We start from the raw sequence: 288,358 nt of genomic DNA, 5'->3' as shown, positions 1-288,358 counted from the left end.
AAACGGCTTTATTGTTAAATCAATGAATCTTATTAAAATGTCAGGACAAGAAATAAATTCTTTCAACAGGGGACCTTATAAAAACTAGAATATCCTAGTTGCTGTGGGTATGGTAAACACGTGCGATGGCCAAAAGCCGAAGGTGTTATTCAATATCACTGCTCTCAATTTCTTCCTTTTTAATGCTTCCCCTTCCTTTTCCTCCTGACTCTGCCTTACATTAACTTAATTCTCAGATCCTTATTGATGACTTTTTATGTATCTCTCTTCCCCTTCATCGATTTGCCTACTCCCCCCCCCCTCTCTCTCTCTTTCTATTTTCCTACTTTCTACTTTACAATATTCCTAAAATATCTAATGCTATTTTCCCCTTATCAAACATTTTCAAAGAAACATTTTTTTTTTTCGAAATGTAAGATTAAAAATATCTTATCTTCCTCTTCCTACATGTACTTTCTGAACATTTATAAGTAAATTAATTTAGGGAACAATATCAAAAACGAGGGTGGTAAAGAAAATCCTTCTGCTCCTTTAATTTAAAGCTGTTTAAATGAGCATTTGGTTCCGTTAACTTTTGAAAAAGAAGAAAAGAATCAGAATATTAATTTATTAGGTCTGCGACGGAAAAACTGAAAGGATGAAAACGGCGCAATCAATAAATAGAGAATGTTAAAGATGAGATAAAATATTTTTTTAATGCCTGTATATATATATATATATATATATATATATATATATATATATATATATATATATATATATATATATATATATATATATATATATATATATATATATATATATATATATATATATTTGGAATAAACTCTTTATAACGTGGTAGATAAAATTTCCTTAAATTGCAGGAAACACGGTTGACCTTGTTTAAAAAAAAAGAACAAAACAGAAAAACAGGAACAACGACAATCATTAAGGAAAAATTTAAGAAATGTTAAGGATATTCATTGGCACAAGATTGCAAGGTTCAATTGTTGTTATTGTTTTCGGGATCATTATCTTTTCTGTATCTAAAGTGAACAATAACTGCGAGGGGTAAATATTTTGTTTTTAATAAATTGCTAGTATTTATGTGTTCAGGTAAAGTGATTGTGATTTTATATTTACTTCATGATTTCAACTTTTTATAGAAAACCACATAATTGCTGTGATGGTTTCATTTGGAATGCCGCTATGAAGGAATGCATAAGTAAGTGTTTTTTTTTTTTTTTATTTATGCAGAATTAAGATTCTGTCTAGGCATCTTGTTATGTCACAAAGTAAAATGAATGAAAAGTAATTTTGACGTAAATTTAATGTTCACTTTATTTATTTGATTTAATGTCACTTTTTAAATGCCATGTGCATTTGCATGAATGATATAACTAAATGAAGTGCGATTACTTAAAGAATGTAGAAAAGACAACATCTCAATGTTATTCTTTTCTTCTTTCTTTGTTTATGCATTTCTTTATTTATCTATTTTAAGATTTTTTTTTTCATTTTCTGAAAGATCAATTCACCCCAAAAATACGCTTCATCCTTTAGAAACAATTGCCGTGCAAACGTATTTGGTCGTTGGAAATGTGGCAAGCTCTATAAAATGATTAAAAAAAAAACAACAACAATTCATTCATGATCAAGGATAGTCTGACTGCAAACAAAAATAATCATGTAGGAAGTATTTTGCAGCATTATCTATTCATTTAATAATTATTTAATTTCAAATTGTACAAAAAATAATTGTAAAAAAAGTATTTTGAAAAAAAAAAAAAAATCTAAGGTTGCTCATTCGTTGGTTACAAATGTAGTTAAGTATTTCTATACACATGAATTAAAAAAAGCTTCACACAATATCAAGATAACGAACAGTGATCATGCTCAAAAGTTCTTTGGAAACATTTACAAATTGTAAGCAGAACCAACGCGGACCTCTGAAGACAGAGATGCGATCAGGTGCCCTAGAGGAATAAGTATCCTCTGTTGACCAGTCACACCTGCCGTGTACTTTTTGTCATGCTGGGGTTAGCTTTAAAAAAATCGTAGACTATTCAGTGTGAAAATAATGGCGTACAATTGATAAGAAAGACGTCAGTGAACGCTCGACTTAACGACAGATTGTATAACTGAAACGCAAAGAAACACAACAAGCAGCTCAGTAATCTATAAATATTTGAATTTTTTATCTAATGATTTCAAAAATGAAAACAGTAGGGTAAAACTCGATTTAAAAACATTAGAGATTTGATAAAAATGGTGAATGATTATCTTTTAACCTTGTAAAACATAAGTAACACATGACTGTTAAAACACCCCCAACCCGGCAATTCAATTACACCGTGCAAGACTGCCATGCACAACAATTGCAGCTTGATTTCTACACTGCAAATAGGTTCATCAATCTCGAGATCTGAGCGAAAGAAATATTTTTGCCATTTTTAAATGTCCGTTTTTTCAGATAATAAGGGAATTTTCTCTAGCCTAGCGCAGTGTAGTAACTGTGTAGTAGTGTGAATTTCCGGTCCAAGGACTGTCATTCATGCTAATAATACATAAGAGCCTCTAGATCTTGAGGCTTGATGTAGTGCATGTTTGCCTCTGCAACTCTCCATCACCTTTATTTTGAGATTTTCCAGTTTGAGCAATGGAAATGCGTACTTAAGTCATTTCAGGAAGCCTTGGCATCGCTTACGGAAAAGAAAGGAGGATTTATTTTTCGGAATATTGCTGCATTACGTATGATGAACAGATACAAACGCTTAAAACCCTATACTATTGCCAAATGTTTTGTTAAACATGCAATTTTTGAAACTTAACTTCCGGTAATGGTATGAAAATCATTCAACCGTTAAATTACCGATATTTACAAAGATGAAGATGTTTTTACTTTTTAGAAATAAAATTATATTCTATATTTAATATTTCCCCCTAAAATAGGATATTGCGTTTCTTTTGCTTTTCTGTATATTAGCAAACAAGATCATTGCACCGACCAAAGAATTTGTATTGACCATTATTAGATTTTTGATATCTTTTATCATCAGTTTATTTGTCAATAGCCCGTCTACTTTTAAAAGTTGTTTATAGGTAGAACATGATTTTGCGTATCGAGAATGGTAAGTATCACGGTGACGTCACTAAAAAAATGACGAGTGACAAAAAATCAATTTTACCATACAATGATCCGTAAGAAACTTGCATACATTCATTTTATCAATTGTTTAATAAAGCATGCAAAATCTCAACATTTGATAACTATACTGCTGAGTAATAAGAAATCTTGTGTCAGAAATGACGTCACTAGCCTTGACCTGATGCAGTACAAGTGACAGAGGTTTAACAAGTACTAAAATCTTTTAAAAAATATGAAACCATAGCCAATTTTTAAATAACATCAATAAAACTAAAAGGAAAGAATTAATTTAAAACAATTATATAGATAACGAATTTATCTAGGTGCTGTGGAGCTGTACACCGGTACCGACGGAGAATGTAACAAGAGGCCCATGGGCCACAACGCTCACCTGAGTCAATATGGACCTGCTGTTCTTTGTCAGCAGATTTCTTCTTCTATATATTCATACGTAAAGCTTTGATCAACTGTTCTAGGCATAACCTATCCCCAGTTGCCATGTTTTGAATGAAATTGAATCTAAACTTTCTGAGGATGCTTCTATATTCATATAACTAATCATGGTTTTGCTGTTCTTGAAACGGAATTTTAAAGATGTTTGCCATCCTACTCTGGGGGGTAGGAAGGGAGGGGGGTTCAAGATTTGAACAAACTTGAATATACACTACCTAAGGATGCTTCCATATCAATATGACTAATTGTGGCTTTGTTGTTCTTGAGAAGAAAATTTTGAAAGAATTTTCCTATATATTCCTATGTAAAACTTTGATCACCTATTGTGGCCCCACCCTACCCCCAGGGGTCATGATTTGAACAAACTTAAATCTACACTACCTGAGGATGATTTCATATCAATATGACTAATTGTGGCTTTGTTGTTCTTGAGAAGAAGATTTTTAAAGAATTTTCCTATGTATTCCTATGTAAAACTTAGATCCCCCATTGTGGCTCCATCCTACCCCCGGGGGTCATGATTTGAACAAACTTGAATCTACATTACCTGAGGATGATTCCATATCAAAATGACCAATTGTGGCTTTGTTGTTCTTGAGAAGAAGATTTTTAAAGAATTTTCCTATATATTCCTATGTAAAACTTTGATCCCCCATTGTGGCCCCACTCTACCCCCGGGGGTCATGATTTGAACAAACTTAAATCTACACTACCTAATGGTGATTTCATATCAATATGACTAATTGTAGCTTTGTTGTTCTTGAGAAGAAAATTTTTAAAGAATTTTCCTATATATTACTATGTAAAACTTTGATCCCCCATTGTGGCCCCACCCTACCCCCGGGGGTCATGATTTGAACAAACTTAAATCTACACTACCTGAGGATGATTTCATATCAATATGACTACTTGTGGCTTTGTTGTTCTTGAGAAGAAAATTTTTAAAGAATTTTCCTATATATTCCTATGTAAAACTTTGATCCCCCATTGTGGCCCCACCCTACCCCCGGGCATCATGATTTGGACAAACTTGAATCTACACTACCTGAGGATGATTTCATATCAATATGACTAATTGTGGCTTTGTTGTTCTTGAGAAGAAGATTTTTAAAGAATTTTCCTATATATTTCTATGTAAAACTTTGATCCCCTATTGTGGCCCCACCCTACCCCCGGGGGTCTTGATTTGAACAAACTTAAATCTACACTACCTGAGGATGATTTCATATCAATATGACTAATTGTGGCTTTGTTGTTCTTGAGAAGAAGATTTTTAAAGAATTTTCCTATATATTCCTATGTAAAACTTTGATCCCCCATTGTGGCCCCACCCGACCCCTGGGGGTCATGATTTGAACAAACTTGAATTTACACTATGTAATGAAGGTTTCCCATAAATTTCAACTTCTCTGGCCCAATGGTTCTTGAGAAGAAGATTTTTAAAAAAAGACACCAAATTTTCACTTATTCTTAATTATCTCCCCTTGGAAGAGGGCATCGCCCTTCATTTGAAAAAACTTGAACCCCCTTCACCCAAGAATGCTTTGTGGCAAGTTTGGTTGAAAATGGCCCACTGGTTCTGGAGAAGAAGTCGAAAATGTGAAAAGTTTACAGACGGACGGACGGACGGACAGACGGACAGACGGACTACGGACAAAATGTGATCAGAAAAGCTCACTTGAGCTTTCAGCTCAGGTGAGCTAAAAAAAATATTGCTAATACGATAAGCATATTCCTAATTAACCTAAAAAGTGCTAGGGCATAGATTAGACTGTTTGAGCTGAAATATGGAATATCAAGTGCTCATATCATGTATGTTTTAAAAAGTGTTATGAGGTGATTCTGGTCTGCATTATTTTTATTCACAATAAAATCTAAGGGGAGTGGGAATATTTAGCTATTGTATGCATTTTCGGCAAAATTACGAGTACTTCTGACACAGCACAAACTAGCTCCCATCACTTTTCAGGTAGACGATGTAAACTCTATTAATGTGCATCAATTATTTTGTCCAAAAAACATGAGTATGCTCTTGCACAAGCGTCATTTTCAAAATTCAGGTTAACAATCACATCATATACATGGGATGTAACTGGTACTGAGCACAAACCTTTTCATTGTGGATATCTCCATTACCTTTCCTACAAATATACATTTACTTTATTACAGAGATTTTTAAAAATTATACATATTAAGAAGGCATTAAAATTACATTTTCCATTTCCTTCCTTAACATAGCTGAGAGATAATGTAGTAAAGCTAAAGACATTACATTTATCATAAAGTTTAGTTGTTCGTTTGTCATGTCTCTCCCTAGTAAAATATATAAATATGAAACCGATGTGTTTGACTTTGATGTCTTTTATTTTAAGTTCAGGCACAGGACGAAAGACCATCTTTAAGCAATAGCTTAATGGTTGCTTATAGAAGTTAATTCCTTTAAGCCACCATGAAACCACCATTAAGCTGCAGCTTCTAAGCTACCATTAAGACACCTTTAAGCTGCAGCTAAATGGTGGCTTAATGTCCAAACTTAATTAAACCACCTAAACACATCCTTTATCAAGTCTTTAAACTAACTTGCTAAGTTTAAAATTGTTTCAATAAATGATTTACGCAAAATCTTCAATTCAATTAATAATTTTGTCTCGCTATTTCTAACATCATTGTCAATGCGTATAACTTCGGCACTGAAAACAGCTTCAGCAAATGCCTTAAAATTTTCGCTACCAAAAATCAGTTTGTTAAAAACTTGTTTTAAAATTATTTTTATCCATAAACACACTATAAATATTAATTTTTAAAAAATCATGCTGTATTTTTCTTTCGTGTCTGGAGAGCCACGTTCCGCTGCCGAAATCATAAGAAATATTGTAATATAGAGTCATTTTCTTAATTCTGGAAAAAAACAAATATTATCTTCACGTCTCTTAATTTTTCTTTTGGTAGAGAAATATTTAAGATATAAAAAAAATTATAAATAGGTATAGTTTACATTGCCAATCATTGAATTCTATCATGAATAATTTGAATTAATCCATGGTTAAATGCCATTATTTTTCCCCTTTTAAAATAATGCAGAAGTAAGAATTTATTAAAATATAGTCGATCTTCAATGATTTTTATTTCAAAATCGATTTTCAGAAGAACAGTCGATCAGATTAAACATGACATCTGACCAGATGTATACACATTTGTAAGCGGGGTAAAATAAACAGTGTACAGTATATTGACTGGTTAGACAATAGACCCTAATGAGGTGTCCCCATCAGTCCCCGATCAGCTGACAGGAAACTATACACAACGTACAGTGATAGATTTTGATGATCAATTATTTTTACAAAGCTTAAAATTAAATGCAAGCATATACAAATTAAACATAATGATTCTAGGCAAAAAGGCAATTATCCTGATACCCATTGTGAAATAAAAAGAATTAAAACTGAAGTTGATATGTTAAAAAAAAATTTTATAAGCGTAAGTGTTATGCAAAGATTGTCAATTATTTAGATACAAAAAACCGTAATTATCCACAGCATACATGTATTTAAAAGAACTATAATCTTCGTTCTCTTTCGAGGATATATTTCTTTTTTAATAACAAAATTCTGTTATATCTGTTGAATTTCAATCATTTCATGCTAAAAAAAAAAAAAAAAAACTGCGAAAAACAGAGGGAAGAAATCATAACATAAATCAAAAAGTTGTTTCGCACCAAACTCCACGGTAGGACATATGAACGTAATATATATTTTTAAACATATATAAATATAATTATTTATATTATAGATTATAAAGATATAAGTTAAAATATTAAAATATACACATTCCAGTCCATACAAATTTTGTTAAAAATAAAGGTGTTATATTTCCGTTAAATTTCAACAGCTCCGATAGCCCACTGGTTAACGCGTTCGCCCCATACACCAAAGGTCGCGGGATGGAATCCTGACTGGACAGGTTTTTTTAATTTTTTTTTTTAAAAACTTTTCTTTCTTTTACATTATTTTTGCCAAATTAATAAATGCGTAAGTTAGACATTTATAATTTGTGAGAGTAAATCATTATAAACATAATCTTTTACCTATAAAACAGTTTTATCGATTGCGTAATAGTGACTAAATGGTGGCTTAAAGGTAGTTTAATGGTAGCTTAATGGAGTTTGGACATTAAGCACCTATACGTTTGGCTTAATGGCGACTTAAAGATTGTCTAGAAGCTACCATTAAGCACCTATAAGCCACCATTAAGCTACCTTTAAGCACACATTAAGGACTTTGAAATGGCTTAATAGTAACTTAATGGTGGTGTATTTATTACTTAAAGATAGCTTAATGATGCTTAATGGTGACTTAAAGACAACCATTAAGCCATCATTAAGGACCTATAAGCCACCACTAAGCCAAGTTTAAAGGAAGTGTTTCATCTTGTTAGTGGAATTTATCGAATCAACGTACGAATGAAAATGGTTGATTGATTGTTGTTTTACGTCCCATTCGAGAATTTTTTTCACTCATATAGAGACGTCATCATATACACGCAAAGGGCATCAAATTTAGACCTTTACTCAGCACTCAGGGTCATTGAGGGATATTTATCGTGCCAAAGCCTGTGGTTCTTAAGGTTTCATCCGAAGGACCCGCAACTTTCACTTCAAAGTGCCGAGCTCTTGGCGAAGGAACAGTTGCTACCTATTTTTTATCGACTTAGGTCAGTCGCGGCCGAGATGCAAACACACAACCTTCACGGAGCGAACGCTCTACCGACTGATCTTCCGTGACGGTTTGAATGAAAATGAATATTGTTAATTGATTAAACGTCATCGATATAAATGCATCTATATCTCGAGTTGAAGGCCACAACAAAAGACTTCTTTTCATTTTGAAGTTTTTTTTTTATTAAAATCTGCTTCACATAGGTCTGCAGATAACAGGGCAAAATTAAGACCCATGTAAATTTGAACAGATTGTTGGAAGACCTAGTCTCTAAACTTTGCATAGATATTATCAAGCATCTTTTTTTTTTTTTTTTATAATTCTCAAGTTTATAATCATCATAAAATGGAATAATATAATACCTTTTATATGGGTACGTAGACAAATGGTTTTATGTGAGAAATTAAATTTTGAACGTTGAATCAAAACACTTGATTTTAATTAAAATATTTTACAAATGCGTTACATACTAGTATCACCTAATTCGTGCGTTTTAAATCTTTTAGAATTGCTTAGTTAATGGTTAACACATACAGTGTAACGTCGGTAAGAACAAAATAATCCAATCAGAATATTACTATCAACTTTACACTGTAATAAGTTAAAGGTCGTAAATATTCATTCATTTCTCATTTTTGTTACCAGAGTGTAATAAAGGTTACTATGGGTTTAACTGTTCCATTCCCTGTCCAACTTTAACCTTTGGGTGGAACTGCCGAAGAAAATGTAGCTGCAACGAAGATTTTTGCAACCATGTGTATGGTTGTATGTTAGAAAGAGGTAAAGTTCGAAAGATGTTGAACTATGTTTTTTCTTTCGTATATGTATCATTGAATTCGAATACTACTGTGTATTACTTTCCAGGGAGTACTGAGTACTCGACACAGTCAACGGGAGGCTTTTTTAAAAACCCATTCAAGTTTGTACCGGTCAAATCTGACCGGTAAGCCATTTTTGTTCTAATATGTTGTATTAAAAAATAATAGTTTCGCTTAGAATTAACTGATACCAATACATCAGGCTCCGTGGCCATAAAACTTAGAAAAGCTAACTTTTGACCTCAGTCTAACTTTTCTACTATTAATTCCTTTGGTAAAAGTGAGAGTGAGATCAAAAGTGCGCTCGTCTAAGTTTTATGGCCCCGGCGTAAGTTACCATTTTAATTTAATTATATACAAAACAATTTAAAAATTTAAAAATAAAAATGCCTTAATTAACGGTTAACTCTGACTAAACTGGGGAAAAAACTCCAGATTATGATTTTTACTTATGTGCGTTTTCTACAACTTTCCTCGTTGTTGTAAAAAATAAAAGTAATGTTTCGAAATAAAGCTTATTACCTAAAAATCATGACACTTTCAAGAAACCATTCATGTAGTTCATGTAATGAAAGAATTGAAAACTTTCCTGGGTTAAATGCAGTAGTCAAATTAAGAATTAGCTAAAAACTTAAACAATCGACTATAAAAACATATCGAAAAAAGTTAAAAGCGTAAAAGGGATATGTAAATAAAGTTTTGAAACATTGAAGAGTGTAGCCTTTATTTGGTATATTTTTGAAAGGTGTCAGTTGAATAAATCCTATACACATCCACATTGAAAAGCCAATTACATTTGAATTTTCGCGCGTTTTGTGCGAAAGGAAAAAAAAAAAAAAAAGAGCGCTTCCATCATTGTTGTTGAGAGATAAACAATGGAAAAATGTATCTTGGCGATTTTCTGTCAGAAGATGAAGATTATCTTGAATTATTGTTTATTGGAGAATTTCTCGAAGAATCAAAATGAAACGACGAACAGTTTGAACGATCAAATCCCTATCATTTGGGGTAAGTAATATTCAAAGTGAAAGTACAAATCTTTATACATTTATACATCTTATACGTATACACAGTGGAGAAAAAAACTCCAACAAGGAAATTCTTTTTACTGTGGCCACCTTGAAGGTGATTATATCGGAGAATATTTTGTGATCTAATAGATCGTTTTACTTGTAAATTACTTTTGTTTCCACGTGTTAATAGGTATACTCTGAAGGATACTGTTTACTGTACATGTATGGCCTGATAGAGTGTGAAAAACAGGTGTCCGTTTCACTACTCAGCTAAACGTTACGTATAAATACAATATGTTGTTCTTGAACAGAAATCGCTGTAAGTAGCAACCATACTTTTTACCCCATGCACAAGGTTTATTACTTTTCAGATTAAATATGTTTTGCCAGTCAGTCACTTGACATAATTAAAAGTAGTTGGCTTTACATGTGTACATGTAAATCATCAAACCAATTTACCTGTCAGTACAATAATTTTCAGTTTTAATGAATTAAGTTCATTACACTCTCAAAAACATACTATCAGTTTCTTGGAATAACAATGCTTTGAATTATATTGTAGCCATTCCCTGTTTCAGGACATATACCAGACTGAGTGTCCTAGAGTACTGATAGCTCTGCTAGTCAGCATCCAGTTGCAGCTGTGTTGGAAAGACCAGAAAGACAGTGATCAAAGAATGACAGAACCTCGATTGTCTTCGTTTAAATCACATCTTCCTCCTCAGACCTGGCATACAGCTTGGTTTCTTAATCAGATAGTAAAATATGCACTTATTTTCATTTCCATTTACTTCATTCTTGTATAAAGAACCAAACTAAGGCAAAATAGTTCAATTTGACAGTTAGCATACATTAATATAAAGTAGAGATATAATGCTTTCATTTTCAATTAAAATAAATTCTCAGAAAGTCAAAGTATTGGAAAACAGGCTTTGTGAAATTGCAATGTTCTTGGATTTTGAAGAAAACAGGTTTATTTGAGCACATTCAAAGAACAAACAAGATATGAGCGCACTCTTCAATAAAAAGATGTGTTTTGTAATCTTAAGAAACAGTTTTATTATCTAGTTGCACATTTTAGATCAGAGGCTGCACTCTATATAAATTATTGAAAAATAGTTTAAAAGTTCGGCTGTTTTGGGAAAATGACGCAATTTATGACGTCATAATGCATTGACTAGCCAGAAAATTACTTTATTTTTTATAGATACGAAGTCACAACGTGTCTAAATGATATTTTATGTATTGTCAACTAAAACGAAGCAGTTTTGATTTTTTTTTTTTTTTTTTTTTTTTTTTTTTTGTTTTTTTTAAGAAATTTAGTGAACCTTGTCCTTTGCCAAAAAGAAATAAACAAATAAAAGTCAATTAGTTATTTTGTCACAACTTTCTGTTCTTCAAGACTAAGTAGCTTGTAAGAGATTTTTTGAATGAATCTGCATTTTAATTTTTACGTCCAATACAAATATTTTTTGTGATTTTTAGACAGGCAGTTGAAGATTCCAGAAGCAAATTGCTTTTTATTCTTTTCTGACCCGTTAAAAAATGCCAAGTATGTGTATTATGCAGAGGCTCTGATTTTTATTATATGCCAACAGCAGGGGTATATGAACAAGGGTCGCTATTGAAGAAGTGTACAGGTAACTTATGAAGTAATGTTTAGAACAAAAGAAAAAGTAAATTATGAACTTACAGTGTTTATTGGACAAACTGGTTTATAACTGGACAGTATAACTTTTAGATACAAAAGACAATGGACAATATTTACAGAAAACTAAAAGTGACAGGAAATAATTAATTGTTGCAATGGCTTTTTGACAAGGAATATTGTTGACAAAGAATAACTGTTAACAACATGAAAATGCTTCAACTGACAAAAAAATTATAGATAAAAGCTGAAACTGATTCAAAGTTTCCTGACATTGCGTAGGTTCAAAGGACAAGGTTCATTTGATATAATATTTGGCCCTGAGAATTTCTAAAAATTAAAGTTTATGCTAAATCAAAACTTTACATTGAAAATAAAGGTTGGATATATGCTTGTTAAAAAAATAAATCCAAACTTTGAGAATGTGTCCCCTGTATACTGTTTATTCGTGGTCAAATCATGCACGGAATGCGTATTTCCGGAAAAATCGTTAAAATTCAGGGACTTAAAAGCATTTTTCAATAGGTCCGCATTATATCACCACTTTGAAATTTTCACAAATGAAACATCGATATGAAAGCAATTTATATGCAAAAAATTACGATGGTGATATTGTGCGGACCATGTTTATTTTCAAAATATGTGTTCATTTTACAGCATGCAATACACATACATGTACATGTACATTAGACAGTCTTTTGCTAGATATAAATAATATTGAGAATATACCTCGCCACCATCGCTAAAAAATCCCGTAATATAAAGCATAAAATCATCACATCAATATTATGAAGATCTGGTCTGTATTAATTCTTTACACGTTGTTCGAATTCAGATACATTGGGCCTAGATATTAGTATGTCTATAGCATCTTACTTCTGCGCCCCCTAAGTAAGCGACAGTGGTCCGAGTTAGACTATAATCTGAACGTTAGGTGGTTAAAAAAAGTAGCAGTTCAGAAAAAATGCAGTATTTACACTTGTCGTATAAATGTTGTTTTACATTCAGTTTATAACCCAGTGCCTGTGTCCATAATCATGTCAAGCTGAACATTAGAACATTATTCATACGTCATTTTTGAAAATTGACGTCACAGTGGTTTCGCCGATCTATTTGGCCTGTTGGGAAAATGGACTATTTACATGTACATGGAAATGAATATTTTGAGCTATTATAGTGAAAATTAGAGGCTAACTTTCTAAGATAGAAGACAACTTAGCAAAATATCACAATAGATTTAACAATGCTCCTCTCAGTGTAAAATATGTGAAATGTAGATCAGTTCCGAACATAATCTATATTGTCATATATGTTTTATCAATGACTTCAGTTACCTTTTTTGAAGAGTTCCATTTGTTATCCTCTGCTATTCGTTACTTCTACATTATGTAGGAATTGTATATAACATGGAAACATAATGTAGAAGTAACGAATAGCAGAGGATAACAAATGTTTTCTTTTGATTGTCAAGAATCACGTAGTTTACTTGTGCTCCTTCTGTATTAATATCCAAAAAAGTATTGCCTATTTGCGCGCACATGCAAAACTAAAATTCAGACTTGTTTACTAAAACAAATATTAATCTTTGCTAAGAAATGATAAGTATATATCCACAGATCTCTGTGGATAAGTGAAATATTCTCGAACTATAATGCAGTGATCGTAGAAAATATAGCTGATTTTATTCTTGTTAATTGTTTCAACTGGATGGTAAAATTGAAATAAAATATAAATAGGGTGTCATAGAACATAGACAATGATTAATGAATGCACATACAATGTATAAGCATTGGATTTATTGTGAAATGGATTCCTCGGAGCTGGATTTTTTAAGAAAATGTCGCTCTCACAGGTTATTGAAATAATGACTTCCTGGATATAAATATCAACAATCTAGTACGTATTAAAAGGCGGGTCCAGTACCGGCGTCCCCCCCCCCCCCCCCATTTGAGATTTTTTTTTTTTTTTTTTTTTTTTTTTTTTTTGGCTTGTGTGCATTTTCTTTGTTTAACCTGTTTATACTCTCAATTTATCCATACCTAACGTTCAGGCACGTAGTTTCAGTCCTGATTCCAATTCGAAAAATGCTTCATGTCGAAAAAAAATGTGAACCTGCCCCCTACATGGGTAAATGGTAAACTTGAGATTTCATTACAACGATGAACATAATGATACTTTTTCCACGTCAACCCCTTTTTTCTCTTTTTTATTTATTGTCATCTTGAAAATATACAATAAATTATCAATAATTATTTACTAAGTAATTACTAATTACTTATGCTTTAATTTCTACGCCTACTATATGTGATAAAGGAACTATAGATATTTCATGTAATCAAAGTTCTCGTTGAATAGATCCCCCCATAGAACATGTAAAAAGTATCAACTGTACTGCCTGCTTCCTTTCCCCCGAATTACAAAATAAAATTAATATTGCTTTCTGTTTGTTATGAACAAAAGACCATCTACTTTCAAGAGTTCAGGTTCACAATATTAAATTGACGTATTCTTAATATTCTATTAGTATACAGTTAAAGTATATCATTTCAAAGGGAGTTAGCGAGTTCCAGTTACCCAAGGCCAGAACTATTTCCCGAGGCGAAGCCGAGGGAAATAGTCCTGGTCGAGATGATATACTTTTAGTCCTGGTCGAGATGATATACTTTTAACTGTTTTTTATACCGATACAAACGTAAAATGTAGAGGATTCAGATAGCCTGATTTCAAAGCAGGAAATAGCTCACTGAACTAACATACGGACATTAGTCCATTCACATTTCATACCAATGTAAAAGTAAAATCTAGAGGATTACGGATAACCGGGAAATAGCTTTCGAAGCAGGGATTAACTCACTTGACTAACACACGGGAATTAGTCCATTCTTAACGATTTCTAGGTAATTAGTCACATCTAACGATCTAATGTTATATAGGGAAAAAATCAGTAGGGGTATAATAAACCAAGATAAAGTAATTGAATACAGTATTTACATATTGATTACCAATTTAAGTAAACAACAGTGATTTCTGTTCACTAACACTCGATTGTCTTTGAACAATTGTCCTGGGGAAATAAGGCAGGCACTTTATCCTGGAAATGAACTAGATTGGCTCATAATGCACACCTTTATATGATAAAATGTTCTCAAAGTCTAAAAAATGTTTTCCCTTGGTGTTTAGAGCTTCCTTAAAACACACGCTTGCATAGGTTGTCGTTACAAAGGTATATCGATTACTTAGAGGAAGCAGTAAGGGATCCGCAGGGGGGGGGTATTCGGACCCCACCCCAATCAATACCCATCACTTGTATAAAATTCATATAGCAAAATGCCAAAAATATGAAGGGGGAAGGGTCAAGTAAACTTTGTAATGTTGGTAAGACATGTGGGAAGGTAAAGTGACATCCCCCCTTTTAAAATAGGTTTTTCAGGTTTGGGTAAGTTTTCTTTTTTTAAAAAATAAGGTTTTGTCCATTGGGTCGATCTAGGTTTTTTTTTTTTTTGAGTTGGTGTGGAACACCTTTTTCTGGGAAAAATTACAGGAAAATTCCTCAATTGCGCTATAAAATTTTTCCGCGAGTCCACATTGCTTTTCCGCAAAAAAATCCTTCTTTACCGTGAAGTACTAGTGTTTTTTTCTTTTCCGCGAAAATCTTCTATTAACCAGGTAGTACATTTTGCTCCTTGTCTACCACGGGGATGAATTATTGTAAAAGTCTCTAAAACATCGTTAATAGACCAATTAGATTGTAGGCCATCTACGCAATAACCTATACACCTTCACAATGTCAAGGTTTTGTGAAATCGTGCCTATTTAAAAAGGTAGTGAAGAGAAACCTTGACAATGTGAAGATGTACATGTATAAGTTAATACGTATAAATTGTCGTTGAAACATGCTGTCTGTTCAATAACCCGTAGTTCCTAATCGGAACAAGCTGCAATTTTGAAGGAAAAAAAAGATAAATTAATTGCTGATAACTTCGATGTTGGAATATTTCCGAACTGCTGAAAGAAAAGAATAAACGAAGGTTCACATGCTTTCCTTTTTTTAAGGATGGGCTCTACCTCTGGACAGCGCAAATAAAATATTATAATAGGTAGACACAGGTAAACTTATGTAAATCAAACCACAGAAAAGCAGTGTCAAGGAGCGTAAACTGTTTTTTTTTTTTTTTTTTTTTTTTTTTTTTTTTTTTTTTTTTTTTTTTTGAAAATATTATGCAGATAAGCAGAAAGACCAAAATCTTGCGAGCTTTACTGACATAGTATTACACACAAAATCATTTCCTTGAACACCTTTTGCAATCAAAATCCAAGAAAAAGTTTAACGGTCCTTTAAGTCTTTTTTTTTTTTTACAAAGCTTGGCAATTACAGATAGTCAAGTTAAAAAAATAAAGCCAATACTTTGCTTGTGCCAATGCGTGGCTCGGAAAGTCAGAAACCCGCTTAGAATGTACTGTACATGTACAACCCTTTTCCCCTTATGATTCAAAGCCAACCATACCAATTGATTTAAAGATTTGTCTTTAATTATGAAAAATAATTTAGTAAGCATGGAACTAGTATGCTATCACACGTATACCAATACATCGAAATGTACGTTTATATGAAAATGAGATTTAATATACGTACATAGTAAAATATATATGTAAGCTGGATTTATTTTAAAACATGACGTCCCATTCTTGTTCATGACGTCGCATAAAGCAACGTCAAAATATCTCAAAGTTATCGTAAACCATGCTACTTTTACGTTTATATAAAACATAAATAAAGCTTTGTACATGCATATATTGATAATTTCATGAAAATATACACTCTCTCAAAGAGTTTTAAGGAATATTTTTTTTAATTTTGACACGGGGCCAAATTTTGTACCAAACGCACCTTGTCCTTTGCTCAAATCATGACCCCGTGTGAGGGGTTTCCTATCAAAAATTTTCTTTAATTAACTATAGTAAACTAAAGTTAACTTTAGTAAAAACTTTGATACTTTGATTTACTATAAAACTTTACTCTGGAACTTTTTTTGAGATTTCAAAGGTTAAATTTTCTTAATTTCTCTAACGGTGATGTAAAATTTGGAAATAATATGTGAATATACAAATAATACTGCCATTTAATATATAAAATGTGCTTGTATGAATTAAAGAACAAAAAATATAACAATCTGAAATCCAAAGTAAAAAATATTTGTATTTACTATGGTAAAAATAATGATACTATAGTAAACTATAGTTAATTATAGTAAACTAAAGATAACTCTAGTTTTTTTTTGTTTTTTTTGTTTTTTTTTTTTTTTGGTTAAGGTTCGGCACAATAGAAAATCAGTAGGAAAAAGTATTTAAATTAAAAAATCCTCTCGAGAAATAATAATAATGATTAATAATATTAATATGCATGCATCCTAAGGCAGTGCTGAATGCAGTTTGTTCAAATGATTGTCCCTGGGCCACAAAAGGGGGTCACAGTTTGACATGAGAATATAAAGGGGAAAAATCAGAGTAGCAGGGCCACACTGAATCAAAATTTTGTTAAAATTATGTACTTGGAGCCTTCGAATATTTTTCAAAGTCCACTTTTTGTGCTGATTTGTATATCTAGTAAGATGGTTTGCTTCATTTTCAACTTCAGATTTGTGAGTATTTCATCTACATGTCTGTAGTGAATTTCCAAACATTGGAGAGATATTGGTCAGCCTGTCCCTTGTATAAAAGCAGCGTTGTTTTCTCTCTCATGAGCATCACTATTTCTCCCAAACCTCGACATTAAAGCTTGCCCGGTACCATTGAAATAAAAATTACGGACAAGTGAACATTGCAGGGCACTTGTCCGATTGGACAAGTGCATTTTTATGTACAGAAGTCCACAAATGATAACAAAAAACGACTGTTTAAACTTTATCGTTAGTTTAAAGATGGAACCTAACTTTGATTCCCGATATGGATCGCTATGTAATTGAGTTCACAATCGATCGGGATCGAAGTTCACTAATTGCATACTACTGCAAAGGAGTTTGGATTATGTTTGATGTTGACAGTTTCACTTGTGAACATTTATGTTGCTGTCGGGACAGAAAGTCTAGATAAATTTTTTTGTTTTATGTGTTTTTTGTATTTATCAATAACATCACGAATCAATCAATCAAGCAAATGTAATGAACTTTATTTTAGTTTTCAGGTTGACAGTATTAGATCCTTATTGAAAAATTTTCGGACAAGTGAAATTAATGTCTTGGTCACTTGTCCGACAATTAGGAAAAAAGTTAATATAAAGCCCGTCTCCTTTCTGCAAACCATGCTTATGCCGATGGAGATAAGCAAATCAGGTTTCTTATAAGGAATTTTCCAGATCTGTACAAACATTCTTAATCACCAGTTAGATTTTTTGTAAGCTAAATATGGACAAATGTAATATCCAGATTATTTTGCATATCTGAAGCTTACATTGATTAACAGTGAAGGGCAGCAATGTTAACCTTGCTCTTGACATGAACATTGATACTGAGTCACATGGAAAGGGGGAGTTTCGATAAGGTCGCTCAGCGGCCCACTTTTTTTTCATAAAAATAAATTTCAATTTATTTTTTCAAAACTAGTTTAGAATTCAAGAAGAATATATTAACTTTTGTTTTTTTACATTTCAAAGGTTAATATGAGATGAATTCACAACGTAGCTGATACATACTTAGGTGTACCCTCAGATGCGTTAACATTAGGCTTATGGGAAAATATAAGAGGGTGGCATTTAAAAATCGATGTTTAGAATATGAAGTGCAAGAGGGACACTCACCTAATATTTTCCAGTAATTAGATATACTCTGCACACTAATTTCTTGAAATATGATGAGTGTCGCGTGTGCACTTCATATCCAAAAAATGAAAATTGCATAAAATTTGCATATCTAAAATTAGAACTCCTGGTTTCTTGATCTGACTCTGTGTTAAAATACTATGCCAAAAGTAGCATTTTTTTTAAATCAAAGAAGATTCTCGATTATATTAACAGTAGAAAACATTATCGTATCCTATCTTCATTTCGACAGTTTTTTTTTTTGTCGCCAACGTATAACGTTAGCGTCACATTTTTAGCTCACCTCCTTGAAGTTGGGGGAGCTTTCGTAATACCGTCGGCATCGGTGTTCCAGGTAAAAGTTTTTGAAGCAGATATTTTTTTCAAGTATATCTATGCCCTATATTAATCAGAGTCACCTGATCCAGCGTGTTTCCTTGTCACCAGTCAGGTTTCAGATGCTGGATTTTTAGCCAAAGAATGACAAAGTAAATGTTTTAAAAGCAGGTTTAAGTTTTTGGAGCAGAGCAGCTGAAAGCACTTGTTGACCAGACTTGCTTTATGATACACACTACTATATTGCTTCAGATGCTGGATATGACCTGCATTTCATTAATAAGTGAGCAGGTTAAAGATTTTAAAGCAGGTCTCATTCTTATATAACTATAAGCCCCATCGTGACCAAACTTGCATTGATGATGCATCTAGGATTGCACATTACCAGAATGGTTCAGATGCTGCATCTTTCTTACATTTTCCGACTGACTGAACAAAAAATAAGATTTAGAGCAAGTCCATTCCTTAACGTTATTTATCATGCATAGTTATATTTTTGACTTTCTTGTAAATAGAAATCCACGCTCCGACATGCTAGAGAGGCGCCTAAATATTTATGTGTGGTTGATATAGGAAACGTGGCTTGTTTTAAGTCTGGATGTCTAGGGGCATATGTCTGCTTGATTACGGATTAAACACATATCTTTGGCGTTTTCACATGTATTTCGAACTACGTTCTGTTCTAGCAAATCATATATAAGAATTCTAGAACTCTCTAAATGAGAAGTGACTAGAAATGGTGTAGAAACTTAAGTATCTATGGAGATTTGAGAAGCGAGAGGAAATAAGTCCTGGCTGGGATTCTCTCAGTTATGCTGAAAACATAATGCAGATCTATGTGGGCAAATACTTATAAGTTTCATAATGAGAAGGAAAATTTAATGCATTATAGATTTTTCCATCATATTACGTATCATGATAAAATATTTTTGACTGTAATCAATATCATTCATATTATCAAATACATTGCAATATACAGAAGTCAGTAGGTGCAAGGTAAAAAAAAATATGTTATCTCGGCTGCCAGATAAGTTTCTGCCATTGAAATATCTGGCAGCCGCCAGATAAAATTGTATTGTTTTTGCCAATCAAGTTGTAGCACCCAGTGATATACCTCAATGCACTTGATTGACAGAGGTACACAGACCAGGTATTTATGAAGGCGATGCTTAAAATCCCTGCCTTTAAGGAGGCTGGGGGGGGGGGTTCAACAAATTAACCATCAGATATAACTTAATTTTTTAGATATGATATCTTAAGCTGTCAACTATTATTTGGCAAAGAAAAATTTCATACATTTTTGTTTTAAAATTTGATCATTTTTGTATATCTTTATATGGAGCTCTTCTTCTGAAGGAGATCAATATAGTCTGAAAATGGCCACAACCCCCCAGCCATCTTAACGACATCTACAACTTCTCTTTGAAGTCAAATCTTGGAGTTTCATGCCTTATCAGCAAAGATAAAATCTACACCTCATACAAAAATTCACTTCATAAGGTCTTCACCTCATAACTTTAGATTTATGTTTTATTAGATTACATGTCTACACCGCAAGGAACTTATTTGTCGGATTCTAGTTATTTATGTTGCGGCCAACAGATAAGTTTCTGGTCGCCGCATGTCATTTATGTGGTGGCCGCAGGAAAACTATTTGGCCGCCGCCAAATATATTTTTCTAGCGGCCGCCGAATAGTTATGTTGCGGCCGCCAGATAAAATATTTTTCTTATCTTGCACCTACAATGTACTGGCTTACCTAGCAATATGATGCTTTTAAGTAAACTTTTTATTCATGTATGTATATAAAATTTCATTTATTTTTTAATCTTTTTATTTCAAAACATGTTATTTAATTTCAATTTTATTATATTAAGGTAAATTTTTTATGAAACATGTAGTTGTATAACCTTATTGATGAAAATGTAGTGCATATACCTGTATATGACGTTTTTACATTCACCTATCTCATATCTACATATCTTTTCATTTGCATTTTTCGTATGGGAAAATGTTAAATATTGATTATAAAGTTTATGTATAAATTGTCGATTAATTATGATGTTAAATCTTTCTATATATTTTACGTTTCATAAGTTAAATCCATCCTCTTTTAAAGAAAAGTAACATTTGACACACCAGAAAAATATCGCACCTTAAAATAACATTCGCATAAGATAAACACCATTTTCCGTTTAAAAAAAAATGTTGAGATTGGTTAATTTATGTCTTTATTCATATTTATCCTATTTCATTTACGATTTTGACGGTTAAAAAATCCACTTTCCCCCTATGAAAATGTCTACTCCCAAAATATACGAAATGGGGCTATACTTAAATTTCAATTATCACGTGACCGGAAAATGCGTAACATAAATTATTTTCATATTTTTAGGAAGTTTAGAAGTTTTTCTACAAAATATCAAAATTTCATAAAATTTCGTGAGGGGCCGAAAAACGGCCTAATCGAAACTCCCCCTTTACTATTGCAAGTCTCCTTCGTGCAAATTGAAAAATGACAGGGATGGAACTGAATTATGTATTTCATTCATACATGTATCAATTTTAGATAAAAAAAACAAACACTTTATTTCTGTTCAGATGATAAGCATGCAACAGAGCACTGTCTTTTGAAGCAAGTGAAATCCAGGTCCTTGTTTCAGCTATAAGCATTTGGAGACAAAATGATGGTAGCATCAAAGCATCAGTTCTCAGGAATGAGATAATTCATAAGTGACAAACCATTACACCTTGGTTTCAAATTGTGGATATTAGCAGATTCCATCATTGGTTATGCTTATGTATTTTTTTTTTTACCTTGGCAAGGAGAAAACAGAAATTTACAACAGAACCAAATGACTTGACTACAATGTGGTGATCAAATAAAGTAGAAAAACCCTCAACCAGGGATACAGAATTCATACCATGTATACAGGTTCATGTTATACCACCCAACATTTGGCTACAGATCTCTAACAGAAGAAAACTTATCCCATAAATGCTTTCAACAAACAAGCAGAGCTATGCCTTGTTTCTTGAAAGACATTGAATTGCCTGCAATTGAAAAGGTGTCCTCACAAGAAGACTTCCTGTATGTTAGTACAGTGGAGATACTGCAAAACTGTAACCATTATTTCTTCTATCTCGAGGGTATGTTAAGGCTGTACTCAGATACCCTACTTGCCTATACAGTATGACGTCATAGTAAACTGTATGACGTGAACTTTAGAGATAATGATTTCTTAATATCTATATCTTAAGTTTAATTTCAGGTCCAAAAAGTAAATGGAATAATTCAAAAACATAATATAAACTAAATCTTGTCGTTTTTGGGTGGTATAAAAAGCTTAGTATTTATCACGGGGGTAAAATACCAAACCCAAGACGTCATAACTATTGATCAAATATTTGCCGAGTGAAAATTAAACGTGACGAGAATTCATGTCAACAAATAAATGAAATGGGAATTTTAAAGCATATACCGTGAATGTTATGTGTGATTCATAAGGAATTAAAGATTTTGAATCAAGTACGCTGATTTATACTTATCATGTTTTCTTATAATGAACACAGGCAGTGTTTTAAAATCCCGATCAGCCTTTCCTCTGTCGTTCTATAACAACAAAGATGCAAAAGTTCAACACTACGCCGTATACTTTGAAACATAAATTTTGTTCGTATCGAAAGTTTGTATTCTATAGTACTTGGAAAGTGCTGCTAGAATCGTGTGGTTAACATGAATTGATGACAATTCCTTGATCGTATGTTCAAATTGTGAAAATTTTGGTAAGGTTTCATGCGAAACTTTGGAATATTTTTTTCTGTGCCGGGAGAGTAGGATTCTAACAGCACTTTTCATGACCTGGTGATGCTTTTACATAATTATTTTCACAAAAAGAAGTAAATTATCCCCGGGGTAGTGTTGAACTTATTACTTTTTCGTTAAGGCAATTTTTCTATTTATAGACGTCACGTGATGACGTCGTAGTGGAGTGTTTCTTTCAGCCTAAGACTCAATGACGTCTATACAATGGATAATAATAGTAAATGTTTTATCTATGGCTTTTCCAATTTATCGATATTACATTTTATGAAAAAAGTCTAAATTTGCTGAAAAATTTGCTGAAAAATGATCTGGGCACTGACTTAATATACCTGCGCTATGATGGGTGTGCGATTGAGCATTGTCAAATAACTGTAAATGAACGGTCAAATGACAATGGTTGTTCAGGATTACAACAGTAACATGGGAGGTGTTGACAAATCCAACCAAATGCTGAACAAGTATCCGTGCTACATCAAGTCGATCATTCATAGGAGGAAAGTTTTGTTTTTTCACAGTATAGTTATTATGGTTAAGAATTCTTTCATCATTCTTGAAGACTTCATGAAGTATAACGCTGAATGTTCAGTTCATGGGGTCTCAGCAACCTTTGGCCAGCTTGAATATAGTTAGTAAATAGCCATTTCATTGATGGATGAGAATCACCAACTGCATTCCCATGTCAACATTTGTGTTGATCATTGCTTAACAATAATATCAGAAAACCATAGAAAGTGTATGCTGCATAAGTAATGTTGACTAAGATTGCCCTGGTCCCAAGGTCAAGGTCATGGCTACTCTGAACCCCAAACTGACAAATGTGCGTTCAACTAGGGTATACGGAAAATTAGATCCGTAAAACCGATTAACATTTTTTAAATGTAAAACAAGGAAAGGCATAGTTCCCTTTATAAGTTGCCTTATTACGACAAATAGTCCACAAGAAAAAAGTCAAAAAAAATCCCTAAATGGTTGACAATTTGACACTTAACCTGTACTGTCAGCACAAAGGTCGACAGGTCGACAGTTGACACCTAATTGGTAAACTCTTATCACTCAAAAAAAAAGGTCGACAGATCAACATCAAATTGCTTAATCTTATCCATCAAAACAAAGATCGACAGGTACGACAGTTGACACCTAATGGGGATAAAACACAGGTCGACAAATCAACAGTTGATAACCGTATGGTTTCGTTTATAACTCAAAACAAAAAAATGATAGGTCGAAAGTTGACTACCGCTCGGTATTCCGTTTATCCTCATAACATCATCTCGAATTAATAGGGTTAATTCTCGAACCCTCCCGAGAGTTTAGTCCTCGAACCTATCGGTAAGGTAAGGGTTAGTCCTAGAACCCACCTAAGAGATTAGAGGTAGTTCTCGAATCCATCGGAAAGATTAGAATTAGTCCTCAAACCCACGCGAGAGATTAGGGTTAGTGCTCAAATAATCCGTCGACCGGTCAACCTATCTACATGTCAACCCGTCGACTCATCTACCTGTCGACTCGTCAACTCGTCGACCTGTCAACCCTTCGAATCGTCTACCTGTCGACCTGTCAACCCGTCGATTTTTCTTCTTGAATACATTTTGACCTGTCAAGCAAACAATCTGTCAACCTGTCGACCTGTAAACCCGTCGACCTGTCTTCCTGAATACATGTAGACCTGTCAAGCGTACAATCTGTCAACCTGTCGACCTGTAAACCCGTCGACCTGTCTTCCTGAATACATGTAGACCTGTCAAGCAAACAATCTGTCAACATGTCAACCTGTCGATTTGTCTACCCGTCGACTAGTCAACATGTCCACCTGTCTACGTGTCCACAATTTCACCAAAAAATTTCTTACGCTACATAGAATTTCTCCAAACTTCCTCATATTCTTTAGCATTGCACATTAATTCTTCAGCCGTTTTGCGTAAGACAAATATTTACCGGTACTACTTATCCATATATCCTAGTTGAGCCCAAATGTTTACATCGGATTTATCTGCATAAGAAATGGAGGACCAGATATTATATTTATATATTGTTTAGTAAATGACATTGAACTTAACAATTGCAAATATTTGTCAGTTCTTGCCCCTTACGATGATATAGGTTAAGGTCATTATACATTTTGGGTCACTTATATCCTCTTTGTCAAGTATGAAATTCTGGTACCTCTTCAAAACTAAATTACACTTCATTACAAAAAATAATACAGACAGACATGGTAAATTCTATATACCTCTTCCCTCAAAGATTTTGGATTGTGGGGCTGTAATGTTTCTATTATATACTAACTGATATGGTTGCTAAGCAACAGAAATAAGAAAAAAAAATTGTTTCAAGAATACTTCTTCGAATTATGAATGTGCATTTCAATGACTAAAAATAACAGTTGAGAACAATAATATATTGAATTTCTTTTCAAAACAACGTCTGAAGCCATATATTTCTGTTTCCATGGTAACGGCAATAAATATTTCATGTACTACTTGTATGCTTCTTGAATATAGTAATGCAGTATTTTGATAATAATAATTGCTCAATGATTTATTAAAACAAAGCTATTGTGAAAAAGAAATGGAAAATTTCAAATTTTGGTCATATGGACTAGTTGCTAAGCAAGATTAATTTAAAATATTTCTCCATGGTTTCCGTGAACAAACACGACTTGAAAAGCTTAGAATAAATTTTAAGTGCGGTAAATGTCTGTCACTATGTAATAGCGATCCCAAATAATTAACTTGCGTTAAGAAATTTGATATAAATACCTCAGATTTTCCGTTTTTAGAGCCCGGCATTGAGATACATGTAATTTGGTACTTGGAATATAATGGTCTTCATTGTTTTGTATCACAAAATCTTCCGGTTTTTGGTTTGCGCGAAAACATATAATGATAAAAAAGCATACATCTTCATTCCCTTTTCCCCATATTTTACACCTTTCCCTGTGCAACAGTATAAAAAAGTATATTTATAACATGGTATTCGGCCCACACTAATGAAACCCGTGATATTTTAAAAATAGTCTATACGATGAACACGTACTTGCATGCTGTGTATCAAAACGAATGGAAAGTTCACATTAACGACGAAAATCGGACGGCTAAGCAAAATTATATTTACCAACATGGAACATTTTCTGGTAAACTTTAAATTGTAATTGATAATAATTTGACGATGTGATCTATTCCTGAAAAAATCGCATTATGTTAAACTGTAACATACAGTGATTAAAATGTCAAGTTGTTCAAGGTAAATATATGGGGAATACCTTATTTTTCCAGACTTGTCATCTTACTTCTAAAGGCATTTTGTAAAAAAAAATCTTTTTGAGGAAAAAACATAAGCACGTGTTCTCTTTTGTTCCTTTGAAATCTGTTTTGGGGTGTGTTAAAATGATGTTTTATGAGTAGGCAAAAAAATATTTACGTTAATAAGAAGTATATTTATAGTAACTTTCAGTTATATCGTTCTTGACTTCCATATTTTAAAATCGTCCAGACCTGTTTACACAACTACTCGTCTCTTATATAGCCTTGCTTTAGAGACCGGTTCTACTGAACCAAGTGATATTAACCAGGTATTCGAATGAAACCTTGTAATTCTGAACAAGTACTAGTAATTCATTATAACACCAAGAAGAAAATGATTTCTGCCTAATTCGTTCCTCAAACGAAAGAAATCATATAAGTTCAAAACGGTTTTTGGTATTTGTTTTATCTTAAAATTTAGTCCGTAGTATAAAGTCTAATAATGTTGAAGACTTATATGCATCTCGTCCTAAAATATAATTTTCTTAATGCTTGTCTTTACATATCCGAATGCACTATATGCAGACGTATTTTAGCACATCAAAAACAGAGAACACAAATGCGTGTTCGAACAATGCAGTTTTCAACTGTATTCAAACCATGTTCGCATGAGTTACAGGCGCGGATTCATGATTTATTTCCAGGGAGAGGGGGGAAGGGGGCCCCACTTTAATCAAAACATTCCCAACCCAGAAATTTCTTGACAAGAAAAAAACCTAATCTCCTTTCCAAAACATATCAAACCCAGAAATTTTCTTGAGAAGCAAAAATACCAAAACCAAAAAAAAAAAAAAAAAAAAAAAAAAACAAACAAACAAACAAACAAACAAAAAACACCTTTAAATCCATTTCCCGAACGTGAAAAAAAAAAAAAAATCGTGGAGGTGGTGGTCGGATCTACGTTTTCCAGGGGGGGGGATCCAAAGTCTCTTTTTATTTCCTTCAGTATATACTTTTAATAAATCTGCAGATTCTAGGGGGGGGGGGGGGCGGACCCCCCTCCCTCCTTCATTCTAGATCCTGATAGAAAAGAATTTTATAGATTTAGTTCAACAATGCCATGTTGGAAACTCTCCGATGCTGAACGTTGGCAGGCCATTGGAATGGTAGAACTGGAATAAAAGGGTTATCGAACCCTTTCATGTCAGTCGCACTGTAATTTTGTCGATTCTTGCGACATCCAGTAGACTGCAGGATTCGGGTATGAAGACATCCAAATTCTGCATACAAACAGCAACATGTATTGGGATCAAAAGCCTTATGGGGATTTTCTATTTGCAGTGAATTTGCAGTGTAAACTGGATCTTCACATTCTTGATGGCACCTCAACTGCACAAATGAACAAGGATAACATACTAAGCCATTTATTCATTAACATGTAACTTGCCTGTGCTAATGGATGACAATTCTAAACCTCATCGGACCGAAATAGTGAAGAACTATCTTTGCCATCAAGTTAATGAAATTTGCCCTTACCCGCATTATCCCCAGATTTGAACTATATATATCTATAATTAAAGAGAGGGCCCCAGGATGTGAAAATATACAGGAATTAAAAGATGATTTAATTGAGGAATGGGGGAGTTCCACCGAAACCTCCTAAGATGACTTGTCCTCAGCATGAGAAACCTTTTAGAAGAACTGTTCAAATATTTCAGTGGGTATATACATTATTAAAAGTCTATGCCTTGAAAATGGTTAAAATCTTTTAAAGTCAAAAAAGTTTAACATGCTTATTGCTAAAACCTTTTGTTAATAGAAGATAAAAGTGAAACTTTGAAAATACATTTTTCTTCTGCATTCTTTTCATTGGAAAATTATCAACTGCATAAAATAGACTAGTTAACAGGTGTTATCGAAACTTGCATTTGGTATGGAGAGTTATGATCTACTAACATTTTAAATTTTAATATTTAATAATTAATTGGATTGGTCTGAGAGAATGAGATTCTTAAAGAAATACCATAGAATGAGTGATGGTCATCAACTTTTGAGCAATATATATATATATATATATATATATATATATATATATATATATATATATATATATATATATATATATATATATATATATATATATATATATATCATTGTATCTTCATTCATAGTAAGAAGAGAAAAATAATGCTACACTGCATAGCAAGGCAAAAATGATTATATGCTAAATAAAGAGAGAGGCAATTTGTAACTTAACCCATTAACCAGTTACTCGGTCGGAACGATGGTAATCGGTTAGAAAATCTGTAATCGGTTAGTCGAATAAAACAAAAAAAAATTTTAAAAAAGATGTGTAAATTTCCTTAAAATTCAATTTACAATGCCAAAAAGCCTCTCAAGTTGATAATTAAAGGTATAATGTTTCTTATACTTATTTCGGCTGATTTGGAGGTAATTAATTAAGTTTCTCCGGATTTAGATCTTTTGTTTAATTGGGCAGTTAGTGATTACAAAGCACATTGAGGCATGCATTAGCATCAATATGTGGAATGACAGACAAAATGGCTTGACCCTAACAAAAAAGTGCTATAGTTAACTATAGTTAACTATTATATAAATAGTGCACGTTTTGAGGGTAACAGTTGAAATTGACACCCCAAGGAAAACCATTGTCAACCGACGCGTCAGGGGAGGTTGACAATGATTTTCAGAGGGGTGTGAATTTCAACTATTACCCTCAAAAAGCTGCACTAATTATTTAATTATACTGAATGTCTTATTGATTTCGGATGTCGTAAAAAAATTCGGAGATCGTCGTTAAGATCAGGTTAGAAAGCTTCAAACTCCCCGCTTCTATTTTTCTCAATAAGAAAGCTTCGGAAAAGAGCTCAGGTGCCTAGGAGGATTCCCTGTTGACCAGTCACACATACTGTGAGCCTTATATAAACGCTTATTAATTCCTGTTTAACACCATGTTGTAACCCAGACTATCCTCTATTCCTCTATTTCTTTAATGATATTAATCAAATCAACTTTGCGTACTGTGAACTGATTACAATGTGAACCTTACCCCGTCTTTCCTTTGCAGATTGAGCGCTCGCTCCGTGATAGGATCGTGTGTTCAAATCACGGCCGCGACTGACGTAAGTCGATAAAAAATAGGTAGCAACTGTTCTTTCGCTGAGCGCTCGGTACTTTGAAGTGAAAGTTGCGAGTCCTTCGGATGAGATCTTACAAACCGAGCCCCCGTTTCACGGCAGGCGTTGGCACGATAAAGATCCCTCACTACTCAATGGCTCTGAGTACCGCGTAAAGTTCTAAATTTGAAGTCATTTACCGGTATATAGTGACGTCTCTATATGAGTGAAAAATTCTTGAACGGGACGTAAAACAATATACAATGTGCAATCAATCAATCCTTTGCAGTTATCTGTCAAATTATATTTTTAAACAAAATTGTAAAGTAAGATCAAACTCAATATTTGTTTATGGTGACAATGTTTTTGTTTTGTTTGTACGTCCCTCTCGAGAATTTTTCACTCATATGGAGACGCCACCACTTGCGGTGGAGAGTTGCAAATTTTGTCCTATACTCGGCACTTACGGCCATTGAGCAGTGAGGGATCTTTTTCGTGCCAGCACCTACTGCGACACGGGACCTCGGTTTATACGGTCTCATCTGATGGACCGGTCTCCACGTCCCACAGTGGGATTCGTACCCGCGACATAAGGATCAACTCCTTACTTCGCGACTCTAGAGCAGACGCTCTAACCACTGCGCCACGCGGGCGACTGGTGACAATGTAGAATGACCGTGTGTGTCGTCTGGTCTGAAAATCACCAGTCTTCGATATCAGAAGCGTCGTTTCAAGGTTTCCTTTTTTTTCTTGCCTTTTGAAATTGAAATAAAATATAATAAAAAGTGTATACTGATCATGCATAAACGAAATATTTCTAACGTCTATTTTTCAGGGTTCTTGGGAATATGAATAGAATTTATCTGAAGAAAAAAATGTTAGGAAAATGTGTATTTTGAAACGTACTACCAGTTAATCATTCGGAACATCATGCGGTTAACTGATTAGCAATTCTGTACATTATATAATGTCAATCTGTATGTTTGTCTGCTGGGGATTTAACATTTTCAAAAGGGCCATGCATATCAGGCTGTTATTTTACCCTATCCTTCCAGTCAGTCAGTACATTGTCCTTAAAGGACTGTTTCCTCCATTTTCATTTAAATATTTTGACCCCGTATTATGGCCCACCCTTGACCCAATGGGTCCAGTTGGTCATGACTTAATAGAAATTGAAATAAAATTTCAAACTTGTAGGGATTATGTATATCAATACGACTAATGTGGTTTTGTTGGTTTGGAGATGATTTTTTTTATCCCCCCCCCCAGCTATAGTCCCTGAAACGTTCTACTTTCCCACTTGAACGGTGAGCGAACGCTGAACGAACGCAGAGCGAACGGTGAGTGAACGATGTGTGAACGCTGAACGCAACTTGGTGAACGGTAGGTGAACGCTGAACGGTGAGCGAACGCAGAACGCGAACGGCGCGCGAACGCGAGCGCAAAGTGAACGGTGAACGCAAGATGAACGATTTATTCGGAATGCCTCTGATCTTTTCCATGCATTGTATCTATTCTATTGTATTCTAGTGTCAGGCGGAAAATAAATAAATGAATATTCAAAAATTGTCCTAAGAAAGATGAAATATGCACATTTAGTAAAACTATTAATTAAATTTCTTACAATTTTTTCTGAACATATGTATGATGTTTAAATTCAGCTGTTTATAATCACACGATTTTTATCGCTGTAAAACATTGTCATTGTTACCGAACGCTGTAGTTTAAAAGATAAAATTATTCTTGTTGTAAAATAAATATGTTTATTCTTATTTGATATATTAAACCATTACAAATAATGATTTTCTAAGAGTACATTACAGACTGAATTACATGAATTACAACGGTTGTAACAACCATACATGAACATGTATTTCCGTGTCAAGGCAATTCCGTTTAAAATAATGAGAAAAAAAATTTAAAAATATTTTGCTAGTCTGTGGACATATTGCATGTATACACTCGTATTTAGAAAAAAAATAATGCAATAATATATTATGTGTCTTTTCATTTCTTTAATGATGATTTATTCAGCAAACTTCTACAATTCCTCGTGTTTATACTCGGACAAGGTGATGCAAAGAAGCATTCATATTATTTGTTATAGATTAAAATTTCAGAACTTGGAATTTAAATAATACGTGGCATAGTTTTGAATAAACGGACAAATGAGAGAGAGAGAGAGAGAGAGAGAGAGAGAGAGAGAGAGATTCCGTTTTAGCCCCCCTTTCCCCAAATACATGTACATGTACCTGTATAAACAAAAATTCTTAATTCTTATCTAAATATATCAGGCAGTGAAAGTAACCTTTTTTTATTCATCAACAAATTTACTTTGTTTGACAGACATAATCGGTTTTTATTTTCCTGCTTCAAGTTCACACGAAGTCCACGTGCTTGTCCTGTCAATCAAAATCATTCGACACTGTGCAGGTGTGAAAGTGTCGTCACACCAAAGGCGAAGTGCTACACTGTAGTATTTCCAAGAAGTTTTAACATGTTTTATCATTTCTAGATCTGATTCCAATTTTTCCAATAAATAAATAAAATCCATTGGGCATAAACACTTCGAATGAATTTGAAACATACTCCCTGGCCAATTTAAAATACCACCGTCGGCGCGTGTATATTTTGAACTACTATTGTTTAATGACTTTTTTAGATGCAGGTTTGTTTTGAGACTGAAATTTTTGTGCTACAAAACGCGTTAACTTCTTATTAAATATTAATTTAAAATATACTGGAAATACTGACTTAGTAACCGATCTACGTGGAAAAAGGGGGTCTTAATCATATTGAATGGCAAACATATAAAGTTATTGTGAAGCAAAGAATTTTTTCTCTCTAACAATAGAATTTATATATGAATTGTAGTATATTACATTTAAATAAATATTTTTTAACCACACTATCAATTAAGTTTGCTCCAAAGATATATGATCAACTGGAAATCCGCAGTACTATTTAAAATTCTCAAAACTAGTTCTCATAATGTATTTCTATAATAATTGGAAAAAAAGCGTGTTAGTAATAAATACTTTCGTAATTTTGCTGCAATTGGAAAATTTATTGACATGGATTATTACCTCTCCAATAACGACTTGTCGTCTTTAACATAACAACAAAATGTTGCAGTGCTTGAAGTACCCGTATATTGCCCGTGTTTATATTTAATTTTTCAGCATCCTTCTATAGAGGTACATACTTATAACAACATTTATTTTCCAGAGTAATTTAATTAATAACCTAACATCTAAGTTAGAATAATAATAAAACATATTGTAGATAATTTGTTCCCATAAAATAATGATCTTTTAAACACGATATGTTAATTATTAAATTTCAAATCCCGTAAATCGTTACTTACAAAAAAGATATGTCCTTTCACTTCGGAATTCCGAATGACAGTGAAGACTGAACGGTAAGTGAACGCTGAACGCAAAGTGCACGAACGAAGAGCGAACGGTGAACTAAGAACGCAAAACTGTGAACGGTGAGCGAACGGTGACCGCACGCTGAACGAACGGTGAGCGAACGGAAAAATGAGAAAGTAGAACGTTTCAGGGACTGTATATATCTAATTGATTGTTAAATTTTAGCCCAACCCTTACGTATACTCTAGTGACCATGATTTTAACAAAGTGTATGTAGTCGTGAGAATAGTTTCAAATTGATTGGATTTAGTGCCGCCCTGCTACTCTTTTTCCTTCTATGTATTCCAAGAAAAAAAAGAATAACTTTTTAAACTCCATCCTAACCAAATTGGCCATGAATTAAACTCCCGGGCAGCATGATTTGATTGAACTGCAATTTGCAGAACATGAGGATGCTTGCATTTTAATACGAATAATCATAGTATTGCTATCCTTGAAACTAAGTTTCTTTGAAGTTTTCTATGTGCAAAATCGATCCCCTAATGTTACCCCCACCCATGATTTGAACAAATTTGAATATGCAATATTAGTAACACTACTCATGGCATTAATGTTCTTTAAAAAGATATTCTTCAGCATTTTTTTCTGAATGTTTCTTTGTAAAATTTTGATACCTAAATCTAGCCCTATCCTTTTCCCGAGGGCCATGATTTGAACAAAATTAAATCTGTTACTACTTTAGGATTCTTGCATTTATATCATTAATTATGGTACTGCTGTTCTTAAGAAAGAAATATTTTTAAACATTTTAATAGCGATTCTCTGTAATCACTTAAACTTCTTTGCCACGCATGGTCACCGATTTTGATGAAACTTTGCCCATTATTACAAATTGACACCAGAAACGTATATCAAATAAAATTTCGTTGCTATGTGTCTTGGTTGCCATGGTAACAGCCAGAAAAGTTGAAAAAATTGAGATTTTCAGCTACTTTAAATTTTTATTAAGCCTTAATAAAGACTAATAAAAACAAACAAACCATTCTCCCAAAAACATGACACCTTGTTGCCACTTATGCTATAAAGAAACTATTTAGAATTTATCTCTAAGTAAGTGGTAACCATGGGTACATTTGGAATACATTTTAGATGCCGAAAAATGCTGAAAAACGCTCTATAGTCACAAATGATAGATGTTACATGATCAAACTCAATCAACAACTTAAGAAAAACAATGAAAAATATTCGACCTCATGTAATTAGGTATTGGCAATATTATTCTAAAAATAACTTTCATGGTTGCCATGGTAACACAGTGTCACCATGCAAAATCTGTTACTATGATTGGGTTAATGCTACTATCGTGAGGAAAAACAATAAAATTCATGACTGGCACATATGCATCCTTAGGACCTTACAACACCGACAACATAAGAAAAATTTAGATTAATTGTTACTTTGTAGTGTAACCATGGAAACAACGTACTAGTTGTTTAAAGTGACATTTTTTTTTTTTGCTGCTTTAGGAATTTACTAACCTTTTAATCAAGAAAAATATTATTTGAATCACCTTGAATAGTACTTATCTCGTAGAACTAAAGTTGAATATCATATATTGATAAAGGTTGTTGAAAAATACAACACTGTTGCTATGGTTACCAAGAAGAGAAAATGTTCGATTTTGTTAAGTTTTTGTCAATATTAGACTCTATGTGCCAGCTTTTTGCATCCAGTTAGAGATTGGGTGATAGTCAAAATTGAAAGTCAGGTTAGTTGTTCACATATATCAATCATTAAAGTTTTGGGAATCTACATACAACTGTACGTATCCAAGGAAACAGAGTGTTTTTCAGATTTTTATGCATGTTTTTTCGCCTTATTTCCATAGCAACGCACTATTTAAAGAATTGAAATTGAATTTTTTGAAATGCGAAAATTAGGGTCACACCAAGGCCTTTAGAAATTGATCATAGGTTATATAGAAATATGCTTTTTAAAAAGATAGGATAAGATTAAAACACTAAGAGAGTAAATTTAAAATCCCTTCATGGTATTAAAACCATGGCAACCATTGCCAACCTATAAGAAATATCATAATTTGTCCTTGGTATATGTTACAAGGATCTCTTCTCTATTATTTGCTTGCATTTCAACCTATAATTGTTTTTATTCTTAAGTGTATGACTTTATAAAATTAAATGAACAAAATTATTACTTTTGAATACGTGGTTTCCATAGTAACGTATGGTATAGATGATTTACCAAACATGTTTATCATGCATTTAAGACACCAGGCCTTCAGCTTTCAGAAACAGTCATTGCCACTTGTTTGCTTTGCTGCAAACGTTAACTGGGGGACTCTGAAGATGTTGAAAAATGCCATTTTTCAAACTTTAGGACATGTTGTTATGGTAACCATGACACGTAGCAACCAATTTTTGCCTGATTTGAGTTTACGGTATCAAAGACTTTTATCATAGAGAGTTTGGAGAAATTCTGAGACTATGCGTGCCACAGCTCCTATATAAAAGTTCATGTCATTACAGAGAATGGCTCTTAAATGTTTTATCATATACGAGGTGTTATCAAAAAGTTCGTGGACTGATGCGTTAAAATTAATACTATGTAGTCTGTGCTTACAAAATTTATAAGAAACAAAGAACACCAAAAGTTTAAGAAATGTTGAAAATTTTAGCTTGATACGTTGATAATTTTCTAAATTATTCTAAAATAAAAAAGACATTATATGATCACCCGGCGCTGTCGCCGTTTAGTTTCATGACGTCAGACAACGTCATTGTCTCTCAATGTCCGCTCTCTCTACTTCATACTCTTATCTTGATGAGATTACCTAGAGTTTAGTAAGAACTTACGATCATCTTGTTTATATGACTTTAAAATGTCATGAACAGCTGCTTTCAATGCATTTATTATTGTAAATGGATCTATATAAAGGGAAAGATCCTCACTTGATTATTCCTAAATACTTATCTTGATGGAGTTCAATTTCTGCCACACGATCAACGTCACTTTTCGACGTGACTGACTTTTGACAACCTGACTACAAATCGACATTAACTGTGCATCTTTCATCTCTCTGAATCTTTTTGGGCATTTAAAAACAAGTACTCTGGATCCTTTTTATTTCTCTGTAGCCCGTTGTAACATTCTTTAGGTCTATACCAGTTTTTCCAGGTGCGAAACTTTATAGAATGCTGGAAAAAGAAACACCTCCCCCCTTTTGACGTCATTTTCAAGCCTTTATTTTTTGGACACTTCATATAAAATTTACATTAAAATTTCATAGAACGTACAGAATGGGATAAAAATTGCAAATTTTACAGAACAATTTTGTCGTATCACATGTCTGAAATAACGGGATTTTTTGATGACAAATGGTCATATCAAAAGAGTTTTTCTCAGTTACACTTAGGTAGAAAAAACGTCATATTTGAGGTTGCGCCGCCTGAACATACCATTGCTTACAAAATCATTAAAAAATTATTTAAAAATTAAACTTATGATTTATGGTTTATTCTATAGATAGAAAAGATAATGCTAACATAATGTTTTAAAATTCATTGATGTACCTAAAGCGGTTTTAATTTTATGGCGCTAGTCCACGAACTTTTTGATAACCCCTCGTATATTCCCATTAAGAACGTTGAACCCCTTTCGTCGCCCCAACTTACCAAAGGAGGCGGAATGATTTAAACAATCTTGAATCTACAATTTGTCATAAAGCTTTCACATAAGTTTCATCTTTTCTGAATTTGGTTCTTGAGAAGAGTTTTTTTAAAGGCCCAACCAAATTTTCACGTTTTCTTAATTTTGTCATATTGAAAAGAGTGTTGTCCTTTATTTCAACAAACTTGGATTCCCATTACCCTCTGTACTTTCTGGGGTTTTTATGGTCCTAACTGTGAATATAATGAATGCTAGGTAGCTTTCATCAAAATAAATCAATGTACAATTCTTTTAGTATAGAATTCAAGTGAAGTTATATATGCATTGGAAACATGCTTGTTCTTTATTAACATTACAGAAGAGATGTTCATTTTTTTCTTTTTGTTTTAGAATGATGTTTCAAATATACGACTAGAAAATTCCGTGATAAAAAGATATCATAAGTGTACAATTAAATGACTTTCCATTGATCATGTTACTCTGTTACAGATTGAAAAGGAATATACGTGTACAAACATATGACATGCATGCATGTTTGGCGTTGATCCCTCCCTCTGGGAATCGTTTACTCCTGATCAATATAATGTAATGATATGAACTTATGTAAATGATCTTCCCACTGGTTATGTTTCGTTGGGTTTAACTGAGACATTTTTATGTGTTATAAACATAGGAAGAATTATTTTTGTATAACCTGTTTGAGAACATGTTCGTAAATTCTTCTTTGGCTTGGTGTAATTGAAAAAAAGGAGAGGTGGTTGTCACTTGTTACCATATAAATGCCCCTTTTCATATATAATTTGCCTTTTTGTATTTCACAAAATGTTCTGCATCTTTTAACAGAAGTTGTATGTTTGAGGCGTGTTTAGAGTCAGGCTATTTCAAACTTGAGACCAATGCTATAAGTTAAAGAGGAATGTATTCTGGATTGTACGGTGCAATATGTTTTCCTTTCCGTTAAAATCTTTGACATTTCTTCAAAGACATATACTTCTTTAAATGGTATGTTTTCGTTTGTATGTGTGAGGGGATTATAAGTTACATTGTGATTGTTGTATATTTCCTAGTAGAGGAATAAATTTCATATTTCAGGAAGCTTACGGGAGATTGGAACTTAAAGCAAAAAGTATTATAGATGACTCAAGAGTTTACCTCAAATTTTCATTGGTTCTTTTTACAAATAAATACACAGTCTCTAGGTTTTATTCAGAGCTTTTGCTTAACACAATTGATGAAGTAAAATTGAGATGAGATGACATTTTGTGAAAGTCTTGGACTTTAATATGTTTATACTCTCTCTGTTGCATTTTCTCCCCAAATTTTAACAAAACCACGGATACACTTTCATAGCCGATGAGGGCGTGATCCGCCATCGCCTGAAAAATAACAAGGTTTTTATGTTTGGCATTAATATTTAAACATCGTCTCTATACTTTCAAATTTTTGTGAAAATAATTATATCATAAATAATGCAGGGTAATTTTTATTACAAGATATGCATCCCTAAATACGCAAACAATGCTATTTAAAAAGTTAGATGTACCTCCTAAAACACGCTAGACAAACATATTTACACATTTACATAAAGACACTTTAGATAGTTTACTAGCATCATCAGTGATGCAGAAAGACCATTTTCAAATTCATGTAAAAAGATAAGACACTTACGCTGTGTGTCCTGAGCACCAAACTAAAGCAAAAATGCGAAAAAGTACAAAAACACATGTACACAGGAAAGACAACCTATTGAAAAAAAAAAAAAAAACTGGACCTGGCTGAAATCCAAATTGCACTAAATTCTTAACAATTTTCAATCTGCAGCCCTATACGACTTTAGTATATTTATATATAACTAATCTTGAGCTTTCTATTCTTGGAAAATAGATTTCTTAAGATTTTTCTCCTATATGTTTTCATGTGAAACTTTGATCCTCTATTATGGTGATACCACACGCTTTGAATAATTTAGAATCCATGTCATGTCAGAAAGCTTTTGCATGAGTTCCTGAGAAGATCTCTAAATAACTCTACCCAATTGTTTAGCCTTTTCAAACATACTGAGTGAATGCTTATAATGAGAAAGTTTGCCTCTTCTAAACTGTAACAGGACCCAGGTGTTGGGATTTTGCAGTTAGAGGGATACCCTATTAATAATATAGTGAAAATTCCATTACTAGTTTTAATCTTTAAGGCAAAGTGAGTGCAAAGTTGTAATACGCAAGGGTCATTAAACCAGATTTGTGAAATTCTGGTTTGATGTGTCAAGTTTTCTATTACTTGGCAGGGATCTTGTAGAGAATTTGTACTCTACTGAGAGAAGTTATCCCCCTTTGCTATTTACTTTGGATAATTAATCATATTAATTATGCAACTGATAGATCAATTTGATAAAAGAATTACAAAGGATTTAATGTATAATAAAATATGTACTTTCAAGTTTTTAATCGTCATGTAGACTTGTAAATAATAGATAAATAAATTCGAGGCAAAAAAAAAACTTTTCTGTGTATATCATATTTTTCAAAGACCGAGAGAGGCCAATCTGAGTGGGTGTAAGTTGAGTTAATGTGCTCAGGCACCATTAGTCTTCAGGGTGATAGTGACAATTCTAACTGTTTTAGCACTGGAAAGTACAGGCAAATATATTAACTTTATGGTTTGTTACTGAGTACTGGACTACATAGCCCTGTATTTTGTTGATTTTTGATCTTCCTATTTCTCTTGCTTTCTGCACTATCTATCAATCGGTTTATTTATTCCTTCCATGGATCCCTTTCATTTGTTTTATTACACCAAGGGAGCCGTTCTGTCGCTTATAAATATACCATATCTATATGTTTATATGTATACCATATCTATAAAATAGTTATTTCAACTCTAAGACTTATCATATATACATGTTTCGTAAATCCTTAAACATATACGCAATTAAACTTCGACATGAACATAATGTAACAGTTTTCAAACCTATTCCACCTCTAATCTTAATGTCGCTTGACTAACTTAAAATTTTCAAGACAGAATTTTCTGTTGTATAATCGCTCCGAGATATTTAAACGGTATTAGAGAGAAGTATTTTTCTTATAGAAAAAGAAAACAAACAACATTCTGCAAAGAAATGCACAGATCTAGTTTCATACAAAATCATAGCGTGTCGCAAAAATCAATTAGCTTTCTTAACGTGTTGTATTAAATTGCATACAAACAATGCTGATCTAACAATTTACCGGAGCTTACCTGAAAGTGATCAAGGGACCTAATATGATCGATTATAGTTTCCAATCAGATGAATAAGACCATTATATTTTCGATATAGCAAAATGAATGACAAAAATAGTTGTCTCACTTAATAATTAAACTTCCGTACGGTTATTCAGGAATGCTTTTGAATTAAAGGTATGAAATGTTTTATTTTATTGGGAGCAAAACACCTAATACTTTTAATTACCGTCTTTAAACAAACGTTAATTATACCTATTTCAACTCTTATTGCTGAAAATTAACTTTTGTAACGATTAACTCCGTAACGACTCCCTCCCCCCCCCCTTTTTGTTTACTAACACTAGGTTCCTGCCGGACTTCAAAAATCATGTTTTACCATTCTATTCACAACATCAGAAACCGCATAATAGCTCCATTCCATTCAGGTAAATTAAAAAAAATAATGAGTCATGTTGAAGCACTTACTTCGGTAACATTTCCTTAAAACCGTGGTTATTTAATCGAAATTGTAGCAAAAAGTCATAGAAACCAGATTTGTGTATCTTTTTTAATTACTCTGATACGTCCTTTAGAGAATTGTATTGTTCAATAAGCTATGGGAGCAATTATTGATTTTATTTTGTGTTTTACACCCTAATTTTGCCCTTTTTATCGTAGGACTACAGTTTGCCGTATCAAATGGCCCTTAAATACAACATTCTATCTGTGGGAATAGTCAGAATAGGCGTTATTAGAAAACTTCCCTCCTCTTATATGGTTATGCCATTCAAACGATGTTCTATTTGAACACATACATGTATTATAGAACAGAAATAATAAATCACGTATATTCCAATATTTTATGAATATTAATAATCATTATTGATACTTGGAATTCTGTGAGAGGTGTAGCTAACTGCAGATTCTTCATTCCTCACGAAAAGAACAATTTTCAACATCTTCTTCAACTGCTTCCTCAACTTCCTCCTCAATTTCTTCCTCAGCTGCTTCCTAACTTCCTCCTCAACAACTGCTTCCTAACTTCCTCCTCAACTGCTTCCTCAACTGTTTCCTAACTTTCTCCTCAACTGCTTCCTAACTTCCTCCTCAACTGCTTCCTCAACTGTTTCCTAGCTTTCTCCTCAACTGCTTCCTCAACTTCCTCCTCAACTGCTTCCTCAATAAAAATGGAACTCGTAATCTTCCATATCTTGTGAGTGGTCATCTACAAAAATATTTGGTTAATATCATTCTGCTTCTACATAAAAGTCCTATGAAATTGTTATTTAAAAGATGCTGGAGTTTCTCATTGACATCTATGTAGTCTTTGGATATCAGATCTTCCAATAATCAGCTGAAATACCAAAGGGCACTAATTGTGCTACTTTATTATGCGACCTGTTTTTATATTCCTATGAAACAGAATTTATTCAAAAACTTCTAATCGAGAAGAAGAGAACTTTTACTGTGGCCTTTAACTCAGCATTTAGATATCTTGACGACGTTCTACCAATTAACATTAGTTACTTTCATTCATATGCCGACTTGTTATAAGAGTGAACTTGAACTACAGAGTCTGCTACATGTATATCACAAGTTAAATGGATGCAAAGCATCAAATCGGCCGCTAAAATATATTTCATTTTGAAAAATATCCACAAGAAAGAGTGAAATATATAGAGATAACGAACAGTATTCAAGCTCAAAAGTCCATCAAACAAAACAAAATAGGAGGAGAGCAAACACGGACCTCCAAAACATCAGAGGTGGGATCAGGAGCCATGGAGGAGTGAGCATCCTCTGCCGACCGGTCACACCCGCCGTATGCTCCTTGTCATGATCGGAAAATAACGGAAAAATTCGTCGACAATTCAGTGTGTAAATAATGACCTAACAGTTGTCAGTCAGCATTTGACTTAATGATAAATTGTATTTGCTGACAAGGTCATTGTATCGACCATAAAACCTACGAAATGAATAGAAAAAGAATATATTACATTTTCTATACTTGCTTTACTTTTCTGTGCATTTTTTACACTAATCTTCAGTGATCAATTGTTAAATATTTATGCAAATAAAAATAAATTCATTGATAAATCGGACTGTAATAAAAGATAGGAATATATTATCATCAAATTATTTGATTCAATGACAAATGCAACAAATATCTAAAATAATTGATTATGAATGTCTGAATGCTGAGAAAATGGACACAAGCTTCACGTGCTGATATTATGGATTTTTGTCACGTGATAATGCCGATCAGTGTTGTGATAGATAAGTATGTGAAGTGCAGAAAAAAAAAATCATTGTGTCACTTGCAACTGTAGTGTAAATTCAAAACCAAATTCAGTTCTTATTCCAATTTATTAATTATTTTAGGTACTGTAATTCATATCCGGAAACTCAATACGTTTTCTTTTTATATCTTATGCAAGCCCATGTTAAAGAGCAGTTCATGAAACAACATTTCGTAAGATCATTAAATTAATAAATATCTAAGGAGAAATGAAAAACAAATTGAAACATAATAACAACTATTTTGACTTAGTTTTAAGCAATTTTTAAGGCCTTTATTCGTTACTTTTATGTTTGTTATCAATAAGGAATTATTACAACGAAGCAATATATGAAGACTAGCGTCTCATTTCCTCATGTGCACATTCTAACACAACCACAAATAGATTGGCCGCTGCTGCGGCTGATAATAAACAATGATGGACCTTTAACAGCAGAAATACCCTGACAATCTTATAGAAGACGGAATAATGAAATCCAAGTTATATCAGCAATAATAATTTATCAATACGAGAGGCTAGGAAAATAAAGCAGAATTGTTTCATTCGCGCATACTCACAACCCACAAAACCCCCATAATTCATCAACTTTACAAAGTTCTCTAAGACAACCTATCAACAAAAAGGAATATATGGAAATATAAATTTATCAACAGCAGACGACAACCTGAATATCTGAGAATAATCCTGTGTACTTCTCATTAAAAAATTATTCGCAGAGTTGCTAAGTGCAAGGACGCCCGCACGGTGCGGGGCTTGTTAACATATTGTGCAAAGATCAACGTATAACTTTAATGGAAGAAAGAAACTGGGGGGATAAGCCGAGCCATATGCCTACATAACGATCGATAAAAAATCAGTAAATTCATTTTTTTTAAAAATCACTTTTTGTTGAATTAGTGTAATGCTTATTACCATTTGGATACAAATTTGACAAAACCTGAATACTGTAACAGCGAAATTTATTCTGATTAACACAAAAAAATGGCATCACGCTCAATTTTCACAAAAACTGACATAAATTGGATGATATAACTACATTTTTTAAATAGAGTGGGTCGTCGTACCATTTTTTTGAGAACGATTAATGAAAGGCAATGGAAAGATGTTGCTTTTTACACTTGCAAAAATTTGGTACGACGACCCACTCTACATAAAAAATTAAGCTAACTTACTTAAATTTTCACCGTGGTCTTAAAAAATTCTAAGTCCAAATACGCTTGCTAAATATAGAGAACTGTATGCTATTTAAATGGGTATGTATGTGTGACTCCGTGGTATAGTGGTTAGCGAGGAGCTCTTTAAAGGGACGTTTATTGAGGAAAGTGTTCGAGTCATGATTTTTTTTTTTTTATTTTTTGGGGAGGGGTTAATTTTGTTTTACTTTATAAAAAATGTCTATAGGAATAACATATTTTTCACTGGAAATAAAATATATATATATATGTAGTAATGAACTCATTTACAGTAAATTATTTAGAATGCCGGTTAAAAATTAGAATAGATATTTGAATACTTTTTTCCCGTTTTTATTTATTTTTACTACAAGCGCTTCTAGATCACCACTATCATTATATACAATGTTAACATTTTTATAATATCTCCACAATAAGTGTTAACACTCAATATGCAGATTAATTAATAGAAGTCCCTACCCATGTTAGACACTTGTGACAGTAAATGAAAGTCAACTGTTTAGCTTGTTTAGAATATAAATATCATTTTGAGAACTACTGCAAACATTAAATGTTCTTGCATAGCCGAAAAATGGGCATGGGCGCATGGCTCGTCTTATTCCCCCAGATTCTTTATAGTCAATGTAAACATATCCTGTGGCCTTAAAATGTTTTAACGAATTACACGTCCTGGATGCAATAAATATTATATCGGGGAAACAAGTAATCTGCTTCGTGCACGTGTGAGTGTCCAAAAACAACATTATGATAATAAGTCCCCGGAATATCTGCAAATTCCCCCACCTTGATATTTAAAGTGTCAACCATTAATTTTAAATATTTGTAATGACCAAATAATTACATTGCAATTGGCCTCAAATAATTTTCTGTTAACAAGTATTTATTTTCATAACCAAAACAATGATTATTATAAACACTATAAATTGAGTGGTGAAAACATTTTTTTTTTTTATGATTTGATAAGATTGTAGCCCTAATTACTGAAAAATAGCATGTACAGAACATAATATGCATATAATAAGTTCTTATTTCAAATGATAAAAAGAAATTTGAAATCAAATATTTCAATAAAATATTAATACATTAATAATTAATAAAGAAATAAATGCATAAAAATGAAAGATAAATAAGTTATTAAATTCAATTGTTTATTTCGGTATAATTAAATTATTTATGAATTTGTCTGATTTAGAAATTGATTATCCCTTTAAATATAAACTTCCTTCAAATAACTTCTTTCATATGACAACAAAACTTTTAATGTATGACTAAAATAATATATCAGAGCTAAGGAAAAAATAATTGGTATGCTTTGATAAGTCAATTATTTAAGATCTATCAAGAAGAGGTGTTCTTTCTTAATTTTGTCCAAGAAAAACGTATACTGAGAGCAAAATTTGTTATCCTGAACAATTTATTAAAACGTTTACTTTGAAAGATAAAATTGAGACTTATAAGATTATGGCTGTTGCATTAGATCCATTTCTTGTGCACAACGAAAGATTCTCTAGACTACAATACAGAAGTCAAATGCTGATAATCAATAATACTTTTCAAATAGAAAACAAGTGCAAGATGACAATCGATAAAGTTATGTAATTTTGGGACATTTTAATTGATTTTTTTTTAGTAGACGGATTTTCTGTCTTTACTGTCCGGAAAAAATCCTGTGTACCTGATAGGCATACAGGACTCTCTCTCTCTAGTCGAGCATTTGTTTGCTTTTGGGATATGTTTCTCTTTCAGAACTTCAGGTGACATTGAATGAGTCATGACTTTCACTTTCGGACACGTTATCCGTGTAACTCAGATTCATGTTCAGTAGATTCTTTGGAAAATATGTGCATGCATTATTCTTTATTTTAAATCCTACGAAAAAAAAAACCCAGAGAAAAAGAGTATGCATATCATGCTCTTAATATTTTGTTTATTCAGTCATTAGGACGCATATATTATCAAATCATTAAAAGATGTTTCCACTACTTATAATTAATAGTGCTGATGATAAGCATCGATTTTGGTTCTGAAAATTAATAGTTGAACATGAAGCGTATTAACAGAAAAATATTTGAGACCAATGGATTTTTTTGACATTCCTAAATTTTGAATTGATGGTTGACACTTCATAACTCTCTTTTTGAGTGTTTGAATTTATAGTTTTATATTTATAGTGTTTGAATTGTTTTGTATTTATTTTAAATATCATTTTTGCATTTAAATGTGTAAGACTAGACAATAACAGAGGAAAATTAATCACATCTATAAAAATAATCAAGCACAATTTTTTAAAGTAGTTATTTAGCATTATGCAAGAAAGATTAAGTAAGGGAATTTTAAAAAGGAAGTAATCAAGTCTATTTTTAAAGTGTGTTTAATTATCGTCTAGAGTATTGTGGCTTTCTAGGAAAAAAGTATGAAAATAACATTTGTTTACCTTTTTCTAAGACCGTTCACGGTAGCTCAGTCGGTAGAGCGCTTGTTCGTGATCGGGCGGTCGTAAGTTCGAATTTCGGCTGCAACTGATCTAAGTCGATACAAAATGGGTAGCAACTGTTCCTTCGCCATGCGCTCGGCACTTTGAAGTGAAAGTTGCGGGTTCTTCGGATGAGACCTTAAAAACCGAGGCCCCTTGTCACGGCAGACGTTGGCACGATAAAGATCCCTCACTGCTCAATGGCCCTGAGTGCCGAGTAAAGGTCCAAATTTGAAGCCCTTTACCGGTATTTAGTGAAGTCTCTATATGAGTGAAAAACTCTCGAATGGGACGTAAAACAACATACAATCAATCAACCATTTTTTAAGTTAATAGTTAAGTTCATTAAGAGAGCTTCTGAAATTTAAATGCTGTATAATTAAAATTTCTTCCGACAGATGCGTTTTGCCGTAACCCTTACGGCTTGGCAAAGATGTTTAGAAGTGTTATTTATTTTGCTCCAACACCCTTTTCAAAGCTTGAAATAGAATAAAACCAAAACAGTAATACTGTTATTACTTATGTACGTGTATGTACGTGTATACATATGTCAACATTTCTTTTTGTATGTATAATTAAATGTGCTTTATTGCTATTTATTACAAATAACTTCCATCAGCTTTAATTTTTTGCATCATCTTTTTAAGTCTATTGAATCGGTCACGTTAACCTAGTGGTAGGGCGTCTGTTACTTTATACTTTGTCATCTAGTGTCCAGAAATGGATTCAATAAATCTTATCTTGTTTAGACTATATATTCCTAAGTCAAACAGTATAATTCAAATGTATTTGAACATAGAAACAGGATCTGTCCTTTCCCTTACAGTTCCATTATGCTGGTTCTCAATATAATGAAATAAAGATTTTATCTGAAACATTCAAGGAAAGATAGGTAGCAAACCTCACATGCTCTTGGACCAAAAATTGGAATGCTTTGGATTATTTTGAGAATTATGAACAGTTTTTCACTTTTACACCAATACGATATCAAACCGTCGAAACACTTTGCTGTCATAATAATACAGTCAAAAATTAATAACGCACATTCTAAAAGATAACAATATTAGAAGAAATAAGAAAAATCACAGCACTGTGTCGGGTTCTCTAAATTTAGAATTGCGTGGGTGATGGGTGTTGCCTAAATGCACTCGAACGAGCATTCGTACCATGGAACGCGTGACTGCACGAGCGCCGCACGTCCAATCGCATTGGCGCACATTCAATCGTCCGATCACCTGATCACCTGCGCGATCCTATCGGATTATCTTACAAAACTCGCTTTCATTGTATATCAGTCGCATATAGACGCAAGATATATCACAAGATTTAATGCGTTTGCATCGAACAACGGTCGCTCTAGATCTTGCGAATTTCGTACGAACACTTTTTCATATGGGATTATTTCGGCAACAGTTTACGATCCAAATCAATTTTTTGCGGTCACACGAATATTTTGAAGCGTCTGCTCGTGCGCCAATTGTGAAAGGGCCTTAACAGATTTGAGATAAACTATGTCCAAAGATTCTTTTAAAAATTATTTTGAAGAACTGTGAAAATAACGCACAACTCGAACTACAAAAAATATATTAGGCATCATATCTAATATGAAAACGTATAATTAGAAATAAATCTGGATTAAATTTAAATTTGATTATTTGATTGCTCGTTGTTCTAGGTCCCGTTTGAGATTGTTTCACTCATATACAGGTAAGAGACTTCAAACTTTGGCCCGGCACTCAGTGCCAATGAGCAGTAAGGAATCTTTATATTGCCAAAACCTACCTTGACACGGGGCACCAGTTTTTAAGTTCTCATCCAATGGACCCGCAACTTTCACTTCAAAGGACAAGTTGCTACCTATTTTTAATTGACTTTAGTCAGTCGCGGCCGGGTTTTGAGCCCACGACCTTCCGATCAAGAAGCGAGGCTCTACCGAAGCTACCTGACAGTTTAAAAGTTAAAAGTAGACATATACCTATATTTAACGCTTTCGAATGTTCGCCGACACTTTAAACTACAAAACTTCGTATGATGAACACCTCAATGTAAACTCTTTTACATCTTTATTCACAAGTAGACCATTTTACTTAAAAGTTTTCATTTAAAAAAAAATAAAATCAATAATAATAAAGATTTACAAAATCAGTCGTATCCAGCTGGGATCGAACCCCAACGATGCAAGAATGTTTGGATCGACCATATCTTTTGGATTATTGCATTATCAAGACATATTACGAATTCCTAGAAGACACTCTATAAAGTTTGTAAATATCAAAGAAAAATACTTCAAGGCAAACAATTTGAAAATTTTGACATTATAGATACTATTCTGTTTTAGATGAAATATTTGGAGATAACGAACAGTATTAGAGCTAAAAATTCAATGACCCCATTACAAAATGGGAACAAGGCAAACATGGACCTCTAAGACATCAGAGGTGGGATCAGGTGCCATGGAGGAGTGAGCATCCCCTGCCGACCGTGTGCTCCTTGTCATGATCGGGAAATAACGGAAAAATCCGTCGACAATTCAGTATGTAAATAATGGCCTAACAATTAGTATGAAAAAAGTCAATCAACATTTGACTTAATGAAAGATTGTATTTGCCGACAAGGTCATTGTATCGACCATAGCACAAAGTACAGATGAAGAAAGGAAAAGTGTCTATGACATTTACTTGTAATACTCTCTTATCATTGACATGTTTCATCTTGATATCTTCAGCGATTTTGGATGACTTGCGCCGACAAAATTTCATTGTAAGATCAGGAAATTGTCCATAAATTGGAACCGAAGTGAATTTTCCAATTTCCTAAAAAAAAAAAAAAAAAAAAAAAAAAAAACAAAAAAAAAAAAAAAACAAAAAACAAAAAACAAATCAAGTCATTGCACATTTATCCTGAAAATTTATGAAAAACATCTAAGACTTTTTTAGAAATCGCGTGAACAAAATTTTGGTCTAAAGAAAGGACAGTGAAAAAAAAAATCACTATAAGGTCTTCCTTGAAGAAAATAGACTTTAAAAGAGGAGTTGTGTATTTGCCTGTGCTTCATGTATGTCTAAATAATGATCAGGTTTTGAAGCATAGTACACGAGCCAGAGGCTCGTGGACCATGTGTCAAACTGTGGCCAATATTTAGTGTTGTATATGCAAAACACAACACTATTACATAAATCTTGAAATATTTTTTCGAACAATTTTTTTTTCAAATTTATAAATATATATAAAATTGCCAGTTAAAACATCAAACCAAATTTTTGACCTTAATAGACTTTTTTTTTTTTTTTTTTTTTTTTTTTTTTTTTGTTAAATTGGGGTTTTGTTGGAGAAACATAATTTGTTATGAATATTTTTCAACTCTATTCAAGGGGATTGTCCAAATTGATGGGAACTCTTTTTGAGTGCATGCATATGTATGTAATTAACTGTTTGCTGATTGCAGTCGGTTTCGAATTTACATAATATTTCTTTCTGCTTAACTTCAAATGCACTCTGAGATGCACTCTGATCGAAATTAAACTTTGAAGAGAAAATCGCCTTAGTCCAAATTTCGAGAAAATGCAGAACATTAAACCGGTTTTCATATAAACAAAAGCGCAGGTCATTTGAGAAAAGTGTTTTCTATTTCACACAAAGGATCAAAATTATATCAATTTATTGATACTACTGACATAATGAAATTGTGTTTTTGTCGATTTTATGGAGCCGATTACATGGCTGAAGTTTTCCATTCCCATAAATTAAATTTATCATAGCTTGAACAAATTCATGGTATCCAGGTGACTGTCTAGGCCCATTGGAGTTTAAGGATTATTATTATATTAAGGAGCTGATGACGTAGGCTTTTTGATATTGACTAATGGAATTGCAAGGTTTTAAAAAAGTAAAATCACTAAAAGTCGAGTAAAGGAACTAAATCAAATAATTGAAAAAATCATCTTAAGCTGGGCAAGTACCAAGTTCGAGCATAATATTGTTTTTAAAGAGGTTCGATTCTCAGCTTTTGAATAGATTTTTGCCTGGACCTGTCGTCAATAAATTCTGTGCTTAATTTATGTTTTACAGTATATTTGGATTTTACAATGCTAGTTAAACTATAATATTAATTTAAAAACCTACTTGTGTATTTCATGAACAAAATTTACACGAGAAATTATATTTTGTGGTGGAAGGTTTGAAAGAAGAAAAGGATGAACATTTCTGGTTCAAATGTTTTACAGACTAAATTTGGATTCCGAGAAAGCAATGTAGATAATATTAAAAGTTATTTTGTGCAGCGGGATTTTTTTAATATCAAATTCCATATAAAATTACTTAACATTTTGAATTCTGTCATGAAATTTCGACAAACAAATTTTGAAGAAAAAAACGAATCTTAGATTAGAATAGTCATATTTTTAGCAGTATCTTTCACAATATTGACAACCACCTTTAGTTCTCATTTCTAAAAATGTAAAACATAATTTATAAGTCTGATTCACTAAAATCATAAGAATTTCAAGTAACTTTATAGCTTATTAAAATTTTTATGGCACTTTATGAGATTATGGTTAATAATTAGGAAGCTTTTTGTCAAAAGTTTCATTGTGTCTACTCTATATAAAATTAGCCTCTGTTTGGTGGCTTGAGTCGATCAGATTAAAAAATACAGAAAAAAAAACTCCGTAAAAAGATAAAAGAATTGATAGTACACAAAGGTCATATTCAATTCATCTTAGCACTGAAAGACGCATTTTATCACCCTATTTATTGTTTTAATTTGTAGTTAAGCTATATACATATACATAAGATGTTAAAACAAACAAAAAAAAAAAAAAATCTTATAATCTTTGATTTCAGGATTGAACCTGAAACTCAAAGAGACATATCAAAATTTCTGATATTTTGCTAAAAATGAAGAAAAAACATGTTTGAGATTTTTAAAGGGCATCTATTATTGTCATCTTTAAAAGTCATTGAATAGATACATCTAAACATCTCTTATTTATTGCACACTTGACTTAGTGTATTACGCCATAATTAGACCTAAGATGATTATCTATGCACGAATTACGAGAACTGATCTGATTTCAATGCCTGTCCCATTGTGCCTAACTTCAAAGTTTTGAACAAGCAAATCCGACTAATTATCAAGAACTCTTTTTATGTCATACTTAATATCAAATTTCAATTTGCAATAACTATGTTTTAAATTAATGTTGATAAAAATAAGTTGATAATTATTAAATTGGAAGACATGACGTCAGTTTGACTTAAAATGAAACAATGCATTTTACTTTGTAGCCACAGTTAGATGGTTAGTTCGACATACATGTATAAAGCCATGAAGCTTCATTTTTTTTAAAAGCAGATTTTACTTTTCCGTTTGAAGTGGGGATGTGTAGATATGGTTGTATGATTACCTTTTAACCATATCAAGATCTTAAATCCAATATGTTTACTTTCATTTTTCTCAGTAACTGCTCAGCCATACTTTTTGCAACTTTAACGGTTTTCTTGTTACTGCATTCTATCAATTGAAATTTCATTTCCAAAAAATTGGGATTGGTATAAGTGCACAAAGTTACAATTTTTCAAGCTTTTCTTTGTTAAGTTTGTTACCTTTGATCGCAAAATCTAGGGCATTTTTCAGCTCTGAATAATGCTCTTTCCAAGTCCAGCCTATCGTTGGAAACCCACGGTTGATTACTTTTCAGTCCGCCCTCCATCGTCCATGGGTCCATTTAGACCTATTCACTTTCTCTTTCTCTACTTGCGTCTAGTAAACGTATTTTCTATGCAGAAAAGTATATTTTAAACCACCATACAGATCACTGTCGTCAAATACAAAGCAGAAATAAAACATTGACGTCTTAATACTAATGTGCATTCCAGACTTTTTTACTTCATAAGACTTGATAAGTACAGGCGAACTGTTACTAATTCCCTACACTACTGTAATGATTTTCCCCTTAGATTCCAAAAAATCCCCTGACGTTCCCCTGTCTGTCCCTGACATTTTCCTGTCTCCCCCTGACTTTCTCCTATGATCCCCTGTCGTTGTCCCTGACTACTCTGTCTACTCCCTGACGTCCCCTAACTTTGTCCCTGTTACCACAGTCTAACCCCTGATGTCCCCTGACATTCACTGACGTCCCTGTCAACTCCCTGATGTCCCCTGACCTAGGCCCTGACCACCCTGCCAACCCCCTGTCGTCCCCTGAGATTCATTTTGACCAGGAAAAAGGGTTAAAATATGTTTTTGTTGCTATTTACTTGTGAGAAAATCGATACCTTACTCCTAGCAATTCTTAAGTTTTGTGAAAATGTAGATTTAGTTTTTTTCTGTTTGAAATATCTTCAGCAAATTCTTTCAAAATATTATTCTATTGATTGTTACTAGCTTTTCAGAAAAATCTTAAAAAGAATAAATGCCGTTACTTTAAAAGAAAAAAAAATGAATTACTAATCTATTGCATCTTGTGTAGCACGAATGGCATGTAAATATATTTTTTATTTATTTATCTGTTTATTTATTTGTTTGTTTGTTTATTGATTTTATTTATTCATGTATCTGTTTATTTATTAATTTGTCTGCTTATTTATCTTTTTTTTTTTCCATTTATATATTTATTTTTTTATTCAATCTACCTATTTAATTTGTTTTTACTTATTTGTTTTATTTCATTATCAATAAACAAATGGATTTATTTAAAATTTTTATTTATTTATTTTATTTTATTCAATTCAATTATTTTAATTCATTGATTAATTAGATTTAATTCATTTTGTGTAGTTCTTCAAATACAGTGTCTGGGTAAAACAAATTTGCTTCAAACTATTTTTTAAGCATATTCAAATTACTTTTAATTCTTATAAATTCATGAGGGGTATCAAAATCATCGTCTCATTACGCACAATCTGAATCTGGAATTTGTTTCATTGTTCCCTTTTACTTTGGTAAAATAAAAATTTCCTCAAAAACTTGACACGGTTGTGAAAGAAATAACACCTGCAGAGTGGGTGCTGCCACAGAATAAACAGTGTATAGTGGTCAGTCAGAAAAACAATAGGTGTCTGGTCTGTGTACCCAGAGTCACTGGTCAACTATCAACAGCTCGGAACTACTCTCACAACCGTGACAGTTTTTGAGGACCATTTTCATTTTTTTTTACCAAAGTGGAAGAAGCAATAAAAGAAATTCCGAATTCAGATTGTGTGTAATAAGACGATTATTTTGATACCCATCATGAAATTAAAAGAATTAAAAGAAATGTAAATATGCTTAAACGATACTTTGAAGCATATTTTGTTTTACCTTACAGCTGTTTTTGCGAAACTCACATATAAATTAAATAAAACAGAATTAATTTATTAATTAAAATAAAATGAATTTAAAAACTAAATTAATATATAATATTAATCAATTAATTAATGATTCAATAAGGAAAATATACCTTAAAAGATTTATAGAATAAATTTAATTAATAAATTAGTCAATAAATAAATAAAACAAATAAATAAAGATATAACAAGACGCAATAAATTTGTTATTAATTCTTTTCAAAGTAACTGACATTTTTTTCCTTAAAATTTATCTAAAAGTTACATGTACTAAACTAAAACAATCAAATACAATCATATTAAGAAAACAATTACTCAAGATATTCAAACAAATAACAATTTACTAAATATATATTTTCACAAAACATAAGGATTGCCAAGAGTAACGTATTTCTCACAAGTAAATAGCAACAAAAAACATATTTTATTCCCTTTTCTGGGTCAAAATGAATGTCAGGGGACGACAGGGAATTGACAGGATGGTCAGGGGCTAGGTCAGGGGACATCAGGGAGTTGACAGGGACGTCAGTGAATGTCAGGGGACATCAGGGGTTAGACAGTGGTAACAGGGGCAAAGTCAGGGGACGTCAGGGAGTAGACAGGGTAGTCAGGGACAACGACAGGGGATCATAGGAGAAAGTCAGGGGGAGACAGGAAAATGTCAGGGACAGACAGGGGAACGTCAGGGGAATTTTTGGAATCTAAGGGGAAAATCATTACAGTAGTGCTAGCTTATTCGTCCTTTCCATAAAATAGCGATCATGAGCTTGCTGGCACACGTTTTGAGAAGTCAACAGATTTTCATTTACATGTACTTAGACGATTGGCTGCTGAAAGAATGCAGATCGAATGACATTAATGCACCAACTGTAGAGAAATCTGTTGCTGCTGATGAATTTGGGTCTGATGTTAAATCAATCAAAATCAATACTACAATCAACTCAACAGATTACTTATCTAGGAGCTCTATTTCTCCTCGAACGTGGTTTAGTCTCCGAAGTTTGGACCGTTTCCACAGTCTTTGTGGAGTAGTTTCAACCATGGTTGCAGCTTCTTTTATTCCAGCATATACATTTCTCAGAGTCCTTGGGCTTATGGCAGCCTGCATAGACTTGGAACCTTTTGCCAGACTACAAATGCTTCCAATTCAATTCTGCCTATTGTCCAATTGGCATCCACATTTGGACAATCTGGATCACATGATTCAAGTCAACGACTTCCTCATTCCAATTTCTAAAAACGTGTGCCAGCAAGCTCATGTTCGCTATTTTATGGAAAGGACGAATAAGCTTGGGAATTAGTAACAGTTCGCCTGTACTCGTGTTATGAAGTACTGCGCCAACTTTGTGCCCACTTACCTTACTTGCTTTCAACTCAAATGTAGCGTTTTGACCAGTTCGGATTTACAAAAATATGCCATTGCCGGCAACAGCAAAATTAGAAATTGAAAATTTATTCATATAGTAAAATAAAACCAGTTTTATTTTATTTCTAACCACCATTTTGTGCACCCGAGTTCTAGAAAACGGCTGGCTCGATTTTTCAGGAAACCTCCAGGTCTTATAGTATATTTGAGATCTAGATATTCATTTCTTTTTAAAATTTTGATGACACCTCTTCCAATTCGGATTTTTCCGAGCTTTAATAAAGGGACAATTCTTTCAATTGTTATCTTCATAAAGAGGTTTCCCCTTATAGTAAGGGATCGTCGCCCGCGTGGCGCAGTGGTTAGAGCGTCTGCTCTAGAGTAGCGAAGTAAGGAGTTGATCCTTACGTCGCGGGTTCGAATCCCACTGTGGGACGTGGAGACCGGTCCTTCGGATGAGACCGTATAAACCGAGGTCCCGTGTCGCAGGAGGTGCTGGCACGAAAAAGATCCCTCACTGCTCAATGGCCGTAAGTGCCGAGTATAGGACAAAATTTGCAGCTCCCCACCGGCAAGTGGTGGCATCTCCATATGAGTGAAAAATTCTCGAGGGACGTTAAACAACATACAAAACAAACAAAAGTAAGGGATCTTTCAGAGACCGGAACTTTTTTTCGATTGTTAAAAAAATATTGAGAATTTGTAATACATCACATAAGCAAAGTTGTTCTTAATGACAAGTACATGTAGCAGGCGGGAAGATTATCATCAGAAGTTGTCAAATTACGTAATTTCACTGCAAGTATTATGAAATGACCTATTTTTGCAGATAACAGCAAAGAGCTAAACGATTAACTTCTCTGAGGATGCACGACCTAAGATTCCGTCGATCGACGTCACCTCCGGTCACATTGAAAGTTGTACTAAATTGTTCAATTTCGCATATATCAGCGTAGATGTCAATTACTAATGTAACAGAAGACGTCTGATATCTCTTCGATTATTGTACTTTAAATACGTAATGATGTCTCTCTATCTCAATCTCATCATCTTGGTTATTCGTCCGAAGACATACTGGTTGCTTGCGACGAGTTCTTCCGGTTCTATTTGTCTTTATTTTGCACGAGATTTCTCGGAAAAGGTTTCATAGATTTTTTTAAAAAAACTTTCTGTTAATATCGAACATAAAACGTGCTAAAACAATTTTTGTTTTGTTTTGATGATGTCACTTCCTGTCGGACGATTCCAATTTGTGATGGAGGGTCAGTCTCAGCGTTTTACAAATGCAAAGTAACATAGAAACTTTTTTACATCAATTCATTCTTTATGAATATTTTGTTAAAACATGTAGAATAAAAATTAACCAAAATTAAAGTTCTCTCTATAAGTATGACAATAAAGGACAGACCTTTCAAGTTTGGGAACTAGTGGGGCCATTTTTTTTTTATCAACATCACAAACTCGATAGAGAATTTGTCATACAACATGGAAGCAAGTTGTTCAAAATAACAAGTAGTAACAAGTAGTAACTAGTGGGAGCATCAACAGTCTAATGAATGATAAGTCTTCCTCGGTTGTTGTCACTTTCAGTCGAACTGGAAGTTATCATAAATAACTTATATTCATACATGTCAATGATTGAAAGTTACTAAAGAACCACTAAAAACCACTAAGAACCACTTAAAATTATTTTTGTCGATCATATTCTTCATAATAAATGAGTTACTTTTAAAAACCGTGTATACAGACAGTGATACTGCGATCATATTTCTCTTTCTCTTTGAAAATCACAGGGAATGGAGGGAAAACCTACTCGTTGCTTTGCTGCAGTTTATCCCCCTTCTCCCAAAAACGATGAATATTAATCAAAGATTAACTTCAATCCATAGCATCATTATTGCCGTTAATCTGCAACACGTTTCATGTATTTTATTTTTACAAGACAACTTTATTATCAAAGAAAACGAAGAAAAGTGCATAGTAATCAATTAGTGCATAGTAATCATACCATGCGTTAATCATGTTCATATTTTACTTGCTGTTTGTGCCTCTTTTAACCTTCAGATATTAATTTCAATTAATAATTAACATCAATTAACTAAAACACTAAAACACAGGCATTTAAATCACGTGATCAGAATAAAATCCGGAACAGAGAGGGAAACTAGGAAGTAATATCTGTGTCCACCGAGTTGCCAGGGAGCCATGCTAGATTACTTGATAGACAAGATATTATTACGCAGTTACAACTGAATGCCCACAGTTTTAAAGGAGAATTGATCATTTTCAAAGGGGTATGTTGAAATGTATTCATTATCATGTCTGCAAGTACAGTTTTTTGGAAATCCAGAAATATGTAACTCTGAAAATTTGCAATTCATTTAAAATAATCGTAACACATTCAAAATATTGTTATTACTCTTTTAATATAACACATTCTTTAAATGGTTTCTTTTCAACGAAGTCAATAATTTATTTTATCCTATTACTGTAATAATTTCCTGAGCATTTTTCAGCAGAATTAAAACATATATCAAATATTTTATTATTATTATTATTATCATTATTATTCAAAAAAGGTCTTCCTTGTTCAGACCTTTTCATTTTTCTTTTGTTTTTTCACTATTTTCAAGGGCTTAAGTCTTCAATGGATCATTTTGTTTTGCTTTTTTCACTCTATTATTGTTATTATTATTATTATTATTATTATCATTAAGGTCTTCTGTCTTCAGCAAAAGACCTTCTTATCAGGTCTTTGCACCTACTGGTGTGAGACCTCTTAAAATTATTTCGCAGTAGTTTTCTTATTTAAACTCGCTAATATTTTTCTTTTGGTTCAAAGTTTATCGAATAGAGTTTCCTTTGTTGAAGAAGACACTTCAAAGTTGTTGGAAACCGTAAAAATTGAGATACCAGGGTCACTTAACAAAAAAATTACGACTAAGCCCGAAATGAAATTTTGCAAATAACTAACATTTTCCGTTAAAATGAAAATTTTAAAAAAATTATAAAGATATATTTATGCAGACAATTTTTAAAAGAATCATTAATTATGCAAGGTTTTACAAACACCTCAAGTTTAAGTCTTAGTTGTAAGTTCTTTTTGTAAAAATGGCCCCAGACCTTCAACAAAGTAATCGACTATTTCAGTGGAAGTTTTAATCTGTTCAATGCAAAGGAGTATATCAAGATCTTTTATCGGTTAATGCCCCTGAAAGTTTTAGTTGTTTACAATGAATTTCAAAAAAAAAAAAAAAAAAAAAAAAAAAAAAAAAAGAAAGAAAAAAGATCGAACGATGAATCTTGAGTCATAGGGTATGCGATTGAATCTTTTACTTTTTTTTGTTACATGTCTGTAACAATATATATTATTACTCGTTGCATGTCTGATGAGGTCTTTCAAAGTATTTCATCGCTAGCATTGACTTCTTCCTAAAATGCATGTTTGGAATCTAATTTATGCTAGTCAAATTTTATTCAACCCGCCCAGGAGCTTGTTTTATTCCTACCTATTACAATGTATTTCAGGATATTCAGTCTATCCCAGGCAGACCTTAAATTTCCCATACTTACAAACCGTTTCGCAATTGCTGTTTTTATGTATTACATAGGCTATGAATTGATTATATTAAATACTCAAAAAAAAAAAAAAAAAAAAAAAAAACTTAAACAAGAAGTTTATCAGAAAATCGATCTTTTTTATTATGCACCAGTTATGCATGTCAAAGCTATTTCCAACTGCGCAATACGTTGAATAACAAAGAAGACGATCGATCCTGTCTTTAATTCTTGTAGAAAAGGCGCATTTGATTGTGTTTTATTTATTTTCTTGCACTTTTCCCCCTTTTTCCCATATAATTTGATATGGAAACATCCAATAAGGTAGAAAGGCTCTAATTTTCCTCTGAGCAATTAGTTTCGAAGTTATTCTTAAGTTTCTTTTTAAATTCTTCTGTCATTAGCGAAAGATTTCTTGTTATACTTAGTTTCCTTTCCCCGCCCTTTCCTGCTTCTTCCTATTTATAAGAAAACCTTTCAAATCTTTCAAAAAAACAAAAAAAAAAAAAAAAAAAAAAAAGAAGAAATTAAGCAGGTTGAATCTGTAATTAATACTATTGCGAATTTTTATCAGGTGTATTTTTAGATTCTACACACATAGCTTAATTAAGAATCAAAACAAAAAATGGGATTACATGCGCTTCTGTTGGCGCTACGGAGCAATTTAATATGACCTTTATGCACTGTAAATACGTCTAACACATAAATCAGTTTTCAAAGTTTTTACTCTCATATTTTTATTCATATAAATTATGGGAACAGACCGGGTCTTTTTTTCAACTTGAATAGTCACATCAAATTTTGTGCATGACAACAAAAAAGTTTCAAATTACTTGCATAGTCAACAATTATTTGACCTTTCTGCACTCAAAATATGTCATTTTTTCATGCATAAAAAATGAACAAGCAATAAAATCATCAGAAAGTAATGAAACTTTTCTGAATTGAAGCAGAATGGTTAAAATTATCTTATATTTTCAGAAAAGAAAATTAAAAGTGGGGGTCTATGATGTTAATATTTAGATATTACTACAATATTGCTAATTTTAAGCTTAAATTGGGTTAGTTTTTATTTCCAGGACTTTCACAATATATTTAATACATTTGTCAAATTTGATGATAGAGTTCATGACAGTTAATTTATTACAACATAAAGGACCAGCATAAAACATTTCACTGCACAAAATAACTTTGTGTGCGGGCTGCATGTAAAAATAGGAATACAACTTAACAACACTGTAAATAAATTGATCATTTTCTTTTAAAAAGCCTTATAAAAAGCAAATGATGGTGAATAAAATAGTGTCTTAATGCGTCATAAGTCATTACAAGTCCATAGAAAGTACGCTTAATCCCAAGCAAAAGTTGTCTGAAAAAATGAGAGTTTTTAATAAAATTTCACTGATTATTGCTTTACCTCAAATCAGCAATTTTTTTTGGTTTCTAACATTTCAAACAAGATTATTCGACAGTATGCACAGCGGATTAATTACAATAGTTTAAGATAAATCAGTACATTTTCTGGAGGGGAAATGGGCTTGTCTCGGCACATATTTTTGCCGATCTCAACATTTACCGATGAGGATACCGATGGAGGATAATGTGTTCTTAGAGGGTTGCCAGACATAATATATACTGGGCGTTAAAAAGTGCTGTCCCAACAACTCCCCCCCCCCCCCCGCCTCACATACTTCTTTTATCTTGTCAGAAAAATTTATTCCGAACCTTTTCATTGTATATTAATTCTCCTCTTCCCAACCGAAAATTATCTTGATCTGTACATGATGTCGTCTCATTCTTAAACCTACTAAATGATAAGAATAACAACCTCCTAATCAAGAATTAAATCCCAAGTGGTTACTTGCCTTATCATGCTTTTTTTTCAGATCTCACTAAATTGCAAATAACTCACGCGCAATTTCTTCATGTATTAATTATGGGTCTAAAATATCATAGCTTTCATGTCTTTCTTTCTTTTGTTTTATTTTAGTTTTCGTTTGATTTTATCTATCAGACTTTTGACGACATCAAACATAGTGCAAGTATTAACAACTTCATTATTCAAATAAGTAATATTTTTCTAGCACAAAAGCATTATCCTAATTTTATTTACCGGGAAACTTAATTGAAGTCATATTACTTTTTTTTTTTTTTTTAAATCGCCTAAGTGTTACATTATTTAAAAAAAAACATTTTTAGCGCCATGCAAAAAAAGCGACATTTTTTTTTCAAAAAATCTTTATATTACTCAGTATAATATCATTGTAAGAATTTACAATATAAATGAAACAGGGGATTTATGTAATGTGATCAGAAAACACGTCTGTACAGATATTGAAAGTAGAAAGTAATATCAATGTACAGAGAGTTGTCATGGAACCATGTTATATTTACATGAGCGACAAAATATTATTATGCAATAACTATCTCTGCCTTGAGTGCAGTCCTGAACCATAGTTTTAAAGGGACATTTAAAGATTTTTTGGCGGTATGTTGAGATTCATTCATAATCAAGTCTGCAAGTAGCGCAGTTGCGAAATCCATGATCAAAATTTTAAACCTGTCAAAAGGAATGTAAGATAAAAGAAGTATGCAATTCTAACAATTTACAATTCATCAATTAAAGTTCTAAATAACTTGTCTTAGCTTGCATTATTTTTTTTTAATTCTTCATAAATGCAAATAACTCATGCGTAAGTCCATTATGAATTTATTATGGGCTTAAAATATCATAGCTTTCGTGTTTTTCTTTTCTTTTTTGGTTAAGAATTCATAATCCATTTCATATATCAGACAGATTTTGACGTCAAACGTGGTGCAAGCGTTAACAACTTCATTAATAAAAAATGATATTTTCTTCTAAAAAGACATTATAAGCATTTGTTTTACCGGAAAACTGAACTGGAGATTTATAATTTTTGTTTAGTATTGGCTTTTGTGTCACATTACGAAAAAAAGCATTTTATTTTTTGCGCCATGCAAAGATATCGACATTTTTCAAACCTGCCTTGTCTGAAATCAAATAAAAAAGTATTTCTCTATGTAGTTCAGTATAAAGACATTGAAAGAATTTGTATTAAGACAACGAGGGTGCGTTTTAAATACACTGATACGCGCGAAAAAGAAACAGGGATTATGTAATATGTGATCAAGAAAACAAGTCTGTACGGATATTGAAACTTGAAAGTAATATCAAAGTACATAGATTTTGAATGGAACCATTTTAAATGAATGTAGCACAAAGTACTTGTATGCACCTCTGCCAATATACAATTCATCAATTAAAGTTCACCAACTAAAGGCATTCAAAACTCTTATAAGAACAGTTTCTTTATCTGTAAATGGTTTGTATTCCTGGAAATTAATAATTTTTTCAACTAATCACAATTATAATTTCCTGAATATTTTATTTGTAAAAAAAAATCATTTATAAAATTCCTTTATATTTTAAATAAGAGAATTTACATTTCACCAGAAGACCCTTTTTCTGTTGTTTCGTTTCCACTTCTATTGCACGTTGTTCTCTGACACCTCTCTGCTCGATTTTCATTTTTTTCAAATATCTTTTTTTTTCAACAGACTTTTCTTTTCAGCTGAATACTATCTTATTGTTCCGTTGCTTCTTTTCTTTTACTATTGCGGTATTCCGTCTTCAGCTGAAGGACTAGTTATTCTTACAGTTATTTTCCACATTGCATAAAGGTTTTTTGTCTTCAGAGTAAGACCCTATTGTCTCTCCTGGGTTTCTTTTCACTATTTATAACTCTTTATATATTCATTTTCAATTTTATTTAAAAGATTATTTTTGAAATAGCTCGATAATATTTCATAAAACACTTATTCCTGATAAAACATAAAAAATCTAGATATTTATTCTTTCTTTTGATGACTTCCTTTCCGGTAAGAAAAAAATTGGAATTGTAGTGAGTTTTTGGAAAGTCATTTTGTCATAGCTCTTTTTTTATTTCACAAAGCTACTTGACACAACAATATAAAATTTTCAACGATGATAAAGTAACAAGTTGCTGTCCTTTAAAAAAGGACTGCAATACGTGGACCATGCATGTGTTTCTAAACGAAATTCACAGAAAATTTCTAGATTTAGTGATTTTACACAGATGTATTTAAATTTAATTGTTTTTACATGTATATTGTAATTTTCATCCTTAATTAAGTCTGCTTAATTAGGCTGTAATGATAAAAAATCAAAGTACTCAGAAGTACAGGGAGCCGGGCTCATTTACAGAAAAGTGAACAAAGACCGTTTTACATGATGCATACATTGTAATAACAGATAAGTAACAACAAGACTGGAAGAATATGTAAAACAAAAATATATTTATGGCAAAGAGTATGAATAAAAAATGATTTAAAAATTTAAATGAAATGCAGTTTGAATTTAACAGCGTAAACAATTTATCACATGTATCGTTTCGGTGTCTTAAACCACTTACAGAAGTAAATAGACATTGATGCAGCGGTCAAACGTTTGTGCACAGACGAGTCCTCAGCGGGGAGTTTTGCATCAAGGTGTACATCGGATCACGTGCTCCCCGCATTAGTGTTACCTTTATTTATAGAATGTGACGCAGACAGGGAGACCTGATGAAAACCTTTCGCATATTTTAAACAAATAATTAACTGAAGAAAAGGGGACAAAGTATATTACCATTAATGCTTTTTTTTTTTTTTTTTTTTTGTTTTTTTTTGTTTTTTTTTGTTTAGAGAATTTCTTAGTTAACTTAAATTTGTTTAATTTAGTGTTTGTATTGCCTCAAAGGTGGTTCAGCATACGTACTATATTCTTACTCGTAAATTTGATTTGGTGGTAAGGAAGCAGCATTTCCGGTTGAACACCGTAACATAAGCCGGCCATTGCTCTACGAGCAATGAACCCGGATAAAAATCATGCCCTTGTTATGATATGAATATCATATGAAATGTTTATCTAGGTATCTATCACAATTGTAATGTATCCTTCAAAATTAACAACAGAATTAAAAGAGGCTTAAATGTACAGGTATCGTAATGGTTGAATTTTAACTCAAGTGGCAATTCCAGAGAGGGGGGTCCGGGTGTTGGAACTCCCTTTATTTTTGCAGAAATAGAAATTTTTACGTCTAGTATTTTCATTAAAATAAGTACTTCAATCTCTCCCTTTCTGCTCTCTAGAAAGAGTTTTGCTTATTGCTTTCCTCCGTGTACCTTCACAATCCCGGCCCCGGGCCTAGACCACCCACACGTAACATTACCTGAAAGATCTCACTTTGATATCATCGGAAGATTCCGCCGAACGTACGGCTATGCCATTTTTTTACCATCTTCTATAGTAACTAACTTTAAGAAGTATGCATTGAAGTCATGAAAGGAAGTATGCATAAGAGAATATTTATCTCCTTATATTATGGGGATATTTTAATCGATGGAGGGAAATGTTCAAAATGTCCTAGTGGTATGTTGGGGGGGGGGGGGCTCACTTTTTCTTAAAAAATAATCTTGTGTTATAATTCTAATATGTAAGTTTTGATTTGCATTGGAAGCTCCCCCGCACTGTTGAGAGAAGGTTTTAAAATATGGAAAATCAAACATTTAAAAGATATCAAAATGTACCGAAAAGTTAGACGAAGCCCCCCCCCCCCCCCGAAACAGGATTTTTCACTGTGTTGCACAGGTTGTAATTTTTTTTATTGGTTTATTTACTTAATTGTGCTTGTCAACTCTTTTTGGAGATTGCCCCCTTTGAAAACCGTTGCTACGGGCTTGAATTTAAGTGCCTGAGGTGTAACCAAGAATACCCCCCTTTCGAAAACTCTTTGATCAGACCCTGTATTGGAGCACCAGAGGGTCTCGGCACTAGAGGATCTCGAGTTATCTAAAGAGATGCTAGGTTATCGATTAACTCGATCAATTTAAAAACGCAAAAAAGATTAATTTTGTATGTGTTTTTTTTTTTTTTTTTTGTCTCTTTTTAATAACGGAATAGTTTATATACAGCATCAGCAATCCTAACTTCTAGGCAAAACAACGCATTTTTCCGAGCTCGGCAGAAGATCTGAGAAGATGCGACTGACAATCTCAACGCACGTGTGTAAACCTAGGCTATTTGGTCTTGCAAGCACAGGTGTGTGCACTGTTTGCTAGTCTCGCTCAGACTGGTGACAGTATTTGAAACGGACATGAAGATCTATACACTAGTTTCATAACATGTGCAGTTTTTTTCTAGTGAAAATTGGAGTAAATTAAAAGTCGAATATCTTGGATATGGGGTGACCCATATCTTTTCTTGTTACAACGACTGCCAATGCACCCATAGACAAGTTCATTGATTACTCTGAAATGTGGCACAGGTTAACCTTTCGTTAACATTTTCTACAATGATCTGCCTACTTTGAGTGATTGTACTTTCATAGCAAGATTGTGAAAATGTTATACCCGATTGGCCTATAGCTTTGTCATTAAAAAAGTCGGGCTATTTCGATGCATGTAACCCATAACATCTGTACTTGATTTATACGGAAGATTCTATCATTGGAAAGATAGATGGTAGTACGCAGATTTTATGTTTTTGTCTCTCCCCCACATGAAAAAAACGTTGTTACAGGCCTTTATCAAGCTATATTTCGATTGTTGTATATCAAATTATTTTGCGAACCTTGATGCACAAGACTAATGCCGGTAAACATTATTCAAAATGTTCAAGCTGTTAAGCTATATATATAAGTTCTTCCTACTTATTTATAATGCTTGTACTAAAGAATTTAGTTTGAATATAAGGATATATGTAAGAAAGAGAAATTCGGATCTTGGTTACGCTAAAGTATACATAAATACGATGTGCAGATTTTAGAGCAAGGTTTGCCAACGATTGGCATATTCTAATGGCGAATTGTTTTAAGGGCAAGTTGTCTTAGAAGCGAACTCTCTAGCATTCTCGCGCATGCGTAGTCTGACGTAAGCCCATGGCATCCGGTTTAAACCCGCTAATATATTTTCTGCGTGGACCTCGGGGTCCATGCAATAATGGTAGATGTAAATTACGCTCTTCATTTCCGCTGGAAGTGCAGAGCGTTTTATACGCTTGTTATGGGCAAATAAAAAATATAAAAATATTGATTTATTTATTTTATAATAAATATTTTTTTGATTTATTTATTTATTTATTTTATAATAAATATTTTGTTAGTATATGTAGAGATTCAAAGTTGTTCAAAAGTTTTAAAAATATATCTCAAAAAGGAGCTGACCCATAAAAAAAGGGATCTGCAGGGGAAGAAAGATTTGAAAGTATCTCAACAGTAATGGAAAAATTGTAATATATAATATAGTTGCAATATTGTTCAAAATAACAAGACGTAGGTCTTGACATCATCAAAAGTCGGATGATGTGACGTCCAGTTAAACGATAAGTAATCATTAATTCATCATTTTTACACAGATCAACGTAGAATGAAGACATCCGACATCACGTTCCGTCGTTCGGCAAACTGAGTACTTCGTAATGATGGCTCACTACACCGGTCTAATCTTGAAAGTTTGATGAAAGATCTACTTGTTTCTTGGAACGAGTTTGTCTACTTGTAATTTTTTTTTCTAGTCGAGTTTATGCATGCGAATACTCGGAAACGGTTTTTGCGTTTTTCATCGACCTATTTTCTAAAGTACAGGGATTTAAATGACGTGTTCAAACACAGGTTAATACAAAGAAGGAAGCTACCAAGTACTTTCAGTTTAGAAAGATTTATCATGGAGCCATGTTATATTAACCTGAGAGATAAGATATTTTTGCGCAGTTTCTCTCTGCTTATTGTGAAGGTCAGAATCAATGCTTAAAAGGAGAATTTAATCATTTTAGGCGGTACGTTGAAATTCATTCACTCTCTCAGCTATTCTCTCTGCTTCATGTGAAGGCCTTAATCATTGTTTTAAAGGAAAATTAAATCATTTTTTAAGGGATATGTGGAAATTCATTCATTACCATGTCTGCAAGTACAGCGCTGTGAAATCCATTATCAAATTAAAAACCTAGAATTAGTCTTAGGAATGTTGGACATAGAATTATGTACCTTAAAAATTTACATTTTCTCAATTAGTTTATGCCACTCGTCAGCTTTGGAGAATAAAAAAAAACTTATCAGAACATCTGATATAATTTTTTTTCAATCACAATTTTATCTGTATAATATTTTGAATTAAATAATGCAAACTGTACAATATTCAATTTACGACCTGCTCACAACATCGACAAGAAATAAGATTTTGGGTGACTCTTTCTTGTTGAAAGGTCATGGCGATAGAATTCTCAAAATGCACAGATTTTATTTATTCAGTGTGTTGGTTGGAACTTTGGCGCAATATTTTTTGCGAAAAGGAACATCTTAGTTATTACATGCTAGGAATATTCAATACAGGTTTCCAAAAAAATTACAACTAATTTTATTCATTTCTTAACATACTTTATCAAAAATTGCAGATATATTGAAAATGTAAAAGTAACTTTAACTTTGTTTTTAACCTGGGATTGCATAATTTGATCCATATTTTAAAATTTACATCAATGGCCCTAACTTTTTATTTCACATTTTGAAATAACAGAATACAATTTACTGCTCAGCACTAAATTCGTAAAAAAAAAAAAAAAGCTTTATATAAGAAAATATCATATAGAAATTTTAATATTTTATCAGCAAAAAAACCTACGAGCATTAGTTGGGAATTTTTTTTTCAATGTATTTTATTTTAACGATTTTACATAAAATTAGACTACATCTATTGTCATGGTTACTCATGATAAAATATGATTAAGACTTAAGTTATCGAATATAAAGGAAATTTGTTAAGTGCAAAAAGGTCAAGATTATTGTACAGTTGCTCATCTGCTCAGTGACCTCTAAAGGACCTCTTTCCAATTTTTAGTTATGATGTATGAGTAAATATCTAAAATAAAGTAAAATCTGTGATAAAAACAGAGACAAACCTTAAGGTAATCTTTCAAAAGTCATTTTAAATTGATTTAAGAACCATTCTAAAGTATCAGTTTCTTTTACTGTATATGGTATATTTTCCAATAAAGGCAATGATTTGGTATAACCCATCACAATGATAATATTCTGGGAAATTTATAAGTTGAATTAATACATATATCAAATTCCTTATTTTTTGTAATAAAAGAATTCTCTTTTCAGCGGAATACCCTCTTTTTTCTATGTTTCTTTTCCACTATAATCACACGCTTGTTATCTGAAATGGCCTGCTCGATTTTCCAAAAACTGTAAGATCTTACAGAAGATCAAAAAAGTAAAACAAAAAGTTTTGTTTTGATGACACTGCCGGTCGAAAATTTCGACAATAAAGGATAAATGATACAAACATTTTTCTTTTTCAAAAATGACGAAAATAACACATATATAAACCATGTTTTTAAGTAAAATAAGTTTTATCTCATATATTTAAAATTTTCATACAAAGTTTCACAACAATCTAAAAAAAAGTGTTAAAAATTATATAGGTTTATAAGGGTGGCGAAAAAAAGGTAGAATTTTTAATTTCGTCTAAAGGTATCTTTCTGTATCTTTTGTCCTTAAGTGATTTTCTAGGGTCAATTTCTCCGAGAGATTTTTTCGTTTGCTCAGCGATGATAAAGCAACACTTGAAGATGTAGAATAGGTAGTTACTTTCCACTGTTAGTACCAACTCCTAAGCCATGATAGGCCTTAAGTTGAATAAAATCTATTCAAAACTAAGGTTATCTCAAATTATGTCTTGAATAAAATGACTGGCCCCTAAAATTGGAGATCTGCAGGGGCCGATAGTTTTTCTCAATATCTCTAAAAAGTATATATACTGAGATTTCCAAATACATCATAGAACCAAAAGTGTTTGAAAAATTAATGCACCTCGATTGCACCTTGATCATCAAAAGTCGTCAAATGATGTATGATATCGCTTGCTCGTAGAGTTACATCTCTATATGCTAGTAATAGAGATATACATACAGAAACAATTACCAAGACATTAAAAGAATTAAAATTTGAGAAAATAATGCAAACTTCAAACGAAAAATATACGAAACATCATTTTAAAAAATAAAAACTTAAATTTAAGCTTAAAAAAGTGAGGAGAAAATCGGCAATAATCAAAAGTATTATATAAATAGCCCACCATGAATGAGTATGGCGTCGTTTGAGGAACATCTTTAACAGTTCTCCTTACAATAAGCATTAGTTCGTAGCCAAATTAAAACAAGGCATCTGTTTTTAAGCGGCTACTCGATCGGAAAAATTAAGACAGACCTGTTTGAAAAAAATGCGAAATGTTACAAATGTACCTAAAAGGATATATTATATTTTTATACTCTTTCTAGAATGACATTACTGGTTAATTTTGATTTCATAGTTTTGAGGAATAACTAAGTTTTGAGATTTCTTGCGTGTTGTGTCATATTTAACTTGTATACTCTTGTAGTTTTATAAAGCTCATTTTCTCCAAAGTTCTTACTCTGTTTTCTTGAGATGTCGACAAGTACACTAGTTCTTGACTATCGTTCTGCCAGTTCGACTATCGACTTAATATTTTTTGTACTCGATTACTTTATGAAAAGTTGTTATTTGAACTAAAATCTTAAAATTGAGATAATAAAATTGGACGCATTTGTTTCTGAACGTATCACTGCTTTCGTGAGTAAAGGAAAGGTTTAAAATCTTTGATTCATAGTCTATTGTTCTCAGTAAGGAAATATATGCGCTTTTATTTTTGATTGTCAAATATACCCATCAAATTATCTGGAGGTATTTTAAAAGCTTTTACGACGGTAAAAATGAAAAATAAAAATTTCCTGAAGCCAAACTGGTGATCTGTGTCTTTACAAACATCATATTTATTTTATCATTTTAAAGGATTTAAGGCTGACATCCGTCAAATTACTCGAAATCAAATTTCAAAAGTCTTTGCAGAAAACAAAGGATCAGAGCCTGAAAAAAGCTGATGCTACCACAAACATAATTGTAATAGATTTTCTGTATCTTAATGTTGAAAACGGAAAGGGATTTGAAAATGTGTTGGATTCTAGCTTCAAATTTAAAAAAAAAATCGACTTGCAATGGAGCAAGATGCCGTGTTACGTGCGAAACTTACTTTTTTTTATTCCTGAATGTATTGGTTATTTATGCAGCATTTCATAATAAACCATTGTCGCAAACTTTATATGTTTTGATATGAAAAACATTTAAATTTTTACCAGTTATGGTTAATGACTTGGCTGGAACTGGACACCTGTAAATGGCCTCGGGTGAAGGATCAATAATATATATTAAAGAGGGCGAAAGCATTTTGAAAACTTATTTAGATAAAATATGCAGTAAAACAATGAATTTTTAATTCAAATAAATTAAGTTCAAACAAATAAATTTTAATTCAAAAATACTGAGTATGTGGTGATAGCGTGGAATAAATATTGTGCCAGTATGAAAAATTACGCATTACAAAACTCAAATGAGTACTCGACTATCTTCAACTAAAGCATCCGACTATTCGACTAAGTTCAAGTAAAACTGACATCGCTAATGTTTTCCCTTGTCAGAATCGTCTGCTTAATGACGTCTCCCACCCGATTTGGTTCAAAGGATAATGCCTGTGTATTTTTTTTTTAACTCAGACAAGCTACTAACAAAGAAGTCAATGTTACATGGTATTCAATAATTTCGTTTTAACTCAGCATTTCGTAAATCCTGAGTCCAATAGAATGAGGCAAAAAACAACATATCGCTGGGCCTGGTTAAAGCTGACGTGTTTTAACTGAGTATTCTCTCTGACGTGTTTTATATCTGTTACTGTGAAATCTCTTATTTTCGTGGGGGTTTAATTTTCGTTGTTTTCGAGGTATGAAGATACCTGCAACTTCATGTCCATCACGAAATGTAAAATGCCATATACATAACTACTAAACAGCTCTTCAACGAAATCAAATCTCCAAGAACCAATAATTTTTCCTCAAATCTTGAAAATATGACCCCCTGAAAATATGTTATTTTACAGTATTATCCCACTGTTTTAATCTAAGCCTCTATGTGTAGTCCTCTTGAAAATATTAACCATAGTGAAGGAGAATTTTCAACATTAGTGTTCAACATCTTTGAAAACTGGTGTTGTCCAAATATGGGCACTAAAGTCCTAAAAGAATTTGAATAAGATCGGAAATCACAGAATTTGGCCGAAATCAATGGCATCAAAACTTACGGATCTCAAGATTTTCATAAACATTCCTTACGTAAATTAAAGACCAGACTTTTTGACATCTGCTTCTTCGATCAAAATGGAACCCATTTCACAACTTGTCATTGGTTATATACAATCTTACTTTGTTAAAAGCCGATTTTTCACACGGGTACTCTGAGGTTGATATTAAAAAAGATGCATGAGTTACTCAATGGCAGTATTTAAGTAGTCTTTGGATGACAGGTCTATCAATAATCTGTTTGAGATACCATGCGTATAATGTGCCCCATTTACTAGAAAACATATCTCAAATATTCTTATGAAGCACAATTTATTTAAATAAAAAAAACTTCCAAGTGTAAAGAAAATGGTTTTTGCTTCGGCCTTCAAATCGACATTAAGATATATCGACGATGGTTTTTCAATTAAAAAATATCAATTTTTTTCCATCTCTCTCTCTCTCTCTCTCTCTCTCTCTCTCTCAGCAAAACATTTTTAGAATAATATTTAAACAAAAAAAATGTGTAAATGGTCATCGCATATATCTATATCATTGCTGCAGACAGAATGTTGAGCAAAATTATCAAAATGGTATAAGATACTTTAGTACCTATTATGGAGTGGAAAAGGGGGTTGTCTCCGCACATATTGTCAACAGTGTCAAAAGAAACCGGTGAAGGATAAATATGTGGTAAAGGTAGGTAAAAATCAACAGTTATAGTATACACAGGGCGTCCATCCACCACCTTGCCCCTCTTCGATATATATTTTGTTAAAATAAAACTTGTTAAAATTTGATCGGGATTGTTTAATTGTATATGTATTCCCTGCCTATTGCAAAGAATGCAAAGCTTCTTATTAGTTATGAATCACCAGAACGTCTTTGTATAATCTTATGGAGTTAGTATTTTTTCAGTTCTGGAAAATTCATGCAGTTCATTACATTTTGGAAACCAGGGTCTTCCAACAAGCTGTTTGATACGGAAGCCAATTTATGACTAATCAAAATTTTTTGAATTCGATATAACGATATAACGGGTTTCCGTAGTTTCAATACCGATGTGTACTATTTCTGCCACTTAAATGAAAAAAAGTTGAAGAAATCGAACAGTGATTCAATCCAACATGTTTTTGTAAACCTTTGAAGCAGAATTTATTTTTAAGATAACTGCAAAATGAGAAGAAGCAAACACGTAATGTGTCCTCCAATTCGACATTCAGATATATCTATGAAATAATATGAATTAACAATAGGTACTTTCATTCATATGTTACTCAATTTATCCCAAAAAACTCTAAATACGACATATGCCACATCTGTCTCATATTTGGATATTTTACTGACTATAGATGACAATGGGCAGATAATAACTAAACTTGAATTTCTAGGGTTCCGTGTTTTGTGCCCTGCTCACAGATTTGTATTGTTTGTAGGTTTGTTATTTTTTTTTTTTTTTAGATCGATCAATGTTTGCTATCTTGACCTATTCTATATCGAATTTATCATGGTTTCAAATGAAGGTTTCTTGTCTTTTTTTCATTATCATTATTTTCTTTGCTTGCTTTATTTTAACATGCATTGTATCTATAACACAGATATTCAAATTGTCATGATGCCCCTTACATACATTCTTCTTTAAACTTGTCCGAAAAATTGATCTGGATCATTTTATTGCAATTTGACTTTCCTCTTCCCCAGCCGAAAATTTCTGGATCTGACCCTAAGGCCTTTTCATTTATAAATCTATTTAATAAGAAGAATAAATATCTCTTACTCAGTTATAAATCACCAGGACAAATCAATGAAAAATTATGTCTTATCTTACATTATTTTTTTTTTCAATTATACATAAATTATAAATAACTCATGCATTATTCCATTATGTACAGTGTATTTATCATAAGTTTAAAATATCGCTGCTTTCTTGTCTTTCTTTCAAACAGGGGAATTATGTAATATGTGATCAGAAAAACGCAGTTACTGTCCCTGTCAGGGTGAGATCCTGACACATAATTTTAAAGAATTTGATTATTTTATTGGGCATTTCATTTTTATGACTGCAAGTAAAGCTATTGCAAAATCCGTGATCAAAACTTAAAATTTGCCCAAAAAATGTAGGACGTAGAATTATGTACCTCTGAAAATTTACACATCATCAGTTATGGTACTTTTACTTCAAACCGATAAAAATTGATGTAAGAAGCAATATAAAGTAGCAGTTTCTTTTCCCTTGAATAGCGTTTTCGCCTGAAATCAATAATTTGTTCCATTCCATCACCATGATTGTTTCATGGGTATTTTTTCATAACAATCAAATCATGAATGATGAATAAAATTCTTTTAGTTTCTATTTTTTCCCTCTTTTTCTGAAGACCTTCTTATGCTTCTGCTGTTTATTTTCCACTACTATTAAAGTCTTCCGTCTTCTGCTGAAGACCCTGATATTCTTAGATTTCTTTTCAACTATTTTTAAGGTCTTTTGTCATTATAGTAAGACCCTATTATTATTATTATTATTATTATTATTATTTGGTTTCTTTTTCACGATTTATAATTATTTTTATCATTTACAATTTCATTTTATTCGATTTCTCTGAAACGGCTCGCTAAATTTTCAAGAAACTTTAAGGTCTGATAGAACATCAAAAAAATCTAGACATTTAATTCTTGCTTTTAATTACTTTCTTTCCGGTTACAAATATTTTGTTACAATATGTAGTAAAAGGCTTGTTAAAAATTAAAAGTTCTTTCAAATTATATCTCAAAAAAGGGGCTGTCCTAAAAAAGGGGATATGCATTAGCCGAAATTTTCTGTCAGTATTTCAGAAGGTATTGAGAATTTTTAAAATATCACAGTAGCAATGTTGTTAAAACCTAAAAAAAAAGGAGCTCTTGAGATAACCAAAAGTCGGAAGACCTCACGTCAGGACAAAAAAGGAAGTCATTAATTCCCCATTTTTACACAGGTCAACGCAGACTAAAGACATCTGACTCTACGTTTTCTTGATTGGCGTACTGAGTTCTTCATAATGATGTTTCTCTATGGCGATCTCATCTTGAAAGTTTAACTGAAGACCTACTTGTCTCTTGTGACGAAATTGTCTACTTGTAATTTTGTTCGATCCAATTTTGTGCACAGATTATTTTAAAAAGGTTTTTATTGATTTTCGTGAATCTATTTACTATAGTCCAGGGATTTTAATGAGAGGTTCAGAAAAAAACAGGTCTACGCAAAGAAGGAAACTACAAAGTACTACCAGTGTAGATAGAGATATCACCTAGCCATGTTAAATTTTCCTGAAAGATAAGATATTATTACGCAGTTACTCACTCTGCGTCCTGTGAAGGTTTTCATTTTTAGGGGGTATGTTGAAATTCATTCTCTCTTTCAGTTACACACACACTCTCTCTCTCTCTCTCTCTCTGCTTGATGTGAATGTCCGAATCATTGTTTTAAAAGAGAATTAAATCATTTTTAGGGGTTTTGTTGAAATCCAATCTCTCTCTCTCTCTCTCTCTCTCTCTCTCTCTCTCTCTCAGTTACATTCTCCTCTTCATGTGGAGGCCTGAATCAGTGTTTTTAAAAAAAAATCGATCATTTGAGGGATTATATGTATGTTAGAATTCTCTCTCTCTCTCTCTCTCTCTCTCTCTCTCTCTCTCTCTCTCTCTCTCATTAATTCTCCTGTTTAATCTGGAGGCCTGAATCAGTGTTTTAACGGAAAATTCAATCATTTTAGGGTGTTAATTGAAAAACATTCTCTCTCTCAATTACTTTCTTTTCTTCAGTTGAGCCCTAAATATAGCTCAGATTTTGCTGACTCGGCGTTAAGCAATAATTAGTCAGTCAATAAATCATGTGAAAGCCAGAATCATTATTTTCAAGAAGAACAAGTTCATGTTTAGGGGGTTTGTTGAAATTCATCCTCTCTCTCAGTTACTCTCTCCTCTTCATGTGAAGGCTTGGATCATTGTTTTAAAGAAGAATTAAATCATTTTAAGGGGAGGGGTGTTGAAATTCATTTAGTATTATGATTGCATGTTCAGTGGTTATTAAATAACTATCAAAACTTAAAATCTGTCAAAGGAATGTTGGACATAGAATAGTGAATCTTTAAAAAATGACAGATGATCAATTAAGGTTTGTAACTGATCAGCATTTGAGTAAATAAGATCGGAACCTCTTATATCAAAATTATCAATTACAATTTAGTTTTTATAACATGTTTGAAATAGTCAATGCAAATTAAATAATATTCAATTAAAAGCTGCTCTCACATTCGGCAATAAATATTATTGATGGGGCACTTTTTTGTGGTGAAAGGATATTAAGAAGAAAATTCTCAAAATGAACATTTGGTTTATTTAGAAAACTGGAACTTTGGCCCTACATTGTTCAAGTAAATGAATACCCAAGTTATTTTATGATAGGAATATTCAATGTAGGTTTCAAAAAGATATTTTTCGAAAACATTTTATACATTTTTATCAAATACTGTGACCGTTCACGTTAGCTCAGTCGGTAGAGCTCTCGCTTCGTGATTGGGAGGTCAGGAGTTCGAATCTCGGCCGCGACTGACCTAAGTCGATAAAAAATGAGTAGCAACTGTTCCTTCGCCATGCACTAGGCACTTTGAAGTGAAAGTTGCGGGTCCTTCTGATGAGACCTTAAAAATCGAGGCCCCGTGTCGCGGTAGGCGTTGGGACGATAAAGATACCTCAATGCTGAATGGCCCTGAGTGCCGAGTAAAGGTCAAAATTTGAAACCCTTCACCTGTATATGGTGACGTCTCTAAATGAGTGAAAAAATATCGAATGGGACTTATAACAACATAAAATCAATCAATCAAATACTCTATCAAATTCTGCAGATATATTGAAATAATCAACATAAAATTAACCTTGTTTTTAGCCTGAAATTTGCATAATTTGACCCATATCTTACAATTTACATCAATGGCCCCATATTTTTAGTTTTATTTATTTATTTAATTATTTATTTATTTTTTTTTTTTTTGAAATTACGCAATACTGTAACTGTTAAACACTTAATTCATTAAAAGCTTGATAAAAGAAAATATCATATTGAGTGTTTAGATTTTTAATACCCAAAATATCACATTTTATCAGTGACAAAGGTCAATAATTATTAACGTGCATGAATTCGGATTTCTTTCTATAATATATTTAAATTAAATTAAATTATTTGTATAAAATGAGATAATATTTTTGCCATGGTTACACCTGATAAAATATGATTGAGGTTTATGAATAATATAAAAGATACAATTTAAGTGCAAGATTATTGCACAGTCGCTCAGTCATACGTACACTGACCCCTATTTTTTTTTTTTCAATTTTGAGTTGTAGTGTATGCTTAAATATCTAAAATATACTTCTTAAAACATCTTTGATATAACCAGTGTCAGAAGTGACATACCCTAAGGTTATCTTACTAAAAGACATTCAAAATTGAAATGCACGAACCATTATAAAGTTACAGATTCTTTTGCTGTACATGTTTTGTTTTCCATAAAATCAATAATTTGTTTTTAACCCATCACAATGAAATATTCTGAACATTTTGTCCGTAAATTAAAGCATATATTAAACTCATTTTGTTTTCTTTAAAGGATTTCTCTCTTTAGTGGAAGACATTTTTTTCTATTTTTTTCTTTTCCAATATTAGTGTGCTTTGTTCTTTGAAAGAAAATGTTGTTTCCTAAAAACATTTAGATGCGATAGGACATCGAAACGTTTTTGTTTATTTTAACTATTTATTTATTTTTTTGGTTTTGATTTAATTCTCTACTGTTTGGGAATTTCGGAAATTAAGTGATTTTCGAGAGTATATTTTTCCGACCCCCATCTCTCTCTCTCTCTCTCTCTCTCTCTCTCTCTCTCTCTCTCTCTCTCTCTCTCCCAGACCATTTAACACAAGAACGAATTTATTTTTAGCCATGAAAAAGCAACTATTGTAGATGTAGATTACGAAGTTGATTTCAACTGGAAATATCAATCCTAAGGCATGCAACGGCCTGAAATAAGTCTTAGCCAAAATTGCGGCTTCTTTCCATTTTTTAAGATATCGTAACTTATAAATATTTTGCTAAAACTTGTAGAATAAAACCAAATAAAATGTTATTTCAAATTATATTTTGAATAAAGGGGCTGACCCCGAAAATTTGGGTCTGCAGTGGCCAATCTTTGTTCTCAATATTTCAAATAGGTCTTTAGAGTTTGTAATACATCATAGAAGCAGAATTGTTCGAAATAACTAAACCAACTCGTGAGATTATCTAAAGTCGTCAAATGACGTATGATATCATATGGAAATAGATTACTGTTACATTTCTGTACATGTATTTGGTAGTAATAGAGACCCACATACAGAAAAAAGTACCAAGACCTTAAAAATTAATATGATTTGAAAATAACGCAAAATTTACATGGAAAAATATACAAAACATCAATTTGAAAATCAAAAACTTAAATTTGAGCTGAAAAAAAATGAGAAAACAAAATTGGCAATATTCAAAAGTCTTATGGAAATGGGGCACCACGAAATAGCTGGGAGTCGTTTGAGGAGCATCTGCAACAGTTCCAGTTACAATTAGTATTAGTTCATAATAAAATTAAAAAAAAAAAAAAAAAAAAACAAAACAAAACAAGTTATCTGCTTTATTAACCGGTTACTAGGTCGGAGAAACCGGTCCCAAACAATTCCGATTTCCATACCTATATAATATATCTTTGTTAAGTAAAGAAAAAGTTTCCTAGGATGACGTGCATGGTTCATTCTGATTTCTTAGTTCTGAGAAATACAGTAACTGATCATGAGTTTTGTGCCTGCTTGTAGTGTTATGTAGAGCATGTATACTCTTTTTGGTGTTATAAAGGTCATTTTCTCAAAATTTCTTACTCTGTTTCTAGGGATGTCACCTCGATTATCGTTGGTCCAATCGACTATCGACTCAATTTGTTTTTTACTTTTACTCGTTGAAAATGTGCTTCTTTAATTTATGATGAAATTGTGTTCTGTGTCTTTGTAAACATATCATTTTAAAGGATTTAAGGTTGACATCCGTCAAATTAGTCAAAATCGAAATCAAAGATCAGTGCAGAAAACCACGGAGAAGAGCCTGAAAAATGTTTATGCTACTACAAACATAATTATAACAGATTTTCTGCCTCGATCTTAATGCTGAAAATGGAGAGCACTTGAAAACGTTATGGATTATACGTTCAAATTTTAAAAAATCTGACTCCTATAACCGCGTAATGTAGAAATTATATCTTTTTTTTCAGAGCGACTGGGGTCATTTTAAACGTCATTTTTGTAATTTTGATATCGTTATGTATATACTTTCTTAATCATTGATTGCCTATATCTCAGTAAATAATATGAATATTTGAATCAGACTTCATATATTTCTATAAATAATTTGCTGTAAACTATCATAATCCGTTGAAAAGTATATTTTGATAACTTCTACCTGAAGGACCTCTTTCGCATAGGGCGGCTTAAATGTAGCCACTTATTTATGAAAAACTTGAAAAGACAACAAAATATTTAATCATTTAGAGATTGCTAATGAAAAGAGAAAAGACACATATTAAGTAAATTACATGCTCCATCTTTCCGCTTAGAAAGAATAGAATAGAAGTTGATGTTTATGTATTCTTTGTGGCATCTTACAAGAAATTAAAAAGCCACGCTATCTAAATGACTGAGAAAAAAAATTGATCTCCTGTGCCATTTTCATTGAAAGTTTGAATAAATTGTTCTTGTTTCTAAGAATCTTTCTCTCCTAAAATAACAACACTCATATCTGAGGATGACGCAAGCGTAATAACTCTTACACTGGAGCTGGTAAAGTTTTCAAAATTTCTTTACGTTAAAATTTCTATATGACAACAATATAGATAATTCCTATTAATCTCTATTTGATTGATTTATGTATAAATGGATTACTAGTACACATAAAAGGAAATTGGCTAATAGCTTATATATGCAACTGAGTAAATATTTGCTCCTCAAAAGTACTATTTTCTTTTCTTCTTTTTTTTTTTTTAGAAATCAGAGTAGAAAGCTTGGAGTGATTTAAAGGGTAAAATATCAAACGATGGAACAGGAGATTTTAGACCCTTTTTGTGACCCAGACAACCCCAAAAAAGTAACGTTCAAGGAAGTCGAGGCAGCTTCAGATATAATTAAAGATGACCTCCTGAGCCCTTGTGTTGTAAGACATATATATTCTATTCTATATACAGTCGAGCTTCGTTCACCCAAAAACATTTTGTTCTTTTCAATAAATGGAAGACAAATCGTCCGTTTCCCAAATAAAAGGCGTCTGGATTAACAAGGCTCCACTGTTTCATTGATTCTCTCTCTCTCTCTCTCTCTCTCTATCTCTCTCTCTCTCTCTGAGACAATATTTTGTTTGCATATTTATGGTTCGTATTCTATTTTAAATATGTATATCATTAATCTATTGTGCATTTTTCCGATGTATTATTGCTTTCTGGTCTGAAAATTAAGAAAATGCTTCAAAGGATATTTATCTTATACTTCTGAAGGAAGTATAATATTGTAATCATCTAATATTTTGGCATATAACCAATTTTTTATATATATTTTAGAAATCTAGAATGTCTGAAATACTGAATTTGAAAGAAGTTTACTTCAAGAAGGAATTTCAACAGCGTACAGGGAGGTAAACTCTGTTTTTAGTGCACTTGCACTGTACACTTATATTTTGATACTCACATTGCAATTTCAGAGTTTATTATGAATATGAGAATTTTCTTTAAGGATGTTCTGATAATTTATTTCAATAATCAGATCATTTTTTTTTCTGTTTTAGTTTCAAAGAAAGAGGAGCAAGATATTCTCTTATGAAGCTAACTGAAGTAAAGCAACATTTTCTTGCATATCTATGCAATATTTAGATAAAGATAGTTTCCCTTTGCACGATCTATGAATTGCAGATTTATTTATATTCATTTGTGTTTTATAAATAAAAACTCTTAAAATGGACTGCAGTATAATACATAAATGATAAATTAAATTACTGCAAATATTGTTAAACATTTTTATTTTCAATTCTCTACAAGTAAATGTTTTGTTCTCTTTTTTTAGTTATTCATTTTTTATTTGTTAATTTTTATTTTTTTATTTATTTTTTTTTTTAATTTTTTTTTTTTTTTGACAAACTTATTTGCAGTAAATCATGATGTGCAAAGGATTCGTTACATGTATAAAAGTTTTATCGGTTAAGTTTCCAAAAGGATTTAACACCAAGAGGGAATGTACATCTCTTGTTTGCTGTAATCTCATTATAGGCCTATTTGCTCTAACTGTGTTTTACTATATACCACAGGAGCAGCAGAAGAAAGGAGTTATAGCGGCCAGTGCCGGTAACCATGCCTTGGCTCTGGCCTACCATGGCTATTGTTTGAACATCCCAGTGACCGTGATCATGCCAACCATCGCACCAATGATGAAAGTACAAGCATGCAAACGTTACAAAGCTACGGTCAGAATTGAAGGCCATGATATTTCAGAGGTCAGTTAACACTTAATAGAATCTGAAACTTGTGAGGAAACGGTGGCAATCTATGTCACTATCCGGAAAAAGAGGATCTTATTATGTTGTTGTTGATGTCATTTGCAAATAATAATTCCTTATTGATGTTACAAAGGAAAATTAAAAATGAACAAGTTTAGAAATTGTTATATATCATGATTAATTGATGTTATTACTTCCATACTTTTTTATACTTCATCAGATATTTATTTGTTGAATTGACTTTTAGAGATTACAAGAAGTGCTTCCTAGCATGGGAGTGTTTGAAGTATAATTTAAAGCAACTCTTAAGAGTTTCTGAATGAATGCAGTCCTACGAAATAAAATGAAATTTGGTTGTCAGTTTTGTTTTGAATATATGCTATTATATTTTTTCCTGCACTTCACATTTATCATTTTACATATTTCATAGATGTCATGAGAATGTAGATCTAAAGTATCATAAACTGTATATGGAGAACTTCCTTTGCTTTGCTTTGTTTCTTTACAAGACTTCATTTATACTTGCCAATAAAGTCCTTAAACTATAGTTGATTGTGTTCTTCAAATCCAAAATCTGAGGATGAATAATTCATTGAACTGAATAAGATTGATAAGGAAACAACATTTATAACTGGTTTATTAATCATCTTTTAATGTACATATTATTAGATGTTAGAAAGACCGATGAAAAAAAGTCCAGGTGTTATTTTTCGACGACGAAAAATGATCCACGTTCATTACTGTATCTTAAATATGGAGATAACGAACAGTATTCAAGCTCATAAGCCAATTCAAACTAGGACAGAACAAACACGGACTAAACCTCAGAGGTGGGACCAAGTGCCATGGAGGAGTGAGCAAAATAATGTCGATTATAAAAATGGGCACCAATGTTCGTAAAAAAAAAAAAAAAACGTTCCATCACCATCAATATATGCAAACTCTAGATGTACTTTGGCCGATGTTCTATATTTGGTCTAGAAAGTTATAAGATGAATTTCTGTTTTGTTTTAAATTTCAAACTATCAAACCAACCTGCAGGAAAGAAGTTCTCTACTCATTTTCTTTTTTAACATCTCGATAAATGAAAGTATTATGATTCTTCGTTCAATTTTTGTTTACTCTTAGCTAAAGGCGTTTTGTTTGGATAAATTTTAGGGTCATTAATTATTACTTAAAGTCATAGTGATTTTAATTCTTAACCTGTATGTACTATTTACAATAAAATAACACTGGAAATGTATGCAACAAATACATGTACATACTTACATTTATAAGACTTCTTCATCCAGTTTAACTAACTAGGATGTACCTGTTATTAATCAGGATTTTGAACAACACAAAGCAATATAGATGGTGTTTTATGATTTGGTATTCCCCTATCTTATTACAAATAAAAATGTAATTTAAAGTAGCTTTCAGTGATGTTCTCTGGCTGATTGGTTCAAGAAAAAGATAGGAAAAACATACTAGATAAAAAAAAAAGCGGACACAGGTCCTAAGACCATAAGAGGAGAACAGACTTAAGCCAAAATTTCAAACTAATGTTTCTTTTGAAATAATACTGATAATTTAACAAGATTTGCATCATGTGTCTATATTTAGAAATAATGCAAACCTGGAAATCTAAAAACATATATGTATACAATAAAAACCAGAGATATTAATTTTCAAAGTTTTGAAATAAGTTTGTTCTCAATTTATGATCTTAAGGCCAGGAAAAAATGTCGCTTCAATAGAGTTAGCATGTAATTAGCATTGTATTTACAACAGTGATTTCATTTCATTTAAAAATTTGTATTCTAGGATATAAATTGTTCTTGGATTTGCCGCACTAATTTGGCACTTTATTCAAAAAAATTGGCACTTATTTTATTTTTTGTTTTCTCTCAGTCAAAAAGGTATGCACAGAAACTGGGTGAGGAAAAGGGATTAGTTTACATAAATGGGTATGGTTCATATTATTGAATTTTTCAATTGATAATAATAATAATAATAAGAATAATGCATAAGAAAAAGATCGATAAAAATAATAATTCTAAAATAAATTTTCATTGTTCGCTTGATTGTGTACATTTTACGCATCTTTTGTTTCAACTAGCTATGACCATCCTCATATCATAGCCGGACAGGGAACAATGGCGTTGGAGATCGTGAAACAAGTCCCTGATTTGGAGGCGGTCGTCATACCTGTTGGCGGGGGAGGACTGATTGCGGGGGCTGCAGTGGCTTTGAAGCACCTCAAGCCAAACGTCCAGATCATTGTATGAATGACATTTAATCAACTTTACTATACTTTACTGTACTGTATTATACTATACTGTAATGCACTGTACTGTACTATATTATACTAAGATAGATAATACTACAGATAAGAACAAGATTGGATGCAATTTGTTTTCCTTTAAAATTAACACAAAAATTGTGACTGATGTGAGATGAAAGAGATAATACCTAATTATAGTATTGACAATTATTTAGGGTGTCGAAGCGGAGAGATGTCCCAGTTTCTCAAAAGCAAGAGAGAAAGGAAAACCAACAAAAGTTGAAGTGATCTCCTCTATCGCTGATGGTAAGAAGTCCGTGATTTTTGCTAATTTCATAATAAAAATTATCAATTATAATTTTAATTTAATTAATTTCATACAAATTAACAGAAGCCTTAATCGCTTTGCACTATAAAAACTGACCAGATCATTGTTATAAGGTTTAGCTGTGCCAACAGTTGGTGTGAATGCATTTGCAACAGCCAATGAATTGATTGATAAAATGATTACAGTTAAGTAAGTATACATATAAGATTTTGATCTTAAACTAAAATGACTAAAACTACTAGAAATAATATCAGATAGATTTTAAAAGAGTGAATTAAATTTAATTTCTAGGGAGGAGAATATAGATCTAGCAATTCTGCGTCTGATTGAGATCGAGAAAGCTATTGTTGAAGGAGCAGGAGCTGCAGGATTGGCCGCCATTATAGAGGGGTTACTTCCGGAACTGGCTGATAAAAAGTCTGATCATTAAAATAATTTAAAAAAGTGTTGCTGAAAACCAGTTTTTAATATCGCATGACAAACATCTACGAATTTTGCGATTTTGCGTGTCTCTATCGTTTCTCGCAATTGTCTCTTTCATTGTGTATTTATGTAGAATATTACCTAAGTCACGAAAATTAGTCGTCGTTGATAAATTCCGAGCTGAAGTATTGCAATTAAAAGTTGTCGCGAATGATAGCTGATTTACAGTCACTGTATTATTTGTTTTTAACTGATATTTTGTATGCACTGGTATTCAAATGCAAAATTAATCATTGAAAAGTATATGCCCAAAATTTGGACTAGCTAAATGTATAGATGAACATATCTTACAAAGATTGATTGAATACTTCAATTACATCAAATAGGGTGGTCGTGGTACTGTGTGGTGGAAACATTGACACTCCAGTCCTGGGTCGTGTGATTGAACGTGGGCTGGCTTCTGATGGACGTTTTGTTAGATTCAAGGTGACTGTGACAGACAGACCTGGAGGGATTACTTATCTAATTAATCTATTGTCAGACCTAGGAGTCGGGTAAATATACAAACTGTCATTAATTCATTTATGTGCCGTGGTAAGAGAAAGATACAATAGATAAAGCAAGGGAATGTCATAGAATTTTCACAGTGTTTGAAATCAGTTATATTATCTATATCTGAGATGATATCCAAGTCATCTATTATCATGGAAATTGTAAAAAAAAAAAATAAATCATTTTTTATTCATTTGCAGCATCCATGACATATTTCATGAGAGAGCATGGCTGAAATCAGATGTATTTTCAGTACAGGTAATCAAGAAAAGGTTAAACACAACTAACATGTAATTGCTCTCAACATTACTCTCTGGATATTTTACACGAAGTCAAAAATGTAAAATGTGCGAAGATTTTCTTCTGATATTTCATAAAATCTGCTTCATGTTTTATATTCTAAATGACCTATATATATAATAAATCATTATCAGGCCATCTTTAAAAATGATTGGTTGCCCACTCCCGGCCGCCGGCTAAAAACGACCCGACTCAAAACCTTTTTGACCTCCAGGAAGCAATTACTTTTTATGCATTCCGGAAAATAGATTTTAAAAATTCAACATTGATGTTGAAATATTCTGGGGAAAAAAAAATTGTCGCCTACCTACCGACCCATTTTTCCCCCTGTGTCGAAAAAGGGCAACTAAACATTATTTGAAGTTGGCCTCAGGTTAACTGCCTATTTAAAGACTAAAATTGATAATAAAAATGATTTTGCAGGTGAAGTGTGTTGTAGAGACGAGAGATAAAGCTCACTCAGAGGAACTAAAAGCAGCTCTCGAAGAAAAATATAAAAATGTGGAGTGGCCACAGATGTAGGATTGAAAGCGCATGTGACAGTTTTGATTGTTGTAAATTAGACTCTCGTAATATAATATATATCCATGGCAAATTTGAAGATCTTTTCAAATATATTAAGATAGAGTTCTTACCTGTGATGCTTGTAGTTTTACGTAAAATAATTCAAAATCTGAAAGATTATTGAAATTTTGCAGTGACTGTATATTGTATACATGTTAGAAAGGTGAGGCGCCTATTTTTAATGAATTAAGATTTTTATTTTTTTTTATTTATTTATTTACTTTTTTTTAAACATAACCGGTATTTGTCTCTGTAAGTGCGATTTGAAACCTCATATTAATTTGGATTTCATTTCCTTTTCTTTAAAGTGTTCCAGAACTAGTAAGAATATTTTTATTACTGCCATATATATGCTTTTTATGTCCTGTTTTAAATACATTTTGGCTGAACAGTTTTCACTCTGGAATTAACTTGTCCTATTATTTGTATTTAATAGCCAAATAGGATTTTTATTTTTGTAGTTTGTGAGTGATGTTAAAAAGCTACGCTTTATTAAAGAAAACATATTTATATCTTGTTTTATTTCCTGCTCATTATGTTTGTTACAATGAAATTTCTACACGTTCGAGGGATACAGGTACACTGGTAGTTGACGTAAAATTGCACTTTAGGGCATATGTTACAAACAATTTATTGCAAATGAAAGCATGGATTCGTATATATATTTTTGTACTATTTTGTTTGTATATAATGCTCATATCAAATTGATAAAATATTAAGAAATTGTAAACTTTCCTTCATGTTCGAAATTTTATTTTTCTACCATCACCTCTAAATATAAACATCGTTTAAACACTTTATAGACATTATTTAGAAACATGTAATGAAATAATATAATTTATGCAGCCAAACCTGTAACTACAAAGATGTAGTTATCAAGTTCCTGATAAGAAAGGTTTCTTTGTAGTCTTTGTCCTCAAATCCGCTGGCTCCAAAAGGACGTTATTTATTCATTTTTTATAATAAATTCTTTATGTCATATATATATATATATATATATATATATATATATATCTATATATCTATATATCTATATATATATATATATATATATATGACATAGAATTTTAGATTTCTATAATAATAATGTGTTAGTAGTATAAAGTCCGTAATAAGTGGCTATACAGTGGAACTAATGTTTGAAAGATCAATGAGGAGAACAGTGACCCTGGCCTAATTATACCAGACTACCCCCGAACGAAGAATTGGAAAATCCAGCGACGTCAATTCGTTGGAGAAAATATAGGGGACAGAATACAAAAATCAACTTGTGACCTCACTCTTATGTTTTGAAGACCTCCATTACTTTTCAGGAATGAAGAGTTGCAATTTACATTGAAAATAGTGTTTATTATGTACAAATTTTCCTTCCCGTGCCTCTACCGAGGTAAGAACTTACACAATTTTACAAAGTTATATTTTCATATTAAGAAAAAGTGTAGCACTTCTGAGAGTTCAACTCGGTGCCTTTTCTTTCGCTGTGGGACACTCATCACCCTCTATTATCGAAGCTGTTGAAGTAGAGGGGATTTAAATAACTACATAACACTCATCGCCATATTCTCTCTTTATATGAATTAAATACTACAAATAAGTTAAATATATATTTAAAGTGTATCTTAAAAAAATATGTCTTCAATAAAAATTGACAAACAATAATTGCAAGCATTTAAAACAAAGATTTTAAGCGGGTCAATATATACAATGTACGTGATCCTAAATGGTTCTTTTGATTTCTTTTTATTTCATACTGCAGTGGGAACCCTTTAAAGGCCGAACTGAACAAAGTTAACGAAGTAGTAAAAATATTCAAAAAGTGTGCAATCTTCTCAAAAAAGATTTATAAATGAGTATGTTGTATCGTTGTGAACGTGAAAATTTACATTCCTGACATTTTTTTCTTTAATTTTAAATAAATTTCTTTACACCTATTCAAACACTGTATATTTAAGTTAGAACCAGTTTTTGGCAAATGTGTATTTTCCTCTAAACAACGGTTTAACTACACAAACATGTTTCTTCGGAACAACTTTGTAAGATATTACAACAAAAAAATGTATAATAAATGATTACTAATTGAACACTGTACCATTTCCACTTATATTGCGAAGTACAGAAAACTGAAATATAAAATAACTTTTCTGCTTATCATGCCTTACCAGTCACTAAAGAATATGATCTATTTACAGTCTCGCCAAACTTCCCAAGAACTCCTCGAGTGATATAAGTTGATGAAAGCCAAAAAAAAGGAAAGGTTCCAAATATAGTCGTTGCGATCAAATATTGGAACAAAGTTTGCTATTCACAATTTAAAAGTGAACTGCATTTTAGAACGCTGTTCGTATTTCAGAATTTTCAAATGCATAGGAAATATGTTTTTTGGGTTTGGTGTAGATGCTTGTATATATGATATAAAATTTTTCTTAGGTTACTTGAAGTGCTTTATCGATTGGATTTTAATTTAAAAAAAAAAGAACACAATTAAATATAATCAACAACGCAATGCTTCACACTGATCTGTTATGTTTATGTAATTTTACTTTATCATCTCCGTGTGTTCTAAATCCTTGTCTGTAACTATGCTTAGTTTTCAGATACGCTCTAAATTTTTGGGTTCAAACTCCTGTTAAATATAAGTTCGTCCTTTATAAACAGCAGGAATTTTTGACACTCAGTGGTATATCTGCAGTAATTTGAGACCCGGCAAATGAGTCTCAATAAAAAAGAAAAAAAAGAAAGAGAAAGAGAAACGTATTTTATGAGAGAAAAACCCTTTCTTCTACGGAGCAGTAATGGTTTGAATAGTGTAATGTACAAGAATACATGGGTAACTAAATTCCTGTCACTCGTATCGAGACGGTAGATAATGAAGGGAAAAATTACTCATGCTTATTCCGAAAAATCTAACGTTTCCAGGCTTTTTTCAACGATTTTTTTATCTAACGTGCCAGGTAAAACATCAAACTCATTAAAAAAAACTGGATAACGCCAGATATTTCGGACTAATTTTGGCTTACTGCTTTTCTTGTCTGTAAAACTTACATCTAAACAGTAAATATGTATAAGAACAGCTCTCATTCGTAGTTTTGCCGAAAAGTTGTTAAACCTTAAAAATCTCATAATTTTAAAATTTGCAAACATCACATAGACACATGTTTAATATTTTCGCAGTATCCTTTTGTAAGAAAAAAATTTAGAAATAATTCTTACCACTATTCGAAAAATAAGCAAAACCTTTTAATTAATCAAAAGCGGGAATATGTCGATTCCCTCGATTAACAACCATACATGTTGTATTTCCGTGTAATGTTAGAATTAGAGTAAATAAAAGATGCACACAGATGAGGAAACTTATAGATTTCTGTATGCAAGTATTTATACGCTGAAAAAATGTCTGCTCTAAATTATGAAAAATACACTTTAATGATGAAAAATTATCATCATATTTTTTTACCCAGAAACAGAAAATTTGCCATTTTTGGCGAGGCCATTAGCACTGTATTCGTCTAAAAAAAGTACACACGCATTTTTCTCGATGTTTCTAATGCCTGTATCAAAACAAATTGGTGGATATGAAAGGTATGTTTAGCATCATACAGTCCCTGAAACGTTCTACTTTCCCATTTTTCCGTTCGCTCACCGTTCGTTCACCGTTCGTTCAGCGTGCGTTCACCGTTCGTTCACCGTGCGTTCACCGTTCGCTCTCCGTTCACTGTTTTGCGTTCACCGTTCACCGTGCGCTCGCGTTCACCGTTCACAAAGCGTTCAGCGTTCGCTCTTCGTTCCGTTCACTTTGCGTTCACCTTGCGTTCACCGTTCACCTATCGTTCAGTTTTCATTGTCATTCGGAACTCCGAAGTGAAAGGACTTATCTTTTTGTAGTTAAGGAGTTACAGGTTTTTTTAATTTATTAACTAACATATCGTATTTGAAGAATAATCATTTCATGAGGAAAAATGTCTACGATGTATATTTTTATTATTCTAACTTAGCTGTTAGGTTATTTATTAAATTACTCTGGAAAATAAATGTTGTTACAAACACATTCTGTACCTATGTAGAACGATGCTGAAATATTAAATTTTACTAAGGGCAATGTGCAATTACTTCAAGCACTGCAACATTTTGTTGTTTTGTTAAAGACGACAAATCGTTAATGGAGATATAATTATTCAAGTCAAATAATTACGCAGCAAAATTACGAAAATATTTATTTCTAATACGTTTTTTTTCAATTACTACAGAAAATATAATAGAACTAGTTCTGAGAGTTATACATAGTACTGCGGATATCCTGTCAATTTATTATCTTTAGAACGAATTAAATTGATAGTGTGGTTAAAGGAAATATTTATTTAAAATGTAATGCACTACAGAATTTCTCTACTGTAATATGTAAAGTCTATAGTTATAGAGAAAAAAAATCTTTCTTCACCGTAACTTTATATGTTTGCCATTCGATATGATTAATACCCTCCCCCCCCCCTTTCCCCCTAAATCGGTGACTTAGTCAGTACCGTATTTTCAGAATATTTTAATTAACATTAAAAAAAAAAAGCTACGGTCTTTTTTAGAACAAAAATTTCAGTCTCAAAACAAACATGCATCTTAAAAAAGTCACAAAACAATAGTAGATCAAAATGTACACGTGTCGGCGGTGGTATTTGAAATTGGCAGAGAGTATGTTTCACATTCAAGTGTTAATGCCCAATGTATTTACTAATTTATTATTCAAATGTTGGAATCAAATCTAGAAATGATAATAATAAATGTTATAACTTGTTGGAAATACTCGCACTTCGTCTTCGATGTGACGAAACTTTCACACCTGCACACCTGCACAGTGTCGAATGATTTTGATTGACAGGACAAGCACGTGGAGTTCGTGTGAACTTGAAGCAGGAAAATAAAAACAAGAGGCCCAGGGGCCACATCGCTCACCTGAGCACTATGGCTAGGAAAAAGCAGAAATCACTTCAATCTTGAAAGGTTGAAAAGTTTAAATATAAAAGTGGTTGGGGGGGGGGGGGGTCAGGAATTGAACAAATTTGAATCTACATTATCTGAGGATGCTTCCATTTAAATATGACCAATCATGGCTTTGCTGTTCTTGAGTAGAAGATTTTTAAAGATTTAACCTATGTATTCCTATGTAGAACTTTGATCACCCATTGTGGCCCCACCCGACCCACAGGGGTCATGTTTGAACAAACTTGAATGTACACTATCTAAGAATGCTTCCATATAAATATGACCAATCATGGCTTTGCTATTCTTAACAAATAGTTTTTTTTAAAGATTTTTACTATGTGTTCCAATGTAAAACTTTGATGGCCCATTGTGGCCCCACCCTACCCCCGGGGGTCATGATTCGAACACATTTGTATGTACACTATCTGAGGATGCTACAGTCCCTGAAACGTTCTACTTTCCCATTTTTCCGTTCGCTCACCGTTCGTTCACCGTTCGTTCAGCGTGCGTTCACCGTTCGTTCACCGTGCGTTCACCGTTCGCTCTCCGTTCACAGTTTTGCGTTCACCGTTCACCGTGCGCTCGCGTTCACCGTTCACAAAGCGTTCAGCGTTCGCTCTTCGTTCCGTTCACTTTGCGTTCACCTTGCGTTCAGCGTTCACCTATCGTTCAGTTTTCATTGTCATTCGGAACTCCGATGTGAAAGGACTTATCTTTTTGTAGGTTAGGAGTTACAGGTTTTTTAATTTAATAACTAACATATCGTGTTTGAAGAATCATTATTTCATGGGGAAAAATATCAACGATATATATTTTTATTATTCTAACTTAGCTGTTAGGCTATTTATTAAATTACTCTGGAAAATAAATGTTGTTATAAGCACATTCTGTACCTATGTAGAGCGATGCTGAAATATTAAATTAAACTAAGGGCAATGTGCGAATACTTCAAACACTGCAACATTTTGTTGTTTTGTTAAAGACAACAAATCGTTAATGGAGATATAATTATTCAAGTCAAATAATTACGCAGCAAAATTACGAAAATATTTATTTCTAACACTTTTTTTTTTCAATTACTACAGAAAATATGATAGAACTAGTTCTGAGAGTTATACATAGTACTGCGGATATCGTGTTAATTTTTTATCTTTGGAGCGAATTAAATTGATAGTGTGGTTAAAGGAAATATTTATTTTAAATGTAATGCACTACAGAATTTTCTCTACTATAATATGTAAAGTCTATAGTTATAGAGAAAAAAATCTTTCTTCACCGTAACTTTATATGTTTGCCATTCGATATGATTAATACCCCTCCCCCCCTTTTCCCCCTAAATCGGTTACTTATTCAGTATTGCACAGGGGCTTGCTCCAGGCGTGTAATAATTATTTATTTAAAAAAAAAATCATATACGGTAATACGAAAACGTGATGTTTTAGTATTACCGTATATGATATTTTTTAATAAATAATTATTACACGCCGGGAGCAAGCCCCTGTGGTATTGTATTTTCAGAATATTTTAATTAACATTTTTAAAAAAAAGTTAAGGTCTTTTTTAGAACAAAAATTCAGTTTCAAAACAAACATGCATAAAAAAAGTCACAAAACAATAGTACTTCAAAATGTACACGTGTCGGCGGTGGTATTTGGAATTGGCAGAGAGTATGTTTCAAATTTAAAGTGTTAATGCCCAATGTATTTTATTCAATTATTATTCAAATGTTGGAATCAAATCTAGAAATGATAAAATAAATGTTATAACTTGTAGGAAATACTCGCACTTCGTCTTCGATGTGACGAAACTTTCACACCTGCACAGTGTCGAATGATTTTGATTGACAGGACAAGCACGTGGACTTCGTGTGATCCTGAAGCAGGAAAATAAAAACGAGTATGACTGTCAAACAAATGGATATGATTTGTTGATAAAAAAAAAAGTTACTTTCACTGTCTGATATATTTAGAAAAAAATTTCAGAGTTTTTGTTTGATATAGGTACAAACATTTAGTGAAGCCTGAAATGGGGGGGGGGGTGGGGCTAAAACGGAATCTCTCTCTCTCTCTCTCTCATTTGTCTGTTTAATAAAAACAATAACAGCATATTACTTGAATATCAAGTTCTGAAAATTGAATTTATAACAAATGATATGAATATGTATCTTTGTATTATCTTGTCCGAGTATAATCACGGCCATCTACAGATAAATGTAGAAGTCTGCTCAATAAACATGGCCGTAGGAACCGGGGGGGGGGGGCAAGGGGGGCCGTGCCCCCTCCCCAATAATTTGCCGATATATAGATTATTATAGTAAACATAGACTATATGCTTGTGCCCCCCACAATAAAAAGTCTGATGACCTTTTTTTTTTTTTTTTTGCTTGTCAGGAAATTTTTGGTAGTGCCCCCTCAACTATCAACTGAAAATGTATGGCTGTGCCTCCCCCCCCCCCCAAAAAAAAACGAATTTGCTTCCTACGGGCCTGAATAAATCATTTTGAAAAATAGAAATGACACATAATATATTATTGTATTAAAAATTTAAAATACGAGCGTATAGATGCAAAACGTCCACTGACCTTTGTTATTAATTTTTTTTTCATTACTTTACACGAAATCGCTTTAACACGGAGATATATGAATGGATGTTAGAACCACTTTAATTCATTCTATAAGTCAGAAGTTTTCTCTGATTTGTTATCAAATAAGAATAAACATTTTTATTTTCGAACTAAAAAAAAATATCTCTTATACTTCAGCGTTCGGCAACAATTGCAATGTTTTAATGCGATAAAAATCGTGTGATTAAAAACTTAATGTGCATGCATCGTCTTTCTCAGGACAATTTTGGAGAATTTATTTTATTGACTTATTTATTCATTCATTTATTGGTTTACTTATTTATTATTGATTGATTGATTTTTTTTTTTGGCACCTGACATTATAAAACAATAAAATAGTTTCAATGCAAGGAAAAGATCAGAGGCATTCCGAATATATCGTTCATCTTGCGTTCACCGTTCGTTCACCGTTCACTTTGCGTTCGCGTTTGCGCTCCGTTCGCGTTCTGCGTTCGCTCACCGTTCACCGTTCACACATCGTTCACCAAGTTGCGTTCAGCGTTCACATATCGTTCACTCACCGTTCGCTCTGCGTTCGCTCAGCGTTCGTTCACCGTTCGTTCAGCGTTCGCTCACCGTTCAGGTGGGAAAGTAGAACGTTTCAGGGACTGTACCATATAAATATGACCAATCATGGCTTTGCTATTCTTAACAAACTGTTTTTTTTTTTTTTAGAATTTTTACTATGTGTTCCTATGTAAAACTTTGATCGCCCATTGTGGCCCCACCCGACCCCCGGGGGTCATGATTTGAACAAATTTGAATGTACACTATCTGAGGATGCTACCATATAAATATGAGCAATCATGGCTTTGCTGTTCTTGAGAAGAAGATTTTTAAAGATTTTTCCTATATATTCCTATGCAAAACTTTGATCGCCCATTGTGGCCCCACCCGACCCCCCGGGGTCATGATTTGAACAAATTTGAATGTACACTACCTGAGGATGCTTCCATGTAAATATGACCAATTATGGCTTTGCTGTTCTTGAGAAGAAGATTTTTAAAGATTTTTCCTATATATTCCTATGTAAAACTTTGACCGCTCATTGTGGCCCCACCCTACCACCGGGGGTCATGATTTGAACAAACTTGAATCTACACTACCTGAGGATGCTTCCAAGTAAATATGACCAATCATGGCTTTGCTGTTCTTGAGAAGAAGATTTTTGAAGATTTTTCCTATATATTCCTATGTAAAACTTTGATCGCCCATTGTGGCCCCACCCGACCCCCGGGGGTCATGATTTGAACAAACTTGAATGTACACTATCTGAGGATGCTACCATATAAATATGACCAAGTATGGCTTTGCTGTTCTTGAGAAGAAGATTTTTAAAGATTTTTCCTGTATATTTCCTATGTAAAACTTTGATCGCCCATTGTGGCCCCACCCTACCCCCGGGGGTCATGATTTGAACAAACTTGAATCTACACTACCTGAGGATGCTTCCACATAAGTTTCATGTTTTCAAGCACAGTGGTTCTTGAGAAGAAGATTTTTTAATGATGCCATTAATTTTTCACGAATTCTTAATTATCTCCCCTTGGAAGAGGGCGTGGCCCTTCATTTGAACAAACTTGAATCCCCTTTACCCAAGGATACTTTGTGGCAAGTTTGGTTGAAATTGGCACTGTGGTTCTTGAGAAGAAGTCGAAAATGTGAAAAGTTTACAGACGGACAGACGGACAGACGGACTACAGACAAAATGTGATCAGAAAAGCTCACTTGAGCCTTCGGCTCAGGTGAGCTAACGAGTATGACTGTCAAACAAATGGATATGATTTGTTGATAAAAAAAAAAAAGTTACTTTCACTGTCTGATATATTTAGAAAAAAAATTTCAGAGTTTTTGTTTGATATAGGTACAAACATTTGGTGAAGCCTGAAAGGAGGGGGGGGGGCTAAAACTGAATATTACTCTCTCTCTCTCTCTCTCTTTCATTTGTCTGTTTAATAAAAACTATAACACCATATTACTTAACTATCAAGTTCTGAAAATTGAATGTATAACAATAATATGAATATGTATCTTTGTATCATCTTGTCCGAGTATAATCACGGCCATCTAGAGATACATGTAGACGTCTGCTCAATAAATCATAATGAAAAATAGAAATGACACATAATATATTATTGTATTAAAAGTTTAAAATATGAGCGTATAAATGTAATTTTTTTTTTCATAACTTTACACGAAATCGCCTTGACACGGAGATATTTATATATGAATATAAGTTACAACGGCTTTAATTCATTCTATAAATCATAAGTTTTCTCTGATTTGTTATCAAATAAGAATAAACATTTTTATTTTCCAAATAAAAACAATATCTTTTATACTTCAGCGTTCGGCAACAATTGCAATGTTTTAATGCGATAAAAATCGTGTGATTAAAAACTTACCGGTAATGTGCATGCACCGTCTTTCTTAGGACAATTTTGGAGAATTCATTTTATTGACTTATTTATTCATTCATTTATTTGTTTACTTATTTATTATTTGGTTTTTTTTGGTGTGTTTTTTTATTGGCACCTGACATTATAATACAATAAAATAGTTTCAATGCAAGGAAAAGATCAGAGGCATTCCGAATATATCGTTCATCTTGCGTTCACCGTTCGTTCACCGTTCACTTTGCGTTCGCGTTTGCGCTCCGTTCGCGTTCTGCGTTCGCTCACCGTTCACCGTTCACACATCGTTCACCAAGTTGCGTTCACACATCGTTCACTCACCGTTCGCTCTGCGTTCGTTCAGCGTTCGTTCACCGTTCGTTCAGCGTTCGCTCACCGTTCAAGTGGGAAAGTAGAACGTTTCAGGGACTGTAGGTACTGATTTTACTTTTTATATCAAATAAAAAATCTTGAATTCTCCAATTAATCTTTCATTTTCAATATTGAATTATTTTCATTTTCTTTGTAAATCGAATAAAGATGATTTAAATGAAATTGTTAATTTCTACTTTTTGCATAATTTTGATCAAGATCAATGAAAATTACCGTAGTTTGCTGAGCCTTTCATGGTCTCAATTCAGACCAGAACTTTAACCGAATAGTCCAGTTTATTTATCATGAAACATCAAACTAATTACAACACAGTTTCTTTTGTTATAAATGAACCCCAGAATGCAAAAAAAAAAAAAAAAAAAAAAAAAAAAAAAAAAAAAATGTAATTTAAAATCTAACAAAATCGGATGAGGGGAAATCATTATATGGGATTCATAAGTACTATAGAAAAGGGGCAATTGTAAATTTAGTAAATTTTGGTTGATTTTTTATTTTTTATTATTTGTGTGTGTGTGTGTGTGTGTGTGTGTGTGTGTGTGTGTGCATTTGTCAATTTTGAAGAAAGAAGAAGTGAATTATTCTGTGTATAATGAAATTTATAGATGCAGAAAACTTAAAGAATCTTTAACAGACGTTTAGGCTCAGAGTGAAGTTGCATTTCCTTGCCTCATGATAATAAAAATTTAGGGTAGGAGTTATCAAACATAGGTCAATTTTAGTCTCTAAATCTTTATGGATATGTTTTTTTTATTTATATTTAGTATTTGTGTACTTACTGAAATGATCCATGCATACTATCTTAAGTAAAGGGAAATTTATTTTCATTCTTTTCAATTGAATTATTTAGTTTTAAATTATGACAACACAGTAATTTATAGTGAACAGACCTGAAAATAGGTTTCCCCCTTTTGAATAGGGAATAAAAGTAGCAAATGAAATTCTAACGTCTGGTTGCTTACCATCTCCAGGATTTTCGCTTTCTCGATTTCATACAGCGATATATCCTAAATGTGTATAACTTTTATCTTTTACCTGAAGGACTCGCGGTGGTTTCGACTGGTCATCAGGGGATGTTTACTCCTCCTAGGTACAGTAATTTCACCTCTGGATCCCGGAATTTCCGGGTGTTTTATGCCCTGTTCACAGATCCGATTTGTTTGTAGATAATTTGAGATCGATCACTGTTCGTTATCTTCAGTTTTTGTCATTCAACTCGATATAAAAATTGTGAACTCATTAGATTTTCATATTGCATATTCTCCACTATTCTTTCATAACTTAATAATAAAGAATCCTTCGAACTTTCTAACAAATAAAATGCAAGAAAATCTAAAAATTAAACAATGACTTATGACATGTAATTAAATTTACCTTTTAAAATTAGATTTACATTCAATCCACAATACTATAGAAAAAAGGAAAGAATAATATAAAAAATCTTCGTTCAAATTAAAAATAAGATAAGGTAATTTTTTAACAATGTTAACGATAAACAGAGTAGAATTTCATTTAAGAAAGATTACTGTTGCTAGATCTTCATCAGATAGCACAGAAAAAGTCTTCAAGGTCCACTAACTTTTCCATGCATTGTCATGAGGTAGTCTTACTAATGCATTTACACATTTATATAAGCTGAGATTCTTATTAAAATTTTACGAACTTCAGAAAAATATAAAATATGCTTTTACTAACGCTTAGAACGAATTTTAAGACATAAAGTATGAAAAATACAGAGCAATCAGTGGCACTTAGAGAGTACCCAGGCATCACGCAAGTTTCATGCATGCATACACACATTATATACCTGTATACATGTAACTATATAAGATCTTTAAAAAACTTATGATCATCATACTAGCACAGTTACAACGTAGTGTGCCGATCCTCGAAGAGGCACCATTAAAGATGCAGTAAAAGAACCATATAAACTAGAAAAAGCATCTGGAAATTCACAACATTAAGGTAGGTCTTTGTATTTTCTTGGTAAATATAGTGTTTTCTTCTTAAATTACATCTTAATGGGTAATTAAAAAAAACCTAAAAATATATGTCTTGACTGGTGAATTTTCTGAACAGGATCTCTTGAGCACCTGGAGCGACTTCTAAGTAATGTATGTTTTGTAAAGTTTCTTCTCCAACAAAAATCGCACAGACAAGGAGGAAAAAATAAAATTAATGTATATTGTATTATTATGTAGCCAAAAATAAAGATGAATCATTGTGTCCTACATCCAGACACTAACATCTTTGCTTATAAAGTTTATGCATGTATTATGATTTTTTGGAAGGAGATAGATTTCTGAAACAAGTAATCGGATAGTTTTGTTGTGACCCATATAAAAATCATTTACTGTACGTGGTATATATTTAATGGGTACGGATACTACATACGATCTATTTAATTCACGATTAAAAGGTTTTTGAAAAATAAAGAAGGTATTTCCTGTATAAAAATCAAAATTTGAAATGGAAATAAGATATGTGCTCTATGCACAATCTTTATGTAAATTAAACTTTTCATATACATTTAATAACTGAACTACCTCTTTTTTCAATATGCATCCGGCTATATCAAATTCGAAACCAACCTGTTTATAATTTTGTCGTGCACTCACGAACCTAGGAAAGATCAGCTTTCTGTTTAGAAAAGTTCTCTGAGTCAGAGGTTTACTTCGAAATCGAATTTTTTCTCCTACGGTAATATTTTCTCTTGCATTTTCAAATTAATGTGCATAAATACTAAATGCTGATTTTAGTTATCCATAAAACACTTAAAACTCATTTTGAGAGTACTTTGTAGATGATTAAAATACAAGTTCCAAGTATAAAAATGTAAAAATTAAATATGGTTACAAGAATTAAACAAGCTGTAAATTTCAGTAATAATGAGAATAACTATCTCCACATAATTCACTCACAAGACGATAACTTTACATTGAAAGTCAGACATTAATAGCATAAAGGTTAGGTGAGTGATTGTTGACAGAATATACATTTGTTAAGTAGCAATAAAAAATACATTTACAAAGACACAAACAAAAAGCTTACCATGTATAAAAATAGGACCTTGAAGGCATTGCTGTGGGTCACTTGTGTGATTTAGGACAATTTGACTTCATTTCCATCATCGTGTTTTGTGATGCTTGAATGTGCTTGTAATATGTACATACTCAAAGAGTAGGCTGTCTAAAAGTATCCTGAATTTCTTTACTTATGTTTTTGTTTCAATTCTAACTACATTACAATATAATGAAAAAGATTCGAAAGCAACCTTATCAAATTTTTCGTCTAGGACCAAAGAATATGGTCTGAGTTTTACCTAAACGGAGAGATACTTTATTATAAGCAAATAATCTAAACAGTGTTCTACAATACAAATACTTTTTGTTCACAAATAACATTTTGATCTTTAAGAAAAAAAAAATAATTATTGCAGTATCCTCAGCGTGTAGTAATGTTTTTTATTAGATAGCTAATCAATAGTCTATAATAATAATAATTAAAAAAAAAACCTAATAAAAGTCTAGAGAATTTTAGCGATCAATATTGGTGTTTTATTGAAGGCTGAGTTTGTGTTACGTATATGAGCATGCCTGAAACATTCCGAATATGAGCGTTCAATATGGAACACCCCATTGTAAACAACAACAAAAAATGTCGTCTGGTCAACCTCTCAAAAGCAAATTTATGATAGGTAGTGGCAGCTATGTAAGATGTGATTACCTCCATGGAAAAGTGAAATTATTAATAAATAATTTAGTATGTATTTGCCTTAATAAAACCCCAATAAGCATATCATAACCTTGGTAGGGTCATTGGAATGATGCGATATTGAACACTCACAGAACAGACGTTAAGAACAAGGTACGTTATCAATACAAATCTTGCCCTGTGTTTTTCTTTAAAATGAAAGTGATGTAAAAAAAATTAAAACTCATGCTTTCTGAATCATTGAAATTCCATGCAGAAAGATCTTACAAATCATTTTTCTCACATGATCTTCAAAATGCTAATTGTGACATCATAAACATGTGAATTTTACCGTATTTTCTTAAAAGTTGCAGAAGACACCAATTTTCCATAGAAATATCTTTCAGATAATATTGTCCACATACATCGCCCACAAAGATTTTGATAAATTCAAAGAATTTTACACAACATATCCGAAAATTATAGTTGGCAATGGCTGTGGACATTATTTTCTTAAGGAAAATAACCCTTGAACCCATTTTGAGGCTTTTTCTGTTTAAAACAGAGAAATGCATCAAGTTAATGACGTCATATTTCCAGAATGGTACTCCTTCATGCCATATTCTTTCCTGATTTATCACATTCATAAACTCTACTAATATTTAAGCCAGTTTCAAAACTTTTTGAAGACATTAAATTCTTAGGGCATAATAAAGTCAAAACTGTACCTTCTTCTTTAGACACCGCTGCTGAAAATTTTTATTAATCTGAGTTATTTAGTTGTAATGATTAATATAAATTAATGGGAGATGTTTTATCTATATAATATAGGGGTTTTTGAACTTATATTGGTGAATATTGGCACTCGTTGTCCGTACAAATGCACTCGCAAGCTCGTGCATTGTAAAGCCAACTCGTGCCAGTATTAACCAATATAAGTAAAATAACCCCATACCATCAAGAATGATCTACACATTTCTGTAAGACATTGGCATAGATATTAAAAGAATAAAAGAGGCCCACGCAAACTTCCTTGGCGTTCTACACATAAAACCCTCATACCTTAGAATTTGTGTTAAAACATTTACAATTTGTTTCGTCGCCCGCGTGGCGCAGTGGTTAGAGCGTCTGCTCTAGAGTCTCGGTGTAAGGAGTTGATCCTTATGTCGCGGGTTCGAATCCACTGCGGACGTGGAGACCTGTCCTTCGGATGAGACTGTATAAACCGAGGTCCCATGCCGCAGTAGGTGTTGGCACGAAAAAGATCACTCACTGCTCAATGGACCTGAGTACCGAGCATAGGTCAACATCTGCAGCTCTCCACCGGCAAGTGGTTGCGTCTCCATATGAGTGAAAAATTCTCGAGAGGGACGTTAAACAACAATAAACAAACATAAATAAGGGAAGTTAACGATTGAAAAGTGGACGTCATCGCGTTTATTATAAAGCTTGTTTGTTAGGTGGCCATTGACGTCTTTTTCTAGTAAAATGTCTAAATATGTGTCAGATGTGTCAGACTCTGTAGTATGTTTTATTTCAAGCTCATTGGGATTTATCGGGTCGATATAGGAATGGAATTAACTAAGTAACTTCTTAAATTGTAGTACGTCGTCAATATAACTAAATGTCGAGTTGAAGGCCACAGCAAGTGTTTTCTTCTTCTCATGTATAACATTTCAAATAAACTCTGCTTCATATGAATACAAAAATAGGTCTGCTTATCACGGGGCGAAATGGGTACCCACGGAAATTCCGACAGATTGTTTGAAGCCCTCATGTAAAAATGTAACCTTAAAAGCAATTTTAAAAATCGCGTATTCATATGCTAAATTGAAATCTAATTATGTAGCGACCGCCAGATAATTTATCTGGCGCCCGCCACAAATTATTTGGCAGCCGCCAGATAAAATATTTTTTTCTACCTGGCATCAACCCGCTTTCGTATATTTCCGACCTACCATGAGTTGTATTTTATAAAATTGTTGCTAAAATTTAATGGTTATTTATAGTTATTGATTTCAGCATATTCAGAATTTCCTGCCCAAGATGTACTCTGTCAAATCGATCTACTGTTAAAGTTCCAAATTTGGTTTTCTAGGTTATATTTTCTAAATGATTGCATGTATTTTGTTGATTTTTAGCATGTGAGTCTATCGTGATATCTTACATATCAAGTTAGTATTTTTTTTTTGGTTTCAATGATCTTTGCCGGCCCAAACAAGTAGGGGGCTATGTATTGCTTATCAAATACTCTACTTAAGCTAGTAGAAAGATGATAACTCTGTTTTGCGAAGGAAATATTTAACAGCTTTTGTGAAAAGTAGGGATTTAATTTTGAAAGGTGAATAAAAATATGTATTCTCAAAGAAATATTATAAACATTGAGGAAGTTTTTTTTTTCCATAAACGTATTGTCAAGAAAGTATTTGCAACAGCTTTCGTGAAGTCGGAATTTTGATTTGGAAAAAATGAAATACTATTGTAAAATGGGGGAAGTTTATTTCAAATTATAAATGAAATATGAAACAATTTTATGAAATAACCACAACGACATGTTAGAAAAGGTATAATACAAAGAGACAAAAGGAAACACAGCAGACTGCAGTAGGAAGAAAAATACAGTTTGAGGACCTTCTTACAAAATTACGCATCTGAAGCTAAAAAAAAAACTTTTCAATGTCACATAGAAAGATACCAAGTAAATGGTTACACTTCTTACATTATGGAAACTTATTAGTTTTTTTTTTCCTCAAGGCTATTTTTGCTTTCTTTGTTACTAGAAATACAGTATCAATCTCTAAAATCACTGGGGACATGTTCTCCAGCAGGCTAGAGGTTCATGCCAAGATACTTTGGACTTCGAGCCACGTCGAGGAACATAGAGAGCGTGGGGACAATAACCAAAGCTTTATATATAGGGGCTTAGGGACATGGTACTCCTCAATATAACACATGTATATTCCTTTAGAAAGTAATTTTTTTTGGGAAAAGTAATTAAAATTAATTCTTGTCATGGAAAAATTTAAAGCTTTTGAAGAGATTGTCGAGTTTATCATCCCCCGCTTTCGCAAACGCAGGGGGATATTGAATCACATTTGTCTGTCAGTATATCCGTCAGTCAGTCAGTCCGTCTTTTACAGTGTCACAAAAACTTTATCTTTTGAATGAAAAAGAGAGATTTTTCGTATATCATATTTACAGTACCTATGATAAACTTGTACAAATATACTATGATTTTTGACCTCGAGACCCTTACCTTAAGATTTGACCTACATTTCAAAAAAAATCACCTGTAACATTACTTTAAACATTACTTTAACCTTGGTCATAACTTCTGAATGAAAGAGATAGGGTATTCATTTTTCACATGTACATTTACTTGTGACAAGATATTTCGAAATGCACTATAACTGTTGACCCCATGACCTTCACCTTGAAACTTTCCAAAAAGTTTAACATTGGTTTTTACATTTTATTAGAAAATACATTTAACTGAAACATTTTCAGATTTGATTCGAAAAACATTTTTCAGGTCGAAGATTGGCTCATGGCTAATCCAACACCCACAACACCATTTGCATCTCACCATTACATTGATGCAGTTAATATATACTCAAAAACAGAATTCAAATAAAACATTTAGAGGTTTGATTCAAATCTTATCTTCCGTATCTGTCGTCGAAGTTCATTTTTGGGTCAAAATTTCGCTAATATTTCTTTTACTCTTACTTTTCTGTTTCCAGATCCAAATATCACTAATTTTGTACATATTTTGGTTTATTAGATTTTGATTTTGTCGTATACTCTCTCGATCACAGGAAAACATGCCTTTACACTGCAAACTGTAAATTGGAACATCGCATACTTGTATAAATACTAGTTTTCCAAAAATCCACCTGTAACTGTCCATTCTTAAGACAAAGACCTTTTGTTATTTGCATCTGGAAACACAATGGCTATTCAACAAATTGCTCTGCATCCCTACCTTACCTGTGACTGTCTATTCCGTATACAATGAATTTGTCATTGTATGTGTGCTACCTGTTTTATCTGATACCAGTTTTGTACATTTTTAATTTAATTTTCAGAAAAAAGGAAATCATGTTTTAAGTAGGCGAAAGGCCTCAAAGTGTCCATTCTGTGAGAGAAAGAACTAATATCGGGCCTACGGCCCTCGATTAGTTCTTTCTCTCACAGAATGGACAGTTTCCGGCCTTTCTCCTTTACTTAAACGAATAAAAGGGTTCAAATATATGATCCCTGAGTGCGGATTTGAGGCTCTACAGTAGAACAATTGATATCCATATACGTTTAGAATAGTTTATAGTTACAAGCTGGGAGCTAGGGAATTATTATTTACACACTGAATTGTCAACGGAATTTTCTGTTATCTCCCAATCATGACAAAGAGCACACGGCGGATGTGACCGGTCGGCAGGGGATGCTTACTCCTCATTGGCACCTGATCCCACCTCTGATGTTTTAGAGGTCTTCCGATCTGTATTTTTTCAATGGACGTTTGATCTTGATTAAGGTTCGTTATTCAATATTTCATTGTACTGTATTATTATTATTTTTATAGTAATTAATTCAAAACTGTCAATGTACTAGAGATGCTACTCACCTATGATGATCAATCACTTTTTGTAATGTAATTTAATAGGTCATTTGAAATTTTTGGTGTGAAATACAAACTGCTCATCACAACTATTTATACAAGCACAATAACTTATACTGAAGCTAGTAAAAAATAGACGATTTTTCTGATTGATATATATATTAGTGGAATACACAAAAAGGAAAATAGCAAACAGCAACTACCACTACATGTTAACAGGTAAAGATTTGCTTCTTTAAAATGTTATTGTTTTATATTTGTTAAACAGCTAAAGAAATTAGAATAGACATTTGATAGTGCTTCAAAAGGTAAAAAAATGAACGATGGATGAAGAAAAAGACATTTCATACCCTTTTAGTGGCTCAAAAAACCCGAAGATAATTACGTACCAGGATGTCAAAGATGCTTCCGATATAATCAAAGATAGCCTCAAGACACCTTGTGATGTAAGACATACCTTTCCTTTTTAGCTGACCTGAGCCGAAGGCTCAAGTGAGCTTTCCTGATCAAAGAGTGTCCGGCGTCGATCCGTCTGTCGTCTGTAAACTTTTCACATTTTCGACTTCTCAGGAACCACTGGGCCAATTTTAACCAAGCTTGTCACAAAGCATCCTTTGGTGAGGGAGATTCAAGCTTTTTCATAGGAAGTGCCGCGACCTCTTTCAAGGGGAGATAATTAAGAATTCGTAAAAATTTCGTGACATCTTTTTAAAATCTTCTTCTCAAGAACCACTGGGCAAGAAAAGAGGAAACTTATGTGAAAGCTTCATAACATACTCTAGATTCAAATTAGTTCGATACGCAAGAGCATGCTCTACGTATGTACAATTTCTAAAACGAGGTAAATTATTGACAAATAAGTTGATGAAACAAGAATATCAGCTGTCTCGTTTAAAGTCATCATTTCGTAAGTTCTATGATCGATACAATGACCTTGTCAGCAAATACAATTTATCATTTAGTCAAATGCTGACTGACGTTTTTCACCCTAATTGTTAGGCCATTATTTACACTCTGAATTGTCGACGGATTTTCCCGATCATGACAAGGAGCACACGGCGGGTGTGACCGGTCGGCAGGGGATGCTCACTCCTCCATGGCACCTGATCCCACCTCTGATGTTTGGAGGTCCGTGTTTGCTCTGCTCCTATTTTGTATTGTATAATGGACTTTTGAGCTTGAATACTGTTCGTTATCTCCATATATTTCATCATAACCCCCCGGGGTAGGGTAGGGTCACAAGAGGGGGTCAAAGTTTTAGATAGCAATATATAAGAAATGTCTTTAAAAATCTTCTTAAGAACAGCAAAGCCATTATTAGTCATACTATTAAAGAAGTATCCTTAGTTGGTGTAAATAAATTTGTTCCAATCATGACCACGGGGGGTAGGGCTGGGCCACAACAAGGGGGTCAAAGTTTACCATTGGAATATAAAGGAAATATCTTTAAATATCTTCTTCTCAAGAACAGCTAGCCATTATTAAACATATTAATACAGAAGTATCCTCCGGTAGTGTAGATTCAAGTTTGTTCAAATCATGACCCCTAGGGGTAGGGTGGGGCCACAACAGTGGGTCAAGTTTTACGTAGAAATATATAGGGTTAATTGTTAAGAGGCATTTGAGTTAAACGCATTGAAGACTTCAAATAGTGGAATGATCTGGCAACCCTTGAAATGGACTAGCCTAAGGGTATATAAGGCAAAGCTTTGGGAAAGTCAGGCATTCAGAAGGTACATGTAGCTGTAGAAATTGGATGATGAATCAGCAATAAAGAAGTTAAGGTATTCTATCCTTATAGCAAAAGATTCAATGAGATTGAATACATAATAGAGGGTAGATGTTGGATACTCAGTATATTTAGACAATATTCCTATTTATTAGGGTGGGATGTGTCCTAATTTATGACCTTGAAATTTGGTAAGAGTTATCTCCCTCTGTTTTTGACTAATAAATAAAATAATTCTAAGAAACTTATCTGGTTTCTGAAACTTATCATTTTAAATTTTCATTCTATTTCTAATGTGTTTTATTGCATTTTTCCACTAGAGTATATATTGATATTCTTATTTTATGAATTTTTATTTTAAAAAAAAATGTTCCATAGACTTCAATGTAATCTTTGATAAGCCCCACTGCTTAGTTAATTATATCATTGAAACTTTCTCTTAGTAAACCCTTTTCTACTGTAAAATGCTTTAAACTAATATTAAAGTATTGTGTATGTGATGGACAATTAAGGATAGAGGATGGAAAACCTTAAGGGTAAGAGCAAAATAAAAGTATAAAAGTTATAAACACCAGTGGCAAGTATCCTAGGGAATTGATGTTAAGCTCTGGAAGTAGTAAATCTGAAGAATATTGAGACAATTGGTTCTTATCTTTCAATGGGAATCTAGGGGAGAAACACGGTGCAAGTAGTACCTTACCCAGTCCCCATCTCTAGATGAAAGAGAAAATTTAAGTATTATATGACATACCCTCAGACAGAGCTGTCTAAATAATCATTCCAATCATTAACTAAGACAGAGTAAAAAGGAAAACCTATATAACCCATCTAAGAACCTGATCATACTATTACATGTACATAGGAAATTTTAAATATCTTTGAAAACTTCTTCTCAAGAACATCTAAGCCATTATTACTCATATTTATGCAGAAGCATCCTTAGGTATTGTAGAATCAAGTTTGTTCAAATAATGACCCTTCAGGGGTTGGGGGCACAACAGAGGGTCAAAGTTTTGCATAAAAATATATAGGAATCATCTTGAAAAAATCTTTTGCTCAAGAACAGCAAAGTCATGATTAGTCATATTATTATAGAAGCATCATCAGCCATGATTATGAATATTATTATAGAAGCATCCCGAGGTAGTGTAAATTTCAGTTTGCCCCCCTCCTATTAAAACATTCCAATACTGAACTGATTTTTGCTTCTGCTTAGCCAGTGTGCTCAGATGAGCAATGTGACCCATGGGCCATTGATGGCTTGACTTCTTTTTATAAATATTAACTTATTTAAAATGTATACCAGAGAATGTATTCTTCTAAAATATCGTGCTTTCTGGTCTGAACATTCAAAATAATCTTAATGGGGTTTTTCTCTTGTACTTTTGGAGGCAATAACACACTTTGTAGTCAATCTCTTGCACACTCTTGCATAATTAGTTTTCATATTTTAGAAATCTAGAATGTCTGATATACTGAAGGTCAAAGACGTTTACTTCAAGAAGGAATTTTTACAGTGTACAGGGAGGTAACCTGTGTCTTTTAGTGCACTTGCACAGTTACATTTTGATATTTCACAAACATTTTGATAAATAGTTAAAACATCCTATTTTCCAAAACTTTCGTGTCATATGTAATTATTTTTTCTTCTCTTATTGCTGAATGACCGTTAATTTTCAATAGAAGGATTTTCTTTAAAGATGTAGATATATTTTTTTTTTTTCAAATTTAAGATTTGTTATCATTATTATTATTATTATTGTTTTTTTTTAGTTTCAAAGAAAGAGGGGCAAAATATGCTCTAATGAAGCTTACTGAAGTACAGTATCATTTGCTTACAAATCTAGGCAATAATTAAGGAATGATATTTTTCCCTTTGACATGATTAATGAAATTCCATATGATGTATGCATTTGTGTTTATTATAAAAAAAAAAAAAAAACATTTAAAAAGAATACATAATAATCAATGGTGGTTAAATTCAAAATAGAGGCTATTAAATAATTTCATATTTAAATGCACACGTCTCAAAATATATGCATATGTGTTTGTATAATTTTGATAAACATTATTTATACCACAGGAGGAGCAGAAGAAAGGGGTTATAACTGCCAGTGCTGGTAACCATGCCCTGGCCCTGGCCTACTATGGCTATCGTTTGAAAATCCCAGTGACCGTAGTCATGCCCACCATAGCACCAATGATGAAAGTACAAGAATGTAAACGTTACAAAGCTACAGTCAAAATCGAAGGCAATGATATTTCAGAGGTCAGTAAACACTTAGCATGATCTCAGATTTGTGAGAAAACAGTGATGCTCCATGTTATTAACGGGGAAATGAGTTTTTTTTTTTTTTTTTTTTTTTTTTTTTTTTTTTTTTTTGAATTTTTTTATATTCTGCCTTAATTATTGTTATTGATACTTTTCATTACTTTTTCATTTTCATCATATATTTTTGTTATGATCTAACAAAAAGGGTTTGCAATTTAAGAAGTGCACCCCAGAGTGAGAGTGTAAAGGCATACAAAACATATAAGCAATTCCTTACAAGTTTCCGGAAAATTGCAGTACTACTAAAAACTTTCTTGATTACTAGCATGCTATCACTACAATATTTTCCCGACATTTTACATTGATTGTGATAAACATATCAGATTGATGAGGAAAGAGCGTTTCTGGTTGGTTGGTTTTTTTTTATGTACCTTAATCAAAATGTTTTCTTTTACGGAATAAACGGTGGAAAGGTGAATTATAACCCACAAAAAACAAAGACGCGAGATCATTTTTTCAAAGTCGAAAAAAAAAGATTCGCTGTCATTATTCTATGTTGTAAATGTGCCTAGGGGTATGTAGAAAATGTGTCTTCACCCTACATGTATTTTGTCCGACGTTATATATATCTCCCATTCCGGGGGTCTTTTTGAAATAAAAGTAAAATATTTTTGAATAGTTTCCCTGAATATGGAAAGTTATTTGATATGTTTCTGAACTATTTTTTTTCCTTTTTTTGACTCTCCTTAATTCTCTTTGAATGTTTTCCCTTTCTGACATCGTCTGCGTGACAACAGTGCAACTTACGGGAAAGAAATGAGAAGAAGTTTAACATCCATTTTCCTTTAGTTTCTCGATCAATAAAAGAATAATGACTCATTTTTTAAATACTCTTTTTCATTAACTATATTCAAAGTTTTTCCTACATACCGTAAAAGTGGAATTTTTAGCGATTCGCAAACTTAGCGATTTATCTTTAAAAATTGACATTTTTAGCGAAATGTTGTTTTAGCGATTTTATAATGCCAAGAAACAGATTGGACCGTATCGATAGTCAATTTAAGCGACTCAACACTATCGCTAAAAATTCTGCTTATACGTTAAGTCACAAAGTGATCAATTCTGAATCTGTATACACTATTGGCAGTAGGGCAGCAGTGAACATTTGTGCAGCAAATACACGTACATACTTACACTTTTAATAAAGTCAGAAAGTTAAACTTCTTCGAATAGTACTACAAACTAGGATGTAAACTTGAATTGAACAGCATTTGAATAAACCTAAGCAATATAAGTAATTTTTGCAAGCTTTACTGGTACTGTACATTACAATCTTACCAAGTTTTCAATATAGTTTTCTGGCTGATTTGGTTTTTCAAGAAAAAAAAAAGAAAAGTCACCCAATACTAGTATTAAAGGGCGGGTACAGGTATAACTGTTACTAAAAAGTGTTAGCATCTATAAAAGTTGCTTGATAACTTTTTCCACAGCAAAAATATCAACGGAGCTACATTTCTTATTTCTATGAATAAGTTATCTTTTCTGATTACTTTGTATAATTTTATCATTGAGTGTATTCAATAGTAACTAATAAACACACTTTGTCTGTGAATAAATGTCACTTTGTCTGTGAATGTGAATAAAAATATTTAAAAAAAAAATGCATTTTTTTTTTAATTTTCATCATTGAGATATATCCATTGATCCCTTTCTCTTACTGTAGACAGGCAAATTTTCTTTTTTATTCATGAAATAGTATATGGTTTTTTCACGAATGCTGGTTACTGCTGCATATACCCAATGCTAATAAAATATACGGGAGAATAAAATTTTCGCTAGCAGAATGACGCGAAAATTAAATTCCCGCATATAAAAAGAGATTTACAGTATTTCTATTATCAACTTATCTTCCTTGGCTGAGCTCTTTTTGTCGTCTGTTTCAAGATCTCAATTAAAACTGGAAACACTTACCCTTTTGACAATTATTTAAATGAATTGTATTTGAAAGAAATGGCATGGAACCATATTGACTTTGACAATGACTTATATACATTTTTAAATGAGTTGGACAAAGAAACATTAATTAGCAGGAATCATTTATTGCACAATTGGGAATTTTTCTGTGGACCTAACTCCAGCTTGATATCATTTCAGGAAAAAAAACCTCTTTGCTAAGGTCAGTTATAATGATATTGATTTGTTTCTAATGAGAAAAGAACTCTTTCAAAAAAAAACAAAAAAACAAAAAAAACAAAACAAAACAAACTAAATGTGATGAAAACATTCAAAAAGTACTTACAGGCAAAGGGAGAGTTCAGGGTTCCTGAAATTATACCCCCATTAGAAATAAATTTGAGCATACCCTATTTCCTTATTGAGACCAGGAAAGAAATTCATGACTTCACTTGGAAAAACGTTCAATAAAATATGATGAGGCAGAGAAACCGGAATATTCAGTCAGGCAAGACAAACAAAAGCAAGATTAGTTGCCAATTTGCTAGATTTGCGAGTTTATTTATACAAAAAGTACAGTGGAGTGCGACTTGACGACAACAAACAAGAAAACTCCTCTTTTTTTCTTGGCATCAATACACGTGCTGACGTAGTTAAATTTTGGAACATAAAATAATAAACATTTTGGAACTTAGGAACTATATGAAATCCTCTACAGGGATTGAAAGTATCAAAAGATTTACTAATCATAATTACATGTATTTTAGCATATTTAGCATATGTAGATTTAACTTAAAGAAGTTTTTCATTTCATTTTACATTTTTAAAGTAAAATAATTAATTCTTAAAAAAGGAGATAACTGAAAAATGAACAAAAAGGAAAATATTTTCTTTTTTGCTATAATCAGAAAGAATCTGGTAGAGAGATTATCCATGTTGGTGTTCCTGCCATCCAGAAAAAAAAAATATCAGGGCATAAAAACATCAAAGCATAAAAAACTACAGCAAAATTAACAACGACCAACAGAAAAAAATCTACAATTTTAGCATCAGTTGATGAATCGTCCTTGCCTTTAAAAAAAAATGACATTTCGCGCCTCAGGCGATTTCCCAGACCTCGAAAAGCTCCCAATCCAATTCTATCGACATGTCATTTTTGCATAGATACAAAATGAGATGTAAAATCCATGCTTTGCGGCAACACTTTTATATCCTACGGGGATCAGTCAAAACACTTGAAGGACGCGTGCATCTCAAAGCAGATTAAGAGCGTAAATAACCATTCCAGAAAATTTTTTAAACAAATCCTGCACTTAGGTATGAATTCATTTATAATTTTCTAAAATCATTACCACCGGTTAATAATTAGTTTTAAATGTTTGATTTTTTTTTTAACATTTTTTACCAGGAATTACAAAAGCAGACCCTCTCACGTGCATTTTTTATCAGTGATATATGAATGCATTTTATTTGAAAAGACAAGATAGGCACAGACAGATTGAAAAGGAGTGAAATGACCTAGGTAGGAGTGTGAAATGACCCGCCGTGAAATGACCTACCGTGAAATGTGGGAGAGAAGTAACCTAGGAGAGAAAGGGTTTTAGAGAGAAATGACCTGACACCAATAATTATTCTCTGAAAATTGAAAGCAATCAATATAATAAATTAACAAAATTGATCAATTGTGTCTTCCACACTTAAACCTTGAAATTACACTAATGATGTTTTATTAAAGTTGTTTAACTGTTCAAATCTGCTGAGATGATTATTTTATGTATCGTTCCTATGGACTCAATTCATCGCACAATATTGCTTTAAAAGGTTTAAATAAGAGACAAACGAAAAGGGCAAAAGCAAAAGCCAAAGAAAATGTAATCAACAAAAAATTCATTGTTTTTAGTTTGATACGAAACTTATTTCACGATCGAGTCAGGATTTTTTTATATTTTCACAAGTGCGAAAGTATAAAAAAAAATCCTGTCTCACAACTACAAAATTGAATATCGTCCATATATCCATCATTAATTTTATTTCTTTTAAAAACCTTTTTTTTCACTTTAGGATGGAAAATCTTCTAGGATATGCGGTAATAATTTCATTTTTTTTTACTCTCAGTCAGAAAGGTTTGCAGAGGAACTGAGTAAAAAAGAGGGATATTTAAACATAAATAGGTATGGTTCACATTATTAGATTAATATTAAGATGATTTTTTTGTCAATTAATTAAATAATAATTTTAAATTGAAATTATATTATGCATTAGTATGCTGGCATATTAATGCCATCCAACTAAATTTTGTCAACATAAGATATCGCATCAAGTCAAGATAACAATCAGGTCAAGTCAAGATAACTTGCTGATTTTGTCGAGGTACACCAACTTCTATTTCGTCTAGTCAAAACAAGCTATCATTTTTTTTTTTTTTTTTTTTGCAAAAGCTACACATGTATCTCGACATGACGAGATTATTTATCTTGTATCATGACTAAAATTGTTGCGTTGACAAGCACTGCCTCTACGTAATTGTTGTCACGATAACTGTATATATGTATGTATGTATTTATATAGAAGACGTGTTACGGGTGTTACAGTTGATTTCAAGTGAAACTATGCGGATCTCTTTTATTGATTTATTACTGATATTGAATCAATTTATTTTTTGTATTTGTCTATTGGAGGAATATAATTTTTAAGAGTTAAAGATTTTTTAATATAAACCGTTTCATAAGCTAAACCAACCCATTTATTTAATTCATTGTTTCCAGTTTTGGTTTTTGTTTTTGTTTTTGTTTTTTGTATGTTGTTTAACGTCCCTCTCGAGAATTTTTCATTCATATGGAGACGCCACCACTTGCCGGTGGAGATCTGCAAATTTTGTCCTATACTCGGCACTTACGGCCATTGAGCAGTGAGGGATCTTTTTCGTGCCAGCACCTACTGCGACACGGGACCTCGGTTTATACGGTCTCATCCGAAGGACCGGTCTCCACGTCCCACAGTGGAATTCGAACCCGCGACGTAAGGATCAACTTCTGACTTCGCGACTCTAGAGCAGACGCTCTAACCACTGCGCCACGCGGGCGTCCCATTTTTGGTCTTTCTTTAGTTACTGGAATGGCATAAGTATAACAGTTAATGCAAAGAGTCAACCATTTATTAAAAACTACCGATTATAATATAATAGCCAAGTATTGATCTCTGTTAAAACAAAAAATGTTTATTTAATATCGTTTATTAAAATTGAATAGCAAATTTATTGAATTAATAATTGCAAATATTACATGTAATTAAGTAAAAAGCTCATTGGTGTGGTTAACACGTACATTTATTTTATTTTGCTGAAAACAAAAACACAGTTTAAACACACAATTCCTTTGAAAATATGCGTGCAATACTTATTAATGAAACATTTTGATGGAAGATATCCGCCTATTTCATTGGAAAATGACCGAGGCATCCATAACACGTTATCTATTTATATACTAGTATATGTACATGTACATATACAGTTATCGAAGAGGCAGAACTTGTCAACGCAACAATTTTAGTCATGATACATGATAAATCAACTCGTTATGTCAAGATAGCTCTCACAACAAAATGTGATAGCTTATCTTAACTAGACGTGATAGAAAACAAAACCAGCAAGTTATCTTGATCTGACGAGATAGCTATCTTGACTTGAAGCGATATCTTATGTTTACAAAAAATTATGTGGATGGCATAAATATGCCACCATACATTAGCTTGCTTACATTGTGCACATATTTTGTTTATCAAGCTATGATCACCCTCACATCATAGCCGGTCAGGGAACAATGGCATTGGAGATCGTGGAACAAGTCCAAGATTTTGATGCGGTCGTCATACCTGTGGGCGGGGGAGGACTGATTGCAGGATCTGCCGTGGTTTTTAAGAATCATAATCCAGATGTGCAAATCATTGTAAGAATGACAATTAATCATAAACTGCCAAAACATACCAATACCAAGATAACAAGACGGGATGGAGTTCATTTTCCGTCAAAATTAACACAGAAAGTGTGTGTGATGTGAGATGTAACGAATTAATTATAATATGGTAATTCTTTAGGGTGTCGAAGTAGAGAGCTGCCCCAGTTTCTCAAAAGCAAATCTAAAAGATCAACCAACGAAAGTTGAAATGAAATCCTCCATTGCTGATGGTGAGACGTCCATAATTTTTGCCAACTTTATGCAAATTGTCACTTAATAGAAGTCTACATACCAGAGTATAATTTAAGGTTTAGCCGTACCAACAGTTGGAGGGAATGCATTTGCAACAGCAAAAGGCTTGATTGACAAAATGGTTACGGTTAAGTATGTAGACATCTTAATTTTATACTAAAGCAAATTCGCATTATATTTAATAGACATCAAAAGAGTAAAATTTCTGAGTTTTTTTTAGGGAAGAGAACATAGAACTAGCAATTCTGCGTCTGATTGAAATTGAGAAAGCTGTTGTGGAAGGAGCAGGTGCTGCAGGATTGGCCGCCATAATACAGGGATCACTTCCGGATCTGGCAGACAAAAAGTCAGATCATTAATTTTATTAAAGATAGCGTTATTAATTTTGAAACTGATGCTTTGTGTGCATTGGTATTCAACTGCAGAATATTTCGTTTGATTTTTTTTTTTCGGAAAATTTAGACTAACAAGATACATCTATAAGGATGAATATTACTTACAATGGATGAGTAAATTTTATAATGACATACACTGTATCTAAATAGGGTGGTTGTGGCACTGTGTGGTGGAAACATTGATACTTCAGTTCTGGGTCGTGTAATAGAACGTGGGCTTGCTACTGATGGACGTCTTGTTAGATTTAAAGTGACTGTGACTGACAGACCAGGAGGGATTGCTCATCTCATCAAACTACTGTCAGACCTGAAAATCAAGTAACTATACAAACTGTCGATAAGTCAATTATTTTCTGAGATAGGAAAAAGATACAATAGAAAAGCAAGGGAGTCAGATAGAATATAGTTTGGAATAAGTTCTATAAGTAAATATCTGAGATGTTGCCCGTCATTCATTATCATAAAAATAAGAAATAATTTTTGATGTTTTATTTATTTGCAGCATCCATGATATATTTCATGAAAGAGGATGGCTGAAATCAGATGTATATTCAGTACAGGTAATAACAATAAGGTGATAGAATTCTAACATGCATTACTCTCAGCTTGGAATGTTAACTTTTTCCAGAGGCGGGGAGATTTAAAATCAAAAATGCATAATATACAAATTTTGTTTAAGGATGTATAAGTTCAATGTATGATTTCCTTCTAATGTTTCATAAAATCTGTTGACGTCGTCGCCAGGTTTTCATGTTTTAGTAACTAAGCTACAATGGAGCCTCGTTAACATGGAAGAAAAAAATCCGGATGCATTTACCTCGCGGATCAAATGTCAAGAAAACAAAATTTATATTTATATATACAAATTATTGAATACGTTTCAGTAATCCAGATGCTTTAATATCCCAGAAGATTAGCTTTGTAACACAAGTGTAAGGATTAACTAGACTCTACTGGACATATATTTTAAGGCCCTTTCACAATTGGCACACGAGCACTTTACAACACTTTGCGATCGGAAAGTTTTAGCTTCGCAGGAGCTCTCGCCGAGCTCTCTCATACGTTGCACGATTTCTCGTATTCGTTGCATGCATTTTAGTGGTCGCATCAAGTCTCTTCAAAATAGTGGACATGCACACTATTCAGACGCGACCGAATGCGATCCACATTTATCGCAATGCAACGCACGAAAATTAGTACGAACATCTTACGTTTTGTTTACTCGCAAGAGTGATGCACGATTTTTAAAGGTCGTAAGATGAATCGCAGTTGTATATGCGTGTGTTTTGCGACCATGAGACCGTTGCTCAACGTGTCGCATGTAATCTTGCAATGTTTTACTATTACTGCACGATTTATCAGCTTCAATTTTCCATGCTTATATACCCTGTATAAGCATCTCTGTTTCAGAGCACAATTGACCATGGATTCTGCTGCACCAATACCTCCTCGCCATCTGCTTGGTGTGCTGAATCTCCGAATACAGCAAGAATTCCAGCAAAGACATATGGGTGTGTTGGCGTTACTGATCCGTCATCGATAAAGATATGAAAGACAAAGAACAGGTTGGTGGTCAAGCCATGGATTGAGGGCGCATGTTATTTGGCCAGTATCACATATTGATGACGGAGATAGAGAATGCCAGGGGGACTTTATGAACTACATGAGAGTGCCACCAATCATGTTTTACGAGCTACTGCAGCGCATTACTCCAAGAATCCAGAAAAGTCAATGTTACAGACGACCACTAGAACCTGGGCTAAAGCTGGCTATCACTCTCAGGTATATAGTGACAGGAAACAGCTGCATGAACCTCCAGTATTCCTTCCGTGTTGCCCATAATACCATATCATTGTTCATCCCAGAGGTGTGCCAGACCATCATTGACGAGTATGAAGACAAAGTGTTTGCCTTTTCAACTAATCCAGATGAGTGGCGAGAAGTGGCACAGAAATATGGTGAAAGATGGAATTTTCACCACACTTGCGGAAAAAAGAAACCCACGTCAATCTGGTACCCTCTACTACAACTATAAGGGTTTTTCAGCATCATCCTCCTGGCCTTGGTCGACGCCAATTACAAGTTTCTCTGGGCTGACATTAGTACTCAAGGCTCCTAATCAGACGCCCAGATCTTTAACAATGGCCCACTGAGAAATGGACTGGAAAATGACACTCTACGCCTGTCAGATCCAGAGTCCCTGCCACATGATGAGAGACTCATTCCGTACTTCTTGGTAAGAGACGACGCATTTCCCCTCATGTCCTGGATGATGAAACCCTACTCCAACCTCAAAATGACTAACGAAGAAAGGATCTTTACTATCGTCTTTCAAGGGCTCGTCGTGTGGTGGAGAACACCTTCGGTATCCTTGCACACCGCTGGAGATGCATGCTGGGCACGATGCAGCAGGATCGAGACAGGGCCAAGATCATCGTCAGGGCAGATATATGCCTGCACAACCTGATGAGACTCCGCTATCCTGGCTTGCAGAACAACGACCTGGATCAGGAAGATGAAGCTGGAAACCACATCCCCGGGGCATGGAGAAACGACTGAGTTCTGCAAGACGTAGAAGCAGTTGGCAGAGGTAATTTGCCAAATCAAAAGGGCAAGAGAATCCGAATCTACCTCAAACATTACTACAACAGCAACGTTGGGAGCTTGCCGTGGCAGCAGAATATGATATAGACTGTGATATTGATCATGTATATATGTCGATTTCTTCAAGTAAAGATGTAAATTTGTACAGCAATAAACTATACTTTTGATTTACTTGAACAGTTTAAATATGATATAGTTATCATTTAACTAGTTTTGGTCAAAAGTAAGTAGAGCACTAATATCACTAGAATTACTCTTACTTGGGATCTGTACCAGGGCTGGATGTTTGCCACTGAAAAGAGGCAAATGCCAGAATTGGTTAACATTCACAATTCAAAATATTCAACAATAAAATATATCAAAATAAATCAATAAAATGTTCAATAAAATTATTTTGATTTACTCAACAGTCAAATTCATAGCTGCTGCATTTTCCTGAATCAGGCGATCCTTTTTCTTGGAGTTTTTAAGTCACTCCGACTTTTATCATAGAAGCAGGGGTTTTCTTGGTAAAAGTATGCCAGCTCTTGTTTCTGCTCTGGAGACAGGTCCAAGGATTTCTGTTTGCTAGGATCTTCCTCATCCTCATCCTCACTGTACCCATCAGGCTCTAAAGGCTCAGCTGGTTGGTCTGGTGGCTTTTCCCCCTCGTCGCCAGGCTCAGGCGGATCATGAACAGGGCTCAGCTGCTGCGGCAGGTCCTGGGCCTCCTCCTCTTGGGCCTTCTTTCTACGGTTCACCTTGGCTTTACCTGTAGCCTTTGTCATCTTCGTGGGCGGCTTCTCTTCTATTCAACTGACGAGGATCGGAAACGGGTGGTATATATGCCCTTCTCAGACTCGCACGAGCATTCATACCATGGAACACATGATCGCACGAGCGCCTTACGTCCAATCGCATTGGCCCACCTTCAATCGTCCGATCACCTGATCGCTCGCGCAATCCTTTCGCATTACCTTACAACACTCGCTTTCATTGTACAACAGTCGCATATAGATGCAAGATATATCGCATGATTTAATGCACAACGGTCGCTTTAGATTGTGCTAATTTCGTACGAATACTTTTTCATATGCGATTATTTCAGCAACAGTTTACGATCCAAATCAATTTTTTTCAGTTGCACGAATATTTTGTCGCTTCTGCTCGTGCGCCAATTGTGAAAGGGCCTTTACTGAGTGCACTGCCTATAAAAGTCTAAAATTTGATTTTACAGGTGACATGTGTTGTAGAGACGAGAGATAAAGCTCACTCAAAGGAGCTAAAAGCAGCTCTCGAAAAAGAATACAAATTGGAATGGCCACCCATGTAGGCCTGATAACACAAGTAAACACTTTTGATTGCTGTAAATGTGCTAATTATACTCCCCTAATAGGCATGGAAGACTTTAAGTTCTGTACAAATATATCAACATAGATTTTTTGCATAAAATACTTGTATTTGTTTGTAAATTAATTCAAAATATGAATGTTTATGAAACTTTCCACAGTGATTGTACACACATTAGATAGGTCTCTTCATGTACGAATTGAAATCTCACATTAACTTGAGTTTCATTTCTTTTTCTTTAAAGTGTTCCAGTACTAGTAAAAAAGTTATGTTGCCACATATGTTTTTTGTGCCTGTGTTTTCAGTACATTTTTGGTGAATATTTCCAATCCGTTATTAACGTGTCCTGTTATTGGTGCTTGTAGTTAATAGTAATTTAGGATTTTTATTATTGTAGTATGTGAGTAATGTTGAGAAGCTGAGCTTATTAAATAAAAACCAAAGTACGTATTTACATTTTGTTTTATTTCCTGCTCACTAACGTTGTTACAGTGGAATTTACACAGTTTGAGGGATACAGGTATACTGTCACAGATGAAAATGTACCATTGGACATTTTGACAATTAATATGAATATTTTCTCTATCAAATTCTACATACATGTATCTATTATTAATTAATGAGTTGTCATAATTGTTTCAATCTGTCAGATTTATCTATTATAAAATATTTAATTATGTCAATTAGCTATGAGTGATATGACCAGATGGACTGTTGTTTGAGTGGCTTAATTGTTGTTAATTTAGAAATGTTATCTTTAACTCTACTTGTAAATCAAATAACTCATGTATTATGTTACTCAAATTTGTCAATTATCAGTCTTGACTATAAATACAAATTTTTGTTAACATTAGAGGAACTGGAATCGGGAGGCGTTCCCTGATACTGTCCGACCCAACGAGAAATAAAGGTCTGCAAATCGGAAGGCGGCTTTATCTTATTACCAATAGTCCACCCCAGTGGCTTTGCTACAGGCACATGCATCTCTAGCAGAGGGGGGGGGGGGGGGGGGATGATAATACTATTTGTTGACGGAAATTGCTCTGAAGGGTACATGCTAAAAACAATAAATTGCAGTTGGAAGCATCGATTGGTTAGCATTTTGGGACCAATTTTGTTTGTAGACAATGCATATCTCAATTTTTTTTAAATATTAAAAAATTGTAAAATTTCTGTCTTGTTCAAAATTCTATTTTTCTGACATCACCCTTATAAATCCATATATCTTTTTATCACCTTATAGGCATTAGTTAGTTTTTAATGAAAAATCAGCATTTGTTCAGCTAAACGTTTTTTCATTTTACGAATAAAAATAAAGATATAGTTATTATGGTCATAATGTTTGAGAAAGGTTTGTTTGTAGTATCTGTCCTTAAATCCTCTGGCTTTTAAAAGGATATAATTTATTCATGTTTTATAACAAATTAAAAGTCAAATATTTACATGAAATCACATGGAATTTCAAAAGTCTATGATCAACAAGTAGTAGTACACTGTTTAACCTCCGTACTAAATGGGTATACAATGGGGCTATTATTTGAAAGAGCAATGAGGAGGAAAACAATTGAGAGCATTTAGTGATCACCCTGGTCTAATTATACCCTTGTTACAACGCGAAATGTAATAAAAACGCAAAGTGTAATAAAACGGGATTATTGCATGTTGCGTTATTACAATTTGCGTCGAGATCAATGCAGAATGTAATAACGCAAAATGTAAAAACAGACTTTTTAGGATTATTACATTTTGCGTTATTACATTCTGTGTTGATTTTGACGCAAAATGTAATTACGCAATATGTAATAGTCCCAGTTTATTACACTTTGCGCTGTTATAACATTTCACGTTGTAACAAATCTTATCCCCCAAACAAAGAACGGGAAAATCCAGTGGCATCAATACGTGAGAAATAATAAAGAGGAAGGGCACCTGTGATCTTAAGGAAATCTGGATTGAACAAAGGAGGTAGAAGTAAGGGGGAAAAGATTGTGTTAGATTCCTGGCTTCGGGGCCACCGACATATAAAAATCTCAGCTCAAATCTCAGCCTCAAATCTTAGATTTCTGCCTCACCTGAGATTTTCCTAAAACACCGTGCCACCAACATTTCTGAGATTCGTCTCACGTAAGCTGAGATTTGAGAAAAATCTTAGACTTATTCTTGTTGTTGTATGCGACCTTTTTTCTTATAATGCACGAAGCTGTTGAATCAATGATTGAATTTACCTTTCAGTTAGTTGTTTATGCTATATTTTGGTGTATAATCGCGAAAATACACATTCTACACTTCCTTCGTCTTTTGTTTGCTGTTTTGAGTCACTCAACGGAAAGGATTCCATTACGATCTTTGCGACAATAAATATTCACCGAGTCCTCGTAAAATATAATCCCTACAGAAGAATAACACAAAACATATCCAAACTTTATAGTCTTGGTTCGTCTGTCTACATAAACACACAAAAATATACACCGAGGCGTCACTTCCGCCATTGTGACGTTACGTGTCGAAAGATTACAAAGAGTAGATAGGCGGATCAAGACCATAATGTATACAGGCCGATTACACATTTTTTTCTTTTATTTTGTTTTGTACACTGTCAGATATATCTATTACATTCTACTCTCCATAGCAAAAATGTTTTAAATATAGGGAGTTTTTGTCCCTATTTAGAATAATTAAAAAAATCATTTTAAGCGATCAAAGAAAATAAATTTTACCGCCGAAATGATGATTTTAATACTGCAAACTCGGCATTAACAGTAATTAAGAAAACACCGAGTATTTTTTTTCTAGCTGATTAAATGCTAATTTTCTCACATGATAATTTTCTTTGAGTGTTCCGTAAAATTCGTGCATAAGTTGCGACAGAAAAAATGTCAGTCAAGGGCAGGTAACATAATTACAATTCAATTCAATATACATGTATGCTTGGTTTTAAGTGAACCCAATTTATCAAGAAAATTTCGATACAAATTGTTTAATGTCAGGTTATTTCAGGTATACACACCCCTTCCCCCGAAAAAACAAAAAAACCTGAATTGAACTACGGACATGTATGTAGGGACGAGGCTAAATAACACATCACATTTTCCACGATCCCCTGTGAGAAAATGTCACAGGAAAAATATTCTTCTTTTCAGGTATAAAATATATAATAATTATTAATTTCAGATATAATAACAACGAATATAGTGAGCAATATTCGTTGTTACACTGGAAACCTAAATCAATCTAACAATCACTTATGAAGTGACGATTAACTTATTAATTCCTATGAAAAGTTTCACGGCGTAATCATGTACTATTTGAAACTTAGGACCATACTTGTTGTTTTTTTTAATCTCAAAATGTAACTGGTCGTATTAAAAAAAGTCAGGCTTATTCTTACAAATAATATAAACGGTCAGGCATATTTGTGTGCGATGCATAGCGAGTATAAAGCAGATGCCCATACGCGGATCTAGAGGGAGGAGGTTGCCCCCCCCCCCCCCCCGGAATTTGCAAAGTTATTAAAAGTATATACTCAATCAAATAAAAATTGATTTTGGACACCCCCCTCCCCCCACCCCCATTGAAAACGTGGACCCCACCACTACCATAACGAAAGGTTTTTCACGTTTGTGAAACGGATTTTTTTTCTTTTCAAGAAATTTTCGCGGTTTGATACTTTTGGGAAATCAGTTTTACTTGTCAAGAAATTTCTGGGTTGGATTTTTTTTTTTTGACTTGGATGACACCCCCCCCACCCCCACCCCCACCCCACACACACACACTGGAAAGAATTACTGGATCCCTACTCTCAATTAAGAATTTTATAGATTTAGTGAAGATCCAAATTAGACAGATGGCTATCATCAGTGATTAATAAATGGTGATTTATGAATAAATAGAATATTTTTACACAGAAATTTAGACAATTTTTTTTTAATATTTGCGTATAATTCACAGATTAGGTACGTATATTGTACAAGTAAAAAATAACTACCGGAGAAAGAACAAAGAAGAGGCCGTGGAGATTAATATTATCTAATCATATTTTCTTTTCTGATATACATGTATATATAATGTGAATTAATAAATTTGCCTAACCATGAGTAGCACACTAAAATATGAATTTAATTAATAAATGAAAATAATTCTTGCATGAATGAAGATATACATGTTATGTAAAACGTGTCTCAAGAATATTGATTTTATTCCTTATTTTTTTTTTCTTTTGATATAGTTTCAAGTGCATTGTTTCATTGCGTGGACAATATTATGAGATTATGAGATTTTTTTATATGTGCCTAAGACCCCCCCCCCCCCCCTTTCTTAAAAACGTATGATCTTGGTTTGGGAGAAATAAACATGCTCTTTGTGTTTGCACGTTAATTTCATGTATTCATGGATTAACGAGTGCACTGTCATAATATTTGCAACCATTTTACCATAAAATAATTCTGTGAGATTTTATTTGAGACTACTATGTACCAATCTCAATATTTTCTGAGAAATCTCAGATTTTTTTCTCAGCTGAGTCAGAAAAAATGTTGGTGGCACGCACGTTTCAGAAAAATCTAAGATTTGAGGAAAATCTCAGATTTAAGAAAAAACTCAAAAGATAAGTCTGAGTTTGAGAAAATATTTCATTGGTGGCACAGTTTGGTGAGAAAAACTCAAATTTTCTGAGAAATCTCAGATTTGAGAAAATCTCAGTGTTGGTGGCCCCGAAGCCTGATTGGGGTTTTCTATGTTCCAGTTCATTTTTTGTGAACAATGGGGGTTAGACAGCTGAAATGTAATTCGTCAGCTTGATTCGAAATGGCCCTCTTAAATCTAAAAGATTGAAAAGTAGTAAAAGTATTCAAAAATAGTGCGCAATTTTCGCAAGACGTGGTAAACAAACATATTATACCCATAGATAAAAATCTCCAAATAAGCGTAAATTTAACTAAATTAATGGAGATTTAAGTTTTATGTCTCCTCTCAATGTAACTGTGACCATTTATGTACATTCCTGCCAATTTTCTTTTTTTAATTAATTTTCTTTTAACCTTTTCAAAGGCTCTACATGTAGGCTAAAATCAGTTTTTGACCCCAAAAAATGGGAATAAACTAAAACGAAAGTTAATTGTTAAGAAAGATAAAGAACTATATACGGTATGGGCGTATTCCTGCCCCCATAATAGTCAAATTTTGAAAATCTCTTGAAATGAGAAAAAGTGCATATATTGTATAAAATAATCCAAATTAAGACAATATATTATGAAATTGGAAAAATTAGTTGGCTTTTCTTGTCTCTGTGACGTCACAAACTATTTGGATTTCCGTTATTTTTAAAAAAAGAGGTCAAAATGCACAGAGTTTATTCAATTTTGACTATAGTATTTATAGAGCGCAAGCTTGCTCAGGTACCATATTCACATATTTCATTGATATTATCATTCTACAAATTATATCAAAAGATCTAGTCTGAGCAGACTTGCGCTCGATAATTTCCAATCAAAATACCGACGTAAAATACACTATTTTCTCTCAAAATCATTGCAATTTGGAATTTACGTCATTTTATTGACGTCATATCTAACTAATGATGTCATAGTTGATAAAAATATTTAATGCTTTGAAATCTACTAATATCCACCTGGTTTAGAACATAATTAAAGATTTCTCCATCAAAGTTTTATTTTGGGGTCAGATACTGGCCACTACAGAATATAGTCCTTTAGCAATAAAAGGTTAAATTCTCGGCAATAGATGTAATTAAAGTTTGTTAAAGTTGTTGATCAAAAGTATGGAGTATCTCGCTTCCAAATTAACGAAACTTTCTATACTTTAAATGCAAAAAAATCCCTTAATCACCGCTAATTTCAGTTAATTTCTTAAGTGAGACAACTATTTTTTGATAAACAACCATAGTTTTCATAAGAAATAACGGAGATAATATTCAGCGGATATATATATCGTTATGTTTTGTTCATGTCAAAACTCTTACTCATAAATATAGTTAAAAATTCACAAAACTTTGTATGTTTGTGCAGTCTTAGGGTTGAAATCGATGCTTTAAATTATAAATATGTTGTTCCATATTCGGTGAATTTGTAAGCGACATGAAAAAATGTTATTTGGTCGAATTTTGTACAATGAATGGTATTGTTTGCTTTACGGTTAAAATACACTTGCGTATTTCTTTTTTTTTTTTAAATATGATACAATACAAAGAAAACAAGATGTGTTTGTGAAGCACCGTTGACCCCGTGTGGCAGCTTATGGCGAAGGCTAAAGTTTCCCAAATGCAAGTCAAAGTCCAAAGTCAGGAGATACAAAATGTTGTTGCCTAAAGAGAGGACTTGTGTCAATGGCTATGCCTCGTAAATTTGAAAGCCAAAGCACAAACCATTAAGATATTATGGTCAGTGTTAATGTTTTTGAAAAGTGGGTCAAACTCCAAGGTCAAAGGGTCAAAATTAATGGTAGGCAGGGGAGGACTTTGTCATAAGAAATACAAATGCAAAATATTAAAGCCCTAGCACCAATGTTTAAAAGTTATGGTCAAGGTAAAGTTTTTCAAATGTAGGTCAAACTCCAAAGTCAAGGTCAAAGGGTCAAAATTAATGATACAAAGTGAAAGTTCTTATCTTAAGAGATACACATGCAAAATATAAAAGCACTAGCACCAACTGTTCAAAAATTATGGCCAAGGTTAAAATTTTTTAAAAGAAGGTCAAACTCCAAGATCAAAAGGTAAAAAATAATAATACGCATGGGAAGCACTTCTTATAAGAATTACACATGCAAAATATAAAAGCCCTAGCACCAACTGTTCATAAGTTATGGCGTAGGTTAAAGTTTTCCAAAAGTAGGTCAAACTTTAAGATCAAGGTCAAAATTGTTGGTATCCAAGGGAAGGTCTTGTCACAAGGAATATAACTGTACTAACTGTGGGTCAAACTCTAAACTCAAGGTCAAAAGATCAAACGTATTTCAACCCATGGAAAGGTCTTGTGACATTGAATACACATGTTATACTAGTATATGAAAGCTCTAGCACCAACTGTTCAAAAGTTCTGGCCAAGGTTAAAGTTTGGTAAATTTTTGCAAAGTGGGTCAAACTCCAAGGTCAAGGCCAAGAGGTCAAATATGTTGGTACTCAAGAGAAGGCCTTGTCAAAAGAAACACACATGTGAAATATGAAAGCCACCACTTCAACCAAACAAAAGTTATTGGCAAGGTTAAAGTTTTTGTGGACAAACAAAAAAAAACTGACAGACAGACGGATAGACAGGGCAAAAACTATATACCCCAGAATCTTCGATTAGGGGGCATAAAAATATAATAAATGTTTGCTGATGGGAGACCGTTGCATTTACATATATATTGCTAAGTGCAGAAAATTGAAATATAAAACACCTTTTCTGCTTCTTGTGTCCACGTGCAGTAATTTGAGACACCGCAAATGAGTAATCAGAAATACTTTACTTCTGGACACGTTTTCCTCTCTGCACGGCTTCTCATCGACTGAACCCTGATGCTTGGATAATGCCGCTTTATATACTTTCACTAAATCTGCTAAGTCAGATTTGGGTCCTCTTAGCGTTTGGAACCTTGTCCGATTACAGAAGATAACATATAATTGACGAGGCTGATTAAACCATTATTATCTAATTTCCATATAATTATGATCAACGGAATTTTACTACAATATAAAAATGGAAACAATGAAGTAACCTACCCGAGGACTGAAAATCTAGGGGAATTGTGCTAGCGTTGAATAATTACCATTGCCATTAATGCCTTTCTCTAGCAAAAAATCCAAATATGAAGCATATGTTTCAAACTCCGTATGTCTTCTATTTCAATGTTTAATAGGATATATATATATATATATATATATATATATATATATATATATATATATATATATATATATATATATATATATATATATATATATATATATATATATATATATATATATATATATATATATATAGAATCAATAAATGCAAAAAAAAATATTGTTAATTGATAAAACGTCATCGATAAATTTATATATCGAATTGAAGGCCAGCAGGAGACCTTTTCATTTAGAAGTTTTTTTTTCAATTCATTCTGCCTTATAAGAATACAAAAACAGGTCTGCTAATGATGGGGCGCAATTAGTACCCAATGGCATGGAAATTTCAGATTGTTGGAAAACGTGGTCTTCAAAGATTACATAATTATTGTTAATGTGGAACTCAAGAATCTTTTTTGAGTGCTGTAAATGTGAAAGGAGATGGGTGAACAAGTCGTGCAGAATGCCTATAAAGCTTTAGATATATAAAACTCATATTCAATTGTGAATTTAGAATATTTAGAATAAAATTCTTATTATTGAAATGTATGAAATTATGATTAAGAAAACTTTCTGAAGAAAATTTTCTCGGCAAAAATTATTCTCTTATTAAAAAAATAATGTGGTATTCTTGGGATTCGAACTCTATCAATAAAAATCCTGAATATCATTAGAAAATCAGCTTTTTCTAGAACAATTGCAGATCAAAGTAACATGAATGTCCATATTTGATAAAACTCTTAAGAAATGAAGCTAGTTGTTGCGAGGAGTTTCTATGAGAGAATAAATTGCTTTAGTTATGTTATATCGTTTAACATATGATGGAATAAAGCTGGAAAGTAATTTAGCTTGTTAACACTTTTTATTATAGTGAAAGTCTTTTTAGGAAGTATGATGTCACAATTTTTTTTATGATGACACTGTAGGCTGAAGAGGTGGAACCTCCCTTTCTCATCGACATATCAGCAGGTTTTTGTGCATTATAATGATATAAGTATCTATAGTATTTATATTTTTTACTAAGAATATTGAATTAATATTGAATGCATGCATCAAAAGAACATCTAGTATTGTAGAGTACGAGTTCTGATTTTTTTTTTCTTTCTGCGTATATGGTGTATTACGGTTTTAAATCTTCACTCTGGGACCTTCCTTTTTCTTATTTAGAAATTACTGGATACCTGAAAATTGGGAATTTGCCTTGGAAAAATCTTTTCTATGATTGATATTTAAAGACATAATGATGAAGGTTTCATATAAGATGGTTTATATAACAACGAATGTTTTCAAAAATATAAGACCTGAAACATTTTCATGCTTTTTTAATGAAATTAAAAGATCATTCATCCCAGAATGCAACATTGCAGGTAAGTTAACATCTCGAAAAGAGATGAGGTTAGAGGAGTTCATTCATTGTCCATCCAGATAAAGCCATTCAAAAATCAAGTTGTTTTGTTTCCTTCCATTTCAATTTGGGTGTTAAGTGGTTCTTTCAAAGTGATAGATGAACGATAATGGATCTTTTAAAAAAAATAACAGGTTTCATATTTATAGCTAATTCAAATAACACAGGCATAATAAGAAGGTAGTTATGAGGCTTTTGTTAACATTTGTACATCTGTACACGTATATTAATTTCGATTTTTGTGATTGTTATTTATTAAAAGTTATATATCCTGAAACTAGAAATAGTTCCATCATCACTTTTTATAGATTTGAAGCAACACAGTTTGAATTTATCTTAAAACGGGATTTGTTGGAACCTTATGTATTTATCAATAATTGTGTTGAACATAAAAGCTGACCTTTGTGGTTCTTAGTTCAGACATGTGTTTAACGCTGTGAGACGTAAACACCATACGCAGGAAATAGCAGAATATGACTTTATAAATAAGGAAAGTTGACGATGGAAAAGCCGAAAGCATTTCGTTTGTCATACAATTTAGGTGTTAATTGGCCCTTATCGTCTATAGTCAGTAAGTCAAGAATAATAAGGCCTGATAGGTGTATGTCAGTTTACTGTATAAGGTTGTTGCTAAAGACGGCAAAGCTTTCTGTAAAAAGCTCTACTTGTTAATATTAGGGATGGCAATTTATAACCAGTTAACCGATTAATCGGTCGGAACGATGGTAATCGGTTAGGATATCTGTAGTCGGTTTGTCGGAAAAAAAAACTGAAAATATATGTAAATTTCTTTCAAATTCAATATACAATTTTAAAAAGCTATGAATGTTGATGAGTTATAACGTTTTCACATATACATGTACATGTATTTAGATATAATTTATGAAGGCCCTTCTGTCTGAGGTGTTGGGGTAAATAGTCAATCTATGAAGTGTTTTAATATTGCTGTTTAAACACCATGTCGTTGACCAGTCTGTCTTATATTTCTTTAACGATAATAATTAAATCACCGTTGAGTATTTTGAGATGATTACATTGTGTATCTTTTGCACTTATCTGCCAAATTATAATTTTATGGAAACATTGCAGAATTAAGTAATAGTGTTGACTTAAGTTTTTAATTATGGTGACAATGCAGAATGCCCGTGTGTAATTTCTGGGCCCCGGGGTCGTCAGAAAGTTACCAAATGTCCTTGATACATGTATCTCATGGATGTTTTATGGTTTTCCTTTCGAATTTGAATTAAAATACGTAAAGTATACAGATCAAGCATGACGGAATATTACTAATGTTTTTTTTTTTAATTTATATATTAATTTATTGTGAGGGGGCGGGGTATGAATAGAATTATTTTAAAAAAAAAACATGTCCGGAAATGTATATTTTGTTACGATTAACCGGTTAATCGGTCGGAACGTCTTGCAGTTAACCGATTGACAATTCTGTATTCGATTGCCATCCCTAGTTAATACAGTGTATAATGTCGTCAATACATCTGAAAGTGGAGTTGAAGGCCACAGCAAGTGTTTTCTTCTTCTCATGTAGACTTTTTGAAATAAATTCTGCTTCGTAAGTTCGTAGAAATATAAAAACAGGTCGCCCACAATAAATACCCATTGGAATTCAATCCGTTTGTTTGAAGACCTGGTCTCCAAAAATTACCTCAATGAGGACCTCCAGCATCCTTTTAATATCAACTCCAAAGTACATGTACCAGTGTGTAGGGATAGAGTAATTTTTTACAAAGTTATTTTCTTGAAGACCAATCACAGGATATCAGTATTTCCGAGTTCCATTTTTACTGAAGAGAGCAGTTGTCTATGATATCAAAAATCTTAGTTTTTAATTTATTGGGAGGAATGATTGTATAAAGTGTAGAAAAATCGTATGTTTTGATGTTACTGGCTTTTGCAAAATTTGATGATTTTAAATTTTCTAAACGTTCCTTGGAGTTTTTGAGAATACACATCTGATTTACACCACTTTTAAAAAAAATGCTTCAAAACAGCACGTCTGAAGTTTCTCCTTCACAACAGTTAATATATTTTTGTAAGGGATAAAGATAGGGGATTTGATTTTGAAAAATCTCATCCTTAGAGAGTGAACTGTGTGTGTATAAGCTGGATTTGCAGATGTAGAATTAAAACCAAGTTCTTATAAATTACATTTCTAACATTAAACCTTTCAAACAAAGACAATTTTGTTACAAGTCGCGTCTTTTAGAACCATAACATATGTTCATGTTAGTCTTTATAACTCTTTTATTACCTCCGATTTAGTGAAAACGAGGGGTAGATGGTTTGCATATTATCTGTTAACTTTCTAACACGATTCTTTGATATATTTCTTCAACACTCAATTCACAATATGTTCAGACCTTCCCCTTCATATTTAGCCCAATGTCTGGCATACATATATAGCATGTATGCAAATATATACTATATGTTGTAAAACATTTAATCCTGTGTCAGTCAATCTGAATCTATACATATATTCTAAGGGAAATTCTGTTAGAACTCAGCTGATCGTGATAATTTTTTCTATTGACACCACTGTAGTTTACTAATAATTGAATTATTAAAAAATTCTTATAATGTTGTCGTGTACTTAAAATATTATATGAATTTCTAACGATTTAATGATAGTTATACTTCCGGAAGGATGCATGACCCATCTTTCAAATAAACTTAAATTCCATTTACGGAAGCAAGCTTTGAAGATTTATTCTAACAAGCGTTAAAAATGTAAATATATATTTTTTTTTGGTCAAACACAAAGCACAAGTTGTTGAGATTTTTTTCTCCACTAATATATTCAATACTGAAAAGAATCGTGATCAAGGGTTCCGTAAAATAATTAATTAATTATTAATGAGATTGATACCATTGAATTCAGCTGGCGATGTTGCATAAGTAGAAATGTCAGAGAAAGATGACAATTCTGTTTCCTCCCTCCTGTCAGGATGTATTGCTGTTTCTGAAATAGAGCTAGGAAATATAATAAATCATATACTATATTATATGTGATATTGAAATCAATAACGCAAGATACATGTATATGTATATATATTTCATGTAGATAAATGGAAAGTTATCATATATATATATATATATATATATATATATATATATATATATATATATATATATATATATATATATATATATATATATATATATATATATATATATATATATATATATATATATATCATTAAGATTCTTTCTTGTGGTATGAATTGTAGATACATAAAACAGGTTAGGCGAATGTGATAAGCTTAAGGTTCCAGCAGAACTGCAAGATCGAGGTGATTCCAGATTAGTATTGTCTTCTAGATATGCTTTCATGTAGACTGTACTAAGTAATTCATAAAATTCCATGTTGATATATGGTGGCATCATAGGTAAGCAGGATGAAATTTTATTTGATAATATCAGGAATTTTGTTTTTGTTTATGATCGACGTGTCTTTGATGTGTGAACTTTGTTTCCTTAACAATGCGCACGAGGAAATGATCACATTAGTAACATGTTCCTATATTTTTATTCTCGTCCCAAATTGAAAAATAATTTTACTTCCAGATGGAAGTCTTTAGAGGCTGCGTTGGCCTTTAAACGAGTTTCAAACACTTGATTATTAATTTTATATATTTAGGGAGCAAATATTAATTCACAAAAGATTGTCGTTTTATTCTTGCTTAAAAACGGGTATATTTACGTATCTTAAGTTCTGTTTTTGGTTTTTTTGTTTGTTTTTTTTTTTACATTCCAAAAACTTAAGATTGGATGCTCGCATATAGAGCCACTAAATCCTGTTTCTCTACCTCTACATAATAGGTAGAAATCGAGTTTTCTCTCTGAGGAGATACGTTGATGTATATCCATTACAAAAAAAACATATTAATTTTAAATTAACTACAATCCCAAGAATATCTTTTTAATGATGCAGGAAAGGTGACAGAATGACGATTTTAAGTCTTTGCATCTACGATATCTCAGCTTACCTGAGGGAGAAAATCATTAAAATGCACCTTATCTCTTTCAAGTCACCTGTTTTATGTATCTTAATTCCATATCACACGAAAGAATTCTAACGTTTTTCACTGGAGGAAATTGTCAGTGTAAAAAATGTACATGTACATACAGCATTACCAGTTTATTTGTTGATTGTCAACGAAAGTTGACAAAAACGCTGAACAAAATGACAACATTCTTAATCGGAAAGTGGCGGCCGCTGTCGACCATCGTAAAACACTGTTTACTTTACTGTCAAATATACTTGGACCCTTAAATTAAAATATGCTACAGCCTGTTTCTTATTTGTTGAATTCTCTTATACTGGTTCTCCTTTTCTTTGATTCAATTCCACTATAAAATCCTGGGTTTTTTTTTAACTTTTTTCTTGGCAATACCATAGAGTGGAAAAAAATATGCAATAAATATACATGCTTTTCACGAACAAAACCAAACAAATTCCATGAGTTAAACATAAAGTGTACTGTCTATTCTCAAACTTTCCTTTTCAAATCCGCAATTAAGCATGTGAAAGTTATACGTGTATTGTTATACTTTAAAAATTATAAAGCACATGCGATATAATTTTTTTTTTACCATTTTACAAGGGTGAACGTACCCGCCACATTTGCTAGTTTTTTTCCCATGTGAACTGAATGAATAAAGAAACAATTAGTCCTAGTTTAAACAGCATATTGTAATTCTAAAACACAAATTTTGTTTTCATTCTTAATTATAAAATGTTGTTTTTTCCTTCCTTTTTCCTGTAGTATTAATTCGACTCTAACAGTAAAAATAAAACTCTCGGCATCAGTTGTCCCTTTTACACTTTTTTAAAAAATTCCTTTTAATTTATTTCGGTTATATGTCGCCCTTGATATAAACTTCGTAAAAAAAATTGAAAAATATTTTTAATCAGGGCATACTATCTATTCAAGATGTACATTGTATTACTAACGTCAGGTACTCATCACACAACATCCTCGCAAGCCAGAGGTACTGAGTCAACACAATGCCGTTGGACCCCTGGCATATTTCATTCAATATTCGTGGGCTTGCTTCTCTCATTGAGAAGCAACAATCAAATTAAAGCTTTCATAAATAGTTAGATAAGGATTCACGTGTTACAAGTTGTTTATCATAGAATGGCTTAATGTGATTGGTTGAGAGATAAGAAAAACAATCAAGATTTGTAATTTTTCCGAAAGACGTCGCTACAGTCAGTCCACAAATATTGAATGAAATATGCCAGGGGTCCAACGGCTCAGGACCTCTGGCTTGCGAGGATGATCACACAATTGCTTTCGATACACATATGTTATATAGTTCCAATCCTGATTTGCAAATAAAACGCTAAAACAAATGTTTAAATGGCAGTGTATTTGTATTTCATGGAAGCTATGCAAACTAAATTCAAATAATTTTGATTTTTTTTCCTAAAATTAAAAAAAAAGTGAAGATAAGGAACATTATCGATCTCAAAAAAAAAAAAAAAAAAAAATACTTATCTTTGAAGAGGGCAAAAACATGTTCTCCCGGAAATTCAAGAGTTAGGATGAGGTGCTTAGGAGGAGTAAGCATCCACTCTCGATCAGTCACACCCTTTGTGAACCCTATGTATTGAATAGGGTAGGTAGAGCGAATACATGCATTCTGTAGTCAAATTCAGTATAAAAACAAATGCCTAACAATTGGCAAAAAATATGTCAGTCAAAATAAAAGCAAATGATAGGTTTTATTTGCTTTTAGGGTCATAACAACCATAGATTTTACTAATTGCTGACTTTAAACAATGGTGTTGAAATCCCTGTAATATCAACTTATCTGCCAGTAGCCTTCCTCGGTGAAAAACTTGATCGCACACAGAGCATGCTCTTGAGTATATTGACTAAGTTGGGAGACATAAAATTTTAAATTTAAAAATTTTAAAATTTATTTATGAAATAAAAAACATAACTTTTTCACTGTAAACAACAATAAATAAGTTGATAAACACAATTAATTCTGCGAATGCAATAATTAACAAAAGAAGTGTTAAGTTCGGTGCTAAGACAGATTCATTTCAACAAAAGAAAATCTTGCACACAGCTTTATTTGAATATAATTGACAAAAAAATATCAAATGACAATAATTATTAAATACATGCTGTATCTCATACAGCTGATGATAAGTTAGTCCTGTAAACAAGTCATTCATTAGTTATGGTTATAATTTTAATTTCCCCCCTTTTTTATGTCATCATTAGGAAGATAACCAGCTACATCTACTGTGTCACTTTTTGAATCACGAAAGCTCCTGCTGTTATTCCCGCTGTAACAGCGATACCTCCCAGAGTACAAGTACTCCGACAACGAACATCTTCACCTGCTGGCTTTCATGTTTTCCTGTGGCACAAAACCTCGCAATATGCTCACAGCTGTTCTCAAATAAGTCGTATTGTATCTGTTTCCTATTTTCCAATAAGAACTCTATCATATCTATCGTATTTTCGGGATCTGAGCGAATTTGGTACTCGCATTTGTATATCACAGGAACAATTTTCCTCCAAGTTGTTATTTTTTCATACTCTTTTTTAATCCTAGAACTGGAGTTTGATTTATGTCGATCCCCATAGCAATGACTTCAAATTGATTTTTCTTCTTCCAGACTCTAGTTACAATTCCATGGTGAGAATATAACAAGCGATGGAATTTGATGTGGTTTCCTCTTCTCAGCTGAGAAATATTGTCGACTGGAATTGTCTGAAAATGTTTGAAAATAAAGGGATCATAATGCTGATTAAAAAAAAAAACTGTATACAGCGACATTTTCGCCCCTTCCACCCTACTCAAAGGTGGGCGAATTTAAAAAGTAGCAAATTCAAAGAACACAGTATAATTTCTTAGACAGAACGGTGGCTGGGCGAATTTAAAACGGAGCAAATTGTTTGCAAGTATGATAGGGCTAAAATAACAAGGGGCGAAAATAACCCTGTATATATACAATAGTTATTTTCCAATGGATTAATTACTTTTTATTAGCCCCCTACCGGTGAAACCGGAGGGAACTACAGGTTTCCTCTGAAAATATGCCGAGAAGTCACCGAAGACGAATTAAGCCGTTGACAACTCGGGACTTCGACTAAATAGAATAAATTACTGAAGTTTAACATCGTAAACATTTATAAACATTGGAATTTTACAAATTCTCCTTCATTAATATTTTAATTTATTATATATAAATAAATCCTGTATATCTTCTATCTGTTCCAGCAGTGAATATAATGTACTAGAAATGACACTTCTTCAATGGCGCCGTACGCCATTACGAAGTTCACAACATTCCTACTAGATTCTGTGCGACTTTTTAAAATGCGTGTTTGTCATTTATTATTTTTTAAAGGTATCTTTCCTAAAAATATTTTATAGGACAGAAAAAAATTCGTGATCGATCGGGCATAAACGATTGTTCTGAATGGAGATAAACGCCATCGCATTTGCAGAAAAAGGCCCCCTTTCATCTCTCGACCAGGTCTAGGAAATGTGGAAAAAAAAATTCCTAAAACCTTTCTTGTGAACATTTGTGCATCCTAAGGCCATAAATTATATCTTTCTAGCTGTCAATTATCCAAATATCACTTAATTATTTTCTAACAGGTTTAATAGACACAACAAATGAGCCCTTTTGTATACACAATAAGTACTTCGCTTGACCAGAATTGACACTTATGACGTCAGAGCCATCGGCGATCAAAATATGCATATTGAGAAATTCAAACTTTGAATCGCTGAAACATCAAAAATATTAATTTTCTAGCGAAGATTTTTAAATATATGGTTTTAATAGCATGTAAACTTTGTCATATCAAAAAATGTTGAGACGTGATAAAAACCCTCTAACGGGAACCGGATTACACTTGCCGGTAGGGGACTAGTATTGCTAATGCAATACTCTCAGAATGCTTGTTTCTTTTAAGTCGCTCGGTGGTCAAGTGGTGAGTGTGTTTAGTTCCAGAGGAGCGAACTAAGAAGTTTATTTACATAGGGTTCGAATCCATTGTGGATATGGAGACCGATCCATCGGACAAAATGGATAAAGCGAGTTCCGTGTCGCAGGAGGTGCTGGCACAAAAAAGATCCATCACTACTGAATGGCGATTAAAGGACTAGAGAGCACATAATGATAAGGCCGCTCAGCATCCTACTTACTTTTATAAAAAAAAAAATATTTCTTTTTTCAAAATACTGCAAATTAGTATGTTTGTTTTTTTTTTTTTTTTTGCAGTTGTCTATCGAATAAATTACTACAAAAACTTTGTACATTAATTAAGACTTAGTTTTAATTATGGTGACATTGCTGAATGAACGTATGTGAAGACTGCTTTGGAAAAATATCAATAACGCATTCCAAAATCAATTTTTTCTGTTTTAGGCATTTTGCCCTCAGGTATTGACAAAATCTAACAAAAAACACAATTTTATAAGATATTTATTCATACGATTGTGAAAAATCAGCATTTTTCTAATGGAAAAACGATCTAATGTAACAAATAAACTGAAATGTAAATATTTGGAGTTATTGAAAATTTAGCAAGACTTTACAGGGTAAATTTCCCCCGAAAGAATATCACTGATTCACAACTTAAAGATAGCAAAAACCTACAGAGTAAATTTCCTCTCAAAAATGACATTGAAACTGTACCTACAGTAATTCAAAACAAAAGCAACCATCTTTTAGATAGCAAGACTTTACGGGGTAAATTTCCCCCCAAAGAATATCATTGATACAGTATTCACTACTCTTATAAAAAGCGAACATTGCACTTTGAAAATCGCAGAATTCTACAGGTAAATTTCCTCTCAAAAATGACATTGATTCAGTTTATGTGCAGTGTTTGAAAGCAAAAGCAACCATGTTGATGATAGCAAGACTTTACGGGGTAAATTTCCCCCCAAAGAAAATCACTAATACGGTATTTATGATTCGCAAACATCGTGAAGATGGTAACAATCTACAGAGTAATTTTTCTCTCAAAAATGATATTGATACAGTTTATACACAGTATTTCTAAGCAAAACTCCAATCTTGTAGATAGCAAGATTTTACGGGGTAAATTCCCCCCCCCCCAAAGAATATCACTAGCTGATAAAGTATTCTCTACTCTTTTAAAAGGCAACATTACACTTTGAAAATTGCAGAAATCTACAGGGTACATTTACTCTCCAAAATGACATTGATTTACTTTATATACAGTGTTTGAAAGCAAATGCAACCATCTTGATGATGGCAAGACTTGACGGGGTAAATTTCCCCTAAAGAAAATCGCTAATACAGAATTTATGATTCGCAAACATCGTGAAGATGGCAACATTCTACAGAGTAATTTTTCTCTCAAAAATGATATTGATACAGTGTATACGGTATTTCAAAGCAAAAACACCCATCTTTTAGATAGCAAGACTTTAGAGGGGAAATCCCCCCCCCCCCAAAGAATATCACTGATACAGTATTTACTACTCTTATAAAAGCCAACATTACACTTTGAAAATTGCAGAACTCTACAGGGTAAATTTCCTCTCAAAAAATGACATTGATTCAGGTTATGTACAGTGTTTGAAAGCAAAAGCAACCATCTTGATGACAGCGAGACTTTACGGGGTAAATTTCCCCCCAAAGAAAATCACTAATACAGTATTTATGATTGGCAAACATCTATAAGATGGCAACAATCTACGGGGTAATTTTTCTCTCAAAAATGACATTGATGCAATTTATACACGGTATTTCAAAGCAAAAACACCCATCTTTTAGATAGCAAGACTTTACGGGGTAAATCCCCCCCCCCCCCAAATAATATCACTGATACAGAATTTATGCTTCACAATATCTTGGCGGTAACAAAAACCTACAGGGTAAATTTCCTCTCAAAAATATTATTGATACAGTTGATCTCATACGTAGAAAAAGCGAACATTACACTTTGAAAATCGCAGAACTCTACAGGGTAAATTTACTCTCAGAGGTGATATTGATACAATTTATATACAGTAAACAAAAGCAGAAACACCCATCGTTTAGATAGCAAGACTTTACGGTGTAAATCCCCCCAAGAAAATAACTGATACAGTTTTTATGATTCACAACATCTTAAAGATAGCAAAAATCTTCAAGGCAAATTACCTCTCAAAAATAACATCGATACAATTTCCATATATTAATTCAAAGCAAAAGCACCAATCTTTTAGAGAGTAAGACTTTACGGAGTAAATTTCCCCCAAAGAAGGTATCACTGATACAATATTCACTACTCTTATAAAAAGCGAACATTACACTTTGAAAATCGCAGAACTCTACAGCGTAAATTTCCTCTCAAAATTGACATTGATTCAGTTGATATACATTGTTGAAAGCAAAGACAACCACATTGATGATAGCAAGACTTTACGGGGTAAATTTCCCCCAAAGAAAATCACTGATTCAGTATTTTTGATTCGCAAACATGTATAAGATGGCAACAATCTATAAGGTAATTTTCCTCTTAAAAAGGACATTAATAAGTTTATATACAGTATTTTAAAGCAAAAACACCCATCTCGAAGATACCAAGACTTTCTGGGTTAAATTTCCCCCCAAAGAAAATCACTGATACAGAATTTATGCTTTGCAATATCTTGAAGGTAGTAAAAATTTACGGGGTTAATTTCCTCTAAAAAATATTACTGATGCAGTGTCAGCTTACTTAGAAAAAGCAAACATTACACTTTGAAAATAGCAAGTATGTACGGGGTAAATCCCTCCCTCCCAAAGAGTATCAATTATACAGTTTATATTATTGAAAGCATGAACAAACACTGCAAGTCGATGATAGCAAAACTTTACTGGGTAAATCCCCCCCCCCCCTCCCACAAAGAATATCACTGATGCAGTTTATATAATTCACAGAATAAAACAAATATTACTTTTCGAAAAAAGCTGAACTTTTCAAGTTAAATTTCCTCTCATAAAATAAATTCTGTATATATTGTTTACAGAAAAAAACATACATTACATCTTGATGACAAAAAGACTCGTGGTAAATTTCATATCAAAGAATATTAATAATATATTATTTTTATATTGCAAACGATACTTTATCTAAATATCATGTAAGCTGGAAAAGCTAAATATTAAAGTTAACGTAATATTAAACCTTCTAAACATAGAAAAACATACGAAAAAACATATAAAAAACCCTCAGAGATTTTTCTTTCTCTGTTAAAGTTAAAAGATTTCTTTGTGTCCCGTTACACTTTCTTTATTTAAACAGCGTCCTCCTTTACTATCTTTGACCGAAGTTCCACTACTATGCTTTTCTCTTGGCTGATACAATAGACATATTGTAGAGCGCATTTTCCAAAGGAAATCTGGTAACCATATTCTGAACCAATCCATAGTCGACCTATGGATGAAAATTTTAAGTCTCATAAACTTCAATTTTCCAAAGCCTTAGGCATTTATATATGATTTCATGACAGATATGACTAGTTTAATATTGCGCACTAGAGTAGATCAGCAGGTGCCTGCTGTAAAACAGTCTTTCTGTTTATATTGCATGGAAATATCTAAAGATCCCCCCCCCGCCCCCCCCCCAACATACACTAATATACACACATACATTTATACATGTTTCTGAGAATAATGCTCATTCGTGATATGGGTCTGCATAAGATAATCAAAAAAGTTAAATGCACTTACTATAGTATTGTATTTGTATTGTACATGTATTACTGATGCCCTCTAGGTCCATTATGGACAATTTTTATGGGGAAGTGAGAGAGGTAACTGATAGCATATGCAGATAGTTTTACTGCAACCTAAATGTTGGTTAAAGTTTAACATTTCAGCTTCAGTTATTTCACGTAATAAAGAAAGCAACCAAGTTCCGAAATCCTTCTGGAATTGTAACGGAATTACAGATCAGGAACGAATTCAAATGCAAATACTCTGCCAAAAAAATATATATATCGTGACATATATAAAAGTGCATATTTACCTTGTTTGTTCAAGATTTGGGACTTGAATTTGTAGTTCAGTTCCAACACAAAGCAGTCTCTTTTGTATCGAATCGTCCATAAAAGTACTTCTTAAAGTACTTGCGTCCACAAAACTGAGAGGTCATCTATCTTGGTTTCCTTTCCCTAATTTGCTTAGTGTTCTCTGTGACCTTTGGCGTGGATAGCCAGGGAACAAGGCAAATGAACGCCGACCATATCAATACGGCCAATAATATTTAAATTCCCAACTCACTATTCATCATGTTGTGTATATTACAGGGAAACGGACACATTGCTTTCAAGGAAAATAAGTTTATCAATGGGTGGTTGCGAGAAAAAAAAAAATTAAGTGATCTGTTTCTCATCAATTTACTGTTTACTCTTCCGCTGCGTGAATTCCAGATGTTTATCAATCCTTTTATTGGAGAGCATTGCGGTCATGTCATTAATCTGACCTAATTATAAGTTAAATAATTTCTACATCTTCTCAGCATCCATGTCTTGATCTATAAAAAGCATAAAACTTGGTGACATTTTACATATACTCTACTGCAGTTGCATATGCATCATCTATTCATGTGGCAGTTATTATTACTTTACTAAATATGTGGTTTCAAAGATGTGAAAAAATTATGAACAGTTATTGTTTTTTCAGTTGATCTTTCTATACTGACACAACCTTAGGTTGAAAAAGAGAGAGAAAAAATATAGCTAATGAAAAGCAATATTGATAGAACGTATTATTGACTTTAAAACTCGAATATATTGTACATAATTTTAAAAATAAAAATATATATATATATCCACCTTCTATTTGATTCCTATATGCCGGTGTCTACCTTTTCTAGCTGTATCCTTTGCGGAGTATCGGATGTCAAGTGCAAAAATTAATGAAAGAATGATAGACAAAACATTTTAACAACTTGAAGATTTTTTCATGTACTATAATTACAGTGACGAAATCTATCTACTTCTGTTGTTTATATTTTTATCTTTTACTTGTCTTTTTTTTTCAAAATTATAACACGTTATATTTTGTATACATGTGCATGTGTATATGTACAGATTAAGAGAAATGTACATGTATAAAAAAAAAAATTATAAAACTACAGGTATACATGGTAGAGGCCGTGTACCATTATTTTAAACAGGCTCATATCGGCAATCGTACATTTGATAAGTAGAAAGAAGAAAAAAGGAATTCCCCGAGTGTTTTTCCAATATTAATGTCATCTAACTTCTTACGATAACATTTTTTGTGATTAATCTTAATAATTGAATATTTAAACATTGCACATTTAGGCAGAATTATTTATGAAAATTTTCAAAGAACAGAATTGCTACTTAGCAGACATTTTCGACAATCGATTATGCCGGAAATGTCCGAGATGATTGCGATTGTCATAGTCAAAGTTATTCTATTTTAGTTCAAAAACGTATCCTTTACAATGACTTTCCCTATTCCACGTTACACAAAACAACCCCGCACAGCCAAGTATAGGATGGCTATCAGATTTTCAACCCATTAGTTCACGATTAGTAGCAATGTGTGCTCAACATGTATGCTTTAGGTACTCAAAGGCAATGATATCGCATTGCCAATCCTGCAGAAGTCGCCCTGCAATTCAGTCAAATAATTAGAAGAAAAAAATCTTTTACACTTGTTGCTTAGCGTGGTATTACAAGATATAAAGAAATACACAAAGAATGCTTGAAGAACTTTTGTATTGTTCAAGATTTGGTCTTGAATTTGTATTTGTTCGATTCAGCACAAAACAGTAACTTTTGTATGGAATCGTCATAAAAATACACTTTTGAAACACCCTTAAATACGTGTGTTCAGAAAACTGAGAAGTCATCTAGCCTGGTTTCCTTTCCCTAATTTGCTTTGTGTTCTCTGTGACCTTGGCGTGGATGAGCCAAGGAACAAGGAAAACGGACGCCGCGCATATCAATACGGCCAATAATATTTAAATTCCCAACGCACAATCAATCAAGAATGAATGTAGGGTATATTACAGGGAAACGAACAAAATCAACTGTTTTAACACAAAAAATTAAAATAAACACATTGCTTTAAAGAAAATTATTGAACATATTGAATTGAGGTGATCTATCCCTCATCATTTTACTGTTTACTTTCCCGCTGCGTGAAGTCCTGTTTATTCAATCTGGGCTTGTATTGGATAGCATTGCGACCGTGTCATAATATTTAAAGGCTATAATAAGAAAAAAACCGCTAAATTCCAAGAAAACTTTAATTAATTCTAAATAAAATTGAAATAAATTTCACATGCAAAAATGTAGAAGATTGCGTGGTAGCAAAATAATTAATCATATCAAAGGAAATAAATGCTAAAATTATCAATGACATCCTAAGAAAAAAATTGTAAAAGTATTATTTTCCCTTAGATCCACCTCTCCAAGATTCTGCCATCTTGTCTCGAATCACTCTTAGGGGAATATCAGTGATTAGCGTTAATAGCACTTGTATTGAGTTCAGCTCACAGCTATATCGGACGGGATTTCTTGCGATACACAAGCTTCCCTCTTTGAATTTGTTGATTTTTTAAGGTCATTTAATTTTGTTCCATTATACTAAGTTACTTGTTTTACATGTACTCTACTGCAATCGCATATGCATAATTCATTCATGTGGCAGTAATTATTGCACTGTTGATAATGTTTTTTTTTTTTCAAGATGTAACAAAATCATGAACAGTTATTCTTTTCCTAAGAAACTTCATCTATCTATACTGCTACTCCTTTAAGTTATAAAAAGAAAAAAAATAAAATAAAATAAAAATAGCTATTAAAAAGGCAATATTGAGGGAACTTTATTCCGAACTTTGAAAAAAAAAATGGAATTTAGGAGTACATTATTTTTTTACATTAAAAAACTATGCATTCTTTGTGTATTTCTTTTTTTTTTATTGATTTAACATGGGAGTACAGAGTTCACACACCCAACCATAGTTCTATTATGGCCTTTATCACCGAGTTCCATTGTGAACATTCACCATGACACTTTGAGTCAAATTGTACTCAACTGCAATGTAAAAGAATTTTTTCTTCTAAATAATTGACTGAATTGCAGGGCGACTTCTGCAGGATGGGCAATGCAAAATCATTGCCTTTGAGTACCTAAAGCATACATGCTGAGCACACATTGCTACTAATCGTGAACTAATGGGTTGAAAATCTGATAGCCATCCTATACTTGGCCGTGCGGGGTTGTTTTGTGTAAAGTGGAATAGAGAAAGTCATTGTAAAGGATACGTTTTTGAACTAAAAAAGAATAACCTTGACTATTACAATCGCAATCATCTCGGACATATCCGGCATAATCGATTGTCGAAAATGTCTGCTAAGTAGCAATTCTGTTCTTTGAAAATTTTCATAAATAATTCTGCCTACATGTGCAATGTTTAAATATTCAATTATTAAGATTAATCACAAAAAATGTTATCGTAAGAAGTTAGATGAGATTAATATTCGAAAAACACTCGGGGAATTCCTTTTTTCTTCTTTCTACTTATCAAATGTACGATTGCCGATATGAGCCTGTTTAAAATAATGGTACACGGCCTCTACCATGTATACCTGTAGTTTAATTTTTTATATACATGTACATTTCAATTGACATCCGATACTCCGTAAAGAATACAGCTAGGAAAGGTAGACACCGGCATATATAGAAAGCAATTAGAAGGTGGATATATTTTTTTTTATTTTTAAAATGATGTACAATATATTCGATTTTTAAAGCCAATGATACGTTCTATCAATATTGCTTTTCAATAGCTATATTTTTTTCTCTCTTTTTCAACCTAAAGTTGTGTCAGTGTAGAAAGATCAACTGAAAAAAGAATAACTGTCATAATTTTTTCACATCTTTGAAACCACATATTTAGTAAAGTAATAATAACTGCCACATGAATAAATGATGCATATGCAACTGCAGTAGAGTATATGTAAAATGTCACCAAGTTTTAAGGAGGCCACCCTGTGCTTTTTATAGATCAAGACATGGATGCTGAGGAAATGTAGAAATTATTTTAACTTAGGTCAGATTTATGACATGACCGCAATGCTCTCCAATAAAAGGGTTATTAGACATCTGGAATTCACGCAGCGGGAGAGTAAACAGTAAATATTATTGGCCGTATTGATATGGTCGGCGTTCATTTGCCTTGTTCCCTGGCTCATCCACGCCAAAGGTCACAGAGAACACTAAGCAAATTAGGGAAAGGAAACCAAGATAGATGACCTCTCAGTTTTGTGGGCGCAAGTACTTTAAGAATGTTTCAAAAGTGTACTTTTATGGACGATTCGATACAAAAGAGACTGCTTTGTGCTGGAACTGAACTACAAATTCAAGTCCAAATCTTGAACAAACAAGGTAAATATACACTTTTATATATGTCACGATATATGTATTTTTTAGGCAGAGTATCTGCATTTGAATTCGTTCCTGATCTACAATTCCAGAAGGATTTCGGAACTTGGTTGCTTTCTTTATTACGTGAAATAACTGAAGCTGAAATGTTAAAACTTTAACCAACATTTAGGTTGCAGTAAAACTATCTGCATATGCTATCAGTTACCTCTCTCACTTCCCCTTAAAAAACGTCCGTGATGGACCTAGAGAGCATCAGTAATACATGTACAATACAAATACAATACTATAGTAAGTGCATTTAACTTTTTGATTATCTTATGTAGACCCATATCACGAATGAGCATTATTCTCAGAAACATGTATAAATATATGTGTGTATATGAGTGAGTTTTGCGGGGATCTTTAGATGAATGCAATTTCCATGCGATACCAGTCATATCAGTCATGAAATCATATATAAATGCCTAAGGCTTTGGAAAATTGAAGTTTATGAGACTTAAAATTTTCATCCATAGGTCGACTATGGATTGGTTCAGAATATGGTTACCAGATTTCCTTTGGAAAATGCACTCTACAATATGTCTATAGTATCAGCCAAGAGAAAAGCATAGTAGTGTAACTTCGGTCAAAGATAGTAAAGGAGGACGCTGTTTAAATAAAGAAAGTGTAACGGGACACAAAGAAATCTTATACCTTTAACAGAGAAAGAAAGATGTCAGAGGTTTTTTTTTATGTTTTTGTATGTTTTTCTATGTTTAGAAGGTTTAATATTATGTTAACTTTGATAATTAGCTTTTCCAGCTTGCATGATACTTAGATAAAAGTATCGTTTGTAATATAGAAATAATATATTATTAATATTCTTTGATATGAAATTTACCACGAGTCTTTTTGTCATCAAGATGCATGCATTTTCTGTAAACAATATATACAGAATTAGTTTATTTTATGAGAGGAAATTTAACTTGAAAAGTTTTTTTTTTTTCAAAAAGTAATATTTGTTTTATACTGTGAATTATATAAACTGCATCAGTGATATTCCTTGTGGGGGGGGGGGGGGGGGGGTTACCCCGTAAAGTCTTGCTATCATCGACTTGCAGTGTTTGTTCATGCTTTCAATAATATAAACTGTATTACAGATACTGTTTGGGAGGGAGGGATTTACCCCGTACATACTTGCTATTTTCAAAGTTTAATGTTTGCTTTTTCTGAGTATGATGTAAACTGTATCAGTAATATTTTTTAGAAGAAATTTACCCCGTACATTTTTACTACCTCCAAGATATTGTAAAGCATAAATTCTGTATCAGTGATTTTCTTTGGGGGGAAATTTACCCCATAAAGTCTTGCTATCTTAAAGATGGATGCTTTTGCTTTGAATATAAACTGTATCAATGTCATTTTTAAGAGGAAAATTACCTTATAGATTGTTGCCATCTTAAAGATGTTTGCGAATCAAAAATACTGTATCATTGATTTTCTTTTGGGGGAAATTTACCCCGTAAAGTCTTGCTTTCATCAAGATTGTTGCCATTGCTTTCAACAATGTATATCAACTGAATCAATGTCAATTTTTAGGGGAAATTTACGCGGTAGAGTTCTGCGATTTTCAAAGTGTAATGTTCGCTTTTTATAAGAGTAGTGAATACCGTAGCAGTGATACCTTCTTTGGGGGAAATTTACCCCGTAAAGTCCTACTTTCTAAAAGATTGGTGCTTTTGCTTTGAATTAATATATGGAAATTGTATCGATGTTATTTTTGAGAGGCAGTTTACCCTGAAGATTTTTGCTATCTTTAAGATGTTGTGAATCATAAAAACTATATCAGTTATTTTCTTGGGGGGAAATTTACCCCGTAAATTCTTGCTATTTAAACGCGTGGTGTTTTTGCTTTTAATTACTGTATATAAACTTTATCAATATCACCTCTGAGAAAAAAATTTACCCTGTAGAGTTCTGCGATATTCAAAGTGTAATGTTCGCTTTTTCTACGTATGAGATAAACTGTATCAATAATATTTTTGAGAGGAAATTTACCCTGTAGGTTTTTGTTACCGCCAAGATACTGTGAAGCATAAATTCTGTATCAGTGATATTCTTTGGGGGGGGGGGGAGGGGGGGATTTACCCCGTAAAGTCTTGCTATCTAAAAGATGGGTGTTTTTGCTTTGAAATACCGTGTATAAACTGCATCAATGTCATTTTTGAGAGAAAAATTACTCTGTAGATTGTTGCCATCTTATAGATGTTTGCGATTCAAAAATACTGTATTAGTGATTTTCTTTGGGGGAAATTTACCCCGTCAAGTCTTGGTATCGTCAAGATGGTTGCCTTTGCTTTTAAACACTCTATATAAACTAAATGTCATTTTTGAGAAGAAATTTACTCTGTAGAGTTCTGCAATTTTCAAAGTGTAATGTTGGCTTTTATAAGAGTAGTGAATTCTATATCAGCTAGTGATATTCTTTGGGGGGAAATTTACCCCATAAAATCTTGCTATCTACAAGATGGGAGTTTTGCTTAGAAATACTGTGTATAAACTGTTTCAATATCATTTTTGAAAAAAAAAAATTACTCTGTAGATAGTTGCCATCTTCATGATACTGTATTAGTGATTTTCTTTGGGGGGTAAATTTATCCCGTAAAGTCTTGCTATCATCAAGATGGTTGGTTTTGCTTTCAAACAATGTATATAAACTGAATCAATGTCATATTTTTGAGAGGAAATTTACCCTGTAGAGTTCTGCGATTTTCAAAGTGTAATGTTCGCTTTTTATAAGAGTAGTGAATACTGTATCAGTTATATTCTTTGGGGGGAAATTTACCCCGTAAAGTCTTGTTTTATTTCTAAAAGATGGTTGCTTTTGTTTTGAATTACTGTAGGTACACTGTTTCAATATCATTTTTGAGAGGAAATTTGCCCTGTAGGTTTTTGCTATCTTTAAGTTGTGAATCAGTGATTTTTTTTTTTTTTTTTTTGGGGGGGGGGGAATTTACTCTGTAAAGTCTTGCTAAATTGTCAATAATTCCTCCAAATATTTACATTTCATTTTATATGTGACATTAGATTGTTTTTCCATTAGAAAAATGCTGATTTTTCACAATCTTATAAATAAATATCTTATAAAACTGTGTTTTTGTTAGATTTTGTCAATACCTGAAGGCAAAATGCCTAAAACAGAAAAAAAGATTTTCTGTTTTGATTTTGGAATGCGTTCAATGATTTCTCAGTCATGATTCGTGGTTTTCTTAATTTTTTTCAAGTCTACATTGAAACTAAAATAAAATATAGAAGCATGTGGATTTTTTAAAATCAAGACAAGTAAAATGATTTAACATCTAGACTCTATCAATTTCTTGCATATATGAATAGAACTACTTAGGAAAAAAAGTATGTACATCAAGAAAATGCGTATTTTGATACGGTTAACCGGTTAATCGGTTGGAACGTCTTGCGGGTAACGATTAGCAATGCCATCCCTAATATATATCTATATCTATATCTATATATATATATATATATATATATATATATATATATATATATATATATATATATATATATATATATATATATCATTGATATTAATTTTATTTTTCAAAAGTTAAATATGAGATGAATTCACACCGTAGTTAACTCATACTTAGATGTACCTTTATCGCGTTAACGTCAGGCTTTATGGGAAAATGTAAGATGGAAGAATTTATAAATCGATGTTTAGACTACGTGGTGCATGAGGGACAATTGCCAAATTTTGCCCACTAACTAGATTTGCAATGCATACCAATATTTTAAAATACAATGAGTATCGCGTGTGCATTTCATATCAACAAATTAAAAACTGCATAAAAGGAATTTGCATATCTAAATTAGAAGCACTTAGCTTCTTGATCTGACTCAGTGTTAGATATTTAGCCAAATATAGCGTCTTTTTTTTTATCTAAAGAGGATTTTCAAGAATATTAACAATAGAAAAGTTTAACGTATCCTATCTTAAATCAGTTCGATACTTAATTCATCGCCAGCGTATAACGTTAACGCATCTCATCGAAGTTTGGAGAGCTTATGTAATACCGTAACTGCCGGCAGTTTGGAGCAGATGTCTTTCCAAATACGACTATACTTATATTAATCAGAGTTGCCAGTTCTTGTATGCTGTATTGTCATCAGTCAGGTTTACGCTGGATTTTCAGCCCATGAGTGTTAAGGGAAATGGTTTTAAAGCAGGTTAAAGTACTGTATTTGGACATTTAACATTTAGCAGACGAGAAAAATATTACGTCTTAAAAAGGGGAAAAAATAGGGCCCCATGGCCAGCGGTTCTGCCGGAGTTAGGGTGGGGTTTTATTCAACATATAGTGAATTGCAAAAATTCTTAAATACATTTCTTTCCTCCGTTTTATTAGGCAACAAAGTACATGGATATAATGAACAAGGGCGAACCTTCAAAAATTATAAAATTCATGCTCCCAGGATCAAGAGCTCTGGTGTTATGGCAAGCTCTATTAAGAAGGAGAAAGAAAATTTAAACAAAGAGATATGATAGAAAGTCGACAGATTGGAAAGATTATAATACAGGTAGCAGACTGGAATGAACGTTAGTATGCTTTAAGTTGATTGTAGATCAATCACCAAAAGCTCGCCGTGTAATGTAGAACTGATTTTTAATAGAATTGGCTTTCCTTTAATACCAAACAACCATTTATAAACTTGTTAATAAAATCGTTTGCAGTCAAAATGTAAATGACTGTATAATTCATGAAGGTGCAACATCATAAAATAGTCACGAAATAGTCCATATCCCCAGTATATATGTACCGTATAGCGGGAATTTTTAGCGGGGTGCTAACTTCTGATTATTATAGCGACTTTGTGGCTGTCGCAATAACCACTCATGTGTCGAGATACAGACAGTGGGCGGAACAGGCCGTGGCTCCAAGAGAGACTCCGAGAAATGTTGCAGTCCCAAGCTCACACGTACAGTGTGTAGCTCTTCTTTGGGGGTGCTGAAGTTATAAAAATTAATACAGGCTTATAGTTTGATGTTTAAAATTCTGGCTTTAAGTAAAATACAATCAACACATGTCAAAAGAATAGATACATGGGGATTCTTTTTGTGGGATACACAAAGTTACATAAATATAAAAAGATTATCCAAATTTAAAAAGGTTTACCTGGAGACGAAAAAATCCACTCAAACAAGCTAGACTTGACTTTTTCCTGATATCTGAGTCTATGCTAACTATGATGCCTTGTGTAAAGTTTGAAAGTAGTTACTGTTCTGATCATTCTCCAGTTCTACTACACTGTAAATTAAATGAATTTTAAAAAAGGAAAGGGTTTCTGGAAATTCAATAATTCTCTGCTACATGAAAAAGAATTTGTTGAACAAATAAAATGTAAGATTGAGGAGGTTAAAATCCAATATTCCTGCCCAATAGACAATATGGAAAAAATCAGTTGCCTTGAGAATGGTGCTATTCAATTTACCATTAGTGATCAACTCTTTCTTGATATCTTGTTAATGGAAAATGTAGAGTCAGAAAATTTTCATGAAAGACTTAAACAATATGATATTCCTAAATTAAGTAGAGCGGAATCAAACAGTCTGGAAGGACCAGTTACAAAGCTTGAAATTTTTAATTTCTTAAAACAAATGAAAAATGAAAAGAGTCCAGGACCTGATGGATTTAAGTGTGAATTTTTCAAATTTTTCTGGAAAGATATTGGCTCCTTTATTACAAGAGCAATAAATAATTCAAATGAATTACGTCAATTCTCAGATTCAAATAAATTGGGAATCATTACGTGTATTCCGAAAGCAGGAAAGGAAAAAAAATTCTGAAAAATTGGTGACCCATTAGTCTTTTAAATGTGGTTTATAAAATAGCATCAGGATGCATCGCTGAACGAATGAAAACTAAATTGGATAAATTGATAAACAGATACCAAACTGGATTTATTATAGGTAGATTTATCGGAGAGAATATTAGACTGATATATGATATATTGCATTATACAGAATATAATCAAATACCTATTGATGTTAATTGATTTTGAAAAAGCATTTGATACAATCTCTTGGAATTTTATATATCAAACCCTTGACTTCTTTAATTTTGGACCTTCTTTTATAAATTGGATTAGAACCTTCTATAATGGTATTAAATCATGTGTTATACAAAATGGATTTACTTCAGATTATCTTTTCCCCCAAAGAGGCTGTAGACAAGGTGATCCAATCTCACCATATTTCTTTTTGCTATGACGCCCCTGGTTATATTAAGTTACTTAAATTACCATGCATGCCATCAGTTAAGTTTTCATAGACCATGAAGTTAAAAAAAAAACTTAGGACATTAATTGGTAGGATGTCGGTGTTCGTTCGTCTGTTCGTTTATATATCTGTTATTTTTTTTTTTCAAAATACTACACATTCATCAGCTTTAGTCATATTTAATTAAAATGTTTCATACAACAGGCAACACCAATTCTGTATATCAGTTTGAATTATGTTGCCATGGTTACTCTATCAAAATATTTTTTTGAAATTCCTTCAAAATGTTCTTATAGTTTTTGGCCAATTTTGGTAAACATTTGTGAAGTAAGATACATACTCTCTTTTATTTTTATTTATATTTTTTAGCTTTCAAAAAATTGTTGTTTTTTTTTTCAACATTTTGTGTTGCAGTGGTTAAGTTTTGTGAAACCAATCTTTGATTAATGAAGGTTTGGAAGTCTAACACGCATTCGTGTTTTCGGTCACATTTCGCCTTCGCGCAGCTTCCTCCATGGTTAAATTTTCAAATGTGGAGAACCCTGACTGCACAATTATTCCTTTAAAAAAATAAGTAAGTATTTGAAAGAAGAAAAAAAAACATTATTCATATTACATGTATGTACATCTTAGTGTATCCAGATTCACAAAATTGGAGCTTCTGAATAGAAAAAGATTATTTTTTCTATAATTTAGATATTATTGATCAACAAATAAATGTAGATGTCGCCAACATTTTTGTTTTAGATGTCATACTTGAGTACATAAATGTTCATGTACAACCCAATCAAAGAAATTCGCACATTCTTGGAAAAAAAGCATTATCAAAAAGGAAAAAAATCTGGCTCAAATAGTTTGATTTCTATTTTAGCCGTTTAATAAATAACAGTAACTTCGAAAATGTTTTTTTCCTGGATAACCATATGCAATTGAGATATTCCATAGAACATAATTATAAAAAGGTTCTGTCTTGTATTCCACCATATTTCAAGTTGAAATCTAAACCCTGCATTTCCTACAGATATTCCTAAACTGTTGCTTTCAAATCTTTTAATTATAAACAAACCTTAAAGTGCCTAGATATTGAATATCCAAAACAAAGTCCTCTCAAATGTTCTTGATTTTCTTCTTTCAATTGAAGTCTCATTGGACAAGTCAATGCCGGTGATGTCAATTTACTTGAAAGTGAAGACTTTAAAGCGATCATTCAATTGAGACAGAACTTCATTTCTATTACAAATTCTGTTGAAGATTATGCCAGCCATTGGGCTACATATGAAAAGGACTATCTTTGCCTTCATGTAATGTTTAATATTAAATAACGATGTATTCTAATTAGAATTCTATTAAGAAATCGTATAAGAAATTTAAAAGGCAATATGCAACCATCTATCCTCCCGTGTTCACTAAATCGGAGGTGGTCAAAGAATTAGATTGATTGATTGATTGATTGTTGTTTTACGTCCCATTCGAGAATTTTTCACTCATATAGAGACGTCACCATACACCGGTGAAGGGCTTCAAATTTTGAACTTTACTCGGCACTCAGAGCCATTGAGCAGTGAGGGATCTTTAATCGTGCCAACGCCTGCCGTGACACGGTGCCTCGGTTTTTAAGGTCTCATCCGAAGGACCCGCAATTTTCACTTCAAAGTGCCGAGGGCATGGCGAAGGAACAGTTGCTACCCATTTTTTATCGAAATAGGTCAGTCGCGGCCGAGATTCGAACTCACGACCTCCCGATCACAGAGCGAGCGCTCTACCGACTGAGCTACCGTGAACGGTCAAAGAATTAGAAAGATTACATAAACAATATGTTATGGTTCCAGCCGACAAGGCTTGTATAAACAATATTTTATTTTTCTGTAACACTCATTTTTATAACTGTATTTTGGAAGAACTTAGCTTTAATTTAACTTTTGGAAATCTACCTTATACTCGCAGCTTAATTGATTTCTAATGATGAAATTCTTCAAAATCACATATCAGTATTTAAAACTTTTAGCATAATTTCATACATGTAATTGTCTATCATGATTACAACCTCATAAATCAGGTTTTTTTTTTTTTTTTTTAATGGATAATAAAAGAGATCTCTGTATTTATATTGTTAAAGTCAGTACAATGCAAACGGAAAATCCCAATTCCATTGAATAGGATTTTGAGAATAAAGCAATTTTTTAGGAAACAGGTTTTTTTTCTAAAATGGTGTCCAAATATGAGCAATATGGGGCTTTAGTGGCAAAATTTGTCTGCGATCAAAAAAATTGGCTGCCATTTGGAACAAGTAATAAAAAGAGATCCATATGTTAAAAGTTTGTCTTAAGAATAAATGATTCAGTGTTATTGAAACTTTTATAATGATAAAATGGTATGGTTAATATATGTTTCTAATTTTTGTAAAATGTCCTTACATAATTACTTCACAACTTCTTTATGAAAACCGAAAGTCGGGACATGTTTGATGAAACATCCTGTTTTACAAATTTCTAATACCTAGTTTTTGATACATTTTAAAAATAAATTCACTGTTAAATTTTAAAAGTCAGCCCCTAGAAAACTGTTAGAAACTGTTAAATTTGACTGACTCTTATTCTACATGTCTTAACAAAATGTTTACAAGAAAATATAAGAAACGCCTAAAAAGAAACAAAATTCTATGTTTGCTTTTGTAAGCCATAGCAAGTTTCGACGTATAGCTTTCCGGTGGATAGGAAATTAAAATTCACGACAACAATATCACTGAAAAATATCTTGTACTATTTTTGAATGGTTCTTGAGAGTAAGTTCGGGCAAGCGCACCATAAAAAAAAACAACCAACCCGCAAGACTTTTGTTCTTTTAGTTTGATGAAAATCAAACGAAGTAGAGGAGAAAAATAGAAATAGTAAGAAAAGAAACCACTGAGGACAAAAATCCTTAGAAACATTTCCTTTGCCTTTGTAATGTGCTGACCTATCAATTTGAAGTTCAATCATACCAGACATTGGGTTTGTTCAGCTAAATTCTCATAAAACTGTATAAAGGAATAAAAAATGATGTGGAGTTTACCACTTAACGTTTTTGCGATGCATTGAGCAGCCGATTTCTGCTTAAAATATTACTTTAAATGAGAAAAATATTGAAATACTTGTCACAATGTTTCCGATGTAATACATAGAATATGAAAGAATGACCGGAATTTCTAAAATTATTTTCTTCTAATTGAACGCAATCTTAACATGTGATTGAATATAAATATATAAAGATTTCATGCACTGAACATTTTTTTTATTTCAGAAACTGTTCAAAACAAAAGAAGATTCGACTCAGCCATTAATTTAAGTTTCGATATAAATGTAAGGATATATTTTTTTCTACTTAAGAGACCATAAACATTTCACATATAACAAATACATTTACACCTTTTGGAAAGATATGTGAGTTGTTTATCTTGTAATTTTTGAATAATAATTTCAAATTATGTTCAACAGTAAAGGTTGAATCATAAAGAGATATTGACTTGAAGTCAAATATTACAATCTTTAAAGCCTCAGATTTATTGAGTTTTTAAGTTCTAGTTAAGCATTAATTGTGTAAAGTATTTAATAACTAAATTTGTAAGTGTTACTATACAAAGAAAACAAAAATTATATAATGTATTTTCGATTTATTTTTCTACTCAATTGTTACCTGCAATATCAATATCAAGAGACATACCTGATCTGAAATGAAAAAAAATATGAGATAGAACTGATGTGGTAACAGTAGTGTATATCTTCTAACTTTACAGGTATTCCGAATCCGAAGAAGATTATACTGGCAATCTTGAAAATGGCTTTTTATGTCAAAATGACGATTGAAAATGGCAAACAAGTGATTTTTTTTTTCAATATTCTGAGTCATTTAACAGAAGATAAAATAAACCGAACTACTGTTTTAAATGAATAAAATGATGATTAAATATTCAATTTAACTTTTTTCTGTACTCTTCTTAATAATTTATGTTCTTTAATGACATGGGCATCTCTTGTATAACTTCTCTCATTAGGACCAACTTTTGACTATATCTTCGAGGAAGTACTTCTTAGTACAAACATCTTAATACTTTACAATTATTGTTTATCCTTTGTATTTTACAAGTGTTACACCGGATATAATCCTTGATAAACAATGTTATAAGTACTTCAAGAGTTTTTCTTACTAAAGAAAATATCTTCGGTAGAAGTTAACTACTTGATGCACCGGAAAAACGTAAATGGAAACCCCACCAGTCATAGACACGCATATATGTATTTATAAGTAATAGTTAAAATATTACAAAAAATGTGTAATAAAATGATGTTCTAATTTAAATTAAACCCAGAAACCAATTTTATTTGTTATCCTTTATTTTTTTATATGATACAAAAAAAATTATGGAAATCGAAATTATTTGGACACCTGTTATTTTTATTTATATTATTATTTTTTTTAATTTCGATCTTTATTTTTTATTATTTTTGAATTCATCTCAATGATATGTTTCTAAATTGAGAAGTTGTCCTGCTATCATCGGAACTTACATATCAATTATACAAGTTTTACCTACCTTTAATCACTTTCTGCGAATAATTTACATAGATATGAACATAAAAAATAAAATGTCAATCTTTATTTGTGAATATCAGGATTAACGGTTGCAACCATATAAAGAAAAATACATTATCCTTAATGATTCAGCATATGTCCACGAACTAACAAAGAAAGCAATACTCATTAACTGTTTAAAAACTTAAAAGTTCAGGTTGCATATCGGTTAATATGCGTGATTGTTAATTATTTTAAAGTAATATTTCAAATCGCAAGTTCTTCTAGAATCTTTAAGTGGTGTATCTTGTACTTCATAACAGAATTTTGCTACCTAGCTTATTCCGTTTATTTGAAATGTAACACATCCTCTCATTTTTCAGATTACTAGTACAATAATTGCAGATGAATTAAATGGCTGAATAACTTTGACGGTCCAGTGGTTTTTTTTTTTGTTCCTAATGGTAATAGTTATTAAAAGAATTTTATTATTTTTTTATACACCACTTATTTCTGCTTATTTTCTATTTATTCTCGCACTTAAGAACTGTTGGTTTCTATTTAAATACAGTTTTTATTACAAAAACCGTCGATTTCAGTTTCAAATATGTCAGCTTCTCACAAGATAAATAAAAGATTGTGTTTAGATCCTTTCATTAAACGATGCTTGCGTGAACAAGCAAAAACAACAATTTTTAAATACTTATGATTTTTCCACATTTATTATTCGGAAAATTTGAACAATTAGTAAAGCATTTTTGTGTTTTACAGTACCATTTTCACATTTCAGAGGTAATTGTATTAAATGTACAATTAACTATTTTCTACAACATTCTTATTAAACATTTAGACGTATACTCACGGTAAATGAACCATTTTTCTACGATATACGCATGGTACCCATATAGGAACATGATTCTACATATTACTTGAACTATCAGGATTTTTAACGCAAAGCACGTTTCTTCTTGCGAATTGGTTCAATATATTCATAGCTGCACATTTATTCCTTTAAAAAATAAATAAGTATTTGAAAGAAGAAATGATTATTCATATTACATGTATATACATTTAAGTGTATCCAGAACCACAGAATTGGGGCTTCCAAATATAGAAAAAGAATAATTTTTTTTTATAATTTAGATATTATTGATAAACCTATAGGGTTTGAGACAATTATTTTAATCAGAAAATAAACATTAAACTATCTACAATGTACTTAAGATAGAGTGCATTGACCTATAATCCAATCGGGATATGAAAGTGGAAGACTTTTCCGTAAGAATAAACAAAGCTGGTAATCGGATTAAGGACAATGTAAGCTACCAGGATGTTTATCTGTCTTGGGACGACGATGCAGGAACAGTACCGAAACATTGCTAAAAATTATCTTAACATTATAGTAACTTATGCACAATTCTAGGACGTTGGATTGAAGCTTATTAAAGTTTATGTTTCAATTACAATTTATTTTATAAAATTCCAGGATTTTGTACAGATTTATTGAATAACTTGTTTACTTGAATCTGATTTGTCTATTTCATACCTAAATGAGTATTATGTATTGTACATTATAAAATACGATCTACAGCGCTCTTCGAGAGAGCCACTATACGATCATCTGTACGACCTATCACTTTCTGTAATTAAACTTCTTGAAAAAGACTATTGGTCTCATTGGCTTTCATCTACGAAGTCAATTTGGTGCCGTGACCAGGATAGGCGAAGTATCCAAGAACAGAAAGAAGAAAAAGGTGAGACATTGTTTTCTTTTCTACCTTGATTTTAGTTGACCGCTTTAATTGAAATTCTAAATTTGATTTTAAGTTTAAAAAATGGCTACGGCAAATGTATCATACTTTGGGGACGATTTGAAAAAGGGTGATTGATGATTTAACAACTCAAATGTCAGAAACCGAAATATTGAATGATAAATTGAATGAGGGAATGAGTTCAAACTACTTTTCTTCTACAAATAAAAAGGGAAATGTGGGGGATGATGAGGATAAGAAAATTAAAGAGTGGATGAATTCTATTTTAAATCAGATTAAATCAGTAACTTCTGCTATTGCTGTTCCTATTAATCAGGTCATTACATCTTTTGAGGGGGATCCTGGAATATTCAAACAATGGATAAAAGACATAGCAAAATATGCAAAAATGTCTGACATGAATAATGAAGATATTTCAAAAATAGCATATGTTACTTGTAAAGGGTCTGTGGGAGATTTTATCAAAAGATATTTAACCGAAATAGAGGCTTCGGGTGAATTATCCAGCTGGAATGATTTAAAACAATTGCTAAAAAAATAGATTTGCTGAAATTACTGATGCACAGCATGCATTGGCAAATATGAGAACGATGAAACCAAATTCCAATGAGAGTGTACAAATATTTGCTGAAAGAATTTTACAAGTTGCGGAAGATGCATACACGTCAGAAAATTTGGAACATGAAATTATTCAAAAACAATTGGTTGATATTTTTTACTGATGGTTTATCATTTGACTTTTTGAGAATGAAAGTTTTGAGAGAAAATCCTAAAACGTTAGAAAACGCGGTTCAAGTGGCAATGAGGAAACAAAATTTGCGCAAACGTTTGGCTTTAAGATCTCAAGATGATGGGGGTGACATGTCTTACAACCAACAGGTTATAAACACATCGGGGGATAATTTGTTATTGAAATTCCCAGAAATAAAATCAAGCATTGTTCGAAGGGAAGAACCTATGGAAATTGATCACTTTCGTAATCAGCGTTGTCACAGGTGTAGGAAAATTGGGCACAGAGCAAGATTTTGTCCCCTTCAAGTTTTGACAAACAAACCGAATTCCAATAATCAAAGATCCGGGGTACATGTAAGAGAAGTTTCAAATGGTTTAAGAGAAGGGGTGTGTAATTTAGTGTTGGCATTGTGAAAAATACGGTCATATCCGCAGAAATTGTTCATCAAGATATTATGGTAGGAAGCCTTTTCATTATCAAAATGCATTTAGACCTCAATACAATCCTTCGAGACGTTCTAAACAACAGGAAAACTAGGGGGCTCTCTTCATAATGAAGCCGATGAAGAGAGATAAAATAAAAGTGGTAGGAAAATTGTATATAAAATTTTTTTAACAGAAAATCCAAGTTCTTGTCTTCGCAGCACAGTTAAGGCTGCAGTAAGGAGGCGGGGTCTAATTTATACGGGAAATACTTACTATGACATCACACAAAAATATAAGTTCTTCTAATTACCACAAAATGAAATGATTTGCTATTTCAAATTGTTGAATAGCTTTAAACTACATCAATACTAACTAGTGCATGCATTATTGTCGATGGTTAAATCCTACACAGCAATATATAAACAACTCACTGATCGCAATGCACTTGTCAATGTGACGTCAAATCGTAAAATTTGACGCAGTTTGTCTGCAGTGAGAGGCGGATCAAGTTATATTTACACAATGAAAAATGTATTTTTTAAATAAATAAAATATAAATTGTAGATATATAAGAGGCCATTAACTTGGATGCGATATCTATTTTATGATTTATTCATATACTTCCCGTACATTCCCTAGACAAGTGATACTGTCGTATATTTGTATGCAGATTCATTGAAGGGTAATAGAAGGGTCGTAATAAATCGATATATTGCAAGGGCATACCCTCCATGAATTATGACAAGATTTTACACATAAACTCAAGAGGTATGAAGATATTTGAAAAGTGCTGCGAACCTGTTGAAATCTTGCAAATGAATTATTTATATCTATATTTAATGTACTTTACCAGCAAAATATTCAACATACGGTCTAACAAATGTAATTTTAGCAAATAGATAGTAGAATCTATATAGGTTTGCAGCACTTTTCACAAACTACAAAGACTATTGAAAATAATTATATGTTAAACTTAAATTTTTAACTTGATTATGCCCTTGCAATATTAGAATTTATAGATGACCTCAATACTTCAGGTATATTTGCTAAAATCACGTGACTGTCACATCACGTGGCAAGTCTATATAAGAAATCTAATCGTCCGCAACATTTAGTTTTCAACCACATTGCATTTGTCCGATAATAGTAAAGTCCTAAAAAGAAACGCCCATCCTTGTAAAGAATGTATTTTCTATCTAAAAAAATCGCCGATATTTCCATTTGGCACCTTAACTGTACTGCGTTATTAAATTTGGGAAGAATAAATTTAGGGCATTAGTAGATACAGGGGCTGAAATATCACTAATTAGTAAGAAAATGTACAATAATTTAATTTTTCAAACCTAATTTAAACAAAAAAGAAAAACCTTATTCACAAGCTGCAAATGGTGAATCACTTTCTGTTATAGGTAGAGTTAATCTTTCCTTTAAAATGAATGGGCTTCCACTTTCTCATAATTTCTATGAAACGGAAGGGCTTAATAGATGCGTCATTTTAGGAAGAGATTGGCTAACAATAAATGGAGTGAGAATGTACTTTGATATGGGCTGTTTAAGAACAGGGAAAACATATGTAAAATTACAAGAAGATATCCATATTTCATCTTTGGTGAAAATAAATAAAAAAGTTTTGGTTAAACCACAAACAGCAGTGGTGTGTCATGCAAAATTAAGTGCTGCCTTGCTAAGAAAATATTGGGAAATTATTGAAATTCAAAAGATAGATGAATGTGTCAATCAAGAACCAGGGTTATTCATAAAAGAGTCAGTAGATAGGGTCAGAAATACGCGTAAATTTCCAATTTTGATTGTTAACCGCTCTAACAAAGCCTACTCGTTAAAACCAGGACTCGTCATCGGAAAAGCAAGATCCGCGGACAAACGCGAGATAAACACTATCAATTTATCCAGTAAATCCAGTAACTCGGAAGATTTTAAAGAAATAGACACACCGGAGGAATATAAATCTTACGTTATGAAAGTCGTTCAAAACACTAAAGATTTATTTGCAAAACATGATATTGAGTTGGGACACACGGAAACTGTCAAAATGAAAATTGAAAAGGGGAACCATCCTCCTATTAAAAACAAACCGTATAGAACTCCGTTGAATAAAAGAGAAATTATTGACAAAGCTATCGATGAAATGTTAGACGCGAAAATAATTACTAGATCGCAGTCACCATGGTCATTTCCGTTAGTAGTCGTTGGAAAGATAGACGGAACTCAGAGAATGTGTGTAGACTTCCGGTCATTGTATAAAATTGTAACACCCGCATCATATCCGCTACCATTCATTGATGATATTTTAAGTTTATTAGATAAATCTAAATATTTTACCACACTTGATTTAAAGAGCGGGTATTGGCAAGTTCAACTGGATGAAGAAAGTAAAGAGAAAACTGCGTTTGCATGTCATAAAGGTTTATTTCATTTTAACAGAATGCCTTTTGGTTTAAGTTTAAGTTGGCACCAACGGTGTTTCAAGAGTTAATGAACATTGTTTTGCAAGGGTGTGAGATTTTTGCCACCGCGTATATCTTGATGATGTTCTTATATTTTCAAAAACTGCCGAAGAACATCAAAAGCACATTCAAGAAATATTTTGCCGAATTCGTCAACATGGTCTCAAGTTAAAATTAAAGAAATGCAAGTTTTTCCAACAGGAAACCAAGTATCTAGGGTTTGTAATAGGTTCAGAGGGTGTCAAACCAGATGAAAAGAAGATACAAGCTATTATAACCCTACCAGCACCAGGTACGGTAAGAGAGGTTAGAGGTTTCATTGGTATGTGTAGTTATTATCGTCGCTTTAAACCAAACTTTTCTAAGATTGCAGAACCACTGATCGATCTTACACGTAAGTATTCCAGATTTAAGTGGACAGAACAATGTCAAATTGCCTTTGATTTTCTAAAAGAGAGCTTAACCGTGGTACCTTTACTCGCATATCCGGATGTCAACAAACCTTATGTATTGTACACTGATGCTAGTGACAACTGTATTGGGGCTTGCTTAACTCAGAAAACAGATGAGTGAAAGGAGAAACCCATTTACTATCTTTCTCATAAACTGGGGAAAACACAGGTAAAATGGTCAACAATAGAAGGAGAAGCATATGCTATACATTATGCCTTACAAAAGTTATATCATTATTTGCAGAATGCCACTTTTACTATTAAAACTGACCACAAGCCTTTAAAATATATATTAGATGCCCCTTTTCAAAACAAGAAAATACAACTCTGGGCACTAAGTATTGCTGGATACAACTGTAGGGTCGAGTATATTGAAGGTAGGTATAACTGTTGTGCAGACTTACTTTCAAGACTTCCTTCTAGTACTTCGGATCATAGTGATAATGAAGGTAAGGATGAAAATGAGCCAGACATTAATGACAACACATTTGAAGTCAGTGCAATAAATTCCAATCGTATTGAACCTAAACAATTTGCTAACTCCGATTTCACGATACCTGATGATTTGATTAAACCATGTTTAGATTTACCGGAAGGTATCGATGTTCAAAAATTACAAAAATCAGATGAACATATTGTTAAATTAAAAGAAAGAATTGAAAAAGGAAAAGCTACTCGATTTGAAGAACAGAAATTTTTAGAGATTGAAGGTCTCCTTTATTATTTGTCAGAAGGGGATTCCGGATCTCCAAGACTGCGTTTATATATTCCTCAAGAATTAGAAGAAATTACTCTAAAACAATATCACGACAATTTAGGACATATGGCAGTAGACAAAACTTATGATGCGATCCGACAAAAGTATTACATTCCAAATTTATACAAAAAATTAAATAATTATATTGAACAATGTGTAACCTGTCAAACCAGAGTTCCAGAAACAGTCATCTTCCAATACAAGAGACTGAAATTCCACCTTATCCTTTTGCTAAAATTGCACTAGACTTGTCTGGAACTTATCCGACCACTCTTTCCGGAAACAAGTACATTGTCTCATTGATTGGTATTTACTCAGGTTGGCCGGAAGCATTTTGTGTCGCTGACAAATCAGCTGATAACATAGTTCATATAATTTTGGATGAAATATTTCCCCGATATGGCTGCCCTTTACAGCTTTTGACGGGCAATGGCACGGAAAATGTTAATAAAAAAGTGGAAGAAACTCTCAAAGAACTAAATATTCATCATATTACCACCTCGTATTACAATCCACAGGGTAATGGTAAAGTAGAAAGGTTTCACAGAACTCTTCACGATGTTATGGCTAAGAAGGTACAGGAGGAAACGCAAACTTGGGATCTTTATCTTAATCAAACTTTAGCCGCCATCAGATTTCATGATAATGAGTCAACCAAATATTCTCCATTTTTCCTTTTGTATAATAGAGATGTAGATGTACCTTTAGATACTATATTCAAACCGCGAAGAAGGTACATGGGGGAAGATCAGCATCAGATTGCATTATAAAAACAACAAAGCATTTGTTCAAGTTCATAGAAATTTGAAAGCAGCTAAACGTGAGCAAAATATACAAGCAGATAAAGGAAGTAAGGAAGAAACTTTTCAAATTGGTGACCCTGTTTATTTGAAAAATCATCGCAGAACAGGTAAGTTGGACAAACGATGGGTGCCATATTATCGCATAATTGAGCAAACAGGACCGGTAAGTTTTATTGTTAAGAATCAACTCAATGGTACAACCACAAAAGCACATGCTAGGCACCTTCATCATGCTGAACTAGATGAATGGGAATTACCACCAAATTTAGGGGAAAGGGTTTTAAGACAAATCCAATATGTAGTTCCCCCGGAAAATGTTTCCGAGGAAGAGGGCTCGGAAGAGGAGGAAGAACGACCAGCATTACAGAGACTGGTAAGTCAAAAGCGAGTTGAACGCGATAATTCCTCTGACGAAGACGATATTCAGTTGCAAGAGCTTAGAAGAAGAATTCGAGCAAGTGCTTTAAACAACAACGTGGATAACGAAAATACAACGGAAAAACAAAATCATAATGAAAATCCAATGTTACCTAATGTAAATAACAGAGATTTGCAAACCGAAATGGAATATGATTCTGACTCTTCTATTGATATAGGTTGTCAGCAGTCTGATTCTGACTCCGAAGAGGAGCCAAACAGGGTAGATGTAAATTCTGAAATTAGTGATTCACCAAAGCAATTAGAAATTGAACAAGAAATGGATATTGATGAAGTTAATTGTGTTAATGATAACCATATTTGTAAACAAGGCTTCAATAAAAAAGTAAAACCACCTATAACACCGAGAAAGGGTGTAAATATATCAAATAAGGGATTTAATGAAAGAACTAAACAAAGGTGCAAACCAGAAATAAAACCAAGAAAGTTTCAGGCACGTAAGTTGTATAATGGGAATACATATAAAGAAAATGACGCTGCTGTCCAGTTTCTTAAGATTATGGGGAAATTACTTCTTCAAGTATAAGTCAAGTATTTTTGATAGCAGAAAAATAATTATTTTTTTTAAATTTTTTGTTTTGTACAGTCTTACTGGAATGTGATTGTCTTGTCATTGTATTGTATATGTATCATAATTCTAGAACCTAATCAAATGATCCAAGAATCACATGTCTAAATGATGGAAAATAGTTAATAATTTCATCCAGAGTTATATCCTTCATTGTTAAATGTAATAAAAAAAGTTCAGCAATATAGCACAAGGTCACAAGTTGATATTTTAACGTGACAACAAGGATGCCCAGCATTCCATGGTTCTTTGGTCTTACCTCCTTTTATAATAAAGAAAGCACATTTGATCTTTCACCCTCATTTGATAAATTTGTAAAAGATTATCAATTTAGAAAAATTGATTTGTGGAAACCTTTTAATGAACATTTTCCAGAAGTTAAAACTGTACCATTACCGGAAAAATTAAAACCTATTAAAGAAATTCCTATACAAAATTTAATAAATGAAATGTCAATAAAATTAAATCAATGCCCCAAGAGGAATGGTTACAATCCCCTTGATTCTATTTATCAACATTTTCGGATCTTTTCTGTTTGATTTGTATTATCATTAAATGTCGTAAACAAATAAATAAACAATGTCAAGAAACTAAAAATAAGTGGTCAGCTAAGTTTCAGGGCAGAGGGAGTTCTGTCTAAACCACCTTCTGAGTCCGCTTCCATAGACGAGGATACAGAAATCTATGCCAAAAATTGGAGGGACGTGTCAAAAATGGAACAAGAAGTTAAACTGGTACAACAGTATATCAAGAGAAGAAGGATTTCATAAAGAGTTTGAGACAACACTATGGGTCGGATCAGCAGAATTCAAGAATACAGCATCCATTAATGGCTTCTACTTCGAAGGGCGATATTGCGGCCTGGAGTGGTGTTAATTACATTCCGTCTTCTACAAAATCTCCTAGATGGTATCCTTTATATGCACTAAAAAAATAACTTACAATATGAAACAACATATCTTACGTTGATATCTGGCACCAAGAATAATGCTTAAATAATGGAAGAGAACAGTATTCCATAATTCATATACATCCATGTGGAATAAAGAAGATGAAACGTGTATATCCATATATATACTTTTATAATTCTGTTACCCAGAACACATAACCTGTCATAACTCTATATATCAGTGAATCTAAATTGGAACCTCAAGAAGAGGAAAGCCTAGAAACACCTATACATCGAATGACCATTGTGAACATAGTGTGATTACTCATGTGAACCATGTTTCAGTGCTTCCGTTCTTGTGAAGGATTAATATTGTTTGTTTACTACTGTGAACTATGGTGAAATAATTGTCTTGTTTCAATTTAGAAATTTCCTGCCGAAATTTCTAATTACATGGGGACGAATGTAAACCTATAGGGTTTGAGACAATTATTTTAATCAGAAAATAAGCATTAAACTATCTACAATGTACTTAAGATAGAGTGCATTGACCTATAATCCAATCGGGATATGAAAGTGGAAGACTTTTCCGTAAGAATAAACAAACCTGTTAATCGGATTAAGGACAATGTAAGCTACCAGGATGTTTATCTATCTTGGGACGACGATGCAGGAACAGTAACGGAACATTGCTAAAAATTATCTTAACATTATATTAACTTTTGAAAAATACTAGGACGTTGGACTGAAGCTTATTAAAGTTTATGTTTCATTTACAATTTATTTTATAAAATTCCAGGATTTTGTACAGATTTATTGAATAACTTGTTTACTTGAATCTGATTTGTCTATTTCATACGTAAATGAGTATTATGTATTGTACATTATAAAATACGATCTACGGCGCTCTTTGAGAGAGCCACTATGCGATCATCTGTACGACCTATCACTTTCTGTAATTAAACTTCTTGAAAATTGACTATTGGTCTCATTGGCTTACAGTCATACTTGAGTAAATGAATGTCTATGTACAACTCAATAAAATAAATTCGCACATTCTTGGAAAAAAGCATTATCAAAAAGGAAAAAAATCTGACTCAAAATAGTTTGATTTCTATTTTAGCCGTTTAAAAAATAACCGTAACTTCGAAACTTTTTTTTTGTCCTGGATAACCATATGCAATAGAGATATTATATACAACATAATTATAAAAAGGTTCTGTCTTGTATTCCACCATATTTCAAGTTGAAATCTAAACCCTGCGTTTCCTACAGATATTCCTAAACTGTTGCTTCCAAATCTTTTAATTATAAACAAACCTTAAAGTGCCTAGATATTGAACATCCAAAACAAAGTCCTCTCAAATGTTCTTGCTTTTCTTCTTTCAACTTCAGTCTCATTGGACAAGTCAATGCCGGTGATGTCAATTTACTTGAAAGTGAAAACTTTAAAGCGATCATCTTAAAAGGTCCTAAATACTAGGAGCCTCGATCTTTCAATTGGAGACAGAACTTCATTTCTATTACAAATTCTGTTGAAGATTATGCCAGCCATTGGGCTAAATATGAAAAGGAATATCTTTGCCTTCATAAACTGTTTAATATTAATTAACAATGTTTTATAATTAGAAATCTATTAAAGAATCGTATAAGAAATTTAAAAGACAATATGCAACCATCTATCCTTCACTAAATCAAAGAATTAAAAAGACTACATAAACAATATGTTATGGTTCCAGCCGACAAGGATTTTATAAGCAATATCGTCTTTCTTTCCAAGACTCATTATTATACCTGTACTTTCTAAAGAAAGTTCGGGTATATTGTTGTTACCCTGGCACGTCCATCCGTCTGTCACACTTTCTTCTTAATCTAATTACTCCTTCATTTTAAGCAGAATTCCATTAATCTTTTGGAATACGATAGGTGGTGTCTGATAGATGTACATTAAGGTTTTGAAATTTTCAATTTAACCCTCGGGGCAAAACGGGAGTTAAAAAAATGACGTTTTTTATACAAAAGCGTGGTTCCCAGAACTCTTCATACATTTTACGCAGTAGCCTAATCATCCTTTGGAAGATGATTGGTGGTGTCCTGTAGATGTGCAATAAGGTTTCGAAATTTTCATTTTCACCCTGGGGGTCAAATAGGGGTCGAAAAATGACGTTTTTTATACAAAAAGACCTTGGTTCCTAGAATTCTTCTTATATTTTACACATTAGCTTAATCATCTTTTGGAAGATGATTGGAGGTGTCCTGTAGTTGTGCAATAAGGTTTCAATTTTCGTTTTCACCCTAGGGGTCAAATGGGGGTCGAAAAATGACTTTTTTTTATACAAAAAACCCCTGGTTCCCAGAACTCCTCTTACATTCTACATAGTAGCCTAATCATATTTTGGAAGATGATTGGTGGTGTCCTGTAGATATGCAATAAGGTTTCAAAATATTCATTTTCACCCTAGGGGTCAAATGGGGGTCAGAAAAATAACGTTTTTTAATACAAAAAGACCCTGGTTCCCAGAACTCCTCTTACATTTTACGCAGTAGCCTAATCATATTTTGGAAGATGATTGGTGGTGTCCTGTAGATGTGCAATAAGTTTCAGAATTTTCATTTTAACACTGGGGGTCAAATGGGGGAGGGGGGCGAACAATGACGTTTGAAGTCTTAATGTCAAAGATTTCATGAGTTATTGTCTTTTTTCTTAATTTGACCTTGAATGAAAAAAGGGTCAAGGTAAAAAAAAAATGATGTCAATGTCTTCTATCCATGTCCCAAATTTGAATTCATTATGTCGAAGGGTTCTCAGATTATGCCCGGAATTATATTTTCATGTAAAAGATTGACCTTGACTTTATAAATTGGTCAAGGTAAAAAATTTGTTGACATGCACCTCTCTCCATACTACCTCTCCATGTTTCAAAATTGAAGTTTTAATGTCAGAGGGTTCTTATGTTATGGTTTGATTGATTGATTGACTGTATGTTGTTTAACGTCCCATTCGAAAATTTTTCACTCATATAGAGACGTCACCATATACCGGTGAAGGGCTTCAAATTTAGACCTTTACTCGGCACTCAGGACCATTGAGCAGTAGTTATGGTTTGAAAGTGTTTTTCTCAATTTTACCTTGAATGAAGAAAGGAGTCAAGGTGAAAATTTTGGTGCAGTGCATCTTGTGTAAATGACTTCTTTCTATGTTACAAGTTGGAAATCCTAATATCAAATAGATCAAAGACAAGATAGTGAGTAAACTTATTTATTTACATTTCTGGAAGGGATATCATTCTCGCTCCAGTATGAATTAGTGTAAAATCCTAAAAAAGTCATCAATTTAAAAAAAAAAAAAGTCTTATAATTTCATTTTAATTTTTGGCCCAAGTAGGTGTTAGAGAGAGAGAGAGAGAGAGAGAGAGGGAGAGAGAGATTACCCCTGGTATATAGCCCCATGCAAAACTTTATAAGCTTGTGATAACAAATGCTCAGGAGACACAATATTTGAAAAGCAATTTTCTTTCATGCATTGTTTTCAGAAAACTCAAAGCTGAAAATTTAAAATTTTACCCATGTCAACATAGTGCAACCTTTATCCATATTGATGAAAATGTACATTTAAAAAAAGTATGATTAAGTAGCTAAATCAAAGTGTTTTGTAAGCAGAATCAAGCTATACCAGTATAGCTAATTCAACTGCAGAGCTTAATCAAATTTAAGAGACCGTACACGGTAGCTCAGTCGGTAGAGCGCTCGCTCCGTGATCGGGAGGGCTTGAGTTCGAATCTCGGCCGCGACTGACCTAAGTCGATAAAAAAATGGGCAGCAACTGTTCCTTCGCCATGCGCTCGGCACTTTGAAGTGAAAATTGCGGGTCCTTCGGATGAGACCTTAAAAACCGAGGCCCCGTGTCACGGCAGGCGTTGGAACGATAAAGATCCCTCACTGCTCAATAGCCCTGAGTGCCGAGTAAAGGTCAAATTTTGAAGCCCTTCACCGGTGTAGGGTGACGTCTCTATATGAATGAAAAATTCTCGAATGGGACGTAAAACAACATACAATCAATCAATCAATTTTAAGAGATTGTGCAAGACCTGTTTTAATTCTTAATCATTCTTAAAATATTTATATCACATTTCCTGATTCAAGGGAGAGCTATGTTGTGAGAATATCGGTAAATAAGGAGGACAAGTGGGAAACGGCCGGGTTAATATTCACAAATTTAAGGAATTTTCAACGTTTAAAACCATGCAGACATAACTCCTTCCCCTTTTCCCCCTTCCCAGCCCCTGGGTCGTTTATGTATACAAATTATTTATTATTCGTTTTGATATAAAACTAATTGTGAATAATACAAAAAATGTACATGTACACAAAGTTTAATGGCGGGTCTCTGAATGACTTTCATTTTCTAATTCTAGGAGGGTGGGCTAACCCTAGGGGGTCATGAATAAAATGTCAAGCAGAGTATCACTGACACACTTTTGACGCAGGTCATACTGTGACCATTTCCAGTTTCAGGGTGAGGATAACTTCAAGGAGGTCATAACCTTTATACCATTAAATGCAAAATGCCTTATGCCATAATGCCTTATACCATTAAATGCATAATAACTCAAGGGACAATTTTATATATGGTTAAGAGAAGAACTTTTTAACCATTTTCGAGATATATGATCATTTAAAGTTTTAGGGGTTGGGAATGACCTCCGGGGGTCATGACCCCATACATCCTATTTAGTGTGTCATAATACAAAGATGACTTATGGGCTTTTGCTTTAATGAAAGCTATTTTATTGTTTCTGCTTCCAAAGAGTGGGAATGACCCCAGGGATTTGCTTCAATGTATAATTTGCCTGTGGCATTCCGATGATCTTTGACCCTTTTCCAACTATAGGCCCCTAACCATTTTCATTTCTGATTATTTTACCCCGTTCTATTCTAAACTTTTAAAATAATATATTCATAATGTACTTGCCGCCTGTTATACGTACTGTTAACTTCATAGAATAATAAATCCATTTAAAGCACAGTATTAATATTCCCACTGGTAATAATGATGTACATACACCATGTGCAATTCAATAATGATAACGGTAAAAGTAGTGCTCGCAGTGTGATGTAATTCCAACGCCATGCGCGGGTCTAGAAATTTTTCCATAAAGGTGTACATCTACATCTGTAAAATTTATATTATAATTACATACAATGTTTTATTTTTTACATAAATTTGTGTTATCTATTCCAAATATGACAGAAAAATAGGTGAATCGTGGGTGGGGGTTGATCGGGTCAAAGTTTGGAAAGGGGTTCTCCGAGTTCTACCCAAATACTGATAAAATTTTGCACAAGTTGTCATTTTGGTATCTAATTTTGTTTTCATCAAAAAAGCTATGCACTAAAATAATAACATTTGTTGTTTTGAAAATAAACTCAACAAGTGTCAATTATGGGGCAAAAATTAACCCCCCCCCCTTTTTTTTACACAAATCTTTCAAAAATTCTCTCTTTAACAGAATTTACATTATTAAATTATGTTATACATGTATAAGACTAGTAATGAAATATTTACATTAGAGGCCCATGTGGGCTGCATATTCACCTGAGCATTTTATGCTTGATTTAGATGTGTGCTTCTTCCCTGGTTACCAGAATTTGAAGGAGAGCGCATTTAGAGGCAAACACCTTAGCGCAGGTATTACTGTCTTATGACAGCATCTAGTTATAACTGTATTTTGGAAGAACTTAGCTTTAATTTAACTTTTGGAAATCTACCTTATACTCGCAGCTTAATTAATTTCTAAAGATGAAATTCTTCAAAATCACATATCAGTATTTAAAACTTTTAACATAATTTCAGACATGTAATTGTTTATTTTGATTACAACCTCAAAAGTCATGTTATTTTTTTTTAAATGGATAATAAAAGAGATCTCTGTATTTATATTGTTAAACTCAGTACAATACAAACGGAAAATCCCTATTCCATTGAATATTATTTTGAGAATAAAGTAATTTTTTAGGAAACAGATTTTTTTTTCTAAAATGCTGTCCAAATATGAGCAATATGGGACGTAAGTGGCAAAATTTGTCTGCGATCAAAAAATTCGGCAGCCATTTGGAACAAATAGAAAAAAATAGATCCACATGTTAAAAGTTTGTCTTAAGAAACAAATGATTCAGTGTTATTGAAACTTTTATAATGATAAAATGGTATGGTTAATATATGTTTCTTATTTTTGTACAATTTCTTTTCATAATTTCTTCTAAAGAAAACCGAAAGTCGGGACATGTTTGCTGAAACACCCTGTTTTACAAATTCCTAATACCTAGTTTTTGATACATTCTAAAAATAAATTCACTCTTAAATTTTAAAAGTCAGCCCCTAAAAAAACTGTTAGTAACTGTTAAATTTGACTGACACTTCTTCTACATGTCTTAACAAAATATTTACAAGAAAATATAAGAACGCCTAAAAAGAAAAAAAATTCTATGTGTGCTTTTGTGAGCCATAGCAAGTTTCGAAATATAGATTTTCCGATGGATAGGAAATCAAAATTCACGACAACAATATCACTCAAAAAATATCTTGTACTATTTTTGAATAGTTTTTAAAAGTAAGCTCGGTCAAGCGCTCCAAAAAAAAAAAAAAAAAAAAAAAAAACAACAACAACCCGCAAGAACTCTTTCCTTTAAGTTTGATGAAAATCAAACGAAGTAGAGGAGAAAAATAGAAATAGTAAGAAAAGAAACCACTGAGGACAAAAATCCTTAGGAATATAACCTTTGCCTTTGTAATGTGCTGACCTATCAATTTGAAGTTCAATTATACCAGACATTGGGTTTGTTCAGCTAAATTCTCATAAAACTGTATAAAGGAATAAAAAGAAATGATGTTTTTCACTGGTGGATTTACTATTTAACGTTTTTGCGATGCATTGAGCAGCCGATTTCTGCTTAAAATGTTACTTTTTATGAGAAAAAATTTGAAATACTTGTCACAATGTCTCCGATGTAATACATAGAATAAGAAAGAATGACCGGAATTTCTGAAATTATTTTCTTCTGATTGTTCGCAATCTTATCATGCGATTGAATATATATATATATATATATAAAGATTTCATGCACTGAACATTTTTTTTTATGTCAAACATTGTTCCAAACAAAAGAAGATTCGCCTCAGCCATTAATTTTAGTTTTGATATAAATGTAAGGATAATTTTTTCTACTTAAGAGACCATAAACATTTCACATATAACAAATACATTTACACCTTTTGGAAAGATATGTGAGTTGTTTATCTTGTAATTTTTGAATAATAATTTCTAATTATGTTCAACAGTAAAGGTTAAATCTTAAAGAGATATTGTCTTGAAGTCAAATATTACAATCTTTAAAGTCTCAGATTTATTGAGTTTTTAAGTTCCAGTTAAGCATTTATTTGTAAAATATTTTATAACTAAATTTGTAAGTGTTACTATACAACGAAAAAAAGAAGATTTTTATGCCTTCCATATGCTCAGAATGAAATTTTAAACATATTGACTAATGGCATCCACAAGTTTTATTAGAATTTTCCCTATTTAATGGGAGTCTTAAGCCTGCTGTCTGATATGATCTTTGACCATGTTGACTGAATTTAAACAGTTCTTGAACAAGAAAATCCTGAGATGGGTCTGGCAAATTCATAATTTATGAAGGAATGAAATGGCCAAACAAATGATGCCTAGCTATGTGCTTAATGAATATTAGCTTTTATAAAGATTATCCAAAACATTACAATCACTTTGACTTTTTCTTCCAGTAAGTTACAATTAAATTACATGCTTTATAACACACTTAATTAATTGCTAAGGTAATTAATAAAATTTACCATTACCTTTTTTTCATGTATTCTTATACTCATCATAAATACAGAACATCATTGAATAAGCTCATATCTGCCTAAACAATATGCCATGCAAAATTAAACAAAAAATATTTTACTGTAGGTATTTTGTAACTAGTTTAACAAAACATTTAAGAAGAATCCCTGGTCAGTTTGATTTCTCTAAACTAAGCCTGCATGTACACAATTAGATAACATGCCTCGTGAAATTTTATTTAAATTATGTATTTAGAGTAAATGAGACACAACTGATTCATTTGAAATTATATTCAATTGTAGGTAACCTGAACATATTAATTTGCTAATAAAATTGAATATTTCTAACTTCATAAATTAAAATACTTGTATTTAAATTTTTCTGCATGTTCAGATACAACATTCATTTTAAAAAATGGTTTATATGTAAAAATAATTGCATTCCAAGTTTTTCTTTTCTAAACATGCTAAAGCTATATTAGACTATTGCTTATCTTCCAAATCATGGAATAAATGTATCTTTGAAGGATTCATTTGTTTTGATTCCAATTTACAGGTTGATTTGGAGGCCAATTACATGTACCTCTAAGTAAGAAGCAACAAACACATTCCTAGATTTAAATATCCTTGATTGGAGAACAAAGAATGAAACGATTAATAGCTGTATGGAAGGGTAATGCCAAATTTTAGATATACATAAAACATAACATTCAAATTACCCCTTCAAAAGTGACCAATGATTAAGCAAAGCAGATATATTGTAAAATCTGAAGAAGGTCCAGGATGATGAGCAACTTGATCACTGGGTTCAGTGGAAAGTATTTTTCGATGACTCTTTAGAAGCCACTTGTTTTGGTTCAGCATTGGTGATGGCACTTTGAGAGTCGAAAGACATGACATCATTATGCTGTTTCCAAATCTCAGCTGCCAAATTACTCTTTTTTTACTTACTGGGGAATCATCTGTGTCTAGTCATTTCTTTGAGAGTTGAGACTGAAAGGGCAAATTCTAATATTATATGTTACAAATCTATATATATATATATATATATATATATATATATATATATATATATATATATATATATATATATATATATATATATATATATATATATATATATATATATATATATATATATATATATATATATATATATATATATATACCTTTCTCTCTCTCTCTCTCTCTCTCTCTCTCTCTCTCTCTCTCTCTCTCTCTCTATATATATATATATATATATATATATATATATATATATATACTTAACACCATCTGGTACAATTTCATTTTAGATTGAAAGGCCTCATCAAAATTTTTTTTATAATTACCCTTCATAATTATATACTTTGATAAATATCATGACAGTGGCTTAAAAAGCATACGAAACTTTAAATATTCTTAGACATAAGAAACAATGTGGTAAATAAATCTGTCACTTCATGGTGATTAATAAAAATTAAAATAAAAATTAAAAGCCATGCTTTGTTTGTTAATAACTAAGGGACCTTGACATGACTAACTTAGACATCACGTACTGCTTGTTCGTATGGAGAACCAATAATTTAGCAACCGTGACACAACTAACTTAGACATTGATTATGTACTGCTGGTTCATTTTAAGAACCAATAACTTAGAGACCGTGACAAGATTAACTTAGACATTATGTACTGCTAATTCAATATTTACAACCAATAACCTTAAGACCGTGACATGACTTGCTTTACTTAGACATCATTTACTGCTAGTTCATGTTGAGAACCAATAACTGAGAGGCAATGGACTTTACTTAATCATAATGTACTGCTAGTTCACAATGAGAAATTAATCTTTGAGACAGTAACATGAATTACTTCGACATCAAGTACCATGTGTGACATGACTAACTCTACTTAGACATTAATCTAGTTCACATTGAGAACCAAATTCTTTGCGACAGTAACATGAATTACTTTGACATCATGTACTGCTAGTTCACATTGAGAACCAAAATCTTTGAAACAGTAACATGAATTACTTTTACATCATGTATTTGCTAGTTCACACTGAGAACCAAAATCTTTGAGACAGTAACATGAATTACTTTGACATCATGTACTGCTATTTTACACCGAGAACCAAATCTTGAGACAGTAACATGAATTACTTTGACATCATGTATTTGCTAGTTCACACTGAGAACCAAAATCTTTGAAACAGTAACATCACTTACTTAGACATCATGTACTGCTATTTTACACCGAGAACCAAATCTTGAGACAGTAACATGAATTACTTTGACATCATGTACTGCTAGTTCACATTGCGAACCAATAACTTTGAGACATTAACATGGCAAACTTAGACATCATGTACTGCTAGTTCACACTGAGAACCAATAACTTTAAGACATTAACATGGCAAACTTAGACATCGTGTACTGCTAGTTTACAATGCAAACCAATAACTTAGAGACTGTGACATGATTTACTTAGACATCATGAATGAAAGTTCTCGTGTACTTACATTTACCTTATAACATGCTGTGCAAGAATTTCTTAAAAATCATATCAGTTTGACAGACAGTAATCTTAGACACAATGTTAGATGCAATAATATTCTTTCTTTTCTTTTTCTTTTTTTATCTTACTGTCAGACTTTCTCCCTATACATTACATATATTTATATATCTTTTACTTCAATTTCTTAGTTTTATATACTGGCCTTAGACTCCTGCAAGTGTTGATCACTGCATATTTGATACTATTGATGTATCTGACCGTTCACCATGTGTACTGGATCGGTACTGAATGATTTTGTAGCTCTGAATGAACTCTATCTGGGCTCTGGTACTGAAAGTCAGGCAAAAACCCTCGGTGATTTTAGAATGTCTCATTTCGTAAGGAGGTATAAAACACACTGTTTAAAGGGCGATCTGTTTCAATACACACTAATTATACTTTAGGCGATTCTTGAGTCTCCAACTGTCCAACAGGGTACCCGTACCAAGAATAAAAAAGTTCTTAAATGATATTCCGAACAATTCTTCCGGGGTGTCGAAAGACACATCGTTACCCCTGATTTGTAGTCTGGGGCTGTGGGAAAAAATACACAATGAACCTCGTGTCGAAAAACCTTTAAATGTAAGTGACCCTTGACCACTCATCATAACAAAGAATAGGTCCTGATCCAAAGAAAGGTTTCCGTACTGTGTATTGTCTTCAATAAACTTGCCAAGTGGTTTAATGAACGAATGTCCAATTACACCCTCCTTCGTTGGATCCGCCATTACGAAACAAAAACAGTGGATTTTGACCCCGCACTGTTCACAGGCTCTGATGGAGAGGAAAAACAGTCACAAAGCAAATAACATCAACACTAACCTATTAAGCCAATTGTGCATATGCCCTTATGTACTGACAATCCACTAGAAAATTATTAGGTGTTGATCAGTGATAAATAATCATATGTTTTCCTTTACAAATTACAGCGTTCAAAGACACTTGCAGCTTAAGAATCTAACATTGATACTGATCACGTGATCCCACTGTAACTATTAGCTAAACAAGATGCCTAAAACCTGAGACAATTCATTACGTAACATGCAAGTAGTTTACGAAGCCTAAGTTAACACATTATATAATATACAGACAGCTAAATTCTTAACACAAAAATGCAAAGATACATATGAATGCATAAAACATATTATTTCCAATTTATTTCCAATAATATTACAATATAATGTCTTCTCGATCTATATTCTAATCAATTTTAATCTGCTATATCAATTTTGCAGTGAGTTTTCACAAAAAGAGACACACCTGATCTAAAATGAACAAATATGAGATAGAACTCATGTGTGTAACAGTAGTATATATCTTCTAACTTTTCGGGTATGCTGAATCCGAAGAAGATTATACTGGCAATCTTGAATATGGTGTTTTATGTCAAAATGACGATTGAAATGGCAAACAAGTGATTTTTTATCAATATTTATTCGGCTTAATTCTAAGTCATTTTATAGAAGTTAAAATAAAACAAACTACTGTTTTAAATGAATTAAATGATGATTAAATATTCAAATTTACTTTTTTCTGTATTCTTCTTAATGATTTATGTTCTTTAATGACATGGGCATCTCTTGTATAACTTCTCTCATTAGGACCAACTTTTGACTATATATTCGAGGAAGTACTTCTTAGTACACAAATATTTTGATATTTTACAATTATTGTTCATCCTTTGTATTTTACAAGTATTACACCGGATCCTTGATGAACAATGTTATAAGTACTTCAAGAGGTTTTCTTACTAAAGAAAATATCTTCGGCAGAAAAATGGTAAACCCCATCAATCATAGATATCTTTTATCATTCCTATATAAAGGCTTATGAGAGGGAAGCTAAAATTAAAACCCAAAGTCTGGTAAAGTTGGGAAGAAAAAAAAAGGGGGACAGCACTTTGCAAAGGTAAAGTTTAATGACGAAGACGAAAAGAAACTTCTGAATAGTTATGAAAAAAGTATTAAAAATCATGAAATTTTTCTTTTTATCAGGAAAACTTACTGACTCCTCAATTAGGAGGAGTCAGTATACAATTTATTTTTTTTACCATTTTACAAACAATACTTTGTTTTCCATTTCTGAAACTTGATGTATATGTTTTTAACTAATTCACTTTGGGTCGTGAGTTATGACCAATTATTATTATTTTTTTTTAAATAAAAAAATTTTGTCTGTGCATCTTCTCAGTAACGATTAAGATAAATTAATGAAACTTTCAAGCGTGATAGATCTTGATTTGTACATGTAAAAAAAAAAATGGTTGTTTTGCCCGTCGCTCTCGTTGATCACAGAAAGTAGTCTTAAAATTTGTTTTTATTTCTTATTTTGTTATTTCTAAATTAATGAAGATGATAATGACAGAGAATTAAAGACTGTCTCAAGTCATACAGTTTCCTCTGGAAAACAGGAAATTGTCATTTATCGACTTTTATTCAACAGAACTTAGTCCTAGCATTATATCAAAGGTAATTTCTTTTTCAAACATAGGAATCCTTGTAAATAAATCAAGCATGAAATTATTCGCGCTTTCTCAGACACAGTTAAATAAAGTGTTATGGAACTAGATCATGACGTATAGGTATGACACACTGTTTCTCTCCCCGGCAGTCATTTCTGTTGTCCAACGAAGTATTTCTAATTATGATCTTTTTTTCATTTTTTTTTTTTTCATTTTAATACAAATGTAGACGTTTTTGTTAGAGAATTAAAAAAATGGATATGTCATAACGGGTCCATATAAAGTAAGGAAAATTAAATCATTTTAAAAGGGTATGTTGAAATTCTTCCATTATCATGTCTGTCAGATAGTACAGCTGGTGTGAAAGGAATGTTGGTCATAAAATTATATATCTCTTATAGTTTACATTTGATCAATTAAGGTATGTCACTTTTCAGTTTTTGAGGGGAAAAATTGGTCAGAACCTCAGATCAAAGTTTTCAATCACCTTTTAATTTTAACAACAAATTTGAATCAATCAACTAATGTAAAAAAAATAAAATAACGAGCAGCTCTCAAAATCGACAAGAAATATGTTTTTGTGGCGGTCATTTCTTTTGGTACAAGGATATTAAGAATAAAATTCTTAAAGTGTACGGATTTTTTCGCTCGTATATTGGAACTTTGGCCTTTCATACTTAACTCAAAGAAATATCCAAGTTATTATATGCAAGGCATATTAAATAGGTTTCAAATAATAATTTTACAATGACTTTCATACATTTTTGTCGACATACTTTGTCAAAAACTGTAGATGTATTGAAACAGTTAATATAAAATTAACTTGTTTTAAGCCTGAAATTTGACCGCTATAAAAAAAATTAACATCACTCGTCAAAACTTTCTATTTATTATCTTATTTTATTTAAATCACACAATATTTTTGACTGTGTTGCATTTAACTCATAAATATCTTTATATCCACAAATTTTTCCTGTAATGAGAGAAGACATTTCTGGATATTAGCAGCATGTTTTTGATAAACCTGTTGTATATGATATTAAGAAAAAACGCCTATTAAATGAATATGTCATTTATTAAAACTAACAAATGACTAAAACATTTCCATGACTTTGTACATATTACATAGACTCACATAACAATTAATTGGCTGCATGGGCTTAAAACAAAATTATAGTAATATGACAAATTGACTAGTTAAACATGCTGACTAGTCACATGACACGATTCTTACTAATCACATGACAAAAGTAGCCCACCCAATAGTATAAATGTTAAAAACGCTAATAAAAGCAAAAAGGTGGTGCACAAAAAAGGGCATAAAGCAAGGAAACATGCTGTCTTTAGTAACTCATTAATATTTTGATATAAAAAGTTACAAAATGCGTGTTTTGATATTTAAATACCCAAGATATGATATTGAATCAATGGAAAATGTCACAAGATAATTAACGTGCATTATTTTGGGATTTTTTTTCAGATATATATTTTTATCTTTTAGTTTTTACAAGAAATAAGATAATATTTATTGCCATGGTAACAAATAAAAAAAAATATAAATGAAGTTGAAATGATGAATATAAAAGTTACAATTTAAATGCAAAAAAAAAAGGTTTTGATTATTGCCTATTTGTTCAGCATTATGCACACTGACCCCCTTCAATTAAGTAAAGGTTTCCTTCACTGTATGTGATATGTATTCCACAAAATCAATAATTTGAGTATTTTACCTGTGGAGTTTTAAAAAATGTATAAAATTGCTATATGTTTTTAATAAACGAATTCATCTTCTCTTTTCTTTTTCTCTGGTTTCTTTTCCACTACTATTACCCTGTGTTCTCTAAAGCAGCTTGCTAGATTTTCCATTTTTTTTTAGGTCTGATTAGAACAACAACAGGTCATGACATTTTGTTTTGTTTTAATGACTTCGCAACCAGTTCGGAGACGTTGGCAAATACGTGGTTTTCGTTGGTCAATTTCTCTGAGCGTCTTTTGCCCTTTGTTTTATTTCTATTATTATTTTTTGATCAAAAAGTACATAACACAACAACGTAAAATTTCAGCGATGATAGAGCAACAATTGTAGATGTAGATTTCGTAGTTAATTTTCACTTCAAGAACTAAATCCTAGGGCACTTAATGGTCTATAATAAGGCTTTGCCAAAACTTTTGTTATTATATCAATCATTAATTATAAATATTTTATTTAAATTACTTGCCCATAAAACTGGGGATCTGCTTATGCAATTTTTTTCTTAATATTTTAAATAAGTATTGAGACTTTGTAATACATCAGTGAAGCAAAATGGTTTAAAGTTACCAAATCATGATAAATTATAGACTATGATTTTTGACTCTAATTTTGATTTTTGACAACTGCTTCTTCGATAAAAATAGAACCTATGTCATCCTTGTCATTGGTCATCTAAAAAAATATGTTTTTAATCGAATCTGATCATACAAACAGGTACTTTGAGGTTGATATTAAAAAGATGTTTAGGTTATTCAAATTTGTATGAAGCAAAATTTATTAAAGAGAGAGAGAATTCCACATAGAATGAAAGGGTGTCCTCCTCTGTGTCCTCGGTGTCAAAAAGAACCTTTGGCTGATAATATTTGCAAAAAGATGGTAATTAACATTTATCCCAGATACAATATATACAGGGCGTTATATAGTGCCGATACAACAAAACACTCAGCCCATCCAACACATTCCCCCTGTTCTGTAATATATCCTTCAATTTGTCAAATTTGATCAGGATTGTTTCATTTATATGGATTTCCCTCGTCCTCCGATCAAAACAAAAATCTCGATCCACCCATATGATCTTTTTTTATTTATAGATCTGCTTACTGACAAGAATAACTAAGCTTCTTTTCAGTAAAAAAAAAATACACATGACGACTTTTACTAATCTTTCAGGGTCTGCATATTTTTTTTCAGTTTTGCATATTTCATGCAGTCCATTACTTTTTTGTGACCAGGTCTTCCTACAATCTGTTTGAATACCAATGGACGTCAATTTTGCTACTGTATTGGTTTAAAAAATGTGAAGATAAAAAAAGTGATTCAATCCAACTTGTATTTTTTCATTACCTTGAAGCAAAATCTACTCAAGGATTTCTACAAGAGAAGAAGAGAACATTTGCTGTAGTCTCGTTTGTCATTCATTTTAGTTCACATCCAAAAATAAAACGTGTGGCAGACTCTGTGGTATCTTTTATTTCGAATTCACAAGGACAAATCGAGTCAACATATGAATAGAAATAAGTATTCTTCATTGGGAAATCGTCGTCAATATATCTGAATGTCGATTTGTTTAATTGATTGATTGATTTATTACAGTTTAACGACGAGTCGGTAGTATTTCAGCCATATTTCGGTAATATATGGATGAAATACCATGGACACATTTCATTTGTTGACTCCATTTATCCCAATAAACTTGAAAAAAGTCACTACAGAGTCAGCCACATCTGTTTCCTATCTGGGTGTTTAACTGACTATTGACGCTAAAGGCCAACTATGAACTTAACTGAATGACAAACGAAATGACTTTTCCATCGTCAAACTTCAAAATTGTGTGTGTCTCCAAACTTATTCGATTCTCAAAGGCATGCTCTGAGAATGATCTATTTTTAAATTGAGCCAGGCTAGTGTCAAATAAGATGATATCACAAGAATTTCATAACGCTAAACATTTCTTTCTATAATTCAACAAAATGAAACCAAATAAATTATGTAAAAAACAATGGTGTCTTGTAATAGATTTTTTGGACAGTGAATTTGCAAAGAAATCATGTCATGTTTTCATGGAATTAACATTTAAACCAGAGAAATTTCCTGCAGAATTTAGGATGATTTTAAAAAGTCTGCTAATCTGCAAAATCTATGAAGCGAAAAATTGTAACTATTACTGAGAACTACTTGCACATTAACCTATCCATTGATTGACTATATGTCTCAGAAATTATTCAGAAACTTCGTATTTTGTATTTTTATTGTAATCTATCATAATCTGTTGAAAGATCAAAAGTATATTTTGACAATTTCTACCTTAAGGGCCTCTTTTGCATCGGACAACTCAAATGTAATCACTTGTAAAGGTTCATGAAAGACTTGAAAAGACAATGAAACTTTTATCATTGAGAAATTGCTAATAAATAAAACAAAAGAATTAAAAGATAATGCATGGTTTGTCTTACCGCGTAGAATTCAAATTGAATAGAATAGAATGGTTGATTTTTTTTTTTTTTTTTTTTTTTTTTTTTTTTGTTAAACATACTTCTCGAGACTTTTTACTCACTTGAAGACACCGCCACTTGCCGGTGGAGGGCTGCAAATTTAAACCCCTATATTCGTCACTCAGGGTCAATGAGCAGTGAGGGTGTTTTCCTGCCAGCACCTACTGCAACACGGAACCTCGGTTTATTCGGTCTCATCCGAAGGACCGGACTTATCGTCTCGTAGTAGGATTCCAACCCGCGATGTAAGGATTAACTCCTCTCAAGCTCTAACCACTGCGCAACGAGGGTGAATAAAAAAGAATAGAAGTTATTGTTCATGTACGTTTCAAGGTTTCTTAAAAGATATTGAAACGCGACGCCGGCTTAGTGGCAGAGACAACTTTTTCCCCGCGAAAATTTTATTGCACATTTGAACAATATGTTCTTGTTTCTAAGAATCGTCCTTCTCTAAAATGGCAAAAGTCATATCGGAGGACGATGCAAGCTCAACAACTCTTACACTGAAGCTAATAAAAATGTTTGTATTGTGTTTCAAACTCATTTTTTAGATCTCGATACGTAAATTCCTAATTCACAACAATATATACGATTTATCGTTATCTCTTCTTGTTTGATTTATATATATAGTGGATGACACAAAAAAAAGGAAACTAGCAAATACACAGGTAGCTACCATATCTAAATTGGTAAAAGTTTGCTTCTCAAAAACACAATTTTTCTTTAAATTTTTAGACAGAGAAATCAGAGTAGAACCTTTGGAGTGCCTCAAAGTGTAAAATATAATATGATGGATCAAGATATTTTAGACCCTTTTTGTGATCCAGGCAACCCCCAAAAAGTGATCTTCAAGGATGTTGAGGCAGCTTCCGATGTAATCAAGGATGACCTCCTGAGTCCTTGCGTTGTAAGACATACATATTCTGTTCTAGATACAGTCGAGCTTTGTTCATCCAGACACTTTTGGTTCTCAAGCAAAGTGTCTGTATTACTAAAATCGACCTTCTACATGTATATTATTTGAAAAATTTTAATCTTCATTCTGTTTCCAAAAGATGAGACGAGACTCAACTGTATTTTGATCTCTCTCTCTCTCTCTCTCTCTCTCTCTCTCTCTCTCTCTCTCTCTCTCTCTCTCTCTCTCTATGTGACAATATTTTGTTTACATATGGAAGTTTTTTCCCTATATCATATACATGAATAAATTTACCAAAATCGACTTTTATTCCCATATGTATTCTTCCGATATTTCTTTCTATTCTGAGAATTCAGAAAATGCTTTAAAGAAAATTGTTCTCGTACTTTTGTAAGACGTTAAATACATGCACTTTGCAATCACTGAATAATTTTGCATTATTGGTGTGTTTTTTTTTAAATTCAAGAAATCTAGAATGTCTAAGATACTGAACGTAAAAGAGGTTTACTTCAAGAAGGAATTTCAACAGCGTACAGGGAGGTAATCTCTTTTTTCTGTTGCACTGTACAGTTATATATAAATAAACCAGATACATTTAGATAAATAGCTAAAACACCCCCTTTATTTGATCTTTTGTGTCATTTTAATTTCTTTTCTCTTTCTGTTATATCAGCGGTAATTAATAATGAATATGAGAATTTTCTTTTAGGATATAATGCTATTTTCTTTCAAACTTCGATCACTGTTTTCTGTTTTAGTTTCAAAGAAAGAGGAGCAAGATATTCTTTAATGAAGCTAACTAAGGTAAAGGAACGTCCTTGCATATCTTTGCAATAATTTAGAAATGATTATTTTTCTCTATTTGGCATGTTTTATCAAATTGCAGGAGATAAATTTATTTCTGATTTATATTTAAAAGCGAATATAAATATTTAAAAAAAAATGTACTTTAATGAAAAGTAAAGTCAATGCAAGCTAAAAATTATTAAATATTTTTTTAATTTATATGTCTACAAATATATGATTTGTGTTTGTTTAAGTTTGACAAAAGATTCTTTATAGTTAAATACGCATATAGCGAAGTGCCATGGACGATCATTTTTATTATTTAGGTGTATAAACATAATTTGTTTTCAATAGGATATAAAACCCCAGGGAATGAAAAACACATTGCTACAAGCGTGAATTCATGATAAGCCTGTTTGCTATAATCGTGTTTTACTGTATACCACAGGAGCAGCAGGAGAAAGGAGTTATAGCGGCCAGTGCTGGTAACCACGCCCTAGCTCTGGCCTACCATGGCTATTGTTTGAACATTCCAGTAACTGTGATCATGCCAACCATAGCACCAATGATGAAAGTACAAGAATGCAAACGTTACAAAGCTACGGTCAGAATTGAAGGCCATGATATTTCAGAGGTCAGTGAACACTTAAAATATAATCAAAATGTGTTTTTTATATGTATAAAGGTTGAGTAAAAATATCTTTGTTGAACAACCTTGCACTCTGTGTTTTCACCCCATACTAGTATCAAACGGAGGGTACAGATTAAAAGTCACTTCAGTAGAGTTAACATTTAGTTAGTGTTGCATACACATGTACATCAGTACATCAGTTACTAGTACTTCATTTCTTTTCTTTCAAAAACTTACATTTTAGAGTATAGATTATTCTTGAAACTGCGGCACTAATTTTATATTTTGTTTACTTTCAGTCAAAAAGATATGCACAGAAACTGGGTGAAGAAAAGGGATATGTTTACATCAATGGGTATGGTTCATATTTTTGATTGTTTCATTAATTAAAATAATAGGCTAATGGAATAAATCAATAATAAAAAAAAATAATCATCTTAAATTACGAATTTATTATTTACTTGTTTGTTTACATCTTGCAAATTTATTATTTTACTAGCTATGATCATCCTCACATCATAGCTGGACAGGGAACAATGGCGTTGGAGATCGTGAAACAAGTCCCTGATTTGGAGGCGGTCGTCATACCTGTGGGCGGGGGAGGACTAATTGCGGGGTCTGCCGTGGTTTTTAAGCACCTCAAACCAAACGTCCAAATCATTGTACTGCCAAATCACACTAATGATGAATAACAATACGGAATGCAACTGATTTTCAAAAACAAAAAATAAGACAAAAAATTGTGAATGATTTAGTAAAATTTTTGTGTTAATTTTGAAGAAAAAAAAATTATGTGATATGTAATAATGTAATGAGATTAATTATTGTCATGGCAATTATTTAGGGGGTCGAAGCGGAGAGATGTCCCAGTTTCTCAAAAGCAAGAGAGATTGGAAAACCAACAAAAGTTGAATTGATGTCCTCTATCGCAGATGGTAAGGAGTCTGTGATTTTTGCTAATTTAATACAAACTTTCATAAATCAATTTATTCATGATTAATTTCATACAAATAAACAGAAGCCTTAATTGCTTTGCACTTCAAAATCACTTACCAGAGCATTGTTATTAGGTTTGGCTGTACCAACAGCTGGAGTGAATGCCTTTGCTACAGCCAACGAATTGATTGATAAAATGGTTACAGTTAAGTAAGTGGAAAGAAAATTTCTTATACTAAAGCGAATTCAAATAATGTTGAAAGTAGACTTTAAAAGAGTGAATCAAATTTTATTACTAGAGAGGAGAATATAGATCTAGCAATTCTGCGTCTGATTGAAATCGAGAAAGCTATTGTGGAAGGAGCAGGTGCTGCTGGATTGGCCGCCATTATAGAGGGATTACTTCCGGAATTGGCAGGAAAAAAGTCAGATCATTAACCCGATTTTAAAAAGCGTTACTGTAAACCAGCTTTTATTTGATTGCGTTAAATATCAACGAATTTCGTGATCATGTGTTTCTCACAAGTATTTATCGCCGGGAGCTGCTTATTTTTTGTGTAGTTATGTAGAATATTTCCTCAGTCGCACAAATTCTTCGTCGTGGATAATTTCCAAACTAGAAAAAAAGTGAATAAAAGTTGGTTTACTTTTTTTTTTAAACTGAGAGTTTGTGTGCACTGGGATTCGAATGGAGAATTGTTCATTTGAAATAGTATTTCCTCCCAAAATTTTGGACTAGCTAAATATATAGATGAATATAACATGCAATGGTTGAGTAAATGCAACAATGACATTTGCAAATAGGGTGGTGGTGGTGCTGTGTGGTGGAAACATTGACACTCCAGTCTTGGGTCGTGTGATAGAACGTGGGCTAGCTTGTGATGGACGTTTTTTAAGATTTAAAGTGACTGTGACAGACCGACCAGGAGGGATTACTCATCTCATCAATCTACTGTCAGACCTAAGAGTCGGGTAACTATACCAGCTGTCATTATGTCATTTTTGCATACTGTGATAAAGGAGAAAGATACGATAGATAAAGCAAGGGAATTTTATAGAATTATGAGAGTGTTTGAAATCAGTTATATAATCTATATCTGAGATCATACCAAGTCATTTATTATCATGAAAATTAAAAAAATATATATATATATTATATTTATTTATTTGCAGTATCCATGATATATTTCATGAAAGAGCATGGCTGAAATCAGATGTGTTTTCAGTACAGGTAATTAAGAAAAGGTTAAAGACATCTAACACGTATATTGCTCTTAACATTACTTTCTGGCTATTTCACACGAAGTGTCAAAAATGCATAATGTATAAAGATTTTCTTCCGATGTTTCATAAAATTTGTTTCGTGTTTTACATTCTAACTGACCTATATGTATAATAAATCATTATCAAACCTTTTTTTTTTTAAATTTTGGTTGCTCTCTCCAGACTGGCTAAAAATGGCCCGATTCAAAACCTTTTTTAACCTCCAGGAAGCAATTAATTTTTACGCATTCCGAAAAATAGATTTTGAAAATTCATCATTAATGTTGAAAAATTCTGGGGGAAAATCCCATTTTTCATCCTGAGTCGGGAGAAGGCAAAACAAACTTTATTTTTAGGTTGGCCTCAGGTTAACTGCCTATTAAGGACAAAAAATTATTTTACAGGTGAAGTGTGTTGTAGAGACTAGAGATACAGCTCACTCAGAGGAATTAAAGGCAGCTCTCGAAGAAAAATACAAAAATGTGGAGTGGCCACGGATGTAGGTTTGAAAGCGTATGTGACAGTTTCGAATGTTGTAAATGTACTAATTAGACTCTCGAAATATAATACATATCCACGGCAAATTTGAATATCTGTACAAATATATCAAGAAAGATTTCATGCCTATAATACTTGTGTTTGAACGTAAAATGATTCAAAATCAGAATGATTATTAACACTTTGCACAGTGATTCTATACCCATTAGAATGGTGAGCCGCCTATTTTGAATGAATTAAGATTTTCTGGGTTAAGTTACAAAGCATCACCTGCATTTGTCTCTCTAAGTGCGAACTGAAACCTTATATTAATTTGGGTTTCATTTCTTCTTCTTAAAGTGTTCCAGAACTAGTAAAAAATATTTTTTATTACTGCCATGTATGCTTTGTGTGTCATTTTTGGTATACATTTTCGAAATGGAATTAACTTGTCCTGTTATTTAAAGTGTTATAGTTAATAATTATATAGGAATTTTATTATTGTAGCTTGTGAGTGATTTTGAAAAGCTGCGCTTTATTAAAGAATACATATTTATATCTTGCCTTATTTCCTGCTTATTATGTTTGTGAATTTATTTTGCAGATATTCGAGGGATACAGGTATACTGTTTGTTAATGTAATATTACACTTAAGTGCAATTGAAAGCATGGATTGGTAACTAATTTTTGACCAATTTTGTTCCTACATGTATGCGACAGGACTAAATTTGGTAATTGCAAACCCTACCCCCCCCCCCCCCCCCCCCCGAATTCAAACATTGATGGGGAAAACTTGATTCATGTTTTAGCCGGATGGAAATATGCAGACTTCAAAGAAATAAACATTCCATCCTTATAGCCTTCAAGAGTTGAATATGACGTCAAAAAATGACGTAAATTTATCATTTCAATGATTTGGGGAAAAAATTAGTGTATTTTATGTCGATAATATTATGAGAAAATATAGATGGGAAAATAAATTGTGCCAGTTTGTGCTCTATAAAAAAACTAAAATCAAAATTATCAAAATTTGCGTATTTTTCTCTCTTTTTGAAATATAACGTCACTTCTATAGTCTGTGACGTCTCAGGACAAAAACGCCAAAAAAAATTCCGATCAATAATTAATACATTTTGTTAAGTCAGGTTAATTTTATACAATATACTGTAAGACTCCACTCTATGCGTGTGCTTTTTTGAAAGACACTGGGTACACTATTAGTAATAAGACAAAAAGCCTTACGATTTACAGACCTTTACTTCCCTGGGGCGGACAGTATCAGGCACAGCGTCCCTCTTCCAACTCCGGGAATGTTAGCAAAAATTAGTATTTAAAGACATAATTGATAAGTGACAAAATGAAATAACAGATTCATGGGTTATTTGTTTTACCAATAGAGCGTACGATTACATATTTGAATAAAAAATTGTAAAAAAAAAAAAAAAAAAAAAAAAAAAAAAAAAAATTCCTTGGTTATTTTGATACATTAAGCACAATGTCGGTCCACTTGAAAAGTTCTCATGCCAATACTGAACATTATGTGTAGATATGGATTTTGTCTGTAGTTTTGGATTTCGATAGCAAGACAAATTTCTTTTTTTCTAGTTCGCCAATTCGTTGTGCATACATGTTTTAGTTTCTCAGAAGTTATTTAACTTCGTTTTTCAATGACAGAATGGTGTTGTCCCTTCTTGAGGTTTGACCCTGTTTTCTCTTTGTTCTTCTCGCACTAATTGAATTATTTTAAGTCCTTGCATTATGTATATATATAGTGTCTTGGAACATTGTAATTCGCAAATTATAAAATAGAAGTTCACTGAGGTGAAATCTGGTTTCTAAGTATTTTTCCATTAGGACTTTGTCTCTAAACTTTCGCCTACCCGAAAACTGCTATTGGGATGGCGTACTAGCATTAGCTATAATAGTCATCTTTCGATGGATGGTGAGGAAAATCCTGCACATTCAAGCTTAGTGACCACTATCCTTCTTCATTTGAACACAGAAAACGGGTATATAAAAAATTCCACATCGGTCAGAAACTGTATCTAGATATTTGAGAAAAAGTCCAGTTGTCTTTCTTGTGGTCCAAGATTGTGATTCATGGCGGCGTGTACGAAATAATTGTTGCTTTTCGGAATTGAAGAATTCTCGTAGAGGTTATGGGAATCAAATGGTAGAGGTTGCCTGGCTGAGGAGGGTCATACCTGGTTATCCACACCACTTCATCACACCCCATTAGATGCGTGTGCTTGTTTGAAAGACACAGAGGTGGACAAATGCTAATGAGATAAACCGCCTTACGATTTGTAGTCCTTTATTTCTCGCTGGGTCGAACAGTGTCATTGACAGTTTCCCGATTTCAAGTACCCGAATGTTAACAAAAATTCGTATTTTAAACTGATTATTGACAAAATCGAGTAACAGATGTCAAGTTCTTTATTTCTTTTCGCCGATACGACACATCAGATTACATATAGTAAAAACTACACATATATACAATACTATAAAAGATAACAATATGAGAGCGAGCATAATAAATAAATATCAGATATGTAGGACGTTTTTAACAGGCAATTGTAATTATGAAACACTTAAAAATTACAAATGATTCATTCTTCTAATTGAAGCTTGATGTCATGAGTTATTTGTTGTACAAGTAAAGCTAAGGAATGCGTATTTAAGTAAGCAATAATAAAGGCAATCAAAACACAGTCCATCTTATTATATCACTTATGGCTAAATATCGTAATTAAATATATTGTTAGTACAAGATCTTTCTTGGATGCATATCAATTTAACTTATTGTAAGACTTCTGTTTCTCAATCTTTTAAAGATTTTTTTTAATTCCAAATACAATGTACAAGAATATTTATATGCAATTATTATTAATAATAATAATATAATATGTACAAAAACAAAAATATTTTCCATCCTTTTACCTATATGTTTTTTGTAAAACATTTAATCCTGTGTAAATGGTTAGAACCAATCTGAATCTACATTTTTAGACGAAATTCTTTTAAAACTCGACTGGACCTGATGATTTTTTTATTGACAGTACTGTAGTGCTAATAATTGAATTATTAGAAATTTATTCCTTTAGTGCTGTCGTGTACGTATTATATAAAGAACAAGGTTCACTTAGGGCCTTTTTTGGCCCTGTGAATTTTTGAAAAACTGAAACTGCTTAGTTTTAGTTGACAATGGATTAAATTTCATTCAGACATTTGGCGATTGCGAATCTACCAAAAATGACGTAATGTACTGGTAGTCAATGCATTATGACGTCATGAAATGCGTCATTTTTCTCATACCCTGAACAATTCTACAAAACAGCCAATTTTAAAGCTATTTTTCGATATTTAATATAGAGCGCAATCTCTGATCTAAAATATGCAATTAATTACTGATAGAACCGTTTCGGAGGATTACAAAACATGTTTTATTTTTTAGATCAGAGGGTGCGCTCATATTATTTTTCTTCTCTGAAGGTACTTAAATATACCTGTTTTCTTTAAAATTCAAGAACATTGCAATTCCATAAAGCTTGTTATCCAAGAACTGGACTTTAAGGAGAAAAATTTTAATAGGAAATGAAAACACTAAGTCTCTACTTTATCTTGATGTTTAAAATAGAACATAAGGTGTTAGTCAATAAATTGGTATATCTACAGGGCCATTTTATGCATAAAGTGAACCTAGCTCTTTCTAATAATTCAATAATTAGTAACGACACTACGTTATATTTCCGGAAGGATGCATGACACATCTTTCAAATAAACTTAAATTCTATTTATGGAAGACGCTTTGAACCATGTTTGGTTGAAATGGACATATACTGGGGAAAAAGTCAAAATATGAAAAGTCAGACGGTAGATAGACAAAACAGCAATGTTTGATTAGTAAATAAGTAAGACCTTTGTTCAAGTGAACAAATTGTGGCAAAATAATAACCAAGTCAATGTACGTACACGTCTTAATTAGCTGTGCATGTATGAAAGAAAATAAAATGCTTTACAATTAAATTGCTGACACTGGCATTCCATCGGCAACCTCCTTATAAATTTGTTTTTATTGTTTTTTGATTCTTTTTATGTTTTTTTTTTATTATTATTATTTACTGCATTTTATACTGTTCATTTGCATTTGCATTGTAAAATATGTTTGGATTAGACATGAAACTTAGAAATGAAAAATTTTTATTATGCAATTGGAAATCTGTTGTCTTTTTGACCTACCTGGATATTTATTTTATATTTACATGTCAGTCCGCTTTATTAAGTCTTTAATAATTAATATTGATTCAGTATATGAAAACAATGCATATTTTAGATGTCAGAAATAATATACATTTATTGACTAGGTTCGAGGGCAACATGCGTTTTGTCGGACCAAAGAACCAGATTGAGGCCATTAGGCCGAAGACAAAAAGTTTGATTCGAGTGGTCGACAAAACGCATTTTGCCCGAGAACACAGACAATAAATGTTTTGTTATACCTATTATTTATTTATTTATTTGTTTTTTGCCTTACATGCATCTTGTGCTGGCTTTCGTGATGTAAATTACCTTTACCAGTGAGTTAAAATTCGGTCAATTCCATTAACTGTCGAACACCAACGAATGCAGATGAGATTGAGCTGATCCCGCCTACGGTTTGACGTAATCTGTTCAATATCTCCTATAAGATAAACTTCTCCCCGTTGAAAAACATAATGGGGCAAGGAAAATTGTACATGAAACATTAACATTCTTTTTTTTTAATTTTGTTTTTCATTTGAATATTTGTTCGGGGTGGGATAGCCCTTTTAGCAAGCATTAAAACAGTAAACATTGTTTGTTTGTTTTTTCAAACACGAAATCAGTGAGCACAAGTTGTTTAAAATTTTTTCTCCACTAGTATATTTTTACTGATAAACTAGTATATTTTTACTGATAAGAATCCTGATCATTGGTTTTTTAAAATATTTAATGAGCTTAATACCGACGAATTCAGTTGGCGATGTTGGATAAGTAAAAATGTCTCAGAAAGATTCTGTTTCCTTCCTCCTGCTGTTAATGTAAAAGGCTGGGAAATTTAATAAATTGCATAATGTATTGTTAAATTGAAATTAATGACGCAAGACACATGTATAAATACTTCATGTAGGTGGACGGAAAGGTATATATATATATATATATATAGAGAGAGAGAGAGAGAGAGAGAGGTTACGTTCAGTATCTCGAACACGGATATGTCGAATACTCCGGATATGTCGAAGTAAGTCCTAGGTCCCGGCTGTATTTACTATATAAATGATTGAAAAAACTTCGGATATCTCGAACACGGTAATCTCGAATACTCCGGTTATCTCGAAGTACATGTACTTGTCAGGTCCCAAGTGTTAATTTTACCTGGGTTATGTCGAAGTCGGGTCTATTTTCGGCTCTGTTAATCACAAGTGTTCGCCAGGTAGGCAGTCTTTACGGAACTAATTAATTGCCTCGAGGTAAGTACTATTTCACACCTACCCAAACCAGGTAACCGATCACTGATCGATAATTTCAGGTGTATAAACCAGTTTATTTAGCAATTTATTTATTCATTAACACAGGCCGCTTCCCGATGGCACGATAATTAATTTACAGCTTTGATATCATCCAAATCGGCGAGTGCAGACCTTGTATAAACAAAGTCACAGGTCTAGCGACCTAACTGCATTTAATTATGCACGCTGTAGAATTACATTTTTCTTTAAAAATAAAAACAGCAAACTTCAAAGCAATTATTTTCCTAGTTCTATGTATAAAAATGCGACGACTGAATTTTATCGTCAGTAAACACCATGTCTCAAGACCACTCGGATAAGCAATCCAATGAAGGACCCGGTCTAAATCCCGGGGAGATAGTTGGATTATCTGGGGGTGTAAAAAGAAAATTAAAGGTCCATACAATTGAAACCAAGTTTCAAGTCATCTCTGAAGTAAAGAAGAGTATCCTGAGTAAAGCCGCCATAGCCAAGAAATACGGCATTCCCGCCAACACTTTGTCAACGTGGCTAAAAAACGCAGATAAAATCAACGATGCATAGGAGATGAGTACCTTTGGTCCACAACGTAAGAAAATGCGTACTGCCATTTTCCATGATACAGAACATGCAGTCCTAACGTGGTTTAAAACAGCAAGAGATCAGAATGTTCCCGTTTCGGGTCCACTTCTGATTGCCAAGGCTGAGGAGTTCGCTTCTCAGCTTGGCGATACAGACTTTAAATGCTCTTCAGGATGGCTTGAGAGATTTAAAGAGCGACATAGCATTTCCTTTAAACGTGTTTGTGGCGAATCTAACTCTGTCAATACCAGCAGCGATGCCATGGTTGAGTGGTCTTCAAACTTGAAAACCCTCATCAGCTAATACAGCCCAAGTGACATCTTCAATGCAGATAAAACGGGGCTATTTTTTCGCTTGATGCCAGACAAAACACTAGAGTTCAAAGGTGTTGATTGCCATGGTGGCAAAAGCAGCAAAGAGAGACTAACTGTCCTTGTTTGCGCTAATATGTCTGGAACAGAAAAGATACCCTTATTTGTCATTGGAAAATCTAAAAACCCACGATGTTTCAAAAACATTAAAACCTTGCCCACATCTTACGAGGCAAATAAGAAAGCATGGATAACATCTGATTTATTCACAACATGGCTGCGCAAATTAGACAAGAAATTTCAACACCAGAGAAGAAATGTTGCTATGGTAGTGGACAATTGCCCTGCCCACCCAAAATGTACCGGTCTAAAAGCCATCAAGCTCTATTTTTTACCCCCAAACACTACAAGCAAAACTCAACCCATGGACCAGGGCATTATTCAAAATCTCAAAGTCCATTATAGAAAGCTTGTAATAATGAAAAAGCTGAGAGCGATAGAGAAGCGCTGTGAGCTGACTATCACTGTCATTGATGCCCTGTGCATGCTTTATGAGGCATGGACCAAGGTTACAGACAAAACAATTCAAAATTGTTTTCGTCATGCTAACTTTAGCACTGACACTGCAGTGGATCCACCTGTCTCCAGCGATGGCGATGAAGACCCTGAAGACGACATCACCCTTGCTGCTCTTCGTCTGCGAGTTCCATTTGAAGACTACGCCCGAGTGGATGAAAACGTGACATCTACAGAGGCCATGACTGACAGAGACATTGTTGAAAACATTATTGCTGCGAGGGCCCCAGAGAACGAAGACGACAGTGACAAAGAAGAGCCAACAGAGACAGCACGAAAGCCACCAACAAAGCAAGTTGTGAAAGCACTGGAACTTGTCCGTGACTGGGTAGAAATGACGGAAAACACAGAGGACCTTTTTCCCGCACTTCAGAAGCTAGAGAGACGTGTAACATCTGAGGACATAAAATCCACTCTTCTTCAGCAAAGTTGCATTAAAGACTGTCTCAGTGACTTGGCTAGTGATCGTGATGTGCAGTAATGTGGGAAGGCCGAAATATGCAGTGACTAGTTACGATGTTGTGTAAACTAAAGTGTGCATTGGACATACATCTAATTTTAATTTATCGTGTTTGAGTTTGATTTTTAAAATGTTCACTTGATTCTGTATGAAATAAATAAATTTAAAAAAAAAATCCCGGCATTTACTCGTCTTCAATATAGGCTATCGTTTCCGGTTTCAAATTTACACATCGTAAGCAACATCCTACTATGAGTAAACGCCAACTAGTTGATCGATATCGCAGAAAAAAAGACTTAAAGTAAGAATGCAATTCAGTTTGAAATGAATAGTTTATAGAAAAACTTAATTTAGGAAACATTTTAAGTCTTTTCTTCTCTCTTTGCAAAGAGTTTTTGTTTTGAAAGAATAAAGTGCAATATTCAATACATGTGTAAAGCATGTGAGGTATATTGAATCGTTCAAAAAAACATCGAAGTCAAACTTCGGATATCTCGAACACCCGGATATCTCGAAGTTTTTTATAAGTCCCAACGACTTCGACATATCGAGAGTCGACTATATATATATATATATATATACGAGGGCCGTTCAAAAATTACGCGGACTCTGCTATTATTTACTCTTATAGACGTCACAGAGAATTGAAATTTCACAGGAACATATTTCTTAAAGATTCAAATAAATCCTTGGTTAAATATTTTGATTTTATTCAATATCTCTTAAGATTATTGCTGTTTTGATACTGCTGATGGTGATGTACGGAGCACGGCAAAAATGTTGAAATACAAAAATGCGGTATCCAATATTTTATTCATTTATTTTCCATATTTCACGACATTATTCAACAATTTTCTCTAAAATTTCTTTTTATTGTTGTATTATTAAGTATTTAGATTTCTGAAGTAATATTTGAAGTACTAACAGAAATATTGCAAATTTTCTCCGATGTGACCCCTACGAAATCAATTTCAAAAATGACGTCTCGTAATTTGACGGAGCAGCGCACTTTTATCAAATCATGAATCGTGCTGGGAAAACGCCAACGGAGACCCAAAATAAGCTTGGTAAAACATATAGTAAACCAGCGGAATTTTCGACACATCTCTACAAAATATAGAAAAGAATTTTAGACTCAAAAGACAGTCCGGGAGGGATGGAAGAAGTTCATCGACAAAACACTGATCTGGACTGTTAAGAATGTGATTGAGATCGACTGACGTCAAACTTTACTTCAGAAATATCTAGAGTTTTGGGGTTTAACACAAACTAGAACACACAATACTAGTTTTATAGTTTTTAAGCTAGATCAGAAATGGTATATGGATGTTTATTTTGAGTGGTTAAGGTAACCCAAACTAAACAGTATCATATACTAAGGGAAAATATTGAGAAAATGAAAGCTCCCATTTTTTAAAATGCCCGTGACGTTGAAGGTTTTGCTGCGCCGTGACTTCATGATATGTCCTGTTAAATCACCCGAAATTGATACTCATTTACAATATTTTTATATGAAATTTTGATGACCATATATAAAAAGATTCTTTTATATTATTTGTGACTTTTTGCTTGATTATGTCGTCAAATATATTTTCTGTGCAACAAGTCCGTGTAATTTTTGAACGGCCCTCGTATATATATATATATATATATATATATATATATATATATATATATATATATATATATATATATATATATATATATATATATATATATATATATATATATATATATATATATATATATATATATATATATATATAAAGCACTAAAAATGACCAACGACACGAACAATAATAATTGTCAAATTTTCGGGACAACCTGTCCCTTCCTCAGGACAAAGAAAAAAGTTAAGAAGTCATAAAAACAAAGGAAATAGAGAAGCAAAAACAACTAGCACTACTACTAAACTACCAAACACTAAATATTTACAATGTTACATGTTTAATTTTGAGTTTATAAACAGTTGTGAACAAAGAAATCCGGAGCGCTATGAATTGCGTCCGGTCTATCGGGTGTAGTCTGGTGAAGTGTGATTTACATAATTGAACGAATTAATTATCGCTAATTAACTTTAATCGCTAATTAATTCGTTCAATTATGTAAATCACACTTCACCAGACTACACCCGATAGACCGGACGCAATTCATAGCGCTCCGGATTTCTTTGTTCACAACTGTTTATAAACTCAAAATTAAACATGTAACATTGTAAATATTTAGTGTTTGGTAGTTTAGTAGTAGTGCTAGTTGTTTTTGCTTCTCTATTTCCTTTGTTTTTATGACTTCTTAACTTTTTTCTTTGTCCTGAGGAAGGGACAGGTTGTCCCGAAAATTTGACAATTATTATTGTTCGTGTCGTTGGTCATTTTTAGTGCTTTATATAAATTTCCATCCGTGACCTTGTATCTACTTAGTAGATCCGACACTTAGGATATACAGTGTTGTTGGTTTTTAGTGCTTATATATATATATATATATATATATATATATATATATATATATATATATATATATATATATATATATATATATATATATATATATATATATATATATATATATATATATATATATATATAACCACATCACGATATACCTGTTATTCCGCATCGTTCGACAGAAAAAGGAAATTATTATTATAGTTTATCATATCAAAAGTAAAGTTACATCCTAATTAACCTCGCACAATTTACCAATATTTAAGCAAAGTAAAAAATGAATTATTTTCAGCAACATTTCATTTACAATGCACACGATAACAACAACAACAAAAAAACCGTACATTTATTATACATAGGAAAAGAGAGAAACTCATGCATCATGTCTCCCCAATTCTTGGCTGAGCCATGCAATACGGATCCGTAATGCATTGGTGCATTGGTGCTCATTTAAAGAGTCATGTCAAGCAAAAACAGTTCACTTTGCTGTCAAAATTGCTTAGACCCTTAAATTAAAATGTGCCCTGTCCTATTTCTTATTTGTTGAATTCTCGTATACTGGTCCTGCTTTTCTTTGATTCATTTCCCCTATAAAATCCTGTTACTTATTTTACTTTCTTTCGTGGCACCACCATAGAGTGGTAAAAACATGAATTAAATACATATTTTTTCATGAACAAAACCAAACAAATTGCATGAGTTAAACATAAAGTTTACTATTCTCAAACTTTCCTTTTCTTATCCAAAGTTAAGCATGTGAAAGTTATACGTGTATTGTTATACTTTAAAAATTTTAAAGCACGTGCGATATGATATTTTTTTTTTTTACAATTCTATAAGGTTAAACATACCCGCCACATTTGCCGATTCTTTTCGATGAGAACTGAAAACATAAAGAAACAATTAGTCCAAGTTTAAACAGCATGTTTTAATTTAAAAAAAAAATAAACCTTTCGACATCAGTTGTCCCTTTTACACTTTTTAAATTTCCTTTTAACCTATTTCGGTTATATGTCGCCCTTCATATAGACTTAATTAGTAAAACAAATTGAAAAATATTTTTAATCAGGGCATATAGTTATCTATTAAAGATATACATTGTATTACTAATGTCAGGTACTAATCACACAATTGCTCTCGATACATGTATATATATAGTTCCAATCCTGATTAGCATATAAAACGCTATAACAAATGTTTAAATGGCAGTGCATTTGTATTTCGTGGAAGTTATACAATCTAAATTAAAATAATTTTGATTTTTTCCCCTAAATTAAAAAAAAGTGAAGATAAGGAACATTATCGATCTCAAAAAAAAAAAAAACCCACAAACAATACAAGAGGTTGGATGAGGTGCTTAGGAGGAGTAAGCATCCCCTCTCGATCAATCACACCCTTTGTGAGCCCTATGTATTGATTAGGTTAGGTAGAGGGAAAACATGCATTCTGTAGTCAAATTCAGTATAAAAACAAAGGCCTTACAATTGGTTTAAAATATGTCAGTCAAAATAAAAGCAAATGATAGGTTATATTTGCTATTAGGGTCATAACAACCATAGATTTTACTAATTGCTGACTTTAAACAATGGTGTTGAAATCCCTATAATATCAACTTATCTGCCAGTAGCCTTCCTCGATGTAAAACTTGATCGCGCACAGAGCATGCTTTTGAGTATATTGACTAAGATGGGAGATATAAAATTTTATCAATTAAATCATAAAAGAATTTAACCTCCCTCTTTCAGGTTTAGCCTTTTGTGGTAACAATCCATTGTATTTCATAACGTTTGTAATTTAAACATTGTCCAATATCGAAAGAAGATTTAATAAACGGAACTACAATTATTTTTCTATGAAAAAAAACATATTTTTTTCACTAAAAACAACAATAAATAAGTTGATAAACATAATTAAGTCTTCTAATGCAATAATTAACAAAAGAAGTGTTAAGTTCGGTGCTAAGCCAGATTCATTTCAACAAAAGAAAATCTTGCACACAGCTTTATTTGAATATAATTGACAAAAAAAAAATATATCAAATGACAATGAATATTAAATACATTCTATATTTCGGAAAGATGACGATAAGTTAGGTTTAAATTATATTTATCTTTTGTTCTGTAGTAAAACCACATTTAACCCTGTAAACAAGTCATTCAGGAGAACTTTATGGTTACAATTTGACTTTTTTTCTTTTTTAAAGTCCATATTAGGCAGTTAACCAGCTGCATCTACTGTGTAACTTTTTGAATCACGAAAGCTCCTCCTATTATTCCCGCTGTAACAGCGATACCTCCCAAAGTACATAGTACGCCAACACCAAACCTCTTCACTTGCTGGCTTTCATGTTTTCCTGTGGCACAAAACCTCGCAATTTGCTCACAGTTGTTCTCAAATAAGTCGTATTGTATCTGTTCCCTATTTTCCAATAAGAACTCTATCATTTCTATCGTATTTTCGGGATCTAAGCGCCTTTGGTACTCGTATTTGTATATCACAGGAACAATTTTCCTCCAAGTTGTTATTTTTTGAATACTTCTTTTTAATCCTAGAACTGGAGTTTGATTTCTGTCGATCTCCATAGCAATGACTTCAAATTGATTTTTGTCCTCCCAGACTCTAGTTACAATTCCATGGTGAGTATATAACAAGCGATGGAACTTGATGTGGTATCCTCTTCTCAGCTGAGAAATATTGTCGTCTGGAATTGCCTGTAAATGTTTAAAAATAAAGGAATCATAATGCTGAATAAAAAAAAAATTAGTCATTTTTAATGGATAAAGCGAGTTCCGTGTCGCAGTAGGTGCTGGCACAAAAAAGGATCCATCGCTACTGAATGGCGATTAAAGGACTAAAGAGCACATAACGATAAGGCCGCTCAGCTTCCTACTTACTTTCATATAATTTTTTTTTTCAAAATTAGCCAAGAATTCAAGAAAAATATATAACATTTTAATATTCATATTTCAAAAGTTGAATATGAAATGAATTCACACCGTAGTTGACACATAGTTAGATGTATCTTTATCGCGTTAATATCAGGTTTAGGGGAAAATATTAGATGGTAGAATTTATAAATCAATGTTTAGACAATGTAGTGCATGAGAGACAATTGCCAAAATTTGCCCACTAACTAGATTTGCAATGCATACCAATATTTTAAAATACAATGAGTATCGCGTGGCCATTTCATATCAAAAAATTGAAAACTACATAAAAATTGCATATCTAAATAAGAAGCACCTGGTTACTTGATCTGACTCAGTATTAGATATTTAGCCAAATATAGCGTCTTATTATTTTTTTATCTAAAGAGGATGATTTTTTCTAGATTATTAACAATAGAAAAGTTAACGTATTCATCTTAAATCATTTCGATACTTAATTCATCGCCAGCGAATAACGTTAATGCATCTAGGAGAGCTTATGTAATACCGTCACTGTCGGCTTTTGGAGAAGATTTCTTTCCAAGTACGAATATACCCAATATTAATCAGAGTTACCTGACCTTGTATGCTGTATTGTCATCAGCCAGGTTTCAGACGCTGGATTTTCAGCCGATTAATGTTAAGGACCCTCTTTACACTAGAGGAAAATATTTTTTGGACATTGAGAAAATTATAGTGTTTAAAGGTGTAAGCATAGAGCATATCTATCACATTTTCAGCATAGGGTGCCCTGCATTTACCCCCAGGAAAAATGTTCAAAGACATTGAAGTCTGATGAGCATAAATCACTGTTGTCTACTTAAGTGGGCAAAATACTTGCACATGAAGTGTTCTATCTATTCACCTTGTCCTATTAAAGTTTTATGAATGTTTGATTTGATCGCAAATTAAGTAATAAACTGTACTTTTCAATTCATTTTATTCTTGATCAAAGGGCAGATAACTCTATCTGCATAAAAATACCACAAATTCAGAACTCTCTAGCGTGCAGTGTATAGAGGGTTCTTAATGGAAATGTTTTTAAAGCAGGTTAAAGTATTTGGACATTTAACATTTAGCACACGAGAAAAATATTGCATCTTAAAAAAATGGAGAAAAAAAATGAGCCCCAGGACCAGAGGTTCTGCCAGAGTTAGGGTGGGGTTCTATTGATCATGTAGTGAATTGCATATTAATTTTTTTAATACGTTTCTTTCCTCCTCCTTATTAGGTAAACAAAGTACATGAGTATAATTATAATGAAGAAGGGTGAACCTTCAAAAATTATAAAATCCATGCTCCTAGGATCAGGAGCTCTGGTGTAACGGCAAGCTCTATTAAGAAGGGGAAAGAAAATTTAACAAAGAGACCTGATAGAAAGTCGACAGATTGGAAATATTGTATCACAAGTAGCAGACTGGAATGAACGTTAGTGTGTTGTACGTTGATTGTAGATCAACCACCAAAAACTTGCCGTGTAATGTAGATCTGATTTTTCATAGAATTGGCTTTTCTTTAATACCAAACAACCATTTATAAACCTGTTAAAAAACTTGTTAATAAAATCGTTTGCAGTCAAAATGTAAAAGGTGATTCGGAATACCCTAAATGACTGTATAATTCATGAAGGTGCAACATCATAAAATAGTCCATATCCCCAGTATATATGTATCGTATAGCGGGAATTTTTTTATGACTTTGATTAGTGCTTTGTAAAACGTTATATCATTCAATTGGCATTTTATTTGCTCAAATTCTTGCATTAATTGGTATTCAAACGTATATTTAACTTACGGAAACTCATCTGAAAGATATTTTTTTTCTTTTTTCTTCAAAGTCATGAAACTTCGTGTCCGTCAAAAAAAAAATTCCGCCAAAATTATTGGCATACCTTTAAGGAAGCAAGACGCCAAATTTAACACCCGCTAAAGAAACCCGCTATACTGTATAAATTTTTAGATAAATGCTTGGACAAAAATGTTTCACTTGGTTTTCATGATAGATCAATTCCTTCGGTAATCTCGTTCATTAAACTTCATTTTGTTTTTCTCAAATGAGGCGAACATTTATTGGATCCAGTTGCTTCACTGACAACAATGTAAAGCTAGGGAAGAATAATTATAGACTTTATTTTGGTTCACTGAATACGAATTTCAAGTATGAGAAATAGATGGTAATCATGCAGTAGCTCAATTTCGAATTACATCAAAACATTAAAATCAAAGTACATTAACATTAAGCAAACATTAAGCAAAATCTGCTTGGCAGATGCTGAATGGATTGAATCATTAAAAGAATTTGAAAGTGCACAAATTATTTATTGAAATTGTGTGTCTTATAAAATAGGAACAGTTTTTCAGTCTTCACGGACATTCTGTAAAATTAAAAAAGAGAAATACAGAACATTGAGTCAATAGTTTTTAAGGCAATGCAAAATTTGTTTGAAAAACATTTGCTCTTGATCTTACATAAACACAATCGATTCTACTCGAATCTCACAATATTACTAAAATAAACATGAGAAATTCAAAGATGTACATGGTTTCTGTTTACATAAGAACTTAACTGTTATTTATCTCTCCTCCCGATTAAAATACTTGTACTAATTAAGATCTGATGAATAGATATCCAACTATTAAAATTTGAAAAATAATGTACTTTAACGTACCTAGTTACAATGACAAACATTGTGGCTGTCACAATAACCACTAGAGTGTCCGAGAGTCCAACAGTGAGCGGAACAGGCCGAAGCTCCAAGCGAGATTCCGAAAAATGTTGCAGTCCCAAGCTCACACGTAGCTCTTCTCTGGGGTGCTGAAGTTATCAAAATTAACACAGGTTTATAGTTTGATGTTTAAAATTCTGGCATTAAGTAGAATACAATTAACACATATGGGGAAATGATAATCAGTAAATAAAAGTTAAATCAAAAGATTTTTTAAAAAATTCTTACCAGCGTCCGTCGCTAAAAAACGTAAAGAGAGTTTGAATAAAATTTAGAGTTATTACAGGTGCATTTCTTAAACATTAATTGCTTTAATAGTACATTGTGTGTTTAAATATGCATATGTATTTTTATTAGGTTAGAAGATACATTGAAATTCTTTCTGTAGGATACACATAGTTACATAAATATAAAAAAGAAATGATTTTCCAGATATGATGTCTGAATCATAGGTATTTTCAACAGTTAACTTCGAAAAAGTATAAATTGGAATAAATACGGTATGACTATTATTTTTTTTTTAACATAACATGCATTAGTATCTCATTTACATTTCTAGAAAAGACTGACTGTTAAAAACTGACAAGGAAAGCTGAGATGAAATTTAAGAAACTGATTTAAATTGATGAAGTGGATAAACGTACTTAAAAGAGTGTTTGTAGTTTACTTGAAATACAGGTATTAATATTTTTAAAATAGGGTAACATCATAGAACTTTGTGCAACAAAAACACTGTGACACCATTGTGCTGTCATGAAAAGATAAAAATAGAAAGAACTCTGCTTAATCGTATTTCCTGGCATTCCCATCGTGTTCTTTTTATTGATAAATAAAATAATACAATACAAAAATCAGGAATATTAAACAAACTCGATTGAGTTTATTTGGAAGTTTGTAAACTGTAAAAAATAAAACATTAGTTAAAAAACCCTACCTGAGAACACCAACGAAAGACTGACCAGCAAAAACAGAAGTTTAAACATTTTGTTGTAGCAAAACTCCGAATGATCTATGGAAGGAATTCTGTTCTATTATATACTTCTCTGGATGTCTTATCTGTGATCATTTGTTCATTCACAAGCAAGTACACATAGTATGCACTCAAAAACCTTTCCTTTTCCGTCGCATGTATTTCAATAAGGTTATCATTGATATCGAATACTTATGCAACTATGTTAAGAATGAAGACCTTCATTTGTTCATCTTTTCTTCAATGTATTAATTTTCCTTTTAATGCTTTACAGACATATGCTTGCATATTTTTGAAATATATACATATGAATGGGCAAGAATACTACGTTTAACGAAGTTTTTTTCTAGTCTCTTCTGACCCCCTTACTATTTGTATTTTTGTTTTGCGTCATTTACTTAAATAAATGACATTTTTTTTTCACTTTCAATACTGTTGTTATTTTCTTCTATCCATCACAAGAACTAGCTCAGTTGACTTGGCTTCAGACTTGCAACAATAACAAAGGAACATAATTTTTTTTTTTTCAATTTGTGTTGCAATAGATTGTGTTTATTCACTTTATTGTGTTCAAAATGTGTCATTAATATTTTTACTAGTTGTATGCGGCATATTATGAGATGTAGTTGTATACTGATATTTAACATTATTATACTTTCATGTTAAATACTAAAATCTGATTGGTTTATACGCATTTAACAATCCGTAATGTTACCCCCAGCGTTAGCAACACACTTGACAACGGGTAACATTACGAAAATATTACATGCGTTCAAATCATGCGCGTACGGTTCACCGTAGAATTCTCAAAACCTCGGTTGTGCGTTTGAAAGAAGCCGAATAAACGAGGTCAATAAAAGCTTGCGTCCGATGTAGCTTACTTGAAAACAACAAACGACAGACGAAACATCCTTGCGAGTGCAAACTTTAGATGATAAAGGACTTTTTGAGTAGCAAACAAACAATAAAGAGGTTGGTAAATCTTTTCCGAAGCTTTCTTATTGAGAAAAATAAAAGCGGGGAGTTTGAAAACTGTCTAAGCGTGAACTTAACAACGATAACCGATTTTTTTTTATGACATCCGAAATCAATAAGACATTCAGTATAATAAAATAAATAGCTGACGCGTCGGTTGACAATGGTTTTCCTTGGGGTGTCAATTTCAACTGTTACCCTCAAAAACGTGCACTATTTATATAATATGTACCACTATTTTGTAGATCACTAAATTTTCGCATCACCTTATTTTCTCGAGATAATCATTGACTCTTTATTAGGGAGATAGAATATTCACGAATTGTGGTTATTGCTCTATATAATCTTTAGGAACACTAATATACGCGAGAATGAAATTTTCGTGAGCACACTTTTTCGCGTAATTACGCGTAAATAAAGTTCTCGCGAATAAAAAGTGATTTACAGTATATGTTCTCTGTATATAATGCATTTTGTTCTGCTGTAAATTCTTTACTTACTAAATGACCATTTTTTCCCCTTTAATACAAATTTTGTTATCATTTGACTACGCCAGGCGAAGGACATGAAAAAGAAGTCCTTGACACTTTGTCAGAATGGATTAAATGTATTAGATGTTTGTTAAAATCGCGCATTAAAAGATTGAGGGGCAATATGAAAACCATCTATCCTTCTGTATTCAATAATCCAGAAGTGAAAAAAGAATTAGATAGATTACATGATCAGTACGTAATGGTCCCTGCTGACAAAGCAGGTAACAACATTGTCTTTGTTTGTAAGGTTCATCATATTAAATGTATTTTTGATGAACTTGGATTTAATTCTACAAGTGGTAATCCAACTTATACTCATAGTTCCCTTTCTAAGGAAGAAATTCTTCAAAATCATATGTTTTGAATATTTTTAATATTCTAAACAACCAAAATGCATTTGAATTACCATATTTATATTGGATTCCGAAACTTCATAAAAATCCTTACAAACAAAGATACATATTGTTCAATCAAGCCTCTTTCTTTACTCCTCACTAAGATATTAACAGTGGTGAAGGAGAAACTTCAAGAGTACTGTGCAACAATATATTCGAGAAGTGGTGTAAATCAGATGTGGATACTTAAAAATTCCAAGGAACTTTTGGAACATTTGAAATCACAAGATTTTACCAAAATCAACAGCTTAAAAACTTACGACTTTTCAACTTTATACACAACCATTCCCCACGATAAATTAAAGTCCGGGCTTTTTGATATCATTGACAGCTGCTTTTTCAATAAAAATAGAACTCGTAAATATACTTTCCTTGTCATTGGTCATTTGCAAAATTATTTTGTTAAAAAACATTCTGATTGTACACACAAGTACTCTGAAGTTGACATTAAAAAGATGCTTGAGTTTCTGATTGACAATATCTATGTGGTTTTTGGAGATCAGGTCTTCCAACAATCTATTGGAATTTCCGTGGGTACCAATTGCGCCCCGTTATTAGCAGACCTTTTTTGTATTCATATGAAGCAGAATTTGTCCAAAATCTTGTACGTGAAAAGAATAAAAACACTTCCTGTGGCCTTCAACTCGACATTTAGATATATCGACGACGTATTGTCAATTAACAATGGCTATTTCCATTCTTATGTCGATACGATATATCCTGGTGAGCTTGAGATAAAAGATACCACAGAGTCTGACAAATCTGTTTCATATTTGGATATTTTACTTGAAAAAAAACGTTAATGGTAATCTAACAACCAAGCTTTATGATAAACGTGATGACTTTAACTTTTCAATCGTCAACTTCCCTTACTTATGCAGCAATATACCTTCATCACCTGCATACGGGGTATATATCTCTCAGTTGATTTGATACGCAAGAACATGCTCTACGTATGTACAATTTCTAAAACGAGGTAAATTATTGATAGATAAGTATATGAAACAAGAATATCAGCTGTCTCGTTTAAAGTCATCATTTCGTAAGTTTTATGGTCGATACAATGACCTTGTCAGCAAATACAATTTATCATCGAGTCAAATGCTGACTGGCGTTTTTATTACTAATTGTTAGATCATTATTTACACACTGAATTGTCGACGGATTTTTACGTTATTTCCCGACCATGACAAGGAGCACACGGCGGGTGTGACCGGTCGGCAGGGGATGCTCACTCCTCCATGGCAACTGATCCCACCTCTGATGTTCTGATGTTTGGAGAGAGAGAGAGAGAGAGAGAGAGCATTAAATTTGCATTAAACTTGCATTTATAATGTAAATTCATGAAGATTTTCAGTGAAAAGATAAAAATTACACCATCAATGTGAAGTTCATGGCTAATTTGTGTCTACAGAGAAACTCTTTCAGACCATGCAAATGCATCTGAATTTTCTTCAATTTCTTATCACCAAAGCCAGCTTAATACAGTGCCAAAGCTGCCTAGGAGCTCCTTAAACGCTGATACCTTAAGACTGTCCTGGGTTACAACATTTTATTGTCAGCCTAAAATTTATCAACAAAAAAGTCATTCAGTGGAGGTAAAAGGCAACTTTATTATATGATTTATCACATTATGCTCCAAGACTTCTGAGCTCCTCTTAGTTTGTTAATTGTGAATAATTATGAATGTACTCTGCGCAGTAACAGTTTTCCTTGGGGAGCTTTTTTGTTGATAATTAAAATATTCTTCACAATATGCACAAAAATCCCACTGACGGAGTGCTTTTTTGTGTATTTTGTGGTTGTTGTAGCGTAAAGTTGATGATCAATTCTCCCTACCTCCAGAAATAAGGAAAATAAGCTACCAGGGCCTAAAAATGTTGGTCACGGTTTTTTTTCATAATTTTGTCATTCCACAATGTCATTGTTCTAAGACTGCCTGATAGGTAAATAATTTCTGATAGGACAATTACTTATATGTTTATTGTTGTTATTCCTTCATCGGTTTATTTTTTGTAGCGATTTTTTTCTGTTGACATTCTTTATTTGTTAAACTAAAGTAGGACAACAATTGTCTGTGCGTACTATTCTTCACTAAATATTTATTTATCAATTACCCCAAAACAGTGTGTTTGAACAGGACTGTTGTTATTTTGTAATGTGAAAGATATCAATTTTCTTTTGCCGATGCTGTTGCAAAATTTAATAATTTCTTTTACTCTTCATTGATAACACGGTGAATAAATGAAGGTCCTCATTCTTAACATCGTTGAATAAGTATATGGCATCCTTGATAACCTTTGTAAAATACATGCAACTAAAAAAAAAAATTATCGAGTGTATACTGTGTGCACTTGTTTGTGAATGAACAAATGGTCACGGACAAGACAACTAGAAAAGTATATAACTGAATTCTATCCATAAATCGTTCGAAGGATTGCTTCAACATAATGTTCAAACTTCTCTTTTTACTTGTCAGTCTTTCACTGGTAATTTCAGGTTGGGTATTTACTTATGTAATATTTTTTTTCACTTAAATTTATTCACAAATTGACCGATTGATATCTTATACGTAATTTAAACTCATACTTTTTAGCAGAGTTCCTTCCATTATACGACATCAGTGTAAAAATGACGTCGAAATCGTTGCAAATAGCCTTTTCGCCCAAAGCACTGTGTTTTATGTCGTAAAGTTATATTGTAAATCTTTTTGGACATGTTTCTTAAAAATTGCATGCTCCATTTATTTCTGTTATTCAAGATCTCCACAACTACTATACCAAATTACATCATTTTTATTAAAGTTTCATCTCAGCTATAGACTATGCTACTTTTTAGCTTTCCTTTGGGAATGGGATTCTACTTACACAGAATATAGAAAAGTCTACATTAATTTATTTAAAAGCAATTCAGGATCAAGGAATTCATCTGAAATAACATTGAATTTTCATTGATACCCTCTTTCCATTCTTTTACAGATGGAGATGCTGGTAAGATTTAAAAAAAAAAAATACTACAGGATATTGACTGAATTGCGAGGTCCGCATCCTAAGATCAGGGGTGGGTATATTTCTCAATATCAGTTAATTACCTTTTTAGTCCATATTTCAAAAGTGTCAGTATATTTTTTTCCGATTCATATGAATTGAATTTCTCTCAAGATTTGGTCATAAATATCCTACAAGATAATTGAAAGGCAGTTCAGTTGATATTTGTGATATCAAATCAAAAATCACGCTCACATTGAACAGACGCTGTTGAATTGGCTCTTCCATTAACTGTAACTTACTTGAAGGATAATAAAGGGATTTTTAAATATAAATCACATTTGCAGTCAATGCAAGGACTTTAAAAATGTAAATATAAGCAATGAATCATTTTTTTTGAAAGATATTGTCTCATAACTGCAATGGTGTGTGCAGACAAATTTTCATAACGCGCTTACGCGTGTTACTCAATTTGTTTGCACACACCGTTGCAGTTCTGAGACCATATCTTTTAAAAAATAATGATTCATTGCTTAATTATTTACCAGCGGGAACTTTAAGAGGGAACTAAGGCCTATCCTGCAAAACTACAATTTCAAGAGGTTAATAATATTTACAAATTATGATATATTGAAAATTGATAATCGTTCAACGTACATTTTGGCTGTCACAATAACCACTCGTGTGTCCGAGAAAAGCAGTGGGCGGAACAAGCCGTGGCTCCACGATGGATATCGAAAACTGCTGCAGTTCCAATCTGACTAGTCATTCTTCTCTGGTTTGCTGAAGTTAATACATTAAATATAACAAGTAATTTGATGTTTTATCGTACATGTTGGCATAAAGTACCATATATTTCATACGTATGGGGAGATGATAACAGGATGAAAAAATATTACATATTTTGGAATATTTAAGGGAATGGATAGAAAGTTCATGGGCATTTACAGAACCACATTGGTAACTGTTGTAAAGTTTGGTTAGGGTGTGTAAATTTTGACGCAATTCCCCTAACATTAAATTTGAAAGAAAAATCTGAGCGTTTAAAAGGTAAGGTTTTCATATCTATTTCAGCTGATTTGAGGTAATCAAGGCTCTTCGCATTGAGACCAAGGGAGTAACTGATCAGTTTCTGAAGTATCAAGTGAATCACTGTTTAAACACTATGTCGTTACCCAGCCTGTTCTGTATTTTTCGAGTGATATGACCGTTCACGGTAGCTCAGTAGGTAGAGCACTCGCTCCGTGATCGGAAGGTCGTGAGTTCTCGGCCGCGACTGACCTAAGTCGATAAAAAATGGGTAGCAACTTTTCCTTCGTCATGCGCTCGGCACTTTGAAGTGAAAGTTGTGGGTCCTTCGGATGAGACCTTAAAAACCGAGGCCCCGTGTCACGGCTGGCGTTGGCACGATAAAGATCCCTCACTGCCCAATGGCCCTGAGTGCCGAGTAAAGGTCAAAATTTGAAGCCCTTCATCGGTATATGTTGACTTCTCTATATGAGTGAAAAATTCTCGAATGGGACGTAAAACAACATACAATCAATCAATCATTCGAATGATATGAATTAATTAAATCACAGTATGTTTCAGTTATTGTCTATGAGATGCATGTCTCTTGACTTTAATAAACTAAACTAAATCACCATTAAGTACTGCGAAATGATTATAATATTTAACTTAACCCGTGTATCCTGTGCAGTCATCCATCAAATTATGTAATTAAACAAACATTGTAAATAAACTTTTAATATTATGATCATTTAGACTTAGTTATGATTATGGTGACAATGATGTCACTGGATCTCATGCATGTTTCATGATTTTCTAATTTTTATTTCCTAATAGGAGTTGAAATAAAATATATCTAGTGTTCTGATCGAGCACATTTAGTAAAATATCACTAACACGTTTTTAATTCCCTTTTATTTTTTTTTTTTTTTAATAGAGCTTACTTGCTTTCTTTTTCACATTGATTAGTAAAGTGTTCCCGCCATTATTGGGAATGTTTAAGTCTCTAAGGTGTGTGAAAAAAAGCAAAAGAAATGATAGGCCAATCTCCGAAGGATAATAATACACAGATATTTTACTCTGGTAAATGCATTGAATGTAATTGGTTTATCATTGAAAACGTTGAAAAGGGTAAAAGATACCTTAAAAGAATGATTTTTCTTTTTGACAGAAATCCATAGACACCGTTTATTTGTACTTTAAAATGTATGTTGTATAATTTTGTTATATAAATTTCGAGGCTTGTTAGATTATAGAGTAAAGATGTTTCAAACGTTCGACTAAACCTGCATTGTCTAAATTGCTACTGTCTCATTAGCATGTATTTTTCTTTTACGGATTGCTAATGGAGACTGCACTGATTTATCCTGTTTTCATTTATTAAGCACGGTATTTAAAAAAAAAAAACAAAGAAACAAAAAAAAAACAAAACAAAACAAAACAAAACAACAAAAACAAAAACAAAAAAAAAAACAAACAAACTATACACAATTTTCTATTTAGTTTTCTATTCTAGTTCATTTAGAATCTACACAGCCAATTCATTGTCAATGTTACATTGAATAAAGGAGAGAAAAAACTACTATTAAATCATTTTACTCGAGCAAATACATTATAAACAATCATTTTTGATTTTTATTTCTATATGATTTTTTGAAAGTTGTCAATGTTAATATTTTAACGATTAAATAATGTAAAATCCTATATGATATTTTTACGATAACGTTAATGTCATGCTGAATGTATAAATCCTTTAATTTGTGTTCATATAAAAATTAAAAACTACCTTGCACTTAAATTGAAAAATTAAACTTCATAAAATGTAGTTTTGTTTGTAGTTATAATTATGCAATGTTATTTCATAATTACAAGTGGAATCATGTATTTTCTTTAAAAGTACGTACTGGTCCCTGCTGAAAAAGCAAGTAACAACATTATCTTTGTTTGTAAGGCTCATTATTATTAGTCCCCTACCGGTGAAACCGGAGGGGACTATAGGTTTCCTCTGAGTCTGTCCGTCGGTCTGTCTGTCTGTCTGTCCCTCTGTCTGTCTGTCAGTCTGTCCCACTTGGTTTTCCGCACTTTTTTCCTAAACGCTTGCAGATATTGAGCTGATGTTTGGTACGTGAGTGTATCTTGATGAGTTACAGATCAAGTTTGCATTTCGTCCCGCTTCATTAATTTTTGACGGAATTACGGCCTTTTCAATTTTTAGGGATTTTCCGCAATTTTCTTCTAAACGCTTTCAGATATTGAGCTGATTTTTGGTATATGTCTTTACCTTGATTAGTTATAGATCAAGTTTGCATTTCGTCCCGCTTCATTGATTTTTGACGGAATTACGGCCTTTTCAATTTTTAGGGGTTTTCCGCAATTTTCTTCTAAACGCTTTCAGATATTGAGCTGATTTTTGGTATATGTCTTTACCTTGATTAGTTATAGATCAAGTTTGCATTTCGTCCCGCTTCATTGATTTTTGACAGAATTATGACATTTTCAATTCTTCAAGGGGAACCAGATTACACTTGCCGGTAGGAGACTAGTATTGCTAATGCAATACTCTCAGAATGCTTGTTTAAATTGTATTTTAGAGCAACTTGGATTTAATTCTACAAGTGGTTATCCAACTTATATCCATAGCTCCCTTCCTAAGGAGAAAATTCTTCAAAATCATACGTCATTTTTGAATATTTTATATCCAAAAAACCAAAATGAATTTGAATTACTATATCTATATTGGATTCAGAAACTTCCTAAAAAGAAACTTCACTAAAATATTAACAGCAGTGAAGGACTGTGCAACAATATATTCGAAAAGTGGTGTAAATCAGATGTGGATACTTAAAAAATCCAAGGAACTTTTGGAACATTTGAAATCACAAAATTTTACCTAAATCAACAACATAAAAACTTACGAATTTTCAATTTTATATACAACTATTCCCTACGATAAATTAAAGTCCGGGCTTTTTGACATTATTGACAGCTGCTTTTTCAACAAAAATAGAACTCGTAAATTTACTTACCTTGCCATTGGTCATTTGCAAAATTATTCTGCTAAAAACATTCTAACTGAACACACAATTAATCTGAAGTTGATATTAAAAAGATTCTTGAGTTTCTGATTGACTATATCTATGTGGTTTTAAGAGACAAGGTTTTTCAGCCATCTCTTTAAATTCTCATGGGTACCAATTGCGCATGTTTACTTATGCAGCAATATACCTTTATCACCTGGAAACGGGGTTTATATCTCTCAGTTGATTCGATACGCAAGAGCACGCTCTACGTAAGACCAATTTCTAAAACGAGGTAGGTTATTGACAAACAAGTTGATGAAACAAGAAAATCAGCAGTCTCGTTTAAAGTCATCATTTCATAAGTTCTATGGTCGATACAATGACCTTGTCAGCAAATGAAATATGAAGATAACGAACAGTATTCAATCTCCAAAAGTCCAATGAAACGATACAAATTTGGAGCATTGTAAACAGGACCTCAAAATTTAGAGGTACAATCTATTATTAAGTCAAATGTTTACTGACGTTTTTCATACTAATTGTTATACCATTAATAATATTTACACATTGAATTGTCGACAGGTTTTTTTTTCGTTATTTACCGATCATGACAAGGAGCACACGGCCGGTGTGATCGGTCGGCAGGGGATGCTCACTTCTCCATGGCACCTGATCCCACCTCTGATGTTTTCGATGTCCGTGTTTGCTCTGCTCTTGATTTGTATCTTTTAATGGACTTTTGAGCTTGAATACTGTTCGTTATATCCATACATTTCATTGAAAAGTAACGTGTATATATTTTATTTCCCAATTTCATTTTCAACAAAGGGTACCAGTCATTTTCAATCTTTAAAAAGTGTTCAAAGACAATATGTATTGGTGAACAGAAATCGCTGCTGCTTACTTAAAGCTGAACACGACTCGTAAATAGGCATACACCATATTAGCCTTCGTATGTCCCATATCAGCACTGACTCCTGTTCGTCTTGGCCTTCCATCAGGATGGCGTCTCAATAAAATTTCTCAGAAAAAAAACACTAAACAACAAACAAACAAACAAATAATTTGCAACACAGGCAAAATCAGATTTTTTCAATCAAGTTATAACTACCGGAAGAGCCTAATTAACATGACGAAAGCGCTTGCAGTAAATACATCGTAATTTTAAGATTCATAATATTATAAACACCTAACAAAACTGTACCGGTCTTCTTTTTGTATTTGTATACTTACACAAGTTAAAATATGTTTGTTATGTAATTAGTTATTTTCAGTTGCTATATAGCGGAATGTCCATTTAAGTCTTAAAATCAGGAGGTCGCCTGTATGTGTCCAGTAAATGAGGTAATTTGTCCATCATTAAACTTATGGGACATTTCTTTCAACTTATTATAGGTAGTATCAGGTAAATCGAAATAAAAGAAAAATAATACGTATGTTAAACAGAAGCATTTTTTTCTAAATTTCAAACTAATAGTCAGAAGTAAAACATCACCAACACGATGAATTTTTGGAATTCCTGATATATTTTTACTTTTAAGATAAACAATTCACATTTAAACAATGAATTTTAAGGAATTCCCGTTGCATTTTTAACGCTTAGATTCATAATTCACATTAATTTCCTTGGTCATGTTTTTTCTTATCGCACTTCACATTAGAATGTGATAGGCAATATTAGACATATTCCCATGCTTTATATAATTTCACTTCATCCTGAGGTACTTTACGGAAAGGTCTAAGACAAATCTGCTGCAACTTCCGTATTCTTAGATAGTCCATTTTGTATCAAATAATCTAAATCTTTTTGATTTAAAGAATTATGGAATTTCATAATTGGTTAAGACAAAGTCCTAGTTATATCATACAAATGAGACATTTGATATGAATGATTCAATATGTCATCTTTCATTTCAAATTGTATCAATTAAATCCTTTAGGAATTTTTCCTCCTACTTTTTGGTTTTGATGCTCCTTTTATTTGCGGTAAAAATCCAGCATTTCATATTATTTGTTATTTTGACATCATTGACAGCTGCTTTTTCAATAAAAATGAAACTCATTAATTTCCTTACCTTGTCATTGGTCATTTGCAAAATTATTTTGTTAAAAAATATTCTGATTGTACACACAAGTACTCTGAAGTTGATATTAAAAGGATGCTTGAGGTTCTGATTGACAACAACTATATGGATTTTAGAGACAAGGTCTTTCAACAATCTATTTGAATTCCCATGGGTACCAATTGCGCATGTTTACTTATGCAGCAATATACCTTTATCACCTGAAAACGGGGTTTATATCTCTCAGTTGATTCGATACGCAAGAGCATACTCTACTTATGGCCAATTTCTAAAACGAGGTAGTTAATTGACAAACAAGTTGATGAAACAAGAAAATCAGCAGTCTCGTTTAAAGTCATCACTTTCTAAGTTCTATGGTCGATACAATGACCTTGTCAGCAAATGAAATATGAAGATAACAAAAAGTATTCAATCTCGAAAGTCCAATGAAACGGTACAAATTTGGAGCAGAGCAAAGACGGACCTCAAAATTTAGAGGTACAATCTATCATTAAGTCAAATGTTTACTGACGTTTTTCATACTAATTGTTAGACCATTATTTACAAACTGAATTGTCGACAGTTTTTTTTTTTTTTTTTTTTTTTTTTTTTTTTTTTTTTTTTGCGTTACTTCCCGATTATGACAAGGATAACATGACCGGTAGGCAGGGGGTGCTCACTCGTCCATTGCACCTGATCCAACCTGTGATGTTTAAGAGGTCCGTGTTTGCTCTGCTCTCCATTTGTATTGTTTAATGGACTTTTGAGCTTGAATATTTCATTGAAAAGTACGTGAAAATATTTTTTATTTCCCGATTTCATTTTCAACATAGTGCACCAGTCATTTACAACCTTTAAAAACGTGTTCAAAAACGATATGTATTAGTGAACAGAAATCACTGAACACGACTCGTAAATAACCCTTGAAATGGGTCATTTTGAGGCTTTTTCTGTTTAAAACAGAGACATTCATCAAATTAATGACGTCATATTTCCAGAATGGTACTCCTTCATGCCATATTCTTTCCTGATTTATTACATCCATATACTCTATTAATATTTAATCCAGTTTCAAAACTTTTTGAAGACATTAAATTTACAGGGCATAATAAAGTCAAAACTGTACCTTCTTCTTTTTCCTCCAACTTTTTGGTTTTGATGCTCCTTTTATTTGTGGTAAAAATCCATCATTTCATATTTTTTGCTATTTAAACATTTTGTTATTCGAAAGAAGATTTAATTGACGATCATTCAATTATTATTCTGTGAATAATATGAATCTTTTTCACTGTAAACAACAACAAATAAGTTGATAAACATATTAATATGCCGAATGCAGTAACAATAAAGTGGTTAGTTCTGTGTTAAGCCAGAAGCGATACTCTTCAACAAAAGAAACTCTTGTAGCTTCATTTGAATATAATTGACAAAGGAAAAATATTGTGTCAATAAATATAAAATACATGCTATATCTAGGGCAGCTGACAATAAGTTAAAATTATATTTATATTATCCGTTGTTTAATGGTAAAACCACATTCAGACCTGTAAACAAGTCATTCATTATTTCTGGTTACAATTTTCCTTTTTTTTTTCTTTTTGAAGTTCACATTAGGAAGATAACCAGCTACATCTACCGTGTCACGTTTTGAATCACGAAAGCTTCTGCTGTTATTCCCGCTGTAACAGCGATACCTCCCAGAGTACATAGTACGCCAACACCGAACCTCTTCACTTGCTGGCTTTCACGTTTTCCTGTGGCACATAACCTCGCAATATGCTCGCGATTGTTCTCAAATAAGTCGTATGGTATCTGTTCCCTATTTTCCAACAAGCACTCTATCATTTCTATCGTATTGTCGGGATCTAAGCGCTCTTGATACACGTATTTGTATATCACAGGAACAATTTTCCTTCAAATTGTTATTTTTTAGAATACTTCTTTTTAATCCTAGAACTGGAGTTCGATTTCTGTCAATCCCCATAGCAATGATTTCAAATTGATTTTTGTCCTCCCAGAGTTTAGTTAGAATTCCATGGTGAGTTTATAACAAGCGATGGAACTTGATGTGGTCTCCTCTTCTCAGCTGAGAAATATTGTCGACTGGAATTGTCTGAAAAAGTTTGAAAATAAAGGGATGATAATGCTAATTAAAAAAAATACTGTATACAGGGAAATTTTCGCCCCTTTCACCCTACTCAAAGGTGGGCGAATTTAAAAAATAGCAAATTCAAAGAACACAGTATAATTTCTTAAACAGAACAGTGGCTGGGCGTATTTAAAACGGAGCAAATTGTTCGTAAGTATCAAAGGGCGAAAATAACAAGGGGCGAAAATAACCCTGTATATATACTGTAGTTATTTTCCAATGGGTTAATTACTTTTTATTTCTTTTAAGTCGCCCGGTGGTCAAGTGGTGAGTGTGTTTAGTTCCAGAGGCGCGAACTCAGAAGTTAATTACATAAGGTTCGAATCCACTGTGGATATGGAGACCGATCCATCGGACGAAAACTGATAAAGCGAGTTCCGTCTCGCAGGAGGTGCTGGCACAAAAAAAGTCCATCACTACTGAATGGCGATTAAAGGACTAGAGAGCACACAACGATAAGGCCGCTCAGCATCCTACTTACTTTTATATATATATATATATATATATATATATATATATATATTTTTTTTTTTTTTTTTTTTTTTTTTTTTTCAAAATTCTGCAAATTAGTATGTTTGTTTTTTGCAGTTGTCTATCGAATAAATTACTACACAAACTTTGTACATTAATTAAGACTTAGTTTTAATTATGGTGACATTGCTGAATGAACGTATGTGAAATCTGCTTTGGAAAAATATCAATGATTTCTCAGTCATGATTCGTGGTTTTTTTTTTTTTTTAATTTTTTCAAGTCTACATTGAAACTAAAATAAAATATAGAAGCATGTGGATTTTTTTAAATCAAGACAAATAAAATGATTTAACATCTAGACTCTATCAATTTCTTGCATATATGAATTGAACTACTTAGGAAAAAAGTATGTACATCACGAAAATGCGTATTTTGATACGGTTAACCGGTTAATCGGTCGGAACGTCTTGCGGGTAACGATTAGCAATGCCATCCCAAATATATATATATATATATATATATATATATATATATATATATATATATATATATATATATATATATATATATATATATATATGTATATAGCCAAATATAGCGTCTTATTATTTTTTTTTATCTAAAGAGGATTTTTTTTCTAGATTATTAACAATAGAAAAGTTTAACGTATCCTATCTTAAATCATTTCGATACTTAATTCATCGCCAGCGTATAGCGTTAACGCACCTCATCGAAGTTTGGAGAGCCTATGTAATACCGTCACTGTCGGCGTTTTGGAGCAGATTTCTTTCCAAATACAACTATACCCTATATTAATCGGAGTTGTCTGATCTTCTATGCTGTATTGTCATCAGTCAGGTTTACGCTGGATTTTCAGCCCATGAGTGTTAAGGGAAATGTTTTTAAAGCAGGTTAAAGTACGGTATTTGGACATTTTACACACGAGAAAAATATTACAATTTAAAAAATGGGAAAAGTAGGACCCTAGGACCAAAGGTTTTGCCGGAGTTAGGGTGGGATTCTATTGATCATATAGTGAATTGCATAAATTCTTTAATACGTTTCTTTCCTCCTCCTTATTAGGCAAACAAAGTACATGGATATAATGAACAAGGGCGAACCTTCAAAAATTACAAAATTCATGCTCCTATGATCAGGAGCTCTGGTGTTACCGAAAGCTCTATTAAGGAAGAGAAAGAAAACTTAAACAAAGAGATATGATAGAAAGTCGACAGATTGGAAAGATTATTTCACAGGTAGCAGACTAGAATAAACGTTAGTGTGCTCTACGTTGATTGAAGATCAACCACCAAAAACTCGCCGTGCAATGTAGATCTGATTTTTCATAGAATTGGCTTTCTTTTAATACCAAACAACCATTTATAAACTTGTTAATAAACATGTTAGCAAAATCGTTTGCAGTCAGAATGTAAAAGGTGATTCGGAATACCCTAAATGACTGTATAAATCATGAAGGTGCAACATCATTAAATAGTTAAAAAATAGTCTATATCCCCAGTATATATGTATATATTTTTAGATAAATGCTTGGACAAAAATGTTTCACTTAGTTTTCATAATGGATCAATTCCTTCGGTAATCTCGTTCAGTAAACTTTATTTTGTTTTTTTTTTCTCAAATGAGGCGAACATTTATTGGATCCAATCGCTTCACTGACAACAATGTAAAGCTAGGGAAGATTAATTATAGACTATATTTTGGTTCACTGAATTCGAATTTCAAGTATGACAAATGATGGTAATGCAGTAGCTCGATTTCGAATAACATCAAAACATTAAATCAAAGTACATTAACATTAAACAAACATTAAGCAAAATTTGCCAGGCAGATGATTAATGGATTTGAATCATTAAAAGAATTTGAAAGTGCACAATTATTTATTGAAATAGTGTGTCTTATAGATTAGGAACATTTTTTCAGCCTTTTCCGGCAATCTGTAAAAAGAGAAATACAGAACATTGAGTCAGTAATTTTTAAGGCAATGCAAAATTTGTTTGAGAAACATTTGCTCTTGATCTTACATAAACACAATCGATTCTACTCGAAACTCACAATACTACTAAAATAAACATGAGAAATTCAAAATTATTAAGGATGTACATGGTTTCTGTTTGCATAAGAACTTAACTGTTATCTATCTCTCCTCCCGACTTATAATGCTTGTACAAATTAAGATCTGATTAATAGATATCCAACTATTAAAATTTGAAAAATAATGTACTTTAACGTACTTATCTACAATGACAAACATTGTTGCTGTCACAATAACCACCACTGCGTCCAAGATACAGACAATGGGCGGAACACGACGAATCTCGAAGAGAGACTCCGAAAAATGTTGCAGTTCCAAGCTCACACGTAGCTCTTCTCTGGCGTGCTGAAGTTATCAAAATTAATAGTTTGATGTTTAAAATTCTGGCATTAAGTCGAATACATTAACACATATTAACACATATGGCTAAGTGATAATCAGTAAATGAAAGTTAAATCAAAAAGTTTTAAAAAATTCTTACCAGCGTCCGTCGATTAAAAAAAAAAAGGTAAAGAGAGTGTGATTTTTTTTTTTTAACATAAAATGCATTAGTATCTCATTTACATTTCTAGAAAAGACTGTTTAAAAACTGACAAAGAAAACCGAGACGAAATTTAAGAAACTGATTTAAATTGATAAAGTGGATTTTTAGCACTTAAAAGAACTTTTGTAGTTTACTTGAAATACAAGTATCAACATTTTTAAAATATGGTAACATCATAGAACTTTGTGCAACAAAAACATTGTGATACCATTGTGATGTCATGAAAATATAAAAATAGAAAGAACTCTGCTTAATCGTATTTCCTGGCATTCCCATCGTGTTTTTTTCATTGATAAATAAAATAATATAATACAAAATCGGGAATACTTAACACAATCGATTGAATTTATTTGGAAGTCTGTAAATTATATAAAAAAAAAAAAACATTAATTAAAAATCCTACCTGAGAACACCAACGAAAGACTGACAAGCAAAAACAGAAGTTTAAACATTTTGTTGTAGCATAACTCCGAATGATCTTTGGAAAGAATTCTGTTCTGTTATATACTTTTCTGGTTGTCTTATCCGTGACCATTTATTCATTCACAAGCAATTGCACATAGTATGCACTCAAAAAACTTTTCTTTTCCGTTGCATGTATTTCACAAAAGTTATCATTGATGTCGTATACTTATGTAACGATGTTAAGAATGAGGACCTTCATTTATTCATCTTTTTTTCAATGACTTTTTCGTTTTAATTGAAGTGTATTTGTGCCATACAGAATGGAGAGGGAGATTGGAAAGAGTGATCACTTTTTTTTTTCGAAACACGTCATTGTTATTTATCAAGTCTAATTTAAGATCCATTCTTACATTGTTAGCTCCACCTCTCATGCATACCTAATGTTCAATCAAGGGCAGGTAAGTGTAAATTCACTAAATTTGGAAAGCAGTAAGGACAAAAACATTGAATCATTCTATTGTATCACAGTCTAAATCATTTTTAAGATTTAAATTTGGACAGGCAACACTAAAGCAATGAATTTGCTGATTATTCTTACTATTTATTCCATAAGTGGACTAGTCTAATCATAAACAAACTCCCTCCACCCAGTAAATGGGACATCCCTTCTTGATTCTGTTTTCCACCTAACCTTTCTTTCAACATTATATTTATTAATAATGTACGTTACAAGGTAAGGTTTTTTAAAAAAGCTTAGAAAGCCAGCGAGTAGCATATTATTTCATGCTTTGTGATGAACAAGAGTTTCCTTTTAAATACAGTGACAAGAGTGTAGGTCAGTACCCGTAGAGGAATGGGCTTCACTCCCGTTAGGTTCTAAGTAAAGAATCGGCAAAATGAAGAAGACATCATGATCTGTACTGGTTTTCATTTCATAAAAAAGCACGTTATTTTAATTATGAGAAAGGTCCTGAAATAGATTGAAAAGAAAAACTAACAATTTTAAAACTGTAAATAAAAATGTATTTTAAGCTCATTTATAATACATGTACTTGTATATGGTAAGACCATCATCGCGTGAGTTTTGTCCGGGGGGGGGGGGGGGGGGGGGGTATTAGTATCTTGTTTTGCGATAGCTATAAAATGTACAAGTTATTTACTTTGATTTCTAGAGTAGCATTGAAGCATTTTTGTCTCAAACACTTCAAGACAACTTTCCCAGTTAAAACTGTTCATAATTTACTTCGTCGTCGAGAACGACGGAAAACAGACCAGTCTATAAATAGAGGCCCTCTCGTCAATCTATCACTGACCATGAAGAAGTGCGCCCTCTAGTAAGAGAGTACATGTAATATGAATTTCTTTAAAACGAATCATTTTACTATTTTCCCAGAATTATCAGTGGCGGATCCAGGAATTTCATAACGGGAGGGCGCAGTAGAAGGCAGGGGGTCTGGGGGGCTATATTGAAACCCCAGTGGGTCCAGAGCAAAGCCCTGATGGGGGTTCGGAAGCTGACGAATTCTTACAAATAAGAGGTGCTTTTCCTTGATTTTAGGATAATGAACATATAAGTTCTACATACAAAAAATTCAAACGGGGGGGGGGGGGGGGCACGACGCCCGGCGCGCCTGTGCTGGATCCGCCTTTGATTATAATCTACGCTAGCGCACTTGCAGTTTCATCCCAACGTAACTAGTCAGCCCGTGGGCTAACTAATAAATGACCAAGTGGTGGCATGTCTTAGATATTCGTTAATCTGTAGTATTTGGTTATGAAATTTGAGAAAGTCAACTGTACATCTTGTACAATGAAGTATCGCAACTATGTCGCTCCTTGATGACGGAAACGTTTAGCACCTCTCCTGCATATACGTTCCATAGATATTGATTGATTAGTCAGGCAAGCTTTTTGAAAAGCTATTGCTTGTAAATATATTAACGTCACCGGTAATGACGTGTCAAGCGGGTTTGTAGTTGAATGAAGAAGACGAGCAAGAACACTTATAAGGATTTCGATTTGGATTTTCAGTATCTATAGGCTATGAAATTTTGTTTAATATACTAAATACTCAAATGGCATTGCAAGTTTTGGATGATAGTTTGATTATTGCATATTAATCAGTCATGTATGGATGTGTGTAATAAGCGTACATAACGATTTGTTAAGCATCATCCTCGATTTTCTACAAACCTCAGCGATATAAATCTGCACATAGTTTTGAGCACAAATTTATCCACATTTATATATTTCACACGATAAATCAGAAATGATTTTGGTGGACATTACAATTCGTACAAATAAATATCTTCTGTTAAAGTTCTGTGTACTTTTTCACAAAATATTCTACAACTGGGACCGAAATTTTCCAATTCTTTAAATAGTATCAAAGCTATCATAGGTCACAAAAGTCTTATATTTCTATTACATTAGAAAAGTATATTATGAATAATCCTTTAGATATTAAACAAAAAAGAAATACAGAGTTATCCAATTTTGATCTTAGTTATAAGACTTTTTGAAAAGTGCTTCACTTCTTAATGGAGACCTGAAATGGTTCAACAACATAGGATGATCATCATTTGTCTTGATGAAATGATTTATGGGAAAAAAAATTGTAAATTTCTTGCTAAAATATTCTGATTTAAAATATGGAGAAAAATGAATATAGATCAATCTATCAATTCCAGTAAGGCTAATTTGAAAAACGTAAAACCAATATCTAATATGCTAAACATGGCTTTCATATCCACCAATTTGTTTTTAAGCATACATTAAAAACATTAATTATAAGAAAAATGCAAGTATTAAACAGAATTTTAAGCTAATACAGTGCTGATTACTTCATTTTACACATAACTTCCTGTTTCCTATTCGAAAATATAATAAATTTTATGTCCATTAATATCATATTATTTCCTTCTTATCTTAGTAAGGGCTATTTTTTCAGCATACAGATGTACAGACTATTTATATTCACAAATCTATATGTGCGTCTTTCATTTTCCCAATTCTACCATACACTTAAATACAATATATAAATAAAGATGAAACTTGTTGAATCGAAATGTTCAAGCTTTTTAATGCTTATTTTCAAGCAATCTAAAGAGAAATTTTTACTTTCATTTTTAAAGCAACAATACATTAAGTGATGAAAGCAAAAAAAAAAAAAAAAAAAAAAAAAAAAGAAAGAAAAGAAAAGAAAAAGAAAAACGGAGTTCCCTATCCTACAAAGGATTTTGAGGAAAAAAAATATATAACCTGTTGTATGTGAAAGGACTTAATTTGGTAATTGCAAATCTAATGTACAACCCCCCCCCCCTCCCTCCCACCCCCGCTTCAAATTCAACCTTTGATGGGGAAATCTTGATTCATGATCTAAGCAGAAGGATATATGCACACTTTAAAGCAATAAACATTTCATCCATTGTGTCTTCATGACTTGAAAATAACGTCAAATAAAATGACGTAAATTCATCATTTCAATGATTTGGGGGGAAAATGAGCACATGTGTTTTACAAGAAAACATCGAGCGTAGATCAGCTGAGGCAGGATATTTTGTTATAACATGTGATTAGTGTGAATGATTATATCAATGAAATATTGGAAAATAATTCCCGAGCACGTTTGTGCTCTAAAAAAACTAAAATCAAAATTGATTTTAATAAAATTTGCGCATTTTCCCTTTCAAAAACGCCCCCCCCCCCCCGCAAAAAAAAATTCCAAACCAATAATTTAAAGCATTTTGTTAATTCAGGTTTATTTTATACAATATACTGTCACACCCCACTCTATATACACATGCTTATTTGAAAGACTGGGTGGAGTAATAAGATGAAACATCTTACGATTTGCAGATCTTCTTTCTCGCTTGGTAAAAAACATCAAGGACAGCGTCACGATTTCAACTCACGGAATGTTAGCAAAAAAAATTGTATTTAAAGACATAACTGGTGATTGACAAAATTAAGGAACAGATGCCATGAGTTATTTGCTGAACAAGCAAAGCTAGTGAATACATATTCAAATAAGCAATAATTAAGTCATTTAAAGCACAGTACATCATGGTTATATCACTTTTGGCTACGTAACATGATTGATTAAATATCTTGTAATTAATAAGTTCTGTCAGGCTGAATGTATGCATTTCAGTTTACTTATTGTAGATCTTCTGCTTTTTAAACTTTTAAGATTTTTTTTTGCAATTCCAAATACAATGTACGTATTTACCATTCCTTCACCTATATATTTTTGTAAAACAATTAATTCTGTGTCAGTGATGAGAATCAACCTGAATCTATATATTCTAGGGGAAATTCTTTTAGAATTCAGCTAATCGTGATATTTTTTTCTATTGACACCACTGTAGTTTACTTATAATTGAATTACTAAACAAATTCTTATAATGTTGTCGTGTACTTAAATTATTATATGAATTTCTAACGGTTTAATGATAGTAATGACAATACCTTATACTTCCGGAAGGATGCATGACCCATCTTTCAAATAAAATTAAATTCCATTTACGGAAGCACGCTTTGAACATTTATTCTAACAAGCGTTAAAAATGTAAATTTATTTGTGTGTGTGTGTGTGTGAGGGTGTGTGTGTGTGTGTGAGGGTGTGTGTGTGTGTGTGTCAAACACAAAGCACAAGTTTTTCAGATATTTTTCTCCACTTATATATTCAATACCGAAGAGAATCGTGATCAAGGGTTTCGTAAAATAACTAATTTATTAATAATTAATGAGATTGATACCAATGAATTCAGCTGGCGATGTTGGATAACTAAAAATGTCTGAGAAAGATGATAATTCTGTTTCCTCTCTCCTGTCAGGATCTATTGCTGTTTCTGAAATAGAGCTAGGAAATATAATAATCATATACTATAATATTAACATTTCCAATGTCTTTGTCCGAGATAAAATTACAAATTGTAAAAAAATACTTTATTTCTACCTAAATCTACTGGTTCATCGATAGGCGCGGTTTAAACAAAATCACGTGCGGGACGGGACAAATAGAAACAGAAGCGGGGCTATTAGCACGGGAATTTGCAGAATCAGGAGCATGTAATTATAAGGAATAACTGTCAGATTTTTTGGATTCATGACGATGATCAATCGATTGGCTTGCGTGATAATTTTATGCATAAACGCCTTCGGCATTTATGCAAATTATCACGCAAGCCACTCGATTGATCACATCATGAATCCAAACAATTAGACAGTTATTCCTTAAATATATGTGATATCGAAATCAATAACGCAAGATACATGTATATTTATATATATTTCATGTAGGTAAATGGAAATTTATCATATATATATATATATATATATATATATATATATATATATATATATATATATATATATATATATATACATAATGATTTACCTATTGCTATGCCGCAACCAAAAAATCGGCTGCAGATCATCTTGGCGCATTTACACACGCGACTGCAATTCAGCCCATAATAAGGATACACACATTCTGAAGATAAGAAATATGTATACTTTGTTTCAAAGATTAGGTGATATCCCACATCTCACAAAGATAAGGAATAAACAACTGTAAATATCAATCAAGAAAAAACAGATGTTAAAATCAGCTCAAAGCAGTCCTTCCAAACAATTATTGTAGGTCCCAATTAGGCTTAGTTTCAGACAAAATCCCTTGTTTTGCTGCGATTTTCATATGCAAAATTTCACTCCAGATTGAGACCAAAATTGTTTATTTTAGAAAATAATCAGTGTTTTATCAAGGCTGATAAATAAATAACATGTATATATACATGTACCAGTACAGGTCTTTTTTTGGGTGTCCAACATATAACCTCTACAACACACCGATGATCTGCAATTTAACACTGGAAATGTTAATCATTCACAAAATATTAAATACATTATTCAGTGATTTCTAATTATCGTGTCTTATATGAATATCATTTAAAAATGAAACATACCCATGTCAATATCAAACCCGGTATCAAGGGCCCTCTGGCAGAAATGGTGCGACATGGAAAAGGGTATGTTTTATTACACTGTAAACCAACATTTTTTGCGCGAAAGAAATATCTGCGAGTTTCGAGACTTTCTATTACTCGCAAATATTTCTCGCCTCGAACCAATCATTCTTCAATGTACGAATGTAGAATGTCGCCTCAGTCGAGAAAATAAGTAGTCAAAGATGGATTCCAAACTTGAGAATCACAAATAAAAGATGTACAGTATAATTCACTTATTTACTAATAATAGATGCATTGTTGAACACTAAATTTATTCGATAGAAAAGGAAATTGTGATTATAGTTTGTCATATCAAAAGTAAAGTTAAATCCTAATTCACATATTTTATCAATATTTAAGCAAAGTAAAAAAAACATATTTGACAGCAAAGTGAACTGTATTTTACGATGACCGACAGCGGCCGCCACTTTTGATTAAGAATATTGTCATTTTGAACAGCGTTTTTGTCAAATTTTCGTCGACAAATTACAACTAAAAATTACAACTAAACTAGTAATGCTTCATGTATTAATACATGTACAATGATTAGACTGACAATTTCCACCGGAGAAATTCATTAAAATTCTTTCTTGTGATATGAAATGCAGAAACATAGAACAGGTTAAGCGAAGTTGATAATCTTAAGGTTCTAGCAGAACTGGAAGATCGAGGTGATTATAGATAAGTATTGTCTTCTAGATGTGCTTTCTCGACAGATTGTACTAATTCATAAATTTCCATGTTGGTGTACGTGTTGGTCACATCATAGGTAACCAAGATGAATTTTCTGGGTTTATCAGGAATTTGATTTTTGTTTATATTCGACGTGTCTTTGATGTATGAACTTTTTTAACAATGCGCACCAGGAAATGATCACATTAGTAACGTGTACATGTACCTATATTTTCATTCTCGTCCCAAATTGAAAAATAATTGGCCGACCAGGTGGAAGTCATTAGAGGCTGCGTTGGCCTTTAAAAGTGTTTCAAGCATTTGATCATTAATTTCATTTATTATATGATTGAATAATTCCCATCTCTCTGATTGGCTGAGATCCAACAATGTTAGAAAAATACTATGTTATATTGACCTGCACGTGACCTTCCAGATAAATATAAGGAATTATTTACTCTACAAAAAATAGATAGGACCAAAAATAGATAGGGAAATTCCAAATTGATGCAAATAGTTTTGGAAAGTTATTTCACTTGCACCTGATTTCCACTCATATGAACATAACATTAAGGAACATAGCTTTCTTGATTCAGGGTTGGGGGAGGGGGTTGTTGCAGGAGGCCTGCCCCTCTCCCTACCTTTTGAGAATGTAAAGTTCTAAATTAAATTTTAAGGATAAAACATTTCAATGAAACCTTCCCTCCCCTATTTTATGGAACTGTTTTTTTTTTCGGTCAATACGATGATTTAGCCACCTTTGAAGTACAATATTGTACTCCTCAGGTGTCTAAATCATCGTATTGACCTCAAAAACCAGCAATAATTGTATAATATTTAGAGAGTAAATATTAACTCATCAAAGATTGTCCTTTTATTCTTGCTTAAAACGGGTATATTTTCGCATCTTATGTTTTATTTTTGATACATTCCAAAAACTTAAGATTGGATGCTCACATATAGAGCTACAATGTACTAAATCCTGTTTATTATATTTTCAACAGTGCCAATTTCTTCCCAAATATAGTGCTACAATGTTTTCAATGCAATGACGTCTCAACTGCTCAACTATGACGTCACAGCCTTTGACAATGTGTTAAGAAAAGACAGAGGCAAAGGAAAAATCGAAGAAAATGTAATAATCAGAAAATTCAATGTTTTGTTGTTGGATATCTAATTTATTTAACTCATGAGACAGGATTTTTTTTTTATATATTAAAAAAAATCCTGTCCCCCTCGTGGAATAAATTCCATATTCAACTACAAAACATTGAATATCCTCTATTTCTCTACCTCTACATAATAGGTAGAAATCATGTTGTCTCATACACTCTCAGGAGATACATTGATGTATATCCATTACAAAAAAAAACGTATTAATTTTATCTTCTTTTTAATTACAATCCCTAGAATATCTTTTCAATGATGCAAGAAAGGTGAACAGAATGACGATTTTAAGTCTTAGCATCCACGATATCTCAGCTTAACTGAGGATGAAAATCATTAAAATACACCTTATCTCTTTCAAGTCACCTGTTGTATGTATCTTAATTTCATATCACACGAAAAAATTTTAATGTTTTTCGCTGGTGGAAATTGTAAGTGTAATAATGTTTATATAGCATTACCAGTTTATTTGTTAATTGTCAACAAAAATTGACAAAAACGCTGTACAAATTGACAATATTCTTAATCGGAAAGTGGTGGCCACTGTCGGCCATCGTAAAATACAGTTCACTATGCTGTCAAATATACTTGGACTCTTAAATTAAAAATGCTACAGCTTGTTTCTTATTTGTTGAATTCTATTATACTTGTTCTCCTGTACTTTAATTCAATTCCTCTATAAAATACTGTTATTTTTTTTTTTTTAACTTTTTTTCCGTGGCAATACCATAGAGTGGAAAAAAATATGCAATAAATATGCATGCTTTCATGAACAAAACCAAACAAATTGCATGGGTTAAACATAACGTATACTGTCTTTTCTCAAATTTTCGTTTCTAATCCGAAATTAAGCATGTGAAAGTTAAACATGTATTGTTATGCTATAAAAATTATGAAGCACATGCGATATGATTTCTTTTACCATTCTACAAGGGTGAACGTACCCGCCGCTACATTTGCCAATTTCTTCAGATGTGAACTGATTGAATAAAGAAACAATTAATCCTAGTTCAAACAGCATGTTGTAATTCTAAAACACAAATTTTGTTTTCATGCTTAATTATAAAATGTTATTTTTCCTTCCTTTTTTCCTGTAGCTTTAATTCAATTCTAATGGTAAAAATAAAACTCTCGGCATCAGTGGTCCCTTTTTTCACATTTTTTTTTTTTAATTTCCTTTTAACCTATTTCAGTAATATGTCGCTCGTGATATAGACTTAGTAAAACAAATAGAAAAATATTTTAATCAGAGCATACTATCTAATCATTTTATACATTATATATTACTAACGTCAGGTACTAATCACACAATTGCTCTCGATACATGTAAGTATATAGTTCAAATCCGGATAAGCAGATAAAATGCTATTGCTATTAATAAATGCTTAAATGGCAGTGTATTTGTATTTCATGGAAGTTATACAATCTAATTGAAATAATTTTGATTTTTTCCCCTAAAAAAAGTGAAGATAACGAACATTATCGATCTCAAAAAAATCCACAAACATTACATATCTTAAGCAGAGCAAAAACACAGACCCCCGAATTTCAGAGCTGGTATGAGGTGCCTAGGATGAGTAAGCATCCACCCTCCACCAGTCACACCCTCTGTGAGTCTTATGTATTGATTAGGTAGACGGAATACATGCATTCTGAAGTCAAATTCAGTATAAAAACAAAGGCTTAACAATTGGTATGAAAAATGTCAATCAAAATAAAACCAAATGATAGGTTATATTTGCTAATAGGGTCATAACAACCATAGAATCTATGAATTGCTGACTTTAAACAATGGTGTTGAAATCCCTGTAATATCAACTTATCTGCCAGTAGCCTTCCTCGGTGTAAAACTTGATTGTACGCAGAGCATGCTCTTGGGTATATTGACTAAGATGGGGAACATAAAATTTTATCAATTGAATCATTTGGGAATTTAACCTCCATCTTTTAGGTCTAGGTCTTTGTGTTAACTATCCATTGCATTTCATATCGTTTGTAATTTAAACATTATCCAATTTCGAAGGAAAATTTAATAAACGGTCCTACAATTATTTTTTTATGGGAAAAAAAAATCATTTTTTACTGTAAACATCAACAAATAAGTTGATAAACATTAATTCTCCTAATGCAATAATTAACAAAAAAAAGTGTTAAGTTCTGTGCTAAGCAAGAAGCGATTCATTTCAACAAAAGAAAATCTTGCACACAGCTCTATTTGAATACAACTGACAAAAAAAAAAAAAAAACAATATCAAATGACAATAAGTATTAAACACATGCTATATCTCATGCAGCTGATGATAAGTTAGTCCTGTAAAGAGTCATTCATAAGTTATGGTTATAAGTTTATTTTTTCCTCTTTTTTAAGGCCTCATCAGGAGGGTAACCAGCTACATCTACTGTGTCACTATGAATCACGAAAGCTCCTCCTGTTATTCCCGCTGTAACAGCGATATCACCCAGAGTACAAAGTACGCCGACACCGAACCTCTTCACTTGCTGGCTTTCATGTTTTCCTGTGGCACAAAACCCCGCAATATGCTCACAGTTGTTCAAAAATAAGTCGTACGTTATCTGTTCCCTATTTTCCAACAATCACTTCATTTATATTGTATTTTGATAGTTCGTAAGCGCTCTTTATACTCGTATTTGTATATAACGGGAACAATTTTCCTCCAATTTGTTATTTTTTTTAGTACTTGTTTTTAATCCTTGAACTGGAGTTTAATATATGTCGTTTGCAATGACTTCAAATTGATTTTCGTTTTCCCAGGCTCTAGTTACAATTCCATGATGAGTATATAACAAGCGATGAAACTTCTCTCAACTGAGATATGTTGTCGACTGGAATTGTCTAAAATCGTTTGAAAATAAAGAATAAATGGATCAATTGCAAGATGTTGGGTAAAGAAAATCAGTAATATCCAATAGGTCAGGGATAGGTCGATGATTGACATTTTCTGTATTCATGTCCTAGTGTCGACAAGGGATAGGTTTATAGTTGACTCTTTCCATATTCATTTTCATGATCTAGTGTAGACCGGGAAGAGTTGAAGGTTGACATTTGATACAAGTACAATTTTCGCAGAAAAACATTTAGTCATAAACGATAGACTAACCCCAAATTAAGCGGAATAGTGTTCGAGGACTAACGTTTAGTTAATATTTCGGAATGGTGCTAGAATAACCCTATACAATAGAATATTGTGTCAGGACTAACCCTTATCCCGTGTTGTTGCGAGACTAAACAAAATAAGTCAAATACAATTTCTTGATAGGGTGCGAGAATAAACCAAATTAGACGAATTGTAGCAAGGACTAACCATGATCCACGTGTCAATTTGCTGATCGATTTGATTAAAATGCTTCCTGTTGAACTGTCGAACCCCCCCCCCCCCTGGTTGAAAAGGAGCTTTATTACCAACTGTCGATAGAAGATAGAAGTCGATAGTCGATAGAAGATAAGAAGGGAAACTGTCAACAATGTAAAGTTGACAGTAAATTATAATGGAAACTGTCAACTGTTCACAATGTAAGGTTGACAGCAGATTAGAGTGGAAAATGTCAAACGTTAACCTATATAAGTTACATATACCAAGTAGTGGACAAATATATATATATATATATATATATATATATATATATATATATATATATATATATATATATATATATATATATATATATATATATATATATATATATATATATATATATGAAATAATTATGAAACTTTGCAGAAAAAAGTCATTTGCAAGTATGCAATGATAAAAACAATGTTCTTTACAAATTTGAAGGGATAAATATTTCTTGACAAATAAATTGAACGAATTTTAATAAAAGAGTAGCTTTGTACATTTTAAACAGATATTAGTAGATTGTATAATTATGTTTTGTAGAGTAGATTTAACCAGTTTCAAGGTATTCAGAAGGAAAGTTTTGGGGTAGGATGTCTCCCGGGGTACTCACCTAACAAAATAAAGTAATAATAATGCAAAAAAATGTAAAGAAAACGAACAGTGGTTATTTTCAAAAACATTGCCTCCGGGAATTAAAAAGATGGGGTCAGGTACCCACGAGGATCGAGTAAGCATCCACTGTCGACCGATCACACCTGCTGTGTGACCTATGTATTGATCAGTTAGACGGATTATTAAGTGGTTAAATTTATGAAACCAAAGCCCTAACAATTTGTATGAAATATTCTAGTCAAAATATGACCCAGTGGCATGTTAAAATTGCTAACAATGTTATTGTAACGATCGAAGAACTTAAGAAATAATTATTTTTACGGAGGTTATTGAGAAATCCTTGTAACATCAACCAATCTGTCAGTAACCAGCCTCGTTTTAAAAATGGATCGTAGTCAGAGTATGCCCTTGAGTATCGAATAAGTTTGAGAACAAAAACACCCTAGGCCGTTGATAGAGAACAATTACTACGGTACATAAATAGGGAAGTTGACGATTGAAAAGATGAAGTCATCTCGTTTGTCATAAAATTTAGTTGTTAGTTGTCCCCTATCATCTATAGTGCATCGGCTTTGTTTTTAACCTATTTTGAATTAAAAATTTTCCCTACGGACTAAAGTAAACCTCCCAACTCTTTAACACTACGAAACGTATAGTTTAACGACCCAATGTCTAAAAAATAAAAACTGGAAATTACCCCTTGGAACAATTCTTATACACTTAAGCACTAGTATGAAAAAAAGCCCCATGCCAACAGTTTCCGAAAATACGCAGGTACGTTAAGGCTCCCCGGAGATTATCAAAAGTACATCAACATTATATCATTCAAAAAGATTCTTGTCACTATATAAGAATATTATATGCATTGCTGCATATAATAATAATGCTATGGTCTTTTCTTGTACAATAGGATACAATAAATTTATTTATGTATCAAAATGTGGATAAAAGTTGCGTTATGGATTTGCGCCGACTGGAAGGAAATTTATATGCAACACTTGAAAAAGATATAATTGACAGTCACTTGATAAACAGGGTTATGTGATGTAGCAACAATTGTGTTGATATGTAGTTAAGAGATTCCTTTGTGCATATTGTCAGTAACTGGAAATATAATGATATATTTTGAATGCAAACTAATGTTTTGGACAGCCAAAGCATAGTTGCGTACATACAAAAATTATAATGGCACTATCACAACAGAATATTCTTATATAGTGACAAGAATCTTTTTGAATGATATAATGTCTTTCGATTTTTTGAAAGCAAGTAAAAATTCTTCAGTATTAACTGAAATCAAGTTTATATTTGAAATGAAGGACATCTGTTGTGTTGGTGGTTTTCAAACCATGCATTATTTACTTTTTTTATGTATATGATTAAACAGGAGTTTTACAATTATTATTGATAAAGAAGCAGTACAACAGATTAAGAGTCCACTCGCATGCCAGTCTTCATCAGCAATGCATATTCCGTGATCAGTTCTCTTTTCTTTAAATTATATTTTATCATTTTATGCTTTCTATATTAAGACAAATTCTGATACTTAAATTGGGGAACATAAATTACATACTTCTACTGGTAGCAAACTCTCTGTGGGTACATGTAGGCTCTTAAATTTTAGTGCGTCAGGTTTAGCGCAGCGACTGCGATTATACATATAATGACTGCGATATACACTGTCACTCACGAGGGTGAAATATCATAAAATAGACCATATCCCATGCATATATTTAAGGAATCACTGTCTAGTTTGTTGGGAATGCCAGTGCATCAACGATAGTTGGAAACGTGAAGTAATTTGCATAATGGGCAAAGCCCGTTATGCAGAAATTATCCCACGTGTTCAACTGTCGTTGATGTCCCTGGTATTCCCAACAAACTAGATTCCAATGATTCCTTTAATTTACATTCATGTGTGTAATAAAAGCCTAAATATAGATCGAAAAGACTTTCTTTTATTATAGAATATAGAAATACACTCGGTATTCCATGTAAATTTCGATTGTCCCATCACATGAAGTCGAATTTTACTATTTACTATTAAAAAGATAGTTCAACAAAAATTTGAGAACAAATTTCATGATTGTTTATTTCTGTTATTAATTACCAACCTTCATTACATGAACAACAAAAGGAGTTTCTTATATAATAATCAAAATCATTTGTTTGGCCTTGACGAAAGATGTAACCTAGATCCAGGCGGAAAAGCACACACGTGATCACTTCGCCGCCGTACTGAATGTCGGACTGTATTATCGAGAAATAGTGATAAAATCTGTTTGTGAAGATGAAAAATAGCATATTAATTGGAATATTCGTTGTTTACAAAATCAGATTACAAGGGCTGAGAATGTGAGACGATGTCTGCCTTAGATGATAAGGTCAGAGTGTAGGTGACGATTTCTCAGCTCTTGCCGACATTTGACGGAGATGGACGACAAGGTCACGTTTTTCATCAGACGTTTATGGAAGTAATAAAAATGTTTTTGAATAAAGCCAATACTCCTTTTAAAATTCATAAAACTTATTGTATTTCTCTTAATTTATTTATTTGTTATAAGATAAAACTCGATATCACCTGCTTATATTTGATAAACAAGTTTTTTTATGAGTCTATTTATAAGCCATTCATTTACACCATGATGGATTTACGTAGGATTTCACTTGAGAAATTTTAAATTTTATTTAAATGATCAAGATATCAACAAAGTGGACTTTCAAAGTGTTTATCATGCAGTTGAGAATATAAATATTTATAAATAAATGCTGAGACGAAAATTGAATGTTTTTGGATTGTGTCTGGATTTAATGAGTAATTGATCAAATCCACCAGCAGTTTGATTCAGTAAACTTCATTTTATTTTTCTTCCTTGTGGCGATCATTCATTTTTTGACAAAAATATAATGCTGAGGCAGAGCGATTATAAAAGACTGTAATTCGGTTTAATTGAAATCGTATAAAATGTGGCAAATGAATGGTAATCATTCGAATTACAACATGCTTATAGCAAAGAGGTTTATAATAAATTGACGCTTATAGCGAAGTGATTTTCATTCCCCATGGATTTTAAACATATTCTGAAGATAATGGATATAAAAAATTAAGTTTATAACGAAGCAAAATCGCCCGTCCCTGGGCCTTTGTTATAAGATTGTTTTACTTTACATCATAATATTAATTTAGTGTACAATTAACATTAAACACAATCTGCTAGGCGATATTAAATGGATTTGAATCGTAAGAAAGAAACTAAAATTGGACACATTATTTATTGAAATACTGTGTTTTATAAAACGGGAACAGTTCTTCGATCTTCATGAGCAACCTGTAAAGGTAAAGAAGATAAATATAGAATATGGAGTCAGCAGTATTTTAAGCTATGCAAAATTTGCTCTGAATGTTTGAAACACATATGCTCTTGATGGTACAAACACACAATCGATTCTACTTGAAATTCACAATTTTATTAGAACACAAGTGAGAAATTTAACAAAGAAATGTTAAGGATGTATATGGTTTCTGTTTACTTAAGAGCAATCATTTTCCCCATCTATTTCTTTACTATTCTTTATTATTCCTCTCGATCTACAATATAAACAAATTACTGATTAATTTACATCAAACGATTAAAATATTGGAAAAAAAAGAACATACCTAGTTACAATGACAGATATTATGGCTGTCACAATAACCACCTCTGTGCCCCAGATAAATGCAGTGAGAGGCACAGGCCATAGCTCCGGCTGTGTTTCCTGCAATGACTACAGTTCCAAGCTCACACGTTAATCTTTTCTGGGGTGCTGAAGTTATAAAGTTATAAAGATTAATGTAGTCAGATAGATGATGTTTAAAATATTAGCTTAAAGAATGATACAGTGAATACGTATGGGGATCTGATGATCAGTAAATAAAACGTATATAAAGAAAAATATATTTCTCACCAGCGTCCATCTCTGAAAAAATAAAGAGATTTTAAATAAAATTTTTGATTTAAGAATTATTTTATTCATGATATACATAATAGGATATACAATGAACATGGGTTGAACAGCAATGGCCTATATTAGTTCTCTCTATTAGAGATCAATGTACAAATGTAACAATGTTGTATATTTTGTATATATTTGTAGTTTTACAGACATGTATTTAAAGCTAATCTTTAAGGAAATGATAATAACATTTAGTGTTATTGCAGGTGTCTTTCTTAAACACAAATTGATTTTATAATAAATTTTGCGTTTTAATGTGTATGTTAGCTTCATGTTATATAAACATGGAAAGTGGAAAAAATTATTTCTAGCTCAAATTTTGTGAACATGATGCATATGAATAGTCTTTGAAAAAAATATACGTACCCAGGCATATGACCTCTTGTTTCCATGGCAACAAGGGCATTTGCTATATTTTATTACAGAAATACTTGGACTGCCTTATCCTGTTATAATTCATGTATTTTATATCCAAACTCCATGTGTAATTTTATAATGTGGGTCATAAAGTGCTTTGAAATACATTTTTCTGTTTTATAAGGAAAAATTATCTTGTAATTGATTTTTTATTAGATTTTACCTATAGAATTATATTGCATGAAGAGCTATGTTGTTTGCAAAATTCAGACAGCTTTAAAAAATTCTACATATGTCTGTAGAAGGAGAATTCTCTATTCAATAAATTAAATAAATAAAATTGGGTAGACACTAAAGACTTTAAGAAAAATATCTGAATGAAATGTTGTAAAACACTGTTGAACAAGATGTGTTTGTGAAACACTGATGCCCCCGTATGGCAGCTTATGGCGAAGGTTAAAGTTTCTCAAATGCAAGACAAAATCCAGGCCAAAAGATAAAAAAAATGTTAAATTTGAAAGCCCTAGGTGCAACTGTTCAAAAGTTATGGCGAAGGTTAAAGTTTTTTAAAAGTATGTAAAACATCAAGGTCAAGGTCAAAGTTGTTGGTATTCAAAGGAACATCTTGTCACAAGAATTACATATGTAAAGTATGAAAGCCCTAGCACCAACCATTCAAAAGTTATGGCATAGGTTAAAGTTTTTCGAAAGTAGGTCAAACTCCTAGGTCAAGGTCAAAAGGTCAAAGTGGTTGGTATTCAAAGGAAGGTGATGTCACAAGGATTACATATGTGAAGAATGTAAGCCCTAGCACCAACCATTCAAAAATTATGGCCAAGGTTAAAGTTTTTCAAAAGTAGGTCAAACTCCTAGGTCAAGGTCAAAGGGTCAAAGTGGTTGGTATTCAAAGGAAGGTGATGTCACAAGGATTAAATATGTGAAGAATGAAAGCCCTAGCATCAACCATTCAAAAGTTATGGCCAAGGTTAAAGTTTTTCAAAAGTAGGTCAAACTCCTAGATCAAGGTCAAAAGGTCTAAGTGGTTGGTATCCAAAGGAAGGCCTTGTCACAAGGATTACATATGTGAAGTATGAAAGCCCTAGCTTTAACCGTTCGAAAGTTATGGCCAAGGTTAAAGTTTTTCAAAAGTAGGTCAAACTCCTAGGTCAAGATCAAAAGGTCAAAGTGGTAGGTATCCAAAGGAAGGTCTTGTCACAAGGATAACATATGTGAAGTATGAAAGCCCTAGCTCTAACCGTTCAAAAGTTATGGCCAAGGTTAAAGTTTTTAAAAAGTAGGTCAAACTCCTATGTCAAGGTTAAAAGGTCAAAGTGGTTGGTATCCAAAGGAAGGTGATGTCACAAGGATTACATATGTGAAGTATGAAAGCCCTAGCTCTAACCGTTCAAAAGTTATGGCCAAGGTTAAAGTTTTCAAAAGTGGGTCAAACTCCAAGGTCAAAAGGTCAAAGTTGTTGGTATCCAAAGGAAGGCCTTGTCACAAAGAATACACATGTGAAGTTTGAAACCCCAAACACCAACTGTTCAGAAGTTATGGCCAAGGTTAAAGTCTCATAAAATTTTGCAAAAGTGGGTCAAACTCCAAGGTCAAGGTCAAAAGGTCAAATATGATTGTACCCAAAGAAAGGTCTTGTCACAGGGAATACACATGTGAATTATGAAAGTCATTGCTCCAACCAATCAAAAGTTATGGGCAAGGTTAAAGTTGACAACAGACAGACTAACAAACAGATAAACAGACAAACAGATAAACAGACAAACAGACAGACAGGACAAAAACAATATACCCCCGGGATCTTTCGATCCGGGGGCATAAAAACGATTGGATTACCTCCCTTGCAAGAGCTCTCTAGCAAAGGAGGTCGGAAAGAATGAAACAGACAACAATAGAGTAATTGCGGGAGAAAAAGGAAAACTTCCAACTTGGACTGAACTTGGAGTAGTTGGACAAAAACAGATAGTGGTAAGTTGAATATGTTTTATTTTTCATGTATATTTTTTTGGTAAACTTTTGATAAGTTTATCTTTTTAAAGCAAAATTAAAGATTAGGAAGGTACTCAAAGATTCATTTCTCTTTCCCATGATGTACGTGATACAAACACTTAATTGCATGAGTGATGCAACGTACCTACAGCTTGTGAGCAACCTGTTATATGACCATTAATGTTTAATTCTGCAGTTGTTAGATTACTTTTAATGCAATTAAGGATAGATAAATGCTATAATGATATTCAAAATAATTAGAGATTTGTCTGTGATGATTGATGTTTGTGAATATATACAGTGTATAAAGAGGTCATAGGGTCACACTGCAGGTAAGACTAAAGTCCCTAACCACACAAAAAAGTGATTCTAACTCACCCATTCCTCTTTTATAAATCAGATTTTATATTATTTCACATTAAAACTAAAACATTGTGTAAGTCTTATTTTTTCTCCTGCATCTTCCATACAATCAATGCAACATACATATCAAATGAGTTTTTTTCCTACCAATTGCTAAATGGATTGGGAATGGTACTGATACCATTTCAATGTTAAAAAATAGCATCAAATTTATTTACCTTAAAGTTTTGGATGAAATAATAATATAACTTGACACAATGAAAAGTTATTCTACAGAAAACAATGGATTCTGTTGAATCTATATGAAAGGAAGTACAATTGAAAATGTGTTGGTAGTTTATAAATTGATATGTCTGAGTATTTATATAATTATGTAAAAGTGAGAATAAAACTTATGAATTAAAACAAAAATGAATTATTGGGTACAATTCCCAAGTTTGTAAAATGTTTATAATAAAGTAATCAGTAAAATTATCATACCACCCCTCCATCTTCAGGAAACCAGACCTCATTATTTGGTCAAAAGAATTAAGTCATACAGATGAAGGAGGAATTAAGTGATGTTTGTCTATGAAAATTGACCCCACCCCACCCCCACTCCAGAATCCAGAACTCCTATATATATTTTGCAGCTTGTTCATTTATCTGAATTGTTCCCTTGTCTACATATATGTAACTGGTTCATGCCACATATAATTATTAACATTGACTAGCATGGTGGAAATTACATGCATTTATCATAAATGCAACCTTTACAGAAGATAGGAGGAACATGTGTGTTAATCTACTACTGTACCACTTATTCAGTAGTATTAATACATAAACTTTTGTTATTTTTACAGCTATTATAGATAGTTGAAGATGACACCCTGTTCCTTTAAAGAGGCCACTGGAGGAAATATATCTTGATCGGAACCATTATTCAAGTCTAATCTTGTTTTACCATGTTCCAAATCAGTTATCTTTCTAATAACCACATACCGGTAATCCCTAGAACTGAATCTGAAGGAATGGAGGATTGCTTGTGTTATGTATTTTTGATGATATAGACAGTTAATACATGTATGTGCCCAAATCACAGGCAAAACTTGGACTTGCTTGGACTTTTTGTATTGTTTTTTAGCCTCATGTGTGTATAAACTGAATATTAAATGATCTAATATGACTTTTGAAAAATTATGAAAATTCTTTTTGTATTTTTGAGCTATTAGGAAATGGGACTTGCAAGAATAAGTAGCCACTAAAATTCTATTTTTGGTTCTTAAGATTTTCCAAGTTAAAACTGGGGACTTGGAAGAACATTCTGATTTTATTTATTTTCTTAAGGAGTAGTTGTCAAAAGTTAAAGCATTATTCATGCACTTTAAAGAAACCTCCTCCTTAAAAAGAAAATTGCGTTGGAGATTTTACAAAGGGGTCAAATTATATTTTTTTCATTTAATTTATTAGAAAAAAAAAAACAAGGGGGGGGGGGTAGGCTCAACTCTTAGGATGTTTTTAATGAATGTGGTCAAATTAATTTTTGTTGAATCATTTTTAGTCTAAATAAACATTGACTTAAGTTCAATCTGATGTGAATTAAGAGATTAAATGATATAAGCAGAGGGGGAAAATAAAATAGATTTTTCATTGGATTTCTCCTATAATTGCTTTCAGTAGTGTATTTATGGAACTACTGAAGGAGATATTTTCAAAGGGGCATTAACCATAGCTGTACTTAATGGGCTTTTTTGTTAAAAAATTTGTGTTGTTGTTTTCATCATCTTAAACACTTCTGCATTTTTATCTTTACTGAAAATACCATTGGACCATGCTTGACACCGAATATCCTTCAGTAAAGGGGCATATTTCAAGTTCGTTCAAATAAATGGATGAGCTCCTTCCCAAGAGGAGATAATCAGGGAAAGCCAAAAATAGGGTGGGTCATTTATATTTGCATAAATCTTAAGAAAAAGATGATGTGAAAGCTTCCTGATATATCAAATAATAGCCATTGGGTTTAAGGTGAAACCACAACAGGGAATCAAAGTATACAGGCAAAAATAAAAACAGCGAAGCCAGGATTTGTCATATTATGCAAGGAATTCTTGGATAGTGCAGATGTCATTGTGTACTAATTGTGGTCCCAGGGGCTAAGATGAGGCTAAAATGGAGACTAAATGAGAATACATGACATTGTACACATTTTCAGATATTCTTTTCAAGAATAGCAAGACCAAACTTAATCATATCAATTAATTTGCAAAGATTCCCAAGTTATTTGGATTTTAGTTTTTTTCCCTCAGATTGTCAACCTCTAGGTATGGATGGGGCTAAAATTTTACATAGTGCAGGGGAGGAAAATTTTAGGGAACATCAAGGTCATTTTAATCATTATTGATGTTGAAGCATCATTATTTAGAGTTGACTAAAGGTTGTTCATGATGCATTACTTTGCACATGTTTCAAATATATGTATTTCAAGAACAGGTCATAACAGATAAAATTTTTAACTTTGACCTGAATTAATTAACTGACCTTGCCATTGGGGTCAAGGTCAACAGTAGAGCATGAATTTATCTTCTTGAATTGTCTAACAGTATACACTGGGCATCAATGTATGAAATATTTTGAGCAAGGTTCAAAATATCAAGAACCATGTAGATTTAGATAAGAAATTATTAGACATAGAATATATAATACAGAATAATTTGACCTTGGGGTCAATGGTCAAAGTGAGGAGAAGGTCATAGTTGTGCATGACTCATTTTCTGTTACAACTGCACCCATGTGGAATAAGGATATCTTGTTTCTGAAAGGACAAATTACTTCTAGTAATCTGAATTGTTAACAGGAAATCATCTAAAAATGCCCAAATTTGCATATTTTTGAATCTCCATGGCAACAATGTTTTTGAAAGTTTACCCAATTTTATTTTTATTATTATTTTTTTTTTTTGTATACTCTAACAGTTACAAAATTTCATTATTGAGTTTATAAGCAGTGGTACGGATTTTTGTCAAATGCCTTTTTAAAATGTCTTAAATTCAGCTATTTCTTGAATAAATAGCTGAACTTGTCAATGCTAAACTTGTCACTTTTTTTCATTGCCATAGCAACGCAACAGAAGAACTTAATACAATTTAATCAGGCAAAGTAGAACTATCAATTTAGTCATCTTTATAAAATGGATAGTTCTTAACCATCTTTTGAGAACATTTGCATGAAAAATACATTTAATTATGTCAGTATCTGCCCGTTTTGAATGTGAAAAATTGTTCTGGTAACTAAGGAAATGTTTCTCCTTGGATACGACTCAGTGATTATGGTTAAAATCATTAATTTTGTATTTTTCTTGTTATTTGTGGCAGAAATAATCCATACACACTATTTTTAAAAAAATCAGATTTTTGACTTTCCATAGAAAGCTCAATGCTCTTAACGCTAAAAGAATATAATGTGGATTTAACTTAGTATGACAAAGATTAAGCAAAAAATACCATACATCATATGATAAAATCTCATTTACATTTGTAGAAAAGAATGACGGCTGAAAACTGACATAGAAAGTCGGGATGAAATATATGAAATTGATATTATTTGATATTAAATGGATTTTGAGCAATCTAAAAGAAAGCTTGTAGCTTATTTGAAATACAAGTATCAACATAGCGTTACGTCATAGAACTTTGTGCAACAAAAGCTTCTTATACATTTGTGCAGTCATCAATGTCAAAAAAGAACGAACTCTGTTCACTCATATCTTAAAGTTCCTATCGTTTTATTCTTTGATAATTAAAATGGTATAATGCAAAAAGTCTTGATTGTGAATCGATTGAGTTAATCTGAGATCTTAAAATTAAATTTTAAAAAATGCATTATAACTTAAAAAGAAAACCTACCTGAGAACACCAACGAAAGACAGACAAATACAAAGAGAAGTTTGAACATTTTGTTGTAGCAAAACTCCGAATGCTCTTTGGATAGAATTCAATTCAGTTATATACTCTTCTGGTGTCTTATCCGTGACCATTTGTTCATTCACAAACAAGAGCACGCACTCAACAAGCTTTCCTTATCAGTTTTATGTATTTCACAAAGGTTATCAATGATGTCGTATACTTATATAACGATATGTTCAGAATGAGGACCTTCCTTTATTCACCGTTTTATCAATGAAGAGGGTCCTTCATCATGCCATATGTTTTCATAATTAAGCACATTCATATGTTCAACTCATATTTAAGCCAATTTCAACACTTTTCAACTAAAACACGCTGTTACGCCAAAACAATCAAATGTACGCTTTGAAATTTTTATGCGTTATTGCATTATTTAATATTTCCATGTAGTTCATTGACGTTTATTACATTCATTGAACTGTGCTCTAACAGAATTGTAAGCTCTGATATACCTGGTATCCTATGATGGGTGCTAAACGTGCGATATACCATACGATATATGATAAGTGTAATGACTTAGTTTGAAAATTGTTTTGTTTGTTTGTTTGTTTGTTTATTGTTTAACGTCCTTTTCGAGAGTTTTTCACTCATATGGACACGCCACAACTTGCCGGTGGAGAGCTGCAAATTTTGACCTATACTCGGCACTCAGGGCCATTGAGCAGTGAGGGATCTTTTTCGTGCCAACATCTACTGCGACACGGGACCTCGGTTTATACGGTCTCATCCGAAAGACCGATCTCCACGTCCCACAGTGGGATTCGAACCCGCCACGTAAGGATCATTTCCTTATTCCGCGACTCTAGAGCAAACGCTCTACCACTGCTCCACACGGGTGACAGTTTAAAAATTGCAAGCAATTGACCAATTAATTCATAACGGTTTACGGAAGCTTATCTGGATGTTACGAATATAATTGGAATTTATGTCAAATATAAAACGATTTTACTTTCTTTATACAAAGTTGTTTAGGTTATAGCTTTACACGCATTAAAACCTCAACATAGGAGAAATCGGAAGATTATGGATATGCCTCTGAAATTCCACTAAATTAAGGCTTTAGATTAAACCTCTACAATAAAAAGGGTAGGCATGTCTGAAGGCGGACCTTTTATCATAGAGGTAGAGCGCACCGTATATGCAATTCTATTTGGTGCCTCCAGACCTTAAAATGAGGTGGACAAAATATTATGTGACATCAGCAGCTCGCTCAAGCACTGGGAGTTAACGTGCGATGGATCTGTGCCCCATCTAGGGGAAGTCCAGGACTCTCATTTTCTTACCACAGAAAATGGGTATAAGCACTAGCCTTATGATTCTCATGGCTCGGAGAATGTGTAAAAAAAAATTTACTTTTTTCTGGAAGACATCTAGTTATTTCTTTCAAATTAGTTATAAGCAAAATTTATAACTAAAAATCAATAATATTTTATAATGCAATTTATTACATTTTTATTCGATACAAAACATTGAATATTCTCTATTGTTTGCTTATTTAAAATTAATATATATTAAAAGCTTCTTCTATATACAGTATGGACAGAACTGTAAAAAAAAAAAAACTTAATGATTCTATTTTAAACTTTATTAATAAAGTAATCTGTAAATGTGGGTTTGATGTCCTCTTCAGAACTAAAAAAGAAAAAAAAAACACTGTATTATAAACAATTTATACATGGAAGAGAGAGGGGGGGGGGGGCAAACTAGAGAAAAGTGATAAAAAGAACGATTGTTAAAGAGATTTAGCTCTTCAATTATCTATACAAATGCTACATAATATTGAAACATCTCTTTTTTCCAAAGCAATGTCAAAATTCTAAGAATTACTGGATAACAATACACTAGTATTTACTTTAAAATTCTATTATTCTATGATCGCTTAGCCTTATTTTGAATACCAACTATCCAACTACCTATTTTTGAACGAAAACAAGAACAGATAAAGAGTAAAGAAATGTCCGGGATGTGACTGAGAAAGCCACAGAAAAAATAAAACCAACTTACTTCATGTATCGTGGATTTTCCTCCTACACAGCTAAAATGTCTGCTAAACCATCTTCTTAATCTTTTCATTCTCTGAAATGTAGAAAGATGATACAATATGCAGATGTAGAGAGTGATGCTCTTTAGTAATTTAGTTTTACTGGTTACATCATAATTGGATAACCTATCTGTGCAGTCTCAGTCCCAGACTGGTGCAACTGCGGATTAATGACCTCGAAACCATGTGTAGTGTTGAAGACTTTATTCTGATAATGGCTTCACAAGAGGTAAATGACTGAAAATAAAATTGAAACAGACAATAAATTTCTAGCTTTCTCTACAAATAATATTCACTCATAATTTCACAAAAATGACCTCATCAATTTTGAATACACTATGAAATACAGGCCTAAATTACTTAGAAGAATTTTGACAATAGATGCAAACACTGTATAAACACAAAGACTTGGCTTAAGATCAATGGTAAACAAGAACAAATAATCAGCCCGAATTTCCTCTATCAAAAATGACAACAGATTTAAACACATGGAAAATATCATTATAAAATATGAAAAAAGTTGTTTAACACATTAGACATATGCACATATTAACACTCACATCGCTGTGGCACCTCACAGGTATCAAAACATCAAAAAAACAACAAGGGTTAACACAACCCACATTTGCACCAGCTCCGGCCATGCTGAATCCCAGACGTATATAACAAGACCGGTCTTGGCGGAAACAAGATATCCGGAAAGCGTGACAGCACACTCCCCGCCTGACTAGACTAGTCACTACTCATTAGTCGGAGCGTAGAGAAGGACCACTTCTGTGACTGGTCGAAAATACTCCACTGGGCGTCCTTGCCGGATGACTCTAACTTTCACCTTTCGAACGTTTCCATCTTCGCTTTGGATTGCTTCTTCCACCAACCCTAATGGCCAAGCACATCTGTTCATATCTTTGTCTCTTAGCATGACAACATCTCCTTCTCGTAAATTCTCCTTCTCAGTCTTCCACTTTCTTCTGGATTGCAGATTCTGTAAGTACTCATCTTTCCATCTTTTCCAAAATCTGTCCGCTAAGACCTGCACGTGTTTCCAATTGGATTTGAACATGTCTCGAATGTTCAGGTCCAAGTCTCGAAGAGGTGGTACTTCATCTCCCTCTTTCTGTGTGAGCAATACATTCGGCGAGAGAATCATTGCATTCTCTGGGTCTGACGATACAGGTGCTATTGGGCGAGAATTGATGATCATGGAAACTTCTGCCATAAAGGTGACCAGAACTTCGTGGGTTAGCTCCTTTGCAGAATTCTCCAGTAGTAAAGCATCTATGATCTTTCTGGCCACACCTATCATGCGTTCCCAAACGCCTCCGAAATGTGACGAATGAGGTGGGTTAAAAATCCATGTGCTTCCTTCGCTCAGGAGGAACTTCTGAACGGCTGGATCCTCAACGTTTACAGCAACTGTGTTTGAAGATGTAGATCCAACAAAATTGGTTCCTCTGTCTGACCTATACTCCAGTACTTTGCCTCTAATGGAAACAAATCTGCGCGATGCATTTATGAAGGCGGACGTTGACATCTGTTCCACAACTTCGATGTGCACTGCCCGGACGGTGAGACATGTGAACATGATTGCCCATCTTTTACTATTTGCACTTCCACCACGTGTTCTTCTACTGACAACATTCAAATGTCCGAACGTGTCAACTCCAACGTAGGTAAATGGTGGAACTGGTTGTAGGCGACAAGAAGGAAGATTGGCCATGATTTGTGTCTGTAACTGTCCTCTGAGTTTCCTGCAGGTAACACACTGGTGTAAAATGGAAGATACCAATTTTCTAGCACCTTTGATCCAAAACCCCGCAGTGCGCAATGCTCCTGCTGTAATGTGCCGCCCCTGATGATGTACCTTTTCATGGTAATGCCTAACCAGCAATACTGCAACATGTGAGCTCTTAGAAACAATGACTGGATGTTCCATGTTTCTTCCAAGGTTAGCGTTCTTTAGCCGTCCGCCTACTCTAAGTACTCCTTCTTCATCAATATATGGGTAGAGTGAAGACAATGGACTGTCATTAGGTACTGCTTTACCACTAGTCAGACTCTGGATCTCTTTTCCGAAGACAGCTTTCTGGACAATCTTTAGGATCAGCAGTTCCGTGGCACTAAACTCCTTCGCAGTTGTGTGACTTATATGAAATGTTTTCTAAGCCTGCTCATACCAAGAACAAGCCTTTCCCATGAGGAAAATTTACAGAACCTTTTCTCCCAAGAGGATGGGCTATAGGAAGAATTTTCTGTTTCTTCTACTTTCATTGCTGTAATCAAGGTCTGACTTCCACATCATCATCAGGTTTGACCATTTGAAAGCTTTCATCTATGTCCTGCTTGGAAAAGGAAACTTGAAAGGGAGGTTTCCACCATTGACAGTCTTTTAGATTCTTGGCCAGAACTCCTCTAGTCCCTACATCTGCTGGCTGGAGATGGTGCATTTCCAAAGACATGTTTGCACATTCTGTATTCCGTAAGTTCCTTACTGGGGTCATTATCACGATGCCACATAAACCTCAAATAATTCTTATGCTCCTCTGCGACAATGAATCCGAAGAACATTTGCTCAATGTCTGCTACTATAGCAACTGCACCTTTCCGGAAACGGAGTAACACACCAACAAGACTATTGGTCAAGTCCGGTCCGCAGAGCAAGACATCATTCAATGACGTGTTCTCAAACTTTGCTGAAGAATCAAATACGACCCTCAGCTTTGATGGTTTCTTTGGGTGGTAGATCCCGAATATTGGCAAATACCAGCATTCCTCAGAGGGCTTCAAGGGTGGGGCTAGTTCCGCATGCCTTTCCAATATCCCTTCCATGTAGGCATGAAAGTGATCTCGCTTGCCAGGATTCCTGTCCAAGGTTTTACTCAAGATCCTAGCACGTCTCAATGCCACTGCTCTGTTATCTGGTAATCTATCTCTAGGAGTTCTAAATGGCAGTGGGGAAACCCAGCTTCCTTCTTCATTCCGTTTACAGTGCGCCTCCATAATCCTTAGGAACTCTCTGTCTTCTATTGATAAACCCGGTTTATCATCATCAGCTGTGCGCTCAAAAAGTGAGGTTCCAAAGTCATTTGGTTTTCTGGAGCCCAGTCCATGACCTTCACTGTATGTGAAACTGCTTGTGCATGGAGGCATAATGGAAGTTCTTCCATCTCCAACTAAATGTGTCTTCTTTACACAGAATTCATCTGGGACATGGACCTTATCCAAACAGGCTTCTCCAATTAGGGCCCAGCCTAATGGAAGCTTCTGGGCATAAGGCGAGCAGCTGCCAACTCTCTGGTCTAAAACATGATGTGCTTCCACCAGATCCCGTCCCAGCAAAAGTAATACAGGCGCCTCATTCAGAGGTGGAATATCGGACGCAATATCTACAAGGTGAGGGTAGTGTTGCGCGATTTCCGGTGTTGCTATCTCATCCCGATTACAAGGGATATTATCACATTCCGTTATGGTAGGCAAATTCAATGTTTGTGTTGAATCCCAAGATTCGATTACAAGCCCATTAACTTGCCGTCCATAAGTGGGTACTGTACCAGAACAGGAAGTTATTGTGTAGCTCCTTGGTTCAGAGTAAATGTTCAACTTATCGAAGAATTCACTACGGGCTAACGACCTGTTACTCTGATCGTCGACTAATGCATACATGACAACAGCCTTCTCCCGTTCTCCATATCTGTAAACTCTAACAAGCAACATTTTGGCACACGATTTACCAGAAAATTGTTTCCCACAAACTTGTAAACATGAGGCTGAAACTGGAAACATAGAATCTGTTGTTGTACAGTCTACAGCAAGTTTCTCCCCGCCATGCTCCTTGTGCGAATCTCGGACCTTGACATCAATGGGATGAAGTGCACTACAATGTTCTGTACTTCCACATACACTACATTTTATGTTCACTTTACAATCTCTGGCCATGTGTTTTGCACTGCAGCAGCGAAAACAGATTCCTTTTTCTTTCAACATTTTCTTGCGTTCTGGAATCGTCTTAGAATTGAATACACGACAATCCTGAAGCGAATGAGGTGTATGACTGTTTGCATGAATCACACAAACCTGCGAAAGTTCTTTACCAGTCTTTGTCACAAATTCAGTCTTGTTTGTTCTCACTGACACACGCTCTCTGATATTGCTACTACTGTTCGCAACAGATGTCACATGCTCCTTACTTTTTGGTTTAAACTGACCATCATACTGGAAACCTGGGTCGTTGCGTATGCGGCTCATTTCTTGAAGAAACTGAACTAGGAATGTGAAAGGAGGATATGACACATCGTATTTCCTTTTATAGGTTGAAGCATGATTCGTCCATTTTTCTTGCAAGTTGTATGGAAGCTTGTTGATTATAGGTAGAATACCTGATGACGAATCAAAATAGGATAGGAGAGTAGCATATTTCGGGTTTTCCTTGGCTGCCTCAATCTCAGCTAGTATGTCTGCCAGTTCATAAAGCCGCTTACTATCCTTTGTCGTTAATCGCGGAAAATGTTCCAGCTTGGTTTTCAGGGCTGACTCAACGAGTTCCGGTGACCCGTAACGTTCCTCCAGTCTCTCCCATATACGTTTTAAGCCTCTCTCTGGATAAGCAGCATTTGCAGCCCGTATGCTTGAAACAAACTTACTTGACTCCGGTCCTAGAAACTTTAACAGTAAATCAACTTCCTCAAAGGGCGTAACTTCTAGTTCTTGCGTTATGCTAAGGAAACTTGCTTTCCATGTAGCAAAGACCTCGGGACGATCACTGAATTTGTAAAACCGTGAAAATAGAAGGTCCTTCTTCAACAAGAACTTGGTAAGATCTCCAACAACACTGCTATCATGAGTCTGTTTCACTTCATTAAGTTCAAAGGGAGCTGCATGAGGGTTTAACGAGCTTCTGTGTTCATTATATTCAGGGTTTGTCGAAGGTGGTTCAACGGTTACTGGCAACGCAGCACTTACCACATTTTCCACTGGGCAGCTCTCATAAATATACTTTGCTGTTAGCTGTGTCTTGTCAACTGGTTCTTCCAGCAATGACGATACTGGAGAAACACGCCTATTATTCATTCCTGTGTTCTCAAGTGCTTTCACTTCTGCTTCAGCTACTGCGAACTTGCGTTCCTGTTCTAATAGGAGAAACTCGGCATCTAAATCCTCCTTCTGTCGAGCCTGTTCTGCTTTGTGCTTGGCTTCCATTTCCTCCAACGACGCCTTTTGCTTTCGTAACTTTAATTCTCTGGCTTCATATTGTAGTCTGGCTCGGTGAACCTCCACCTCCATCCTCTTCTGTGTCAGAATGCTGCCCATCACCGATGTTTCTCCGACCTCTGACCTTGTGTGTAGGCTTGCAGAGACTCTTTGAGACAGTCTCTCTGTGGCATCAATTCTCGCCTCCCGAATTTTCCGACACAATTCCCTTATAATGTCCTGACATTTGACCTTTAAAAGTTCTTGAATCCTTAACTCCGATAAACTGTCCACAGTGTTTGTACGTGTAAGGTAGGCCACAAAATCTTCGGATTCCTCTCGGTGTTTCACTTGTAATGCCTGTAGTTGTCTATCTAAATGTCTTAAAGATTTAAAGTCAGATTGTGATCTATATTCGTCAACTTTCACTGTTATATCTTCAATGTCAGACCAAACAGCGTCACAATTATTAAGATATTTCCTAACAGTGTCCTCATATAGGGCTTGGCCTTTTTCTGTTTTTGTTTAATTCTACTTTTGCCCTGAAGTTCATCATGATCCTCTACTTTAATACTGCTTATAGTACTACTGTCTTTATCAGCCATTTTGTGTCAATGTAATACACTTATCTTTGCATTTCAATATTAATTAAATGATGTAATCTATACATACGAAAAATGACCACCCTTCTAAATGAGCATAAACATTTCAGAGTACACACAATAATGTTTCAAATGCTGTACACATGTACAATTGAAAAAATAAATTTTCTTTCACAGTACACAAGTCTGATATTGACAGTTGACAGAAAAATGATTGTCGTCAAGTTCGCAGCAAGATAAAATTCAAATATCTACTCAAGCATTATTTTGCTACATAATTACAGCACAAATTTTCAAAGCATGCTTAAGAAAAATGCAATCCTACTTATTGACATATCACATTCCTGTAGCACCAAATTGTTTGACCATATACGTACAATTGAAAATGCATAAAGCCACTGAATATTAACAGTTATACATGACAATAGTTCATGTCCAAGAATATTGTACTATATAATGGAATGTTCTACATGTAACGGAATGTATACAGAATGTTCGACATGTAACGCAATGTCCCACGCAACCGACAGGATTGGATGCCTCTCCAGGTAGGTATGGTCCGCACGCCACTGTCCAAGGGAAGTGGGAATGGTAGGCCCAGCCTCAGGTAGAATGTTCCTGATCCGTGTAGAAGCGATTCATTTACTGTGCAGTCTCAGTCCCAGACAGGTGCAACTGCGGATTAATGACCTCGAAACCATGTGTAGTGTTGAAGACTTTATTCTGATAATGGCTTCACAAGAGGTAAATGACTGAAAATAAAATTGAAATAGACAATAAATTTCAGCTTTCTCTACAAATAATATTCACTCATAATTTCACAAAAATGACCTCATCAATTTTGAATACACTATGAAATACAGGCCTAAATTACTTAGAAGAATTTTGACAATAGATGCAAACACTGTATAAACACAAAGACTTGGCTTAAGATCAATGGTAAACAAGAACAAATAATCAGCCCGAATTTCCTCTATCAAAAATGACAACAGATTTAAACACATGGAAAATATCATTACAAAATATGAAAAAAGTTGTTTAACACATTAGACATATGCACATATTAACACTCACATCGCTGTGGCACCTCACAGGTATCAAAACATCAAAAAACAACAAGGGTTAACACAACCCACATTTGCACCAGCTCCGGCCATGCTGAATCCCAGACGTATATAACAAGACCGGTCTTGGCGGAAACAAGATATCCGGAAAGCGTGACAGCACACTATCTCAAGGATAGTTGCCTGGCATGCAAGAACTCAAATCCAGATTTTAACAAAGATACTAAATTATCTATGGTAATTATCATTCTAAGGCAGGTATTTATGATTCTTTGTTAGATCAAAAGACTTTCCTTTTTTATGAAACACTAAATGGAAATAAGTTCCTATGTACATCAAATTCTTTGAAAATTCTGGGACAAAGTTTATAAAGTTTGTATCTTTAAAATTTGACAACAATGACAATAACAACAGTTCTCTTATATTTGTATTAAATTTTGTTTGTGTGCTAAAACTGCGTAATATGACAATCTCGCAAGTTTCCGATGATTTTTTATTGGTTTCTTCAAGATTTGGGATAAAAGGTCAACAGGGTTGTGACGGTACATATTGTCGTTTTGTACATATTGTCGTCAGCGACATTATGTACCTACCCTCGCTGCACATATTGTCGTCCATCGGTACATATTGTCGCCGACAGAAAAGTTACATATGTACATATTGTCGATGGCGACATTATGTGCCTCACCCTCACTGTACATATTGTCGCCCCACAGATATTGTTGTCTAAAGATGTCTTTTGTTGTTTTTTGGTACTTTTGTGAATGTAATTGGTGTGAGAATCACACTGACGTGTCTCGTATGCTATTTCATGCAGCGTGATTGTGACGGTACATTTTGTCGTCCTGTTCATATTGTCGCCGGCGACAATGTGTACCTTCCCTCACTGCGCATACTGTCGTCCATCAGTGTTATTGCAAAAGTTAAGTTAATTATTTTATTATGAATTTTACCTGTGGACTAAGTACATACAAGTTAAACAAACAAAATTTTTCAAAGCTAAAAAAAAAAAAAAAATCAATCCATCAAGCGACGGGGGGGGGGGGTGCTACATCTGTCTTTGGGGCTTAAGGACCCTCTCTACACCTACACTGCTCCCTATTTTCAGGGTAATTTTGTGTAATTAGACTAACATACCATTTGACATACAAGTAGAATAAATTGTAATCTGATCTAAATCACATAATTTGAAATATATCCAAGTATTCTAAACATTATATTAGACCAAGATAGAGTATTTGAAAACTTTATTTGCTTGTATTTTATCCATTTAAGTAATTGAAGTCAATTTTTCTTTTCTATTACTTCACTGTCTTTGAAGATTTTTCCTGAATAAAAAAAGGCACGCTCCCTATATTAAAAATGAGTTAGTTAATTTCAAAATATCCTCCTTTATGCTAAATAATTTTCTCAAAGTCCCAAAAACATTTTTCATCAGTGTATAGAGGGTCCTTAAGAAGATTGTTAAAGATTTTCTGTATATATGCCTATGTAAAACTTTGATCACCCATTGTGGCCCCACATTATCCCTGGGGTCATGACTTGAACAAAATTGATTTTGCTTTTGTTTGTTTGTTTGTTGTTAAAATGTCCCTCTCGAGAATTTTTCATTCATATTGAGACGTGACGTCACTTACCGGTGGAGGGCTGCAAATTTAGATCTATACATATATGTACTTGGCACTCAGAATCATTGAGCAGTGAGGGATCTTTTTTGTGCCAGCACCTCAAAATTGAAGCTTTTACATAAGTATCATTTCTTTTGACCCAGTAGTTCTTGAAAGGAAGATTTTGAAAGATTTTTTTTTCTAAATGTTCCATGAAAAACTTAGATCATCTATTGTAGCCACACTTATCCCCCAAGGGACATGATCTGAATAAAACTGAATCTACACTTTTTAATGAAGCTTTCACACAAGTTTCAACTTTTCTGACACAGTGGTTGTTGAGAATATTTTTTGAAGTCACTAAATTTTCAGTTATTCTTAACTACTTCCCTTGAAGACATGGCAAGGCCCTTCATTTGAACAAACTTGAATCCCCTGTATCCACGGATGCAAGTGTGGCAAGTTTGCTTGAAATTGACCCAGTAGTTCTTGAGAAGAAGCTGAAATTATGGATAGTTTACAGACAGACGGACAGTCAGACAAAATGTGATCAGTAAAGCTCGCTTGAATTTCAAGTTCAGGTGATCTAAAAATGTTATTTTCTGCGTTATTCTTATATTATTATTAACAATATATTATATTTATGATATTATATCGGCACATGATTGTTTATTAGAAAAACGCAAAAAATAATTTCCAAATAATCATTACTACTGAACAAAAAAAAAAAACATACCTGTATTCAATCTCCAAGAAAATATTACAAGAAGAAAAGAATAACTTATTTATCAGATATCTCAAGAATTACGGTATCTTGATATGTCATAGTGATGTACATCAATCTTGGACACAATTTTCTGACCAAAATGTTTTCTCCCTAAGTATTGCAAGTAATGCTGTCTGTCTCCCTCCGTGCGTGTGTGTGTTTGTCAAACTCTCTTTTCTCAAATATATACATTTGTGGTATCTCTCTATTATATAAACATGCAGAGAGCAAATATCTTCATACCTGTATGAAGTTTTTCGAAGGTCATAGGTCATTACGTGACCTAATCACACAGCGCAGTAATATCTACATAAAAAGACTTACTCCACTAAGCAATATAGCATGTTTTTCATGCATAAAAATGTACAAAATACGCAAGTAAAATAATAATCATTTTATTTACAATGTAAACGAGTATTTAATACAGTTCTTGATCGATTTTACATAGAGAATAGAAAACTACGTGTTATAAGTTTCATGTCTGAGCTGCATAGTCTCTACGTTTACCCTTATTTTTCTCGCAGACCTCTGAATGCTATAATTTTTTTTCATTAAACTTTACTCACAATAAATTTGAAAATCTGTTGAAAAATATCAATGTAATGCAATCACGCCACAAACAGCTGACAAACACTGCACTTTGGAAGTTCGGTAGGCACACCTCCATCATCGAGATCGTTGTGACGTTGTCTGAACAATGTAAGCTGTCGCCAGTGTCTCCATGTCAACATCATAAATTAATAAATATGCCTTACTGAAATCGTAGTTTTTATGTTTTTGATCAAATTTTGTACTTGATTTCAAGTTATCTGGTCCGGACAAGTGTCTCCATCCATCCCTTTCCGACCGCAATTCCTCCAACTTTTTATTATCAAACATCGGACGTGTTTCTTGTGTTTTTAAACATCGGTATTCATGAGAATATGGGTTCTCATGAATAAAAAAATTCCAAGACACCAATACGCTCACTATAATTGATCACAAGTAGCCTTTCACAGAATATTCCCTTCAAAGCAGAATCCTTTGCCAGATGAATTTGAAGCGTAACCGCTTTTCAAGCCGATTTACACCTAGCGTAATTAGTCAAAATCTACGACGTGCAGTTAGTGCAATATTTATATTTAATTACATTCGATTGTCCGTCTCAAATGTATATATAAGTAATAAATAACAAGTTTAAAAACTTCAATGGGAATTGAAGTGGGTCGGTACGTGATCAAATCTTCTGAGAAGGCCTTCGGCCTTCACAGGATTTGATCACGTGACCGACCCACTTCAATTCCCATTGAAGTTTTTAAACTTGTTATTTATTTCTTAAGTAAATATTCGTCAAAACAATATATCGACGACAATATATGCCGATCTTGACTGTACATATTGTCGCCGACGACAATATGTGCTGGTACTTGACTATACATTTTGTCGTCCATTATGCAGGAGGAAAATAAGGGTGGTCTCGGTACATATTGTCGCCGATGACAATATGTACCGATGGACGACAATATGTGCAGTGAGGGTAGGTACATATTGTCGCCGACGACAATATGTACAAAACGACAACATGTACCGTCACAAGGGTTTACCAAATATCAGACGTAAATATGTTAAATACTGTTCATCATTTAGAGTTTTACAATAATAGAGTGTTAGAATATGTTCTAACACATACCCCTAATTTTTTTACACTTTATGTTATCTTCCTCCTCCTTGATCTTCTCTTCCTCCTAAAATAAAAATAATGTAACAAAAAATGTTTAAAGTAAGCATAGGTTTTCTTCAGATATACAGAATAATACCTGCAGGGCCATTTATTTTAAAATACTAAAATCCCCATCTGACACACAAATTACACCATGTTTGGTTGATATTGCTTGAAAGGAGATTGCAAAATTTAAAATATTCTGGGTTCATAAGACAGTTTATGCCTGATTTACCACAAGCACTACAATATTATACTCATGCTGTAGTCCTTTATTCACTAAATCATAAATTTCTTAGTTATATCAATTGAATGGTGACATCAGACAAAATTACATATAATTAGTCTCGCTTTCCCAAGATTTTCACTCTCAAGACTTTGCACGAATGAAAAGTCTCATAATTAGAGCAAAAGGCTTGGAAAGAGGGACTAAGAATTACTCTGAAGATCGAAGCTCACAAAATGATACCCCCCCAAGACCCATATTCAGGTCATGAGCAATCCTTTTCTCTATTACGAGCTTTACATATTCCTTCCTCATTCAGTATGGAAGGAAATTATACATTTTTTTTCTGAACTTGCCTAAATGACTTTGGGTCAAGATCGAAACACATGCTCAGGTTTTAAGCAATCAAAAAGTTTTTACAATGTTTTTTCTGCTATGAACGAAACATAAATTTGACACTTTTCTGCAAGTTACTTTGAACTTACCAAAAGACTGGGTCAAAATGAAATCACACTTTAAGATGATAGGAACTATTTTTTTATGATCTCCCAACATTTCTTCATTACAAGAAATGACCAGGATAGGCATTACACATTTTTTATGCCAGTGACCTTCAACTTGCACAAATGACGTCAGGGTCTCGACACACTCTAGGGTCATAAAGAAACAACCACAGCTCCCCCCCCCCCCCCACCCGGTCATAAACAATCCTTCATCAAGAATGAGCTTCCAATGTTTCCCCATTACAAAGTCATGGTCCGAACACAATTGTACAAATAGGCCTTGTAGAAAGAGGGACAAGGCCTATGATCCCCTCCTATTAACCCTGACTTTCCCCCCAATCACACAAAAGGTTTGTTAAATGGAAAGAAGGACAGGTGATTATTATTGGGCACCTGCATTTTGATGTAAGACTTTAAAACTTAAAAAGAATTACCATTGTCAAATTTGCATCCTGCATTATGGTGGCTGCTTGGTTTTCTTTTTCACGAGGGATGTGTTTCCACTTTATTCCTGCTGTTTCAATCACAAGAACCGACTTCTTGAGCTTCAAGAACTTAATGCGACACAATCTCCCTCTTACCCAGTTCTGCAATCAATCAATGTTTAAACTCATTCTTTGTAACCATCTGTGACACAAAGCACATGTTGATGTTCGAGATACTGAACTTCATCAGTAGTGTATTTTAGCAAGACCGCACCCTTATTTCAACAATTAATAATTTATAATCTTACCTATGATATTTGAGAAAGAAATTTGATCACAGAATGTAAACTCTACTTGTATTATGAGAGCACTGTGAAGTTGTTTCCTGGCCTGTGCTTTATATTTTCTGTAGCATCTCTGAAGGACTATTGCTGGCAAGTGAATCTTTACTTGCTTGACAAATTGTAGAAAGTGTTCTTGTCTTTCTTTCTCCTAATACAACGAAAGAAAATAATGCTTTTATAAATAAGGTAAGTCAATCTAATGCAAATTTGTTTACCAGTAAATTGTGCAGCAGACATGTTTCTGCCTTGATATGGATTTGAACATGGAGCCTCTGGCATGCCAGTCAAGTGCTCTACCGATCTACGAGGTCTTGACCAAGGTTATAAACAATCTTTCATCAAGAATGAGCTTCCAATGTTTCTCCATTACAAAGTCATGGTCTCGGCATGATTGTACAAATAGGCCAGGCAGACAGAGGGATAAGGTGACTCATATGTACCCCTCCTTTTAACCCTTTCTTTTCCCCATCACATAAAAGTGGTTTTGAATGGACAAATGGACTGGTGATTATTATTGCGCACCTGCATTTTGATGTAAGGCTTTAATACTTAAAAAGAATTACCATTGTTAAATGTGTATCCTGCATTAGGGTAGCTGCATGTTTTTCTTTTTCACGAGGGATGTGTTTCCACTTTAATCCTGCTATTTTAATCACAAGAACCGACTTCTTGAGCTTCAAGAACTTAATCTGACACAATCTTCCTCTTACCCAGTTCTGCAATCAATCAATGTTTAAACATATTTTTTGTAACCATTTTTCTGACACACAGCACATATTTACCCACTGTTAACCTCGTTATCTCGCACTTGGTGGGCCATGGAGATATCAAAGAATTCAATATATTAAGGTTAAAATGCATAAAAAGGGGGGGGGGGGTTGTGACCTCTACTTTACTTTTGTGCATGGTATTCGAGATATTGATGTTCGAGATACTGAACTCCAAAGGTAGTGTATGGCAATTGGCTTATTTCAACAATTAACATTTTTTCACCCAACATATGATATTTGAGAAAGAAATTTTTTCGCACAATTCTAAAACAAAGAACATGTAACACTACCTGTATTATGAGGGCAAAGTGATGTAGTTTCCTGGCCTGTGCTTTATATTTTCTGTAGCATCTCTGTAGGACTGTTGCTGACAAGTGAATTTTACTTGCTTGGCAAATTGTACTAAGTGCTCTTGTCTTTCTTTCTCCTAATACAACAAAAGAAATAATGCTTTTATAAATTAGGTAAGACAATCTAATGCAAATGTACATACCAGTTAATTATGTTACAGACATGTTTCTGCCTTGGAATGGATTTGAACATGGGGCCTCTGGCATTCCAGTTCAGTGCTCTACCGATCGAGGCCTTGACCAAGGTCATGAACAACGCGGTTATGTTAAGGCTACACCCAGAGATATCCTACTTGCCTTTACAATATGACGTCATAGTAAGCTGTATGACTTAAACTTTAGAAATAATGATTTCTTAATCCTATCTATATTTGAAGTTAAATTTCAGGTCCAAAAAGTGAATGGAATCATTCAAAAACATAATATAAACTAATTCTTGTCGTTTTGGGGTGGTATTAATAGCTTAGTATTTATCACGGGGGTAAAATACCAAATCCATGACGTCATAACTATTGATCAAATATTTGCCGAGTGGAAATTAAACCTGACGAGAATTCATCTCAATAAATATACGAAATGGGAGTTTTAAAGCATATACCATGAATGTTATGTGTAATTCCTAAGGAATTTAAGATTAAGAATCAAGTAAGCTGATTTATACTTATCATGTTTTCTTATAATAAACACAGGCAGTGTTTTGAAATCCCGATCAGCCTTTCCTCTGTCGTTTTAGCAACATAGATGCAAACGTTCAACACTACGCCGCATACTTTGAAACACAATTTTTTTGTTTGTATCGAAAGCTTGTGTTCTATAGTACTTGGAAAGTGCTGCTAGAATCAGGTGGTTAACATGAATTGATGACAATTCCTTGATCGTATGCACAAATTGTGAAAATTTTAGTAAGATTTCATGCGAAACTTTGGAATAATTTTTTCTGTGTCGGGAGATTAGGATTCTAGCAGCACTTTTTATGACCCGGTGGTGTTTTACATAATTATTTTCACAAAAAGAAATAAATTGTCCCCGAGATAGTGTTGAACTTTTCACTTTTTTGTTAAGGCAATTTTTCTCGTGAAAATCATATGGAGAAATGGTGTTCATTCTTCTCATTTACATATCGGCCATATTTGAGCAATAATGGCGACAGATTCCATAAAGGTTTATATAGAGAACGAACAAAAACCCGCAGATTTTTTATATACTAACTATTTCGGATAAAGTTCTTCCGCCGATGTTTAGATTTTTCTTAATATCTTCTACCGGAAATGACAATATTGTTGATGCCAAAGTGAAAGTTGCGACCGCCTTTTTGATTTGAAATTCCGAAGCGAGAGTATAATGTTTTATTGAAGGAAAGAGCACAGAATTTGTGTCTTTATGATTTTTGGTGATTAAATGTAAGTGTTTATTGCAAGTTGACAGAGTTCTTCCGCCGATTATTAGGTGCAGACGAATGCCTAATTTTATAAAATACAGATGATTTATCATTTCATGAAGAGTTACGACCGCCTTTTTAATTTGAAAACGGCAATTTCTTGCATCAGTGTGACCTACTTATTACCAAAAAAGATGGTCTCATGAGTTGTCAACTGTTAATAACCCAAAATTCTGCCCAAATAACTATGACGGAGGCTTAAAAAAACAAAACAAACTGTGCTTGCAGGTTTTAATATAAAAATTTAAAGAAATGAAATATTTCGAATTTATGCAGGATCTTATGAATATTAATGAGAAGTAAATCACGTGGGAGCAACCTCATGAATAAACTGTACATCATTTCTCCATATGTATTAAAAATTCCTGCCTCACTCGTGAAATCAATTCCATATCCAACTACAAAACATTGAATATCCTCTACTTTAATGAGTGTATTTAGACACGCCTAGAAAAAAAAATAATACACAAAATACACCCTCCAGAAACCAAGCGCCGATGTCTGATAGGTCTATTATGATGTCAGGTATACATGTATTCAAACGTGCTGTATTTATTACTAAGTATGTAAAATATATATTTATTATAACTCTGTGTGTTAATATGTCTAATAAACCTGCTATTTTTTTTTTTCTAAACAGCCTATACCGTGAAATAGCTTATGTGTCATTTGCCCATGGTGAAATAGTCGTTGAACTATTCAGCGGCAGCATTCGATTTCCCTCGCTTTTCTTCGTGACGTATCGTAACTAGCTTCGGTATTTACTTACTATTCGGACATTAGCAAGTTCATCCCCCCCCCCCCGACAGCAACTATATCCCTCATCAACGTGTTTTGTCAGACAGGCAGACATACAATGTATCTGTACATGTAATGTTCTTGTGAGAAAAAAAAATAAATTGCCGGTGTGTGTTTGAAATTTTAATTTACTCTTGTAATTTTACAACAAAAAGGCAACAAACGAACTTTGATGCAAAGATGTAGCTGCATAAGTTTCTATCCATGCCTTTTCACCTGCATTTAGTTTGACAACACTCGTTCTACTACAGGAATGATTCATTGATTTGCCATCATAGCAGTAATTTTTTCCCTTCTTCTGTCCGCCAGCATTCAGTAGAGTGTAAGATTGTTTTCCACCCGCTACTACTGTTGTCCATTCAAAGACATAGATTCCTGTCTTTGGAGCTGTAAATATCCCGGTAGATCCGTCAAATCCATTGCCGGCATTAAAAGCTACATTCCTAAAGAGTAGTCTGCCATTGACCTTACCCAGACCATCACTGATGGAAGCCTCAAAAGCGACGGCGTGGTCGACTGATGTGTCTGATTATGTATAAAACAACTGATTATTTTTTCAATTGAATACATACAGTAAGCTAGAAATTATTTGAAAAAGAAAAAAGGAGGATCTTATAAGATTCCAAATTTCCCCACGAGAAAAATTCTATATACAATGACGTACATTTTCACCGACTCAGGGTGAAAAATTGGGTCGGTAGATAGGTGAGAATTTTTCCCCATAAAATTTCAATATCAATGCTGAATTTTTCAAAATCTATTTTCACAATGCATAAAAAATTTAATTTCATGCTTTCTGCAGGTTAAAAAAAGTTTCGAGTAGGGCCATTTAAGCCAGTCTGTCTGAAGAGGGCAACCAGACATTTTTTTAAAGATGGCCTTATACATGTATATATATTTATATCATCATAAAATATTGTGAAAATATTAGAAATTTAGTGAAGACTTCGTAAAATTCCATTCACAATATACAGTAAGTATCTAAAGAGAAAAATATCAGAGAAGTTCAACACAAATCAAACAAAAACTAGAGGTACTGTGAACACTGAAATATCTCTAGCTCCGATTAGAACGGAAAATAATTATCAGAGGTGCATAATGGCACTATGTGATATAAAGATTGAACTGTGAACGTCACATTAAATTTAATTCAGTGGTATAAAAGGAGTTGCGGACAAGAGATGAGAACCTCCAATATTATAGAATGAATGACAGTACCAGTGTCCATGATTTGCTATGGGAAACCCCAAATATGTATCCGATCGAAATGTTATATAGACTCTATGTAATAAAGATTTTGTTAATTGCATTCACTGGTGTAAGAGGAGTTGCGGTTAAGGGATGCATGGTTACCCCAAGTGTTACAAACGTACGGACGGACACCATCATCACTATATAACCCGCTCAATGATGAAGCCACGCCCTTCAGCATAGCAACAGTCAACATTGCTTGACAACGGGTGATAGTCCAAAAAATATAGCCTGCGCAGAATTTATACGCACAAGACTCACGGTTATATGTATATTTAGAAAAGATTCAGTAAAAATAATAAATATTGCAAGTAGTTGAGTGTAACATTGAAAATTTTCACCCCTCGAAAGCCATTGTCAACCGAGGCTGCGCCTCGGTTGACAATGGTTTTCTTGGGGTGAAAATTTTCAATGTTACACACAACTACATGCTATATTTATTTATTATACTTTCATGTTAAAGACTAAAATCTGAATGGTTTAGACGCATTTAACAATCCGTAATGTTACCCTCAGCATTAGCAACACACTTGACAACGGGTAACATTACGAAAATGTCACGTGCGTTCAAATGATGCGCGTATGGTTCACCGTAGAATTCTCAAAACGTCGGTTGTGCGTTTGAAAGAAGCCGAATAAACGACGTCAATAAAAGCTTGCGTCCGATGTAGCTTACTTGAAAACAACTAACGACAGACGAAACATCCTTGCGAGTGCAAACTTTAGATGATAAAGGACTTTTTGAGTGGCAAACAAACAATAAGGAGGTTGGTAAATCTTTTCCGAAGCTTTCTTATTGAAAAAAAATAGAAGTGAGGAGTGTGAAAGCTTTCTAAGCGTGAATTTAACGACGATTTCCGAATTTTTTTATGACATCCGAAATCAATAAGATATTCAGTATAATAAAATAAATAGTGCACGTTTTTGAGGGTAACATTTGAAATTGACACCCCTCGTAAAAAAAAATGGTTTTCCTTGGGCTGTCAATTTCAACTGTTACCCTCAAAAACGTGCACTATTTATATAATAATATATTTTTGGACTTTTTATTTATACTTTTGTAGAAATCTACAAAGGGAATTTAAAATATTTAATTCTTAACAATTTAATATCCAGAAAAATTTTTGTTATCGTGCAAAGTTGTAAAATGTGTTACTTTTAGATTAAATTGTGTTGAATTGTTCCTCTCTTTCCTTTGTTAATTTGTTACAATGAATAAGGGAATGTTCTTAATCTTCAATTTTATTAAGCGTACAATTGTTACATATTCTTTCTATTCTAGGTATCTTATTATATCTGCCCAATTTTATGAAGAGTTTGTTTCCTGATCACCGTAATCTACAAATTGGCGTTCTGTATTCAGATTTTAATCAAATTAGATATTTTTCCAGTCGGAAATTGGTCTTCAAAATTAAATGACAAGTTTGCCCTCTTTTAGTGAACATTTCATTTGAGTACTGCCAATCCATTAAGGATATCCGATCCTCAGCCAGGAAGGATAACTCTTAAATTTATCATTTTATTCAATTAGTCTCAAAATGAAGTTTGAAATTGGGATTTTTTCGTGCAACAATTTTCATTTTATGCATCTCAGTAGGATTCAAGGTTTTTTGAAGTCTTAGAAACCGTTACGGTCTTGTAAAAAGTTGAAATTTTTACCCCATTAAAGACAAAAATAAATTCTTTTTTTTTTTTTTTTATAAAAATTGAATTTTCCTTAATCTATCATTAGATACCAATGCTTATTTGCATGATATGAAATTACATGTACACATGATATAACATATTATGTCTAGCAATGATAGCGCAAGCTTTTTACACTATGCATTATATACCAATTGAAGTAAATAGAAGAATCAAAATACAACATAAGAATAAAAAGATGCAATTTTCTCCAAATGCCTGGATACCTATATTTTTCTATTTTTCTATTCTAAATTATATTTGTTGATCAATTTTCAATTAGACAATGAATAGCTGGTGTTTTTATTCGCATTTCCTGAAAATATATTTGAGATGTTGATAATTTTCCCTATATACATGTAATATGATTAACTATGATTAACTATAATGATGAATTTTGAAGAAATACCCTGGGTAAATTCATGTTACCTATGAAATCAGAGACATTTTTGTGAGCATTTTCAATTACCTAAAAGCTGATTTTCAGAACCTGAGGATCGGACTACCTTAAATATTTTTAAATCTCGAATTGCTTTAATGAAGTTAGAAATTTATACTTTTATAGCATTGTGTTACTAGATTAAACTTGAGCCCGTTTTGGTTTTATTCTAGTCCTGTAGGCATGACTCATGTGGGGATTTGTTTCTTGAAAAGAACATCTCTTGATTTTTTAGTGCTATGCGCAAGCGAACGAAATCTGAATCAATACATGGGTACATCTGTACATTAATACTACCAACTGTATGCTTTCTGTGTTGAGAAGCCTTTTTCTAATTTGAGTTAAAATGGCCCCTCCTGTGGTCCCATTCTAGCATGAGGGGCCATAATTTGAAGAAACACTATCTGCCCTCAATAAGGAAGCATTCACTACATGTATGTTTTATCTGCAATGGTTCAGTAGTTCTTTAAATGAGCCCACTTTATTTCACTATATTTATTCTTTTATCACCCCTTTGAATTGGGATAGGTTTTTATTTGAACAAACTAAGCCAGTGAATTGAGCAAATTCAACCAAATTGAATCCTTTAGTGTTCATGACTTAGTTTGTTCAAATGAAAAACATTTACATTTTTTTTTTCAAACAAATAACCCCCCCCCCCCCGTTGGCTGTGTAAGGGGAGGGATAAAAAAGGAGTGATCGGTCTCAGAAGCTTAATTTCAATCCAGTACAACAGCAGTGGATTACATGATAGGCCTGACCTCCACCCCGCCGCCAAAGTCTGAAAGTGGAAGAATCTCATAACTCCGCCATCCTCTGATTTATAAAATTATAGATATAATACAAAGTACTTTCAGGTGTGTATTTTCACAGGCCTCTGAATTTCTATACAAGCCGTTATATGATTGTATACCCTCTGTATATAAATAAATGTATTTTATATATATATATATATATATATATATATATATATATATATATATATATATATAAAGCACATTTTACAACAACTCTTAGACTAACATAACTGCCCTAAGTGAAGAAATATTAATATAGAAAGCACAAAGAAATTCACTTTTATAAGGATACCCACTTCCGCCCCAGCCCGGGGTTGAACTCTCGACCTACGGAATCTGTCTCCTAGCAGTACAGGAACAGCGCGCTAGACCGCTCGGCTATCAAGGCAAGTCAAAAAACTTGCTTTCAATGCCGATGGAATTCTCGCGGCGCTGCTCTATACTACACGGTCATTGAGAATGGAAGTGAGATACAGTTATTTGGACATTAGTTCTACTAGAGGATCGTTATCAATACACGTTGTAATGATATTTATTTACTTTAAATAACTGTATCTCGCGCCGCGAGAATTCCATCGGCATCGAAAGCAAGTTTTTTGACTTGCCTAGATAGCCGAGCGGTCTAGCGCGCTGTTCCTGTACTGCTAGAAGACAGATTCCGTAGGTCGAGAGTTCAACCCCGGGCTGGGGCGGAAGTGGGTATCCTTATAAAAGTGAATTTCTTTGTGCTTTCTATATATATATATATATATATATATATATATATATATATATAAAGGTATATCATAACTTATCCCATATTATATATAGGTAATATATAATACAAAGTACTTTTTAGCAGGCCTCTGAATTTCTATCAATAAGCCGTTATATGATTACACATCCCCTCTATATAAAAATAAAAATATTAATATATAGAGCGGTTATATATATATATATATATTAGTCTGATCAATCATAAAACGGCTTATTGATAGAAAATCATAAATTTGCCACCATAGTATTTTTTGTATAATTCTTTATTACTGCCAAAATGGCCGAAATCAAGCGATTCTTGGGATTACTAAATTCGTGAAAAACGTCAGCATACCTGCCCTTAATTCTTCCGTGCATGATACACGTACACACAGCTAGACAATTAAGCTATTACTTACCACAGTCCCTCTTATTACTTCCAGCATTATTGCAGTTTATTTTCTCGCTAATTTAACACTACACCGTCACTATGTATACGGGATATATTGTGACGTTTTATGACGTCATGTGCATAGTGAGGTAGTACATTGTAGTCGTGATGTAACAGATAAGTAATATGTAATAAGGGGTCTGGCGTGTACATATTTTTAAAAAAGCATCTATAGACCTTTTGCTTCAGGTCTATGCTAAAAGAGAGAGAGAGAGAAATCAATCATAAGAAGGTTTGCTTACTGAGCAAAATACAAGCCAAAGAACTTGTTGGTTGAGGTGCAATGATCATATAGGGCGCATCGCATTTTAACTGCCTTGTCTTGGCTGTCTATCATGAGTAATAAAAAATTATAGTATTTTTGAAATATATGCGAAAAGGTCTAGTCAAATAGGTAATGCACATGAGAAAAATGAAAGTTCTGTCTCTTCAGGTGCAAAAGCTACGAGCAAGGTTTAAATAGGTCATGAGATCTAAAATCATAAATCATTCGAAGAAGTGTTGTCAGTGGTAATGCACAAGAAAGGTAACTCTTTCTAACAGATGTATTCTTTCCTTACAACTACAAACAACATTGTGATATTCTGACTTAGGAAGAAGCGTTTTATTATGTTTTCTAATATTAATTTTATAGGTATGATACTAAATATTATTTTCTTATACACCTCACATTTTTAATTTTATGTTGTGATATAATAAATCATTAGTCTTTCTATCATCTGTGTTAAAATTTCTTCATATCATGATCCGACATAAAAATCATTTCTGAAAATATAAGCAGCGCTTCATACCTCATACTGTTTTCTATTCTCTATTGAGAAAGAAGTTGATGGCTCGTTTTATTATAACGAGCCATCAACTTCTCAATAGAGAATAACTGTTTTCCATCTGAAGCTCATGCTATAACTCTTGATGAAAATCAATGCTGGGAAGTTTAAAAAAAAATTGTGAAATTTAGAGCAGAGGGTCATTAGTCCTTAACAACTAAATTGTATGACAAATGAGATGACTTTAGCTTTTACATCGTCAACATTTCCTTTTAAGTAGTGATATTCCACGATCACCTGCTTATGGTGTTCATGTCTCCCAACTTATTCGCTACTCAAGAGCTTGCTCCGAGTGAGATCAATTTTTAAAGCGAGGCAGACTACTCGCTGATAAGTTGATGTCACAGGGATTTCAATAGCCTCGTTTAATTAAAGTCAGCATTTCGTGAATTTATGGTTGTTATAATGAGATTGTTGTCAAATATAACCTATCATTGGGTCGTATTTTGGCTGACTTGTTTCATACCAATTGTTAGGCCTTTGTTTTTATACTGAATTGAGTACGGATACATGTAGTCCCTGTACCTGATCTACTGTAGGGCTCACGGCGGGTGTGACCGGTAAACAGGGAATGCTTACTCCTCCTAGGCACCCGATCCCACCTCTGGAATTTCCAGCGGTCCGTGTTCTTTGTCATCTTCACATATTTGTATTGTTTGTGGATTGTTTGAGATCGATCTCTGTTCGTTATCCATTCTTTACCTTTTACATTTACATCTGTACAGTAACACACCTTCACATACAAATGACTTCAATCGTTTAAATAAGAATATTTGAACTAATCTGGCATAAATATAGGACGAACGCTGGGTTAGAGTTGGACTGAATAAATAACTGTCTCAACTGCCTGTGTAACCACGAAAAGTGACCCCCGTAGAATATTGACGAGGGGTCAAATTTCTACGTGGAAAATTGACCACCGGTCAATATTCTACTGCAAGTAGGGTCATTTTTCTACCGTAGAAAACCCTTCCAGGCCGGTAATTCTACGACTCCACACACGTTGAAAAATGACCCCCATAGAAAGCTGACCCCTACTTTTTGATTATATTATATAATACAAGTAAAACTTGTCTAATGCGGATGTATAATCCGAAATCTTGCTTAATACGATGTTAACTTTTAGTCCATTTCAGTAAATTCATTTGTTTTAAATATTGTCTAATCCAAAATGTAGTCTATTCCGGCCATTTTCTATGGAACCAGTAGTGTCCGGATTAGACAAATTTTACTGTAAAACCTTTAGAAATAAAATACGCGTTCATCCCAGGGTTGGGGTTATGGGGTCGGCGAAGGCCCCGAGATAACTGCGACTTCTGATTTTTTTTTCATACTCTCAAATGTATGTTGGCCGGGAGCAAAGTACATTCTCACTCCTTAACGCCTCTTCTTAATATCATCATATATAATGTATGTTGTAAGTTTTTGCTTGCTTCCCATGAGTATATATGTATATTATTGGTAAGCATAAATGTATTTCTATCTGGTTTTGTCTGTCGTCGCCCAAAATCTTTCGTGCGACATGCAACGATCGTAAACTTTCAAACTTTTTCAGCTTCTTCTCTTGAACCGCTGAATGAAGTTTAACCAATTTTAATCTGTACCATCAATGAGTGAAGGGATACAAAAATGCTAATGTCATGGTACCTGCTCTCCTGGAACATAAGGGAAGAGTCTAAAACCATCAAAATTAGTGCAATTAAAATCAAAAATCCTCTGGACATCAAGCATTAAGCACCGAGCCCTTTATTTACCAAAATTGTAAAATTCATGGTCTCAGGGTCAGGGGTTCTAAAGTAAGAGCGGGTCTCTTATGATCATACGGTGAAAATGTCCTCTCTCCCCTATGTATATATATATATATATATATATATATATATATATATATATATATATATATATATATATATATATATATATATATATATATATATATATATATATAATTATATATATATATATATATATATATATATCAGAGATAAACTAGGTGCGTGGTAATGTTGAGAAAAAGTGCCTTTTCCTAAATTGTGATATTTTTGGTCCCAGATCAGGGGATCTGATGTAAGATCGCTTCCTTTAAGATAAACTAGGTGCGTAGCAATGATGAGTCAAGACGCCTCTTCCAAAACTCGTATAGAGACGTCACCATACACCGGTGAAGATCTTCAAGTTAAAACCTAAACGCGGCACCCAGGGCCATTGAGCAGTAACGTTTCTTTATTGTACCAATGTCTACCGTGACACGGGACCTCGGTTTATAAGGTTTCACCGAAAGAACCCTGATTTCTAGTGCAGGGCGCTTGGCGAAAGCACAGTTAGAATACTATGTAAACGTTTTACGTTTGACGCGGCATATCGAACGAGAATTGAACCCGGGCCTCCCTATCACGAAGCGAATGTCAACGCTTTTCTGTTCTTATTCTACAAGAGGTTACCGTCACGGTACATGTAGCTCAGTCGGTAGAGCGCTTGCTCCGTGGTTGAAAGGTCGTGTGTTCGAATCACGGCCGCGACTGACCTAAGTCGATAAAAAATAGGTAGCAACTGTTCCTTTGCCAAGCGCTCGGCACTTTGAAGTGAAAGTTGCGGGTCATTCGGATGAGACCTTAAAAACTGAGGCCCCGTGTCACGGTATGCGTATAAAATGATTTGCAAAAAAAAAAAAAAAAAAAAAAAAAAAAAGACAAAACACAAACACAAACACAAACACACAAAAACAAAACAACAAAAAGAAACAGAGACATAAAAAAAATATTAAGGGGGTAGGGGGTAATGAAACTTCTGAAGGACTATCAGATTACCTCTATATGCATAAACTTAAAATCTAACAAGGGATCTGTGTTACCTTGGAGGGTACTATTTCATTTACTACATATATGTATGAGATCTCCCTCCCTCACTCGATCCTCTTCTGAACAAAAGAAGTAAAAAGGCAGCTGTCACGAGAAAAGGTGCTAAAGTATGGAGAGTAATCGTGTTCAAATATCCAGTCTTGTAAGTTTGCAAATCCGTACTTGCAACCGTAGAAGCTTCTTTGTCTACACATATAAGTAGGTAATTCCGATTAATTTTAGCATGTAGTTCCGAACATACAACTTCAGAATTTATTGTAATTTTGCCCCGCTTGCTATCATACTTGTACACTTCGTCTACTTGTAGTAAGCAAGACATTAAACTTAAATTGCATGTGTTGTAAGTTATCCTTCCATCCCTCTACATGTTTTCTGCTATCTATATTGCCGAGCTCTTTAAACAAAAACAAAGACAATTCACAAGTCTACAAATGTAAAGTCTAGACGTTTGTCAAATTTTGATAATGAGAAAGTATGGAGAAGTATCATTATCACATTTTTAACGTTTTATTTTCTAAGTTAATACCCCCTAAACCCGCATTTATTAGTTGGCTATTTTAAAAAAAAAATGATATCATTTCAATTAAATTAGTTCTTAATAACTGCGGCACTGATCACAGTAGCATAGTGTCTATGGAAGATAGCTTCATTGGCCATGGAAGCTCAGAGCTTTCTGGTGCCGTGCCAAACCAAGAAATTTTAACATACATGTAGATAGTGACTATTCCTTTGGCATTTAAAGTCAATGGTCTTTCGGCTGGGAGCTTAAAAACCGAAGCCCATCTAGATCCCCACATGCCATGCATAAGCGGGAAATAATTCATATCATAGAATATAGTGATAAAGAACAGTATTCAAGCTCAAAAGTCCATTCAAACAATAAAAATCAGGAGCAGAGCAAACAAAGACCTCTTAAACATAAGAGGTGGAATCAGGTGGCATGAAGAAGTGAGCATCCCTGCCGACCGGTCAAACACATCGGGAAATAACGTATATTCAATCCGTGTGTGTGTAAATAATGGCCTAAAATTTGTATGAAAAATGTCAGTCAGCATTTGGCTTAATGATTTTTTTTTCTGACAAGGTCATTGCATCGACAGTAGAACCTTCAAAATGATGAATTTAAACGAGACTGTTGATATTCTTGTTTCATCAACTTGTTTGTCAATAACTTACCTCGTTTTTGAAATTTTTCAAACGTAGAGCATACTCTTACGTAACGAATCAACTGAAAAATTTAAACCCCGTATGCAGTTGATAAGGGTATATTGCTGCATAAGTAAGGGAAGTTGACGATTGATAAATTAAAGTCATCACGTTTATCATGAAACTTTTTGTTAGGTTACTATTAACGTCTTTTTCTAGTAAAATATACAGGTATGAAACAGATGTGTCAGACTTTGTGGTATCTTTAATTTCAAGCTCACTGGGAAAAATCGTGTCGACATATGAATGGAAATAACTATTGTCAATTGATAATATGTCGTCGATACATCTAAATGTCGAGCTGAAGGTCACAGCAAGTGTTCTTTTTTCATGTATAAGATTTTAGATAAATTCTGCTTCATATGAATACAAAAATAACTCTGCTAATACCGGGGCGAATTGGTACCCATGGGATTTCTGACAGATTTTTGATCCAACCCAAAAATTTGTTGACAAGCAAAAAAAACAAAAAACAAAAACAAAAAAAAAAAAAAAAACAAAAAAAAAAAAAATCAAATAAATAAATAAATAAATTATGGAATTTAGTATACGACAGCGAACTGCTCACTGCTTACTGCTACTGGTTATAGATGATATTGGGTGTTTCGTTATCTTTAATGTTTTTAATACGCATGCTTGAATAAATCATATGCAAGAAAAGAACGGCGAACGATAGTATTGTTCTGCAAACAACCTCCAAGCTCAAAAGTTAACACATTTGAATGATTTTTCATATTTATATAGATATTTATGGGAATGTTCATAAAACATAACTTATTTGGGAAAACAAAGAGAGATAAGTCTAATTTTGGTAAAACTTGTGTTTTTCACAACAGAACAAGTACTCTAGTACTCCAGCATGTAGTGATTCACGGCGAGATACTTTTGACTTGGCTCCGCGTAGATAAGGAGCGTAGGGACGTTAACCGAGGCTCTTACTTGTAGGAGTATGGAGGGGAGGGGGGGATCGTATATGTTTACCGACTTAAAACAGGAAAATAATAATTTTATTACAAATGTACTTTATCAATTTGATATGTTGAAGTATTTGAAAATCTGGTAATTTTTTAAAGCCTGATTTCAACTGATAAAATTTTCTACCCCTTATGAAATGAGTTATAAATCAGAGAAATTAACTTTTTTTTGACACTAGTTTTCAAAATTATTAAACCATTAATAATGAACTTTTCTTTGCATTCAAACAAGTTTATGGCCAAATTGGCCTTTATATCTAAATGGATGTAAAATGTAGTCTGGAATCGAGAGTTAGGGTGCGTAGTTCTTACAATAATAACAAAAACTGCATTTCGGATTTAGAAATTTTTTAACTGTGAAGGCGAGGAAGGAGTAAAACGGAAGAAGAAATATTTCCTCTTAAAAACAAACATGTCATTGCAAGCGAATAATTCAATAGCGTTTTGACGCGCAGAGGGTTGAGGGGGGAGGGGTATGCAGCACTATCTGATAGTGTTTCTTTTTACCTATGAAAAGTAACTGTAATTGTGAAATTTTACATGTGCTTTAAGTTATTTAAATCGTTTTTATGGCTAATGTCAGATCTGTAAGAAACATTTGGGGTGGGGGGGTAGGGTAGTCCCCGGTAAATTGTCAACATATACTATACAGTAGTGCACCCTCAATAATGACATCTGTGACCTTTTTTATTACTTGTTAAGGGATTTCTGTTGAATTGTGCTGGGGGGCGGGGGCAATGAAAGATAAGATAAACTATTTTTGCATAGAGTAAAATGTCTTTAATTATGATTTTCATTAGTATTTCTAGTATAAATGCATCTATCAACAATGTTACACAGGATCCTACTAAAAGTCTGTCCTCTACCCCTCCCCCAAATGTTTTTTAACGTTATATAAACCTTTAATCTCTCCCCCATCAAAAAAGCTATTGAATTATTTGCCTGCAAGGAAATGTGTGAATTAGATGTTTTTATTTAATCCAATAAGGCGAAATGCTCTTTCCTCCTATTTATTACTTCCTCGCCTTCACCGTTTAAAAATTCCTGAATCTGCCATTTTTTAGGTCTTTCCACCTTTCTGTGGAAAGACCTATTGATTTTCTTCTGTTTATTATTATTATTATTATTAGGTCTTTCCACCTTTCTGTGGAAAGACCTATTGATTTTCTTCTGTTTATTATTATTAGGTCTTTCCACCTTTCCGTGGAAAGACCTATTGATATTCTTCTGTTTCTTATTTTTTATTATTTTTCCGCCGTGTGATTTTGAGTTTCAAGATATATCGAAAAGATTTATAGTCCATAAGAATGTACTCCATAAAAGATTTTTGCAGTTGACCCTGCGTATACGAACTTTGACCCCTTAAAGAGTTATTACCCCTTTCGCAATGAAAGCTTGTTATCGCTACTCTTTTGAAACTGTAAACTGTAGAGGTATGGAACCTTCACCAATGTCTTCCACTAATTGAGGGGACTCTTCAATCTTTTCATTGCGAAAGTATTCGTCAACCCCTTTTATGAGTTATTGCCCCTGAAAGTTTTTGATGTTTACGAATAATTAAAAATTTTCAAAACGATAAGTCGTAGAGACATGGGACCAACTGCAAAAGATTCATTGACCTTTGACCTTAAAATATTTGCAAAGGTCAAAGGTCAAGGTCATTCAAAATATGAGAAATAAAGCTCTTTTTATATCTCTTTTGTCTTTCAACATATACTAAATATCTTTGCATCATAAATATGTCCTCTTAAAACTATTTCAAATATTTCATGCTTGTCCCCTAATATTTACCCCTTTAAGAGTTATTGCCCCTTTTACTGAAAACCTTGTTATCGCTACTCCTCCGAAACCGTAAACCGTAGAGACACAAAACCTTCATCAATGTCTTCAGGGTCTTTAGACACAACTTCAATTTATTCAGTGCGAAAGTATCCGATGACCCCTTATACGAGTTATCCCCCTTTAACGTCTCTGCGCTTACTATTAAACCTTATAACTTTAAAACTAAAAGTCATAGAAGCATGGGGTCAAGTGCAATGTGACCCTTGATCTTTGACCTTGAATATTTGTTCAAGGTCAAAGGTCAAGGTCATTTCAAAATTTTTAAATTTTCATTTTTTCTATCTTTCAAGCCATTGATGGATTCTTTTTCTATAAAAATTAACTTCAGAGAGTAAAATATGAAAAATATATGAAATTTAAAGAAGGTGGAAAGACCTCTAATTGTTCGAGAACAATTAGTCTACTAGTTATTAGGTCTTTCCACCTTTCTGTGGAAAGACCAATTGATTTTCTTCTGTTTATTATTATTATTATTCTTCTTCCGCTGATTTTTTGTTTCAATGTTTATCGAAAAGATTATTCGTTGACCGTAAAGGTCATAAAAAGTTAGGAACAAATTTGACCCAACGCGTATAACCTATGACCCCTTTTGCAATTATTGCCCCTTTTGATAGAAACCTTGTTATCGCTACTCCTCTGAAACCATAAACCGTAGAGGTACGGAACCTTGACAAATGACTTCGACTAATTGAGGGGACTCTTCAATCTTTTCATTGCGAAAGTATTCGTCAACCCCTTTTATGAGTTATTGCCCCTGAAAGTTTTTGATGTTTACAAATTATTAAAAATTTTCAAAACAATAAGTTATAGAGACATGGGACCAACTGCATAAGATTCATTGACCTTTGACCTTAAAATATATGCAAAGGTCAAAGGTCAAGGTCATTCAAAATATAAGAAATTAAGCTCTTTTTATATCTCTTTTGTCTTTCAACATATACTAAATATCTTTCTATCATTAATATGTCCTCTTAAAACTATTTCCAAGATTTCATATTTGTCCCCTAAGATTTACCCTTTTAAAAGTTATTGCCCCTTTTACTGAAAACCTTGTTATCGCTACTCCTCCGAAACCGTAAGCCGTAGAGACACAAAACCTTCACCAATGTCTTCAGGGTCTTTAGACACAACTTCAATCTATTCAGTGCGAAAGTATCCGATGACCCCTTATAGGAGTTATCGCCCTTTAACGTATTTGCGCTTACTATTAAACCTTATAATTTTAAAACTAAAAGTCGTAGAAGGATGGGGTCAAATGCAATGTGACCCGTGACCTTTGACCTTGAATATTTTTCAAGGTCAAAGGTCAAGATCATTTCAAAATTTTTGAAATTTTCATTTTTTCTATCTTTCAAGCCATTGATGGATTCTTTTTGTATAAAAATTAACTTTAGAGAGTAAAATATGAAAAATACATGAAATTCAAAGAAGGTGGAAAGACCTCTAATTGTTCGAGAACAATTAGTCTACTAGTTATTATTATTCTTCTTCCGCTGATTTTTTGTTTCGATGTTTATCGAAAAGATTATTCATTGACCGTAAAGGTCTTAAAAAGTTATGAACAAATTTGACCCAACGCGTATAACCTATGACCGCTTTCGCAGTTATTGCCCCTTTCCATAGAAATCTTGTTATCGCTACTCCTCCGAAACCGTAAACCGTAGAGGTATGAAACCTTCACCAATGTCTTCGACTAATTGAGGGGACTCTTCAATCTTTTCATTGCGAAAGTATTCGTCAACCCCTTTTATGAGTTATTGCCCCTGAAAGTTTTTGATGTTTACGAATAATTAAAAATTTTCAAAACGATAAGTCGTAGAGACATGGGACGAACTGCATAAGATTCATTGACCTTTGTCCTTAAAATATATGCAAAGGTCAAAGGTCAAGGTCATTCAAAATATGAGAAATAAAGCTCTTTTTATATCTCTTTTGTCTTTCAACGTATACTAAATATCTTTGCATCATTAATATGTCCTCTTAAAACTATTTCAAAGATTTCATACTTGTCCCCTAAGATTTACCCCTTTAAAAGTTATTGCCCCTTTTACTGAAAACCTTGTTATCGCTACTCCTCCGAAACCGTAAACCGTAGAGACACAAAACCTTCACTAATGTCTTCAGGGTCTTTAGACACAACTTCAATTTATTCTGTGCCAAAGTATCCGATGACCCCTTATATGAGTTATCGCCCTTTAACGTCTTTGCACTTACTATTAAACCTTATAACTTTAAAACTAAAAGTCGTAGAAGCATGGGGTCAAGTGCAATGTGACCCATGACCTTTGACCTTGAATATTTGTAAAAGGTCAAAGGTCAAGATCATTTCAAAATTTTTGAAATTTTCATTTTTTCTATCTTTCAAGGCATTTATGGATTCTTTTTGTATAAAAATTAACTTTAGAGAGTAAAATATGAAAAATAAAGGAAATTCAAAGAAGGTGGAAAGACCTCTAATTGTTCGAGAACAATTAGTCTACTAGTTATTATTATTATTCTTCCGCTGATTTTTTGTTTGGATATTTATCGAAAAGATTATTTGTTCATCGCAAAGGTCATAAAAAGTTATGAAGAAATTTGACCCAACGCCTATAACCTATGACCCCTTTGGCAGTTATTGCCCCTTTCACTAGAAACCTTGTTATCGCTACTCCTCCGTAACCGTAAACCATAGAGGTACGGAACCTTCACCAATGTCTTCGACTAATTGAGGAGACTCTTCAATCTATTCATTACGAAAGGATTCGTTGAGCCCTTTTATGAGTTATTGCCCCTGAAAGTTTTTGAAGTTTACAATTAATGAAAAATTTTCAAAACGATAAGTCGTAGAGACATGAAACTAACTGCATTAGATTCCTTAACCCTAGACCTTGAAGTTTATATCAAGGTCAAAGGTCAAGGTCATTCCAAATAAGAGAAATAAAGCTCTTTTTATAGCTCTTTTGTCTTTCAACATATACAGTATATCTTTGCATCTTTAATATGTACTTTTAAAACTATTTCAAAGATTTCAATCTTGTCCCCTTAGCTTAACCCTTTTAAAAGTTATTGCCCCTTGTGCAAAAAACCTTGTTATCGCTACTCCTCTGAAACCGTAAACCGCAGAGACACGAAACCTTCACTAATGTATTCAGTGTCTTTAGACACAACTTCAATCTATTCAGTGCGAAAGTATCCGATGACCCCTTATATGAGTTATCGCCCTTTAACGTCTTAGCGCTTACTAGTAAACCTTATAACTTTAAAGCTAAAAGTCGTAGAAGCATGGAGTTAATTGTAATGTGACCCTTGGCCTTTGACCTTGAATATTTGTTCAAGGTCAAAGGTCAAGGTCATTTCAAAATTTTTAAATTTTCATTTTTTCCATCTCTCAAGCCATTTCTGGTTTCTTTTGTATAAAAATAAAGAGTAGAGAGTTAAATATGAAGAATATAAGAAATTTAAAGGTGGAAAGACCTCTAATTGTTCGAGAACAATTAGTCTACTAGTTTTTTTTTTTTTTTTTTTTTTTTTTTTTTTTTTTTTTTTTGTGTAATTATTGTTATATCCTTGCTAACAAAACACGCAGTATCATCTCTAACCAGTAGCAGTGGGCAGTAAGCAGCTGGCTGTCGTATATGGAATTCCATAAGTAATAGCTTCATTACACATCTTGTGAAAATTTTGATGTAAATTGTACAGTTTTGTATGGTCATGAAATGAATATGGACTTCTAGATTCTGAACTGAATTATGTTTTGAGAAACTAATAAAATTGTTTATCAACATATTTTTCGAAAATAAAAAAAAATCAAGCCAAATATCTCCATTTTAAATTAATTGTCTCTGGACGGAATCCTTAAAGGTAAGCAAGATCGCAAAAGTCTGTGGAATAGGTGATGGGGTATTATATTGTATGTATTGAAATTCTGGAAATGTACAAGTTTGGTTATAAGATGTGTACTCGATAGATTGATTAATTGATTGTATGTTGTTTTACGTCACGTTCGAGAATTTTTCACTGATATAGAGACGTCAACTTATACCGGTGAAGGGCTTCAAATTTAGACCTTTGCTCGGCACCCAGGGCCATTGCGCAGTCAGGGTTCTTTATCTTGCCAACGCCTACTGTGGCGTGGGGCCTCGGTTTTTAAGGTCTCTTTCGAAGAACCCGTAACTTTCACTTTAAGGCGCCGAGTATGGCACGCCGATTGTTTCAAAATTATTTTCTGCACGACCTTAAACAAAAATTACACGAGTAAGTAAAAACTTACACAAAGTGAGGAAAATATACACGAAGTTATTGAAATTTACACAAACTATTGAAAAACTGCACAATCAACAAAATATTTACACGATATAGTGAGAAAATTACACAAACATAAAAACGAAAACTGCACGAGTGAGAATACAACATCGACATAATACGCAACGCATCCTCATTGCGCACATTTCATTAATATTCATTAGAATACGGGTCAATGTTGCTTGGATGCTTGAAACACACTATAAATACAAAAGGAGGAGTAAAGTGTTAGTAATCTTTTTAAAAAAGATTCTTTTAAAATTCCGTTAGACTCTCAAGAATATGTACAACATATATTATGCATGTAGATAAATTGACAGGCACACAATCTTAAACTTGTAGTATATGAATACTCCCGAATAAAAAACATTCTACAAAGAATACATGTATAGATAACGTAAAAAGGGGGGGGGGGTGCATATTACAGTTGTGTGTTTAATTGTTGGATTTTTTTTAGTAAGTCATTCCTCTATATAGCAATTTCTTTTGAAAGTTTAAAACAATGACATATAGACCTAAATTAAAATAAATAATAACAACATGTGATATAATACAGGAGAGTTAACAACAAATCAAACTCTTATCCTCCACCACCTACTGAGTGTACTTTTGGTAATAATCAAGGATGTGCATGCGTGACCTTTTCATACAGAGATCCCTCCCTGCTGATTCTGGAACGAAAGACACCTGTACGCTAATCGATTTATAGCTATTTCACACACCAATAATACCTTTTGATTAAAGATCACTGGCAATTCATACAAAGATTTTGAAGCAATGTTGCGATCATCTGGGTTGTGGAATTTGACCGAAAACTTTTTGGAAGTCAACAGTAAAGAAAATCGAGCAAATAATTGCGCAACTAAATTTTAATATTGAAACGCATATCTCACTTTTTGATATATGTATAAAACAAAGTAGTCTTCACTTTTGACCAACTTGTGGTGATTTCGTAAAACTTCATGAAACTGTAGAAAAATTATACAGTCGTTTTACTTATGTGAATTAAAGCTTAATTTTATGTTGTTTTTAATGTACCGGCGGTAGTCTATTTTGAATAGTTAAAATGCATATAAGGGAGTGAAGAAAATTTTAAATTATAAAATACAGGCACGTAGTATTTTTTTTTTTTTTTTTTTTTTTTGCCAACGTACCTGAAAAAAACCTTGACAAGCAACAAAAAAGGTAAAGTGTCCAAACTCGAAAATCCTATTTCGTGGGGGGGGGGGGGGGGGGACCTTCCACTTTGTTTTCAAAACATTATAATACCAAATTACTTTGATTTAAACTATCCTACAACAAGGGGGGGGGGGGGGGGCAACCAGCTTTTCAGTGGACATTTACAATAGAAGTAGGTTATGTTTGGAAAAAAGGGGAGCAGGCCCTTACTGATGCTACGTGCCTGAAATATTTTCGCTGGGACTTGGCTACACATGCATATTTATTTTCAATGCAGATTTTGACAATTTGAACACGGTAATAAAACAAAAATTTCTTGAAGTTTATATTCATCATATGTTTTCTTATATTTATTCGTCGTCATGCTCGAAGTAAAAACAAGACCTGGTTGATGCCATTGATACACATGTACAATATTGCTATAAAGCAAACTTTTTAATTACTTGTACATATATACGTACAAAATTCATATTGCATAGATTAGGCTTTTTAACTCATAATCTGAATTTTCAAAAATGTTAGATATGCACATGAATAATCTTTTAAAAAGTGGAGCTTGTATCAAATATGTTCCTTGAATGTTATTGAAGATTATTTTCATTTTATAATTTTATAGTCATGTTCTTTTTATAATGACTATATCTTTGGGTAAAAAAGTGTTATTACAAAAAAACAAGTGTTCGGATAATAATTAAAATTTTATGCATACAAATTCGAAATGTAAAGAAAATTTGTTATCTTGGAAAATCTTTGTCAAACCTCGAGCTCCATACAGAACATGATTTATTTGCATTTTTCAAGAGCGATAAAACGCGTTCTATGTTCTTTCTATTTATTATAATATCCATTCCCATTTTCTTATTTGTAACATTGTACGTAGATGTATTTAGTAATTCACTATGTTTTAAAATTTCTGACGTGTCATTATCGTCCAACGATTTGAAACTTTAATAAATACATAGATTCAGATGTTGCGACTCAATCAATCCACGAACCAGATCCGCAACTAATGTCATTAGTTTAACCAGTGCCAGGATCATTTGAGTAGAGTTTTGTTATTTCATTTGGACAAATTTTAAGTAACAACACAAAACCGCATGTATATAAAGCAGATAGTGTATATATTTTTCCTTTATCTGGTCCTTTTTATTAAAAGTGAAAACATTTATCACGAATGAGGGTAACGCTTTCCCTTAGGAATATCTTGTTTATTGAGTAGTTTTTGACTGAAAATATGCGATATCATGGAAGGAATTCATAACAATGTAGGCTACAGATATCCAACCAAAACTGATATCCTCATATTTTATAAGTAAAGATACATGTATAATTAGAAATATTTTTTTTTTTTATGTTTGACTTTAAAAACATACTGTGTATATCTAAGGTCAGGTAATCCCCACTTTTTAATCTTTTTGAAAATAAAAAAATATATCCAGCTAACTCCCAAATGAGAAAAAAAAAATCTGCTCAAATGAAATCATAATTAGTACAAATGAGAAGTACAGAAAAATAAATAAATTCTACAATTTAATGATTATAATCAGCAATAATTCTGCCATCATTTTCATGAAGAATCCACTTTATTAATCGTTTTATTATGCATGTGTTAATTTTTATTTTATACAAATAATTTCCGTTAAAGTTGTATCTATAAGTTAGGTAATTTTAAAGGTCCATAGAGCGTATATTTAAAGCAAGATCTGTTTATCGTTAGGAATTTAGAGTTTGCTGTGTATTACTTTTAGTTCAGAGTCGAGTGCATCATATGCAATGGTACTTTAACACAAACACGCGATTTCTATCTTGGCACAATTTATGTCCGGCATCATATAATACCTCCATATTTTGACTAGGATCTCGGTCAATATAAGAAAAATATAATATCTCCGAACAACTTTTAATTTTTTTCACACAGTTCACAAGAAAACACTTCATTAGTTTGATTGGCATTAGCTAGAAATCGGATCGAGTTTTAGCAAAGAAATAAAGAAGCAAACAAACATGCATATCATCGTCAACGCCATTTTCTCTCGAGTACACCCAACATTCAAGAAGAGATAAAGAGTACAGAAAACCAAGAACACAATGAATATTCTATGTGTATAATAATGATATGCGCAGCTGTATGCGCAGTAAAATTGTTTGTGTAATTTTTAGTTTCCTCTGCTCGTGCAGTTTTTGATTTTACGTTTGTGCATTTTATACCCATTAATCGTGTAAAAAATTTCGGATTCGTGTATTTTTCGTTATGTTTGTGTTAAAATCTTTCAAACTATGTGCAATTTTTACCGATACGTGCATTTTTATTTTACTCGTGTATATTTTTCATCAAGCTCGTGTATGAAATCGTGATCGTTGTGCAGAAAATAATTTTGAAGCAATCGGCGTGCCATAGCCGAGCGCTTGGCGAAGGAACAGTTGCTACCTATATTTTATCGACTTAGGTCTGTCGCGGCCGTGATTGGAACACACGACCTTCCGATCGCAGCGAGCGCTGTGCACTCGATAATAGTTCTCAACGTAGATACAATCAGATCCCTGTAAAATTTTTCTAGGACAGAGAAATATATGTATTAAGGCATGAAAGAGATCTTCAAGTTATAGGATTTAACTGTCATATGACTATGAATAGCGTTGTATCACGTTATTTTAACCAACTAGTAGTATAAACAAGACTCAAAAACTATCAGATGACATAAAAACTATCAAAGGACATACGGTATGCAAAATAGTTTTCAACCTAAGTTTAATTTTCTTCTTCTTCTTTTGTTTGTTTGTTTGTTTGTTTGTTTGTTTGGGTTTTTTTTATGCCCCGGGATCGAAAGATTCCGGGGGTATATTGTTTTTGTCCTGTCTGTCTGTTTGTCTGTTTATCTGTTTGTCTGTTTATCTGTTTGTCTGTTGTCAACCTTAACCTTGCCCATAACTTTTGATTGGTCGGAGCTATGACTTTCATATTTCACATGTGTATTCCTTCTGACAAGACCTTTCTTTGGGTACCATCATAATTGACCTTTTGACCTTGACCTTGGAGTTTGACCCACTTTTGCAAAATTTTATGAGACTTTAACCTTGGCCATAACTTCTGAACAGTTAGTGCTTTGGGTTTCAAACTTCATATGTGTATTCTTTGTGACAAGGCCTTCCTTTGAATACCAATCACATTGATCTTTTGACCTTGACCTTGGAGTTTGACCTACTTTTGAAAAACTTTAACCTTGGCCATAACTTTTGAACAGTTGGTGCTTGGGGTTTCAAACTTCACATGTGTATTCCTTGTGACAAGACCTTCCTGTGGATATCAACCTCTTTGACCCTTTGACTTGACCTAGGAGTTTGACCTACTTTTGAAAAACTTTAACTTTGGCCATAACTTTTGAATGGTTGATGCTAGGGATTTCATACTTCACACATATAATCCTTGTGACATCACCTTCCTTTGAATACCAACCACTTTGACCCTTTGACCTTGACCTAGGAGTTTGACCTACTTTTGAAAATCTTTAACCTTGGCTATTACTTCTGAATGGTTGGTGGTAGGGCTTTCATACTTCACACATGTAATCCTTGTGACATCACCTTCCTTTGAATACCAACCACTTTGACCCCTTGACCTTGACAAAGGAGTTTGACCTACTTTCGAAAAACTTTAACCTTGGCCATAACTTTTGAATGGTTGGTGCTACGGCTTTCCTACTTTACATATGTAATCCTTGTGACAAGACCTGCCTTTAGATACCAACAACTTTGACCTTGACCTTGATGTTTTACTTACTTTTAAAAAACTTTAACCTTCGCCATAACTTTTGAGCAGCTGCAGCTAGGGCTTTCAAATTTAACATTTTTTATCTTTTGGCCTGGATTTTGACTTGCATTTGAGAAACTTTAACCTTCGCCATAAGCTGCCATACGGGGGCATCAGTGTTTCACAAACACATCTTGATTTTTTTTTTTTTTTTTTTTTTTTTTTTTTTTTTTTTTTTTTAGTTTTGTTATTTAAGAACCATCTCTACACTGCACAGTAAAGAGTTCTGATTCTTTGGTATTTTTTTGCAGTTAGAGTGATCTGCCCTTAGATCTGAATTCCAATAAATTGAAATTTACAGTATATTACTCAATTTGTAATCAGTTCAAGCATTCATAACATTTTAAATAGCCAAGACAAATTACTTGAACACTTTATTCGCATGTATTTTCTCCACGGAAGTAAACAATAGTGATTTCTGTTCATTGAAAGTTGATTGTCTTTGAACATTTTTTCCTGGAGGTAAATGCCACGTACCATATATTGAAAATGTATAGAGGGTCCTTAAGAGTTCAAATAAGTTTTTCACTCATGTGCCTATCCACAATCAATCACTAAGTTAACATACGAAATTATACGCACTGTGTTGACTTTCTGTTTGATTTTCTTTCAACTTTCGCTTTTCTGAGGAGTTTGCTAAACAAACTTATGTTTCCACTTCAACAAGAAAAACTTCGGTTCTTGAAGTCCTTTTTAGTCTTCCTGGTTTATGTCATTTAATGCATATTTCTTGTCCCTATACTTTTAAACGAAATTTGGCAATTTGTATTGATAAAACAGCTTAATTTACTTTTCAGCGAAATGTTGATAAATTATATTAAGTTTGAAAAAAAAATATTCAAATTGTGATACCGTTTATGTCAAAATTATACATTATAGTACCTTGAGTTCCTTGACTTCATTACATGGAATAAAAATGCAGAATTTTATTTTTAATATGATATATCGTTTGTTGTTGAAATATGAAAGGTAAGAAATATCTTAATATTTAAAAATGTAACATATATTATAAAATACCCTCATATACGATTTGATTGCCAAGCATGCGTGTCAAGAATTTAAAATCTGTGAGGAAACCCGGAATAGTATTGCTTCTTAGGTTTCAATAAAGCGCTATAAAAAGCAATTGACTTCCGGAAAGACTGGTGTTCACCACGTAGGAAAAGAAATATATATTACAATTTTCTGTATATTTTGGATTTCAACTTCTTTCAATGTTGGTATGTCTTTTTTCTCCCTCAATCTATCAGAAGAATGTTTGAATATATAAATTGGTATGTTTTGTATTGCACAAGTGATAAAACATCTCTTGTTTTTTATATAAAAGTATACACATTATTATTTGTTTTTAAGATATGCTTTTGGCCTCTGAGATAGATATTTTGGTGAGAACGTCAAATATTACCTCAGGATATATGTTTTCCTTTGACAAGAATAGGATTCTTCCGCAGATGCATATTAATTTCGGGAAATTAACTGGAATTCAAACACTTTCCTTAACATGCTTAAGGAATGCGCAGGTATGTTAAGACAGTACCCAGATCATATTTCGGCGAATTGACTTTTTTCGTAAAATGTAACATTGATAAATCGGAAAAACCATAGATAAAACATTTACTATTATTATCCATTGTATAGACGCCATTGAGTCTTAGGCTAAAAGAAGCACTCCACTACGACGTCATCACGTGACGTCTATAAATAGAAAAATTGCCTTAATGAAAAAGTGAAAAGTTCAACACTACCCCGGAGATAATTCATTTCTTTTAGTGAAAATAATTATGTAAAAACATCACTCGGCCATGAAAAGTGCTGCTAGAATCCTACTCTCCTGACACAGAAAAAAATATTCCAAAGTTTCGCATGAAACCTTACCAAAATTTTTACATTTTATACATACGATCAAGGAATTTTTATCAATTCATGTTTACCACACGATTCTAGCAGGACTTTCCGAGTACTATAGAATACAAGCTTTCGATACAAACAAAAATTATATTTCAAAGTATGCGGCGTAGTGTTGAACTTTTGCATCTTTGTTGTTATGGAACGACAGAGGAACGGCTGATCGGGATTTCAAAGCACTGACTATGTTCATTATAAGAAAACATGATAAGAATATATCAGCGTACCTGATTCTTAATCTTTAATTTCTTATGAATCACACATAACATTCATGGTATATGCCTTAAAACTCCCATTTCATATATTTGTTTACATGAATTCTCATTTCACTCGGCAAATATTTGATCAATAGTTATGACGTCATGGGTTTGTAACCCCCGTGCTAAATAATTAGCTATTTATACCACCCAAAAACGACAAGATTTAGTTTATGTTATGTTTTGAATGATTCCATTCTTTTCTTGCACCTGAAATTAAACTTTAAAGATAGATATTAAGAAATCATTATTTCTATAGTTCACGTCATACAGCTTACTATGACGTCATATTGTGAAGGCAAGTAGGATATCTCTGGGTGTAGCCTTAACATACCCGCGTGGCAAATTTGTATATCTAAAAGAAAGAAAAATTTACAAAGGACAATTAACTTCCAATCGATCGGATTCAGCCACATTATATTTTGGATTTGGAAAAATAAAAAGTCGATATTCTAAGAAGATCAATTTAATCAAAATGCTAAAATGAAAATAATTTAAACCATCCGTTTCTTGAATCTTATAAAACATAGGGTTTTTTTTTCTTTTACCATGTCTTATTTTCCTTCTGAAAATTTCGAGAACGTCTTTTTTGTGTTACCTTGAATACAATAAATTAAAAAAAAATGCACATTCAATCTTCTTATGTAATGATGAGGGAATTCCCCTGTCTTGTATTAGATCATGGCCTGTGCTAACCGAAAGTGGAAAAAAAATATACAATAGAAAGCATTCATTTACGATTGTGGTTGATGTCTAAATATATAGCCTTTTCGTTTATGCCACTTCCAAACTCAACAAAACAATACTTGCTTCCTTCAGACTTGGTGATCTCGCAGATGAAGCAGTTTTGCTGTACTCCAAGAACTTTTAAATTCTTTTTTATTTGTTTGATAAGCTGCTCGTTGGGAATGTATATATGTTTTAAATTAGAGTATAAAAAAAGCGTCTTTTAAATAGTACAATTTGTGTCGTGCATTCTTGCTTACTCTTTGTGTCATACTGACAGAAAGATCTGCTTCATATGTGGAAGAAAACCACGAGGTATCTCTACCTCTATGCATTAAATGAAGATCATATTTCAGATTACATGTATCTTCTCTACTGATAGATGCAATTGCAGTGTACCTGACAAAATTATTTAAAAAAAAAACACCCAGTAACGAGATATCAAATGCATGACTGGCTATCTTTTCCCAGCTTAAAAACCGATTTCTTTCAACAGCTCTCCTTATTAAAAAAGCATTAGATCTACCGCGCATGTTTTCACCAAAACTTTCTGTGGTATTCTGTACAATATGCATGATGTATTGCTAGTCTTTCTGATGTTTTTTCTTTCTTTTATAAAGGGTTTGCATAAAAATAAACCTTTTATGCTGAATGTCGGTGACTTATTTATTTAGAAATACCTTAAAGATTTCAGTTAATCATCTCCATTCAAATATATATTTCTACGAGGAAACCTTAAAGATGATAGGTGTTACGCCACTGAATTCTTCATCAAGCGATCTGTTATGCCGAGTCGTAGTCTCCAAAGAATGAATCGTACGTTTAAACGTCCAAATCTGGCCCTCGATAATTTACAAAAAATTAAAATTCAAGATTTTCTACATATTTTTGCCTCAATCTTTCCATCAAACATTGTAGTTTATTACTTTCAATTTCAATTTTTACTTCCTTGCACTGTTATCTGATTAATATAGCAGGAGTACGTTGTTTACATCGATATATGGTAGACTTTAGGCCTTAACCCATTTTGTAAGCCCATTTTTTATATGAGCGCATGGATGTTTCAAGTTGTCGTAAATACGGTCAATGTACAGAGTTTTATTTACATTTGCAAATATTTTTCTTAGATGATCCTATTAAAGAGAAAATATGTTCAATTCTGTATGAACTTATTAGGGGGTCAGAGGTCATGGCGTGACCGAATCACACAGCGAGACGATATCTTGTCTACATATTTCTGTCACAGTGACACTGGTTTCGGAACTTCTGAGCCGTTAAAGCGATGAAAAAGATAAAATTATTTAAACATATATTTTTTTTTTCGTTCAACAAATGATCATTAGATCTTTCTTCGGTGTGAAGAATGTTTGTATTAAGCTAAAATCACGCTTACCTTTTTAACCCGAAATTCCTTTGAAGGTATATAAACTGAAGACGATAGCACCGCTTTTGACTTCATGTATAAAGAACTCATACAATAATAGTAAGATAATTCCCAGTAGCGATCATTATTTTTTTATTATGAACAGATATTTCCCGAACTGGACTGCTGAACATCAATGTAAGTATTCGAATGTTGGAGCGAGGCGAACTCTCAAGACCAAACAGCTTCTAGGTCATTGCGCGTCATAACATAGTAATACGGCGGGCCGTTCGTGTAAAAAATGCAGTTCTATCCCGAATATTCGTCTCAAATGTAAATAAAAGTAATAAACAACAATGTTAATAAGTTCACTGGGAAATGAACTTGGTTGGTACGTGATCAAATATTCTGAGAAGCCCTTCGGGCTTCACAGGATCTGATCACGTGACCAACCAAGTTCATTTCCCAGAGAACTTTTTAACATTGTTGTTTATTTCTTAAATATATGTCAATTACATTCATGAATGAAATTGAAACAGTCTTGCGCTCATTTGTTATTTTCCAAAAAGGTGCAAAATCACGGGTGCTTGTCTCCATAGTAAAGGTACCTTGTTTATAAATTTCAACCCGTCTTTGACCTCATGAATAACAAAGCACTGATCACGTGACTCAAATCTATTCATTTTCACGCTTTGAGCACACCTATGCGACAAAGTGTCTAGTGTCTGCGAGCTATGATGGTCAGATCATTTTCAAATGGGTAATTAAAATTCTGGGAGAACACTTTTTTATGATTAAGATGTGTTCAGATTTTTGATTTACTTTTGTTATTAAACGTATTTCAGTCGATTTTGTTTGATTTTTTTTGTATCAATCAATTTATATTGAAGGCCTGTAGCATATAGCTTACACTTACTGCCTGTGTATCATAAATACAGAATTTTAAAATTTAAATTACGCAGCACAGTTAAGGCTGCAATAAGGAGGCGGGGCCTAATTTTTACGGGAAATGCTTACTATGATATCACACAAAAATACATGTTCTTCAAATTACCAAAAAATTAAATGATACCCTATTTTAAACTGTTGGATGGCTTTAAACTACACCAATACTTACTATTGCATGTATTTTTGTCGTTGGTTAAATCCCACACAGCAATATATAAACAATTCACTGATCGCAATGCACTTGTCAATGTGACGCCATATCGTAAAATTTGACGCAGTTTGTATGCAGTGAGAGGCGGATCAAGTTATATTTTATACAATGAAAAATGTGTTTTGTAATTAAATAAATATTATTTGCAGTTATATAAGAGGCCATTAACTTGGATGCGATGTCTATTTTATGATTTTATTCATATACTTACCGTACATTCCCTAGACAAGTTAAACTGCCGTACATTTGTATGCAGATTCTTTAAAGGGTAATAGAAGGGTCGTAATAAATTGATATATTGCAAGGGCTTACCCTCAATGAATTACGACAAGCTTTTACACATAAACTCGAGAGGTATGAAGATATTTGAAAAGTGCTGCGAACCTGATGAAATCTTGCAAATGAATTAATTATATCTACATTTAATGTACTTGACCAGCAAAATATTCAACATACGGTCTAACAAATGTAATTTTAGCAATTATATAGTAGAATCTATATAGGTTCGCAGCACTTTTCACAAACTACAAAGAGTGTTGAAAATAATTATAGATTAAACTTAGATTTTTAACTTGGTTGTGCCCTTGCAATATTGGAATTTATAGATGACCTCACTACTGCAGGTATATTTGCTAGAATCACGTGACTGCCACATTACGTGACAAATCTAAGTAAGAAATATAAACGTCCTCAACATGTAGTTTTCAGCCACATTACATTTGTCAGAAAATAGTAAAGGCCTAAAAAGAATCGCCCATCCTTGTAAAGAATGTATTTTCTGCCTAAAAATTTCGCCGATATTTCCATTTGGCACCTTAACTGTACTGCGTACTGTTGGTATATATTATACATTTGCCTTTGTTCCTAAATATACATCTTATTCTGTGCTACGTTCATTGACCCTTGGAAGATATAAAAGATATTTTTTTCAGTTAAAACTGTCATTAATTGTATTAACCGTTATTTGAAAAACACCCTTTCATCATATCTTTAGAAAAATAAACAGTTTGTTATAAGTGCACAAATGCATACTTTCAATTGAAGTACGGAGCGCTAAAAAGACTTGTGTACTGTATCGAATGAAAAGTGCATTTTGTGCAAATGTATTCATCCAGTGATTTTTCATTCGATTGATTGATTGAAAACAACATACAATTAATCAATCTATCGAATGAAAAGTCACTGGATGAATACATTTGCACAAAATGCACCCCTAATTTGAATAGAGGGAAGATTCAGGTTTCTTCTGACGACACACATGCTAATGCTACAAACTTTTTACATCGGCACAAAATCTCACAAATATTTTATTTATTTATTAATTTATTAATTTATTTATTTTTTTTTTTTTTTGCAGATCATGTAAAGAAGTCCATGTTCGCAGGTATTTTTAAAGCATAATGTTTAAAAGCAAGAAAATGCACTTGTATGACTCTTTCACATGTTCGATCAACGTATCATTAAAGATTAAGATATTAGGAAAAAAATCAGTCGAATGAAAAAGGGGTTACAAATACCTTGGAGCGATTGATTGTTTATCTTACTACAGGGAAAGAGCTTGTTAAAATCAAAAAGTATAGGAGTAGATTTCGACAATTAATGAATTTCTAGCTGAGGAAGATCATATTAACTTCGCAGCTCTGTTAAGGCTGCATAAAGGGGGCGGGGCCTAATTTATACGGGAAAAGTTTACTGTGACATCACACAAATATAGCAATTCCTCACAATAACGGAAAATGAAATAATTTGCGAATCTAAACTGCATAAGAGTAATGAACTACATCAAAACTTACCACTGCATTCATTTTTGTCGCTAGTTAAATCATCATGGTAAAGTTTGACGCATTTTATGTGCAGTGAGAGGCGGATCAAGTAATTTTTTCACAGTGAAAAATGCATTCTATTATTAAACAGAATATTATTTGAAAATCTTAGATAGACCATTAATACAAATCTGAAACGTTTGTTTAGTGCCATTATTTAAAAAATATCGAGAGAATGTATTGAATTAATTCTACCGTGTTTTTGTCTACAGGGTGTGCATGTCTCACGCCGAGGTTCCTCATTAAATCGCCTTTTCGCAAGGGCATACACTTAATAAATCTCGATCATTTTTTGAATACACATAATGGACATCTTCCTTAACTTGAAAAGTGCTGCTGCTTTCCTGAAATCGATAGCATAACTTAATAAATACATAAAATACTTGGTACAGGTCACACATATTTCGACATTAGCAAGATAACTTGAAATTTAAACTAATAAAATGCGAATTCTATTTAAAGCAGCAGCACTTTCCATAAACTACAAGTTATGTAGAAACAATCTATTACTTT

General features: G+C 32.9%; 5 protein-coding genes across 5 annotated transcripts; 3 read left to right on the top strand and 2 right to left on the bottom strand.

The window, feature by feature from the left end:
- The first annotated feature begins 77,925 nt into the window (after positions 1–77,925).
- LOC133178548 (L-threonine ammonia-lyase-like) lies at positions 77,926–83,798 on the top strand. The gene is made up of 12 exons (XM_061313252.1): positions 77,926–78,042; positions 78,443–78,516; positions 78,667–78,712; positions 79,183–79,368; positions 81,265–81,320; positions 81,473–81,635; positions 81,853–81,943; positions 82,079–82,154; positions 82,257–82,382; positions 82,775–82,942; positions 83,141–83,198; positions 83,664–83,798. The coding sequence occupies exons 1-12, from the start codon at positions 77,926–77,928 to the stop codon at positions 83,760–83,762; spliced, it is 1,260 nt and encodes a 419-aa protein (XP_061169236.1). The 3' UTR covers positions 83,763–83,798.
- Positions 83,799–105,998: 22,200 nt separating this feature from the next.
- On the top strand, positions 105,999–184,957 carry LOC133178547 (L-threonine ammonia-lyase-like). Its single transcript, XM_061313251.1, has 10 exons — positions 105,999–106,040; positions 182,018–182,203; positions 182,500–182,555; positions 182,700–182,862; positions 183,045–183,135; positions 183,271–183,346; positions 183,436–183,561; positions 183,941–184,108; positions 184,310–184,367; positions 184,804–184,957. The coding sequence occupies exons 1-10, from the start codon at positions 106,026–106,028 to the stop codon at positions 184,900–184,902; spliced, it is 1,038 nt and encodes a 345-aa protein (XP_061169235.1). The 5' UTR covers positions 105,999–106,025; the 3' UTR covers positions 184,903–184,957.
- Positions 184,958–191,322: 6,365 nt separating this feature from the next.
- LOC133178818 (tigger transposable element-derived protein 4-like) lies at positions 191,323–192,333 on the top strand. The gene has a single exon (XM_061313505.1). It carries the CDS (start codon positions 191,323–191,325, stop codon positions 192,331–192,333), a length of 1,011 nt encoding a protein of 336 aa, XP_061169489.1.
- Positions 192,334–199,980: 7,647 nt separating this feature from the next.
- Positions 199,981–240,953, bottom strand: LOC133178817 (uncharacterized). The gene is made up of 5 exons (XM_061313504.1): positions 240,870–240,953; positions 240,402–240,476; positions 233,749–233,760; positions 200,352–200,497; positions 199,981–200,057 (listed from the first exon to the last, which is right to left on the bottom strand). The coding sequence occupies exons 1-5, from the start codon at positions 240,951–240,953 to the stop codon at positions 199,997–199,999; spliced, it is 378 nt and encodes a 125-aa protein (XP_061169488.1). The 3' UTR covers positions 199,981–199,996.
- Positions 240,954–242,644: 1,691 nt separating this feature from the next.
- LOC133178815 (uncharacterized) lies at positions 242,645–244,820 on the bottom strand. The gene is made up of 3 exons (XM_061313502.1): positions 244,794–244,820; positions 243,063–244,630; positions 242,645–242,739 (listed from the first exon to the last, which is right to left on the bottom strand). Exons 1-2 carry the CDS (start codon positions 244,818–244,820, stop codon positions 243,242–243,244), a joined length of 1,416 nt encoding a protein of 471 aa, XP_061169486.1. The 3' UTR covers positions 242,645–242,739; positions 243,063–243,241.
- Between the last annotated feature and the right edge of the window lie 43,538 nt (positions 244,821–288,358).

This window comes from Saccostrea echinata, unplaced genomic scaffold, assembly GCF_033153115.1.
Source record: "Saccostrea echinata isolate AGI-Se365-2 ecotype Australia unplaced genomic scaffold, CSIRO_AGI_Sech_v1 ptg000003l, whole genome shotgun sequence".
In the NCBI taxonomy this organism is placed as follows: Eukaryota; Metazoa; Mollusca; class Bivalvia; order Ostreida; family Ostreidae; genus Saccostrea; species Saccostrea echinata.
This window is presented reverse-complemented; position numbering and strand designations above follow the sequence as displayed.

Excerpts from the sequence above, each read along its gene's own strand:
- LOC133178548 (XM_061313252.1), top strand. The coding sequence starts at position 77,926 with ATGGAACAGGAGATTTTAGACCCTTTTTGTGACCCAGACAACCCCAAA. Across the intron at positions 78,043-78,442 it reads ACCTCCTGAGCCCTTGTGTT|AAATCTAGAATGTCTGAAAT; the intron begins GTAAGACATATA and ends TATATATTTTAG. Across the intron at positions 78,713-79,182 it reads CTCTTATGAAGCTAACTGAA|GAGCAGCAGAAGAAAGGAGT; the intron begins GTAAAGCAACAT and ends TATATACCACAG.
- LOC133178547 (XM_061313251.1), top strand. Across the intron at positions 182,863-183,044 it reads AACCAAACGTCCAAATCATT|GGGGTCGAAGCGGAGAGATG; the intron begins GTACTGCCAAAT and ends GCAATTATTTAG. Across the intron at positions 184,109-184,309 it reads CTGTCAGACCTAAGAGTCGG|TATCCATGATATATTTCATG; the intron begins GTAACTATACCA and ends ATTTATTTGCAG.
- LOC133178818 (XM_061313505.1), top strand. The coding sequence starts at position 191,323 with ATGCCAGACAAAACACTAGAGTTCAAAGGTGTTGATTGCCATGGTGGC.
- LOC133178817 (XM_061313504.1), bottom strand. The coding sequence starts at position 240,953 with ATGGTATATCGCACGTTTAGCACCCATCATAGGATACCAGGTATATCA. Across the intron at positions 240,477-240,869 it reads TAGAGCACAGTTCAATGAAT|AGCATTCGGAGTTTTGCTAC; the intron begins GTAATAAACGTC and ends TTCTATCCAAAG. Across the intron at positions 200,058-200,351 it reads ATGTTTGTCATTGTAACTAG|AATGTCCGTGAAGACTGAAA; the intron begins GTACGTTAAAGT and ends TTAATTTTACAG.
- LOC133178815 (XM_061313502.1), bottom strand. The coding sequence starts at position 244,820 with ATGGTCAAACCTGATGATGATGTGGAA. Across the intron at positions 244,631-244,793 it reads AACCTGATGATGATGTGGAA|GAGTTTAGTGCCACGGAACT; the intron begins GTCAGACCTTGA and ends ACAACTGCGAAG.